Consider the following 254,114-nt stretch of genomic DNA (forward strand, 5'->3'; position numbering starts at 1 on the left):
TGCACAGGCACTTTCAAGTTGTTGTATAATCGGTGTTTATTTACAACTTATTTATGTAAATCTAATCTTGTTATTGCGGGGGAGAGAATTCCCACGCATATTTCGTAAGTTGGAATCCCCCGTTGTAGTGTGATACACATGATAGAGTGACTCATTACCGTGACGATAGCAGAGTCATCATAGATTCTCACTCGTGTTAGAATCCGGAAAATTTCCGTCTCAATCCTATTTCCTCATGCTTTTAGCACAATTTCTCATTCTTTTCGCCTTGCGCATCCAACTGTAAATTCTGCCAAAGTTAATGTCTCTTTCTTGATCTATCAATATACAGTGAAACCTCTCGATAACGGACATCAATGAGAGATTATTAGGCCTATCTGTTCGTAAATGAGAGGTATTTGTTTAGAGGAGTTACACAAATTTAATTACTCAGAGCTTCATATGATAATTGTATGAAGTATACAATAAATACATGAAGTTATAAGAAATACCAAGGAACACTTGGGTCACAAACTTATTCCGTTCTGTCACTGTTCGTAAACCGAAATGTTCGTAAATCTAAGTTTTCTTTCCCCTTTGAAGATATAATCAATCCGTACTAGTTTCAAAACATGACCGTACTAGTATGTAGGCCTACTTACAAAAAAATAAATAAATAAATAAATAAAATAAAATAAATAAATAAAAATTAAAAAATAAGCACTTTTCTGTTATGAAGAATACAGAATGGAAATAAAAGCCTTTCAAAGATAAGTAACAGTAAATTAAATAAACCAACATGAGGGATAAGAAAAAAAAAAGTGAAAAAACTAGTTTTTGAATATAAAGCTCTGACTAGGGGCGGATCCAGGATGGACTTCTGCAGGGGGGTTGCAACACTGCTACTTAGAGCTACTTTTAAGAGCTCCAAACTCTGGGATGGGTTTCATTTATATATAAGATAAAAAAGCTCCTCTTCTGGTGGGGGCCATCGCCCCCCTGGATCCGCCCCTGGCTCTGACAGATAATGTTTACAACCAAAGCGCAAAAACACTACTAGCGCGTTGAATAGTATATACAGACAAATGTGTGTGTGTGTTCGTATGCGAAATATTGTTCGCAAGCTGGTTAAAAATTGTTCACTCTCCCTAATTCGATTCCGGCTCGCGTCAAATGAAATTTGCAGTGGACGAACACTGTATGCGTGTGTTCTCTTGAGGTTCTCCTGTTTCCCCCATTTTCTTCATTCTACCATTTCATTATCACCATCATAGTCTCCCTTAATCATCTTCCTTAACTAAAAAATAAAATAAAATAAAAAGATTTTCAGATGTTCACTAACTTTGTGTTTTCTTTAAGGTTTGGCAATCAGTATTATTAACCGTAGATAGCCCTACATTTAGATCGACTTGAGAGAACCTGAATATTAGTAGTAATTTCATACACATGAGGCATAAAAAAAAGTACAATAATCTCTCCCAAATTTGGCTTTATATTATTATTATTATTATTATTATTATTATTATTATTATTATTATTATTATTATTATTATTATTATTATTATTATTATTATTTAGATTTCTAAATAAAGAAAGTTGACCGTTTTTTAGAGTATACTTACTTTGAAAAGCTGCAAAGCCTCTGCCTGAATCTTACCATTACCCATACGATAAATATAGCCTAGCAATGGGGGCACGGCGGCTCAGTGATAAAGCACCCCCATCAGGAAGTCGCAGTCGGAAAGAAGGATTGCCGCCGTCGACGGTGGCAGGCCGCCGGCACCCGTCCACGGCGTCACGACGATCTACTTGTTCAAAGTTGCCGACGAAAGCGGTCGAAAATCGTAAAATAAAATGCCCTTTGTCGACTGTTGCCGACCGTCAGAGTCGGCAAAACAGTCGGAAAGGCCTCTTTCCGACCCTCTGTCGACTCCTTATGCCGGCCCCTTTTCGACGACAGCGCCGGCGCATTTAATGCTCATTTATGGCTGTTGGCCGACTGCTCGGCAAGGCAACTATTCGTCGCGGTCAAAAATCGCGCGGAAAGACGCCGGTGTCCGGTGCCGGCAATCCGATCGCGGCATCTGGTTGGCATGGACAAATTATCCGACTGTAGGCGGCAGGATTCTGATGGGGACTTACCTCTGCTGCGTGGGGTCGCTGGTTCGACCCCGGACCAAGTAAGTTTGTGGTGGACAACATCGTGTTCGCGGAATTTCTCGGGGTACTCCCGTTTTCTCGCACATTCTCATTCCACCAATTCTTCCACGATCATTCACTTGTTTTGATCTTCGCCTCCCTTAACCTAAAGGGCATAACGTGGGATGTTAAACTGAACGAAAGCCTAGCCAAGTTTTTTTTACTTTGACCCACAATTTGTAGTAGTTTGTATTGCGTACAGCATCGTAGTGCGCGAAGAGGTCATCTCGGACAATTACCTGTGCCAGATTTAATTTCTCCTTGCCTACCAGTCGAAGAATTTCAAGAAGTATTTCGGGCGACATTTTCGCTGATAACCTCGAAAATGTTCCTTTTGTTGATGTATGTATCTACATGGACGGCATTTGTGTTTATCTGGCCTCAACCATCTTTGACTGTGGTTACTCCGCTTGTTCAACATTTTTCCGACACTGTTTTACTATTTAGTTATGTGAAAAATGAGCATAGAAAAGATACAATTTTTATGTATCTTTCCGGTGTTATTTAACTAGCACCAACATGACACTTGCAAGCTAAAACACCACATTGATAATGACGCTGGTTTCATGTTTCTGATGCAACTACACAGGTAACAGCAGTGTTGCTAAATTGGTTGAACATAAATCGATCAACCTTCTGTAAAGTACGATATTATATTACATTTCATTCGTTAATATACTTATTTAATTTGCTTTAACGGCCCTTTCAGCAGCGAGGCTATATGAGACGGGAACTACTGAGTAACGTGGAATCGAACCCGAGTCTCCAACCACAAATGCGCGTACGCTTCACAGTGTGAAACTAAGATAGACTTACAAACTATGCGAATTGAATTCTCAAATTTCAAGTAGCACATCTATAGCTACTGGTTGTAATAGAGGAATAAGATTAATATACAGCTTGCTTCTTGGATGCTGAAATCATTATTTAAAAATCGTTATTCAACATCTTACCGTTTTTCCTTAACGTAAATTAATTGAAACCGGAAGTGCTAATAAATTTCAACCACTTCCGGTTTTCGTAGAGTGTTGTGGGTAATGATTGATTGTTTTCTTGAGACGCTGAATCGATTACAAAAATTGCTTGCCGCTATTTAACTAGGTTTTCATTTCTGTTTTATGGTGATCAACGTTGGAACCGGAAATTGATATTTTCTACAACTTCCGGTTTGAATATAGAGTTAACAGAGGATATGTAACGTATTCTTGGCACGCTGGATCAGCAGAAAAGCAAAAACACTTCTCAACAGGCCTATATTTTACCGTTTTTGCTCTATAGAAATCAGTATTGCAGCTGGAAGTACTAGTCACTTTCAACCACTTGAGTGTATGCTGATTGATTGTTTTCTCGAGACGCTAAATCGATTGCAAGATATTGCTTGTCGTTATGTTGCCATTTTTCTTTTATGGAAACTCAATCGATTCTGAATCCTTGAGTTTATTCTTGGGACGCTGAATCGATAACAAAAAAGCGCTTCTCGATATCTCTTACTCGCGTTCGCTCTGACACCTGCCGACAGACGGACGGTCATCACCTTTCTATAAGACTTCCAACACTTATGTATAGCATAGTTTGGAAATTTAATAATAATAATAATAATAATAATAATAATAATAATAATAATAATAATAATAATAATAATAATAATAATAATAATAATAATAATATAAACTGCAATTTTCTGTATATACTTCGACATCGTTCGTTGTTTTACCATGGCGAACATTTTTGCTGTTTTCTTCCTATTGATAGCAGATGTTTTAAATTATAAGTAAGAATTTGCAGAACAGAGGAGGAGCCTAAGGAAAATCACACCGATAAAAACGTGTTCACTTAAAACAAAGGAAAAAAGGTAACATAATGTATTAATTGTTGTATGCAAAAAAAAAAAAAAAAAAAAAATCATTAAGAAAATTTTTGTCTTCAAGATCCAAGCAAAAAACTTGATTCATTTATTTATTTATTACCGGTCTGACTTTCTTCACGACCTGTTGCACCTGTCACTTGATCTTTCGTTTTCGAACAGAATTATAAAGGAGACAGGGAAATTAGATCTTCTATTGAATTTTAACCAGTCGCAGCCGCTGGATTGTAGTTTCTGGTGTTGCAGTACGAACGATAAAAGACAGAAGATATAAAGTGGACTCATTGACTAATTAGCATAACTTTAGATGCAAATGCTATGTGACATGTTATATTAAATAAAATTCTGTTTTTTTTTAAATTAAAAAAAAATGCAGAACATTTTAAGTTCATTTTCCTCTCTTTGATTGGAGCAAATCTGTCTAATACATGCTGGTTGAACTCTGGTATTCTTATTGTCAGGTCTTTTTCGATGGAAAGCATAACCAATGGTGATAACCTTTCTTGGGACATTCAATTCCTTGAAAGTGTCAATTCTTTTCGATGTGGATAAAAGCTTTTCTTATTTTGCTGACGCCATACGTACAGTTAATATTAATTTCAGAAGCTTTGTAGATTCACTAAATATTTTTTCTAGATTATTGCGAACGATTCATTCTAGCAAACTCAGTCCCTGACAGTGATCCGAATTCCTCTTCAGCGTTGACTGAAGAGAGTTCGTAGCAGAGATTAGTGTTATAAAAAAAATGTACATTGAACACACTTTATTCACAGTTTACCCAGGAAAATTTAAAATAAATTGAGGAAATGTATCTAGTGCAAACAACATTACTACCATAAGATATCCTGTAAATTTAAACTGGATTTTTTTCGAACACTCTCCTGAATTGCCCTTTGCTTGTTTTGTCTAAGCCTTAATTGCAAGTTTTTCCTCAGTTGAAAGTTGGTCAATGTTTTTTGTAAGTTATTTACAGAAGTCATGGCATACAATTCATTCAGAATTTGTAGGTTATTTACAGAATTAAAGCACACGCAATAAAATTAAATCTAATAATTAAAAACCAGAACAGCTTATACAAAAGAGATACTGGTATATGAATTCCGAATGTCACATATTCATACATCAACACACAAACATGTGCGTAAAAGAAAAAACTACATTCCAAATCATCCGTCTTGGTTGTTACGCAATGCACGATGAACACAATATACTTCCATATGAGGCGAAACAATGCTTATCAATGTCATATGTTCTGGAAAGGAAACCTCGAAACCCGCCAGATGTAGGATCAGCATGTAACAGAAGTCAAAAATCAAAGAACATCAAAACAAACAGCATTACCAGTTCTACGCCCAGAAATGTTAGCTGTGTGTGTGTGTGGGGGGGGGGGGGATCCAAACTATTTGAGGGAGGTCCAATACGTCTATGTAATATGGAATCTGTCTTATACTGCACCCGAAAAGATACTAAGTAATTCTTAATTACTTTTACATATATTTTAGGGAAAAAATAATAGAATGATTATTTTTATAAGAAAAGAAAGAGTACATGATGAGGCGTAATAAAATATTTAGCCTACATCAATCCTTTCTCTGTTAAACAAGTATAGTTCGTTAGGAAAGTCTACAAATGTTAGTCAAGTTTCGAAATTTTTCGGAGGTCCGGACCCGATGGACCCCTCGTGGCAACTACGCCCCTGAGCATTGCTAACTAGTCCCAAATTCAATGTGGCGTTCCCCATCATACAGTTTTATGTGGAAATTATCAAGAGTATAAAATATACTTATTTTATAAAAGAAATATGTTTATACTAAAATACTATCCACAGAGGGGGGGGGGTGATTCTACATACTGACTTATTAATATTTGATTCACAAATTACTGTAGAAGAAGCCTTCATTATCAATATAAGCTAAGAATTAACTTGTAAATACAGGTCTTCTTTGATTTGTTTTCTGCTCTACTAGATATTTTCTTTCTTATTTTGTAATTCTGCAATCACTTTTTTTTTAATTGTCATTATATTGATTTGCTTCATTATGGCCTCATAATTTAAAAATATGAATGCATAAAAACAAATTCCATTTGTTAATTGCTTGTGAAATAAAATTCAGAAATCTTATTTAGCGCGAAAAACCTTCCGTTCATTGGAAACCGTGCTGTGTTGCAGAAGCACTGCAACGATCAGTGCCTTTAACTTCTGAGATAGGGGAAAGGAGACAACATTTGCTCCAATTCCCGCGCTGAAGGAATCTGGTCGTTGTATGCTCGTTGCAACGCAATATAAATTAGAGACTCTGTGACCATGGGCGGTGAATAGGGGGGAGCAAAGGGGGGCAGTTACCCCCCCCCACGTTTTTGAAGCAACCCATTAATGTATATACCGCAGTTTCATTTGAAAATATAAAGTTTTTGTATGTATTACTGTTTCATAGAAAAATGGTGCTATATAATATTTGCCGTTGTGTGAGTATGTATTGGTTATCTTCCCCTGAAGTTAAGAAAGCTACAGGAATTGCGTTTTAAGTGCGACGGAAAACAATCCAAAAATTCGAGCATATTTTCACTCCAGAGGTATAGAAGTCAAGAATGCTAAATCCATTTGCAGTTTTGTCTGGAAACGAAGAAGTGATGCCCTTATGGTTCAGAATTGTTGAACAATTTCTTGTTTAGTGGTCCCTACCTAATACAAATGAGTGAAATCAACCTCTAAACAAAAAAAGTTGTTCAACAATTCTGAAAATATGAGGACGTCACTTTTTCTTCGTTCACAGACAAAAATCAAAAATGGAATTAGCAGGTTTTGCTTCTATATTCCCTTCTTACAAGAATTCGATATGTTAGTTAGCCGCTTTGAAACTACTTGAAAGAACATTTCGTTAAAAAAAAAAAAGTATTTCACAAGTTATTCTTTAATTACACAAAAATTGACAATTCCTAAAATGTCTTCTCTTCTTTCTAGAGTAAGAATATTGATTAAAAAGAGCGTCATAAGAAACAACTTCTACATTTTCCATTGTTTTGTAATGTAATATACGAGTAAAGTGGTGTATCTTTAGGGATGTAAGTGTGTATAGGCTACAATTAAATTTAGTGATTCAACATAATTCTAGGTTTTAAGATTTTTGTATAACTGTAGTGTGAGTGATTCTAAGTATTTTGACGTGTTCCAAGAAAGTGAAAACTGCACCCAATGGCATCGAACATGTTTCGGGAAGCTGCAAAAGAAAATATTTTTTTAAATGTCGTAGCATATGCTTGTAGTATTCATGTCGCCACGTTTGGCCTAATCCTCGTTTTGCGTAACCAATTATCTGACACTTTTATGACAGATAAATGATAAGATTTGTGTCCGCCATTTTAGGCGAAAAAAGGATCCTCGTTTGGCCTAATCCTCGTTACGCCTAAAATGGCGGACAATAAGAAAAAATCGTGGAAATTCAACTAGAGGGAAATTATATAAGAGAAAATTCCCTAGTATATAAAGAATTAAGAAATGCAAAATATATAGATTAATATTATATTAACTATTTTCGAGGAGTTAGGATTACCAAAACTCCTTTATGTATTTACTAGGACCATGGATATATACGACTATATATGAGTAGGTGAACAGCAAAACCCGTTAAATTCACATTTTAAAATTTGTGACAAATCGAGTAAAACTGTTTAAACACGTCATAATTGTAAAATAACATTAGAAACTAGAGAACATTAAAAAATTAAGAATAATGTGAGTGTTGGTCTGTCGAAAGCTGTATAATCACACTAGTCTGTGAATTGCGTTATTGAAGAAAATAGTTTGCATTTAACAGGTTTTGCGTATGTAAATGGAAATAACAGCTTTTGCATCTGGACGAGCGGCCATTTTTGTTGAAGCTCAAGATACAAAACCTATCAAAAAGAAAGGGAGTCAGTCAGAAATCAGTATTATGCCTATTAAAATATTGGGGGGGAGGAATGTATTATCAACTATACATTGTACAAGATTGGCACAAATGAATATGTATACATAAATGCTACATTAATTTTGTTCTAAATTGAAAACAATGGATCCAAATGTGCAAAAAATTGAATTATGTAACCTCCTCTCCATCATCATCTACGAAATGGAAACCCATATCGTCGTCGTTCTCTGCTGCATCGCCATTTTCTCGGTTTTCTATTTCTCAAAAGCCTCTTTGTAAAACGTGAGCTTTGAGCTGCTTTCAATCGTCAAACCCTTCGTAACTACAATTATACCTATCCGTATACATTTCTAAACTGAATGACTATATTTTGGAAGAGTTTGTAACCTTTTATGGACTAACATAGGGTGAATATTATTATTATTATTATTATTTGCCACTTATCCCAATATATGAATTTAAAATATAGCAAAACAAAATGTGCAAATGTTGAGTTTGAGCACAACAGTGGCAGAAAGAGAATCAGAAATGGTAAATAAGTGGCAATTTTTTTAAATATGTTGTACCAGAAGCATGTTATAATTTTGAATGACAATTGACACGAGACATTTTAAGAAAGAGGTTCTGCTGAAGCTGAAGAGACCGTTTAGAGAAGAACCTAATCCAACAATGTTCTGTTCAAAGTAAAGAGTTGCCCTGAAATACAAAACAAACGACTTTTAACCATAGATAGTCCACTCACCTTGTCTTTTTGGCTACATTTCGTTTCCAGTTTTTCATGTGTCTTGTACGTTTTCTAGACAATTTTGGTGTTGTCTGATACCAAAATTATGATCATTGCTGCTTAGAGTATCGTTTTCTTTCGATTTTGCGTGCATTTGTCTAGTAATTATTAAAGAAAAGCACATAAGCACAGAAAAGTTTCACGAACAGTTAGGTTAAGACGTATAGTGTTTCTATTTTCAGTCCAGGGTGCGCGGTGGCTCAGTAGTAAAGGGTTCACCTCTGGTGCTTGGCGTCCCTGGTTCGATCCCAGCTCGCGCCATGTGGACTTCGTATTGGACAAACATCGTGCTCGTGGGTTTTCTCGGGGTTCTCCCGTTTCCTCCCACTTTCTTCATTCCACCATTTCATTCATTTCTCATCATCACCGTCTCCTTTAACCTAACCGGCATAGGCGTGGGACGTAAAACTAAAGATTTCATTTTCTTTTTTTTTTTCAATTTCCAGTCCAAAAATAAATAAAAAATAATAATGAAAGCACACACTTCAAAATTCTGCCAAATAAAATTTCGAATGATTTACGAAGAGTTGCAATAAATATTCAGATTACTAAACTAATCCTATACAGTACGAAACCTCAAATTGTTTGAAATATGGAATTAACCGGGTTTGATTCTGCTTTTCTCATTAGGTTATTTGCAGGTTTGGGATTTAATAGTTTATGAAACTGAATATGGAAGAGGGATTTAACTGGTTTTGCATCTGTATTTCTCAGTTCTTCACATAGTAGGGAATATTTTTTTTTTTCGAGAAATTTCCCTCCAGTTTTATCTCCACGATTTTTTTATAGTCCACCATTTTAGACGAAACGGGGATTAGGCCAAACGAGTATCCTTATTTCGGCTAAAATGGCGGACATAAAGCTTATCTTTTATCTGTCATAAAAGTGTCAGATAATTGGTTAGGGGAAACGAGGATTAGGCCAAACGATGCAAGATCTGTAGTATTTACTGTCTTTCATTTTCTGAGAGTAATAACATACATTTAATGGCATGTGTGGAATTAAGAATGTAAGTTATTCATTAATCCTCACTTATATGACTTCTCCAAAACAAGGCTCATATTCATAACTATGATTAATATTGTCCTTTCTATTTATTTGTTTTGTAAATTTGTTATTAAATAATCTGATCACACAATTTTCCAGACAGAAATTTTAAGAAGTTCATGAAGAAGAAATCAAATTTCTTCATACACTTTCGTTATTTAAGAGTACAAAGGTCTAGTACCTACTACCTACTTGTGTTGGTCTTGTCAATTTACTTAATAAAATATAGTATCCTACTAGTTATACAACCTTCAGTCAACAAAGTGTTAGAAACAACCAGAGAAACAAAGATTGATATGCAAATATTCAAAGCATGTCTTGCCCCCTCACTTTTAACGTCCAATCGCCGCCACTGTCTGTGACGGATTATTTTTCGCTTTTTAAAACAGATTAACGGAACAGACAGTTACAGAAGTAAAAAAAATATATATTATTTAAAGTGTATATATGCGAGTATTAAAAAGTATTTTTTCTGTTCTTTACTACTATTGATAATAATATTTTTTTCTTGAAATACTTTGGTCGTTGCGAAACGCTGCAACACTAACATTAGCCGCCACTGCCTTTAACGCTACTACTTGCTTGTACCGCGTTAAAGATTATAATACTGTTAATCACAGAGTTTGTGTCAATTGCCTTACAAAAAACAAAAACAAAGTGTTTGTCATTGAAAGTATCAATTATGAAGATAAACGAAAAGGAATGCTGAGCGTCGTTTCTTCATACAAACGCAGTTCTCAGAATGATCAACAGGTAGCAGCACTAGTTTATAAAACAGAGAACATTATCGTAGTGCCTTTTTCCGTCATGAGAACAGCAGACGAGCGTTCGAAAAAACACCGAACAGGAATTAACTATTCAATCACGAATATAAATACTATACACAAAGAAATATTCTAGGGCAGCGTTAGGAACTAATTTTATTAGAATGTCTTAAGATGTATTTTATTTCTCTTTCCCATCTTCCAAAGCAAAATTTTTCCTGCATTACAGGTCATAGAGCCTTTTTATTTCAGGTGTGTCCTGCTGGCGATGTGTGTTTTCTCGTATCTCCCTCAGAAGAGGAGGGACAAGTTGCTGTGACCGAGATCCTTCAATAGTTGAATTCGGACAGGTTTGCCCCATTGAAACATTCCGAATAATTTCACGGGTTTCGCTGGTTCCGTGCATGTAGCGCCCGTAGACTTAGCGCCCAGTGTTTCTGGCTCACAGAAGGAATTTTATATTGATTTTATCTCACAATCAGGGATGTCCAGTTCATTTTACCACTCTTTCCACAGGTCGTTAATTCCTGTTATTTTCTTACATCCATGTTCCGTGTACTTAGCGTCCAGTAAGTAAAACTGTTATGTAGAGGGAGAGCGAGAGAGAGACAGAGAGACCAGTCAATAGCACTGATTATGACGCTTCAATGAATCATAACCTCCGGGGGAAAGGGTGAAACGCAGAAACGTAGTTATATATATGTATATATATATATATATATATATATATATATATATATATATATATATATATATATATATATATATATATATATATATATATTGTGTGTGTGTGTGTGTGTGTGTATGTATGTATGTATGCATGTATATAACTGTACTCCGTGGTATGCAATGCTCTACAATATTTAAATGTACTATAAACTAAGGTTACATATTTAGCTTTTAATGTGAAAACTATGTAAAACAGACGTAATCTAGAATACCGCAATGAGAATAAGGCATACAAAAAACGGTGAACATATTCTCACGACTGAGAACCGTGACAAAATTTAAACTGGCGAAACACCGGGATAAGAGTCTTCATGGAGGTCACAGTGGTTCAGTGGTAAAAACACTCACATTTGGTTCATAGGATCCCTGGTTTCATCCCATCTTGCGTCAAATGGGCTTTGTGGTAGTCAGACGCTGCGTGCATGGATAAACTCGGAGTTCTATCGTTTTCTCTCACTTTCCTCATTACACCATTTCATTCATTCTCACAATCACCGTCTCCTCTATCCTACTCCTATCTCCTTAATCGTGGGATGTAAAATCCAAAGATTTCATTTCATTTCAAGAGCTTCCAAACCGGGACTGTCCCGGTAAAAATCTGTCATATGGTAACTCTGACTATATAACAACATCGAGTTTGATACTAAAAAAGATAAAAAGTCATATTATCATATGGTATTACACAGTTTCAGAAAAAAAAATCTAACAAGTTATCCGCATTAAGTCTGATACATATTTCACAGCTTTATGCGTAATATAAATCTATATAGTTAAGCAATTGATATCATACACTACAAGCACTGTAAAACAACGTAACGTTCTATAATAAAAAGAACGTTGCTTTACAAACCAATAAGTTAATCGCTCTACGAACCTTATTGTACAGCGGGGGACACTTCTAAATGGTACAGCCATATGGAGATTTACGGCTAAGGTGTACCATTTAGAAGTGTCCCCCGCTGTACACATTATACCCTAAAGTTACAGCCTTATGCAGTAATCAATTCCAATCAGATATTGAACGAGTATGGTGTTTCTTTGAGAATAATCCATCACTAAGTTGAACAAGCGCTTTTGAAGGCTAGTCGTCTTCCATTTTACCCTCTTCTTCGGTAATTCATATCGCTGCTCTTGTTCGATGCAGTTGAAACCATGGCCTCATCCTTTTGTAATGTCCATCCACAAGGAAGGATGGACAGGTTCAACCTTTTGGAATTTCAAATTCGAAGCTTCTATCAGTTTACTCGTTCGTGTCTCTCTCTGTAATTTTGCTATATGAACGGGTATGTTGCGAGGAAACAAAAGAGGCTAGCAAAGAAATTGAATCGTAAGATCACCGTAAGATGAAAGTCGCATACTCCAGATACTACCTGATGCGTAATGTTGACCAAAATAAATTAGGAATTCTTCAGTTTCTTCTGGCACGATTTGCTGTAAGTAATCCATCACTTCTGATCCTTGTCAGAGTGAAGGAAAACAAATCCGTCCACCATTCCATAGAAATCGGACTTTCTCATTCTCCCTGTAAAAATTCGCCAATCCCAAGTGCTGCAGTATGTACTTCGTGTTCGTGTGACTTGCCTGGAACGCTTTGGCTTACGACTTCCCTCACTAGCCACGTCTGGTTCTGAGTTTAATTTACATATTCCTATATATGTTTGTTTTATCCCTGCTCGCTGGTCTAGTGGCAAGAACGCAAGCCTTTGGCGTATGAGGTTCAAGATTCGATTCCTGGTGGGAGAGCATTGAATGACCAAAGTGGTTCGGATTCCACTATAATCAGTAAATTCAAGTCTTCTTTAGCCTACCTGGCAAAACCATGGGACATAAAACTAAATACAAACTTATTTATTTATTCATTTATTATTTTTATTTATTATTATTATTATTATTATTATTATTATTTATTTTTTATTTTTTTATTTTTGCAAAAGGAAGGTTTTATTATGAAGTAAAACACTATTTAGAAGTATAATATTGAAATTTGCAAGAAGAAAACTTATTTCTGCGTAACAAAATTTAAAAATTAATTAGTCACAGGTAATTGTTTCACAATTCTCCATGTCTTTTTAGGTACTTTTCACTACACTAATTAGCACTTTGATAAGTCGTGATGAAATGTAAACATAGTTTCGTTGCAATTCTCCATGTTCAGTAGGCATTTTTGACGTACTGTTATTAGCGCTTTTGATATTTCGAGATCAAAGGTTTGAAGGGGTCTGTGCCCCATCCAACCATTTTTCCCAGGAAAATACGAAACACATATTCCATCATTTAACGTTTATAATATCTGTGCACAATTTCATTCACTCCGGCTAACTTCTTCTTGTCTTTCGGACCTCAAATTTCTCCAAATTTTGGGTGGAGGCTTTTACCCTTAAAACAGTTTTCCCCAGAAAAGAAAAAAAAACGTATTCGTTTATTTCATGTGTAATATCTACCTGCCAAATTTTATCAAAGTCGGAGTGTTACACTTCGAAAATGTTACATGTCAGTACATTCATGTAGCTTGCATTTGCGGCAGAAAGTTCTTGTTTTGTGCTCCCTCTTTGCTGGAGAGAATTTCTTAGACTGTTCCTCTTAAAGTATGCAGGGAAGCTTCCATTCTCTGTGATTTTTTTCTCAACGTTGGCGAACTACTAACCAGACGAAATGAAGAATTTACGGCATTTCAAACTTTTTTAATGTCTGTTTCTCGTTTGAAATTACGCTTTGATGACACAATACCATAAGTGTTGAGTGCACTTACATCAGTTATGTAAAATACTGTCATAGGCCATTTTGTTCATTGTTTTGTAATCTAACAGCGAGCCATATGATTGTTAGTGTGAACGTGTGATTTTGTTGTGTTGTAATATATGATAACTTTGAGTTTTTCCTCCGCTCTAGAAGTGACCACTTCAGGATAGTTGTGCATTGTGTTTTGTAATGGGTGATCTTACTGGGTATATATTGTCAAAAGAGACAGCGCACGCAAAAAATGAGAAATTGTTCGTCTACAGTAATATTATATGTAAGAATAAAATTATATTGCAGAGTGTGTGAAGAATCTGCAACTTCACAAATTAGGAACAGTTCATCATCAGGTATTCTAATAGCGCCGATGTTGTCATCAAAACATAAGGCAGCCCATGTAGGATCGCCTTTCTCCGGAGTTTTGCTTTTTGCATTAGCACGTGCTTTTCCATTAGCTATAGGTGCTACGCTTCAAACTTCTAACCAATCCTCTGGATAAGAAAACTACTCAACGTCTCATTTCAATATCGGTACCTGAACAAGAAACTTCAGTTGCATTTGTATATAAATCTGCTAATATCTTATCGTCTGTCGGGAATCAATTTCTTCATTGTTTATTGATTTACCAAAAATATTCCTCCTCTACCATCAATAGTGACGTGTATTGTTAGTGATCTGTTTGTCTACCACGTGCAATGATCAAAACACACTAACAATAAACAAAACTTTACATACAATCAGTGGCAAAGCCAGGATTTCTATTCGGGGGGGGGGGTCAGTGTCCTACTCCGGAAAACTTTTTTGTTAATGTGGAGACTGAAAGCACAAATTTAGATTTTATTCTAGCAACTTTTTAAAATTTTGGTTCTTTGGAGTTCATATCCCGGGAAACTCCCCCTGGATACGCAACTGCATACAATGGAAAAATTAATACAGTTTGATAGACAAAAGCAACTATTATGCTTCTGACAATGGACTTATATAAGTGAATAAATAAAGAAAAGCTGCTACTAAAATAAGCAAAATTGCAAATAATTAAATCAATCAAACTAAATCTATATATATAAAAGAGAACGCACAAATCCTTTGTTACCTCATCACGCTAATACGGCTGAACCAATTTCTTTTATTTTTGGGGGGTTATTAGGATTTGGACCCTAGATGGTTTTTATCATATCACTTTAATTTTTTTTTTTAATTACCAGTGTCTTGAGATAATTGACCATTCAAGTGTCCATAACGTACAAATCCTTTGTTAGCTCATCATAGCTAAATCTAACCGTATTTATATGCAACCCACATGACCGTGTCACTCGGCGGGTTAACATAAATGACAGGCGATATAATGTTAACATTCTTCTATGGTTTTTATCATATCACTTGAAAGCGAAAAAGTAAAAATTATCTAAGTAACAAAGTTTATTGCGTTCCAGGGTGACCGCAGCGAAGCGGGGTGAACGCTGCTAGTAATAATCTATATATATAAAAGAGAACGCACAAATCCTTTGTTACCTCATCACGCTAATACGGCTGAACCAATTTCTTTTATTTTTGGGGGGTTATTAGGATTTGGACCCTAGATGGTTTTTATCATATCACTTTAATTTTTAATTACCAGTGTCTTGAGATAATTGACCATTCAAGTGTCCATAACGTACAAATCCTTTGTTAGCTCATCATAGCTAAATCTAACCGTATTTATATGCAACCCACATGACCGTGTCACTCGGCGGGTTAACATAAATGACAGGCGATATAATGTTAACATTCTTCTATGGTTTTTATCATATCACTTGAAAGCGAAAAAGTAAAAATTATCTAAGTAACAAAGTTTATTGCGTTCCAGGGTGACCGCAGCGAAGCGGGGTGAACGCTGCTAGTAACACATAAAGTTGCAATATGTTATATCTGAATTCATTGGGACAGTTAGAAGATTATCAGAACGTTCACTCCGCTACGAGCCACAATCTCAATCTATTCTGAATCTATCATATTTCTTCATTAAGGCTCGAGTTTAATGGACCCACTCGGCACCCAATGCTATAAATTTTAAAAACTATCACTTAACTCACGGAAATGAAAAAAAAAAAAATACTTAAATAACATAATACAAGAACACAACCAGGGAAATGTCATAGAATTTCAATACTTACTAAGCCTTAGTAATTATTAAAGAAAGTATGCGTACGAGTGCAATGGACCCACCTGGTAGTCCTAGGCAGTGGCGGCGGTTGGACGTTAAAAGTGGGGGAGGCAAGACATGATCTGAATAGAGTATTTGTATGTCAATGTTACTTTTCCTGGTTGCTTGTAACACTTTGTTAAGGCCAATCTACACCATAAAAGATCTTGTACAAGATCTTGTAGCTGTCATAAAAAAATCTTGAAACCCAATCTTTCTATTTACTGTCTACACATATCAACTTCTTGAAAGCAAGAAAGACATTTCCACCCATGCAGCACTGCGCTCTAGTGGACAAATAGTGAACCTTCTCATTACAGGGTTCTGCCTGGATGACAAATGGGTTTACCTGAATCACTTGAATGAAGTCTATCTATATATTGTATTTTTCTTCACATTTATGTGGCTTTCAGATATTCACTATTTTTAATTAAGAGTTCAAATACAGAATTACACACCTCCTATTTAAAAAAAATCCTTACATTTGACCTTTTTCTAAACAAAGAATCGCAAAATTTGAAATATTAAAGAAATTGGCCTTCATTCCCTCTTCAACATCGAAATTTTTGACAACGCTGCAGCATGTGTTCAGCTATTTATAACAAGGAGTTGATATGCCGAATTTCACGTCCCTTACTTAAGGGATTTCTAAAATACTCTCGGTAAAACATTTGAACACCCATTACCGCTTCCCCATTTGAGTTCGTATTTTAATTTAAAATTCTCACTTAATTTAAAAATCTCACTTTTATTCTGTGGGTTCGAGAAGCCTCCCTTGTTGGACCTACTTGAGACCAAAAAAAAAAAAAAAAAAAAAAAAGCTTGGACTTCCAGGGTTAATCAAACTTGGAAAACAATTCAGTTGGTATTCGACTCTGGAAAATCGAAGTCCCGGATACTCGACGCAAGAACAAGCAGAAATGAAAACCATAATGTCAGGTTCAGCAAATATTAAAAGCACAGGAAAAATGGGCGGCTAATGGATTTACATATCACTATTTACAAATAGTAGGTTTTGCCAATATCAAAAGTTCAGAACAGAAAATTGCAAACAAAATATAACTATTTATAATGCAATAAGTGTTTTACATGTCCACTTTCTATTATTCATATCATTATAAGAAACAACAAGCAAAAATTTTTCAAACATTTAGTTCCAGTGTTATACGTTATGCACAAAGACTGGAGTCGTTTCTGCAAAATCTGAAACACTCTTCCAATTTTCTCTTTTGGTGGTTGACCCACAGCATCTTGATGAAGCGCAGTTGAAACCGTTTCTTCAACTTGTTGAATACCATGAATAAACTTCCAAATAGTTGGGTGGGACATTCCTACCAAATGATGAAACTTCTAGTTCCACGATTCACGAATATTATTTGTCCTAGTTGCTGTTCAGGGTGGCTTGGTGAACATTCCAAGTGTCTGGGGAATATAGAAGGGGCACATTACGTAAGCGAATATTCCCAGACCAAGCTTTAACACGGCAATACGCGTCGGACACGTAGTACTATCAAAATAGTCCAGAAGTTCCAGCTCTTCCTCTGAATTCTCTTGTATTAATTGATGCACATCTGCTATGAGAAGAAATGCCAATCCATTCGTTTTCTCGCAAAATAGACGAATATTTTCATTGCTCTTGTACCGTTCTGTGAGTCCAAGCTCTTGGACCTTCCTTCATGTTGACTGAGTCAGATGAAAAACCCAACGGTGTATACGACTTGAATTTCCAAAAGTTGCTTTTACAGCCGCATTTCCTCTATCTTGAAATCCATAACCACAGTTACAGAGTCTGGATATTCACTAAATTCATTGCACTGATGCACCACCACACGAAACAGTTCTTCATATGAATTTTGAGTGTTGCAGTGCATTAAGGCGTAGGCCTACACCTAGTAAAGGAAGTCTTACTTCAAATAACATATACGTGATTTTTTTTAAGGAACCATTGAAAAAATGCCGTCCACCATCCATGTTTCACTTCTCAATAGCTCCATAAGGCTATATTTAAAGACGCTTATGCTTTGCCTCTATTTAGTTCAACAAAGGTGAAAAATAACCGTGACAAAATTTCCTATATGATAATATTTCTGTGAAAGAATTACTGGAAATTTAATCTCTTGCCTCAAATACGATATCTAAAATAGGGCTATGTAACTCATTATTTAATAATAGAGAAAGCAACTACAGTTTTAGAGGAAGCAACTACAGTTGCCCTATACAAAAGCTCCAATTTAAGCAATCCTTTACATGCAGTAACATGACTAGGTGGTTGCGTGTTAAAAGGACATTAGAAGAACTTAAAACACTAAAACGGCGTAATCGAATTTTCCGAAGAAATAAAATTAATTTCGATGATTTTTTCCAAACCAAACTTTGACTTTCCGCTGAATAAAGTCGAAGTCACTACTCCAAAAATGAAATGAAATGAAATCTCTAAGTTTTACATCCCACGGATATGCTGGCTAGGCTAAAAGAGGCAGTGATGAAGAGAAATGAATGAAATGGTGAAATGAAGAAAGTGTGAGGAAACGAGAGAATCCCGAGAAAAAACATGCACACGATATTTGTCCTCCAGAAAGCTCACGTGGCGCGAGTTGGGATCGAACCAAGAACCCCATGCACCAGAGGTAAATGTTCTACCACTGAGCCATTGCTGCCTCTATTAATAAAATTGCAAACCTTTATTCATGTTATAAGTCTACAGCATACAGTATATATATACATTGTATTATTTATATCTTTTATAAACTATGAGATGTAAATAATGCCACGGACCTTCTAACGTCGTAAATATATTTCACGTGAATTACTTTTCTATATTGAAAGTATTTATGGCCAAAACCTATCAACACGATATTTTCAGATTTCGAACATCCAAAACTGGAACGTTACGCGCTTAAAAGTAGATCAGATAAGCTAGTGAATCTGCATGCATAGTAAAATTAAGTGAAGTTGACTGATAGTAACTCCCCCTTCATCACATTTGGTGCCTCAACTCTCTGTGCTATTCGCCTATCTTCACAAAATTGATTCCCTCCCTTCACAGTGTTTCACGAAAAGCACTTGGACCCAATAGAGCGCTCAGCTCTTATGCGTTTGGTCCATAGGTCAATTTCAGCCACTGTCAAGTGAGCTTTTGGTGGACAAACACTGTGTGCTTGGGATTCTCCTGTTGCATCCAACTTTATTCAACCATTATCACCTATCTCATCATCAAGCATAAGTCACGTTAACATGTTACTAATATATTAAACTTAAAGCAAGTTATACTAAAGTAATCGGTAATTAAAGGTATATTTAATTGATGTTATAATAACTGTTGTACTTACTCAGGCTTTTGTTTCCTTCCTTTGTTCTTTTTAGTTGTAAACAAACCTCGTTCAGTAAATGACTCATCATCATCATCATCATCATCATCATATTATTATTATTATTATTATTATTATTATTATTATTATTATTATTATTATTATTATTATTATTCACCAATTTAATGCCCGAGGCTACAAATATCGTTCGGTAGTTAGTAAATATATGAAGCTTATAATAAACTAATAAGAGCGTGTTGCGTAGTAAAGTATTAACAGCACGAAGTAGAAGATATAGAATAAGGGGTGTTACGACCTCCCATGCCATGATACGATATGCATAAACCGACTCGCAAGAAAACGACAGTTGTTCTTTGTTCAATGACGTCACTCATGATGAAAGAAACAACTGTCCATAGGCGGTCAGAATCTCACATACAGATGGATGTATGAAATATATAGCTGATGTATATAATATACGTATACATGTGTAGTATACGGAAGTTTGTTAGATGTCAGACACCCTGCAGCGACATGATATAATGTCTAAATGAGAAAAAAGGCAGTAACTATGTAGTATATGGATAACGTATCTCCGTACAGATTTCCGTACTAATCGTAAGGATTCCATATATTTGTACAACATACCGCTGTCCGACTAACGGATTTTTCTCAGTGTACACATAATTCTATACTATATGCAATAGTATCATATATACTTTGATTTTCATATTTATATTGTCAATGTAAATAGCAGCAATACAAAATATCAATATCAATATCAAAATACTTGTATGTTTTTTTGTAGTTTCAATCAAATCATAGGGTCAGATAATGGGGGATCAGGGCCGTCTTACGCATCCTTTTGCATTGTTTGCTTAATATATGGCCAAACATGTCTTGAGGCTGTGAAATGTGGAACCTGTTACGTACTGCGAGCAGTGGCGGTTATAGCGGGTAGACACGGGGCTACCCAAAAATATATAAAACTGAAAATATATAAACACTAAAAGATATAATAAAAAGTAAATATATTTTCACTTTTTCTATTAATGGTAAATAATTATTTAATAAACAGCATCAACAACTACTGTACAGGTAATTTCCTATTGTCATTAATCAATCGAATGTGCATATGTATCCATACGCGAGGAGCGGACCTACCCAAAATTAAAATCCTAAAGCCGCCCCTGACTGCGAGCTTTAGCATGTTGGAGGTGAACTTCTGGAAAACAATATAATTGAAATGACTTGATACTAGACCGAAGTAAGTTTGTTTTATCTTTGTTTCAGCTATAATGTCAAACGGTTTACTTGCAACTGAGTCAGTCAATTTTCAATTTCTATGCAGTTAGCTTTCTTTCTTTTCTTTTCTTTTTCTTTAATCACATTCATTTTTACTGATATAGATGTGAATAACGCTGCTAATAAGAGAATAGTATCTAGGTATTTTTCCAAGAAGAACAAGTAGAATAACATCTAAAATTTATGATAAAACTAAAAGAAAGAGTTATTCTTCTAACAGAATTATTGCGAAAAATTGAAATGAAGTCTTTAAGTTTTACGTCCCACGGTTATGCCGGTTAGGCTAAAGGAGACGGTGATGAGATATGAATGAAGTGGTGGAATGAAAAAAGTGGGAGGAAACGGGAGAACCCCGAGAAAACCCAGGAGCATGGTGTTTGTCCACCACAAAGTCCACACGGCGCGAACTGGGATCGAACCAGATACCCCAAGCAACGGTGGTGAACGCTCTACCACTGAGCCACCGCAGCTTCTATCTACAATCAAAATATAGGCATAATTAGAATAATTGCAAAACCTAAAGATTTCTGCTCAAGTACAACCCTGAAAACTATGTACATCGGTTCAAATTTCCATTTAATCCATCATATATATATATATAATATTATTTGGTGACAATCAGTTTATCGAAAAAAACATTATTATTATTATTATTATTATTATTATTATTATTATTATTATTATTATTATTATTATTATTATTATTATTATTATTATTATGAAAATTAGTAATTGTGAAAGATAATAACTTCGATTAAAGCTGCTATGATTACAGAATTTAGCTTGCAGTACCATCCTGAATTCAGTATGCTATTTTCATATCTGTGAGGAAGCTAAATTATTTCGATGCCTACATTCATGGAACCGAGCTGTTAACAAAAGAAGAGACACTTGTTTTCCCTGGCAGTCGTAAAAATGTGTATTTTGGCTCTTCCCCCTCCAGCCCAAAAGAAACCGTTGTTTCGGAAGCGGCGGAACTGGATTTTCTTTTATGTCAGCGGGAGGGCGATAGCAGGTAGCAAGCAAGACGGCCCAAAAAGTTGGACACTGTTGAACTTCTTGCAAATTGGAAAAAATGTTTTATGACCCTATCAAGACTATGTATACACGGGGAAATATGATAGGGTTTCAAGATTTTTTTTATGACAGCTACAAGATCTTGTACAAGATCTTTTACGGTGTAGACTGGCCTTTAGACTAAAGGCTGTGTAACTATTAGGAGGCTGTTTAATAGACTAAAGGCTGTATAACTGTATAACTATCTTTTTCAGTTAAAAACTTCAGTTGCATTTGTATATAAATCTGCTAATATCTTATCGTCTGTCGGGAATCAATTTCTTCATTGTTTATTGATTTACCAAAAATATTCCTCCTCTACCATCAATAGTGACGTGTATTGTTAGTGATCTGTTTGTCTACCACGTGCAATGATCAAAACACACTAACAATAAACAAAACTTTACATACAATCAGTGGCAAAGCCAGGATTTCTATTCGGGGGGGGGGTCAGTGTCCTACTCCGGAAAACTTTTTTGTTAATGTGGAGACTGAAAGCACAAATTTAGATTTTATTCTAGCAACTTTTTAAAATTTTGGTTCTTTGGAGTTCATATCCCGGGAAACTCCCCCTGGATACGCAACTGCATACAATGGAAAAATTAATACAGTTTGATAGACAAAAGCAACTATTATGCTTCTGACAATGGACTTATATAAGTGAATAAATAAAGAAAAGCTGCTACTAAAATAAGCAAAATTGCAAATAATTAAATCAATCAAACTAAATAATAACACATAAAGTTGCAATATGTTATATCTGACTTCATTGGGACAGTTAGAAGATTATCAGAACGTTCACTCCGCTACGAGCCACAATCTCAATCTATTCTGAATCTATCATATTTTTTCATTAAGGCTCGAGTTTAATGGACCCACTCGGCACCCAATGCTATAAATTTTAAAAACTATCACTTAACTCACGGAAATGAAAAAAAAAAAAAAAAAATACTTAACATAATACAAGAACACAACCAGGGAAATGTCATAGAATTTCAATACTTACTAAGCCTTAGTAATTATTAAAGAAAGTATGCGTACGAGTGCAATGGACCCACCTGGTAGTCCTAGGCAGTGGCGGCGGTTGGACGTTAAAAGTGGGGGAGGCAAGACATGATCTGAATACAGTATTTGTATGTCAATGTTACTTTTCCTGGTTGCTTGTAACACTTTGTTAGACTAAAGGCTGTGTAACTATTAGGAGGCTGTTTAATAGACTAAAGGCTGTATAACTGTATAACTATCTTTTTCAGTTAAAATGCCGTATATCTTTTTCATATTTTGTTACGTAAATTGACAAGAGCAACACAAGATACTAACTCTTTGTACTCTTATACAACGAAGGTGTAAGAAGAGATCTGATTCCTTGCTCATGAAATCAAAAAATCATAAAATCATGCATCTTAAAATTCTGTCTGGAAAATTGTGTGATCAGATTAGGGATCTATTTAATAAGAAATTTGCAAAACAAATAAATAGAAAGGATAATATTAATCAAATAATCATAGTAATGGATAATAAGGCTTGTTCTGCAAAAGTTATATTTAAACTGGAAATTAATGAACAACTTATATTTTTAATTCCACGCATGTTATTATATGTGTTATTACTCTTAGAAAGACAGTGAATACTACAAGCATATGCTACGACTTTCAAAGAAATATTTTTGCAGCTTCCCGAAACATGTTCGTTGCCATTAGATACAGTTTTCATTTTCTTGGAATACTTCAAAACTCAACAATACTTAGTCACTCCACATTCCAGTTATACAAAATAATCCTAAAACCTAGAATTATGTTGAATTTTCTAAATTTAATTGTATAACAAAACTGTATATGTACACCCCTAAACTCGTATATTACACTGCAAAATTATATATTCCTTACTGAGCTCCTTCGTGGCTAAGCGGTTAACGTACGCACCTTTGACGTGGGAGACCTGGGTTCAATTCCCGGAGGGAGCTCACGTGGTTCGGACTCTACGTTAATCATTAAGTTCACGTCTCATATAGTTTCGCTGCTGAACAGGATGTTAAACTGAAAAAAAAATCAAATCAAAATATTTCTTACTATAAGAAAGAAGAAAAGAACTGTCAATTTTTCAAGAAAAGAACTGTTTTAGGAACTGTCAATTTTTGTGCAATTAAAGAATAACTTGTGAAGGACTTCTTTTCTTGCGAAATGATATCTCAATTAGATCCAGAGCGGCTTACTAACATATCGAGCCCTTGTAAGATGAAATGAAAGTACGCTCGAATTGTCTCGCTCCAACAGCTTAATTTTTGGGCCATTTTTAGTGGCATTTTTAAAACGCAATTACTGTAGCTTTCTTAACTTCACGGAAAGATAACCAATACGTACTCATGGAACGGCAAATATTTTATGGCACCATTTGTATTCTATAAACCAATAATACATACAAAACTTTATATTTCCAAATGAAACTATATACATTTCAAAAAGTGAAGGGGCAACTGCCACCTTTGCCGCCCCCTAATCTCCGCCCGTGGTCCTAGGGTTAAAAGTGTATCCTTGTATGGATATTTAGATAGAGGAAATACTAGTTCTTGCCGAATTTCTTTAACTACTTACGATATGTTCCATTATTTTTAAACTAGGGTTTAAAATGTGGTTGATTGCGTTTAGGGCGGCTTATAACACTTGACACATGTTCATTAGAACGTTTTATTTTCATTTGATATAAAGAATTACCCAGCAAATTTTGGCATTTGAATTTTTTGACACCCTGTATTTACGATAGGAAATGAAGTTATGCAATGTGCATAAATAATTGCTGTTTTCCATGCAGTAGTATTTGCATAAAGGTGCGTGTAATTATTATTATTTAAAACTATATAAATTTTAAAATAACACTGGCACATGAATTCACATCCATATATGAAAATCTCATAGGTGATATGGTAATGCTCTTAAGTCGTAATTAAATTGTACGTAATTTCAGGTGTACATGAAAAGTCAGAGTGTTAGAGCTGACGGTGATGAACAGAAGAGGAAGAAGAGAACACATTTCTTTCAACTTGCCTAAGGGGTTTTAAAAGTGACATGACAATTGTGCAGGAAGTTTTAAAACCCCTTAGGCAGGATCTTTCAAGTGAAAATTTTTTGTTCTTTAGTCGTCAAAAGAGAGGGGATGGGATAGATGATTTGAGTACGAAACTACATTTATACATATAAACTAGTTCTCTCTTTGGTCAACCCTAGCACACTGATAAGCATCAAATATTTTCTGGGCGCTAAGTACACGATATTATATGTGGGCGCTAAATCTACGGGCGCTAAGTGCACTCCACGGTTTCGCTGTACACTGTCTTGTTAGCCGTTCTCGTAAGTAGCCTACGGTCTTCGCACACCAAGATCAAACGACTAGATAACTAATTGATAACACAGTCGAGGTCATTCATTTCTTTTCCCCAAAGCAAAAGGAAGGTTTACTCCTTAAAAGGGCGGCGGGAACGGGGCCGAAGTATATTTCACCTATTTTCCTAGGGCACACTTGAAATAGCAAAGCTCTCACCGGCAACGTCTTACAAAGTTCACGCAACGTTACTTCATTTAGCTCGACGACTCCGATCATCCAGATGATCCGTACTGAGTGTCAAGCCTTTGCCCTAACTGGTTCACCACCTTGCTCGAAAAATAACATGGAAAATTCAATTACTAGATTATCCTAATTCGATTTCAAAATTGATATCTATCGATCACAATACACAATGCGTAATGTTACCGTGTCCGACGTAAAATACAGGCGATTTAATAAAGTCAATCACTATTTTTAAAAATATCAATGCAGTATATGGATATATGGAATGGAACTATTTCTAATAAACTGGAAATAATCATTTAAATTTACAGTAATCATTATTATCGAACATTGATATATTTTAAACTTCCAAACTATGCTATGCTATACTCTCATAGAACGGTTTCTCCGTGTGTCGGTTGACAGGTATAAGAGCAAAACCAATAACGAATAAAGAAAATCAGTTTTTTTTTTTAATTGACTCAGCGTCCTAAAGGTTTCACCTGTTCCGTTAGCCTATTCAAACCGGAAGTGGTTCAAATTACCAATTTTCGGTTTCAACATTTATCAGCATAGAATAATAACTGTAAGAGACAGTGAGAAGCGGTCTTGTGCAAACGATTCAGTGTTACATCATAATACGATTATCTGCAACACTCTACCTAGACCGGAAGTGATTTAAATTTACTATTACTTAGAATTTCAGTACTGATACGGTTAGATATATTAAGATGCAGTTTCTGCAATCGATTCAGCGTCCCAAGAATAAATTTTATCACCTCATTTAACCCTCTATTCAAATTAGACGTGGTTCAAATAACGGTATCAACGTTTATCGCCATAAAACAAAAACGAAAACAAATAACAACAAGCAATCGATTTAGTGTCACAAGAGAACATATCATCACAACCTTCAGTACTCTATCGAAATCGGAAGTGGTTGAATTTACTAGTACTTTTGGTTTCAATACTGATTTTCGTAGAACAAAAACGTTAAGATATCGAGATGCATTTTTTGCAATCGATTCAGCTTGCCAAGAATAAATTCTATTCCCTCCCTCAATAGGTTAAGTGCCGCGTGAGACCACGTTGGTCTCACATATAAAATTTCCTTACGGCCACGTGGTGCCAGATCGGTCTCACACAACATCTTGTTAGCTTATGGCCTGTAGTGACTTACTGATCTCACATTTTATATTAAAACATATTGCAGTGTTGTATAGTAGTCGGCTTGTTAGTACGAGAAATAGCCTTGGGCTGTGGAATTATGAGTTCAACGTGATCTTACATGGCTCCAGCCAAAGTGGCAAAAATAGATCGTGTTTTTGCATGAAACCCCATGTTTAAAAAAATCATTTTACGTTGATCTAACTAATTGTTTTCTATACTTCTGTATCTGAATATCATTTATAATATAATTAATATATCATTGTAAAATTAATGTTTGTTTTACAAACGACATTACCCAAAGGTGTATGAAGTCATTCAAGTTACTCAAAACTGAAGCGAGACAAGTCACGTAGAGTGAAAGTACAACAAATTGTGCATAAGTTGCCGCTGTACTAAACTCGTTACTAACCTATGCACTTGCATTTTCCCGGAAAAATCTGTACACAATGAGCTAAAATTTGCGAGGGGCTTGTTGATTTCACACGACCCCTAAACCTAAAATGAAATGCAATGAAATCTTTATTCCGTTTCATCTGAGACCGTCGTGTCACCACAAGAAAATATCAATACTACATAATATCAATGCTACAGAATTACCTAAAATGAGTAAACTATTACTTAGAAGAACACTCAGAAACCAGAAATAAAGAAAATATATTTTGGCCATAGGGGGATGTTTTTGTTGCGATACAGGTGGCACTTAACCTGTTAAGCTTCTATTCAAACCGGAAATGGTTCAAATTAATGATTTCCTGTTTCAACATTTATCGCCATAGAACAAAAGTAGTAAGGGACAGCGAGTAGGACCAATCGCTTTTGATATGGATTCATTGTTCACATATGATTTCATGATGTTCATGATGTTTACTACGTAACAAATTACTGTTCACTCTTTTTTTTTTCTCCTTTCAGATTCACCGCTGTGACTACAGACAACGATGAAGTATTACATTTGCATACACCAACATAACATATATTGGGAAAATCATTCGTTAAATAAATCTTCAGATTATCAGGACATGATGTGATATACCAACTCAGGAATGCAAGTTAAAGGCAACATAATCAATTCTCTATATGCAGCTCTGCCAGGTTAATTGTACAGAAATTTTGATAGTAAACATATCTGGTAAGCCATTTTGTGATGATGGGAGTTTTGTGACATGATGGTAAAAAGCAGAAGGGAAAAGAAGACTTCTTCCGCGAATCAATTCCTTCACAGATCCATTGTCAAATTAAGATACACCACCATAGAAAATCTTCCTTAAAGTTAACTTAGATATTTAAGTCTAAGAAGCGAATTCTTCTGTTCCACTAATGGATATTTTTCACTATTAGCTGCTAACTGGAACCAGTTTCTTCTAGATCTGTTTTTTGGGAGGCACTGCCTCCCCTTCCCGGAGCTCTGAGAGTACTCCCCGGAGGAGACCAAAATAATACGTCTGTAATATAATAATAAGGAGAATAGTATCGTGTGAAAATAGTATGTGCTCCTCCAGATACTAAGTGTGCTTCCTCCCGGAACAAATTTTCTGAATGAAACACTGACTGGAACACAAATAAAAATATTTAGCTTACTTCTGGAGACGAAATGTATCAATCTTTAATCTTGTTTATGTAATTTAAAATTACCTATTTCAGTTTACGATTATATATAAAACTAACCTGAATGTGTATTATTCAAAGAATTTTACCAAAAAAAAAAAAAAAAAAAAGAATAATCAGATTTTTTTTTAAGTTCAATTTTAATACGTTTCGTCAACACAGAATACAAGAATTTTAGGAATGATCCACATTAAAGGATTGCGATCTTGGCCAACAATTTTAGAAATGATCCAAAAAAGGGATCAAAAGATTGCGATCTTGGCCAATAATTAGTTTTTAGATAAGAGGCCACAAAATTTTTGAACGGTCCCTGAGTCGAGTTTTCGTATTTTTTTGCGGAATAAATACATGTCACTGAGTTAAGTGATAGTTTAGGTTTGGCTACACTGTATATAATTCTCCACATATAAGGCGTACTACAAAATTTTTGAACGGTCCATAAATCGAGTTTACGTACTTTTTACGGAAAAAGCACATCATAATGAGTTAATAGCTTGGGTCTGGCTACAATATATGTAGTTCTCCACATATAAAGATTACAAGAAATTTTTTGATTGAAATATAATGGATCTTTTGATCAAAAAATTGATCCTAATCAATGATAAAAATAGTTAATTATTGTAAAATAGTAACGATGAACTAGAACGAAACAAGATAATAATATGACAAGAATATGCTTCAGCATAAACGTAACAAACAAACAAAAATTGTGATGCGCTTCAGAAAAGGTAGTGTGTAACAGATATTAAAGGACATCTTTCTTCTTCCACCAAAAAAGGCCATTTCATATTCGTAAGTACGTACGTATAGCCTATATATTATATCTGCGAACTAGAAAGTAATGAAAATAAAATGAGAAAGAAAGATTTTCAAACAAATCTTAAAAAGAAGCTCAGATTACTACACTCGTGCTCATAAATTACGGATAATGTGGATACATGGTGAAACAACGTTCAGGTGGGAGGTTTTCGGTTGGAAATCACATCGGGGTAGGACCATGCGGTGCATTTGACCATTCGGTGCTGTGCATGCGGTGCGGTCGTCGCACGGTGGCGCTGGCAGCGGTCCAAATACGCAGAGGTGTGTTGGTGCATATCAGAGTACGGTGCAGCGTGTAAGTGTGCTGATGTTGTCAGACGTGCTAATGGTGACTGTGTGTAGAAAATGGCTCAAAGAACACATATTGATGACGTTATGAGGGGTAGAATAATAGGGCGACTGGAGGCTGGTCAAACACAGCAGGTCGTAGCACGGGCCCTCCGTGTACCACAAAGTGTGATCTCAAGAGTATGGCAACGATTCTAGCAGACAGGAAATGTGTCCAGGCGCTACAGTACGGGACGTCCACAGTGTACAACACCACAAGAAGACCGATATCTCACCATCAGTGCTCGCAGACGGCCACGGAGTACAGCAGGTAGCCTTGCTCGGGACCTTGCCACAGCCACTGGAACAGTTGTCTCCCGACACACAGTCTACAGACGATTGAACAGACATGGTTTATTTGCCCGGAGACCTGCAAGGTGCATTCCACTGACCCCTGTTCATAGGAGAGCCCGTAAAGCCTGGTGTCAAGAACACAGTACATGGTCAATGGAACAGTGGTCCCAGGTTATGTTCACGGACGAGTCCAGGTATAGTCTGAACAGTGATTCTCGCCGGGTTATCATCTGGCGTGAACCAGATACCAACCCCATAATGTCCTTGAAATGGACCTGTATGGAGGTAGTGGTTTAATGGTGTGGGGTGGGATTATGATTGGTTCACGTACACCCCTGCATGTCTTTGACAGAGGAACTGTAACAGGTCAGGTGTATCGGGACGTCATTTTGCATCAGTATGTTCGCCTTTTCAGGGGTGCAATGGGTTCCACCTTCCTCCTGATGGATGATAACGCACGGCCCCACCGAGCTGCCATCGTGGAGGAGTACCGTGAAACAGAAGATATCGGGCGAATGGAGTAGCCTGCCTGTTCTCCAGACCTAAACCCCATCGAGCATGTCTGGGATGCTCTTGGTCGACGTATCGCTGCACGTCTTCAAACCCCTAGGACACTTCAGGAACTCCGACAGGCACTGGTGCAAGAATGGGAGGCTATACCCCAGCAGTTGCTCGACCACCTGATCCAGAGTATGCCAACCCGTCGTGCGGCCTGTGTATGTGTACATGGTGATCATATACCCTATTGATGTCGGGGTACATGCGCAGGAAACAGTGGCGTTGTGTAGCATATGTGTTTCTCAACTTATCACCAATACCGTAGATACCGTGGATATCACCAATACCGTGGTACCGATATGTTTCGTTTGTTCGTATGTTGTGTTCACTATGTGCCTATGCTATTAGCGCCAGTTTTGTGTACTGCCACGTTGTGTAGTACCACAATCTGCAATTATCCTTAATTTTTGAGCATGAGTGTATATGATGCAATTTACCAAACATTAAAGCAAATATAAATTTAGAAAATACGGCAAAATTTTGAAAAGTGGTGACAAGATGAAAGGGTATAACTCTTACTATTTTCTGGATGATGCTAACAAACCAAAAACAAGGAAAAGTTAATAAATACGGTAAATTTGTAATTTTACGAACTTCTGCACCAACTGCAAGTTTAAATATCTTATTGTACGTTCGAACTTAGATCTTGCAATTCCTGTATAAAATTGGAACTATTGTTTCATCCCAAACAGTTATCAAAACAGTTGATCTGCTTCGAAACCTCACAGTTATTGAATGGCGGGATATAACATTGTCACTTTTAATGTCACATGAGCTAGATTGGGTGATTTTTGTCATAGAAATATGTACAATATGAATAATCGAAATTGCTTATAAGTGATAAGAAATGGGTACATAGGATAAATATCGCCCTAGAAGATCGGGCGAAGCAGCAAACTTGAATCGCTTGACACTTCATAAACATATTTACAAGAAGAAATGTTTATTGCTAACACTAAGGCCCATATTTATAAACATTCCTTGAACTGTTCCTTGACTTGACTTTAAGGCTTCCTCGGATAAGTGCTCCTTGAAGTTCAAGGACCACTTGAAAAAAATCCACATTTATGAACCTTCCTCGACTGTTCCTTATCGAAGGTTGATTTCAAGGTAGACTCAAGGAAAGACGTCATAGAAGTGATGAGGTCATAGCCAACAGCCAATGAGCATTCATAAAATAAAAGAAGTACGAAATTCGCATTTTGTAAATTATTCCTTTGAAACTACTATGTTTCCTCAATGATTTGTTGCTTGCAACTTTCCATTCTTGTTTAATATCAACAACAACAATATGTGCATCTAGAATTGGAGTTTGGCAGCCCAACCTAATATTTAAATAAGTAGAGACCTAGTAAAGCGAACACTGTTACATATTTAAAAAGATTTTTCCCGACAAAATCAAACTACTGCAAATCTTGCAGTTTGCCGTAAATAACTCGAAAATAAGTAACATGTTAATAAAATAGTTGAAAACTGGTTTTGTTGTTCAGAGGTTCGTTCTCCGTGTTTTTTTTTCATTCTAAAGTTTTTAAAAACCATATGCAATATGTTTTCCCGTGTTTTCAGTTGTATAAAATATGGTATTACAACTATCAAATTTCTTATGTGTGCTGGAGTAAATATTTAAACAGGGACTTCCCGTGTTCGGTTAGGCTTACTAGATAGGCCTAACTGCACATGAACATCATCACATATAAATAAGTTATATATCCGCACTGCAAACAAATCATTATCAAAATATACAGGGTGGACACAGGTTCCCTTACCCCTGAAAATAAGTGGTTGAGTTGATTTTGAGTTTAACGTCCCTTTGAACAGCGAGGCTATATGAGTAGTTGCGGAGGTGACCACACGCGGCGCCACTGGTCAGTCGTTGAAAATGGAGACTTTCGCTGGTGAACTAAATGCGTATTTTGGTTTGAAGGAACGAAGTCAGCAACGAGTGTACAGCGTAAGTTTCGCATACAATATAGCAAGGAACCACCCAGCAGACCAACAGTGTACAAATGGCACCAGACATTTGTTGAAACACGTTGTTCTGTGCGACACACAAAGGCTCCAGGGCGCTCACCCGTCACTGACGATGTGGTAGAAGCAGTTTTGTCCACAGTCCTCGAAAATCTACACGATGTGCATTACAAGAAACTGATATCCCTCAGACCACTGTTTGGCTCGTATTGCGTAGACGTTTGTCCATGAAGTCATACACACTGTCCTTGGTTCAAACACTGAGTGAAGGGGATAAACATACCCGACATGAATTCTGTGTTACCATGTTGGATCGCATTAATGGTGATAAGTCATTCTTGAACAATGTGGTATTCAGTAATGAATCAACTTTTCACCTTTCCGGCCGAGTTAACACACACAATTGTGGGCCACGAAAAATCCTCACGCGCACGTGGAGCTGCTTCGTGTTTGAGCGCTAAAGTGTGACGTGTTTTGCGCTGTGTCCAGAGGAAAGGTGTATGGACCATTCTTCTTTGCTGAGTGCACCATCACCGGCATCGCCTATCTTGATATGCTCCAGAACTTCGTTGTTCCACAGTTAGATAAAAATGACCACGATGGCCGCTTATGGTGGCAACAAGATGGCGCCCCGCCGCACTACCTGATAGACATAAGAGAATTTCTTGATCAGCGTTTCCCAGATCAGTGTATAGGTCCTAGTGGATCAATTGCCTGGCCGCCACGGTCTATAGATTAAACGCCACTTGACTTCTTTCTGTGGGGGTTTGTGAAAGATAAAATGTACACCCCTCCCCTACCTGATAATGTTAATGAACTGAAACATCGCATCACAACAACCATCGCGGACGTTACTCCCGAAATGCTAGCTACTATATGGCAGGAAAGTGACTTTGGTTGGAATGTGTCCAGGATGACCGCAGGTGCACACATTGAGCCAAAATGGATTTGTCAAAAAAAAAAAAAAAAAAAAAAACTTGTTTTGCAGCATAATGACATATAAACTAAGTCTGTTTGTGGTTCCAATACAAAATTATAACTGATTGAAGTTTTAAACCCTATAAAGTATCACCTTGTATAACAAGTAATCCTGAGCTACAGACTGACTAATCAACACCCAGGCCAAACCGCTTAACCTCGAAACTTCCAATTTTCAGAGTGCATAGAAATGACAGTGAAATGAAATCTTTCAGTTTAACGTTCCACGATTATACCCTTTAGGCTAAGGGAGAGGGATAATAAAGGCAAATGAATGATGATAGAAGAATTGGTGGAATGAGAATACAGGAGGAAACGGGAGCACCGTAAGAAAACCCATTAAAACGATGTTTTTCTTTACAATCTTAATTGGCAGGGAGTCGAACCAGGAACCAGGAACCACACGCACCAGAGTTAAGCGAGTGCTCTACCCCTGAGCCACCGTGCCCCGGGTATATACATGTGACATAAGGTACCGATAAGGCAAAATTTTTGAAAATTCGATGAAAAGAGGGAGAAATAGAGTAAAGAAATGATACTAAAACATCTTGCAATATCTGAAGGTTAGAAACATAAAATTTGCTATGTGAACTTCTCATTTAAAATAATTAGACACGTGTTTCAGATTTGTTTGATATTTTATCTAGAAGGGAAAATAAAGTGCTGAGAACGAAAAAGATTTAGGAATTACAATTTTTGAAATAAGGTCCCCATATCAAGAAATCTCTTAAGTTTAGTGACATGAAATTTGTCATACGAAATTTTCATTGAAAATAATTAGTCACATGTTTAAGCGTTTTTTCGATACTTGACCTAGAAGGGAAGTAAATGGTTGAGAAGGAAAAACGACGAGAATTACAATTATTTTAACAGCTTATCCCATAAATAATGTCGTGTTTTCGATGACTGCTATAATAACGCCATCTGACGACAGACTAGTGAAGTAGACGGCATGTGGCTAGTGAAGTAGACGGCACGTGAAATGACGGCAAGGGTTAGGTGCTGGTTGCCACGGGTGCTGACTGTAGAGACCTGCACGGGCCGGGCCGACTATGTTATTTCTTTGGGCCGGGCCGGGCTTGGGCGGGCCGACACTGTTATTTCTTTGGGCCGGGCCGGGCTTGGGCTGGCCGACACCGATTTCTCTTCAGGTCAGGCTGGTCTGGGGCCAATCAATTGCAATTCTTTAATAATTATTGACTTTCGTTAAACGATAATTGGAATAAAGCCAAACGTTGAAGAAATGTGTCCGTGAAAAATGTTACAAAGAATGCAACAGTTATTTACAGTTTGTGTTTCTTAGCAGCTCCACTTTCAGTATAGAGGATTGCAGGTATTATGCGGTAAATTGAGCTTTGACCTTGACCTTCACTGAACTCAAAATATAACAAGAAGGGGTGGGAATGTTTTGCCTGTCGCTAAACAATATTGCCATCTTCACTTTATGCTAAAAATCAATTAAGTTAGATTTTTGTTACAGGGAATGAAGTTTTTGTTCTCTCGATGACAGGCAAAGTTCTAGGAGGCAATGGTACCATTCGGGAGGCAAGCGTCAGGTTGTAAATCAGAGTTTAGAAAAGGTCTCTGAGGTCAGGTCAAATTTAGTACTATTAATTATTTGAGTACTTTAAAAAATTTATCGGGCCGGGGTCGGGTCAAAAACTTTTAAAATTTATCGGGCCCGGGCCGGGCTTGGGCCAAGAATTTTAAAAAACTTATCGGGCCGGGCCGGGCTCGGGCCGAAAATCTCCTAAACTTTTCGGGCCCGGGCTGGGCCGGGCCTAGGTGCGTTCGGGCTGGATTGGGCTCGGGCCGAAAATTTCGGCCCGTGCAGGTCTCTAGCTGACTGCCACAGCCAATTATTGGTGCTGACTGCCACGATTGCCGCTGATTGCAAATATGAAGGTGCTGACTGCCACGACGGCGTGCTGACTGCCACGAGCCTGGGAGAAACTGTATTTGGAAAGAGAGGAATTAATCCCTCATACTAAATTTATGACTATTAATTAATTTAGTAGGGATTAATTTAGTAATCATCACAGCAAATCTATGTGGCATCCTATAAGTTACAAAGTTGCTCACTAAGTGGAACGACATACACTTGGATGTTTATAAAGGAATTGCCTTTTCTGTTATATGTACAATTTGCACATTTCATTGTTTATATTAATTGTTTCATTGTATTATTTAATGGATATGATGGTCTGAAGCCAACTGACAAGAGAAGTTTGGGAGAAGCACTCGCCTGCAGAGAAATAAGCATGTCATTTGAAGGACCAATTCATGCTGATTATAACAGGTAATAAAACTCCTGTACGTTGAGAACTGTTCGAGATATTCAGCTTGGAAATTTATATGAGAAAATGAGTGTATGCACGTTTCAATGCGTTAAGTATTCTCACCCATGGCGAAGCCTGATGGTTTGAACTTGCTATTGCTTGATCACTGGGGTCCATTCACAGACAAATTGTCCATTACGAGTTGCATGACGGATGGCAAAGACCTCATGGTTGAGAAGATACCAAAGAATTGCACACGATTTGTGCAACCATTTGATGTGTTTTGATTCCGATCAATCAAAGATTATGGCAAGAGATTTGTACATAGTATGAAACTTCTTCATCTGGACGTTATAATGTACCAACGAAACAATCAAATAAAGTTCGTGTCCATACGAATCACTTCCGACACCGTGATACATTGGATTGTTTCAGTTTGCGTTCTGCAAAGCAGGTTACGAACAAATTATAGGCCTATAACTTTTGAATCACTTGTCGAATTTGCTTTTCGCTTTGGTTCTGCGAACTGTTCTCTTGACAGATGCAACAATTGCACATATAAAATGTTCATGGTGCAAGGGAGTATTTTACCTGCGTCATTTCTTCATAAAACAGAGGAACAACAGTGATCAATTTTCATCTCTAACCTTTGATTATTGTGAACAATGTAATGTCTAATTGTATCTAACAAACCCGTTAATTATTGCGAAACTTTTTTTCTGTTACTTCCGATAGCTTTCAATTCGTATGGCAATATTCGTTACTAATTATGTTGACTTAATGCGTATAAATGCGTATATCCTAATTTTCTCATATAAACTTCCAAGTTGAATATCTCGAACCGTTCTCAACCGTACAGGAATTTTATTAGCTTGTTATAATCAGCATGAATTGGGACTTCAAATGGCATACTTAGTTTCTCTGCAGGCGAGTGCTTTCTCCTGAACTTCCCTTGTGAGGTACAGCTAGCAGCGTTTTTTTTTTTTTTTTTTTTTTTTTTTTTTTAATGGAACTTTGAAGAGCTGCTCGAAACAATTTGCACAGCTGTACACAGTTCATGCTGACATAGGGAGTTCAAGTGAGAATACATAAATCGTACCAATTTTGTACGCACCGCTCCCTGACAATACTGAAAGTACTTACACTCATGTCCAAAATTATTGTCGCATATCGATAACTGTCTTCTTGTAAGAATATAATTTGATAATTTTGCAGAGTACTTTTAATACTTATATTATGTGTATAATCAGGAAATTTATATTTGTAATAAATTTCATAGGAAAAGAATTATAAATACGAAAATCATAGAGTAAAATAAAATGTAACTAAATGGACAAGAAATTCGTTTTATTTCTTATTTACTGCTCTTTTGACATGAAATTTACCACATACTTGTCTTTGCCGATTATACACATACTAACATTATAAGAAATACCGGGCGAATTCGTTATCAAATTATATTACTAGAACAACATATTTATAATCATGTGACAATAATTTTGGACATGAGTGTACATACAGAGACCTGTTTACCTTTGTTAGGTGTTGGTCTGAACAACACGATCCTAAGGATCATCTAGTTTCTTTCATGCTTCTTGGCGTCTGGTAATGTTACGTCTAGCAACTTTCTCTCAGGCTCGTGGTAGTCAGCACGCCATCGTGGCAGTCAGCACCTTGATATTGGCAATTAGCGCCAGTCGTGGCAATCAGCACCAATAATTGGCTGTGGCAGTCAGCACCCCACCGACGGCAAGCATCCAGAAGAAGAACGATTTGTTGCTTGTGTTTGATTATGGCAGCGTCGGAGGACCGGATCACATGCGGCATATTATGTTGGATGAATTACACGAGGGATATCAGTCAGCGTAGCGACACGAAACATCAATTTCGTATATAGTTAGCATTGTTTGGATATGCGGAAGTCTTGGGATACTAGCCTCACCGATGAGCAACGAGAAGGGACATCTGTGCAGCTGAGCAAGAATCCTTGCGAACAGCAGTGAAGGCAAATTCAATGTATACTGTTGTACAACTGGGAGGGAACTCCATGTTACCTATTTCGACCGTTCATCGCCATCTGCAGGACCTTAAGTACGTGTGAAAACTCGGTAAATGAGTATCCCATGCACTAACGCCTCAACAGAAGCAGCAGTTAGTGACATTTACAGTTCCTTTTCATCTGTCAAAGACATGAGCCATTTCTGGACAGAATTGTGACAGGGAATAAAAAGTTAGGCCTCACCTTAACATTACACGTAAACGTCAGTGAGTACCTAAAGAGGGGATGGCCACAGGAACTGGGCCAAAACAGGACCTCCATCCCTGTGAAGTATTGAATTTTTGGTGGGATATCCATGGTATAATCCATTTTGAGTTATTGCCACGTAATAAGATCCAATCAATGCAGGTGACTAGTGTCAGTAACTTGAACCCATACGGACTGCATTGTTGAAGAAACGTCTTACTCCGGTTCTTGGCAAGGTGTGCTCTTCCGCGCCCACTCACGGCAAGGAAGACTGTGATAAGATCGAAAAATGTGTTTGGAAGAAAATCCCCATGCGGCGTTTTCACCACATCTTGCACCAACAGACAACTATCTTTTTAGCAGCCTGTAAAACCACCTTTCAGGTGAACATTGCTAGATAAGGATGGCATGCGACGAACTGTGACCCAGTTATTTGCCTACAGGACTGTTGATTTCTTTCAGCGGTGGATTCAACAACCGGTTGACAGGTGGCAGAGTGTTGTGGAGTCCGATGGAGACTATTTTCCTAACTAACGGTAGTGTTATCGTTGTTTTCCACACGGTGCAAATATATGACATTGCTTATGGGATGACGCAGTAATAATATGCCCAAGCCCATATCTCAGAATCTCTTAAGATTAGAGGCCTGAAATTTTGTATTTGGACTTCTCACTTTAAATAACTAGATACGCATTTCAGTGTTTTCTTTTTTCCATATTTGATTTAGAAAAATAGAAAAGAGGTTGGGAATAAAAAGGAATGGGGATTATAATTATTATAAGGAATCCATAACTCGAATCTATTAAGGTTAGGGACATAAAATTTAGTATTTGCACTTCTCACTTAAAATAATAAGTCATGTGCTTTAGCATTTTTCTTTTAATATTTCACCTAGAAAGGAAGAAAATGAAGTGAACAAGAAACAAAACCTGTGGGATTACAATTCCTATCATAAAAGTTCCATATTATGATAAGATGGCCATGTCTCGGAGTCCCTTAACGTTAAAGGCATAAAGTTTGGTATTTGGACTTTTTATTTAAAATACTTTATTACATGTTTCAGCGTTTTTTTCGTATTTATCCTGGGAGGAAAAAAAGAGAGTTTTGAAACATATCTCGGATTCCTTTAATGGTATAGACATGAAATTGAGTGTATGGACCCATCATTCAAAATAACTAAATAGGTGATAATTTTTTTTCATATTTGTCGTAGAAGAGAAGAAAAGAAGGGAGAAGAAAAAGGAGTGGGGCTTTTTAATTTCTTATACTCAGATGTCCACATTTCGGAATTCTTTAAGGTTAATGATATGAAATTTAAACAATTATAACTCCTCACAGAATTGAGATAGAAACCTCATTCTGATCAAACTATAATGAATGGCAAAAGTATCTTTGGTTAGTACAAATTTTATATAGTGTCGCCATCTTTAAACATGGTGTCATTATATTTGCTTTGTGACGGATAACTTAAACTATTAGAAATAAGGTAAAAACACCTAGAAGTAAACGTTATTGAGTAGAATCTCACTTTTCTAACTAAATTATAATAATAGTATTTCCCTGACTTTGAAACTCAGGGAACTAGTTCATTTTATGTATAGTATGCGGCAAAATAAACAGTATTGAAATTCGCGTACGGGTGGCGCTCAGATGCAATGTGGTATGAGCTGTGTGTGCCACATGTGTGCTCTGTTGTGTGTGGACTAGCGTAGTTTGCAATTGGTGCGAAGATAATGTTGCTCACAACAAAGGAGAAGGTACTTAGTTTCGAGCAATATTTCCGCTCATAAGGTGTGAGGCAGCGTTTTACTGTAAGATATTAGCGTGGACGTCTACTGTATTGCTCTGGAGTGTTACCTATGGCATATGAAGATGAAGATTTCATAAGTAACATATGGTTCAGTGATGAAGAGCCATGTACTTTGATTGCCACATCAATCGACAGTTGATTATTGACCCTGTCTTGCATGATTTGTGCGGCTTTTACCACACGAAAAATCTGTCTTTAACAACAATTGATGCAACAAGACGAAGCTATTGCCCACACTGCAAGTGAGTCACTTACCCTTCTGCTCAAAAGTGTTTGGACATCGTTTGATTTCCTGTGGAACGGATTTTTCATATCCTTCCCACTCCCCTCACCTCATCATGACTCGAGATGCGTACATACGGGGTATACTGAAGGATTCAATTTTCCTAACAGATAACTTCTTACCACCATACCGGAGTTAAGAGAAAAGATTCGGTCATTTGCTTTGTCATTACACCAAACCGTGTTCACCAACATGTTCTTCGATCTACAGGACCGCTATAAAACATATGTGCGACATAATGTTCAACATTTTGAACACACGATGTACAAAAATGCTTCCTTGTAAATTTATGTGTTGAGTAACATTTAGTTGACATCCATTTGCCAACCTTTCTTATGTTTCATTATGTTGTACAATAAATAAATAAATGTCAACGATGTCATTTCAGTTCTGTTTTTTTGGCCGTATACAGTAGAACAAAATGTTAAAGTTTGTGACGTTTGGTTACAATGAAGCCTACTTTGCAATTTTTAAAGAATAGATTTTACAATTGATTGCAGTGAAAGCAATATTGAAAAGGTATTGAACATATATATTACCGTCCTATGAAAACGTCTGACAATCATTAAAAAAAACAATATAGGCGCCGAGTAACCAAGCATGGACATTGTGAGTAGCAATGGTTTGTACGACAATGTTTGCTCTGCATGAAGTTATAAAAAATAAACTTTCGAACAACAAATAGTTATAAATATACTGAGAGAAGTTTATTTACTGTGGTAAATTTCTTAAGAATATAGTAATCAACAACCGATATTAAAACTTCACATTGTTTGTTAGAATATTTGGCGCTGCAATATCACAGATATTTGCTCTATGCTTACTTTCAAAATAGTTATCATAGTATGAATACACAGGGATAAAGATGGAATAAGGCTACAATCAAATTAGTAATACAAACTGATCAGTCATTAGAAGAATCATTGTCACGAGGTGGATCCGGTGACAGAGAACGTTCCTGGTTTTTACATAATACTCACGCACAAACATCAATATGTTGAAGCCTTTGTATGACACATACACATGGACACTCCTCTGTTCTAAACGTTTTGGTCTCTGTGTAAGAACAGCTAACCGTTTCCAATATTTCTTCTTAAGTAATATTTTCTGTTGTCCATTTTATTTGGGCCACTCACCACTTGTACGTTAACACTAAAGATGCATTTCTTGATTCTAAATGTTTCAGTGCTTTTCCTGCGAGGATTTCGTTTTGAAATATATCTACAGTCAATATATCCTATAACTATAGGAAAACTAGCCATTTGATGAAATTGAACTTGAACTGTCCTCAAACAATCAGAAATGGGGAATTAATCACGTATATCAGGCGACGAGCAAAAACTGATGATACTTTCCTCACAATCTGGCAAATTGTTGAGTGGCTCATGAAATTGGTTATCTTCAATATGTATCTGTAAAACAAGCATAGAAATACGTTACATTAAAAAAAAAAAATCAGGAATATTCTTATTGGAATCTTTTTTGCTAATTTATCGACTTCAAAATTTATTCAGAAGGTAAAACTGAAAATTTTTCAGATGCACCTTTCCCGTGTGAAACAACGCTACCTATAATTATGGAAAGTCACATTTGTGTTTACTTTTGATTGTAGGAATGAGATGAAAAATGGTAAAAGTTCAGCTAATTTTCAATAAAATCCCTTTTGGAGCAGCCTCACTGCCGTTAAGTTTAACAACCCTAATTTACAGTTGTTTTGTTTATTATCTGTCTTAAATTAAATTAATCAGAAAATGAAAATAATAATTAACTTTCTTATATTATTTTACACCAAATGCTGTAGCTAAGACTCACCTACATAATTTTATCAATTATCAATTATGAAGATGCAATGGGAGAGTAAACTAGTTTTATTATTCTAGAAAGAGAGTTTGCTAAAATCCGAACAAGAACCCGAAGGTATAATCTTGACATCATTTCGCGGATTGTTGATAGGAAGAAATACAGATGGTGATCAGAAAAATGAAAACACCTGAACAAAATTGCAACTTACCAGATTAATATGGTGTCGGGCCACCTTTGGCCTTCAGAACAGTCTTGATGCGACGTGAGATGGAGGCATAGAGGTCGTGAATGGTAGCAAATGGAATTTTACACCATTCCTCGTGCAGGGCATCCGCTAGTTCTGTGAGAGAGGATGGAGGTGGAAATCGTCGCCGGAGTCGTGTTTCCAAGACGGACCACATATGTTCAATTATGTTGAGATCTGGGGATTGGGCGGGCCAGGGGAGGTGTTGAACTTCAACCCGATGTTCCTCAAACCACGCTGCAACAACCTCAGCTGTGTGACTGGGTGCATTATCATCCTGGAAGATGGCTTCATTGTCCGGGAACAACATCCGGACCATAGGATGCAAGTGGTCTCCTAAAATTGCGACATAATCGTTGACAGTGATTCGTCCGCTAAGTGTGACCACATGATCCAATGAAAACCATGATATTGCGGCCCACAGCATCACCGAGCCGCCGCCATGTTTCACAGTTGGGCGGAGACACTGCAGATCATAAGCTTCTTTGGGCGTTCTCCACACTTAAACACGGCCCGTGGTTGGGAATAGGGTGAAGGATGACTCATCCGACCATATCACACGTTTCCAGTCCTCAAGGGGTCCAAGTTGCATGGTCGCGGCACCATTTGCGGCGTGCGAAAGCGTTATGGTTCCTGATGAGCGGTTTAGCCCGTACAACACGACCCCGTAAGTTCATGTCATGTAATTCGCGGCGCACTGTGATTGACGAAACAGGGTGGGGGAAGTGCTGATTGAGTTCCTCCGTCACTTGCTCCACAGTGGCACGACGGTTCTGCGTGACAATGCGCTTTAATACCCGGCGTGACCTGTCACTCATGATTTTCTTCCGCCCACTGTTCCGCTTCCCCGATGTGGTTTTCCCGTGTGTTGTGTACGCTGTCATCACCTTCGACACTGTCCCACGCGACACACCTAACACAATAGCCACTGCCGTCACACTCACTCCACATAACCGCGCACCAACAATTTGCCCCCTTTGAAAATCTGAGAGGTCTCCCATTTTACACTACCTCCGTCTGCTACTGGACACTGCTGTTTCACTGCGCCTGACGTAGTATGGAGACCTACCTAACACACCACCACCAGCGGTTCGGCGCTGCGGGCGCCATGACACCACTGCCAACCCATACATCTGACGTGTTGCCAACTACAGGTGTTTCCATTTTTCTGATCACCATCTATACCTACGTGTATATTCTTTTCTTTAACAACTTGTATAGTTCTTTATCTTGTTGAAAATCATGGAACCATGAATAAATTGATTTATTTTGTTGTTATTTTTGTTCTAACTATTTTCTAAAAGTATGATATAAATTAATTACGAAAGTGACTTTCATATTAACAAAGAGTATTGCGAATTATGCGATTGATTCATCAGAGATAATCTTTGATATCTACCACTGAATCGTGGTTTTCAGCTGCAAAACTTTCAAGAAAATTATGGAAAAGAATGAAATGTTGATTATTAGGAAAGATAAGACAAAGATAAGAACATAAACCTTTTTTGTATAATTCGCCATTAAAATAGAATCACATAATCGCTGGTACCTACTGTTTATGTGACAAATAAAATTTTGCTGTGAAATGTTCAACACCATTAAATAATCGAAATTGTATCGTGTGTTTGGTGATGTAACATTTTATTGGGGACTACAAAGTTCTATATTTTCTATTATACGAAGTGTAACCCAGTATATAATAGTATGGTCTGAAAATAATGAAAGAGAAACATGATTTTACTACTGGTAATATTGAGCAATAAAATATTAAACTAGTTCTTGAAGAAAACATAGTGAAAATGGCAGACTACATTTTTTTAATTCTCATGTTATGTGCTTCAAAGAAAATAGCGCCTACCTGATAGTTCCCATTCACATAGAATCTTAAAACCTTGAGTACTTTCAGAATTGCTGGTAGTGAACGTACCGGCAAAATAATATTTTCTAAATCGTCTTCCAGTAATGGAAAAATTTATCTCAGAAATATTACTTTCGAAAACCTGGAACGAGAAAAGAATACAGCTTAAAACGAAAACCTGAAACGAGAAATAAATACAGTTTGAAACTAAAACTAAAATCGACACACTTTGTGTAATAAACCTATGATCAACAGAAATAAAACCTAACCTAAACATTTCCAGTTAATACTTGAAAATCAAATGAGCGTGTTCGCGGACTTTAAAGGTGGAAGACAGGCCATGACCAGTTTGGAGCAGGAAAGTACGTGTGGTGTTAGTAGTTAGGTTAGGTTACTGTAGTTTTATTTCAAACTTCAAAATGAAATTCTACTTCTGCGTAGAAGTCATACTACAGAAATGGCCAGGGCGAATATATGAACAATGGAAGCGAGACCGGTTTTTGAGTACATGAACCTTTGTACAATACACATGTGCAGGAGAGATGTTACGGAAATAACCAGGCGCGGGGATATGGAAAACCGAATAGGCCTTTATATATAATTTCCGCCCCTCATAATTTCCGTAACATTACTCCTACACAGGTGTATTCTGTGAAGGTCCCTGTATCTCTGCTGAAAATTTCATGAAAAACGAGGAATATTACAATGGTAAATGACACTTAAGACGAGCAGCGTATATGTGACGTACAAGGGTATGGAGCAAACCAAAGCTTCAAAAACTACCAACCGTCACTGACGCGCCTGCTCCATTCGGACGTAGCCCCGTGCCACAGAGCGAGGCCATTACTTTCGCCCTGCCCTGACTCATTTAGATAGCATTCGTGCTTTGTAAAGGCTATCTAGCACAAATTGATTTTTGATTTTTGAACTGTCGTTCTTACGGCATGTCTGCACAAGGTATGCCATATAATGTTTAAGTCCCTCTAAAGTTAATCTACACATATGAATGCAATTCCCTCCATAAGAAACAATTTACAAGATCCATTTCCTGACCCAAAGAAGTCATAATTAATGAATTCAAACATGTATACTTAATCTGAAATAATACCAAATTGTGAAAATTTTACATTGTGTACAATTAATGCCTACCTAACCTAATCTTGTGTCTACTTCGGTAGCAAATAGTAAATATTTTACATTTTATGTAATTAGTGTCTGTTTCCCTTCTGTAACAAAATTGCATTATACTTTTTGCCTAAAGAGAACAAAACACTACATTCTTAATCTAATGATACGAACGTGCCGATATACTGAGATACAAGTTGAGCACGTAAATAATTTTCTTCTGCCAATATAATTTTACACAAACACAAACCATTATCAAGTATAAGATTTGTTTACACAAGTAATGAATTTTGGTAATAGACTATATATAAGGCTCTACTTCCCTTTCTCTTCATGTTCCTTGGTGAATTGCATGATTTTCTGTCTTAATCTTGTGCAGCACCCATGCGCATGGTTCTTATGTTATTGTATCTTGCACTAGATGTATTACAAGGATCTACTGTGAAAATTAATAAATTAAGTTATTCTAACCTAAACCATCCTAACCTATTTTGTTATTGCAGTTAATTTTTAAAATAATATGTAGGTATTGTGTTAAGAAGTTTGCTGTAAACTTGAAACTATAAATTATATTTGGATTTTTTTTTTACACATGGCTAAATGAAAATTATGATTAGAGCAATTTAAACATGGAATAGAACGCCATGAAGTGAATGTCTCCTGGTTCAAAAAAATGTGACAAAATAGTTAAAACGAAAGGTCCGAAGTGAAAAGTGTCCAACGAGAATAGGATCTACGATCCATAGAGAATACAACTGTAAAAACTACCAGAAAAGTAAAGGAAAATGAGTGGAACTACTCATACTGTATGTACTATTAATATTTGTTATTTTTGCCACAATGTTACTGTTATTAAAATTAGCATAAAAGTTAAAATCAAGATGCATAGTTGACTTACCTGTATCTATCAAAGAATTGATTATCGTTATACAGCTCCAGTGGATGTTCCATGTGCCTCGTATGTCTTGACGCATCAATAGTCATCGCAAAGTAATATATTTTTTAAAATATTTGTTCTTCCACATAATGACACATTCAACAAAATCATTTACTTCCATGCCAGTAAACGAATGTCTATGCTGTTAAAGAACTCAAGGAAGGCTTAAGGTTGGTTGATAGCTACCTTGAGTCAAGGAGAGATTTTCCTTAAGGCTTCCTTGAACTCAAGGGTTCCTTGATATCAAGGATGGATTATAAATACCGATTTCAGTCAAGGGAGGCTTCTCAAGGAATCCTTGAGTTAAGGTAGCCTTAAGGAGTGTTTTTAAATATAGGCCTAAGGCCTATATTTAAAAACACTCCTTAAGGCTACCTTAACTCAAGGATTCCTTGAGAAGCCTCCCTTGACTGAAATCGGTATTTATAACTCTTCCTTGATGTCAAGGAACCCTTGAGTTCAAGGAAGCCTTAATGAAAATCTCTCCTTGACTCAAGGTAGCTATCGACCAACCTTAAGCCTTCCTTGAGTTCTTTAATAGTATAGTATTCGTATTCTGGCATGGAAGTAAATGATTTTGTTGAATGTGTAATGTATGTGGAAGAACAAATATTTAAAAAATATATTACTTTGCGATGACTAGTGATGCGTCAAGACATACGAGGCACATGGAAAATCCACTGGAGCTGTATAACGATAATCAATTCTTTGAGAGATACAGGTAAGTCAACTATGCATCTTGATTTTAACTTTTATGCTAATTTTAATAACAGTAACATAGTGACAAAAATAAAAAATATTCATTGTACACACAAAGTATGAGTAGTTCCACTCATTTTCCTTTACTTTTCTGGGAGTTTTTACAGTTGTATTCTCTATGGATCGTAGATCCTATTCTCATTGGGCACTTCTCTCTTCGGACCTTTCGTTTTAACTATTTCGTCTTATTTTTTGAACCAAGAGACATTCACTTCATGGCGTTGTATTCCATGTTTAAATTGCTCTAATCATAATTTTCATTTAGCCATGTGTAAAAAATATTCTAAATATAATTTATAGTTTCAAGTTTACAGCAAACTTCTTAACACAATACCTACATATTATTTTAAAAATTAACTACAATAACAAAATAGGTTAGGATAACTTAATTTATTAATTTTCACAGTAGATCCTTGTAATACATCTAGTGCAAGATACAATAACATAAGAACCATATGCATGGGTGCTGCATAAGGTTAAGACAGAAAATCATGCAACTCAGGAACCAAGGAACATGAAGAGAAAGGGAAGTAGAACCTTATAGGCCTATATAGCCTATTACCAAGATTCATTGCTTGTATAAACAAATCTTATACTTGATACTGGTTTGTGTTTGTGTACAATTAAATTGGCAGAAGGAAATTATTTACGTGCTCAACTTGTATCTCAATATATCGACACGTTCGTATCATTAGATTAAGAATATAGTGTTTTGTTGTCTTTAGCCAAAAAGTATAATGCAATTGTGTTACAGAAGGGAAGCAAACACTAATTACATAAAAGGTAAAATGTTTACGATTTGCTACCGAAGTAGACACAAGATTAGGTTAGGTAGGCATTAATTGTACACAATGTAAAACTTTCACAATTTGGTCATGAAATGGATCTTGTAAATTGTTTCTTATGGAGGGAATTGCATTCATATGTGTAGATTAACTTTAGAGGGACTTAAACATTATATGACGTATTTGTGCAGACATGCCGTAAGAATGACAGTTCAAAAATCAAAAATCAATTTGTGCTAGATAGCCTTTAAAAAGCACGAATGCTATTTAAACGAGTCAGGGCAGGGCGAAACTAATGGTCCCGCTCTGTAGCACGGGGCTACTCCGAAGAGAGCAGGCGCGTCAGTGACGGTTGGTAGTTTTTGAAGCTTTGGTTTGCTCCATACTCTTGTATGTCACATATACGCTGCTCGTCTTGAGTGTCATTTACCATTGTAATATTCCTCGTTTTTCATGAAATTTTCAGCAGAGGTACAGGGACCTTCACAGAATACACCTGTGTAGGAGTAATGTTACGAAAATTATGAGGGGCGGACATAAAGGCCTATTTGGTTGTCCATATCTCCGCGCCTGGTTATTTCCGTAACATCTCTCCTGCACATGTGTATTGTACAAAGGTTCATGTACTCAAAAACCGGTCTCGCTTCCATTGTTCATATATTCGCCCTGGTCATTTCTGTAGCATTACTTCTACGCAGAAATAGAATTTCAGTTTGAAGTATGAAATAAAACTACAGTAACCTAACCTAGCTACTAACACCACACTTACTTTCCTGCTACTGGTCATGGCCTGTCTTTCCACCTTTAAAGTCCGCTAACACGCTCATTTGATTTTCAAGTATTAACTGGAAATGTTTAGGTTAGGTTTTATTTCTGTTCATCATAGGTTTATTACACAAAGTGTGTCGATTTTGGTTTTAGTTTCAAACTGTATTCATTTCTCGTTTCAGGTTTTCGTTTTAAACTGTATTCTTTTCTCGTTCCAGGTTTTCGTGTTAAACTGTATTCTTTTCTCGTTCCAGGTTTTCGAAAGTAACATTTCTGAGACAAATTTTTCCATTACTGGGTGACGATTTAGAAAATATTATTTTGCGGGAACGCTCACTACCAGCAATTCTGAAAGTACTCACGGTTTTAAGATTCTATGTGAATGGGAACTATCAGGTAGGTGCTATTTTCTTTGAAGCACATAACATATTAATTTAAAAAAAAAAAATTGTAGTTTGCCATTTTCACTATGTTTTCTTCAAAAACTAGTTTAATATTTTATTGCTCAATATTACCAGTAGTAAAATCAGTTTCTCTTTCATTATTTTCAGACCATACTATTATATACTGGGTTACACTTCCTATAATAGAAAATATAAAACTTTGTAGTCCCCAATAAAATGTTACATCACCAAATACACGATGCAATTTCGATTATTTAATGCTGTTGAACATTTCACAGCAAAATTTTATTTGTCACATACACAGTGGGTACCAGTGATTATGTGATTATATTTTAATGGCAAATTATACAAAAAAGTTTATGTTGTTATCTTTGTCTTATCTTTCCTAATAATCAACATTTTAATCTTTTCCATAATTGCTGTTTTATTTTCTTGAAAGTTTTTGCAGCTGGAAACCACGATTCAGTGCTAGATATCAAAATTTATCTCTGATGAATCAACCGCATAATTCGCAATACTCTTTGTTAATATGAAAGTCACTTTCGTAATTAATTTATATCATACTTTTAGAAAATAGCTCAGAACAAAAATAACATCAGTGTAAATCAATTTATTCATGGTTCCATGATTTTCAACAAGATAAAGAACTACACAAGTTGTTAAAGAAAAGAATATACACGTAGGTATTTCTTCCTACTCTTCCATTGCATCTTCATAATTGATAATTGATAAAATTATGTAGGTGAGTCTTAGCTACAGCATTTGATGCAAAATAACATAATCTAAGAAACTTAGTTATAATTTTCATTTTCTGATTAATTTAATTTATTTTACAGATAATAAACAAAACAAACTGTAAATTAGAGTTGTTAAACTTAACGGCAGTGAGGCTGCTCCAAAAGGGATTTTATTAAAAATTAGCTAAACTTTTACCAGTTTCCATCTACTCATTCCTACAATCAAAAGAAAACACAAATGTGACTTGCCATAATTATAGGTAGCGTTGTTTCACACGGGAAAGTTGCATCGAATAATTATCAGTTTTACCATTTAAATAAATTTTGAAGTTAGCAAAAAAATAAAAATAAATAAATAAATAAATAAATAAATAAAAATAAAATAATAAATCCAAAAACAATATTCCTGATTTTTTTTGTAACGTATTTCTGCTTGTTTTACAGATACTATTTCATGAGCCACCCAACAATTTGCCAACTTGTGAGGAAAGTGTCATCAGTTTTTGCTCGTCGCCTGATATACCTGATTAATTCCCCATTCCTGATTGTTTGAGCACAGTTCAAGTTCAATTTCATCAAATGGCTAGTTTTCCTATAGTTGTAAGATAGCTATATTCCCAAAAGAAATCCTCGCAGGAAAAGCAGTGAAACATTTAGAAACAAGAAATGCATCTTTAGTGTTAATATACAAGTGGTGACTGGCCCAAATAAAATGGAAAACAGAAAGTATTACTTAAGAAGAAACATTGGAAATGGTTAGCTGTTCTTGCATAGAGACCAAAACGTTTAGAACACAGGAGTGTCCAAGTGTATGTGTCATACAAAGGTTTTAATATATTGATGCTTGTGCATGCGTATTACGTGAAAACCAGGAACGTTCTCTATAACCGGATCCACCTCGTGACAATGATTCTTCTAATGACTGATCCGTTTGTATTGCTAATTTGATTGTAGTCCTTATTCCATCTTTATCCCTGTGTATTCATACTATGATAACTTTTGAAAGTAAGCATAGCGCAAATATCTGTGATATTGCAGCGCCAAATATTCTAACAAACAATGTGAAGTTTTAATATCGGTTGTTGATTACTATATTCTTAAGAAATTTACCACAGTAAATAAACTTCTCTCAGTATATTTGTAACTGTTGTTCGAAATTTTATTTTTTATAACTTCATGCAGAGCAAACATTGTCGTACAAACCATTGCTACTCACAATGTCCATGCTTGGTTACTCGGCGCCCATATCGTGTTTTTTTTTTTTTTTATGATTGTCAGACGTTTTTATAGGACGGTGATATTTATGTTCAATACCTTTACAATATTATTTTCACTGCAATCAATTTCTTTTTTTTTTTTTTTTTTTTTTTTTTTTTTTTTTTAGTGCACGTTACGAATTATTCTATTGAACTAATAGCTTTCTTTGACAAAGATAAACAAGTTCGCACCCTTCATTCTGTTCCATTAGATCGTAATCATAAATCAATTGTAAAATTTATTCTTAAAAAAAAAAAAAATGCAAAGTGGGCTTCATTGTAACCAAACGTCACAAACTTTAACATCTTGTTCTACTGTTTGCGGCAAAACAAACGGTACTGAAATCACATCGTTGACATTTATTTATTTATTGTACAACATAATGAAACATAAGAAAGGTTGGCAAATGGATGTCAACTAAATGTTACTCAACACATATTGTAAATTTACAAGGAAGCATTCTTGTACATCATGTGTTCAAAATGTTGAATATTATGTCGCACATATTCTTCATAGCGGTCCTGTAGATCGATGAACATGTTAGTGAACACGGTTTGGTGGAATGACAAAGCAAATGGCCGAATCTTTTCTCTTAACTCCGGTATAGTGGTAGGAAGTTACTTGTTAGGAAAATTGCTTCCTTCAGCATGCCCCGTATGTAGGCATTTGGAGTCATGAGGTGAGGGGAGTGGGAAGGATATGGAAAATCCGTTTCACAGGAAATCAAGCGATGCCCAAACTCTTGTGAGCAGAAGGGTAAGTGACTCACTTGCAGTGTGGGCAATAGATTCGTCTTGCTGGATTCATTGTTTTAACGACAGACTTTTCGTGCGGTAAAAGCCACACAAATCATGCAAGACAGGGTCAATAATCAATTGTCGATTGATGTGGCTATCAAAATACACATGGCTCTTCACCACTGAACCATATGTTACTGATGAAATCTTCATTTTCATATGCCATAGCTAACACTCCAGATCAATACAGTAGACGTCCACGCTAATCTCCTGCAGTGAGACGCTGCCATACACCGTATGAACGGAAATATTGCTCGACAGTAAGTACCTTCTCCTCTGTGATGAGCAACATTATCTTCGCACCAACAGCACACTACGCTAGTCCACACACAACAGAGCACACATGTGGCACTCACAGCTCATACCACATTACATCTGAGCGCCACCCGCGCGTGAATTTCAGTACTGTTTGTTTTGCCGCATACTGTACATAAAATGAACTAGTCCCTCAGTTTCAAAGTCAGGGAAATAATAGTATTATAATTTAGTTAGAAAAGTGAGATTCTACTCAATAACGTTTACTTCTAGGGTTTTTATCTTATTTCTAATAGTTTAAGTTATCCGTCACAAAGCAAGTATAATGACACCATGTTTAAAGATGGCGACACTATATAACATTTGTACTAACTAAAGATACTTTTGCCATTCATTATAGTTTGATCAGAATGAGGTTTCTACCTCAATTCTGTGAGGAGTTATAATTATTGAAATTTCATATCATTAACCTTAAGGAATTCCGAAATGTGGACATCTGAGTATAAGAAGTTAAAAAGCCTCACTCCTTTTTCTTCTCCCTTCTTTGTTTCTCTTCTACGACAAATATGAAAAAATGAAACACCTATTTAGTTATTTTGAATGATGGGAGTGGGGACTGGGAAGGGAGAAGAGAAAGGGGTGGAGGCTTTTAATTTCTTATACTCAGATGTCCACATTTCGGAATTCTTTATTATTACTGGGTCATCCCATAAGCAATGTCATATATTTGCACCGTGAGGAAAACAACGATAACACTACTGTTAGTTATGAAAGTAGTCTACATCCGACTCCACAACACTCTGCCACCTGTCAACCGGTTGTTGAATCCACCGCCGAAAAATCACCAGTCCTGGAGGCAAAGAACTGGGTCAAAGTTCGTCGCATGCCATCCTTATCTAGCAATGTTCACCGGAAAGGTGGTTTTGTAGGCTGCTAAAAAGATAGTTGTCTTTTGATGCAAGATGTGGTAAACACGCCGCATGGAGATTTTCTACCAAACACATTTCTCGATCTTATCACAGGTCTTCCATGCCGTGAGTGAGCGTGGAAGAGCACACCTTGCCAAGAACCGGAGTAAGACGTTTCTTCAACAATGCAGTCCGCATGGGTTCAAGTTGCTGACAGTAGTCACCTGCATTGATTGGATCTTATTACGTGACAATAACTCAAAATAGATTATACCATGGATATCCCACCAAACATTCAATATTACTTGGCAGGGATGGAGGTCCTGTTTTGGCCCAATTCCTGTGGCCATCCCCTCTTTAGGTACTCATTCACGTTTGCGTGTAATGTTAAGGTAGATGCCTAACTTTTTATTCCCTGTCACAATTCTGTCCAGAAATGGCTCATGTCTTTGACAGGTAAAAAGGGACTGTAGATGTCACTAACTGCTGCTTCTGTTGAGGCGTTAGTGCATGGTATACTCATTTACAGAGTTTTCACACGTATGTAAGGTCCTACAGATGGCGATGAACAGTCGAAATAGATGACATTGAGTTCCTTGTCCAGTTCTACAACAGTAGACCCTATACATTGAATTTGCCTTCACTGCTGTTCGCAGGGATTCTTGCTCAGCTGCACAGATGTCCCTTCTCGTTGCTTATCGGTGAGGCTAGTATCCCCAGACTAATCTGGTACTTCCGCACATTCAAACAATCCTAACTATATACGAAATTGATGTTTCGTGTCGCTACGCTGACTGATATCCCTAGTGTAATTTATTCAACATAATATGCCGTATATGATCCGGTCCTCCGACGCTGCCATAATCAAACACAAGCAACAAATCGTTCTTCTTCTGGATGCTTGCCGTCATTTAACGTGCCGTCTACTTCACTATAGCACAGCCAACAAGAGATGGTCTCTGGCGTTTTTAACCACATGCGGTGGGACATTGCAGCTCCTACTTTGATACCAGTGTTACCAACCACGATCACTCTGTCTTATACCATTAATTAAATTGCCACTACAGTTGCACCGAAAGAAACCTTGACACGCGAGTAGTGGCAATGTCGCTGCGAGCTCTCAGAGACGTTCTCTTACTGGACGCACTATAGCCACGTGCTACTTCACTAGTCTGTCGTCAGATGGCGTTATTATAGTAGTCATCGAAAAGACGACATTATTTATGGGATAAGCTGTTAAAATAATTGTAATTCTCGTCCTTTTTCCTTCTCAACCATTTACTTCCCTTCTAGGTCAAACGCTTAAACATGTGAGTAATTATTTTCAATGAAAAGTTCGTATGACAAATTTCATGTCACTAAACTTCAGAGATTTCTTGATATGGGGATCTTATTTCAAAAATTATAATTCCTAAATCTTTTTCGTTCTCAGCACTTTATTTTCCTTTCTAGATAAAATATCAAACAAATCTGAAACACGTGTCTAATTATTTTCAATGAGAAGTTCAAATAACAAATTTTATGTCTCTAACCTTCAGATATTGCAAGATGTTTTAGTATCATTTCTTTCTCCCTCTTTTCATCGAATTTTCAAAAAAATTCCCTTATCGGCACCTTATGTCACATGTCTATACGCGGGGCACGGTGGCTCAGGGATAGAGCACTCGCTTACCTCTGATGCATGTGGTTCCTGGTTCGACTCCCTACCAATTAAGATTGTGGCAAAAAACATCGTTTTAGTGGGTTTTCTCACAGTACTCCCGTTTCCTCCTATATTTTCATTCACCAATCCTTCTATCATCATTCATTTGCCTTAATTATCCCTCTCCCTTAGCCTAAAGGGTATAATCGTGGAAAGTTAAACTGAAAGATTTCATTTCACTGTCATTTCTATGCACTCTCAAAATTGGAAATTTCGAGGTTAAGCAGTTTGGCCTTGCCGTTGATTAGTCAGTATGTTGCTCAGGGAGGGGTGTACATTTTATCTTTCACAAACCCCTACAGAAAGAAGTCAAGTGGCGTGTAATCTGTAGACCGTGGCGGCCAGGCAATTGATTCACCACGACCTATCCACTGATCTGGGAAACGCTGATCAAGAAATTCTCTTACGTCTATCAGGTAGTGCGGCAGGGCGCCATCTTGTTGCCACCGTAAGCGGCTATCTTGGTCATCTTCATCTAACTGTGGAACAACGAAGTTGTGGAGCATATCAAGATAGGCGATGCCGGTGATGGTGCTCTCAGCAAAGAAGAATGGTCCATTCACCTTTGCTCTGGAAACTCCGCAAAACACGTTCACTTTGGCCCTCAAACACGAACCAGCTCCACGTACGCATGTGGATTTATCGTTCCCCAAATACGACAATTGTATGTGTTGACTCGCTCGGAAAGTTGAAAAGTTAATTCATCACTGAATACCACATTGTTCAAGAATGTTCATCACCACTAATGCGATCCAACAGAATTCGTGTCGGGTATGTTTATCCGCTTCACTCAGTGCTTGAACCAAGGACAGTCTGTATGACTTCATGGGCAAACGTCTACGCAATACGAGCCAAACAGTGGTCTGAGGGATACCAGTTTCTTGTAATGCACATCGTGTAGATTTTCGAGAACTGTGGACAAAACTCTCCCTAACTGCTTCCACCACATCGTCAGTCACGGGTGAGCGCCCTGAAGCCTTTGTGTGTCGCACAGAACAACGTCTTTCAACAAATGTCTGCTGCCATTTGTACACTGTTGGTCTGCTGGGTGTTTACTCGTTGCTGACTCGCACGGTCCTTCAAACCAAAACGCACTTAGCTCACCAGCGAAAGTCTGCATTTTCAATGTATGACCGGTGGCGCCGCGTGTAGTCACCTCCGCAACTACTAAACGAAGTATTTTGCAGTCTGTATAATGACATATAAACCAAGTCTGTATGTGGTTCCAATCAAGAATTATAACTGATTGAATTTGTAAACCCTATAAAGAATCACTCTTTCATATATTCAAATAATAATGGCTATTACTTTGGCATTTGATCTGCCAACACCTCTGGCTGCTTGAGCTTAGGAAACTGGAAGGCACCATGTGTAAGATGTTTGCTATAACCTCGTCAGGGTAAATGTGATATTTTGGAAGTTCTGCCTCAAGGGATGCTGAAATAATTAGATACTATAGCTTTTAGGTAGAACGTAAATTTGAACTCGGCCGAAAGATCCTGCACACGTGAAACAAGCAACGGCGATTATGATGCTCAACTTTGTCTTTTCTTCAGAAGTTCGTTCTTCATGCTTCTTCCCGTCCAAGATTGAAAAAAAAAAAACATATTGGGAGATTAGGAAGATGCACTAATAGCGTTAGTAGGTACCGCCGCAATTCAATATGAAAATTTGGATTAAAAGAAGAAACAACTGTGTTTAATGTGCATTATTATGTTCAGGAGAGGTAAGGGCACAAGAGATGCAGTTTGATTATTAAGGGTGATCGGTGAAAGATTTATAGAAAAAGGGAAAGAGGTGTAAGTGATATTTATTGATCTAGAAAGGGTTTCTTACCGTGTGAATTGGAAATATTGTTGCAGTCTGGTTTTGTTGCAGTCTGGTTTGGTTGTTCAGAGGTTCGTTCTCCGTGTATTTTCCATTCTAAGGGTTTTAAAGACTATATGCAAGACCCTTTCTCGTGTTTTCAGTTGTATGTAATTATGGTATTGCAACTATCAAATTTCTTGTGTGTGTTGGAGTAGATAGTTAAACAGGAACTTCCTATGTTCTGCTATTCTTACTAGATAGACCTAACTACACATAAACATCCTCACATATAAATAAGTTATATATCCGCACTGGAAACAAATCATTATCAAAATATACAGGGTGGACACAGGTTCTTTACTGCTGAAAATAAGTAGTTGAGTTGATTTTGAGTTTAACGTCCCTTTGAGCAGCGAGGCTATATGAGACGTGGACCTACTAATTAACGTGGAATCCGAACCACATGAGCTCCCGCCAGGAATCGAACCCCGGTCTCCCACGCCAAGTGAAAATAAGTAACATAAACCACTAAACCTACGTAAATAACTACACAGAAAGAACTGAATGACATGAACAACAATGCTTTCGATAAGTTTTACTGAGGTAGGAAACATTAAGTCAAAGAATCAGTCTCTCGACCGTCATTCTCATGACAAAGCCGCCAGGTTCTGAGAGACATTTTGAGGAACATTTCAGGTGTAACTTGAGTGAAAACTTCTTTCACAGCTTAAGTCAGTTCGGCAGTGGAATCCTAACGTTTTTGTGCAACGATGCCCATAATGAACTCCCATAGCGCACTACGAGGGTCACTACGAAAGTTTTGAGATGTGAAATAAGTTACATACTTAAAATCAATTTAACATTTACGTTTTCTCAAAGTATTCACCATTACACTGTACACACTTTTGCATTCTCGAAAAATCACTTTTGGAAGCAGTGTTGCCAGTCTTTTTCTTCAAGTGTAGAAAGTTCATTCTCGTAAGCTACTACAGCTTCTTCAGGGCTGGAAAATCTCTTCCCACGCATGCGATCTTTGATCCTGGGGAACAGAAAAAAATCACACGGGGTCAGGTCAGGGCTATACGGTGGATGAGTCGTAGGTTTGACCTCCGTAGATTCTAAAAACTGAATTGTGATATTGGCCGTGTGTGCGGATGCGTTGTCATGATGAAGCAGGATCCCACGCAATCCAGTTCTTGGACACCGTTCCCGAAGCTTCTGGAACACTTTTGTTAGGCAAACAGTGGTGTACCACTGAGCAGTAACAATCCTTTGTTCTTCAAGTGGAACAGTTGCAACATGGCAAGATTTGGAGAAGAAAGTTGCGACCATCTTCTTTCCCACACTTCGCGGTCGCTTCACTTTCGTGGATGGATTTTCGTCTGGAAAGATCCAAACTGTAGACTGGCGTTTATTTTCAGGTCAAATTGATAGATCCAAGTCTCATCACCAGTAACGATGTCGGAGACGCGTAGAGAATTGCCTCCATCAAATCTTGCAAGCATTTCTTCACACCATTCCATATGCATGCGCTTCTGCTGTTCAGTCAAAGTGTGAGGCAGCCAACGAGATGAAAACTTCCTGAGCCGAAGATGATCATGAACAATTTTTGTTACTGCTGGCGATCCAAAGTTCACTGTAGATTCAATGTCCTTAAAAGTTGTTCGAGGATTTTCTCGAATCATTTGTTCCACAGCGGTAATGTTTTCATCTGACACAGCTGTTGCCGAACGTCCAGCTCTCTCTTCATCTTTAAACGATGTCCGGCCTCTTCTGAATTCACCAAGCCACCGAAAAATTGTAGCACGGGAAGGAGCAAGGTCCCCAAATTCCCCCTGCAAACGGTCAAAGCTTTGTGTCTCGTTCAAACAACTTTTGAAATCGTAAAGGATCATTGCCCGAAAATATTCCCTTTCGAGCTCCATTCTAGACAGCCGAATACTGCTCACATCAACAAACAAGTGAAGGCGATACGGCCACGCTGATAAGCGAGGCGAGTTGAAATTTGCTTCACTTCTTCGCACTGGATAATACTACCGAACGCAATTGTTGGAATTCAAATACTGTGCCACAACAATGCATATCTCAAAACTTTCGTAGTGACCCTCGTATCACAGATGATGAGTTCTGGGTTTCTCACATGTACCTAACAACTTCCAATAACACGTTCTTCAATACTGTAACTGGAACAATGGAAAACAATCTGAAACAATGGAAAACCTTACATTTGTATTTATAAGGGAGTGATGGGAAAACTTACATTAGCATTTATCAAGGGTAACAGGAAAACTTACATTAGCATTTATCAAGGAGTAACGGGAAAATTTACATTAGTATTTATCAAGGAGTAACGCGACTTTCTGGCCACCCTGTATTACTAGACATATACTTTAATACTAAATACGATTTCCATAATGACGTCAATATAAACACATACAAAAAATTTAGGCAATATAAACGAATACGTATTATAATCTTGCAAGTGTCATAAAAATGAACATGAACATCATCATCAGGGTATTCTGCCATTATTGGCAGGTCACTTGCCGGAACTGAGAAGCTTCCAAGCTCCACGGTCTTTCGCTAACCTCTTCATCTTCACGTACGATTTCTCTGCTTTGTTATCATTCATTCATTTTAGTCTTATTCGCCCTCTCCCTCTCTATCCTTCCACCATACCCTCTAGCACGTCCCTCAGGATACAGTTCCTTCTTACCCAATGTCCCAATCAGTTTCTGTTCCTCTTCTTAATAATATCTAAAATTGTTCTTTTCTCTCCTACCATTTCTAACACTCTTTCATTCGTTTTCCGTTCGATCCAACTAATTATCTCCATTACTCTCTGCAACCACTTCTCGAAAACTTCTAGTCGTTTTTCATCATTTTTGCGTGAGTCCATGTTTCTGCCCATACGGTACAATACTCCACACGCAGCAGTGTATGAATCTTTTTCTCAACTTTTTATTCATGGTTCCACAAAATAGTATTTTCTTCTTCCTAAATGCTTCTTTCGCCATTCCGATCCTTACTTTTTTTTTTTAATGTTCACATTTCATATTATTATTAATAATACTACCCAGGTATTGAAAACTAGTTATCTGTTCTATTTTCTTACCCCCTACTTCTATATTTGACACCAACCTCTGAACAACCAAAAATTGACGTGTTACTTATTTTCGAGGTATTTACGAAAAATTGCAAGATTTGCGGGAGTTTGATTTTGCCGGCAAAAATCTTTTTAAGTATGTAACAGTGTTCGTTTTACTAGGCTTCTACTTAACTTATTTAAATATTAGGTTGAGCTGCCGAATTTCAATTGTAGATGCACATATTGTTGAGAAGTTTTTCCTTGTTCATTTGGGCCTATTCTATTGATTACTAATGCAAGCACTGACATAATACATTAAAATATTAAACAAGAATGGAAGGTTGCAAGCAACAAATCATTGAGGAAACACAGTACTTTGAAAGGAATAATTTACAAAATGCGAATTTCGTGCTTCTTTTATTTTATGAGTGCTCATTGGCTGTTGGCTATGACCTCATCACTTCTATGACGTCTTTCCTTGAGTCTACCTTGAAATCAACCTTCGATAAGGAACAGTCGAGGAAGGTTCATAAATATGACTTTTTTTCAAGTAGCCCTTGAACTTCAAGGAACACTTATCCGAGGAAGCCTTGAAGTCAAGTCAAGGAACAGTTCAAGGAGTGTTTATAAATATGGGCCTAAGTCTTTTAACAAATGAAGCTTAACAAAAAAAAAAAAAAGGTTAACTTAAAACAAAAAAATACTATAAAAATTCAAGAGAGGTCGTGAAAGAGCTAAAGGAATACAATCGAAATGTATACAAAGGATATATACTTGTAGTGGTATTTTCAATTGAGAGGGCAAGTAAAGAACATGGAGATGAAATGGTAATTAATACATGATATATGAAGCCGCCCCCTTGGCTCTGCTCCCTTCCCCACGTTAAGAATCCGCTGGTTAAAGGGCGAAATTTAGAATTAAAAAAAATCCATGCAATAAAGTTCCAAAATAGAAATGGGTCAACTTACAGTGAAGTACCTACTGCATGCCTTATGAGAAAATGCAGTTTCTCTGATGTCTTAGTCTTCTGGACATTTTACAAGAATATGCCGGGTGATCAGTGGAAGATAGTTGACGTATATGACGGACGGTTAACCTATATGCTATAAGAATGGTTACAATATAGGACCCATATCATTAAATTGTCGCACTTACTTCTTATCAATTACATAAATATGATCGCTCTCCAATAGAAAGCCATTTTTATGGAAAAGAGAACAGCTGATACTCTCCTCCATTAGTTGAACGAAATATCCCTATATTTTGCTTTGGAAAGGTGCAACCTTAGAAAGTGTTGAGTGTTGTAACAATGTTCGGGAGTTTTGAAGACCCAAAGGTGGAAAATGACATCGAAATTGATATAATCTCTCTTTGTTGCAGATGATCTAAAATGGGTTACATTGACACTGACAGAATCTTTCTCTTAGTTGCAGATGGTCTAAAATGGGCTGACAGAGGCACAGAAGGTGGAAATCATCCTTATATCCGGGGAACGCAGCTACCGAGCAATTGCAGATGACTACAATAGACGGCACCTAGACAGAGAACCGATATCGCACAGCACGGTGGCACACGTGATCTCCAAATTCCAGGAGACTCACTCTGTTGAAGATATGCCACGCAGTGGGCGATCAAAGACTGTTTACCACTGAGGAAACAGCAACGGCGGTGATAGCATCATTTGTAAAAAGTCCTAAACGCAGTATCGTCGTGTGCATTGAATGAGGAGTAAGCCAGTCCTCTGCGATCCGGATATTATACACCTATCAGTGGCATACTTAGAAGCTGCACATGCTACATAAACTTAACAAAGATGGCCCTGATCGCCGGTTCGAGTTCTGAATGTGGGGTACCGAACAACAGGAAAGGGATCCCTCGTTTAAGGGCATACTGTTTAGCGATGAGGCGTACTTCACTTTGAACGGGTAGGTCAATCGGCATAACTTTCGATACTGGTGTGACGCAAATTAGCACTGGGTTGCCCGAGTAGAGACTATAGCCCAGGAAAGGTACTGGTGTGATATGGCATATTGGACACCTGCATCATTGGGACATTTTTCATTACCAACACTTTAACGACACAACAGTACCTGATGCTGCTGGAGGACCTTGTGTTTCCTTCCGTACTGAACGCAAACGGCAGCTTCCCGTCTTATTTTCAGCACGATGGAGCCCCCAACATCGTGGAGTTGGTGTGCGTGAATGGTTAGATGTACAACTTCCAGGGAAGTGGATTAGTGGGCCCAGATCCCCTGACCTAATGCCCTTTAATTTTTATCTGTAGGGACACCTTAAGCAGATTGCGTATGCTGACAGAATCCGCGATTTAAAACATTTTAAGGCACATATCCAGCAGGCCTGCGACCACATTTCATGCAACATTCGCCTCCATGTGCAGTCAGAGTGATTGCGGTGACTACAGTTATGCACTGCATGGAATGGACACCACATAGAACCTGTGTTGTAGCATGTACTTGAGAGGTAATTTACCAACTTTGGACCTTCACAATTCTCGAACTCTCCAATTGACCCCCCCCCCCAAAAAAAAAAACTGCACTCATGAGCTTGAGCTAGTGTTATTTAATATGCCACATACCCCATTCCCTTTTTTAAAAAATCGACTTGAATCCAAGATAGCGACTACGATCGACATACACTCCATAAGTTGCACCTCCTCACCCAATATCCGTTGCCAATACTCACTTTTAACTTGTACCCTTCCGGTTTCAAATTATAAAGGTTTCCAAGGACTTTTGGCTCACCCTGTATATATCCTTTTCATACGTATAGGAATGTGGAGAAATGCTGCGCAATTTGTAATACTGCACAGAAGCGTATTGCAGAACGAGAAAGATTGGTAACGTTGGAAATGTGTGTCTCGCACTTGTAATGGGAGTGATAAGAACGACTAAGTATATTATGCCAGTACCCGTCTTATTTGTCGCTTGAGAGTACGATTTCAAGAAAATTAAATCGTCAGGTTTAAATGGCTTTCAAGCGATATGGACATGCATATTCATTCTGAATTTCAAATAGAAATTACCTTTTCTGTTGATAAGAAGAACATAGGTCTATATTTACAAAAAAAGAAAAGAAAGAATTTTACGTTTTTCTATTGTCATGAACATAGGCGCCGACTTTGGGGGGGCAGGGCACTTTTGGCCCCCCCAATATTTAAAGGTGGGGTCCTCGCCCCCCCAATATAATCCAGTTGAGGAAGAATTACCAAAGAGGAGCAAGAATTTCTATCGTAAATTACGTCGTTCCTTTAATTCAATATTAGGAACAGCCTTCAAATTCTATATAAAGCACAGTTTTCAAATCGGCGTTTAACCTTTTTAGAATTTACACTTTTTGAGGTAAATTTTAGACTTTCACTCAAACAGCTACTGCTTCCTTACTATTTATCGTAGGATCGTAGTTCATACCTCGTTTGTCTCAGGATATATCATACTTTCCAACGGTACCACTCTCTTGCCCGTATTATACACCAGAAATAAGAAAATTAAAAAAAAAACATGAGATTTAAAAAAAAATCGAAATTTTTGTGCCTCTGGCCCGGTCCTGGGTTCACGTAGGGATCTGAATATTTTTTAAAAATCTTATTATATACATAATACGTGCGCAAAATTTCGTTCATGTATCTTGAAAACTGAGGTCGGGAGAAATTTTTGAAAGTCTGAAGGTGACCCATCTTTTTATATATGTATATAAATAGAGAAAGTTCGGGTATTATGGAATAGTCGGATAATATGGAATACCTCATTAGCTCGCCTGTGATGTGTTGCTTCCAAGCGGAGAGGAAAGAAACTACTACCTCACGTCCCCATGATGCTCTACAGTCAGTCTCCATGTGATTCTGACATTCATTGTGTTGGTAGACGTGAAAATCTGATTTCTTATTCAGGAATACTTTTACAGGTAAGTGGTTTACAACCTGTATTTTCCTATTGAAATGTAATAGAAAACAATTCTTTATTTACTATGACGTTGGATATAGAGAATGGTAGTTTGATAAGCGCCATTATCCTATACGCCTTCGAATGAGTTTAACAGCTCTTTCGTTTCCAAGCTGGCGTGGAGGGCAATATGGAATACCCGCAAGAGAAGCCTGGTATTCCGTGTTCCGTATGGTATTCCGATTACAAAAATATCTATCGGTATTGACCAATTAAACATACATTTATGATGACAACAATGCTAAGTGTATTTTTTATTACAGCAAATTGTCTGATGATACAAGGGGTGAGCTTGGGTCCAGTGTTCATCATGTTTAATGTGAGCACACAATGACTGTGCCGATCCTGAAGCAAAGTATTATATTTATGACTTTTGCAAGTAATCACAATCGGTTATGGCTTGGCATTCAGAATTTTCATATATTGTCACTATATTCATTGTATGTTCAACAGAAAGCTTTTTTTCTTTTCTATATAGCATTTGTATTCTATATTACCCGACTATTTCATATTACCCTCCAAAGTTGTTTCTTTACAAATTATACATTTTACTCACCCCTGTAATGAAACTTTTTTTATCTAGATATACATAAATAAAGCCAAATATGTAAGGCGTATACTTGTTTTCCTTTTTGTTTCAATGTGCAATTATTAACTGAGTTACAAGTGAAACAAAAATGGTATTCCATAATACCCGAACTTCCTCTATATATACCTAGGTATAAAATATTTTTTCTTTTAAAAATGTACTGCGTCATTCCTATTTAGCCTAGAGTCATGGTTCAAACGCCATTTTCTTCAGTATAATAAGCCCTTTCCAACGGTATCACTCACATGTCCGTATCATACACCTAAACCAGATAATTAGGGAAAAACTCGGAAGTATTTTTGCAAATCCAACCAAAACATTTTGCCCTTCTGGCCTAGGCCTGGGTTGACGTAGGGATCTGAATTTTTTTTTCTTAAAATACATTGTTATGTACATAATACGTGTGCAATATTCCAATCTTGTATCTTAAAAACAAAGGGCAGAAAAATGTTGAAAGTCTGAATTTAGGCTCTCTCTTTATACACACACATACGTATATACTTATTATAAAAATTTACTGCGTCATTACTATTTAGGCTAGAGTCATGGCTTAAACGTTATTTTCTTTAGTATAACAAACCCTTTCCAACGGCGCCACACACATGTACGTATCGTATTCCTGAACTGGAAAAATCGGGAAAACTGAATTTTTTCTAAAAAAAAAAAAAAAAAAATCAGCCCCTCGGAACATTTGCGGCCCTCGTGCCCGGACTCGGCTTCACGTGGAGATCTCAGAAAAATTTGAGAAATGTCCAAAGATACATCCGTTTCCAATCTGTTATCGTGAAAACTACAGACGTGAAAAATTTTTGAAATTTGCCTTAAGAAAAAGTAAAAAGTCACGTCCTTCCGCACCCATTTGACGCAGCCAAGTTGACCATCAGGTTCCAAAACGCAGGTTCTGGGGTGTTCTTTGGTCCATCCTTGACTTGACTAATAAAAAAAAACGACTTAAGTACCTACCTAAATAAGAAGTCAAAGACCATAGTACGCCATGGTAACTAAAGTTACCAAAAATCCTAAAAGAGTTAATAGAGCACTGAAGCTTCAACCAACTTTATGGCAACATTGATATGACAAGTGAAGATCAATGTGGTCCAGTGAAGTTACCCAGAATTTGAACTTGAATTTGTTTTAATGAATTTAGACAAATTTGACTTAGGTCATGAATTTAGCAGCGGATAGGATGCAGCAGACCTAGATCTGGAGGGAGGGGGGGCCTTTATCCAGCAGTTGACGGAAAACGGCTGAATATGATTATATATTTATTCATTGTTGTGGCCCCCCCAATATTTTCTTCAAGTCGGCGCCTATGGTTATGAAACGAATAAAATGCGAAAAGATAAACTACACGAAAAGAACTTACTAAATATGAGTTGTCGCACAATACGTAAAATAGTATGTGAAAGAAAACAAAATCTAAATTTTTGTTTTTACACTTAAAGCATACTATAAGTACTGCATCATAGTGTATGACTCATGAGAATAGTTTTCTCTGCAAAATTTCCAATGAACAATTTGGCAAGTTATTTTGCATGGAACGTTTCTATTCGAGCAGTATGCTAAACATTGTATACATTATATAGTATGATGAGTATAGGAAAAAGCATTTCTTCAAGTACGGTATTTTAAAACTCCATATAAAGTTACCTTTTAATTGTTACTACAGAAAAAAAACCATCCGATCCAGATGAATTGACAATGAATCGAACGGAACCTAACAGTTCCACATGGCCGCGAATGACACATACATGTATATCTTAGTACTTTGCAGATAATAATCAATGGCCGCAAAACTGGCCCACTTAGACGGAAATTTTCTTCATGGTCACAAATGTTGCTCATAAGCTCCCGCAGAGAATCGAACCGGTTCTCCCAAGTCAATAAAGCCACGATAGAGCTCAAAATAAAAAAAAAAGGGGAATAAAAATTATTCTCTGTAATTAACACATTTGTTATTTATTTATACATATTACTGGGCATTACCAGTATCTATAGCCTTAAGCTTGTCACCTATGACGTCCCTTGGCAAGGACACTATCCGGGAAAGGGTGAATAAAGAAAAGAATGACGAAGGAAGGAAGTGGTCTGGTACCTGAAGATTAGATACTATCCCGGCATTTGCCTGGTGTGAATGAGAAAAGCTCAGGAAAAACTTCACTTAAGATGACTGGTCTGAAAAAAAATTACACCTTTCTGACCGAGTGTCCCCACCGGGAAACTAGTGCATTCGCAAAACGATTTCAATCATTCTGATATTTTGTATTTTGATCCTTAAGTAGTTCTGCGATGGTTCAGTGGTAGAGCGCTCACCTCTGATGCGTGGTATACGTGGTTTGACCCCAGTTAGCAGCTAAGTGAGTTTTATGGTGGACAAACACCGTGTGCATGTGTGGGGGTTCTCCCGTTTCCTTTCTATTTCTTCACACACAATTTCATACATTTCCCATCATCACCACCTCCTTTACCCTATGCGGCATAACCCTGGGACGTAAAACTGAAAGATCTCATTTCATTTTCATTTCAGTGATACTTAATTATGTATACTTAGGTATTGATCATGAAATAATATTAGGATTTTAAGTTCAAAAAATTAATATAAGCGAAATATTGAAAATGACTTCCGATTTTTTAAATATAAATGTGCGAAAAATATTTATCATTATAGTATGTAGCATATTAAAAAGAATTTGCACATAATATTTTGAATCAAATGATGGTTACTACCAGCACCTAAACTGGCACTGGTAGACTTTTGTTTGATTCGAGTTTGAGTCTGATTTGAGTCATAATGGATCTACAGATTAACGTGAGATCGGATTCATATGAGCTCCCACCGGGCATCGAACTCGGGTCTCCCATGCCAAAGGTACGTACGCCAAATGTTTAGCCGCGAGGAAGCTCTACTGGAACTTGTAGAATGATGAGAGCACAGAAAAATGTTAACCACAGTGAAACAAGTCGAATTTAGTTTATTTTGACTAACGATTTTCATATTGAAGAAATATGATATTTTGAACTGCAGCTCTTAAGTTCTTGCGTTTGCAACACCATCTTTATCAAGCTGTTGAATTGCTCGGGTAACGGCTGCAAAGAAAAAAAAAAGCTCTTCCAGACGTGGAAACCGACGTCCTCGCATACTTTGTTCCAACTCTGGGAACAGGCCGTAGTCTGGTGGGCTCATATCCAGACTGTAGGGTGCATGAGATAACATTTCCCAACCGTATTTACGAAGCTTTTTACGCAGAGCATTAGCGGTGTGCGGGTGAGCGTTGTCGCGAGGAATCAGTGGACCCACCCTGAGCAACTGCGGTATGGTTGTGCATTTTTTTGCGCACTTTCAGCAGGAATTCACAATAATATACTGCTGTGACACTTCTTCCACATGGAGCTCTGTCCATTATGATAATGCCTTGGTAATTGTATCATCATTTTCTCTACCTTTGATTGAGATCAGCGATTTTTTAAAAAAAATTTGAAGAAGATGGAGCTCTCCACTCATTGGATTGGGATTTTAATTCCGGTTCAAAATCTCTGATCCACGTTTCATCAACAGCAATAATGGGACGGAAACATTTCTCACCTTCAATGTTGAATCTTTGTTTCAGCAACGTTGAATTGTGCAGACGTGTCGTCGTCTGTTTAGCAGTTAAGGAAGTGAGGGATCCATCAGGCAGAAAATTTTCTCTTCTGTAAATCACTTGTCAGAATTCGGTATACTGACCCAGATGGAATCCTTGTGATATCAGAGTTCCTGAAATGTCACACGGCGATCTTGTTCAAGTGCATCTGCCACAAGTTGTATACTTCTTTAATTGGTTGATGATTTCGACCTTCCTGGTCTTGCATCATCCTTTATGCTCACACTACTACTACGGAAATGAGTAACCCAACGAGAAACTGTACTACGGTCCACTATTGTCTCACGAAAAACTCTACGTAAGACACTGTGAATTTCTGTGGGGTTTTGTCACGTAATTTAAAGTTTCAATCTTTATGTACGACCTCTGATCTTCAATAGACACGTCACCTAGATACCTGCCGCCACCACTTCCAACACTTGTCACAGCCAGATTGTGTTCACTAGAGAGCGGACAAGCACACGTCCTCTTGCCTCAAGACCTTAGCTTCAAGTAACGCAATGTTTACCTTGATTTCATCATCCACTCTGCAGTGTTGCCTTAGTATACCATTATTTATAAAATGACCCTCGTAGATAATAGTATTTAATTATTTTCAGCTTTTCACATATCGAGGCCTGATTAAACCTTAGTGTTATGAATTCATTTTGGGACAATTTTGTGATACATGTACAGAGTTACGATGAATTCAAATTTTGGCCAACGAGTATATTTTTACACCAGCGCAAGAGAAAATAGAAAACGAGAAGTTTCTTTGTTCAAGGATATACTATACGGTATGTGAAGGAAAATAATTTGATTTCTTATTTCAAGTTTCAACTACCAAACAAACACTTCGTGTAGTATCAATTTTAGAATCATCATAATTTCTTTAGATGCCGCATTGGCCCTAATTGTAGGGCTTACTATTTATCTATTTCTATATCTGTCAAATTATTGTGATATTCTTGTTTTAACAAGGATTTTATTGTTCTGCAAAGCATTAAGTAAACTTATTACGGACATTTTGGAAGTGTATAGCTGCAGGGATGCAAATAAGCAACACAATTTTACTAGCCCAAGGGAAAAAGCTACCAGCTTACATCCCACAATAGAAATCATTTACTTATCTTCGGTATGATATTAAATACACGCCCGTACCGATGAACAACTCGCCCCGGGCGAGTGGTTATTTGAATCCCTTTCAAGAATATTTCCAGTGAATGAACTCAACTTTCGGAAAACCACCATTTTGGCTTACATAAGATGTTCTATCTTACATTTTCGTATGCAGTATAATAATTACATTATACTCATTATTATCCCTCCCTCAATATCTCCACCTTGTCGCGGTGGGGGCTTGCGTGCTCTAATGATCCCAAGAGCTATGCCAGAGATAGCTATCAGAGGGCTTTCCATGCCGGACAGGTCTTTAGGGGTAGGAGCCAGACGAAGAGAGATATTATGGTAGTGAGCAGCAGCTCTACCATTACCACACTGAGGCTGAAGATGATTAACATCGGCAAGGCTCAGATGTGGACAAAAACGGGCAGGGACAGGATGTCCTCTATGTCTGTTTCACTGCGAGGTGGAAGGACCTGGGACACCACCACTTTACTCAGTACCTAGAAAACAACATGGAAACAGAAATAAGAGAATGTAATATTAGGGAATACGACACTGCTGTTTTACAGATGGTTGTCCCCGGCAGTGGAGGGAAACACAGCAGGGCCTCCTCAGTTGTCGTCAAACAAAGCCCCTGCAGGATAGGAACCTAAAATGTGCGATCGCTGTTACAGAGTGGAAAACTGGAAAATCTGAAGAAAGAAATGGAACACATGAAGATAGTAGATATCTTGGGAATCAGCGAAGTTAGGTGGCCTGATGAAGGAGACATGTGGGGCGGGGACTTCAGAATGATTTACTCAGGAGCTGTAAACGGTACAGCAGGAATTGGTTTTGTCTTGAATAAGAAGATAGGACAGAAAGTTATAGGCAGCTGGAGATACAATGAAAGGACAGTAATGTAGAAGATAGCAACCGAACCGAGGAATATCACGATAATCCAAGCATATACAGCTATATACAGCTACATCAAGCTACACAGATGACGAAGTAGAAAAAACCTATGAGCAAATGGAAGAAGTATTGATGAAAGTTGAAGACCAGGACAATTTAATCATCATGAGTGACTGGAACGCAGTAGTCGGCGAAGGCAAAGAAGAGAATATAAGTAGGAATTTCGGCCTAGGAGAAAGGAATGCGAGAGGTGCACGATTAGTTGAGTTCTGCAAAAGCCATAATCTGACGGTAACGAACACTCTCTTCGAGCAACCACCAAGAAGAAAATACACATGGACAAGACCAGTAGACAAAGAAAGATTTCAAATATACTGGTCCGATAAGCATTTAAAAATCAAGTGAAGACCAGTAAGAGTTACCCAGGGGCAGACGTTGATTCAGACCATAATTTAGTTTTGATGAAGAACGAACTCCGACTAAAGAGGAAACGAGTGGTAGCACCAAACAAAAGATGGAACACAATCAAACTAAGAAGAGATGAAAACATGAACAAGGAATTTGCAAATGCGACAGACAAAGGTAGATTTAGCAGGTGATGACATCGATTCGAAATGGGAAGCCATGAAAGCAGGGATTACAAAAGCTGCCGACGAGCACATAGGAAGAGAAACGAGAACCCAATATGCAGAGGTTGTTCAGCCTACGTTTGGCCGATTTCGTTCCTTCCCCCTCCCGGGCAGAATGGACTCACTCGACCTGGCTCGTGGCGTCCTGCAGTGTTGTGCAGTGGCTTCCTGGGGATGGAGTTGTTTTTCCGCGCGGACGACAATAACGCACAAAACAGGACCATTGTTGTGAGTGTTGTGTCAAATTTGTTTCCAAGGGTGTGGGTTTCCGCTCTGTGACCAAAATGCCGCCCAAACTAAATCGGGTTTGGAAAGGCTATGTTGCGGCTCTTTATGACGCCTACTTCAGTGTTTCTGTCATTAGAAAACAGTGCAAGAAGAATGGTTGCAACATCAGTTTAAGTGGAATAAAAAATGTTATTAAAAAGTACAAGGGCAACGAAGCTCCACCATTTTGATCATCAACGAAGTTGCCTAGGAAGCGGGAATGTACAAAGGCCACCTCCACCATGCAGAGGAAACTTCGCAAAATGGCAATGCAAGAAAATCCGCCAACACAAAGGTGTATGGCTAATCGTCTTGACGTGTCTTTGGGGACTGTTAGCCGGACGTTACACCATCAACTCAAGCTGAAAAAGTCATGAAAGCTCGCGGCCATCTTCTCACGGATGCACACCAAAAGGAACGAAAGTGTAACGCCCGGAAGCTGTACGAACAGCATCTGGCAAAACAAAGGTGGATGTACGTCGTAACGCTCGATGAAGCATGGATTTACCTTTCGGACTGCGGCAAACCGAGAACCATCATGTACCGAGAGAAATGCGCCAAGAACTTCAGAAGGTGGGTCCGTGTCTGTGAAAAATCCTCCCCAAAAGAGTTCATGGTCGTTACTGGCTACTGTTACCGAGGTAAACTGAAGATTCGTAGGGTGGCGAAGGACTGCAAAATAAATTCGCAGTATTTTCAGGAGCAGATCAGGCGGCCGATCTATGAGCATGAGATTCCAACAATGTACGGAAATAACGCCAATCTGGTGCGCATTCATATGGACAAGGCCTCATCACATACCTCACAATCGTCCCTCACATTTTACAGGGAGATTGAGGAGGCAAGTGGTATACAGGTGATAGATACCTTTCAATGAGGTACCTGTTAAATCTCCAGATGCAAGTCCTATGGACTATTGTGGATTTGGATTGCTGAAGTGGGGTTTGGGAAAACGGCGTGTGACAACTGTGGAAGGATTTTGGAGAGCTGTGCAAAGGGAATGTGACAAGATTTCCCTCCCAGTTCTTGAGATAAGTCTATTATAGTGGAAATTACGCTCTCGGGCTATTGTTAGGAATCAAGGGAAACACATCGAGCAGCTGGCACCATGGATTCTTCTAAATTTTTAGGTAAGTCGAGACTGGCCAAATGTAGATTGAACAACCTCTGTAAACCCTGGATAACAGAAGAAATATTGGAAATGATGGAGAAAAGAAGACAGTTCAAGATAATAAACAAAGAACAGGGATACAGAAGGTGCAAAAATCGCATCAACAGAGAAGTAAAGGAGGCCAGAGAAAACTGGATAAACAACTTGTGCAAAGAATTGAGGAAAATATAGTCAAAGGCAATACAGAAGCGGCGTATAGAAAGGTTAGAAAACAGTTCGGTGAGAAAAAGAAAGCACAGACATTATTATAGACAAGGACGGAACTACGCTAATAGAAGAGGAGCAGATAACAAGATGATGGAATTAATATATTGAAAAACTGTAAAGGAGACAGAGTAAACGAAGAAGAGGAGGAAGAAGACGTCGATGGAAATGAATTAGGACCATCAATTTTACAGTGCGAATTTGACAACGCTTTGGAGAAAGTGCAACATGGTAAAGCCCCAGGAATAGATCAAATAGCAACGAAAGTGATTAAGAATCTGGGAATAGCAAAAGAAAAAGAAAAGAAAAAGAAAAAAGAAAGAAAGAAGAAAAAAGTAAAGAAAGAGACTATTTAATCTTATTAATAAAATGTACATCTCGGGAAAAATACCAAGAGGCATCGAGAAAAGCATATTGGTCCCTATCCCGAAGAGGAAAGACGCACGGAAATGCGAAGAACACAGAACGCTAAGGTTGCTTTCTCATGCATCAAAAATACTGTGCAAAATTATCGCGCAACAAATAGAAGGGAAAACCGAAGAACGGCTATCGAAGGACCAGTTTAGATTCAGATGGAAAAGAGGAATAAGGGTAGCAATACTGAGTCTGCGGTTGATCATGGAACAGCACATCAGAATAAATAAACCATTGTGATAGGATTTGTAGATATAGAGAAAGCTTTTGACAACGTAGATTGGAACATCATGTTCAGAGCGTTGAAGAATCTGAAATTGGATTACAGAGACAGAAGAATAATATACCAACTTTATAGTAACCAGACAGCTGTTATACGAAGAGATCTGAAGGAAGCAAGAATAAGTAAAGGAGTGAGGCAAGGATGTGGACTTTCACCTTTCCTGTTCAACTTCTGTATAGAAGAGACTATGAAAGAATTCTTTGAGAAAAATGAGAAAGGCGTAAAAGTAAACGGTCAGGTTTTTAGCACAATAAGGTTTGCTGATGACATAGCATTGATAGCGGAGAACGATGAGGACATGCAGGAAGCACTTTTAAACTTGAACAACCAACTGGAGAAAAGATGCAAAATGAAGATAAATAAGAAGAAAACCAAAGTGATAAAATGCACAATAGCAGGGCAGGAAAAGGCAAACGTATGGCTAGATGGAGAGAAAATCGAAGACGTTAAGACGTTCCCCTATTTAGGAAGTCTGATATCCTCGGAAGGAAGAAGTGAAAAAGACGTAAGTTCCAGAATAGCGCAGGCTAAAGAAGCATTCAATAGGAAAAGAGGACTACTAACATCAAGAAATGTGTCGTTGGACGTTCGTAAACGATTTATTAAGACTGGTATGGAGCGTGGCGCTTTATGGATCAGAGACATGGACATTAAGAAAAGCTGAAATATCCACTGGAAGCATTTGAAATTTGGTGTTGGCGAAGAATGCTGCGCATATCATATACCGAAAGGAAAAGAAAGCTAATGAAGGACGACAGATCATGAAGATAATAGGAAAAAAAGAAACAGCATGCTTGGTCATCTTATTCGACACTCCGATTGCATCACAGTGCTGATAAATGGAAAGGCAGAAGGAAAACCAGGAAGAGGAAGACCAAGGATAGAATATCTAGATGCAGTTAGAAGAAGAGACCTTATCAAAGTATAAAACAGCTCTCCCAAGGGGAGAAAAGTTTTAAAAGTTCCATGTTGCCCACCAACCTGTGGTTGAGGTGAACAAGAAGAAGACTCATTATTATTTTAATTATAAAATTGAACAAAATCAGTTTTTAAGACACATTTATGTTTTTGGACATACAATAATTCATCATTATTCCACAATGAATTTTATGAAAATGAATCTACATTATTATTTGCGTTTAACGAAAAAATATCAATCGATACCTCTTACTAAGCTGAACAAAATGATATTTATAAAGCTAGAATCTCATGCGTAGTTTTCGAGAAAAAAGAGAATCCGTAAACCTAAAAAATGGTGCTCTACGAAAATCAAGTCATTTATTAAGGTGAAACTCATACGAATAGGGTTGCCAAACGTCCGATATTTTATCGGGCAGTTCGGTTTTTGACCTCCTTCTCCAGCATCTGGTACGACTTCAAAACCGGACGTTAAATCTCAGATAAGTTTTCCTCTTACTAGTCCTATTTTCTGTTCTATTCAGATTATTTTGAACTGAGGAAAGGAATAGTTTATCGATTAACACGGCTAAAGCACAGCTTATAATTCGCTTTGATATCGATCTGTTGTGCGCGAAATTTGCTGAAGAGTTGAAGGTAGGAAACTTAATTACGTGTTGTTTGCCACGGTGTCGTTTGCCACGATTCAATTTTTGTGTTTTTTGCCACGGTACTATTCTTTCTAATTTATCTTATATCATAATCGTGAACATTTATATCATAAGTAGATGGTTGCTAGATGACAGAATACATACCATACAAACGGTCTCAAGTATGTTATTGGGTTACTGCGCTATCGGCTGTTGACACCACAGTAAAATTTATTCAAGTTGAGCTCAAACATCGAGGTAATCATTTACGTTCTTAGAAACCTACCAAATGCATTTTGAAAATTGACATCACGCACAATTTCTGTGTTCGAACGTGTAGCCAACTTTAAATCTAGGCATATCAGCAGGACCACCCAAAAGTTGGGGGTAGCAATCTCGACAAATGGGGACCCGGACCTTCTGGTGGGGGCGTGACAAAAATTATTATTTTTTTTCACATTTCACAACTTTCCTAGAGACTAAATTAAACAAAAATAAATTTAAATATATGGATTTGGCAATCTTGTAAACACCTTTTCTGATAGGAAGGAAGCTTAGTCTATTGGTAATACAAAAATTTATGGACTTTTGTATTGTTAGGGGAGACTTGCCCAAGATGGGACAGGTCATAAGACGGGACAGTGGCAACACTGCTTCAGAGAAAGCATGGGCTCACGTGATTGTGGCGTCAGTTTGATGAGTACTCAAGAAGGGATAACATACTGTGACAAAGAACCAGCAGCTGGACAAAACGAAAGAAAGAGAAGCAACATGTAAGAATATACCATATTTTCTAAAATATATCTGAAACATTCAAAACCTGTTTTCTACTACTCAGGCACACTTTTTAAAAATGTTTGTCTGCACAGACATGTGTCATTTTTTAAAGAAAATGGACAAAGCATTGTAGTGCCACGTTGGCCAAGGTGATTTGTAAAAGGTGATGAAAACTGGAACGGAAGTGTATTTCCTAAGACGGGACAAGCGCGAAATCCTAAGATGGGACAATGTCCCGACTTAGGAGAAAAGAGAAACTGAATAGGATCTCAAGTTGTGTCCCTACCCGTGCATAAACTTTCAAAGGTACTTACTAAGAAAGGTAAGAAGCAGATTGGTGCCCTAACGTCCGCTGAACGCGGTAGAAATGTTACAATTGTGTGTGCTGTGAACGACTGTGGAAACTATGTCCTTCCAGCTTTCATATTTGCACGAAAGAAGGAAAATCCTGAGCTGACAGACAAAGATCCAGACGGTTGTGTTCAATTTGTTAGTTCGAATGGATGGATCAGAGGTGAAGTATTTCTCGCGTATCTCAAGCATTTTGCCTCTTACGTTAGACCAAGCAAACAAAACCCGGTACTATTGATTGTTGACGGCCACACCTCCCATACAAAGAACCTTTCCACTTTGGATTATGCGTCAGAAAACGGTATAGTGCTTTAGAGCTTACCACCACACTGTACCCACAAACTCCAACCGCTAGATGTGAGCGTGTTTGGTCCTTTGGAACTTTATTATGATCAAGCGGTGGAACACTGGCTTCGGCATCATCCTGGAAGGTATTTTACTGTGTATCACGTTGCGGAAGCGTTTACAACAGCTTATGGTAAAGCAGCTACTGTGGCAAATTATTCAAATGGTTTTCGTAAAACAGGAATCTGGCCTGTCAACCGCCATATTTTTTAAGACCATGTATTTGTAGTTCAACCTGTGGTTAGAAGGCTTGATACGTCTGATGTTCGAGATATCAGCGACGGTGCAGAACCTCCCGTTCCTACAAATACCCAGCCTACGCATTCTGTTGACCTGGCACCTAGGGCTATAACTCTTTCCCCACTTGCTAATCAGTCAGTAGTCAACCAAGATAATGCCTTTCCATTTTTATCCAAAACACCATCTTCTAGCACGTCTGCACCTCAGACATCGCATGTAAACCCAGAAGACATCAACCCAGTTCCTTCATTAGGCCTATATTCTAAAGAAAGCAGTCCAGGAAAGAAACTTACAACATCAATAGGAGCGACTATACTAACCTCTACTCCATATAAAACTCTTCTTCGATCAAAAGTGTCATATGTTCGCCCTACCCAGGCTGCAAAAGCGTCTCACAGTGGTGCAAAAAGGAAACTCCAGCTGGGACCTACTCAAACTTTAACTTTTGGAGTAACCAAGAAGGGAAAAGTAGTCAAGAACAAAAAGGAATGGTATTGTTTGGTGTTGCGGAAATCCATATTCCACTTCAACTGTAGGCTGGATTCACTGTATGGGTTGTAAGAGGTGGGCTCATGAATCATGTTCAGCTGCAACTAATGGTGTGTATTATTGTGCGGAGTGCAATGATTAGGAGTGAACAGTGTTGACGATTGTGATCATAATTCAGGGATTAAGGCGTATATAAGGTACATTAGTGAAAGATACCGGTTAATGTAGTGCCTAACTATGAATCGTTCCTTGCTAATAATAATCACAATAAACTAGTTATGACGAAGTGTGTCGCACAGTAGCTACACTTTTGTGTTCTGTAATTGTATCTTCATGTCTAGCCTAATTTTCTTTGTGAGTTTCTCTTTGCGTCATTTTCTTTGTATTCCAGATATTGATATTACTATCATAATTATCTAATTGCTCAAAATATTGTGTATTTGCAACTGAATTTGAGTTGATATCAAATTTACAGTAATCTATGGTAGTGACTTGTGCTTGTGATAAACAGTTTATAAGTTCATAACGAAACCTACGCTATAACTTTTATAACCTACAGGATGTCCCATCTTTGGAACTGCCTTGTCCCAACTTATGCGCACCATTTCTTAAGACGGGACAATCACAAGCCTTTTTCTTTCCTTACAAAAATAATGTTTAATATTGTGGCATGCCACTTGGACTTTGCATTCGTGGAGCAGAAGGACCATACATTTGAATGCATGTGTTACCTTTCTTATTATTACATTTGTGTCTTTTAAATAAATTCTTATTTGAAAAGTGTCCCATCTTGGGCAAGTCTTCCCTACTTGGCTATTGTGAAGCCCACAAAGATTATTATAAATATTATTAAAATACGGATGTGAAATCCCTTCATAGACTTTCTGAGACAAGACAGAGTGTGCACGAGTTGAAGTGGATTTGAGATAAGCGTCCCGTTCAGCACCAGACTGTATGAGACCTGAACCTACAGCTTAACATGAAATCCGAATCACATGAGTTTCCGCCGGTAATCGCGCTCCTTAGGAGTATGAACCAAATGTGATGGGTTTTATAGTCATTACTTTATTTCATGCTTCTGGGCGCATAAAATCTACTCTATAGTATGTTATTCTATAGATCTAAAACAGAATGCCTGGCACGCACACCTTTTAGGCTTCTTTCACATTATCCGGCGATTTGCTGGATTCGTTTCTATTAGTTTGCCGGATGAAAAGTGTACCCTTTCATATAATCCGGCGTTTTGCCGTGGATAAAAAATATCCGAGCAGGGTTGCTGTGCAACTGAAGAAACAAAGCCTTGTGACTCTTGTCGCATTGTGGTGGTTGCAATTGACAGATGCAAAAAGTATCTTCTATTCTCCTTGTTAAGATAGACAGAAAAAAAAAAAATCAGAGACACATATGGGTTGACCCTCTTTTAGAGAAGTAGTAACTTGAAGGAGATTTTCTATACTGTTTCCATAATCGATAGATTTGAGCAAAATAGCGACCAGGTTCTGGATATTTAAAATAGGATCCCGGTATTTACCTGTTGTGACTGAGAAAACCAGGATAAACTCCTTTCAGGATAGTCGGTGGTAGAGATCTATCCCAGAATCCAGTGGCGGATCTAGAAGCTAAAAACTGGGAGGCTACCAGACCTCAGGCAATGAGAAGTATATCATGAGTTTACTATAAAGTTTCAAAAATATATAAATAATAGCTTAAATTATTTTCCTCACCCTGAAAACTGGGGGGGCCTAGCTCCCCCCAGCCCCGGGCTAGATCCGTCTTTGCCAGTATCCCATGTCAATACAACCACTGAGCCCAAGGCTAATCTGTAGGCATTATTATTATTATTATTATTATTATTATTATTATTATTATTATTATTATTATTATTATTATTATTACTATTATTATTATTAAAGTATTTTGGGTTTAGTCTTTTGTTTTAAGCGTTACGACTATTTACACAAGTCTATTTAAAGCACTATTCAAAGGACTATTCAAGAAATTACAACCATTGAAGTGTTAAAGATAATTATATAAGCTACGGTATATTTATCAAATAACAGATCTTAAATTCTCTCTTGCTTTGCGAAAATACACAAAGGTATTATTACTAAATATATATGCTGAAATATTTGATAGTGTATATTTCAATTTTTTGCAACACAAATTTATAGGATTACAAGCTCATTTGTCCAGTGCTACTCGGACATTTATTTCTCCCAATCTTCTATTACATAGAAAAAATAATTTATATTGATTTGTACTCTTTAATCAACGGCCTATGGATTCGACACTTCGGTAGTATCAGTCGTTTTCGATTATTTTTACATGTTATCTTTTCCCATATATTGTATGTAACAAGTTTGTTTAAAATTAATTCAGGTGTACTGGGCTACAACATAATCACAGACACAAACACACCCCACACACTCACACTCACACACACACACACACACACACACACACACACACACATATATATATATATATATATATATATATATAAATATAAATATATATAAATATAATATAAATATAATATAATATATATATAAATATATATATATATAAATAAAACACGCATCCATATTATCGCAGCCACTCTCTATTCTTTCCTGGCAACACTTGCTTCCGGCAGTTAAGGCTTCTTTCACATTATCCGGAGATTTGCCGGATCCATTTCCGTCAGTTTGCCGGATGAAAAATATACCCTTTCATATTATCCGGCGTTTTGCCGGGGATGAAAAATATCCGAGCAGGGTTGCTGTGCAACTGAAGAAACAAAATCTTGTGACTCTTGTCGTATTGTGGTGGTTGCAATTGACAGATGCAAAAAGTGTCTTCTACTCGCCTTGTTAAGATAGACAGAAAAAAAGTCAGACACATATGGTTCACCCTTTTTTTAGAGACGTGGTATCTTGAAGGAGATTTTTCTATACTGTTTCCACAATCGATAGACTTGAGCAAAATAGCGGCCAGGTTCTGGATATTTAAAATAGGATCCCAGTATTCACCTGTTGTGACTGGCAAAACCAGGATAAAGTCCTTTCAGGATAACTGGTGGTTGAGATCTATCCCAGAATCCAGTGGCGGATCTAGAAGCTAAAAACTGGGAGGCTACCAGACCCCAGGCAATGAGAAGTATATTATGAGTTTACTATAAAGTTTCAAAAATATATAAATAATAGCTTAAATTATTTTCCTCACCCTGAAAACTGGTGGGGCCTAGACCCCCCGGCCTCGGGCTAGATCCACTGCCAGAATCCCAAGTCAACACAACCACTGAGCCCAAGGCTAATCTGTAGTCATTATTATTATTATTATTATTATTATTATTATTATTATTATTATTATTATTATTATTATTATTATTATTATTATTATTATTATTATTATTATTATTGTAGTATTTCGGGTTTATTCTTTTGTTTTAAGCGTTCCGACTATTGACTGAAGTCTCTTTAAAGCACTGCTTTAATCCCTGTATTCAAAGGACTATTCAAGAAATTACAAACATAGAAGTGTTAAAGATAATTATAAAATATATAAGGTACGGTATATCTATCTAATATCACATCATGAATTCTCTCTTGCTTTGCGAAAGTACATAAAGATATTATTACTAAATATATAATATTGCTGAAATATTTGATAATGTATATTTCAATTTTGGGGCACCACAAATTTATAGAATTACAAGCTCATTTATCCAGTGCTACCCGGACATTTATTTCTCCCAATCTTCTATTACATAGAAAAAAATAATTTATATTGATTTGGACTCTTTAATCAACGACTTATGGATTCGACACTCCGATAGTATCGCTCGTTTTCGATTATTTTCACATGTCATCTTTTCCCATATTTTGTATGTAACAAATTTGGTTAAAATTATTTGTCATCTATGTTGAAAATTTGACCGAGATCGGTTGGGTGGTTCAAGAGATTAACTTCTAGATATTTTTATATATCTGTCCCCTCCCCTCCTCCTCCCCTCCCCTAAGTTCTACCGTAAAAGCGATATGATAAAAACCATTCCAGGCCCGAAATTGATCCATATTGAAAATCTGATTAAGATCGGTCCTGTGGTTAAAACGTGATGAAGTCACAAAAACAGTCACTTTTATTTTTATTCTTTTTACATATATCTCCCCCCTCTTCCTCCCCTAGGTTGCACCGTAAAATGAAATGACGAAAAAATCCCAGGCCCGAACCTTATCTATGTTGAAAGTTTGATTTAATTTATCTTTGTTGAGATCGGTCGGGTGGTTCAAGAGTTATTAAGTTTTATTTATTTTTATGGAATAGCCATTAAAGTGCTTGGGCTCTCCTCCCCCTCCTCTAAGTATTACCGTTAAAGTGCTTGGGCCATTGACTGTTGAAATTCAAACTCCGATTAGTTACAATTTTACAGCCTAGTTTTATTACAAATGTAAACTCTTTAGTCAGTAAACAAGAGGTCGTGGATAATGTGTCAAGAGTCGATGACGATGCTTTTTGGTGGGCCGGAGTGGATGGATGGTGGGTGGTGGGTCAGAGTGAGTCACGGTGGGTCATGGTGGGTCGTGAGTCAGTGAGTCGTGGGTCAAGTTTTTATTGACCCACGCCATCTCTATTCCTTATAGCGTACTCCAGGACAAAGTTGAATAATAATAACGAGAACGCACCTCATTGTTTCAGGCCATTCTCGACGTGAAAGCTCGTGGACAAAAAAATGCTACCCAGGCTTTACTTTGGGATTCACTTAAATGTATTTTAATTAATCTAATTAGATTACCGGTATTCCAAAGTCTGTAAGAATGTTGTACGTACAGTGTTTCTCTCCTAATCGAGTCGTAAGCCTTTCGTGTCGTGTTACTATTTAGTTCAAAATCTCTTGTCGAAGCGAATTCTGTCGAGGAATTTGAAGCTTAAAATATATAAAATGATAATCATGCCTATTACTGTGTATGATTACGAAATATGGTCGCTTACTCTGAGGGAGGAACGTAGACTGAAAGTATTTGAGAACAAGATTTTGAGACGAATATTCGAACTAAAGAGGAAACGGAATGGGGAATGGCGGAAACTTCATAATGAGAAACTACATAATTTATACGGTTTACCAAACATTGTTAGGGTCATCAAGCCTAGGAGGCTTAGGTGGGCAGGACATATAGCCAGGATGGAAGAAAGTAGGAACGCTTTCAAAGTGTTAGCGGTAAGACAAATCGGAAAACGACCATTAGGAATACCCAGGCGCAGGTGGGAGGACAATATTAAGATGGATCTCGCAGAAATAGGAATGCAAACTAGAAACTGGATCCAGTTGGCTAAGGATAGAAATCAGTGGAGAGCTTTTGTGAACGCGGCATTGAACCTTTGAGCCACAGAGTTAGTAAACAATGAAACATATACTCCCAACAGCTATGCACGCACTGTTTCTAAATTTTAGTGAATGACAGGAAAGATAGTTGCATCTATTGATTTTATTTTTTTAAAAAATAATCAGGAATGAATTGTAGAGTACAAAGTGGTTATATTAGATTTCAATTTATGAATTCTAGTACTGCATACTTTCTTGTTCACTTTAAGGGAAAATAAATACACCCACTATTGAAACATTTTGTTCCGACGGTCTCTACAAGGAAGTTCACCGCAAGCCTGCTTTTCTGTAATTTTTTATAAAGAAAAGTGAACCCAGTAACATTTTTAGATAAATGTTTTTCAGTGTGTAAATTTTCATGATAACTTAATCATATAAACATACATATATAGTGTACCTTACGCAAACTACTTTCCTGTTTTAGTTCCTTTCGTGTCACAAACTGTTTTCTTTCTCAGCACACTCTGATAAATTTTAAATAACGCGTTAGCTCTTGTCTGTAGACCAGTTTCTAGACAGACATGGGCCATGAAGCATGGCCGTCATGTCCTACTCTAAGAAAGTTGAGAAACAACATCCGTGGAAGAAAGCTAACGTTATCTCTCGCATTTTCTTCTGGTAAGCTTTTATTATATTCTTGTAATCTTTCAAAAACGAATAACTGAAGTCTTTTTACGTGTTTAGTAGCCAACACAAAGCACTGTAGGGGCTACATACAATCAGAAACAAAGCAATATGAATAACTTATATCTATCCAGTGGAGGTTGCAGCCCGGGGCTTGGGGCCTAGGCCCCCAGATTTTGAGTGACAAAAATAGTTTAAGCTATTATTTATGTAGTTTTGAAAGAGTATACCTATGATATACCTATCATAGTCTGGGGTCTGGCTGCTCACCAGCGTTTACCTTCTAAAACCGCCACTGTATTCCTCTATTAAGTTATATAATGGTGAAAGCCAAAAGTAGTATTTATGATAATTATTTGCAAAATTGGTACCTCTTCACTTCTTACCACCGGCGCAGCAACCAATTTAAAATTTGTTGTTACTAATAACACACTGAACTGCTCATCCGGCTCGGTCAGATTCGTTGGTTTTTCTTGAAGGCAAATTAATTAGTTTTATGAATAAGATACATTTCTTTCTTTATCATAGATATTTCTAAATTAAAAATAATAAAATGTACTGTACATCAACAGTTTTCAGTTTTTTAAAGTTGTTAAAAGTTATTTTATTTATCTTGTGAATATATACGATAGAAGTAATTACCTAACAAGTTTATTGCTTGTTTAAACAATGTGAACTTCTTGAAGAGGTTTTTAAGGTATAATTTATCTGCCCGCTTTTCTATCTTATTAAGTACATATCTTAAGTTAAGCAATAATATAATAAACACTGCTTTTTTTTTTTTTTTAATTTTTCGTTCAGTAAGTTTTTAAAGTTTATTTATCTTTTGAATGCCATAAAGATTAGTTACTGAACAGTTATATTGCCTATTTAAACAATATTAAATTTTTTCAAGCGCTTTCTAAGAATTTCTTACCTATCAAACACATAGTTTTTATTACCATATACTAATAAAAACTAACGTTTTTCTTTTCACGTCTTATATCCTCAATAGTATACACTTAAACTCATTTTACACTGTATTAGCCTATTGGGGATATTTTTACTGTAATTAGCCTATTGGGGGAAGATGATGATAACTTGGAGACATTTTATTTATTTATATTTTTGGGAGGAAATTTTAATTTAATATTTTGAAAATATTGTATATACGATACGAAATCACTTCTGATAGACACTACATAAGAGCTTAAACAGGATGTAAATAAAGCAGTTATATGAAACATTTCAAAAAATATTGACAATGTGTTATATCATTATGTTACGCCAACTCTTACACATGATATTGCACTTGCTTAATTTCTTAAGACTTGATATTAATTTCTCAAGAGCTATTTATAATTTGAAAGCTGCGACAAAATAAATATTTAAATAAAAGTTAAAAAAAAAAAAACAATAAAAAACCCTGCTGATAGGAATCAGCTAGTTACAGAACTGTTGCGAAAGAAACAATTTTTGATAGGATTGCCAACTTTTGAAAATGGAAAAATACCGAACTTATACTCTTAAGACTGTGACATTGTTTGTTAAAAATGTGAACTACCTAAAAATGGTTATTTCACATAAAGTTGAGCGATTCGGAGCTCGAATTTAATAACTTTAGTTACTTTTAAAGCATGTATTAAACTTACTTATTCTAGTTTTGGTTGAGTCAGCATATGCAATTTTTGTAGTTTACCGTTAAAAAAAAAAAACAAAAAAAAAACATCGCATTTAAAACAGAAAAGCAAATATAATTGGCAATATAATTATGGCATGCATAAAATATACTTGAAAAATAAGTCTTATCAGCTTCGCTGGGGATGGTAATATCTCATAATGTCTACATACTTTTAGTGGATCTGGATACATTATTTAATTGAAAGATGTGACTGAGGATGAAGTAGTGGTAGCTAAGCTCTTAAAAATGTACTTTTATTGACCCTTAGCAGTTTTGATAAGTTCAATAAATTTTCTTGTCTTCAACTCTTCAGCAAATTCCGTGCAAGACAGGTCGATACCAAAGAGAATTTTACAAGCTCTGCTTTAACCATGTTCATCGACAAATGATTCCTTTCGTCACTCCAAAATAATCTGAATAGAACAGAAAATAAGACTAGTAAGAGGAAACATTACTGGACATTTAATGTCCAGTTTTGAGTTTGTACCAGATAGTGGACGAGGTCAAAACCGAACTGTCCGGTAAATTACCGGACGGTTGACAACCCTATTACGTAATCCATTTATCTTAGAGATCAACCATTCTGGTTTAAATCTTGATCACTATGGAGTAAAGATGATAATGATAGCGAGAAGCTAATTTCTCCAGTCAATTAAGTGTCCCATGACTATATTTCATAGCCATTCTAATCTCTCTATTAAAACAAGGATAAATACCACTTCTGACTTCAATATTAATTAAGAAAATATCACATCACACAAACCAAATCCTGTCAAATACAAGTGACACTGCTATTTGTTAAACTAAAATATGTCTTACAATAAAAGTTCCATTTCTCACACGGTCCAAGACTATTTATGTCGATTTGAATTATGTCAGTGCTAAGGTGTTATATGTACAGTGGAGAAATTAATAGTGAAATAGGTGTTAAACGAAGCTTTTTTGAGGTGAGGGTGGTACAGTATTGTCTTAATATATGTTATCATGGTAAGAAGATACAAGCTATCAATCTATAAAGAAAATAAACTTGTCACGTTAGTGCGCAAAATTCTGTCTGCCTAATTGAAAATTTATTTGCAAGCAAGCCCTTGATGCATTTCTGAGATAAGTTAGTGTAGAAAGTATCGTCTTATTCATTTCTTAATTGTTAAAGACATGTCAACATAGAAACAACTCATGGATGTCCATAGCATGGTGCGTTCTTGATTCACAGGATTCACGTTGCCCAAGTCAGAAATTTGATTAGATAGGCTTAGTATTCAAACATAATATTAAGTTTCCAGATACAACCTGTTTTCAGTGATGTGGAAGATTTAGGACAGCGTCATTGTAATATTCAAGCAACGTAAACTTATACATTTGATTAAAAAAAAAAAAAAACACTATTAGGCTATAAAAGCTCTGTTTCAGGTTATCAAATAATACACTCTTTGGAAGTATGATTGAGAAAAGCAAATGAAGAGCAGTGTTTCTTTTAGATAAATTTTCAGGGATTCACTCCCTCCGCAATAGCCTAACTCCCTCCCTGGAGCTAAAATACTTTTAAATTAAATTTCGATTTTATGTAAATTTGTACAGTCCCGAACATAAATAAGTACACATAAGAGTCTTTATTTCTTAAGGCTCCAACATCTACTTATTTATGTTCGTGGCTGTACAAGTTGCGTTCATCAACAAATAGTCTCCGAGTACAGCTCTCTCACATTTAGAGATCCCCATGATAAAATTTTCTAGAAGAAATCCTGATGAGAAAGGATACAGAACTCTAATACGGCACTATGTTTGATTTCACATGGCAAGCAAAAATAAAGAAAAAATGATATTTTTATTTTTGTCTAAAGAATAATGACACGACATGACGACAGCTATACAAGTAGACGCAATGTGTTCTGTAAGTTTACTACGGTAAAAAAAAAAAAAAAAATGATTGGTGCAAATAGTCTAAGCTATGAATTTGGTTAACGTGTCTAATTTCAATGCTCGAAGTTCCAGATACAGATCCAGTAGGATTACTAGGATTAGGAATTAGATTTCTGGGCTTTTCGCATCTATGGCCATGTTAGCCCGTCATGTGTGAGAGATGACGTTTCTCGACGATCGCACTGCCTGGGGAAAAAATGAAATCTTTAAGTTTTACATCCCAGGGTTATGCTGACTAGGCTAAAGGAGACGGAGATGATGAGAAATGTATGAAATAGTGGAATGAAGAAAGTGGGAGGAAACGAGAGAAACCTGAGAAAACCCACGCACATGGTGTTTGTCCACCACAAAGCTCACTTGGGATCGAACCAAGGACCCCATGCACCATTGGTGAACACTCTACCACAGAGCCACCGCGGCTCATACTGCCTGGGGAATTGGAAAAGAAGGAAGCGGGCTGAGATCATTGTGTGAGGTACCGTCCCGACATTTGCCTGGCGTGAATGAAGAAACTCCGAGAAAACCCCACTCAGGATGGCTGACCTGAAAAGTAACACTTTTTCGACCGATAGTGCCTACCAACAATCGAACCCAGGACAGCTCGCTCGCAAAAGTGAGAGTGTTAGTGACTACGCTACGCAGGGCCACGGTAAGATTACTAGCCTCAGATACAAATATCAGTAGTGAAATGAATCGCTTTTTAATCTATAATCCCTATCTCATGGAGCCTGGTTGATAAAAAGGAACACTGAACTTGATGAAAAGGAAGAACTAATCATTCCTCCTAGGATCCAGGGACATTTTCTACACAAATTTCTTTCTTTATTATCGCCTAATGTGTTTCTCAGATGGTTTAGCCTTCAGAACATATTAACCTTTAAAGCTGAAACTCAATATAACAAATGAACTCTACTAAAAGACAGTGCAGAGTATCAAGCAATTCCCTATCCTCTTATTGCAGCGAGGTTAGAGAGGCTTCTAATATTTGACTCGATTGGCATTTGCGTGTCTGTCCGTCCGTCTGTTCCACGATAAATCTCGTAAAAGTTATCCAATTTTAATGAAATTTTGTATGTATCTTCCTTCCACTTGTAGAAATAACCCATTGTTTGGGGTTACAATTCATCAAATATAAGGGGAAAGGGGATAAAATCTACCTCATATGGCACGTTTACACATATATGTGTGGACAATTTTTCAACGTAAACTATGTAACTCACTTACTTAAATAGTATATTTATTGGTAATAAATTATATAAATTGGATATTTAATATAGGACCGCTTTAGCAGCTGTTAGGAAATGTATTTTAACTGCAAATCTGTTTTATTATAAATCTGTCAACTTATAATTCAGAAGATATGTTCCACGTTCGTTTTTGTGTGGAGAACCCTATTGCTGTTACTAGGTAAAAAAAACTAATTTCTCATAATTGAAAATACACTGAAGAATTCTTATGAAATAACTCTCAAAATGCAAGGAAATTAGGTCTCTTTCTGGTACTTACAAATCAAGTTTAAAATAAACTAGATTGGCAACTCTGTAATGTAGACAGAATGGTACTATACAGCGAATCTTTGGACTTGAGTTTCTCGCGCGGTTATTCCGCCTACGCTTCTATAGGTTGGTGCAAGAAATATAGAGGAATAATGTTCAAGGTTCCGTTACACGCTGTACGATCTGTCTATTTATATGGAAGCAGGTTCTAGAAAAGTATCTAGTTTCATCGCGTAAAAGAAAAGAAATTTTAAGTTCGAAAACTTTAAATTACACAATTTTAAGTTAGTAATTTAAATTTAATGCATACTTCGCCACTTCTCAGATTATACTTTTTATCCAACGATGTTCTAAACTCATTTCAGTTGTATCCAATTATATTTTTCCCTATTATAGCCAATGCCCTTTATTATTTTTCCTTCCAACTAGCTAGGTTTTCCTATTCTTCTCAACACACTAATTTTCGTGAATACTTATTTCAGAACCTATCGTTTATTGTTACACGCGTATAATCTATTTCGTATCTCTACATATCGAATGGTACTATCTTCTTCACTTTTCGTAGATTGAACCACTAGCTTCACATCATTAACGAGTTCTGTGGGCAAAAACCCATCAGCTTAGCTCTCAATTCCTTCTAAAGCACGTTTACCTGCAATGTATTACTTCCTGTCCTTCCCTCATAAATACATTCATATAGACATTGAACATTACATTTGATACTCTTTTCTACTCATGACTGAAACTATTTTCTGGTAATTTTCTTCTACTACTATTAATAAATTATTAGTTACAATATGCAGGAGATACAACAGATGAAAACTACGAAACGATGCTAACATACGATAAGTAAATAGATAGAAACAATAAATATTGTATTAGTTGGAAATTAGTAGTGAAATGAAAATGAAATGAACTCCGTTACGTCCTACGGTTATGCCGGCTTGGCTAAACGAAACGGTGATGATGAGAAATGAATGCAATGATGGAATGAAAAAAAGTAGAAGGAAACGGGAGAACCCCGAGAAAAACCACGCACCACAGAGCTTACTTGGCGCGAGCTGGGATCAACCAAGGATCTCAAGCACCAAAGGTGAGCGTTCTACCACTTTTTTTTTTTAAAGTTAACTGATTCACCGAACGTGCCTGTTTTACTCGCTTAAGTCGTTTTTCTGTTAACCTAGAACGACAGGGACAGGACACGAACACAGAAACATCGAGGGCAGTTAAAATTCCAAAGGCTCTCTCACCGAGAATCAAACGTGGGACCCCGTACACCAAAGGCGCACGTGCTAGCCACTAGACCAGCGGGAAGGGCAGCCACTGAGCCACCGTGGATCTTGATAAGTAATAGTATATGTTGCATTACATTACATAATACATAAAGTTCATAGACCCTATATTTTTTAAACAATAAGGGTAATGAAATCTCTCTTTAAAGAAGAAAGAAAATGGATTAAAATTTTGAGATTAGCGATATGATATTACTCTTTTTTTAAAAAAAATATAATCTTTAAGATATGTTAAGTTTCATGTATAGCTACATTTGCATTACAACAGTGTTCTTCTTATTTCCTCCTCCTCCTTCTTTGGAAGTGCTATTAGCCTTGGTCAAGGGCGCCCATGTTGTAGTTTTCAAGGGGGCAAATATAAGCGAGGTTTCAAATATAGTTTCAAATTTTGCTATAACTAATGAAAAAATTCTATTGGGCTTTCGATATTCCCAAGTACAATTTTCTCTTAGAGCGGGCGAGCGCCCCACCTTGCCCCCCCTGATGGGCGCCCTTGGTCTTGGTCTATTTAATCTCCTACACAAGAAACAGGGGTACAAGGCACGTTCCCATGTCCCCCTTAGAGACGTCCGTGAATTATAGAGTGCGCACCTGTATCTTTAGTAATAACCTGAACTTTGGAATTTCTCCTTACATATTACACAAAACTTGTCTACAAATGTAGTCAAAGTTTATAAAATAGAATTTTTACGTGATTTCTATGCTTTAATTAAACCTAAATTACATCAGTTCCTACCATAAGATCAGTTGTTATTCATGTATGAAAAAATCCTCCTCTCTGAGCATTAGATTCTGGAATACTTAGAAAAAATCTATTTTTATTTATTTTATTTTATTTTTAGTGCGGTAGATATGATCTTGCAAATTGAACTAAAACCTAAGACGATTGAAAATTGTATCAAGTACAGGAACCTGGCACGTGTTCGTTCTTCTTATTAAAAACTATGTTGTCAACCATTTTGCAGTAGATCTCCTGAATGTTCAACTTTCCCATTGATCTACTGATGGATTAAAGACGAAGTTAATAAATATCCTGATATTTACACTAGCTCTAAAACAAAGAAAGGGACCGTCCACACATTACGTAACGCTATTTTTGACCAATTTTTACCCCTCCCTCTCCCTTGTCATACTTCGTAACGCAAGATCGAGCCCCTCCCCCTACCCCCTTCGTTACGTAACACTTTTTGATTTTTGTTTTTTCAGCAATTTTGCTTATTTTGGGGGTTATTACGAAAAAAATATTTTTAATGGTAGAACTTTGTATTACAAAATGCTTGAATTCAGAATATATTTGTAATGTTTATCGCCAACAAATCAAAGTACTGAATTAGAAAATGGTAGAGCCGTAATAATATTTTAGCCCAGTAAGGTTGTTTAATTAACCAGTCCTAATTCTTCAAAACTACCTACTGTCGTTTTCCCAAGGAGATCACACCCATCATTTGAGGTCACTGACGATGGCAAGGAAGAAATACTGCCGGAAGATGCAGGTGAAACAAGATTTAATATGACATCGACCTCTTTTTCAGGGATCCAGGATGCTTCGTGCATTTAAAGTTCGCCACTGTCAACGATGCGAAGTTCTCTTCCTCGTCGACCACAGGAGGACGAAGTGGTTGCACACGTGAAGGAACAGGGACATCTCGGTTGTGAACAAGTTTTCGAGCATTTTCTTTGGACTGCAGTTTCCCTTTTCAAATTCTTCTTGTCCTTAATCAGTACGAGAATGCAAATAAACTCGATTTCTTTAGAAATATTCAAATCAAAAAAATTTAGTGCGATATGAATATCTGACGAATTAGGATTTTAATATCTTATTTTGGTCTGCAAATCGTGGATTGTTCCTTTCTCGGAAAATATTATTTCACGAAAAAGAATGTCTTCTGTTACACATGGGAGACCCCTTGTTAGAAGAATAGAGTGGATAATGATTCAAATCAAAAGTTTTAAATAATATTCTCAGAAATAGCGATACGAGTGGGTACGTGAAGGCATTTTCAAAAGTTTGTTAGGATCACTAACAACTAACTCGAGAAAAGTGTATGCTGTAAATGCAATGCTGCGGTAGTCATAAAACTGAGTTTTATTGTATTGTAATACACGCAGGGCTCTTCACCAGTCATGAAAGTGACTATGTTTGTAACTAAATAACTCTTGAACCACCCGATCGATCTCGATCAGATTTTCAACATAGATGAGATTTGAGCCTGAAATGGTTTTATCATTTCACTTTGAAGGTGCAACTTGGAAGATAGGGAGGGGGAGACATCGAAAATGACCGATATAGTGTCGAATGCAAAGTTTTCGGGGTCGCTGAGATGAACAGTGACACTTCGATGCAGTTTAAATCCAATTTCAGCCCCGTTAGTACTCCTAACGTGGATGACATGTAAAAATAATTGAAAATGACCAATATTTGTGTTGAATTCATAGTTTTTGAGGTCTCTAAGTTGATTGGTGACAATTTTGGAGCCCTTTATGTCCAAAATGAAACGTGTTCTCCCTGTGGGAAGAAGTGATATTCTGTTAGTTTATTTATATAAAAAGGAAAGAACTGATGCATTGTTTAAATGATTGCATATAAATCTGAGAATAAAAATTACAACAATTACACATGCGTTACGTAACGAAAACGTAAACCCCCTTTCTCCCCCTTGTCACACTTCGTAACGCAAGGCTGAACCCCCTCCCCCCTTTGAGCGTTACGTAATATGTGGACGGCCCCAAATTGCTATTTTTATCTATACTGTAATCATTATGCACTGTTATGTAGAGCTAATGAATAAGCATATTAAGTTGGTAGTTAAGTGTGAGTCATTGAGCTTCACTCGTTCTTGAGTTCGACGTTCTAATTTCATAGACATCTTTCTTTATATGGCGTAATAACACAGGTTAAAGGGTAAAAGTTGACATGTAAGGAAAAGGAGGGAAGAAGAAGGATTAAATAACAATGATGAATGAGTGGAAGATAAGTGTGATGGAAATAACGTAGGTAAACAAGGTAATTTATCTTCCTTAATTATTCATTCTAAAAACATAATTATTCACTGACAAAAAAGAGTATGTGATTTTTAGTTTAGAATAAAAATATAAATTGGTGTAATTCGTTTGAACAATATCGTGCACATTTCCTACTCAGAATTTGTATTAATATCCCTATAGATTGGTTGTTCGATGGCGCTTACTATTAAATATCATAAATCCTTGGGCTGGCAACTTTGAATGGAAGCATTTCAGTTTAAAGATTCCATTATCCTTATTTGTCTGTGTTTCTGTCTGTTGATGAATAAATATTCACAAAACAGCTTAATTGTGATAGATGAATAAATGTTTATTTGCACTAACTACACAACAACTGAAACACAATTTACTGTTATATTGTCTTTTTTTACGAATTCCGGAGGACCGTCTTGTATGGATCTCTTGGTGCTCAACTTGCTGACACTCACACACACAAAACTATTTTTTAAAACAAAAGATAAACGTTATGCAAATGTAATGGCAATGATACAAACTCACTATAAAAGTCTCTACAGTCTGAGCATACACCATTTTATTATATCAATAATACCGTGGCGTACACTGGTATGATGGCTTGGGCTACCATTTACCTTTATAACACCTGCACATTATTATTATTATTATTATTATTATTATTATTATTATTATTATTATTATTATTATTATTATTATTATTATTATTATTGGAGTTTGGTTTCCACGTTATTATAGTCTTCAAAATAAGAAAAAAATCTTACAATACTTTCCTTTAATCAAGTAGATAAATATGATTTTCTCTTCACTAGCAAAAATACGTATTATCTTTTTAGTATTAGGGAAAAACGATCGTACATTTCTACCTTCATTTGCTCCATGAAGTATTCCTACATTTTGCTTTGGATAGGTGGTAACCCTACTCAGCAGAGTAAATGGAAGCTGTCCGAGTAATAAAGAACCCTGAAATAGGCGATTAACCAACGAAGGAGCCTCAGTCTGTAAGAGCCTTGGCAACGAAATGCAAATAATGAAACAAGTATTTATAACAGCTAAGCCAACTATCTCAAAATTTTCTTTGCGTTGTCGCAAACTGCTGCGGAACAAGGCTCAAGGTGTCCGAGACAATTCCTAGAGACCCCCAAAATGCCTTGTCATTACACATATAATTTCCCTTTACTCTTCACTTACGCCCATGAAGCCGATTTCTCTAGAGGTAACTGCTGTTACCTGGCAGTCCGTTCGTACGCTGTGGGTGGAGATGGAGCGAAGGGGAATGCGATGATACGATTCTCGCTGTAGTAGCTAGAGAGTGGTTTCTGCTGCGTCGACATATCGAAGACCTTTTACGTTAGCGAGACAGACTGCGTGCAAAGAAGTTAGTGGATCTTTCTAAATACATACAGTTCTCAAAAACTTGTATCATTGAAAGAAGATTCTAAAGTATAAACTTATCAATATAATTTGGTTTATATTATAAAAACTTTATTTTGTAATATTCCAGGGCTACCACCGGTAGGTATGGTAGCCCACAAAATACGCCACTGCAATAATAAGATAGTTCTGTATTTCATTTACTGAAGTTCTAACTTTTTTGAAGGGGTAATTTGCAAACTTTCTTGAAAGGGTAATTTGCACAAAAACAAAAGCATGAACGGTTTTTGCTTTATGAATCATACGGTGACAAAGAAATGGGACTTTTTCAACCCGAGTTTCCTGTTGTTCAGTATTATGACTCATTAGAACAAATCAGTTTGCTGACCCAGGTCGTGCAACGTTTGCACTGAAAACGCAGTTTACGCTAGTATTTTCTTGATAATCTTGCTTCCTTAGATTTTTCTTACCGTTTCCTGCTCATTCGTTTGTATTATCATGTTTTTAGGAACATTATAATTATCTACTTACGTATGTATTTAATAAGTTACAGCAAATTACGTAATTTTCTGTTTTTAGTTTCGAATATTATTATTATTATTATTATTATTATTATTATTATTATTATTATTATTATTATTATTATTATTATTATTATTATTATTATTATTAAAGAGAGAAAGCTAGATTTTGCCAATTAGTTCAACATACTTTTGTATAGTATTGTCCAAGAGATGAGATTTCTCGTCTCGCCTTGATTCTCGTCTCGAAAATAACACGAGAATAGACGAGAAGTACAGCTTTAAATTCGAAACGAGACCTGAACAATACTAATTCACGTAAGTTCTAGATCTCAAAGACTGTTTTACTGATATTGATTCATAGTATTAAAAAAAATATAAGTTGATAAAGTCATTATCATCATAGGTATTCTTCCATTATTGGCAGGTCACTTGCCGCAACTGAGAAGCTTCCATGCTCCATGGTCTTCCGCTAACCTCTTCGTCTTCACGTGCGATTTTTCTATTTTGATATCGTTCATTAATTGTAATCTCCTTCGCCCCTCCATTTCTTTCCTGGCACCATACTCTCTACCACGTCCCTCATGATACAGTTCCTTCTTAGCCAATGTCCCAATCAGTTTCTCCTCCTCTTCTTAATAATATTTAAAACTGTTCTTTTCTCCCTATCATTTCTAACACTCTCTCATTCGTTTTCCGCTCAACCCAACTGATTCTCTCCATTCTTCTTCACACCCACATTTCGAAATGGATAAAGTGATTGTACGAAAATAATGAAGATATTTATCAACGTTTAAAGATATGCAAATCGTTTCACAATGTATTTCAATAATACATATGATTAAAATGTTATATCACACACTTACACAGATCTCTAGTGACACGAAAGGATTCTGATAACTGCTAGATCAAATTAAGGGAAAGAAATCAAGGAATACATTTTGTACAGAAATTTGAAAAAAGGACACGACACGAGACTACGCCGGAAAGAATTAGTCGAGGATCGAGATAAAACAAGAATTTTACGAAAATTTACGAGACGAGACAATCTTATTTCTCGTTTCATCTCGTCTCGTGGTTTGCCTGTTCTACGATAACTGGCGTAAAATTTTACTGAAACTTGACTTATGATTTCTGAGAGGCGTACGGATATATTTGTTTCTCTGATTGAAATCTGTGAAGCATAAGAGAATAAAGTGGGGTAAAATCAACTCCAAGTTGACATTTTACGAATTTATATAAGGTAACTACAGGTATATATGCCAGTGCAGCTAAATACGACAAGTGTTCAGTCCTGGGATGTTTCCGACGAAATCCGCTAAAATTCGTCTCCAATATGTGCCACGGTCTTGGACAAGTCGGATTTGACGAATACTCCGGGAGACAGCGCTGAGACCGCTACGCCGTGCAGTGTTGTTTGCTTCGGGAAGGTTCTGTGGAAGGAAGTTATTATTTCAATAGAGGTAAGAATCCGTTATTAGTGCCATGCTAAGTGAGAACATCACCGATCGCTTATAGCAATGTACGCCTTATTTCGTGTCCGTCCAGGAACACTTTGTTTTCTAAGTGTAATTTCAGTATTTGTGATTCCATGAGTAATAAATCAATACTAAGCATGGTGCAGTTTAATACCCCAGGGCTTGAGCAGGACTGACTGCAGAAAACAAAGATGTTTTCATTTGTCCCACATGTTCCATGTAATATCAGTGTAGTTTTTTATTTATTTTTTTAAGTCACAGTACAGCGACACTGTTTGTTTATCTTCTTATGGACTAAAACTTTTAAGTTTGGAACTTCAACTTTGGAGATTATGGTTTTTATATTTTAATTTTTTATCTTCATCTTGTACTTTGGTTATTCTATTTTCTGCTTCAGCCATGTTGTGTAGTAATATTTGAGTTTGTATAACACAGACCACGTAAACAGTCGCAAGATTTATTACAGGTTTCTGGTAGTATCTTAGACTTGGCGTAATTACCTGCACGTGTTGGTAAATACGCAACTTTGTAACGCTTTTTTCTTTTACCTTTGGTACAACACAGAAGTGAGTGGCATCATTGCCACGTTTATTCTACACGCAGAAAATACTACTCTGCAACGCACATGTGTTCTTTGTGTTTCATGAAAATTGAGGCCATAAAAAGTCCAACACCCTTAACATGGCGTATTTACCTGTACCTGCCTTAAATTGTAACACAATTTTTACGTAATGAGACAACATGATTTTCAATGTTTTTCGTAAAAATTTTTATATTTTGATGTTGATGTTTTGTTATATATGGCGGTCAAGAATAAATTGATGAATTTATCTCATATTTCATGAACAATATATGATTTTCAGTAAACATGGCGTGTTTTCTTTGAAATTTAAGAATAAATCCTATTGCTTGAGCCTGAAATTAATTTGAAGAAGTGGAATCTATGCCACCGTCAAGACCAGTGGCGGCTAATGTTAGTGTTGCAGCGTTGCGCAACGACCAAAGTATTTCAAGAAAAAACATTATTAGCAAGAATAGTAAAGAACAGAAAAATACTTTCTAATACTCCCATATTTACATTAAATAACATTTTTTTTACTTCTGTAACTGTCCGTTTCGTTAATCCGTTTTAAAAAGCGAAAAATAATTCGTCACAGAGCCTCTAATTTATATTGTGTTGCAGCGACCATACAACGACCAGATTCCTTCAGCGCGGGAATTGGAGCAAATGTTAAGTCTCCTTTCCCCTATCTCAGAAGTTAAAGGGTCTGGTTGTTGCAGTGCTTCTGCAACACAGCACGGTTTCCAGTGAATGAGAAGGTTTTTCGCGCTAAATAAGATTTCTGAATTTTATTTCACTAGCAATTAACAAATGGAATTTGTTTTTATGCATTCATATTTTTAAATTACGGTACTTATACTGAAGCAAATCAATATAATGGCAATTAAAAAAGCGATAGCAGAATTACAAAATAAGAAAGAAAATATGTAGTAGAGTAGAAATCAAATTAAAGTAATCCGCATTTATAAGTTAATTCTTAGCTTATATACATAATGAAGGTTTCTTCTACAGTAATTTGTGAACCAAATATTAATAAGTCAATATGCAGAATCTGTGGATAGTATTTTAGTATATACATATTTCTTTTATAAAATAAGTATATTTTATACTCCTGATAAAACTGTATGGTGGAGAACGCCACATTGAATTTGGGACTAGTTAACAATGCTCAGAGGCGTAACCACGAGGGGGTCCACCGGGTCCGGACCTCCCCAAAATTTCGAAACTCGACTAGCATTTCTAGACTTTCTTAACGAACTATACTTGTTTAACAGAGAAATGATTGATGTAAGCTAAATATTTTGTTTTACGCCTCATCATGTACTCTTTCTTTTCTTATAGAAGTAATCGTTCTATCATTTTTTCTAAAAATATAGGTGGCAGTAATTAAGAATTACTTATCTTTTCGGGTACAGTATAAGACAGGTTCGTTATTACGTAGACGCATTGGACCTTCCTCAAGTACTTTGGACCCCTCCCAGCTAACATGTTGTTCCTATATCTGGTGGGTTTCAAGGTTGCTTTCCAGAACGTATGACATTGATAAATATTGTTTCCCCTCATGTGGAAGTATATTGTGTTCATCGTGCATTGCGTAACAACCAAGACAATGATTTGGAATGTAGTTTTTTTCTTTTACGCACATGTTGTGTGTTTGTGTTGATGTATGAATAGGGTTGCCAACTCTGTAAAATAAAAAAATCGGCACTTTCTCAAAATTATCTATGATATAGGTCTCAGCGTGAAGTATCTCTGTTCGGACTAGGGATGGCCACAAAGTTCCGGTTCCGGCGGAACCAGTTCCAGACCTGGATCCGAAGAACCGGTTCCAGACTTGGATCCGAAGAACCGGTTCCAGGTCTTGATCTGAAAACCCGGTTCCAGAACCGGATCTTAGGAACCGGTTCCAGATCTGGATCTGAAAACTCGGTTCCAGAACCGGATCTTTGGAACCGGTTCCAGACGGTTCCAGAACCGGATCTTTGGAACCGGTTCCAGACCTGGATCCGAAAGCCCCCAAAGACCCGTAAAGGAGGCACTAAGTTCACCTTCAAAAATAATGCAAAGAGGACCATGCGCTTGTGCCTTCCCCGCCCAGACCCGCTTGTGCCCCCAGAAAAAAATTTTGGTCCACCAGTGGGTGTTCAGCCAAATGAGTTGGCCAGTTTGCCTGTTTAGCCAATGAGTTTGCCAGTTACCCAGTTTATTTAGCCAAAGGAGACAAGCTGCCGCCGCCTGGGCGCCTGCCTGTCGCTTCCACTATTTCATCTAACATACTGTTCACAGCTTGCCAGCAGCTCGGGTTTAGCGTAGGGATGGTCCCAAAGTTTCGGTTCCAGCGGATCCGAAGAATCGGTTTCGGAACCGGATCTTTTAGAACCGGATCCGTTCAGACCCGAAAACCGGTTCCACCAGGAACCGGTTCTTGCCATCCCTAGTTCGGACCTATCCATGGAAAGGAAATGTACTTCGTGAACAAAAGTGCATTAACACATATATTCTGTATGTCCTTAGAAATTCACTAATAAACTTAATAGATACATTGTGGTATAAATGAGAAACTGAAATTGATCAATCGGCATTGATCAATTTATTGTATTTACGAGTAACTACCATTTCTTTAAAATTACCGAAACAGATAAACAAAAGTATAATAATCTTTACGTGATAATTTTGGATTTGGAAAATGAAATTCACTCTTTAAACATATAGTCTCTAGTTCAACTATAGGAAATTGCTTTAAGAAGTCCTTTTCCACTCTTAATAAATGTATAAAATTCCTTGAAAGTAAATTTCAAATTTTCCCTGATACAGTCTCTATCACCTCTAAAATTTTCTAAACAGGTGAACAAAATATATTAATCGTTGATAGATGGTGAAAGGTAACAGTTTTGAGTTTACAGAATGACAGCTACTTTTCAATATCTATACTTCGAACTAGATACAAATTGGAAAAAAAAAAGGAATATAAAGGGGCTGGTGAGAAGTTTGTACCCGTCACCGGCTTTAATCAAAATAACAGCAATATTTCCGGCCAGGTCAATGAAAAGCCGGCCAGTTGACAGCGCTATGGATGAATATATGATATTCGCAATTCATATACCAGTATCTCTTTTGTATCAGCTGTTTTGGTTATTAGTTATTAGATTTAGTTTTATTGTGTGTGCTTTAATTCTGTAAATAACTACAAATTCTGAATGAATTGCATACCATGACTTCTGTAAATAAGTTACAACAACAACAAAAAAAATACCCAGCTTTCAACTGAGGAAAAACTTACAATTAAGGCTTAAGCAAAGTGCAATTCAGGAGTGTTCAAAAAAAAAAAAAAACTTTAAATTTACAGGACATCTTATGGCAGTAATGTTGTATGCACTATATACATTTCCACAATTTATTTTAAGTTTTCCTAGATCAACTGTGAATGAAGTGTGTTCAATTTACATTCTTTTTTATAACACTAATCTCTGCCACGAACTGTCTTCAGTCTACGCTGCAGAGGAATTTGAATCAGTGTCAAGGACTGGGTTTGCTAGAATGAATTGTTCGCAATAATCTAGAAAAAATATTTAGTGAATCTACAAAACTTCCACATCGAAAAGAATTGACACTTTCAAGGAATTGAATGTACCAAAAAAGGTTATCACCATTTGTTATGCTTTCCATCAAAAAAGACCTGACAATGGGAATACCAGAGTTCAACCAGCATGTATTAGACAAATTTACTCCAATCAAAGAGGTGAGAATGGACTTGCTAATTAAATAAGGTGACTAACCGAATAAAATGTTCTGCATTATTTTTTTAATTTTTTAAAAATAGAATTTTATTTAATTACACATGTCACATAGTATTTCCACCTAAAGTTACGCTGATTAGTCGATAAGCCCAGTTTATATCTTCTGTCTCCGATCATTCGTACTACAACATACGAAACCACAATCCACCATCCGCCACTGATAACTATTATCTAATCAAGAAGAAACAAAACTGAATAGACGGAGCCACGGTTGCGAAATTATATCCAGTTACGCGGGCATAGAGTAATCTGATTGCCCAATAACTTTTCTATTTGTTTTGTTGAGTTTCATGTTCCATAATTACGTTCTGTAGACAAAGTCGTAAATTGAGAAATACGAAAACAACAATAATAAAAGGAATGAAGAAATAATAATACTTATGCTCAAGGTGAGTAAGGTCTCGAATCCTCTGTAAATATACGGGAAATTTAAAACGTAAGTTTATTCTATTTGTCAGTAAGCAGGGTTGGAACTTTTTCGTAAGCATAAAACTGGATACTCTTCTCCAGTCTACAGTGTCAGTTCATCATATCCAAAGTTAGTTAGTTAGTTAGTTATCTATCTATCTATCTATCTATCTATCTATCTATCTATCTATCTATCTATCTATCTATCTATCTATCTATCTATCTATCTATCTATCTATCTATCTATCTATCTATCTATCTATCTATCTATCTATCTATCTATCTATCTATCTATCTATCTATCTATCTATCTATCTATCTATCTATCTATCTATCTATCTATCTATCTATCTATCTATCTATCTATCTATCTATCTATCTATCTATCTATCTATCTATCTATCTATCTATCTATCTATCTATCTATCTATCTATCTATCTATCTATCTATCTATCTATCTATCTATCTATCTATCTATCTATCTATCTATCTATCTATCTATCTATCTATCTATCTATCTATCTATCTATCTATCTATCTATCTATCTATCTATCTATCTATCTATCTATCTATCTATCTATCTATCTATCTATCTATCTATCTATCTATCTATCTATCTATCTATCTATCTATCTATCTATCTATCTATCTATCTATCTATCTATCTATCTATCTATCTATCTATCTATCTATCTATCTATCTATCTATCTATCTATCTATCTATCTATCTATCTATCTATCTATCTATCTATCTATCTATCTATCTATCTATCTATCTATCTATCTATCTATCTATCTATCTATCTATCTATCTATCTATCTATCTATCTATCTATCTATCTATCTATCTATCTATCTATCTATCTATCTATCTATCTATCTATCTATCTATCTATCTATCTATCTATCTATCTATCTATCTATCTATCTATCTATCTATCTATCTATCTATCTATCTATCTATCTATCTATCTATCTATCTATCTATCTATCTATCTATCTATCTATCTATCTATCTATCTATCTATCTATCTATCTATCTATCTATCTATCTATCTATCTATCTATCTATCTATCTATCTATCTATCTATCTATCTATCTATCTATCTATCTATCTATCTATCTATCTATCTATCTATCTATCTATCTATCTATCTATCTATCTATCTATCTATCTATCTATCTATCTATCTATCTATCTATCTATCTATCTATCTATCTATCTATCTATCTATCTATCTATCTATCTATCTATCTATCTATCTATCTATCTATCTATCTATCTATCTATCTATCTATCTATCTATCTATCTATCTATCTATCTATCTAAACCAAAAATATAATTAACTTCAGCTTGTTGGCGGTTAGTTGAACATAGGTTATGGACTATTGAATAGATCAAAGAATATAATTGACAATTGCTACCAACTATACCTATAGTGGTATAACCATATCTCGATAGTCATAGGTAGATTACACATCGTGGGTCGAAATTTACAAATATCACATATTTTGTGAGGGTATTGGATAATTTGTTACCCCGTCATATAATGCCTCCCTTTTAGCGTAACTCGGAAAATTTAAAAATGCTTAAAATTCGGGATATCTCGCCTAATTGGAACAGGTGGTCACACTATCTGTAAGTAGTGTCGTTATTCTTTGACAGTAGAGTTTTCTTCTACTTAAATGGTTAATATCTATATAGCCCAGGGACGGATCCAGGACGGACTTCTGGAGGGGAGTTGTAATACTGCTACTTAGAGCTACTTTTAAGAGCTCTAAACTCTGGGATGGGTTTAATTTGTATATAAAATAAGAAAGTTTCCTCTTCGGGGGGTAGGCGATCGCCCCCCTGGATTCGCCCCTGATATAGCCCTTCTGAGCGGTAGTCTTTGATTAAATTTCTAGTTTGAGTTTATGTGGCTCAAATCCTAAGTTAAACTGTAGATTCATTATTCGTGAATCCTTGATATTGAAAAGGATATTAAACTCCAAACCAACTCATCTCCGTGAAAACAATAGTAATAATCTTTGCTTTGTCATGTGAACACATACGTGGTTCTTTCTTAAAGGGCAACTCACTCTTTTTCCTGATACACTTATTCTCAATTGAGCCTTGTAAAAAAAAAAAAAAAAAAAAAAAAGTATTATCTTGCGATTTGAAATATATATAATGTCTTGTTGTATAACTAACTAACTAACTCTATGGCCTATGGAAACCGGAGGTTCAATGCCGCGTTCACAAAAGCTCTCCACTGACTTCTATCCTTAGCTAACTGCATCCAGTTTCTACTTTGTATTCCAATCTCTGCGATATCCATCTTAATATTGTCCTCCCATCTGCGCCTAGATCTTCCTAATGGTCGTTTTCCGATTGGTCTTCCAGTCAAGACTTTGAAAGCGTTTCTACTTTCTTCCATTCTAGCTACATGACCCGCCCACCTAAGCCTCCTAGAATTGACGACCCTAACAATGTTGGGTAAACCGTATAAATTATGTAGTTCCTCGTTATGAAGTTTCCGCCATTCCCCATTCCCGTTCCTCTTGGGTCCGAATATTCGTCTCAGGATCTTGTTCTCAAATACTTTCAGTCTATGTTATATGTCTCAGAGTAAGTGACCATGTTTCGCAACCATACAGAACAACAGGCATGAATATCGTTTTGTATATTTTAAGCTTAAAATTCCTCGACAGAATTCGCGACGACAAGAGATTTTGAACCGAATAGTAACACGAATTTCATGCTTTGAGTCGACATTTAATTTCTCCGTGAATATGATTTTCGTCTGTTAATATTGATCCAAGATATTTGAAAGTATCCACTTTATCAAAAGTATTATTTAATATTTTAACGCATCCATAATTTGCTGTATTCCGGTCCCGACGCACTTCTATGTATTTAGTTTTCTCTGCATTTACTTCTAAACCCATGTCCCTGCAAGCGTTTAATAAGATCTCTGCATTTCTTTCTATTGTTCTCCTATCATCCCCTATTAAATTTACATCATCAGTATATGCCATAACCTGGTGAATACCGTTCAACTCTAGGCCCTGGTTGCTATCTTTGATTTTCCTTATAGCGTATTCCAGAACTAAGTTAAATAATAATGGCGACAACGCATCCCCTTGTTTCAGGCCATTTGTTGTATAAGAAGTTTATATTGTTGAAATAAAACACGATCCCATCTTGAAACTGTACATATGACAATGATGTATTGCTAGAGTTTTTGGTAGGTATACGACCGGCGTTTTCAAAAATATAGCATATACCCACCCTTTTACTCTGCATTTCATCTCTGATTTAAAGTGGGTATACGCTACATATCTATCCCTGTATACTCTGAATTACATCTCTGATATATAATTAGCAAAATGTCGCGTTTACGGTAACATGATACTTTACATTAGTATATAGTACTCTAGACATATAGAGATATTGCGTTACTAATCATGTATTATTTGTAATGCAATGTAAATTACCTAATACAAATAACACTTTTCTGTGCGTAAAAATACTTAAAATGTTTTAATAAATGCTTTTATTACTATGCCTTAAACTTGTATTTTTATGAACAGTTGGTTATGTGGACTACTATCTCTGGGATTCAAGGAAGGGTTGAGCCTATCAGATCTCTATAATACACCATTCTCTGATACTTCTGCTCATTTAGGAGATAAACTGGAGAGGTAAGTCTCATATGCTTTAAGTAAGTGCAATCACTATTTATGAATTATCAACGAACTTAAAAAGTTCCGTACTGAATTCTCTGTCTATGTGTCTGTGTGTCTGTCTGTTATTTGCGATTTTTTTTTTCAATTTTGTGCCCTCAGTTTGGTAAAGCATCTAAAACTATCTGAGAAAGTGATGGAATTTTTGGCGTCACTCTTACCGTTCCTGAGATATTGTCCAAAAAAATGCCGATTTCCTGAGATTTAAGGAGCCATATCTCGGGAACCATAAGTTATACAGAAATGATATTGATGTTCATCAATACCTAAGATGATGGTGAATATTTTGGTATCAAATAGTAACCGGTGGCTACTGTCCAACTGGCCACTGGTATGGTCAGTGGACAGTTGGCCAGTGGCCATTAGTTAATATCGATATTCAAATGTTTACCATCCTCTTAGATATTGATTAACACCAATATTATCTCTCTATGCCTTACCGTTTCCGAGGTATTGGCCAAAAAAAAAAAAAATAGTACCGATTTCTTGAGATTTAAGGAGCTATATCTCGAAAACTGTAAGTCATAGAGAGAGATCATAATGGTGTTGATCAATACCTAAGAGGATGGTGAAGATTTTTGTACTGAATAGTAACCGGTGGCCACTGGCCAACTGGCCACCGCTCCTCAGATATTGGCCAAAGAAGTTCGATTTAAGAAACCATATCTCCCGAACCGTAAGTCATAGAGACATGGCATTTTGCGAATTTTTGCGAGAAACAGAAGTTGCGGATAAAAAGATTTACTTCTACATGCAGGAACAATCACAGTTATCCTTCCCGCTCCAGCTCTTCATTCTTGTGAAGTTCGTTGTGGCAATGCTCTTGGATCATTCTCAACTGGTTAGTTTTGTAAGTGTTGGCTAATATTAGTCGAGTAAGTATTCTTAATTTTTTTTATTAACGTGATACATATTTAAATAAATAATATGCATAACAACTAATATTAAAATAAATGTAAAAGACTCCTAAAATTCGCAAACAAAACTCAATGAGAAGAAATAAATTGTTCTAATAATTCGAGGCTTTTTTTTTAAACTTGTATTTGACCGATTTGATCTAGTATACTTATATTATATTGTGATAAAAACTGAATTTTAGGGGGAAAAAACTATAATCGTTGCTTTCCAACACAGTTGTATATTGCACACATTTTTTCAGAGTAAATGTCTACACGATAATTGGTTAACAATGATAATTGGGATTTTTTTATATGTTATGTAAACGTTAAAAGTTAGATTTTAATATATAAATGTCAATCTGTTTTTTCGTTGAAGATTTCAAAAATATATTAAATATTGTAAAACTAGCAGCGTTCACCCCGCTTCGCTGGGGTCACCCCGGAACGCAATAAACTTTGTTACTTAGATAATTTTTACTTTTTCGCTTTCAAGTGATATGATAAAAACCATAGGAGATTGCAGTAAATGTTAACATTATATCGCCTGTCATTTATGTTAACCCGCCGAGTGACACGGTCATGTGGGTTGCATATAAATACGGTTAGATTTAGCTATGATGAGCTAACAAAGGATTTCTACGTTATGGACATTTGAATGGTCAATTATCTCAAGACACTGGTAATTGAAAATTAAAGTGATATGATAAAAACCATCTAGTGTCCAAATCTTAATAACCCCCCAAAAATGAAAGAAATTGGTTCAGCCGTATTAGCGTGATGAGCTAACAAAGGATTTGTACGTTCTCTTTTATATATATAGATATGTAGTATTGCGTAAAATACAAATTGAGAATTAAAATTTTAAACAATCTATAAAGTGGACAATGCTTACTTACATGTTTCTGATTATTATATTTTATCTTGAAAGAAAGCCTAATAATTTTCATGAAACGGAATGAATATATAGTTTCCGATTCCGAGAAAACCATTTGGTATCTCGATTTGGAAGAAATTTCTGAAGGGTAGACATAACAATTTTTACGTGCTGCGGTGAATTTACTTGCGATTTGTCTAGGTAATCTCTCTCACGAAGCAAAATTGATTTCCAAGATAATTGGAGATCTCGGTGCAAGAAGGAGACAACTCTAATTTTATATTTGGTTCAGGATTGTAGCAAAACATTTCTAAGAATCAATTTATTGTACTTTCACTTCCATTTTTTTTTTATTTTTTTTGTAAAGAAGGGATTTACTCCTGTAATTAACATGCACGGCAGTGCATGGCAGCCAAGTTCCGCGAAGCAAATGAAAACTGGCCTGCACTGCCGTAAGCATATTATACACGAACAAGAGTTTTGGGTAAAATCGCCGATTTCGAGGCTTTGTAAAAACGATTCTATTAAGGGTAGAAACATGAAATTTAGAATATAAGGAGATATCCCACAAATGTACTCATATGCCAAATCTCACATTCCTACCTTCAATCATATTCGAGTACTGGACCCCCAAAATATGCAGTTTTCAGGCTCACTGACTCACTGACTCACTCATCAAATTGATTAGGTACTTCCCAATTAGATAGAAACGTGAAACTTTGCATAAAGGTACCCTATAACAATTTGAGTATGGAAAAAGTCCAAAATCCGAGGAATGTCCTATGGGAAATTTATTATGGGCCAAAAACTGTCCTTAGCCAGGAAAAAAATCGTTTCACTCACTCACTCATCAAATTGATTAGGTACTTCCCAATGAGGTAGAAATGTGAAACTTTGCATAAAGGTACTCAACAATAACTTGAGTATGAAAAAAGTCCGAAATCTGAGGAATGTGCTATGGGATATTTTTTATAGGCAAACAACTGTCCTTAGCCAGGAAAAAAATCGTTGCACTCACTCACTCATGAAATTGATTAGGTATTTCCCAATGAGATAGAAACTTGAAATTTTGCATAAAGGTACCCAACTATAACTTGAGTATGAAAAAAGTTTGAAATCTTAGGAATGTGCTATGGGAAATTTTTTATAGGCAAAAAACTGTCCTTAGTCAGGAAAAAAATCGTTTCACTCTCTCACTTATCAAATTGATTAGGTACTTTCCAATGAGATAGAAACCTGAAACTTTGCATAAAGGTACCCTATAACAACCTGAGTATGGAAAAAGTCCGAAATCTGAGGAATGTGCTATGGGAAATTTTTTATAGGCAAAAAACTGTCCTTAACCAGGAAAAAACTCGTTTCACTCACTCACTCATCAAATTGATTAGGTACTTTCCAATGAGATAGAAACCTAAAACTTTGCATAAAGGTACCCTATAACAACCTGAGTATGGAAAAAGTCCGAAATCTGAGGAATGTGCTATGAGAATTTTTTATAGGCAAAAAACTGTCCTTAACCAGGAAAAAACTCGTTTCACTCACTCACTCATCAAATTGATTAGGTACTTTCCAATGAGATAGAAACCTGAAACTTTGCATAAAGGTACCCTATAACAACCTGAGTATGGAAAAAGTCCGAAATCTGAGGAATGTGCTATGAGAAATTTTTTATAGGCAAAAAACTGTCCTTAACCAGGAAAAAAATCGTTTCACTCACTCACTCATCAAATTGATTAGGTACTTTCCAATGAGATAGAAACCTAAAACTTTGCATAAAGGTACCCTATAACAACCGGAGTATGGAAAAAGTCCGAAATCTGAGGAATGTGTTATGGGAAATTTTTTATAGGCAAAAAACTGTCCTTAACCAGGAAAAAAATCGTTTCACTCACTCACTCATCAAATTGATTAGGTACTTTCCAATGAGATAGAAACCTAAAACTTTGCATAAAGGTACCCTATAACAACCTGAGTATGGAAAAAGTCCGAAATCTGAGGAATGTTCTATGGGAGTTACTTATGGCGAAAAACTGTCCTTAGTCAAACACAAATCGGTTCATTCTCTCCCTCATCAAATTGATTAGGTACTTCCCAATGAGACAGAAACGTGAAACTTTGCATAGAGTTACCCTATAATGACTTGAGCATAGAAAAATTCCGAAATGTGTGGCATGTGTTATAAGAAATTTTTTATTGGCGAAAAACTGTTCTTAGCCAAGTAGAAATCGTTTCATTCTCTCAATCATCAAATTGATTAGATAATTTCCAATGAGGTATAGACGTGAAACGTTGCATAGAAGCACCCTATATTGACTAGAGTACAAACAAAGTCCGAAATGTGATTAATGTGCTATGGGATTTTTTTATGGGCGAGAAACTGTCCTTAGCCAAACATAAATATGTTCGTCTTCTCACTCATCAAACTGATTAGGTACTTTCCAATGAGATAGAGACGTGAAACTCTGCATAAAAGTACTGTACCTTATAATGGCTTAAGTGTAAAAAAAATTCCGAAATGTGAGGAATGTGCTATTGGAAATTTTTCATGGGCGAAAAACTGTCCTTAGCAAAGCACGGTTCATTCAGTCACTCATCACATTGATTTGTTAGTTTTCAATGATAATGACGTGAAGCTGTGCATAAAGGTACCTTATAATGACTTGAGTGTGAAAAAAAGTCTTAAATGTGAGGAATGTGTAATGGGAATTTTTTATGGGTGAAAAACTATTTTAGCCAAGCAGATATTGGTTCATTCATTCACTCGTCACATTGATTAAGTACTTGTTTATGAAATATTGACGTAAAAGTCTGTATATTGGTACCTTATAATGACTTGAGTATGGAAAAGGTTTGAAATTTAAGTAATGTACTAAAGGAAATTTTTATGGGTGAAAACTGTCCGTATCCAAGCAGAAATCGGCTCACTCAATGATTGACTCATTCATAGCATTAATTAGGTACTTCCCAATGAGATAGAAGGATGAATCTCTGCATAAAGGTACCTTATGATGATTTGAGTATGGAAAATGTCCGAAATTTAAGGAAATGCTATGGAAAAAATTTATGGGTGAAAACTGTCCTTAGTCAAGCAGAAATCGGTTCACTCACTCGCTCATCACATTGATTTTGTATTTCCAATGAGATAAGTCGTAAAACTCTGCATAAAGGTATCTTATAATGACCTGAGTATGGAAAAAGTCCGAAATGTGACGAATGTGCTATGGGAATTTTTTTATGGACGAAAAATTGTCCGTAGCCATTAGATACTTCCCAATGAGATGAAGATGTGAATGTCTACACGAAGGTAGCTTATAATGGCTTGAATATGAAAAATATCCGAAATTTAAGGAATGTGCTATGGAATTTTCTATGGGTGAAAAATTATTCTTACTCAAACAGAGATTGGTTCATCTACTTACTCATCATTGATTAGGTGCTTCCAAATGAGATATAGAATTGAAACTCTGCATAATGGTACCTATCTTATGTAATGACCTGTGTAAATAAAGGTTCCAAATTTAAGGAATGTACCATGGGAATTTTTATGGGCGAAAAATTGTCCGTAGCCATTAGGTACTTCCCAATGAGATGAAGATGTGAATGTCTACACGAAGGTAGCTTATAATGGCTTGAATATGAAAAATATCCGAAATTTAAGGAATGTGCTATGGAATTTTCTATGGGTGAAAAATTATTCTTACTCAAACAGAGATTGGTTCATCTACTTACTCATCATTGATTAGGTGCTTCCAAATGAGATAGAGAATTGAAACTCTGCATAATGGTACCTATCTTATGTAATGACCTGTGTAAATAAAGGTTCCAAATTTAAGGAATGTACTATGGGGACTTCTTATTTGCGAAAAACTGTCCATAGCCATTAGGTACTTCTTAATGAAATAAAGATGCGAAACTCTCCATAAAGATACACTATAACGGCTTGAAAATGAAATTTGAGGAATTTGCTACGGAAATTTTTTCATTAGAAAAAAAACTGTCCTTACAATCAGAAATCGGGAATGATTCCGTTATCGAACACATCATGTGCATAGTGATAATGTTGTCAATCGTCTGAGTGGTCGAGTTGGTGCCCTCCTCGCTGGTGTATTGGCTATACTTAACATACGTTATCCATATGTTACATACTCACTGCCCTCTTTCCCGCTTAGATGTTACACAATGTCGTTGCAGGATGTCTGATATCTAACAGTCTTCCGTACATTACGTACGTCAGCTTTCAGCTATAAGTTACATACGGCCATCTGTATGTGAGATCCTGACCGCCTACATATAGTCTTTTCGTTCGTGTGGAAAGTACGTTTATTCGGAACACTTATACGAAAAGTACGTTCAAATATACTTTTTCAGTTATACGTTTAGTGTACGTTAAGTCCAGCAACTACTGGATTTAGACATGTAACAAACGTTTTTACGTACGCCACATACAGTTTTTCTCAGTGTGCTAGTAAAATAAGTGAAAGCTAGTAATAAGTAGTTATGCAAGTTAATGAGGCACGTTCTGTGAATCAGTTAACTTTTAAAATCGTGGGCTAAGGCACGTACATACTGCCGTAAATTTCGTGGTTGGAAATCCAGACAAGGAAAGCCAATATTTTGTCTTTTTCGGTGAATATTTTTCCTTTATTGCAGTCATTCCTATTAAATAGATATTGAAATTAATTTGATAAGTAAGATAATGTAGAGGTGAGAATGTTTAAAATTAATGAAGGTTTCGAAGAAATGAGAAATCCAATTGTTCGAATTTATGTGAGACCAGCAACAAAATGTAACCGATTTCGTAAATACATTGGTACCAGAGTTATATTATAGTTACCACAGTTGTTATGTAAAAATGTTCTTGATACTTCGTGTCTCTATCTGTAAACAGTGTGACAATCTCTTACGTATCAGACTTTTCATCAACAGTGAATTTCGTGCCTTTTGCTCTTCATATTTTCTGAATTTACCCTTCGGGGGTTCGCCCCCATACTCTCACCTTTGCTCGTCCTACTTCCTCACACCTCTTAAGCTTACAATTCCCGAATTTCAAGTTTCTTTTCCTATTTCAACTATCTAAAAGATAAGACTTTGTATTCCAGGAAAACGCCTATTTAAATAACATGGTGATTTCTTCATCTTCCTTTAGACTCCTTAAAAATTAAAAATATTCAATTTTAGCAATTTTCCTGTAGGTTAGTCCCGGGAGGATACAATCGTGCCAAATTTCATCATTCTAACCCTGCCGGAAGTGCCTAAACATTTCGAGGTTTAGAAGACGTCCAATATAAATAACATGGAGAAGGTTTTTCTGTTGCCCATAAAACCACTCTAAATTTGGATATTTTCATTTTTACTGACTTACTTAGGTAATACTAACGAAAACGTTGAAGCATACCGAATTTCACGTTTGTATTCCAATTTCAAGTACCTAAAATATGAGATTATTATTGTCCAAAAAAAAGCCTATTTAAATAGCATGGGGAATTTCTTCATCTCCCCTTTAGACTCCCTAAAAATTAAAAATATTCACTTTTGGCAAGTTTTCTGTCGGTTAGTTCCGAAAAACTACAATCACGTCAAATTTAATCATTGTAGCCCTACAAGAAGTGCCGTATAATTTTGGGGTGTAAAAGATGTCCCATATAAATACGTACCATGGGAAAGATTTTACAGTTCCCAGAAAACCACTCTAAAGTTGAAATTGTTTATTTTTACTTATTTACTTAGGTAATACTAATGAAAACGTACAAGCATACCGAATTTCATTTTTTTATTCCAATTCCAAGTTCCTAAAACATGAGATTATATGTCAAAAAAAAAAAAAAAGAGACCCATTTAAATAACATGGGAAAATTCTTCATCCCCCTTCATCATTTCAACTTTCCACGTCAATTTATGAACCCCTTTAATTTATGCCAGTTCATGTAGGTTTATATACAGTTAGGATATGTTGGTGGCAAATATTATTAAGTTTACAAGCTATTTGAAAGGTGTATATCATTGGAAGGAAAACCCGAGGCAGTATGAAACTGCGCAACATGCGCGTCATGTAATGAACTCCGTAATTTCGCAATGTGAAAAAGTAGAGAACAACTAGGTATATTGAAACACCAGCTATGTCTAGTGATGTAGCAGCGAGGATTCAGCATCAAGGATTTTGGGCCCTGTTGATACTCTTCGTATTTAGGTAATGAAAAATGAGATGTTAGCGATCATGATTTTGTAGTTCGGGAATTGGAATCTCGTTTGGACATAACGCTCTGACAGATATTTGATAGAATAAATCCTCTTCGCTGTTCTAGTGGCTAGCATGTGCGCCTTTCTTGTACAGGTCTTGGGTTCGATTCCCGGTGGGAGAGCCCTTGGGAACTAATGTTGTATGTGACACATTATGACTCCTTTAAAAATGTATAATTTTAAATTTAAATCCAGCAATATGCCACAATTGAGAATTCCAATATACGATATTGACATGGTGAACTACAAAAAGAAGTGAAATATGAACAAAAACACCAGAGATGCAAAAAGTGCAGCCAAGTTCGTCAGCCTCAAAAAGTGTTGAGATGAGGATGGATGAGCCAAGTTCCTTGGCCACTGCATCTGAAAGGGACACTGGAAGTTGACGCGAGGTGTCAAGGAAAATGATGTTAAGGGACCTTCGGGATAGTGGTGGTGGGCGTTGTGGGTTTGGGACCACCATCAACCTTAGGAATATCAACTTTGCTAATGAGCTAAGGCACATATACAGAATACTGCAGTAAGATTGGTGGTTCGAAACCCAGACAAGGAAAACTTATATTCCTCCACGAAGTGTCAAAGTAAATGATGTTAACGAGCCTTAGGAATGGTGTTTGTGAGCGTGGTGGATTTGGGAGTCACCACTAGCCTTAGGACTGAAGTGTGAAACTAGGAACAGACATCTTAATTTATTCGAATATGTTAGACACCTCGCGCCAAGTTCCAGTGTTCCTGTCAGATGCAGTGGCCAAGGAACTTGGCTCATCCATCCTCATCTCAACACTTTTTGAGGCTGACGAACTTGGCTGCACTTTTTGCATCTCTGGTGTTTTTGTTCATATAATACCTTTCCGTACAAAAAGTTTGGAGCCTAAACTAAAATAAACTGATTTTTAAAAATGTTTTGCTCCAGTCGTGAACCAAACGTAAACTGGAGCTGTTCCCTTCTTGCACCGATATCTTCAATTTCTGATGATACTAGGAATAAAGTATATTGTTGGTTTTGATTTGTGATAATAAAGTAAGCGTACATTTTTATATATACCGGTACTTTTTTTTTTTTTTTTTTACACAGATACAAGTACACATAAAAAAGTTTGGGACGGCAATAGAAAAAAAAACTTTAAAATAAAACAAAATAATTGAATGCAAAGACAAATAAAAACAAATAAGTTTGTATTAAGACATACGTCGTAATCCTAGTTAACTACACTTTATTTTAAATTTTAAAATTTTGTTCGAAAATTTATATACGAGGCACGTCCAGAAAGTAAGTTCCGTTTAGTAATAAAATTAAATTGTGTACAGATACAGAAAAATTATTTATTGCACAAAATTCTACAACTCTTAAACTACTTTTCCACATAACTGCCGAAATTTTGCAGGCATTTGTCATAGCGTGGCACAAGGTTTTGTATACCTTCTTCATAGAAGTTTGCCGCCTGTGTCTTCAACCAGTTGGAAACAGTTTCTTTCAGCTCGTCGTCATTGTTGAAGTGTTGACCGCCAAGGAAAGACGTGAGATGTAAGAACAGATGAAAGTAACCCTGCGGTTTTCCTGGATCTTGTCATCAATCGCGTAAACCAGAAAACGAATCACCGCTCTGATTTCACAAGCGGCGGGATTTTCAATCAACACCGACATTGTAAACAAGCACAACAAAGCGTACGTGACTGACAACGATCTCCAAATGGCGCACGTTTCTTCTCCTTGATACAGAGCGTCTACCGCGCATGTGCGGAACTGCGATCACAGCGCTGCAGCGGAGATAAATTGAAACGGAACTTACTTTGTGTACGTGCTATATATATATATATATATATATTGGAAATAAGGATAGAAATATTTAATTAAGGTAAAATTATCGAATTGAAGTCATACTGTAGATCTTCTGAGAGACTTGGGTCTTATCCTCTTCGAAGAGATCATCTTATAGAAGGTATTCAGGATAGCAACATCGTATGCTTCCGCTGCTTGTAGAATGTTCTCGCCTTCCTTATTTCTGTCTTCCAATCCATACACTTTATGTGTTCTCTGATATACTTTTATGTGTTCTTTTATATACTGATCTTGATCGTCCTACGTGTCTAAAGCATTTTCCGTGTTTCGTTTGATAATTAATAATTGGTCTTAAATAAAGCAGAAAACAGTGAAATATGTGAATTATGAACAGAACTTAAAGTGTTCTGCCACATTTTGCAAAAGACCGCGGTGCTCTTTGTCATACAAACCCAAACCACGCCACCAAACTTTTTTTTCCGACTGATTTTAAAATTAACACAAACAACTTCTTGGACGCCCTATATATTATGCTTCATTGTGTAGCCTTCAGCAAGAATTTATGCATTTTCTAATAGTTTGAATCTAATATTTAAAGTTTCTTTCTCTTTGGAATTTCTAGAGAATGGGACAAAGAAGTAAGCAAATGGAAACGCTCTAAAAAGAGATACCAACCAAGCCTTACTCGAGCAATTATTCAACTTTGCGGTACGAAATACATCGTCTTGGGAATTTTTCTTTTGTTAGCGGATTGTGTAATGAGGTACGTAAAGGTGATTGTGATTAAAAGAAAAACATGTATGCTTTATCATTAGTCATTTGGTAAAAATATTTTTGTAATAGTTATCTACTTAAGACAAGAAGACTACTACTACTTAAGATAGTATGAATATTATACTATCTTACAGTTACCTTATATTGAATTTAGGAAAATGATATTGTACAGTGGAATAGGTTTCCATTAGTTTTAAACTTACAGGCATAAATATTTACAACGTATTCATATACTGTAGAAGTAGGCTATAGGTTCAATTGAAATTTTCATTAGCCAATTGAGCTTTTATTATAACTCATTGATAAATTTCTATATTTCCAGTACAGTACAAAAAAATAATTCTGCCTGAACTAGAGGGCCCTTGAACTTTTCCCTTTTATATTTAACTAGGTGACATAGGTTTATGGAAATTGGATAGAAGTTCCCATTCCGCCTCCCTTGGGATGCACAATCCAATTAAAAGAGAATGGTGAGAACACAACTCGACTCAATTGCAAAATATGTTCACTTGTTTCACTCATTATTTAACCGCTTCCCAGTGGTTTTCTTTTTCTCCGCTGTGCTAAGTCTGTCGTTGAACATAGCGTGCCCGGTTTTCCTTTATAGACTCCCAAAGTATGTTATACGTAAAACTTGGATGTGTTATGGAACGGGTTTATCCGTCCGATTTTGACAGGTTTCAGAGCAAAAACGGCAAGGAATATCAAGATGCGGATTTTTGCAACCGATTCACAGACTCGAGGATAGGGTCCAGCTCTTTCGTCAACTCTCTACTCAAACCGGAAGTGGTTCAAATTAGTCATTTCCGGTTTCAACGTTTATCGTCATAAAAAGAAAACAGTAAAGCGTACCGAGTAATGGCTTTTTGATATGGATTCAGCATGCGAGGAACAGGCTCTATCTTCCATCTTATTAATCTATTGCAACTAGTAGTTATAGGTGTACAGTCATGTTCAAAATTATTGTCGCGTGTCTATAAATATGTTGTTATAAGAATATAATTTGATAACGAATTCATCCGGTATTTCTTATAGTGTTAGTAGGGTCTATATGTATAATCGGCAAAGACATGTGTGTGGCAAATTTCATGTCGAAAGAGCAGTATATAAGAACAATAAAACGAAAATAAAACTTTCTTGTCCATTTAGCAACGTTTTGTTTTACTCACTCTAATTTTCGTATTTATAATTCTTTTTCCATCGAATTTACCACAAATGTACATTTCCCGATTATACACATAATATCAGTATTAAAAGTACCCTGCAAAATCATTATCAAATTATATTCTTACAAGAAGACAGTTATAGATATGCGACAATCATTTTGGACGTAGTGTACATGCTTGAAGTTTGAGTATTGAATTGCTATACTTTGGAAGCCTACCGTAGTTTCACACTGCGAAACGAAACGAAAGTTTGAATCCTTGAATACAGAAAAGCAAAAGTATCACTCAAACAACATTGTCGAAACCGATCATCAATATATCCTTTTGATAATTATTGAAACTTACTATGTAAGATGTCTTTGTTCAAATCGAAAGATGTAGTAGGCTGACGTATTTTGTTTTAATTGCGTTACTCCTTTGTGGTCCCCAAAACCAACCGAAGAACTACATAAATCAATTCAAGAGGTCCTGTTGTTTCGAAAGTGAGATCAAGACTCAATGGTCAAATCTTCAAGATAACTTGCTGATGGGGAGGGGGAGGGGAAGAAGGGCACAAATACTTTTCTGGACTGGAATCTCCAATAATAAATGTTATGGGAGCACTCTGGTAGAAGTAAATTAAACTAATATAAAATAGATATATTATGAGGCATCATACTGTATGACTTCATTTTGTTGAGTAAACAACAACCATAAAACGGTGACAAGTTTTAAAAAAGGCTTTGAAAAGCAGGTTTTCATGGACTCAGTTTAGCAACTGTAAATAAACAAAGTAATAATGATAATAAAGATATTGTTCTGTTATGTAGTAAGTTTCCAGTCAGTCGCCCAAGTTTACTACACGTGATATAGATTTAAGAGGTATTCAATATAGTACTATCGCGATCCTGCCAGAGAATGGAAAAAAATATTTAAAATAGTGTTTTGTAAGTGTAATAAGAAATTTCTAATTTTAAAAAGGTTTCTGAAACCCTTAGACAAATAACTATTGCTAAAACAACCTTGATTGATGAGAGTGATATTAAAAAAAAAAAAAAACACACACACACAACCAAATCACTTTTAGTGATAAAGAAGAAAAAAAGAAACACAAAATCAGTTATGAAAAGCTCAATGATCTCTAGAAGTGAGGTGAGAGAGAAAACTAATAATAATGAAAGGTACGGGCCACCATTCTAAACTTGCTCGCTCTTATTTCTTATTTTGAATTATGTCATTATGCCGTTATTATGGAAACATTTTATTTAGGAAATGCGAACAAGTATGTGCGGCATTTACAGAGAACTTCGAGAATAATTTACTCCAACAGTAAACTAGCCATATATATACCACCTACTGTAGGTGCACAAATGCTTCCTTTCGGAGTTATAGGCTCCCGAAAACATGAAAAAAAAACGAACGTTAAAGTCCCATAGCTCCAATACTAAGGGACCTACCATAGTCGGGTGAAGACTTCACTTAGGAACTAGTATGTGCCCTATCCAAATATCCAAGTTTCAGACTCCTAAGGTCTCACGCAACAATTTTTATAGAGGCAGTTTGGATACGGGCGTATAATTTGAAATGCTCACCAACTACCTGTATAAAAATTGTTGCGTAAGCCCCACAGGATTCTGAAACATGGATATTTGGATGGGGGATATATTAGTTCCTAAGTGAAGTTTTGACTCACCTACGGTAGATCCCATAGTATTGGAACTATGGACCTTTAAAGTTTATTTTTCATGTTTTCGGCAGCCTATAACTCGGAAAGGAAGCATTTGTGCATTCAGATTGGTCTGCATATACATCATATATATATATAATATCTGGTCTGGATATATTGAACGTAATGGTCTTTAGACGAATGTAATACATCGAAACGAATAGACAAACATTCATCCAAAAATACATATTTTCGATACGTAGGGACTATATAGGGACGTGTAGATCCATTAAAATCTCAAATTTGAATTTTTCATGATTACCATACTTTCTTCTCTCCTATGAACCGAAAATAATAGATATTTATTACTTCCGGTTGCAGCAGAGGAATTAAGTCAGAGACGAAACATATTTCAGCAGTACTGAATCCATATCAAAAATCTATTTGTCGCTATTTCCGTTTTTCTTTTCACTATAATGGTCAGTATTGAAACCGGAAATCTACGGTTTCCACCACTTCAAGTATGAATAGAGAGATAAAAGTTATTCTTCGGACACTGAATTCACATCAAAAAGCAGTTTCTCGCTATCATTTATAGTCTTAGCTTCCTGGAGATCAATATTGAAATTGGAGATAGTAGTATATTTGTACTACTTTCGGTTTTAGTAGAAAAATAAGGCTAGAACGGAATGTACTCTTGGGGCACAGAACTTATTTTAAAACACTGTTTTTCTCACTATATATATATTGCCGTTTATGTTCTATGACAAATAACGTTAAAACCGGAAATGATTTATTTGCACAGTTTCTGATTAGGATTCAGAGAGAACGGAATAACTGTAATATACTATTGTTCGGACGCTGAATTGATTCCGGAAAGCCGTTTATCACTATCTCTTACGTGGGAGATCCAGGTTAGATTTTCGACAGAAGCTTATGTGGTTCGGATTCCACGTTAATCAGTAGTCCACGTCTCATGTAGTCTCGCTGCTGAAATGGACGCTAAACTTAAAATGAACTAGTAGCTATATGTCCTAACGTCACGAAAACAAGATGGCGGACGTTTAATTAAACTGATATCACGCTGTATTACGGGGTTTTAGCGACGCGGTGTTGCCAAATTAGGCTCTAAAAGGGTTGAAATTCCCTATATTTTGCATATTTATAGTGTAAATCAGGCAACATTGTAAGATATAATTTAATTAAATTTTGATATCAATTTAATTAACCCTTTAATCAAACTCCTATCAAAATGATTAACCCTTTAATCAAACTCCTATCAAAATGATTACCCCTTTAATCAAATTGCTATTAATTTATTCAATTAAAGATGATTTCGTAGAATTAATGTAATCGCGTATGATGATATACGTACCGTTATTACCTTATAGTACTATTTAATTATATCAAATTAACCCTTTAATTATTTTTATTGACTGAAATAAATAATATAATATTTACTTACCGCTGACGTCACTACATCCATTGGAGATTTGCGATTACAGCGCCATGAAATTAGTAGCGGGAAAATTGGGCAGCATTTTCTGCATGCTGTTTTGAAAATGAAGGAATGAATGACGGGCATTCCTGGATCCTTGAAGCTTCTATTACTAGGCTATTGCCAAATATAAAAACTCTGAGAAATTGATTTTAGTGTTTGTTTTTGTGTAAAGTATATATGCTTTATATATACCCTTTGACGCTTGTGATTGTATTATTATTATATGCTTATGGATAACAGAAAATTATATAGAATTGATAAAGAACTTGAATTATTCTGTGCAGAATATAAGTGATTGGTGCTGCCATCTGTTGTACATTTTTACATTTTGAGGAGGATAAGAGAAATTTGTGTATGAAGCGGGTGAGATTTGATATGATTGGAATGAAATGCGCTAAGAAAGAAAATGAAGAGACATATTTACAGTTATGTTAAATCTTATTGATTCAAAATTGTGCAGGAGATATAATATCCATTTTTATCTTTGATTGTTGAATTATATAGAAAGGCGTATTCACCTATATTGTTAGCATTGCATTGCGGTGTCCACCTAGTATGATGAGGACAATTGGGGAGCTACTTGAAAGAAAGAAGTAGCGAACTCCGATCTAGAAAGTCAGCATTGGCGGTGAGGGAACATATGTGCTGACCACACATCACCCAAAATGCGTGAGAACCACAAGCCGGCTGGTAGGCCCTGGCACTCCAACGCTGCCGCGCCACAAATTAAGTTTACTTTTGTATATAATGGGGTGCGAGTGCGCGAAATTTTAGCACATTTTTTTCCTTTTCCTTCTCGAAATATTGAAAAGCTTTCAAAGAAATGTTTTAAGGGTCATTTTTTAAAGTAACGCTTTAAATTTAGCATTGACTTAAACCTTGAATGCGTATTTTAGTGGGAATCTTTATTGTCTTCACCTTAAACTTTTCCTACAGGAAAATAAAAAGTGTACTGAGACCATTCTTCGAGACTAAATCTATCTATTTATCCATATAAAAATGAAACAGACTATTTTTGTGACTTAATAACTCTTAAACTACTAGGAAAGTTTTTATTATTTCACTTTGACGATGCAACTTAGGGGAAGGAGAAAGAAGCATTTATATAGAAAATATATGATCGAAAATAACTGATATAAGTGTCGATTACATAGTTTTCGGGATCGCTGAGATGAACAGTAGCACTTCCGATGTCGTTTAAATCCAAATTCAGCCCCCATTAGTACCCTAAGCTGGGATAGTAGAATGTAAACATAATTGAAAATGACCGATACTAGGGTCGAATTCATAGATTTTGGGGTCCCTAAGTTGATTAGTGACAGTTTTGGTGCCCTTTACGTTCACCATGAAACGCACTTTCTCCGTGCGAAGAACGGGTATTTTGCTAATAAATAAATAAATAAATATGAATGAGGTGAAGTTAATGTATCTAATTAAATTATGATTGCAACATAATGTTTGACTTTATTTTTACCAACCTCTAAATCTTGTTTCGATAGAAATAATGTCACGACACTAGCCCCATTTAAAATGAAAGTACGCTATCTTTATTTCTTTATCAAACTGAAAAGTATACTTTGACAAATGGCCAAATTATCTGTATTAAATTCGTAATATAAGGTTTTATAGTAAACAAAGTAGCCGAACTAATCAGGTTGATAAGAATATGCTTATTATAGCGTTCATTAAACGTTAAGAAATGTTGTCTTGAAAACAGAACTAACGTAAGTGCAAATTATTTTTCCAGGAAATAAAGATATAGATTTCTTAATTGTAGAAATTGTCTGAATGATGTTAAGAAAACATGCAAATAACGGAGTATATCGTATCTGCTTCGGGAAACTTCAATGAATGGGAGCGTAAACAAACCATGTACTGTTATAAAGGTGTTAGCAGTGGAGGTAATATCAACGTATGAATGACAGTTGTTGTATCTTAACATTAACCCACATAAAATTACGAATTAGATAAACACGCCTTACCGTACGAGCGTATTTTAGATAAACCAGGCGACAGATAAAAATGTTTGTTTTAAGGTCGCTTGAAAAGATCAAGTTTTCATCAAATTTTACACCAAACTCAAATTTGTATGCAAGTGTCTGATAATATTTCATTTCTAGACTTTCAAATTATGTTTTGCATAAGCATCGAAAATCTTATAGAGCGGCTATGTCCTTTTGTCTATCACAAGTATCAGAACAAAAACGGTTGAGATATCGACAAACTGCTTTTTTGGCATCAAATCAGCGTTCGAAGAATGAGTTTAATCGCATCTATTGACCTTCTATTTAAGCCTGAAACAGTGACGTAACTAGCAGGGCAAACGGGGCTTGTGCCTCAGGCCCTGGATTGGAAGGGCGCAAAATTGGGCAAATATTTGGGGGAGCGTTTTGGTTTGGTTGGTCAGGAAGGAGGGTTAAGGCATGTTCTTGCCCCTGGTGACAACTAGTTGTGTCGCTGATCTGAAATGGTGAAAATGATCCATTTCCGTTGATAGCTATAGAACAAAAACGGCAAGAGATAGCGAAAATCATTTTTTTTTAAATATATTCAGTGCCTCAAGGAAAGATAGCATTCTGATCAGTATCTCTATTAAAATCGGGAACTTCCCGTTTCAATTTTGATCTCCATGGTGCAAAAACAGCAAAATATAGTTGAGTTCAAGTAGCTATATGTCCTAACGTCACGAAAACAAGATGGCGGACGTTTAATTAAACTGATATCACGCTGTATTACGGGGTTTTAGCGACGCGGTGTTGCCAAATTAGGCTCTAAAAGGGTTGAAATTCCCTATATTTTGCATATTTATAGTGTAAATCAGGCAACATTGTAAGATATAATTTAATTAAATTTTGATATCAATTTAATTAACCCTTTAATCAAACTCCTATCAAAATGATTAACCCTTTAATCAAACTCCTATCAAAATGATTACCCCTTTAATCAAATTGCTATTAATTTATTCAATTAAAGATGATTTCGTAGAATTAATGTAATCGCGTATGATGATATACGTACCGTTATTACCTTATAGTACTATTTAATTATATCAAATTAACCCTTTAATTATTTTTATTGACTGAAATAAATAATATAATATTTACTTACCGCTGACGTCACTACATCCATTGGAGATTTGCGATTACAGCGCCATGAAATTAGTAGCGGGAAAATTGGGCAGCATTTTCTGCATGCTGTTTTGAAAATGAAGGAATGAATGACGGGCATTCCTGGATCTTTTTTTTTTTTTTTTTTTTTTTTTTTTTTTTTTTTTTTTTTTTTTTGCTTGCTAGCCGAAGGCTAGCTCCCTTGCGAGGGTTACGCCCTCTATCCGGGGTGAGTGGGGAAAGTATTGGGGTAGTAAGGAGATTGGAGCTGGTCTATGGGATGTAGGAGAACTGGAACATCATTTATTTAAGTAGCACTTTATTATATTTCATTTCATTTTATTATAGTAACCATTGGACATTATGATCTTGTGATCATAATCATTGGGTCATGAAGAGATGATGATGAGGTGCACTTGACAGGACAAACACAAACAAGTTGTTAATAACACGAATGCTGGTTATCTTCTTGTCCAGGGGCTACTCTGGACAGTGATGAAGACGAGTGAAGCCCTGTTAGTATGATGAGTTTACAGTGCAACATATGTGGGTGAAACGTGATGGGGAAGATGGTCGGAAGAGTAGGCAGAAGCGACAAAATGATCGGGGTGGTCAGGAGGAATTGTTTTCAGATAAAGGGAGAAGAGCAAAGATAGAGGGCAAGTGACGAAATTATATCCCAGATCGTAGTTGCGGTCGGTGTCCATTGTGTCCAGAAGTAAAGGATGTCTTTGCTGAAATCGGGAGTTAATGAATTTGAGCCTTAATTTCTCTATGTGATGAAGTATGGTTGGAAAAGTTATGCGGTCATACAACTCCTGCGTTGGACTCGGGAGCTTGATTCGATAAGCTAAGCGGAAAGCATGGCGTTCGAGTACTTTCAATTTGGCATAGAAAAAAGGCAAAGCACTAACCCAGGCAGGGTGGCCGTACGTCAAGATGGGACGTAAAAATACCTTATAGGTATTCAGGACTGTAGTAGGCTGTAATCCCCAAGTGGTGCCAATAAGACGTTTAAGTAGGTTTAGACGATTGTAGGCCTTGCGAGTGATTTCTTTCAAATATGGCCGCCAAGTTAGGTGGTGATCGATAGTGAGACCTAGGTAAGTAACCTGTTTGGTGGGGTGAATTCGTGTGCCATCGACACTGATGTGAAGAAGATTCGGATTTTTTTGTATTCGAGAGCGCTTGCGAGGTGGAATAAAGACTATTGCCTGCGTCTTAGTGGAGTTGATGTGAAGTCGCCACTTATTACACCATCGAAGGAAGGAGTCAATCGCTATGCTGAGAGAAGAATTAATCTGTTGAATGGTCCGGGCTGTGCAGAGAAAAGCAGTGTCATCGGCATATTGAAAAGTGTGCACATTGAGAGGAAGAGCCGGCATGTCAGCAACAAACAAAAGGTATAGAAGGGGTGAAAGAGCGGAGCCTTGAGGTACACCAGAGTGAATAAAAATTGGATGAGATAGAGAGCTATTGATGGTTACGTAAGAGAGACGGTTAGAAAGAAAATGAAAGATGAAGCGGAGATAAGATAGTGGAAGCCGGAAGCGGTGAAGTTTAAACATGAGAGCTAAGTGCCAGACTTTATCAAAAGCTTTTTCGAGATCAAAGAGAATGAGACAAGACGGACGTGCAGTATTATAATGATTCGTAATGAGATTTATGAGTCTGAGTAATTGGTCATTGATGCTAAAATTAGGTCGGAAACCAGCCTGATGCACAGGTAACAGATTATTGGTAGTGAGATGAAGATGAAGTCTGATGACAATGATGCGTTCTAGGATTTTACTAAATACGGAGGTTAGTTGAATCGGTCGGTAGGATGCAACAGAAGCTGGAGGTTTGTTAGGCTTTAGAAACATGAGGGTAGAGGAGGTTTTCCAGTCTGGGGGAAAGTAGCCGGTACGGAGAATAAACGTATATATATAAGAAAGAAGAAGAAGAAGACAGTAAGGTGCTTCTTTGATGTGGCGGTACGTTATCCGATCCAAACCAGGAGCTGTATTCTTTTTGCGAGTTACAACAGATGAGATGTCAGCAGTAGAGATAGGAGCGGTAAGAGGATTATTACCGGGGAGGATGTGCGTTTCACTTGGTTGTAGATACGGTGCTGATAAGTTTAAGATGTCAGTAGGATGCCTCCGGGGAAAGTCTGGTGAAAAGGGTGTGAAAGTAGTTTGCAGGTGGTCGGCAAAAGCGTTAGCTTTTTCTTCGTCTGTATGTAGCGGACAGTCGTTAATTAGCAATGGATAAGGCGTCCGGGTAAGCTTGCCCGTTAGCATATTAAAACGCTTCCAGTACTTAGTTGGGTGGGAAGTTTCTGCTAAGGTGTTGCAAGTCTTTACCCAGTTACGGAGTTTATATGCCTTGACATAATTTCGGACTGTGCGCTGGAGCTTGCGATGATGTCGAAGAGCTTCTAAGTTCCCAGTGCGCTGAAACTCACGGAAGAATTCACGGGAACGGTGTATAAGGGGTAAGTAGCTTGGTGGTAAGCGAGGTTGATACCTGGTTATTGCAGTGGTTGGTATGTGGAGGTCAGAAGCATGACGGATAGAGCTGGTGATGTCGGAAATACGATTATATAGATCTTCTTCTGTAGTAGGCGGCTCAATATGGGGTAAGTCGGCGGTAATGGTTGAACGATAATCGTCCCAGTTTGCTTGGTCGAAGCGTGGAATACTACGAGGTTCTGGTAATTCTCGAGGAGTAGGAGCCTGTGGTTGATCTATGTGAAGCTTGATGGGAAGATGATCACTACCAATGGAATCTAGTACCTCAAGAGTGCACCGTTGTGAAAGGTTGATAGAGGAAATTACTACGTCTGGTGTGGTTTCAGTGATAGGTCTAGTGGGCTTGGGGATGTGAAAAATATGGCCTGTGGTGTGAGTAGTGATAAAGTCAAAGAAACGTTGTTTTTGATTATCCGGACGGCTATGAATGTTGATGTCGGCCATGATGATATAGTATTTAAAGGTATTGGATATATATTGAAAGAATGAATGGGGAATTGGATGTCCAGGGCGTACATAGATGGTGGCTATGGTAAGGTAAAGAGAGCGAAAGTACAGGGTAATAATGAGATACTCTGGCAGATTAGGCAAGGATGGATGATACTGGCGATGACTGATTGAAGGATAGAAGCCGATGGCCACACCCCCGTTTGCTCGGCGTGCTGTTACCGTAGAGTCGCAACGAAGAAATGTATATCGAGGTATTTTGAACGACATGGATGAGGTAAGATGAGTTTCGTTGATGAGGAAGGCTTGAATAGTTTCTTCTAAAAGAAGCTGTTCGAAAAGGGTATAGTGAGAGGCAAGTGACCGGATATTAACAAATAATAGAGAAATACCCATAATTACGATGCAGCAGAAGGGTTGGAAGTTTCGGGTGATGCATGTTCCTCGAGTGGGGTAACATGAAAATATACGTGTGGGCCAGAGTATGTGGCTTGAAAGGAACATTTAAAGATGAGGCGAGCAGAGTGGTTGACCACGCCGAGAATGTGTTGGCGAAGAAAAGGATGGATATTTTGCATAGCGATCGTGAAAAATGAAAGTAGTTGTTGGATAGTAATAGCTTCGTCGGCAGTAGGTGGTGGTAGAGCTTGCTGAGTTGGTGGTAAAACAGGTCTTAACGGAACAGTTAGCTCCGGATTTAGAGGCTCAGCTGTAGGCCGTGCTTTGCAGCGATAACTATAAGTCGGGTGCTGCTCCGGACATGTAGAACATTGTGGGGGCTTAGCTAAGTTAGTGCAAGCCTTGGTGTCGTGGGCACCACTACAGTATCCACATTTACGAGGTTGTGTGCATGTCGAAGTCGGATGAGAATTGTACGCCTGACAGCGTTCACATCTCAGTGGTAGAGGTGGCGGTGATTTGGACGGCTCGACTCTATGCTTCTTTTTATAGATGAGAGCGCCATAGGTTAACAGGTCATCAATGGTAGTTTGTGAGTTAGTTAAAACTCGTACCATGTACGTGGCTCCATGATCGCTTTTAATGCGAATACACTTAAGTATGGAGTGACCCTCGAGAGTGAGTTCTTCCTGAATCTCGTCGTCTGTCAGGGAAGGATCAACCCCCCGAATAACAACTGACAGAGCCGGTGGTTTTCGTGGTGGTGGCGTCTGTTTAAATTCCTTGGAGTCGAGTCGCTTCATTTGAGCATGCTTGCCAAAAATTTCAAAGCTGCATTTGTTACGTACAGTGGTTAAGAATGTTGACTCATAGGATTTGAAGATTATTCCGTTTCGTGTACGAACAATTTGAGCGACTGAAGCGCGGGGTAGGTATTTGAGGAGCTGTTGGAAAGCCAACTTGGTGTTTTCAAATTTGGTATCGAAATTAGTGAGTAAGAATGAATGGAGACGAGGTTTGGAGGAATCTTGTAGAGATGGAAATTCATTACCGTCGTCGAGGTTCATGGACGAAACAGACTGTTCTGATTCACTCACGGTGTGATGACGCTTAGATGGTGGCTGAGTTGAGGAAGCGTTATGTTTATCTGGTGTGCGTGATCGGGATCTACCAATATTTTTGCCTTGAGAAGCAGATGTATGCCTTCGGTCAGTCCCCTGGCCCACTGACGTGGGGTTCAGAGACGGCCCAGGAGGTTGCTGTGGTAGTCCCGGATGGCCACCTGACGCCATCCAGATAGGCGCAAAAGACTGCGGTGAAGAGGATGAAAGTGACGATGAAATGAGGTTCTAAAGCGTCCTTGATCGAGAGGAAGCCCACTGTGGCTCTCACTTGAGGCAACAATACGTCCTCGCGGAGATGTCGGTCAGTGCAAGCACTGGCCCTCCACAAAAGAGATGAGAAAAAACGAATATGATGATGGCCACGGGCTCCCACTTGAGTCAGCAATACGGACTGCAAGGGGATGTCGATTGTCTGTAACAGTACAATCCTCCCTAAATGAACAAAAAATGCTACTGAATGCTCGTAGAGCGTTAGCAATCGACCTCAGATCTGTGAATCGATGATCGATTCTGAATTCTGAGTGAGTATTCTTCCTGGATCCTTGAAGCTTCTATTACTAGGCTATTGCCAAATATAAAAACTCTGAGAAATTGATTTTAGTGTTTGTTTTTGTGTAAAGTATATATGCTTTATATATACCCTTTGACGCTTGTGATTGTATTATTATTATATGCTTATGGATAACAGAAAATTATATAGAATTGATAAAGAACTTGAATTATTCTGTGCAGAATATAAGTGATTGGTGCTGCCATCTGTTGTACATTTTTACATTTTGAGGAGGATAAGAGAAATTTGTGTATGAAGCGGGTGAGATTTGATATGATTGGAATGAAATGCGCTAAGAAAGAAAATGAAGAGACATATTTACAGTTATGTTAAATCTTATTGATTCAAAATTGTGCAGGAGATATAATATCCATTTTTATCTTTGATTGTTGAATTATATAGAAAGGCATGTGTGACTGTGCTATTGCACATTTTGGCATTTTAAATTTTGATATTATTTAATACTGGTCCAAGGAGATTGATATTTGCGATTTAATGAGTAGAAGTATTTACATATTATTTAGATATAGACATACCGGTAACTTTTTACTTTTTGTTTTAACTTGTTGGATTGTAAGAGGAATACACGGCGCGGATTATCTTACTTACGAGACTTAATGTTGACGGTATTGGCATTATTGTGAAGACAAGAAATGATTGAGGAAATGTATATTTGGGAGTAAGCTAGTTGTTATTTTGTTTTATTGTGAAATATCATGGAAAACCTACCTTATGTGCACACAAATTTTTACAAAGTTGGATTTAGCTTTTTTGGTGATACATACTGTTAACGCATACCGGAAATGGAATACGGATTAAGATTGATTTTAAGATAGAGTGTGCTGATGACAGAATTGTTTGCAGAATGAACATTTTATGCTTGGAACAGAATGTGCTGTACGTTATATATTTGATTAAACTTAGTATTTTAGGAATAATATTACCTTTAGGAATACGTTACTAACCATATTTAAGAAAAGTGCCATGATACATTATTGATCTTGTGAATTAGCTTTCACTTTGTATGATGCATTGAGTTACTGAACGCTAGGCATTTGATTTAGTTTTTTGTTGATGCTGTTGGCATTGAATAATACTATAGGAATATCATTTTTTGACTCGCTTTGCTATGTTATTTTAATATGCATGTATAATTGTTTATTTTTATAACTACATCTTAGAAATTTTGTTGTACTTATGTAAGAAAATTGCGTTGTATTTTTATGTACGAGGTTTACATTTAGTTACACGAATAAAATAGATGATACGATTAATAATTTAAAATGATTTGTTTGAAATACTATTTGGGTTTGGACATTTATGCCCATGTTATTTTGTGACGTAGGAGGGATGACCCCCCTTCCCTTTTGCTGAACAGATTATTTGATGAAAGAAGGGGAAAGGATAGGAGATGGAAGGAACTGGCTTGGAATTTGTATATTAGGTATTATTTTGGCATTTACGTGGTATGAATGAGGAAACTCCAGGAAAAATTACACAGGCAGGTTGTTAGATTTTTTTTGAGAGGCAATGAACATGGGACCATTTGTATTGAAGTCGAGAGCGCTTGTGACATTGCTATGTGTGGACACAATTTTTTATTTGTGAACGTATTTCTTTATAACTTATATGCATTTGTTTGGATAGCTTGTATTGTATGAGATGACGCTCCTGGTGAGCAGAATATTTGATGAAAGGGAAGGGAAAAGAAAAGGATAGGAGAACGAAGGAAGTGGCTTGAAATTTGTATATTAGGTATTATTTTGGCATTTACTCAGTGTGAATGAGGAAACTCCAGGGAAAAATTACTTAGGCAGGTTGTTAGACTTTTGAGCGGCAACGAACATGGGACCATTTGTACTGAAGGTGAGAGCGCTTGCGAGAATGATTTTGGGGACACATTTTTTATTTGTGAAGCTATGTGTTTATGATTTTATGTATTTGTTTGAATAGTTTGTAGTGTATGAAGGATGACGACCCTTGCCGAGCAGATTATTTGATGAAAGGAAGGAAAAGGATAGGAGAAGGAAGGAAGTAACGCGGAACTTGTATACTATATATTATTTAGGCATTTATCCGGTATGAATGAGGAAACCGCAGGAAAAAATTACTTAGGATGGCTGTTTGACTTTTGAGCGGCAACGAACACGGGACTACTTGCACTGAAGGCGAGAGCGTTTGCGACAATGCTACACGAGGAACAAAACTGATTTGTGAACGTACGTGATTATAATTTTATGTATTTGTTTAGAATGTGAGGAGAGGAACTTTTATTTTCTACTATTAATATATAAGATTTGTAGAAATTATGGATGAAGGATGTAGTGTGTATTGTGAAATATTTGAAACTATTGAAGGGAATGTTAGGGGGATATGAAAAGTCGATATAGTGACTTTAATATTTTGACTATAATTATTTAGGAATATATGTAGGAAGATGAAATATTTTAGTTTTATATTTGGAGGTGAGCAGAACAGAGACCAGAGCATAGCGTTTGGTGCCGTGATTTTTTACTGAATTAACTATTTGTTAGTTTAGTGCCATTGATTTTGTTTGTTATGCTTTGTCTTGGCTTTGTAATGAATTTGTGGTAGGAGTAGATATAACTGGTTGCAGAGCGACGATACAGAAAACATATAGAAATGAAATTATGTGCGTATATTTGTAGGATTTGATTTTGGCATATAGCAGGCATAAAACTTAGCCGTTTAAAATTTACAGTTGTAAGGATCTTTTTATTCACTTTATGAGCTACAGCATAAACAGTATTATTGCTTGAAATAAAGACAGTTACACTGACATTTGATGGTAGAAAAACATAATACATGATATAAAAATGTAGAAATACTTATTTGATATTATTATTATTTTCATGTAAAATAAGGCTATGCGTTTTGGAGAACAAGGAACAAATTTGATTATGAAATTATATTTTAATTAATGAACGTGCACACGAACTATAGGCATTGGAAAACATAATTTAACCTATTTAAATAAAGCGAGATCTGTTGTGGAAAGAACACTTTGTAACCAAATTTGTATAATATTTATAATTTTGTTTACTGTATATGGTTTGTCATGGAAATATATTTATGTAGACTTTGTATGATAGGTTTAATTATTGTGGATGCGGGAGGAAACGGAAGAATTCCTTGAAATTTATATGTCTATTGTTATATATCGTAAGTTTAAAGCTTCCCTGAACTAAGTCAGTTTGCTTTAGAATTGAGGCATAGAGAATGATTTGATTGATAAATATTGGTAGATACGTAACGACTAGCTTTTAGTGTCACGCTTGGACGTGATTTTTTTAGTTTAGCTTTTATTATTTATATCTTTAAGTATTGAACAGCAGTATTTTATATTATTTATTATATTTAAAGAAGGAAACATGAGCAGAAGAATGAAAAAGTTATGAATATATGGATTAACGATGTTATTAAATGACGAAAGTTGATTGTATACTTGGTGAAACGCACATTGGATACTATTCAATGAAGATTAAGTTAGGACTGTAATATCCATGATTTACTAGTTTTTATTTTAGGTATTATTTTATGCAGTTTTGAAAGAAATTTACTATAAATTTGACTTGCTTTATGTTTGAGAATGGAATTTTGATCAGAGAAATAATATAGATATCTATATAAACCCTAGGGATTTGATTTTCCGGTGGGAACTCATGTGGTTTGAATTTCACGTTAATTAGTAGGTCCACGTTTCGTATAGCCTTGCTGCTGAACGGGACGCTACCCCAAAATCAACTCAACTTAACCTTTGGATTTGACCAGTTAAAATTTGGAATATTACAACCTATATATATTTTAATATAGTGTTTCTCAACATGTGGCATGAATATTTTTGGTGTTAGGGGTGATTTTTTTTGTGATAATACGCTTGACTTATGTTGATACTAGTAATTATTATGTTGATGTTATGTTGTGGAAGGATTGAGAAGTTACGACTTGCCATATATGGAAACGACTTGCTCTATTAAAATTTTGAATTACAGAAGTATTGAACGTGAGCTATTTTCAATTTGTTCTTTGCAGTTTTAGGGATATACTTGAAAGGATTTATTTACGTCATATGGTTGTTGGAGAATATTTGTACAATACTCTGATTTGTGCTTAGCATATTGTTGAACCTTTATTGATGAGTGAAACAATCTTTACTAATAGAACTATCGTACAGATTGTTTATTATAACTTTGGAAATTTTTACTAATTAACTAGCGTGAGGTCATTTGGATTCCAAGGGTTCACAAATATTTTCTAATGACTTTGGTTTGCAGCTAGCAGTTGTATTTGATTATTTTACTTTGTATTTTTTATTTGTAGGAGAATTATTTTAACATTGTTCAATGAATTACTTATAGGTCTTTTTAGTGGTTGATTTCCGATTTGATTTTTCAGTTAGGGCTTTGAAAATCGTTTTACTTATTGCCATTTTTGGATACATGAGTTGATTACCTTACCTCCGTACATACGATGGCTTTATTAATGTTTTGGTTAACGTAATACATTATTTATGTGATTGCTGTCATTTTTATTACCGTTTTAGGGTTTGAATGTATGGCTTTGATTTTCGTTAAAATATCTTTACTGTATTTTTGAAAGTAACCGAGTACGTTTTTTTTTTCATTTATACATTACAGAAACCATAAGTATTGTTTATATTTAAGCTCTTGCGTTCTTTGATAAAATTTGTGCCGCCAAAATATTTTATTGCGTTTTAATAACCATTTATTTGGTATGATTTGATATTATTGATTCTAGATATTTGGAAGTATTTACTTTAACGAAATTATTACTGCATATTTTCGTGTATTGATATTTTGCAGTACTACGAATGCAACATAGTTTTATGTATTTAGTTTCTGGGCATATACGTCAAAACTTATATTACTGTAAGCGTACAGTAAGACTTTTGTATTTTTTTCTATTATTTTTCTATTAGATTTATGTCATTAGCATATGCCATAACATGTTGAATATTATATAGCTCTAGATTTTGTCTTTGATTTCCTTATAGACTACTGCAGATCAAACTTGAATAATATTTTGAAAATGCATTTTTATGTTTTAGGTCATTTTGGGCACGAAAGTTTGTGAACAAGACTTTTTTAAAAAAATGAACTTTATCACGGAACTCACTTTAAAATATTTTAAACAATTTAGCTAGTTTGGTATTCAAACTTGTAAGAATATTATATAATATGTTTTTTTCTGTTTGAAAAACTTTAAAGCTTCTATGTTTAACGTCCTACAGCTAGACATCGAGGGTAGGAAAGACGACTATTGTTACGAAATAGTTGATAATTATGGATTAAAGAAAGTGGGAGGAAATGGAAGAATTCTGAGAAAACCTGGTAACTGAGATGTTTCTAAATTAAGATATATTTGACGCATTAGAATTTTGCATTTTTATTTTTTTTGGATATTTGTGGTATAGTAAAATTTTACACGATTTTACATAAACTTTATTGATATTCCCGTTAAAATTTGGAGTGCAGGATTATTTTTAATATCCCAATGGGTGAGAGGACTTATAAAATACTGACAGAAGAGAAATACAGACTTAACTATTGCTACTGCTTTCTTGTTTATCAACAGAAAGAACGAGGTTTTGATTTTGTACTACCACTTTTTTGTTAGAAATAATGAAACTGATTTTATGTATTTTGTTTACATTTTATTCCAAATAGCATTAAGTCAGTTATAAAATACATTTATGTTTGAAAGCAACTGTTTCTTTAACTTCTTTATACTGGCCTTTTTAAAATAAATAATTAGCCTATGACTGATATCATTTTAAATTTTAAATTTATTGGCGATTTTATACACATGATAAAGGATTTTCCTTAGTATTATCCGCAACTTTATTAACTTTTGATATCAAAATTGTATTTTTGCTCTAAATATTGAAAGTTAAATGTTTGATAACAAGGAATTTTATGTAGATATTCCATGTTTATGTATAACTTAAGACTTTTTCGTTTGTATGTGCCAAGAGTTGTTGGTATGAATGTTTGCATATTTATTTTGCTTGTTACTGTCTAAATTTTAACTTTATTATTTGTATTATTAACTAACGAAAGTTATAGTGCGCTATATAATGTTACTCACAGACTGTGATGTTTAGTATAGGAAATTTTGATTTGGCTTAGCTGCGGTATTTAAGTAAATAGTCTTATTGATTATAAGCGACAACTAGAGACCAATTTCTGGACAGTTTTACTAAGTACAAGAATTGTAAGAAATACAATACCTGATATACCAAATGAATTAGAATATGACATATCATTTTCGTAAGCAGGATATATAATAGAGTCAACTTAATTATTTACTGAATACTTGAAACTGCTAAATTTATAACCGTATAGAGGGTAATAATCAGATTTAAACGCTGTTGAATTATCAGAATTGTAACACATATGACATTATGTTATATACTTTAGGAGGGGGTTGCAGCTATTTTTCAGTTTTGATTGACTTGTCACTTTTGTTTGATATTATCCTTTTAGTATTATGAAATTTAACGATAGACTAATGATACAACACATGCTTTTGCGTAACTGGGGGACAGAAAACTTACTGTATGGTCAAATAAGTTTGTGAAGAACGACGTTGTTGGTTCTTACATTTTTTTTTTATCATCTTACGGATTTATTTTACCTATGATGTTCCTTAAGAGTAATACAATGAACATAATATAATCGGGAATTGTTAAATGCAAATGATTTCAAAAGACTTTGCAACAAGCCAGCATAGATAAAAGCTTAATATAGGTTCAATGGTTAAATCTATTCCGATGATACATAAGTTTGATTAGATAATTTTGTGAATGAGTAAGAACGTTTTACTTTACATATTCCTTTGTATTACTTTTATTATTTTAAAAGCTTGATTATTAAAATATAATCAAAATTTCGTGAGCATTCGAGTTGAGCGGAATCGTGTACACATTGATTGGTTTTCCTGGACTACTATATTTGAAGATAGTTTAGAAATACCCAGGTAAAGTTTTATAGTTAGAAGCTCTACAATTATGTGAGTTGTGGAAGGCAGAAAGGGTATATTAACATTACTATTATGATTATAAATGTTAATTATTAATAATGTATATTATATATATGAAATATCTTTTCTACTTAGCATATGTTATTATTAGAAAATAGAGCTGTTAGAATTATTTCTTTTGGTGTGTGTCTGAACTGAGGAGACAAGGCTGCAATTTAGGAACATTTTACGGGGGGTTGTTTAGGAATGGAATTGTAGGTAGCTCATACAGCTTTTATAAAAGATGTTTTGGAGTAATTTTATAAGACAGACACAACGCATTATCATTTAATTAGCTTACAATCTAACTTAGCACATATATATTATGATCTCTTTAATTTCAGTTACTATTTTTGGAAATATTAACTATAACCGTGTGATATTGTATTTGGACCTGTGTACTGGATAGAGAGAATGTTTTTAGTGTTGTAGGTATATTATTTATTTATAACTTACTGATGAATTTAATTTAATGTAATATATTTATGACGCCTTGCAAATGTATGTGTAAATTAAGTTCTATCATATGTACATGATTGCCCACAGATTGAAGACCATTTATATTATATCGTATGAGGGAGCCCCCTCTTTTTGAAGTATATTATCCAAGAAACGGAAGGAACCAAACAACATGGAATCTATAAGTTTAGATATCGCATCATTTAAAACACAATGAATCATTGGTAGTGTACTTACTTATGGCCCGTGGGGCCGCTAGTTTGATTCCACCTGTTGCCGTGCGATCACCATGATCATGGGTTTTGGGGGTTTTCCCACATTTTTTTATTTTGCCATTTTATGCATTTTTATTACCGTTTCCTTTAGCTTAACCTCTATATTCGTAAAACGTAAAATTTAAGGTTTTTTGTTACATTTTTATTTTTATTAATCCATTTGTTTAGTTAGTATGAGGAAAACTCATGAAATACGTATTTAGAATTATAGACCTGAAAGAATTATACTGTTAAGCAAATGTTCATTAGGAATTGAGCCTGGGCGTGCCTACATTGAAGGCGAGAACGTTAGTAGCTATGTTATGTGGGTGACATTTTATAATATAGAATTATTTGTGGAACTCTAGACATGATTTAAACACTAATAGCGTTGATAATTTTATACTTTGCAGAACTTAAGTCATTACGAAAGATTTTCTTTTTAAGATTTAACTTTTATTGTATGTTTACATACTTCGTCATATTTTAAGTCATTCATGTAATACTGTTGGAAGATATTTGTTTTATATGAATTAATATCATTAGTTTGAGGAGGCAAATTTTGTAAAAAGCATCTTTTGCCTTTTAATCATGAAGCAAGTGAGTGGCTAGATATATTTATGCACGTAGCGGAGACCATTAATTATTATTTAGATAAGATAGGTATTGTTGATGTAGGATATTTAGATTTGATTTTCATTGGAGAGCACATTAGGTTTTGATTTTATGGAAAATTACTAGATTCACTACTCATAAACCTGATGATGAATGGAACATTAAACTTAAAATCAACACAATTCATGCAACGATGAATGAAGGTATCGGTATTAATCTTCATTTTATGGAAAATATTTACATCGGTAAATTTGAGGTATGATTTTATCATATTTGTAGAATGGAATGTAGGTGTTATATTTATTTGTTTCAAAGCATTATGGAATTTTAATCTAAAGGCGTATTATTATGAATATGTATATGATAAATTGAACAGTTTGATACTGTTTATACGGCGTTAAAAAACATTTATTACCTTTTCGTGTTCATTACTTTGTCAGGATTGCTTGATCTACATATTTTTAAACAATTTGTGTGTTGATGGTCTTGATAGATCGCTAATAAATACACATATCGATGAAGATTGAAGGTTACGCATAGTGTGTTATTCAGTTTTCTTGTGATTTTTTTTTAATACAGGAAAGACATTACAAAACCATTTTGAATAATTTTGTGTATTATCACTACTTTGTACAATATAATATTTGTGCGGTATATATAGGATTATACAATGCAATGTGTCTGTAAATCAGCATTTTAAATATAAATATCTTATTATGGTAGACTGAAAATTGTTGACACTAGAGCTCATGGCTTTGATTCTGAAAGATGCACGATTTGTCACATATATTATCACCTAGTTTCATTTTATGTCGACCCAAAAAATTCTAATTTAACTTTTAAGACTTTTAACAATGTTTGTGCAGTTCATTTTATTTATGACGCAATGCGGATTGCATATCTTTTAGGGGTATCAGCCTTTTGTTTTCTCATTTACACCAACTAGTACTACGACTATCAAATCATGATCGAAATACTATACAGAGTTAGCAACGCTTTGATGAAATAGAAGACCTTCAATCAAACATAAGACAAAATACTTGAAAATCGTGTATTTGATACACTTTTTCGCTAGAAATTTGAAGAACGAATTATACTGTTTTTAGTTTTGGCAAGACACCTGAACCAAAGTATTTCATATTCACAACTTAGTTGATTTCGAGAAATGAAGATTGTTATTCTTTTAAAAAAATTCAGCAATAACTTTGAAATTTGATGGAATCTGAACCTGAGTTTTTTTTTTGGAAGGGTCATAGTTGTCCAAGGATACAAGATACCTGTGGTATAAATATCACATCAATACATGTAGGAACACTTTTCAATGGGGCCTACCACGTATTGATGTGATATTTATACCACAGGTATCTTGTATCCTTGGACAACTATGACCCTTCCAAAAAAAAACTCAGGTTCAGATTCCATCAAATTTCAAAGTTATTGCTGAATTTTTTTAAAAGAATAACAATCTTCATTTCTCGAAATCAACTAAGTTGTGAATATGAAATACTTTGGTTCAGGTGTCTTGCCAAAACTAAAAACAGTATAATTCGTTCTTCAAATTTCTAGCGAAAAAGTGTATCAAATACACGATTTTCAAGTATTTTGTCTTATGTTTGATTGAAGGTCTTCTATTTCATCAAAGCGTTGCTAACTCTGTATAGTATTTCGATCATGATTTGATAGTCGTAGTACTAGTTGGTGTAAATGAGAAAACAAAAGGCGGATACCCCTAAAAGATATGCAATCCTCATTGCGTCATAAATAAAATGAACTGCACAAACATTGTTAAAAGTCTTAAAAGTTAAATTAGAATTTTTTGGGTCGACATAAAATGAAACTAGGTGATAATATATGTGACAAATCGTGCATCTTTCAGAATCAAAGCCATGAGCTCTAGTGTCAACAATTTTCAGTCTACCATAATAAGATATTTATATTTAAAATGCTGATTTACAGACACATTGCATTGTATAATCCTATATATACCGCACAAATATTATATTGTACAAAGTAGTGATAATACACAAAAATATTCAAAATGGTTTTGTAATGTCTTTCCTGTATTAAAAAAAAATCACAAGAAAACTGAATAACACATTATGCGTAACCTTCAATCTTCATCGATATGTGTATTTATTAGCGATCTATCAAGACCATCAACACACAAATTGTTTAAAAATATGTAGATCAAGCAATCCTGACAAAGTAATGAACACGAAAAGGTAATAAATGTTTTTCAACGCCGTATAAACAGTATCAAACTGTTCAATTTATCATATACATATTCATAATAATACGCCTTTAGATTAAAATTCCATAATGCTTTGAAACAAATAAATATAACACCTACATTCCATTCTACAAATATGATAAAATCATACCTCAAATTTACCGATGTAAATATTTTCCATAAAATGAAGATTAATACCGATACCTTCATTCATCGTTGCATGAATTGTGTTGATTTTAAGTTTAATGTTCCATTCATCATCAGGTTTATGAGTAGTGAATCTAGTAATTTTCCATAAAATCAAAACCTAATGTGCTCTCCAATGAAAATCAAATCTAAATATCCTACATCAACAATACCTATCTTATCTAAATAATAATTAATGGTCTCCGCTACGTGCATAAATATATCTAGCCACTCACTTGCTTCATGATTAAAAGGCAAAAGATGCTTTTTACAAAATTTGCCTCCTCAAACTAATGATATTAATTCATATAAAACAAATATCTTCCAACAGTATTACATGAATGACTTAAAATATGACGAAGTATGTAAACATACAATAAAAGTTAAATCTTAAAAAGAAAATCTTTCGTAATGACTTAAGTTCTGCAAAGTATAAAATTATCAACGCTATTAGTGTTTAAATCATGTCTAGAGTTCCACAAATAATTCTATATTATAAAATGTCACCCACATAACATAGCTACTAACGTTCTCGCCTTCAATGTAGGCACGCCCAGGCTCAATTCCTAATGAACATTTGCTTAACAGTATAATTCTTTCAGGTCTATAATTCTAAATACGTATTTCATGAGTTTTCCTCATACTAACTAAACAAATGGATTAATAAAAATAAAAATGTAACAAAAAACCTTAAATTTTACGTTTTACGAATATAGAGGTTAAGCTAAAGGAAACGGTAATAAAAATGCATAAAATGGCAAAATAAAAAAATGTGGGAAAACCCCCAAAACCCATGATCATGGTGATCGCACGGCAACAGGTGGAATCAAACTAGCGGCCCCACGGGCCATAAGTAAGTACACTACCAATGATTCATTGTGTTTTAAATGATGCGATATCTAAACTTATAGATTCCATGTTGTTTGGTTCCTTCCGTTTCTTGGATAGTATACTTCAAAAAGAGGGGGCTCCCTCATACGATATAATATAAATGGTCTTCAATCTGTGGGCAATCATGTACATATGATAGAACTTAATTTACACATACATTTGCAAGGCGTCATAAATATATTACATTAAATTAAATTCATCAGTAAGTTATAAATAAATAATATACCTACAACACTAAAAAACATTCTCTCTATCCAGTACACAGGTCCAAATACAATATCACACTGTTATAGTTAATATTTCCAAAAATAGTAACTGAAATTAAAGAGATCATAATATATATGTGCTAAGTTAGATTGTAAGCTAATTAAATGATAATGCGTTGTGTCTGTCTTATAAAATTACTCCAAAACATCTTTTATAAAAGCTGTATGAGCTACCTACAATTCCATTCCTAAACAACCCCCCGTAAAATGTTCCTAAATTGCAGCCTTGTCTCCTCAGTTCAGACACACACCAAAAGAAATAATTCTAACAGCTCTATTTTCTAATAATAACATATGCTAAGTAGAAAAGATATTTCATATATATAATATACATTATTAATAATTAACATTTATAATCATAATAGTAATGTTAATATACCCTCTCTGCCTTCCACAACTCACATAATTGTAGAGCTTCTAACTATAAAACTTTACCTGGGTATTTCTAAACTATCTTCAAATATAGTAGTCCAGGAAAACCAATCAATGTGTACACGATTCCGCTCAACTCGAATGCTCACGAAATTTTGATTATATTTTAATAATCAAGCTTTTAAAATAATAAAAGTAATACAAAGGAATATGTAAAGTAAAACGTTCTTACTCATTCACAAAATTATCTAATCAAACTTATGTATCATCGGAATAGATTTAACCATTGAACCTATATTAAGCTTTTATCTATGCTGGCTTGTTGCAAAGTCTTTTGAAATCATTTGCATTTAACAATTCCCGATTATATTATGTTCATTGTATTACTCTTAAGGAACATCATAGGTAAAATAAATCCGTAAGATGATAAAAAAAAATGTAAGAACCAACAACGTCGTTCTTCACAAACTTATTTGACCATACAGTAAGTTTTCTGTCCCCCAGTTACGCAAAAGCATGTGTTGTATCATTAGTCTATCGTTAAATTTCATAATACTAAAAGGATAATATCAAACAAAAGTGACAAGTCAATCAAAACTGAAAAATAGCTGCAACCCCCTCCTAAAGTATATAACATAATGTCATATGTGTTACAATTCTGATAATTCAACAGCGTTTAAATCTGATTATTACCCTCTATACGGTTATAAATTTAGCAGTTTCAAGTATTCAGTAAATAATTAAGTTGACTCTATTATATATCCTGCTTACGAAAATGATATGTCATATTCTAATTCATTTGGTATATCAGGTATTGTATTTCTTACAATTCTTGTACTTAGTAAAACTGTCCAGAAATTGGTCTCTAGTTGTCGCTTATAATCAATAAGACTATTTACTTAAATACCGCAGCTAAGCCAAATCAAAATTTCCTATACTAAACATCACAGTCTGTGAGTAACATTATATAGCGCACTATAACTTTCGTTAGTTAATAATACAAATAATAAAGTTAAAATTTAGACAGTAACAAGCAAAATAAATATGCAAACATTCATACCAACAACTCTTGGCACATACAAACGAAAAAGTCTTAAGTTATACATAAACATGGAATATCTACATAAAATTCCTTGTTATCAAACATTTAACTTTCAATATTTAGAGCAAAAATACAATTTTGATATCAAAAGTTAATAAAGTTGCGGATAATACTAAGGAAAATCCTTTATCATGTGTATAAAATCGCCAATAAATTTAAAATTTAAAATGATATCAGTCATAGGCTAATTATTTATTTTAAAAAGGCCAGTATAAAGAAGTTAAAGAAACAGTTGCTTTCAAACATAAATGTATTTTATAACTGACTTAATGCTATTTGGAATAAAATGTAAACAAAATACATAAAATCAGTTTCATTATTTCTAACAAAAAAGTGGTAGTACAAAATCAAAACCTCGTTCTTTCTGTTGATAAACAAGAAAGCAGTAGCAATAGTTAAGTCTGTATTTCTCTTCTGTCAGTATTTTATAAGTCCTCTCACCCATTGGGATATTAAAAATAATCCTGCACTCCAAATTTTAACGGGAATATCAATAAAGTTTATGTAAAATCGTGTAAAATTTTACTATACCACAAATATCCAAAAAAAATAAAAATGCAAAATTCTAATGCGTCAAATATATCTTAATTTAGAAACATCTCAGTTACCAGGTTTTCTCAGAATTCTTCCATTTCCTCCCACTTTCTTTAATCCATAATTATCAACTATTTCGTAACAATAGTCGTCTTTCCTACCCTCGATGTCTAGCTGTAGGACGTTAAACATAGAAGCTTTAAAGTTTTTCAAACAGAAAAAAACATATTATATAATATTCTTACAAGTTTGAATACCAAACTAGCTAAATTGTTTAAAATATTTTAAAGTGAGTTCCGTGATAAAGTTCATTTTTTTAAAAAAGTCTTGTTCACAAACTTTCGTGCCCAAAATGACCTAAAACATAAAAATGCATTTTCAAAATATTATTCAAGTTTGATCTGCAGTAGTCTATAAGGAAATCAAAGACAAAATCTAGAGCTATATAATATTCAACATGTTATGGCATATGCTAATGACATAAATCTAATAGAAAAATAATAGAAAAAAATACAAAAGTCTTACTGTACGCTTACAGTAATATAAGTTTTGACGTATATGCCCAGAAACTAAATACATAAAACTATGTTGCATTCGTAGTACTGCAAAATATCAATACACGAAAATATGCAGTAATAATTTCGTTAAAGTAAATACTTCCAAATATCTAGAATCAATAATATCAAATCATACCAAATAAATGGTTATTAAAACGCAATAAAATATTTTGGCGGCACAAATTTTATCAAAGAACGCAAGAGCTTAAATATAAACAATACTTATGGTTTCTGTAATGTATAAATGAAAAAAAAAACGTACTCGGTTACTTTCAAAAATACAGTAAAGATATTTTAACGAAAATCAAAGCCATACATTCAAACCCTAAAACGGTAATAAAAATGACAGCAATCACATAAATAATGTATTACGTTAACCAAAACATTAATAAAGCCATCGTATGTACGGAGGTAAGGTAATCAACTCATGTATCCAAAAATGGCAATAAGTAAAACGATTTTCAAAGCCCTAACTGAAAAATCAAATCGGAAATCAACCACTAAAAAGACCTATAAGTAATTCATTGAACAATGTTAAAATAATTCTCCTACAAATAAAAAATACAAAGTAAAATAATCAAATACAACTGCTAGCTGCAAACCAAAGTCATTAGAAAATATTTGTGAACCCTTGGAATCCAAATGACCTCACGCTAGTTAATTAGTAAAAATTTCCAAAGTTATAATAAACAATCTGTACGATAGTTCTATTAGTAAAGATTGTTTCACTCATCAATAAAGGTTCAACAATATGCTAAGCACAAATCAGAGTATTGTACAAATATTCTCCAACAACCATATGACGTAAATAAATCCTTTCAAGTATATCCCTAAAACTGCAAAGAACAAATTGAAAATAGCTCACGTTCAATACTTCTGTAATTCAAAATTTTAATAGAGCAAGTCGTTTCCATATATGGCAAGTCGTAACTTCTCAATCCTTCCACAACATAACATCAACATAATAATTACTAGTATCAACATAAGTCAAGCGTATTATCACAAAAAAAATCACCCCTAACACCAAAAATATTCATGCCACATGTTGAGAAACACTATATTAAAATATATATAGGTTGTAATATTCCAAATTTTAACTGGTCAAATCCAAAGGTTAAGTTGAGTTGATTTTGGGGTAGCGTCCCGTTCAGCAGCAAGGCTATACGAAACGTGGACCTACTAATTAACGTGAAATTCAAACCACATGAGTTCCCACCGGAAAATCAAATCCCTAGGGTTTATATAGATATCTATATTATTTCTCTGATCAAAATTCCATTCTCAAACATAAAGCAAGTCAAATTTATAGTAAATTTCTTTCAAAACTGCATAAAATAATACCTAAAATAAAAACTAGTAAATCATGGATATTACAGTCCTAACTTAATCTTCATTGAATAGTATCCAATGTGCGTTTCACCAAGTATACAATCAACTTTCGTCATTTAATAACATCGTTAATCCATATATTCATAACTTTTTCATTCTTCTGCTCATGTTTCCTTCTTTAAATATAATAAATAATATAAAATACTGCTGTTCAATACTTAAAGATATAAATAATAAAAGCTAAACTAAAAAAATCACGTCCAAGCGTGACACTAAAAGCTAGTCGTTACGTATCTACCAATATTTATCAATCAAATCATTCTCTATGCCTCAATTCTAAAGCAAACTGACTTAGTTCAGGGAAGCTTTAAACTTACGATATATAACAATAGACATATAAATTTCAAGGAATTCTTCCGTTTCCTCCCGCATCCACAATAATTAAACCTATCATACAAAGTCTACATAAATATATTTCCATGACAAACCATATACAGTAAACAAAATTATAAATATTATACAAATTTGGTTACAAAGTGTTCTTTCCACAACAGATCTCGCTTTATTTAAATAGGTTAAATTATGTTTTCCAATGCCTATAGTTCGTGTGCACGTTCATTAATTAAAATATAATTTCATAATCAAATTTGTTCCTTGTTCTCCAAAACGCATAGCCTTATTTTACATGAAAATAATAATAATATCAAATAAGTATTTCTACATTTTTATATCATGTATTATGTTTTTCTACCATCAAATGTCAGTGTAACTGTCTTTATTTCAAGCAATAATACTGTTTATGCTGTAGCTCATAAAGTGAATAAAAAGATCCTTACAACTGTAAATTTTAAACGGCTAAGTTTTATGCCTGCTATATGCCAAAATCAAATCCTACAAATATACGCACATAATTTCATTTCTATATGTTTTCTGTATCGTCGCTCTGCAACCAGTTATATCTACTCCTACCACAAATTCATTACAAAGCCAAGACAAAGCATAACAAACAAAATCAATGGCACTAAACTAACAAATAGTTAATTCAGTAAAAAATCACGGCACCAAACGCTATGCTCTGGTCTCTGTTCTGCTCACCTCCAAATATAAAACTAAAATATTTCATCTTCCTACATATATTCCTAAATAATTATAGTCAAAATATTAAAGTCACTATATCGACTTTTCATATCCCCCTAACATTCCCTTCAATAGTTTCAAATATTTCACAATACACACTACATCCTTCATCCATAATTTCTACAAATCTTATATATTAATAGTAGAAAATAAAAGTTCCTCTCCTCACATTCTAAACAAATACATAAAATTATAATCACGTACGTTCACAAATCAGTTTTGTTCCTCGTGTAGCATTGTCGCAAACGCTCTCGCCTTCAGTGCAAGTAGTCCCGTGTTCGTTGCCGCTCAAAAGTCAAACAGCCATCCTAAGTAATTTTTTCCTGCGGTTTCCTCATTCATACCGGATAAATGCCTAAATAATATATAGTATACAAGTTCCGCGTTACTTCCTTCCTTCTCCTATCCTTTTCCTTCCTTTCATCAAATAATCTGCTCGGCAAGGGTCGTCATCCTTCATACACTACAAACTATTCAAACAAATACATAAAATCATAAACACATAGCTTCACAAATAAAAAATGTGTCCCCAAAATCATTCTCGCAAGCGCTCTCACCTTCAGTACAAATGGTCCCATGTTCGTTGCCGCTCAAAAGTCTAACAACCTGCCTAAGTAATTTTTCCCTGGAGTTTCCTCATTCACACTGAGTAAATGCCAAAATAATACCTAATATACAAATTTCAAGCCACTTCCTTCGTTCTCCTATCCTTTTCTTTTCCCTTCCCTTTCATCAAATATTCTGCTCACCAGGAGCGTCATCTCATACAATACAAGCTATCCAAACAAATGCATATAAGTTATAAAGAAATACGTTCACAAATAAAAAATTGTGTCCACACATAGCAATGTCACAAGCGCTCTCGACTTCAATACAAATGGTCCCATGTTCATTGCCTCTCAAAAAAATCTAACAACCTGCCTGTGTAATTTTTCCTGGAGTTTCCTCATTCATACCACGTAAATGCCAAAATAATACCTAATATACAAATTCCAAGCCAGTTCCTTCCATCTCCTATCCTTTCCCCTTCTTTCATCAAATAATCTGTTCAGCAAAAGGGAAGGGGGGTCATCCCTCCTACGTCACAAAATAACATGGGCATAAATGTCCAAACCCAAATAGTATTTCAAACAAATCATTTTAAATTATTAATCGTATCATCTATTTTATTCGTGTAACTAAATGTAAACCTCGTACATAAAAATACAACGCAATTTTCTTACATAAGTACAACAAAATTTCTAAGATGTAGTTATAAAAATAAACAATTATACATGCATATTAAAATAACATAGCAAAGCGAGTCAAAAAATGATATTCCTATAGTATTATTCAATGCCAACAGCATCAACAAAAAACTAAATCAAATGCCTAGCGTTCAGTAACTCAATGCATCATACAAAGTGAAAGCTAATTCACAAGATCAATAATGTATCATGGCACTTTTCTTAAATATGGTTAGTAACGTATTCCTAAAGGTAATATTATTCCTAAAATACTAAGTTTAATCAAATATATAACGTACAGCACATTCTGTTCCAAGCATAAAATGTTCATTCTGCAAACAATTCTGTCATCAGCACACTCTATCTTAAAATCAATCTTAATCCGTATTCCATTTCCGGTATGCGTTAACAGTATGTATCACCAAAAAAGCTAAATCCAACTTTGTAAAAATTTGTGTGCACATAAGGTAGGTTTTCCATGATATTTCACAATAAAACAAAATAACAACTAGCTTACTCCCAAATATACATTTCCTCAATCATTTCTTGTCTTCACAATAATGCCAATACCGTCAACATTAAGTCTCGTAAGTAAGATAATCCGCGCCGTGTATTCCTCTTACAATCCAACAAGTTAAAACAAAAAGTAAAAAGTTACCGGTATGTCTATATCTAAATAATATGTAAATACTTCTACTCATTAAATCGCAAATATCAATCTCCTTGGACCAGTATTAAATAATATCAAAATTTAAAATGCCAAAATGTGCAATAGCACAGTCACACATGCCTTTCTATATAATTCAACAATCAAAGATAAAAATGGATATTATATCTCCTGCACAATTTTGAATCAATAAGATTTAACATAACTGTAAATATGTCTCTTCATTTTCTTTCTTAGCGCATTTCATTCCAATCATATCAAATCTCACCCGCTTCATACACAAATTTCTCTTATCCTCCTCAAAATGTAAAAATGTACAACAGATGGCAGCACCAATCACTTATATTCTGCACAGAATAATTCAAGTTCTTTATCAATTCTATATAATTTTCTGTTATCCATAAGCATATAATAATAATACAATCACAAGCGTCAAAGGGTATATATAAAGCATATATACTTTACACAAAAACAAACACTAAAATCAATTTCTCAGAGTTTTTATATTTGGCAATAGCCTAGTAATAGAAGCTTCAAGGATCCAGGAATGCCCGTCATTCATTCCTTCATTTTCAAAACAGCATGCAGAAAATGCTGCCCAATTTTCCCGCTACTAATTTCATGGCGCTGTAATCGCAAATCTCCAATGGATGTAGTGACGTCAGCGGTAAGTAAATATTATATTATTTATTTCAGTCAATAAAAATAATTAAAGGGTTAATTTGATATAATTAAATAGTACTATAAGGTAATAACGGTACGTATATCATCATACGCGATTACATTAATTCTACGAAATCATCTTTAATTGAATAAATTAATAGCAATTTGATTAAAGGGGTAATCATTTTGATAGGAGTTTGATTAAAGGGTTAATCATTTTGATAGGAGTTTGATTAAAGGGTTAATTAAATTGATATCAAAATTTAATTAAATTATATCTTACAATGTTGCCTGATTTACACTATAAATATGCAAAATATAGGGAATTTCAACCCTTTTAGAGCCTAATTTGGCAACACCGCGTCGCTAAAACCCCGTAATACAGCGTGATATCAGTTTAATTAAACGTCCGCCATCTTGTTTTCGTGACGTTAGGACATATAGCTACTTGAACTCAACTATATTTTGCTGTTTTTGCACCATGGAGATCAAAATTGAAACGGGAAGTTCCCGATTTTAATAGAGATACTGATCAGAATGCTATCTTTCCTTGAGGCACTGAATATATTTAAAAAAAAATGATTTTCGCTATCTCTTGCCGTTTTTGTTCTATAGCTATCAACGGAAATGGATCATTTTCACCATTTCAGATCAGCGACACAACTAGTTGTCACCAGGGGCAAGAACATGCCTTAACCCTCCTTCCTGACCAACCAAACCAAAACGCTCCCCCAAATATTTGCCCAATTTTGCGCCCTTCCAATCCAGGGCCTGAGGCACAAGCCCCGTTTGCCCTGCTAGTTACGTCACTGTTTCAGGCTTAAATAGAAGGTCAATAGATGCGATTAAACTCATTCTTCGAACGCTGATTTGATGCCAAAAAAGCAGTTTGTCGATATCTCAACCGTTTTTGTTCTGATACTTGTGATAGACAAAAGGACATAGCCGCTCTATAAGATTTTCGATGCTTATGCAAAACATAATTTGAAAGTCTAGAAATGAAATATTATCAGACACTTGCATACAAATTTGAGTTTGGTGTAAAATTTGATGAAAACTTGATCTTTTCAAGCGACCTTAAAACAAACATTTTTATCTGTCGCCTGGTTTATCTAAAATACGCTCGTACGGTAAGGCGTGTTTATCTAATTCGTAATTTTATGTGGGTTAATGTTAAGATACAACAACTGTCATTCATACGTTGATATTACCTCCACTGCTAACACCTTTATAACAGTACATGGTTTGTTTACGCTCCCATTCATTGAAGTTTCCCGAAGCAGATACGATATACTCCGTTATTTGCATGTTTTCTTAACATCATTCAGACAATTTCTACAATTAAGAAATCTATATCTTTATTTCCTGGAAAAATAATTTGCACTTACGTTAGTTCTGTTTTCAAGACAACATTTCTTAACGTTTAATGAACGCTATAATAAGCATATTCTTATCAACCTGATTAGTTCGGCTACTTTGTTTACTATAAAACCTTATATTACGAATTTAATACAGATAATTTGGCCATTTGTCAAAGTATACTTTTCAGTTTGATAAAGAAATAAAGATAGCGTACTTTCATTTTAAATGGGGCTAGTGTCGTGACATTATTTCTATCGAAACAAGATTTAGAGGTTGGTAAAAATAAAGTCAAACATTATGTTGCAATCATAATTTAATTAGATACATTAACTTCACCTCATTCATATTTATTTATTTATTTATTAGCAAAATACCCGTTCTTCGCACGGAGAAAGTGCGTTTCATGGTGAACGTAAAGGGCACCAAAACTGTCACTAATCAACTTAGGGACCCCAAAATCTATGAATTCGACCCTAGTATCGGTCATTTTCAATTATGTTTACATTCTACTATCCCAGCTTAGGGTACTAATGGGGGCTGAATTTGGATTTAAACGACATCGGAAGTGCTACTGTTCATCTCAGCGATCCCGAAAACTATGTAATCGACACTTATATCAGTTATTTTCGATCATATATTTTCTATATAAATGCTTCTTTCTCCTTCCCCTAAGTTGCATCGTCAAAGTGAAATAATAAAAACTTTCCTAGTAGTTTAAGAGTTATTAAGTCACAAAAATAGTCTGTTTCATTTTTATATGGATAAATAGATAGATTTAGTCTCGAAGAATGGTCTCAGTACACTTTTTATTTTCCTGTAGGAAAAGTTTAAGGTGAAGACAATAAAGATTCCCACTAAAATACGCATTCAAGGTTTAAGTCAATGCTAAATTTAAAGCGTTACTTTAAAAAATGACCCTTAAAACATTTCTTTGAAAGCTTTTCAATATTTCGAGAAGGAAAAGGAAAAAAATGTGCTAAAATTTCGCGCACTCGCATCCCATTATATACAAAAGTAAACTTAATTTGTGGCGCGGCAGCGTTGGAGTGCCAGGGCCTACCAGCCGGCTTGTGGTTCTCACGCATTTTGGGTGATGTGTGGTCAGCACATATGTTCCCTCACCGCCAATGCTGACTTTCTAGATCGGAGTTCGCTACTTCTTTCTTTCAAGTAGCTCCCCAATTGTCCTCATCATACTAGGTGGACACCGCAATGCAATGCTAACAATATAGGTGAATACGAATGGATGCATTTTCCCTCTGACCAGATCCAACATGCCTTGTCTTCGCTGACCTCGTAAGAGAAGTGGTATTCTAGTGCGGCTGCGGTGTTATATGTATGAATCGGCTAAAAAGTTTCTGGCGTGTCTGGAAGGGCAATGTGATAGCGAGCTGAAATTTTATATGCCTTTTAAATAATCTCTTTGTATTTGAAATCACTTTCCCAGAGGTGCTCCAGTTTCGATATTCCATTGTAAAAAGTTATATGTTCCAGTTATTTACAGCATCCATCATAGCCTCTTTCGTGCGTAAATGTGTCTTCATGGCAGGAAGTAGCTAACAATCTGAAGGTGCTAAGTTGGGTGAATAGGGGTATGTTGGATTGCCTACAATAGGGCACGGTAATTGATGTGGACTTGTGTGCATCAACGGTGTGTTCTCAACGCTGAACTGACAGCATGCACATTTTTGTGTCGGATTTCATTAACCCAGAATCACAAATGCAATGACTGCTTTAATACATTCGCTGGCAGGTGGTTGTATTTTTTAATTAGCCTCGTTTCTGCCGGTCTTACAGTGATCGACACATTTACGTCAGACGCTATGGTGTAGAAAACAATCTGCATTGTTGAACGTCATTGCGACAAAATGGCAAGTGGTGTCGGGCAGCATTCGAACACAACATGGGATTTCGGCTGCTATCTATGGACGGTAGCCTCACTAATGATTATAAGAAGTCTACAGCATATTCCAGCAAGATAATGGAAATCCACATGTATCCTGGAATGTAATAAATCTTCTTCGAGGAATAACATATACCACTGCGTCTTTGGCCTGCACAGTCACCTGACATAACGCACATCCAACACGTGTCGCAGTCCTCCAATGCACAATGTCAATGTCTCGTGGACTCGTGTACAAACAGTTTTATGAGTGATTCCTCAGCAACATATCCAAATGTCTGATTGATTCGATGCACGACGTATAGAGATTCTGATCGTGACATGTGGAGGCTTCTCGCATAGTGATTTGTCAGTCAGATGTGATTTACAGTTCCGAAATTGTAATCATTTCCGTATACATGAATTTGAAGTATAAGGTCCATTCCATTCACACGTATCTTTCTTCGTGTCGCGTAGCTTCAATAACTAATATTTGCCACAGTGTTCACATGCATTCAGATTTTATCAGTTATTCTAAAACAATATTTGCAACGAATGATAAAAATATAAACAGAATGTCATTTCTTCCCTTCGTAATGTCCTTTTTGTCCCGAATTATAGCCCACCAATATCCTATTAACATTGTGGGCATCAATTTCGCTGCATTCAGTTCTCAGTGATACCTAAGTCTTTGTGAAATCTTTCCGCGTGATCGTTCGATACATCACTATAACTTTCTGGAAAGAACTCCAGATTTAAATGCCTGAAACGTACTTTCAAGGATATGTTGCATCATAAACTTTCGTAAGTTTTAATTACTTGATTCACAAATTCCCTTTATTTGTCGTATGTCCCAGTTTCAAGGAAGTTTTAAGTTTCTTTATGGAACATACTTCAAACCTTCGATTTTGTTGAATTTGTCAAATCCGAGGACACAAATATACCATCTTTATCTTTAGGATATGATAGACTAGGAAATTTGTCAGCAAGTTATGCAAATTCTCTATCAAATAGCCTTTACAAATGTTTAATTAGAAGCCTATATCTTTATGAAATATCAGATATCTCCGCTGCACACTTTTAAACTACACTGACACTACATATAAATAACTAGCATATATTACTCGCTTCACTGGGTTGAAATAAATAATTTAAATACACATCTTTGTATGTTGTATGGCTGAATTTGGATCTATGCTGCATCGTAAGTATCAATGTTCATCTTACTGACTCCGAAAATTATGGATTCAACACCGATATTGCTCACTTTCGATCATTTTAATGTATGTCACCCTCCTCATCCCACAAGTGTCAGGGCTGAACATGGATTTAAACAGCATCAGAAGTTTCACTGTTCATCTTGCAAGAACTGTAGATTCAACACTAATATCGGCCATTTTTTACCATTTATATATATGATTTATATATATATTTACCCCTCCCCCATGTTGCGGGCCATGGCATCGGAATTGTCACCGTTCATCTCAGTGACCCCAAAAAATGTGGATTCAGCACTAATATCGGTTATATTCGATAATTTTTAAATATATCTTCCTCCACCTTCCCCAAGTTGCGGGTTTGAATTTGGATTTAAACGGGGTCGAAAGTATCACTGTTTATCTAAAGGACCCAGAAAACTATAAATTCGAAACTGATAGTGGCCATTTTCGATCGTTTTTATATATCTCTTTCTCCCACTTCCCCAAGTTGCGGGACTGATTTTGGATTTAAATCGGATTGGAAATGTCATTGTTCATCTGAATGATTCCGCAAACTTGGATTAGACACTAATATTGGTCATTTTCGATCATTATTATATATAGCTCCATCTCCCCCTCCTCCGTGCTGCGGCACACGGCATCAGAATTGACACTGTTAATTTCAGCTACTCCTAAAACTATGGATTCAACATTAATATTAGTCTTTTCGATCATTTTTAAATGTTTATCCCCCCTCCCCTACGCTGTACCGTCCGCCGTCCCCCTCCCCAACTATCAGGGCTGAACTTGGATTGAAACAGCATCAGAAATGTCACTGTTTCTCTCATTGATCCCGAAAACTGTGGGATTCAACACTAATATCGGTCATTTTTTATCATTTTTAAATTTCTCTCCCCTCCCCTAAACTCATGTATGTTGAAAATTTGATTGAGATCGGTCGGGTGGTTCAAGAGTAATGAAGTCACAAAGGTAGTCATTTTTATTTTTTATTAGTTTTACATATATATATCTCTCTCGAAATTCTGATATCAGATTTGAATTTACCGCTGCAAATTCCTTAAGAATTACTGATTTTCATCCCAGAAATTGAACCTTTGTAGAACAGTGTAATTTGTTATCCTTTTCAGTGTTCACTATAATTTCACATTACATGGAGATCGATCAGTGACATGTATTGTGTTCAAAGACTTTGAATGTAATTTCGAAGTTATAAAAACAAGAAATATTGAAATTCAAATTTAATGGAAGTCAATCTCGACTTATTTTAAAAGTATTTAAAATACATTACTGTTTTTACACAAATTCGAGGTACTTTTTGTATTATGAAGACTTGTGAGATTAACATAAGATAATGTGCATCATATGCACCATCCAGTTTGTTAAGGTATTATTACGTCAAACAAGATAAATTGTTGACGAATTAATTGTAAATATTAAAATTGTTATTGATCTATTCCTGAACAGAACGTACCAAACGAAACAACTGACTAATCTTTTAACCTTCTTTGAAGAGGAGGGCAACATGACCTTAACGGATGCAACAGTGTGTGGAGTTACAGGTGTCTTTGCCAACTTCTTCACGTTGTTTCTTTCGCATCTATACATGTTTCATGCTTATCATTTGGGAATGCAACTACGGATCGCATGTTCATCTCTCGTCTACAGAAAGGTAGAGTCATTTGATGTTAATACTTTGCAATATTCATTTCTAAATGTTATATAAATATTTATTTCTTTATAAATATGAAATTTATCATACAGGGGGGACCGGGGCACATTGTCACAAGGGGCACGTTGTCACAGTAGCAATTCTGAAAAAAGCGAAAAGGTTATCGCAACAGTGTTTTCTTGTGTACGTAGTAGATGCCACTACTAATGGTACTTGTTTGGAGGTGCACGGACACAACGATGCTGCGTCAGTTGCGCTTTGTCTGTTTTCAGTGCTGGAGTGTAAATTTTCCGAGTCCTGGAATTGCTGTTTTGTGTGTTCGTGAAAGCGAGAGAAGCAAGTATTTTTGTGTGCGTTATGAAGGTTAAAAACAGCGCTTCATTATGTGCTATTCTGAATGAGTCTAATCTTGTCGTTTGGTACAGATATTTTGTAAAAAGAGGAATGGCGGCGCGTGGGGCAAATTGTCACAAAGAAGACGGGGCATGTTGTCACTGTGACAATGTGCCCCACTGTGTGTTATGTTTGATACAAGCGATGTATTCCTCGTTTAGTAAAGGGGTATCTCTGTTTCGCAGATGGTGAGAACATACAAAAGGAAGACAGAGAGACATCAATAAAAGACATACTGGCTGCAGCAAGAGCCGTGAAAAGAAACGACAACACGATATCAATACGTAAAGCTGCTAAAGAATTTCGTGTCCAGTACAGAACATTCACAAGATTTTGTGCACGTGTTACAAATGGCGAACTACAATCCGGCCATTGCTCATTTACTTTGGGTTACTCAACTTGTAACAGAATATTTTCGTAACACTAGGAAGAGTTACTAGTATCATACCTAAAACAAGCTTCGAACATATACTCTGGACTCATTACAAAAGAGATTCGCGATTTGGCTTACAATTAAGCAAACGTTCTAAGAACGAAATGCCCGGAGTCGTAGAACGAAAAGGCCATTGCTGGCCCATACTGGTTTCTGGGGTTTCTGAAAAGACATGGTGATCTTGTTATAAGAACTCCCCAAGCAACTTGCACCTAAAAAACAATGTCGACGAAGGTCCAAAGAAGATTACGATTCTTCCTCACAGGACAACGATACACTGTGTTTAGTTTCTGGCGATCCATACAGTGCAAGTATAGGTAACGAGAAGTGGATTCAGTGCATTTGATGTAAGGGATCGGCCTGCGAAAAGTGAGGACGCGGAATTTGTTTTACGTGTGTATTAACTGTGACTCTGCCGATGATCTCTAGGTGTGGTACTTTGTAGAAGCAAAAGGATAAACATTTTCAAATTAGTTTGCGGTGCGTACTGATAAGAACGCAACAAAACTTTGTAATAATAATATTACTCCTCTTCTAGCTATACAGTAGTCCTATCATAGGAATTTGTTTGCAATTTATAAACTACAATCAGAAGCAAATTAAACGCCATTGGCAAATTTTGTGTAGGCCTATTGGAGATGTAGGCTATCATTTGATAATTTGGTTAATTTTGTTATGACCTTTCAGTTTGTAGTTTTGATTCCTTAGCTATGAGTTAGTTATTTTTCATGGCAATTTTGGTTTCCCTACAAAGCTTGATGTAAGAATAAATCTTTTATGTTGAGAAAATATAGGTTACAGGTCATCCTACTTTCTTTTCTGTTTAACTAGTATAATTTCTCCTTTCATTTAATTATGTTTTGATTCTCTTTCAGACGCTAAGTATTTAATGCTGGTAACATTTACAGTATTTTTTTCATTAGTAATAGTTGCATTAATAATATCTACTTATTTCTGGAAACTGGCATTAGAATAACATGCGACAATTTGCCCCATGTATTGTGACAACTTACCCCGCATATGGGGTACATTGTCACAACTGTATTGATCATAAAACATAGTTCATAAGTCCAGTTCAGGAAGAGTTACAGTGAGCAGAGTAATATATGTTATGCACAAGATAATCAAGTATGAGTATGCTAATATATATGTATATATATATATATATATATATATATATATATATATATATATATATATATATATATATATATAATTTTCGGCCTTACGTGAGCATCACAAAAAAATAAAATGTGAAAATTGTGACAATGTGCTCCGGTCCCCCTTCATTTTTTTTATAAATATGTAAACTCATATAGCGCATAACATGCAGTAAATATCTATTATATGTAAGATTTAAATCCACAATGTCTATAAACGTTCCGGAAATCCATTGAATTTTCATTCTGCATCCAATAACATACATCATCACCCGGACGTTTATTTGATGTCTATCTCTGGAACAAAAGGAGAAGCCGATATTACATCTATACACGACCAGCCATATTTGGTCCATCTAAAGATATATTGTGGATTGTTGTTAATTTATTCATTAAAGGTTTAAGCTTGGTATAATTATGCTGAGAAAATCTGTATCATGGAATGCTAATGATAAGATTGCAGAACGTATTTACTGGGAACGAAATAATCATGATGAATAAATAAGTTTTATAAGAATATGTAAACAAAATATTAAACGTAAGTATAATGTATTTTTAATTGCAAAAAAAATTGAATACTTGTTTAAATTTCTCTTTTCGTTAAATGCTTAAATCAATTTTTTGAAGGATGTGCAACAGACTTCTCGTATTCTTAAGAGTTTTATTTTCCAAGGTGAAAGGCAAATATTCTTGTGAACTATTGAGAACCTTAAATATTTTTTAAAACTATGATTTGTAAAGATTGTCTAGAGCTCAATAAAGATATCGAAAAAGACAACCACTTGTTCCTCTATCAAAGTAACCAAACACATTGTGGACATCTTTGATCTATATAATTTAATATCTTTAAAATGTTCCATAATGATGGAAATAATATGAACGTAATCCAAGAAAGGCCAAAAAATATGCCATATGGAAAAACAGGCGTCCTTTGGATCTAAAATGGATATGCATTGAAGGTCTATAATCTGCTATATATCTTCCTAGGAGGACTTCCATTTGAAATTCACTGAATATCTGTGTGCTTTATGGGTGCTAATCAAGAAGTTTAGACCTACTTTCTCTGGCAGGAAAATCACTAATTCGCTAACAAGGCCTGTGATGTTATATTTTGAAATTTCTTTTTCCAATTTATGAATTTTCAAGTAGTATGCGGCTAAAGCAATGTGTGTGTCATAGTTAAGATAAAGAACAAACAACAATAGATTACCATCTGCTAATTGATCGTATATTTTGCTACATACGTACTGTACAGTACATAAACAAATAGCAACTTCTGGCAAAATGAAAATTGTACATTATTATTGACGACAAACGACCGACTTTTTAAAAGTAGTTTTTTTAATTTTCTCATAAACTACGCATGATATTTTTTTTATCTGCAAGTATGTTATTTTATTTAGGTCAATGTGACCCGCTGACTGATTTGTCTTCTCTTTGAACAATACTTTAGTTAAATAGAAATTAAAATAAAATAGTTTACGATAATTGCATGCTATATCTCATTCATAATTATATTATGTATTGTCGTCTTACCTGTGTAATAGTGAAGAAGTAAATGAGGGAATACCTTAGTATAAGTTTTGCATGGTTCTCATACAATATAAATTTTTAGGTATACGAAGTTATATGTTTTTCACCATTCATTCAAAACAATGCATGAGGTTTTGCAGTCACCTGTATCATTTTGTTTAGCCCAATAAGATCTATTGATTGGTATATGTCTCATTATATATATATATATATATATATATATATATATATATATATATATATATATATATATATATATATATATATATATATGGTGCCTTCCATTTCAATTCAGGCAGAGCATGTACCATCACCATCTCAGATATTGCTGAAACTTTTTTTATAGCAACTAGACATGTTTTTAAGAGACCCATATTTTTTTGTTTTGTCGAAAAAAAATTTCCCGCCAAGTAATGGGCCATCAAAGACGGGGAGTACAATTTATGAATTGTAGAAGACATGGAAAATGGTCAATTTCTAAGCCTCACCATTCGGCTATGGAGACAGGTAGAGTTATAATTCTTGTTGTGGTATGTACATAGGGATATAAATAAACTATATTTTATTATAGTTTGGTTTGCGCATGCGTATCTTTTTGTACATAAATTAACAAATGAACGTCAATTTATCTGAAGAGTCGAAGTTTGCGAATTTTTTTCGAGCACTTCCGGTTCGAATTTTAAAATTCTGTTTTCACGGTTGGTAAGACCTAGTTACCCGCTTTCCGAAAAAAAATTTGTATTGCTTCTGTGGTCAACCGTTTTGTCGCAAAAAATTCGAGAAATTGTAAAATTTTCAAAAATCGCCATTTTTGGGCGCCATTTTCTCGAAAACACCATCTTTTAAAATTCTGAAATTTTGTCAGATGGTTCAACTTTACCTGAATAATAAACACACCAAATACCATTCTCGACCAATGCTTCATGGATTAACTGCAGCCTTTTAAAGTTAGCGAAGTTTCGCTAATTTTGATGTCACAGTTAGCAACACTGGGAACAATAAAATTGCAATGATTTGATGATGTTTGTGGTTCATATTCATTAAATGAAGAATAAAAGGTTTTCTTGGCTGGTTTTTTATTATTTTGAACAAAGAGGCTCTCTGAAATAGTAAAATGAGCCCCCCTACTCCTCCGTTTTCTTAAACTGAAGTAATCTGAGGTGGAAATTACGATTACGAAACACACAAATTTTAAGTTTACTTGAAATGGCCATCCAATGAATTCTGATGATCTATAAAAGGCCTAAACTATTACCTCAGTATGATTTGGAATGCTGCAGACAAAGTCTCAATTAAGTGCGATGTCATTACAGTGATCGAAAAAAGACAAAAAGTTAAAAAAAAAAAAAATCGAAACGTTTTCTTACGCGTTCCAAAGAAATTTACTGAATTTTTAAACAGAGCAATCCCAGCATAAAAATGGGTCACTCGGAATTTTATAGTATTCGACTAAAGTGTGTCAGTCCGCAACCTGAGAGGGAAGTGTGTGTGTGTGTGTGTGTATTGTGCAAATTTTAAGCTAGCTGCTACTGCATTGCTACAAATCAAAGGTGCAACCTGTATTGAAGCTGTCATGAGTGACCTATTTCCTTTAGTAGTATGATCCGCAGAAAATGACAGCTGTCTTCTTCAAGAATGGGTGAATGTCCTGGAGTGGAAGAAATAAGTGTGGTGTCTTTAATTATTGATCCTGATGAAAATGAAAGTGGTTACGTATGCCATATCGGAGAATAATGATCTCGTTACAAAAAAAAAAAAAAAAAAAAAAAAACTGTGCCACTTTCTGTTTTCGTATCGTACATTGCCGGTTTAACTGTAAGAATTGTAATTCATGACTACATCAAGAAAATCCAAAGAGAATCAATTGCTACCGAAAACCACCGTATAAAATTTCAAGATACAAATTCCATTTTACTTCATGTGGACTTCGTTGAACTGGACTGTTATTCTGCAAAGTGAAATTCAGAGTTATCACCGAAATATGAAACAATTGACAGTTTTGTTGTAATAAACGACGATAAAACACACTATTCGGCTCATGTACTCATAGTCATAGACAAGATTCTAAACATACTCGAAGAAAAGCGAAAATATATTTTATAGAAAAAGGTTTGAATACGTGAAAATAGATGTCTACAATTTCCCAAACCGTGTCAGTGATTTCTGATGGTGCTGCATCCCACTTTAAAAATCGCTTTCAGATGTTCGAGATGCAGACAGGTCCGATAAAGCAGTGTTTTTGCAGTAAAACCGGCCATGCAAGGGTCTCTGTGACGGTAGTGGGGAAGGGGGGGGGCAAAGAATGTGGCAACGCGCCATAGCCTTAGGCTAAAACAGATACACAGTATTAAAACCGCAGAAGAAAAAAATGAAATGAAATCTTTAAGTTTTACGTTCCACGGTTATGCCGGTTAGGCTAAAGGAGACGGTGATTATGAGAAATGAATGAAATGGTGGAATGCAGAACGGCACGAGCTGGGATTGAACCAGGGACTCCAAGCACCGGAAGTGAACGCTCTACCACTGAGCCACCGCGTCCGCACTAAAACCGCAGGAGAATTCGTGAGTATAGTGCAAGTACAAACTCCGGGTATTATTCTCGTTTTGTTACCTGGAACTGAATTCGACGACTTCGGAAGAAAAAAGGGAAAGTATGCGACCGGTAACTGGTATTCAACGAAGTTATCTTTGGCTTTCGGAAAATTGCGAAGTTTTTATGGCAGTAACGGGTCACCATGAACTAACTTCATACTTCCCCCAAAATCGAAGTTTTGCAATTCAAAGTGTAGATTTAAGAAATCTGCAAAAAGGAACTTTTGTTATACATATATGTATGATAACCAGTGGTGCGTAGCATAAATATTATGAATAAATCATGAATTACGTGAAGTTTAAGCGCTGTTTATGCTTCCACATGAACCTTCAGCAGGGTACAGGTTTCCAGAAGAGCATAAGAGAAGTGAAAATAAGTGTTTTGTGACTATCGACAATGTGCTACGCAGGGGCGGATCCAGGACAGACTTCTGGGGGGGGGGGATTGTAATACTGCTACTTAGAGCTACTTTTAAGAGCTCCAAACTCTGGGATGGGTTTTATTTATATATAAATAAGAAAGTTTCTTCTTCTGGGGGGGGGCGGCAATCGTTCCCCTAGATCCACTTCTGGATGAGTTATAAGTGAACCAACATCTATCGGAGCATCTGCACGGTTACATGCTATTAGCAAAGAAGACAACAACCAAGCAAATGATTGGTCCATGTAAAAAAAAAAAAAAAAAAAAAAAAATCAGTGAAATTTTGTTTCCCAAGACCATTTTAAGTAAGTGAACTTGAAATTTGTGTGTTTCGTAATCGTAATTTCCACCTCAGATTACTTCAGTTTAAGAAAATGGAGGAGTAGAGGGAGGCTCATTTTACTATTTCAGAGAGCCTTTTTAATCAAAATAATAATAATAAAAAAAGCCAAGAAAACCATTTATTCTTCATTTAATGAATGTGAACCACAAACATCATCAAATCATTGCACTTTCATTGTTCCCAGTGTTGCTAACTGTGACATCAAAATTAGCGAAACTTCGCTAACTTTAAAAGGCTGCAGTTAATCCATGAAGCATTGGTCGAGAATGGTATTTGGTGTGTTTATTATTCAGGTAAAGTTGAACCATCTGACAAAATTTCAGAATTTTAAAAGATGGTGTTTTCGAGAAAATGGCGCCCAAAAATGGCGATTTTTGAAAATTTTACAATTTCTCGAATTTTTTGCGACAAAACGGTTGACCACAGAAGCAATACAAATTTTTTTTCGGAAAGCGGGTAACTAGGTCTTACCAACCGTGAAAACAGAATTTTAAAATTCGAACCGGAAGTGCTCGAAAAAAATTCGCAAACTTCGACTTTTCAGATAAATTGACGTTCATTTGTTAATTTATGTACAAAAAGATACGCATGCGCAAACCAAACTATAATAAAATATAGTTTATTTATATCCCTATGTACATACCACAACAAGAATTATAACTCTACCTGTCTCCATAGCCGAATGGTGAGGCTCCGAAATTGACCATTTTCCATGTCTTCTACATTTCATAAATTGTACTCCCCGTCTTTGATGGCCCATTACTTGGCGGGAAATTTTTTTTCGACAAAACAAAAAAATATGGGTCTCTTAAAAACATGTCTAGTTGCTATAAAAAAAGTTTCAACAATATCTGAGATGGTGATGGTACAATTTTATATTTTTTTGCCTGAGTTGAAATGGAAGGCACCATATATATTTTGAAATGAATCGCTACTAATATTGTAGAATTAAAGCAGCCTGTTTTTGTGTTGTGTATAGCTACATTAGGCTATCTAAAATTTGAAAGATGAAAGCTTTTCAAATACCTGTTCTCTATTTTATCAATTTTACCTCAATATACAGTACTTACAAAAACTGTACATTTTTAGGAAATACAATCCACAATGAACTATGGCCGGTCAAACAGCATGCATTTGGATGATATATGGTCAAAATTCCATTTCCTATTGCCATTATTTCTGATCTTCTAGATCAGAGTTCGCTATCCTTTAATTCGTCATCCAGTAATATATTATTTACTGCAAAATATTTAAAATATAGTACAACTCCGATTATATATATGAACTCCAATCATTTGGATCGCTAAATATCCATATCAAAATGTTAACTTCTATTTCAAAAGCGATTTTAGAGAACAATTTCTTTCACATCATAACTTTTTCTTGATGATTACCCAAATTATCTGGACTTTTAAATATATGGATTGCTTCCAGAACTTATTAATCGGATAAATGGAATTTCATCGCATGTACTCGTCGAAACGAGTTTGAAACTACAGGAGTTTCAGAGCCGCGTTCTTTCGAAGTTGTTCTAAATTACTTTCCCGAAGTAAAAAAGAAAACTACATGTTTTCTCACACTAGAAAACGGCGGATTCATCTAATTTTATTCGAAGTGTTTCGCAACCAAAATATATTTAAAACAAAATAGATATTAAGTATATCCATTTTTACACGTCTTGCTCTACTTTATACGTTATAGGTCAGTTCACATGAGAATATAAGCCTATAATAATCCAGATGTTTCAATAAATACATAGGTGAAGATTTTATTGAAATTTGTTGCAAAGGTTCTTAGTTTAAATTAAGTCAAACAATTTAGGTTACACGATACGTCAGTATTAAAGTCATATCTCCGTAAATGGTATGTGTATCACCACTACACAGAAAGACAACAATAGATACAATAGTACTAGTTAATAATGTATTTTACTACATATATAGTATATAAATACGAGTAAATAACTATTTTTCCAGCAAAATAAAAACCGTAATTCATTATTGATAACCAACGACAGATATTTTATTACTACAAAAGTTCGTTTTCCTCGATTTTCTCAAAAAATACTCATGAAAATTTATCCTGTAGCATGTTATTTTGTTCAGCGTGATTTCATCTATCAACTGATATATGTCTTATTATTTAGATAATATTTTAGTTAAACAGAAATTAAAATTTAAGAGTTAAAGTTAGCTTTAGGCTGTATCTCATTAACCATACCATGTACTGTTACCTTACTAATGTCAGCGTGTATCAAAAACCTTTCAGGGTGTTTACAACTTTTAAAACTGATATTGATTTTTCATTTATCTTACAGACATGGGTTTGGTGTCATTTTAAGCAAAATACATCAAGTTTTGATCACTAATTCAGAAACAAGCCACCGCAAGTGCTAGCGGCAGTTGCAGCAAAAATGGCTGCTCACTGGCCCCGACCGTGCTAGCTGTGTGTTTTGGTTTACAAAACCAAGTCTGCGACAACTGTGCAACGTAATTTTCGTACAAAGTGTGATAAAGATCCTCCCAGTAGGCCTACTATTTATCAGTAGCATAAGTGTTTTATTGCAACTGGATGTTCGGTAAGACACAACAAATCTTCAGGGTGTTCCCGTACGACTGAAGACGTTGTAGAGCAAGTAAGACTTCAGATGGGATGTGTGCCGTATCACCAGTGGAAGCTATATTGAACCTCTTTAGATATACGGTTAAAAAAACTGAATGTATTTTGCTACAAAATGACACAAAAACCATGTCTGTAACTTAAATAAATAAATTAATATGAGTTTTGTAAGTTGTAAAGACCTTTTTGATATACCCTATCATTAGTTTTAACTGAATAAGCTACACAGTTGTCGTACAGGATCAATTTTTAGGTTTACAATTTAATTGGTTTTCTACATTCTCTCGAAAATTATGCATAAACTTTTATAATATACGCATACCTAGGTACACTCATGTCCAAAATTATTGTCGTATGTCTATAAATATGTTGTTCTATGAATATAATTTGATAACGAATTTGCCCGGTATTTCTTATAATGTTAGTATGTGTATAATCAGCAAAGACATGTATGTGGAAAATCTCATGTCAAAAGAGCAGTAAATAAGAACAATAAAACGAAAATAAATCTTTCTTGTCCATTTAATAACATTTTGTTTTATTCATTCTAATTTTCGTATTTATAATTTTTCCCTATGAAATTTACTACAAATATACATTTTCCTATTATACACATAGTATCAGTATTAAAAGTACCATGCAAAATCATTATCAAATTATATTTTTACAAGAAGACTGTTATAGATATGCGACAATAATTTTGGACATGAGTGTACATATCATTTTGTTCAGCTTAACAAGATGTACCCATTGGTGTATGACTCACCTTTAGACATCTTTTCTGTTAAACGCTAATAACATTGTAGAATTATTATTACCATTATATTACGATTACACAGCCACACACACATAAACTAAAAGTTCTGTGCAGCGAACTCCAGGGTATGGATTCGATGTATTTCGTTACACAGAATCCAATTTTCGAAACCCCAGAACGATTGACCGTGCCAATTCTTTTTATGGGCGAAAAACTTGAGCAATTTTGGATAGGGAGGGTACATGTAACACAGTCATTTAGAAAAAGGTTCTGTGCAACAGACACCAGGGTATGGATTTACACAGAATCCAATTTTCGAAACCCCAGAACAATTGACCGCGCCAATTCTTTTTATGAGCGATAAACTTGAGCAATTTTGGATAGGGAGGGTACATGTAACAGTCATTTAGTAAAAGGTTCTGTGCGACAGACCCCAGGGTATGGATTCGATATATGTTGTTACACAGAATCCAAATTTTGAAACCCAGGACGATTGACTGTATCAATTTTGTTTTATGGGCGAAAAACATGTCCTCCTTATCCAGAATCGCTCAATGTTTCGCCCATAACAAAAACTTAACACGGTCGATCGTCCTGGGGTTTCAAAGTTTGGATTTTGTGTAACAAAACACAATAAATCGAATCCATACCCTGGGGTCCGGTGCACAAAACTTTAATTTTTTTTTGTGTGTGTGGCTGTGTTATTTATCAGAATATTAGTATATTATAGAGTAACTTTAAAATAATGCTTTCCTCCTTGAGAATCTTTATACATGTCATATTTCGAAGATCTTATTTCTTTTTTGTTTTTAATTAGGCTGTGCGTTTTCAAGGACGTAAATTCTCGGAATACGCAGCAGATGACGCAATAGCCCATCTCTCAGGTGATATTTCTCGAATGGATAGTTTGTTAGTTCATTTGCATTTTTTATGGGTGAGCCCTGCACAAATCACAATCAGAACTATCTCTCTTTGGTCCCAACTTGGTCCAGCGACTTTCGTAGGGATTGGGATAATACTGTTCTATAATCCACTTCAAGGTAAGTAATCCATAGTTATATATTATTATAGTTATTCACTAATGTATATAGGCGAAATATTGTTTCATATCAAGAAAGTTTTTGAATCTGCCTTAATCAATTTTATCTTTATCTTTTAGTTCTACGTTTCCTATAGGATAGCATTTAAACTATGAACTACTGTATATGTTTTGCTTGTTAGCGAAAGCCAAAATTTTAATGTGTGTATTTTATCAAATAGAAGAGAGTTCTCTCCCTCTCGAACAATAAATCATATTTTAAAAAGCGCAATTAGTTCTCAGTCAATACTTAAAACTCAATACATTTTTCTTGTTTTAACATGTGATCCTCCATAAGTACTTAATAAAACGTCACCAAATTACATCAATTGATATTCACTTCGAGTTATCACTTACATTAATGCACTTTAACATAACAGCATTTATTGTGATATTATATTACTCAATATTAACTCATTTCTCAAAAACTTTTATAACGTATCAGAATTTCTTGGAGTACCATATTACTCAATATTAACTCATTTCTCGAAAACTTTTGTAACGTAACAGGATTTCTTAGGATACTATATTACTCAATATTAACTCATTTCTCGAAAACTTTTGTAACGTAACAGAATTTCTTAGGATACCATGTTACTCAATATTAACTAATTTCTCGATAACTTTTGTAACGTAACAATATTTCTTATGATACTATATTACTCAACATTAACTCATTTCTCGAAAACCTTTGTAACATAATAGTATTTCTTATTATACTACATTACTCAATATAAACTCCTTTTTCGAAAACATTTGTAAGGTAACAGTATTTCTTATGATACTATATTACTCAATATTAACTCATTTCTCGAAAACTTTTATAACGTAACAATATTTCTTATGATACTATATTACTTAATATTAGCTCATTTTTCGAAAACTTTTGTAACACAACAGTATTTCTTATGATACTATAATATTCAACATTGACTCATTTCTCGAAAACCTTTGTAACATAACAGTATTTCTTATTATACTACATTACTCAATATTAACTCCTTTTTCGAAAACATTTGTAAGGTAACAGTATTTCTTATGATACTATATTACTCAATATTAACTAATTTCTCGAAAACCTTTTTATCATTTTAGATTATAGTAATTAAAAAGTTTCATTAATAAAATTTAAGATTTCTTTGTTTGGAATTTAACGTCCCCTTCAGAATCGAAGCTGTATGAAATATGATTCTACAGCTTACCGTGGGATCTGAGTTAGATATATTTTCACAAAGAGAGATGTCCTCTTGCATGAAAATCAAATGCTAATCTTCAATTTTTACATTATTTTCCCTAACCAGGCATACTAATAAAAAATTTCTTAAGAAGTGATCACAAAAAATACTTTTTTAAAGAGTAAGTAAGTTGAGAATATTCAAAAAAACAGTGTAATAAAATATTTAGTCATTTATTAAATTTAATGAATCAAAATTAAATAAATTATCTTAAAGATATTAAAAAACTAAATATCTTATATATATTAAGTAAGTTGAGATTAATTCTTTCAGAAGACAGAAAAAAGATACAAACCTGGGAACGCTGTATCATGCTTTACCAGAGTAAAGAGCGACCACTATTGTCCAAAATGATGTCCTAAGACAAAAGTGAGAAGTCGATTAGTTTTAAACCTATCGAAATGACTCTGCCTTCTTACTTCATTGTAAATAAGGAGAAAATATATAAAGTTCATCCAACATCCATACTTCTTAGCATATCATTGCACAATATGACAATATGATTTTATATTTAAAGCATAAAACCAAATATCGATGAATAAATCGGGTAATTTATTATACAAACAGTTGAACAACAGCAGTTTCTAAGTACTTCCTATTAATTTTGGTTTCAGGTCTTATGGGTCTTGTATTTTCTAGATTGCAATCTCGCATACCAAAAGTTACGAGGGAAAGAATGTCTCTTATCAGAGATTTCTTAGTTCGAATGAAGTTGACCAGAATGAATTCTTGCGAGGAACTTTTTGAAAGAAAGGTCAGAGAAATACGAAAGTAAGTTTACATTTCTTACACACACAGTACCGGTAAGTGAAATGTTGATAAATATATTTTGATGTGTTTCTATACATCCATTCTTTATGTTAATACAGTACAAAATAAAGGTAGAGTTCTCTTGAAAATATATCGAGATGAATTACTGGGAGTACGATGAATCTGAGAACGACACCAGAAATGTAAATGTACGACAATTACTCTAAGATTAAACATTATCTTGAAAATGTGAAGATGAATTTCCAGGCATTTAACAAATATACTCAAGTTATCAATTATGTAACATAAACTTCTTGTAACAGAATGGATATTAAAAGCATATGTAGACGAACTATAAAATCCGTGCTAAGTGCTAAAACGAAAATGTTGCGTAAACAGGCCAGATTTTACTTCAGAACTGATAGAACATATAGGCACGCGCATTCTTCTGGGATTATTTGAACTATTTCCACAGTGAATACTAGAATACTAGATTTTTCACTGAGCAGTGATAGGCAAATAGGCTACATTTTTACATTGAACCAAACTTTTCCATTTTTGGTACTTAGCACGGATTTTATATTCAGTCTACAAAAGTATGTGCTAGTTGTTATGTATCAGGAAATATGTTCAACATTGTATGCTACGTAATTATCAAGAGATTGAGCAGAAGTAAAATTGAGAGTAGAAGGATCCATAAAAGTTGGTTGCAATAATTTCCAACCCTGAACTATGACGTAACAGCAGGCTTTTGCAATCAGAGCATGACACAGAGAACAGATTGAACAAGAAAAAGAAGAATGAAGTAGGTGAAATGGAATAAAACACGGTTGGTAGTGTTCCATTAGCCATGAATCAACGATTAATGTATCTGCAAAACTATCAACTACGTCTTATTTGCCTGTCACCGCTGTCTTGTATCAACGCTAGCTTTGCTACCTTCTCTTTGGTTTATGTAAGAAGTTTACGTCACAGAGCATCCGGTTCGAAATGACTGAACGATTGGAACCGCTTATTGCAGAAAAGAGGCATCTTTAATAAAAACTTATTCAAGTACTCCAAAGGAGTATTACTGCAAGAATAAGTACATGTGGAAATAATAATGACCGTTATTATTTCCAAAAATCCGGTATTGTAAGTAGAGGATATTTGGTGCAGATACTTTCTATTACTTTTCTTTTGATGTGTAAATTTTGCAAAATATCAGATAGCAGTACTAGGCCTACATGTCTCATATTACAATATAATTAAATATGTTAATTTGAAGTTTCAGATTTTTAATAAAATCATAATTTTCATTTTTCAGACAAGAAGTCCAACTCATCCATCAGGTGGGTTACTGGCGAGCTGTTAACCGAAGTGTCTCTTTGAGTCATGCTAAGATAGTTCTTCTCCTTACGTTCTTCACTTATTCCACCAGTGGGAAAGTGTTTGATGCTCAAATGGTAAGCGTATACCTTTTTCAAAAATAAATGTTCATTTTGTATATAAATTAAAAGATCTTAAAATGAACATATATTGTATAATGCGTTACAAAAATTAGAATAGAAACTTTTCTTCGGTTAAAGTTTAAAGTATAAGTTAGTTACGTTATAGTTTTCTACTGGTTTCAGTAGAGAGTTTTGCTGAATTTGAGAAGATTACTGGTATATGCTAAACCAGTAAAAAAGAGTTCTACTTCTGATTTTGACTTGCTTGCGTTTTGCTAAGCCTTGACTTGGGGAAAAAACTTTTAAAGGAGACCATAATGAAACTCATTTATGGTTGCGGTTAAAAATTATGCTTAAAATTATTATGAAATGAGATGAATATGCTATTTAAGAGTATTTTTAAAAAGTGATTAACTTATATTTCTTCTTCCAGAAAACCCTTTTAGGTGATTCCGGAATTGTAGTGAATTCGAATCTACATTGAGAGTTGTCTGGCCTAGAAGTCAAATGAGTGTATCTCTTTCTTTCTTTTTTTTAAAGGTAACCAAGAAAGTTCTGTCACTTCACCCACCACCTTCAAACATCGATATGTCACGTAAGACGTATTTGGAAGATCAAAAATAGTCCCCATCAGCATCGACTACCTTCTGCCAACATTCTGGAAGGCCATGGATTCTATCGCGGTAAAACTTGGTGGGCCGTGAAGCGAAGAAGGTGTATCAAGTGCATTTTGCACCTCTACTAGGTATTTGAACTGGCGTCCTCTAAGGTGATTGTCCAAGGAATGGAAAAGGTGATAATCGGACGGTGCAATATCAGGGGAGCATGACGGATGCAATAGTGTTTCCCATTCAAACCATAGAATGGTATCCCAGATCATTCTAGCCACATGGGGCTTAGCGTTGTCCTATAAGAGGAGGATCCATTTGCGATTCAGAATTGCTGGCTCCAAAGTTTTGAGCTTTTCTTGAACACGGCTCAACTGTTGACAGTGCACATTTGCATTGATGCTCTGACCAGTTGGTAGCAGTTCCCGATGCACGATGCAGCGAGCAGTCCACCAAACAAAAATGAGGATCTTCTGCTGGTGCAGTGCTGCTTTCGGCTGTTTTGGAACCGGTTCATGCGAAGCTAACCAATGATGACTACTCCATGAAGCTTCGTACAGGAGCCGCTTCTCATCACATGTCAAACACCCTGTGCAGAAATGGCTCCTTCCTCAGACGAGACAGAAAAGAAACACAGGTGTCTGCTCGAGTTGCCTCCTGGCCCGGAGTCAAATCATATGAGACCCATCGACCCAACTTGTAGTGCTTTTTAAGTTGATGGAAGTGCTTCCGAATGGCTTCTCCACTCACACTGAATTGTAGACCCAGTTCCTCACATGTCTGGCTACTGTTCGCCTCAATTGCTGCCTGAAGATCTTAATTTTGTACATGTGTTGGTCTTCCGGCACCTGGTGCGTCTTCGAGTGTTTCGTCACCGTCCTTAAACTTGTTAAACCACCGGTGCACTGTCCTCGTAGTCATGACACCCTCACAAAAGGCCTGACATATCTTCCACCCCGCTGCAGCTACGTTTGACCCCAGTTTGAACTCATACAGCATAAACGCCCTTATGACGCTCTGTGGAGGTCCCATGTTCACTCTGTCCTTACAAACTGAACTGCGACAACCAGAGAGTATGTTAGATATACTTCCACCAACAACTGACCTTCGCCTTATCTCCATTCGCATTCAACTCACGGTGTGATGGCCAATTGAACACATACCTCCACAAAAAGCGACACAATTTCTTGGCTACCTTATATAAACATTTAAAAAATTTTCCATTCTTTTCATCTTCTAGCAAGCAAGGAAGTGGTCTTAGCATGTCTTAAAATGTAGATTAGGTAATGAGTAACATTTTGATATGGATTCTTCAAAGAAGATGTCAATCTTTCTTTCCTTTTCTTTGTCTTTATTTCCAATATAATGAAGAGAACAATACCAACATTTAAAAAAGTAGAAAATACCCTCTCGAGAGATGGACTATTACGAAAATATCAATTCTATCTTGTTGAATAGTTGAAAAGTAGTCAATGAAAACGTAACCAATAGAATTATAAAGTTGTGCCAACGATTTTTTTATGTACCATACTACAATGTTAACGAACTTTTAATATTGTTCTTTAGTTATTCACTACTTTGAAGATTACAAGCAATAATGAATATTTGAAATTTCCTTTTGACGATACCAGTTCATTTATTTTTTATTTTTTTTTTTTTACATGTCATTAGGATATCACCATTGACGCATATCAATTAAACAGAATTAAACATTTGAGTAGTTGTATTTGTAACTACCGAAGACTCAATTTCCTGAGTATGAACCACAGGTTCGAAAGAAAAATTGATCGTTTAAACATTTTAAAATTTTAACGTTAAACTAAATTTGGTAATGGCTAAGCGATTTAGTACGAAGATTCGAGTTTGATTTTAGGGGAAGTCCCAAGTTTCTGATTTAACGTTAAACTGTAGATCCATTTTCATATAAGCTCGGTGATAGATAGGAATGTTAAATTCCAAAGCTAAAAGAATATTCAATAATATTGAACTAGTACACCGTAATATAAAACTTAGGTGGAATAATTTTATTTGCACTAATTATTCTAACATTAAATATCATGACAATAATAAAATTTATAATTATCTCCATAAACAAAATATTATCTAATACAAATATTCAGTAAGAAAGTACGGTACATTCTCTTTACGTATTTAAATTAAGGATTTAATTTTTATATTCTCAGTAAGAATATATCGTTATTTATCAGCTAAGTATAACATATAACAATATATTGAATACTATACTTGCATAATTATATTTTTCTGTAATGTATTTTATGTTTAGCTATTTATGGCTATCGTCATGTACAACAATATTCGATCAACACTCAATCAACAATTTTCATTAGGATGTGCAGATCGAGGAGAAGTATTCAACCGAATTCACAATATTCAGGTATGTAGAAACTTTCATGAAATAGCAAAACTAATAATGATCAGTCATGGGCGCCCGGAGAAAATTTTCTAGGGGGCATCTCCCTGGTTGCTATATTACGTTTGGTATTTTTTTTTTTATTTGTATCAAGAAATCTTAAGAAATTATACATATACATTTTCGTTAGCCAGTAGGCCCGCCCCCTGCCCCCCTTCGGGCGCCCATGATCACTGTTAAAACTAAAATGATAGAAGTGATAAGTATTTTTTTTTTAATTTCTAAACTATTAACGAGTTTGATTCCTAAAAACTCGTAAGATCTTTCTTCCAAAAGAACTTTAATTTTATACGTTAGTTAAATTGTATAAGTATAGGCAAAAGCTTTATTTGTGTGTTCGTATTTCAGAGATTTGTTTCGAACTCATGTAACAAAAGATGTATTTAATACGAATGTCTTTGTCCATTTTACCTTTATCGCTGAGAATAATATTTAATCAAGATTTACAAATATATGATTTGTAGAAGCATGATAAGGACTTTTAGTACACTTTGGGTTGCATGCAAAATCTATGTGTCTGAATTTAATTAACTGTATTGTATACAATTATTAACTATAAAACTATATTTTTTATATTATAAGAAAATATTTAGATTCCATTCTTTTATGTAGAAGTTTCTACTAGAGGCTGAAGGGGGAAATGGTGAACATGAAGCTAAAATCATCGTGACAGCGGGACTGAATGTTCGGCGATTCTCTCTTTTACTTAGGCCTGGGCAATTAATAGCTATTACTGGACTTCCAGGTTCTGGAAAAGTAAGTAAACTTAGAAATGCTTCTTTCTTTAGAAACTATTGGGTTTAATGTGAATAAAACAATTGAAACACGTAATAGCTCTGAAGGATAAATAGTAATATTTCTTGAATATTCTTTGAATTTATCATCCTTTATGTTGATATTTGTTTGACAAAATGTTTGAATTTCAAAACATGTACAATACTATTATAAATCATCAAGTACATTGTAACTAGTATGTGAATCAACAACTATCAGAAATATATTACAATAATTCCTTTATCAACTTTTATTTCTTTGACATACTACGAAACTCTGTTTCTTTAATAACAGATTTTGATGTTAATCTTAGACTTTTAAATTACAAAGTAATGGACCTTGTTCTTTTTAAATAACAATACTTTTTTTGTATTATACACACAGAGTAATCTTCTACAGTCTATGGCTTTGGAGCTTTGCTTGGGAGATACAGACCCTCGGAAAGAGCGTAGTATATCGTTGGCTCCACAAACACCTTGGGTATTTCCTGGTTCCATGTGGCAGAATGTAATCATGAGTCGAGGTCAAGCCGTGGGTGTGGACCGCATTCGACTGGATCGAGTTCTAAGAATTAGTGGTCTTGACAAAGACATCGCACAACTGATTGGTGGCGAAGAAGCAGAAGTTGGCGGACCAGAGTTAGAGTTAACTTCTGACCAAAGAGCACGAGTTAGCTTGGCAAGGTATTATACACATAATTGAAAGAATGACCTTTATTAAAAAAAAAAAAAAAAAAAAAAGCTTAATTAAAAACGGATAAGGCTAAATGTCATGTTTACATTTGAATTAGAACATTTTTCTTAAATTTTAACAAATTTAGTAGTTTAATCAACAAAATGATAACAACCAGAGAAGTATTCTTCATTCACAACCAACATTGAACTAATATTGCCAATCTTCTCCCCTTTGGCATTCCCACCACATACGCTGATATCGTATTTCTAGCAATTAATATACGTACAGATTAAGTTGTTGAAAATGTAAAGCTCTATATACTCGCTACGCTAGCTAAACTTTTCTCTAAATCGATTTCTTTATTCTTGCAAAAATAGATGTTTTCTGATTCTCAAGCCATCAAATATTCATTAATTCTACCACTAAGCATCTTGATACATCATTTGTTATTTATCTTTAGGAGTAGTGGTTAATAATGTGTAAATTAAAAATAAAAAGACTAAAGTGAAATATTTAGCCTCTATAGCACAACAATAAGACCTGAAAATAGTAATAAAAATTTTATTTATTTTTAAAGAGAGTTTTCATAATTTAAACTCAGTTCTTCTGAGAATAAAGAACATTTGTCTTTATGGTTCTCGAATCACTGATGAAACTGTTCTCATAATTTATCAATTACATCGATAAGTGACTAACAAGAGCTAAGTTTACTAAAGCTAAGGACTAAGTTTACTACCGTCTTCTAGTTATGTAAGACATTACTATCTACTATTATGATTTAACAATAAAACACAATCACCATTTGTTTTCTGTTGAACTTACCAGGAACATATCAATATTGGTACATATACGTAGGGATTTATTTCCTGTCTCTTGTATGTTTTTAGATGCTTGATTGTAAACATAGTGTAAACTTTCAGACTAATTATAACGTTTTTTGAATCGTTCTCTTTATCTTGTCTTTAGGTTAGGCAACTATTTTGGTTTTAGCATAAATAGTAACACTAAATAATTGCGTTAATTATTATGTAAAAATTTAAAATTAATTCATAATATGCATTTCTCTATATGGCATTTGTTGAAATTTAGGCACTAAACTAAATCTTTTGTTTTATTTCTAGAGCTTTATACAAAGATGCAGATATATATTTGTTAGACGAACCGCTAGCGTTAATGGATCCACAAGCAGCAAAGGAAATGTTTGAAGAATGTATCATGCAATATTTAAGGACGAAGACTAGAGTGCTGGTTACAACTCAGTATAGACATCTGAAACTAGCAGATTTAATTGTTCTGGTTTCACAGGTACCAGTGCTATTTTGTACCAAAGAGAAAGAAAATTTAAGTGCAAAGTTCAAACATGATAGATGAACTTAATATTCTTTATTTTATTTACAAAAATAAGAAAAAAATTCTATTTCGATATGTTCTATATACATGTCAATTAGTAAAAATAATCATCATACTTATTTTATTTAATTAATAAGTTTAGTTAACGTGAAATTTTATTTGATATAAAATGTACTTTTTTATACTTTGCCCCAGTTAACCGTAATTTACTTTACAACTTGAGCATTTCACATGGTTCAATTCTCGATTACTGATGTGTTTACAGGATAATTAAAAAGGGAAACTATTTATTTATTTATTTATCAATTGTACCTAATGTTATTGAAACGCAAAATTTTCCCCAAACAAATTTAGTACTTCATTAAACTTAGTATAATTCAAAATACATCAATATTACAGGGGCCAATAAAGGTGTTACACTCCATCTAGATGGATTAGTACTGATGAGTTCTGAATACTACATTGTACTTTGTTATACAACATAAATTTAATGAAGTATGAAATGTTACTAACTTACTATATAGACATTGCGAGAATTACGTTTTAATTGTCAGAAATAGATGCAGTCATTGGCCGTTTTACTATGCTCTCACATTCAAATGCAAATCATAGTTGACTTTCATCGTACGTATGTAGCTTCCAACCAAGATAAGAATATTATGAGATAACACTATAGTAAAATAAATGCAATACATTAAGATTACTATTATATGAGTAGTAAATGGGGATAATATCATCCTTAGGGCAGAGTGGTGGCCACTGGAAAATTTAAGGATCTCCTGAATCGACATGGAGACATTTTAAAACCATTGGCAACGGAAGAAGATGCCCATGACGATGATGATGAGGAAATGAAGGGGGAAGTGATTGAATTGAAACCACGGAAGGAAAGGAGGGGGGTAAGTAAAATAATTTTATGATATCTACATAAAATAATTTTATCTTCGTAAATAGCTGCATATTTTTACTTACTGGTATTTATTGCATCAATTTAAATGAAATCGAGATCAGTTTACAATGAGCATAGGAATAAAATATAATAATTGTGATCGGGAGCTTTGAAATCTTCAATATTTTTGCAAAATCAGAAAATAAAATTGCTTTCAAAACCAATTTTTTTTTTTCATTAATTAATAATAAAAATATTAGAAGAAGAACAAGGACAACATTTTATTTCTTCATTTTGTTGAAAATGAATTGTGAACTTCGGCATGCTAACAAAGCTAGGACACCTGAATCGTGATTATAATGCGTAAATGAAAAACGAGTAAATAAGTAACAATGTAGCTTCACACATAAAAAATAATGTATTTATGAATGTAAATCATCATTAAATACAAGTGTTTGACTATAGTAGGTAGAAAGCAAATATCTATCTATATAGAGTAAACACATTAGCTCGCTTATTATCAGATCTCCAAAACTGTTGAACCCAGAATCTTGAAATTTTGGATCAAATGTTTCCCCTTAAAGTCAAGATTGTGGCTAAGGTGAAGCTTTATAAAATTATTCCCTTTAGGTTAGAAAAGAGGGTAAATTACTTTTTAACAATTATCATATGATTCGTTTGAACCACTGAATATTAAAGTACGACATTGATAAATAGGATGTATTTAATACCAATACGTGTAGATCATTTATTCACTTACATAAATAAAGTATAACTTCATGTAGAAAGAGGACGAAAGTTTCTTAAGACAACTGGACAAAAAATTGCCATATTTGGTCTTTCATTCATATGAATCTTTCATTCAGTTGCACATACTAAAAGGATGACACAAGGGAAGAGGTGAAGAGGGAGGAAAGCTGTGGGTGCCTTTGCTTATTCATTAAATTACAGACGACAGAAGAGGACAAAAAAAAAAAAAAAAATTGAAGTAGAACATAAGTGAGTTTTTTTTTTTTTATCTTTCAGTTATTGTAAACAAAAATTGAGTTAATGACTTCGAAACTGATTAGTTATAACTTTGTATGGGATTTGAAATTTGAGCGTTTACCATGTCAAATTGAGAATTGAATCTTTAGAGCTTCCATCAAGTTATTGTTATCCAAGTTTCATACTCTAAGAAAATGTTGCATGCTTATTAGATCTGACCCTGACTTTTAAGCAATATTCAAAAAAAAATGAAGGAATATATTTATGCATCTGTTCTTCAATTAATTAAATAAATAAACAAAAGTAAGGTAAGCGACTATTTATATACCATTGGTGCAACACGTAGAAAGGAAATATAGAAGTTACAAAATATTAAAGGATAACAATGAATGTAGTGTATTGTTATGTATTTTTTCCTCTTAGGCTCACACAAAAGTTCAACAGAGCTCAGCGATGAAGAGAAAGAAGAAAGATCGAATGAAGATAAAGATTCGTTATGGAAGAGAAAATTGTTTGAAGTTTTACGTAGCTTATTTTCGTTGCGGAGGAAATGGTTTTCTTCTTGGTCTTATGTTTCTCCTACTTACAATTACTCATATTGTATATTATGGCTCAGATTACTGGCTGGCTCTTTGGTAAGGAAATTTTGATTTCATGTGCAAAATATTGTAGAGTTAATTATTAACCGTAATGGCTGTTAAAATATCATTACACGAAATATGAAACAAAGATAATACAAAACATGTCCATCAAATATTAAAAAGAATAATATCGTCTTCTTTCGTCAACAGTGTACTCTTTTATTCAAAATTAAAACATTTAACGCTGTCGTGTTTATTCTAGATATAGCAACTAAGTTTTCATACAGCAACAAGATGCACTCCTTGTAGAAGACAAGAATCGAACATTTCATAGAAGTGAATACTAAAACCAAATTAAACTAGCCGAAAGTTTTCGATAATCATGACTGTTATCGAACGTAAAAGAAAACAGAGAAATAGGTAGAAATACATATTTATGGTGAATTATATATCACCATATTGTCTACAAATATTGTTACTGTCACGTAATAGTACAGAATATATGTATAATCATATGTAAAATTGGTGACGTGGAATAAAATAAATAGATAAAATGGAAGTAGCAATCGTTCCTCTATACCGTGAATTATTTATCTATATTCTGGATGGATTGATCTATTGTTCAAAATTTCCCGGCCATCTATCTCTGTTTAAAAGTACTTTCACCAATAAGAGGAAGTAAACCAAAGAAATGCAAAGCCTCTTTTTTGATTATTTAAAGTTTTCTTTCGAATCCAAATATTAAATCGTGCTAGATATGATTTGTGAAAATATGGTCTCTTTATGACAGGTGGTGACCAGTTTAAAAAGAAATCAAATATTGAATGAATAATGTAATATTGAACATTTTGATATCCGGAACGTAAATTAATTATGTAATATTGAAGTTGTCTATACATATTCGTATCAAATAAACCGGTATCAAATAATGCACGTATTACCTAGACAAAGTTATTGGGAAAATCTAATATTCAGGAAGTAAAGGAAAGCTATAAGTCAAAAGTGATTATTATTGATATCAATCCTGTTTCGTTATTTTGAATTGATTGATATGTAAGTTGCGTGGATAGAATAATTAAATATCCTGTCCACAAAAATTAATTATTTTACATTTCATGTAATGTTCATGGAAATGCCTATTATTAATTAAATTAAACTAAAAATTTATGTTTTATTTATTTTAATTGAATTTTATTTATTTATTTTAAATGCACTGACTGTACTAATTTGGTGAATTGTTATATAATTATGTGATATCATATAATGTCAATTATTACATTGTTATAATTTTATATTTGATGGCGATATCTTCTCCGCCTGTAGGCCTTCATTTGTCAAATGAAAGCTTTCGAATTGCTGTTACCTTACGTTTAGGTTTAGTTGTTTGTGAGCCTCATTGCTGTCCAGCTTGTGGAAACGAGGTTAACCAACGTGGCCTGCATGGCCTTTCATGAATGAACGCACAGAAAGATTCGCCCGACACTCCTTCGTTAATGATATAATACTATGAGCCCTTAACATAGCTTTAATTCCTTCAATACGGGAACCATCTGGTTGCTGTTGTTCGGTGGAAAGCGACCGGATGGGATGGCATTGATTCTATGGATAAGAGGTAAATGTTTATTGTAAGACTTCACATGCGTTGATACATACGCTCATTCAAGTCTCCTTCTGTCGGTAATGAACGCTGGAGCTGTTGCTAATCGCAGAGAAGCTGAAAAGAAAGGAAATACAATAACCTTCTCTAAAGTTTTGTTTTCACTGCAATCGCTATTGAAACCAGTAGTGCTTGGGGTGCAAGAAGTCTGGAATTCATTAGAGAGGTAGGAAGACGCATTTCTTGTGTTTCCGGCGAAGTTCGCTCCACATCTTATCTAATACAGCACATATCTGTTTCTATCCAACGTGGTAACGTCTCGTCGGTCCTTGGCACTTTACCTCCTGGAAAGGAACTTGATGAGGTGTTTATACTCTGATAAGAATAGTTTTATATATATTAATCTATAGACAATTTTTTTCTTTGACCTTATAATTATATACTTAAATTGTAATTTATATGAATGCAGTGTAATTATGCCATTTCGGTTAATAATCTTATTATTGTAAATTTTATTAAGACTTATTGTAATAGCTTGCTACTATAGAATATTTAATAAATATTTTATATTTTAATACGTAACAATCAAATATTATTACAATTTACAGTGTAATTCAAATTTATAATATTAACAATTTTATTTATTATTATTATTATTATTTTTAAACATTATATGTTTTTATATGATCATGTAATTTTTCATGATTTACAATTTTACTAACATCAAGAACGCTTAAACTCTTCTTGTCATTTTACTTTCTTATTCGCCTGTTCTACGTGCCTCTTGTTTCGCTTTGCTGGCCTCAGAAAGCTTCCTATACTTTAGAAAATTCTATTACAATAAAAATAAAGTAATGAGAAAGAAAGCAATAATAATAATAAAGGGAACATTTATATCATTAATATGAATTAAATTGTGAATTGTAACAATTTTTGATTATTGGATATTGAAATATACCTATGATTTTTTTTTTTCAAATTTAAGTCTTTATTTACGCATTCCAATATTAAGAATACATGTACATACATATACATATACATTTTCTTCAAATGATAACAATATATTACTTAATTTACATTTTGGTATATCAATTAAGCTCTCTCAGCTCGCAATTTCCAGCCGGTAGAAAAGAACTGTTCTCGGTAAAGCGTTTTGTACAATACTGTCCGTTAACAGTACATCATTTCGTACTTTAAATGTATCTATATATAATCACCCGATGCACAAAATCATGTGATAATTGTAAAAAACATGAAAAAAAAGATGGTAAAAAAAGATAAAACGATGGTGCATAGAAAAGAAAGAACAAAAAATGATATGAAAAAAAAGCAAATTCTGCATAATTTTAAAAGGAAAACCTCTTCTAATAATTTGCCAGGAGGTAATGGACCTAAAATGGAAGTCACATTGCCTCGTTGAACTGCTATGCTGATACGTTGTATCAGAAAATTAGTAGCTCGTTTGTCGCCAGTAACGTTGCAATACGTTGGCTTACTTCTTTGATGAAATTTGGACCTTCGAGGGCCCAAGTACCAATCGATTCAATGGCCACGGTCACGAACATGTACCTATCGAGTGGTTCTTTATATTTTCTTCTTTTCTTACATTCTCTGTGGGCTGAAATAGCTCCTTTCCGTGATGACGAAAAAACAAGGTTGGATGAAGCGAAAGTATCACATCAGGTGAAATCACAAAGAAGAATCTTTCCCCTCTTCCATGGTACCAGCGTCATGCCATCTGGTCTTTTGCTGTTAGATCTGTTACATCCTGGAGGTTCACGAACAGATGGAGCTTCCGACGATGTGAGTGCTCTCCAGATAATGTCATTCACGTTCGAATGTCTCACATGTCTTCCGGAATTACTTATGCAAGAATTATGTAACAATTAATATTTTACTATAATAATTGTATTAAAATTCCTCTAATTAGTACAACTCTGATGATAAACGGAATCAGTGCGTTTGAAATTTAAATATGTCTTAAAAAGTGGGAAAAAAACAACAACAACAAGAATGGGAACCAGAAGTCTATCTTTAAAATTAAACCTTTCCAAAATATTAAAAGTAGTGAGGTTCAGACAAAGGCAGATCATAATAAAAATAAGTCTTTTGTAGCCAAAAAAGTTCATATAGCATATAACAAAAACACAGAATTTGAGACATTAACTTCTATAAGTTTAAAGACGAAGGAAATGAGACTAGTCATAAACACTTATAAGATTTCTTTCTATTACAGGGCAGATGTAAATGAGATGAGATCTCTATCAGCGCTGAATGTAACAGATGCTTTCAGTCCGTTGTACAGTGAAACTAGATTGTTATTCTTCATCCCTCAAGGAGTACGAGAAAATGAAGCTTTGTTTGTGTATGCAGGAATGGTTTTGACTCTCATTCTCAGCTCGACCGTCTCTTATTCATTTCTATTCAAAGTTGGCGTTCGAGCTTCCTACAGACTTCATAAGAAAATGGTCCAAGCAGTGCTAGCTGCCCCTTTGGCAATGCTTACTCGACAAAGGATTGGTAAGTATCCCTATGTGTTTCTTCGCGATTTCTAATTTCTCCTAAATTTTCGAGTGATAGTAGAAGTAAAGAAAATCCTGTTGAAATACTAAAGAATAAAGTCAAAATTTCAAATATGCTTGCTTATTTCATGACTTTTACATGCGAAGAAAAGAGTAATCTTTATATGTCAATCCGTCTGTTTGTCCATTTGTACGTACACAGCCTTAGAAGTCACTCTGTTCATCATATTGACACTAAATTTTAAATTTAAAGTTTGTATGAGATTCTCCATTTAAAAAAAAAAAAAATCTTTGAATTTTCCACCTATTTTCAAAAATAGGAATAGTTTACGGAAGGGTAAAAAGTGAAAATTGAGACTTTTTTCGAAAACGGAACAATATATATATATGGTTTTCTGTATATCGTACTTATATATTTAATGTTAATTTTTTTAATAAATGTGTATTAATATAATTGTTTCTAACTGCTATGCTTATCACAGCTTTCCCAAAACTTCAAGCTTCAATTCCTTCTTTCTGTCCTGTTCGTTAACTGAGTTATTAATGAATTAATTATTATTAGAGTAATTTACAGGTTTTGTTGATAACCTAGCGAAACTTGAATTATAGTTGTGTGTTTATTTATTTCCTTAATATTCTACATTGATAAATTAAAATTATTATGTATACTTATTATTTAATATTATAGTCCTCTGTAATTACAACAAAGTAGTGTTCTCTTTTAGGCGAATTATATAATTCATTCCGGATTGATATTCGACAATTGGATGAAGTAATACCAGCTATTATTTCGGATACTATTGAGGTAAGGCGATAAGTTAGTACACTACCATTATTACACGTAGGGACTACTTATGGTATCATATTAACTTATTGTAACTTATCTCTAAAGATGTCTACTTAATAAAATAAATTGACGCACAATAATCTAATATTTAGCAATAATGGCATACTATTAAACACGTCTTCATAAATAAGTGCACAACACATTAAAATTATATGGGCGCATGAGAGGACGATTCACATTAACAAAAAATTCTCTGCTTACCAACGAATCCTCTTGGGAAGCTTAATTACTTTCCATACGTTTCGGAACGCCAAGTTGGTTCCGTCTTTAGTGGCAAGATGACAAGGGTAGAAAGGGATATGAGATAAAAGGTATAAAACAAGAAATACATACCACTAAATAAATGTAACGTAAAGAATGGATCTGGAAATATCACGAGCATAGCTAAGCGCAAAAAAGTGAACTGAATCGTTTATGTTACGTCACTATTGCCAGATTCAAAATATGCATCAAAGGTAGGTAACCAAACTCTATCAATGTTGCCAGTATCCAGATTTAAAACAAATTTATATTTATGAATAAAGAATAATTCTTTAATCTCCTGTTTTTAATATCCGAAAAAAAAAAGTCTACAAAAACCTCTCACCGCATTTAAAACTTATTTTGTTGATCTACTAAATAAGTCAGGCATTTACCGCGTTCAATGCAAATGTGACTCCTCGTATAAAGGCCAAACGTAAAGCAATATTAAAACTCGAATTAAAGAAAATATTAGACAATCAAAAAAGTCACAAGAAGAGGGCATGCCAGAATTGGCGCTTCATTTAAAACAACATACACATAATAAAAACAGGTTAGTGTAATAGGTTCAGCAAAAAAAGAAAAAGATTAAAGAATTATTCTTTATTCATAAATATAAACCTGCTTTAAACCTGGATACTGGAAACATTGATAGAGTTTGGTTACCTACCTTTAATGCATATTTTGAATCTGGCAATAGTGACGTAACATAGACACCGCACTTCCTTCGATTCAGTTCACTCTTTTTTCGCTTTGCTCTGCTCGTGACATTTCGAGATCCATTCTTTACGTTACATTTATTTAGTGGTATGTATTTCTTGTTTTACATCTTTTATCTCATACCTGTTTCTATCCTTGTTATCTTGCCACTGAAGACGGAACCAGCTTGGCTTTCCGAAACGTATGGAAAATATTTAGACTTCCGAAGGGAGGATTCATTGGTAAGTAGCCTTTTTTTTTGTGTGTGTGTGTGTGTGTGTGTATGTGTAAAGTGCAACACAATTTCGATAAAGCTTTCTGTCTTCCTCAGTCCTTAAAAATTTCTAGCATTGATTATCTTTACATCTCCAAACATTTTATACCATTCTACACTAACAAAGAATATAGTTTCACACTTAGAAGTGCATACTTGTCTTTCCTGATTCATTAATAATTATCTTAGCTTCTTGACAGTAAAGTACGAAACATGCATTTCTTTTCAGTCATATTATTATTCAAGGTAATTATCACTCAATGTTTTAAATTACGTAGTTATACCAGCTAGTATACGTAGTTGTAGTTATAGCATACCACATATTTTTTTCTGTGCTCATAGAATAGCCTTAATGGAAATTAGTACGTAGATTTGTCATAGGATAAATCGTCTCTCGTTTTTCTAATGTATTGAAATTCTATTGAATCATTTGTTTTACAATTCCTAATGTTCATTTTGATATATATCTGAACACATCCTTTCGTATTTATTGGTTTAATTTCTCATTATGGGTAGAACAATTATTAATTCTGTTTTCTTTTTCACATTCTCAAAAGAATATGAGAGAAAGTATCTTATCCGTTAAATGTATCCTCACTTTTCTCTCGTAGTTTTAATTAATTCTGTACAAAAGTAAAATCATTATTGAATTTTAATTTATAATTTATTTATAATTACTTAGAACAACATACAGAATGTTTATATGTTAATGAAAGGAGGAAAAAACCGGATTCTTTACATACCAAATTCTCTGTAGGTGCGAAAGTGAAAAAGTGGATGGATAGACCGGAAGTCGAACCTGGGATCTTCGGCGTGCGGTGCTGATGCGAAAAAAATTATACTTACTTAAATTTATTGCACTCACTTCCTGTACCATAAGGTCAGATGATGTGTATAAACTTCTGTGTTATTTCGAAAATTTATATGGTTTTCTTTCTTCCTATAGTGAAGAACAGGCAGACTAGTTGTGAAAAATCCTTTACCTCTCTTGCTAGTTAACACAGTCATTAACCAGTTTGAATCGATTATTTTGGAAAAAGAAAAACTAAAATTCATTAAATACTATCGATTCGCTTATAGTATATAAAACTACATAGTAACTAAAAGCACTTCTTTCAGAACTGGTGGTTGGGAACTGGGAATGGAATTGATTCAAAAATATAATTTACAGTAGAACATGAAAAAGAAGGATGTTTTTTCTTTATTGGTGGGGGAGGTGGAGTCTAATTTTACACAGAATCAATAACAAGTTTGTTTCAAACATTTAAAAAGAAACATATAAACAACTTTTGTACACAAAAGAAAACAAACATTCTTTTGTAATAAATTCTAATATATGGACTACCGTGTTTCTCACGGCAGGAAGGAATTACGAAAGAAAATTAAGTTTTCTTTTTACCTTTTTTTTTTTTAAAAAAAAAAGGAAAATCTAATGGTTGACATGTTCACACTGGAAAGTTGCCGGCCTACAATACCTTCAAAACGAAGGATAATGAGAAGAAAAAGAAAGACTTGACATAAAAATGAATTTCCTTTCCGTTATTTCCTTGCTTGTCATTTAGATTATTTAAGATAACTTAAAAATATCACAAGTTAAAAGTGAGATTTAAACCATCAAAAGATACAGAAATATATCTAGGCAATCATAAGAATTATTTTGTCGATTCCTCGATTAATTGTATTCAATCGAGTTTACAAACTTGGATGTGAATGGGATAGTACATCCATTAGCGCAACAAAACTGAAAAGCTAAAAGAACACCTTGGAGATTCCAAGGAGGAAAATGAAGCAGTTCATGGTCTATCCAAATACCTAAAAAATCATAAACGCATTACAAGTATTAAAAGTTTGCACCATTGGTTGTAGTTACCAGAAATAATTGTACTTGAAGCCTTTTATACAAGTAAAATAAAATGAGAATTCAACACATAGAAAGGAAATTTGGAATATCATAATAACAAATTATGTTAATAAAAATACTGAAAAAATATATCCACAGTTTATTATAATATATAAATTTATTTCAACATGTAATTTACTTTTTAAAAAGAAAATCATGAAAATGAGAAATATCACCAAAGATAAATAATTCTCAATTATGAGTTAGGAACAGTGATTCACAAAAAGAGAAACATGATGGAACAATAACATAGTGGACACTTTCATGCTTAATATTAATAAGATATAGTAACAACTATAGTTCAAAAAAGGTTAAATACATTTGTATAATAAGTGATATTTTGTTCTAAAGAAAAATTTTTAAATGCACCTAAAAACTGTTATTATTCAAAATTGCTAGTAAGTTAATACAAAACAAGGACTTTTAGTGAGTTTATACACATAGCTACATCAAAGTATTTTCTAAGACAAGTATGCCCAACCTTTGGCCCGTGCCCTCAAAAGTACTTTTATATGTTTTTTTCTTTTTTTATAATTTATTTTGTATGAAAGTTTTATGTGACATGTAAAAAAAAATACTTATAATGTAAACAAGCTGAAAACTGAAACTACAGACTTTTGCAGCCAGGAAGGACCATAATCGCAATTAACTAATTCATCATATCCTAGCGTAAACCGCCGAAGCTAGAGACTTTTATTTTGGATATAAATAATATCATTTTGTTCCCCTAAATTAGATCTATTGAGTGGTATATGTCCAATCTTCTCCCCGTTAAATGCTAATATTATCGAAGAATTTTTTTATGTTTTTATTTAAAAAAAATACTTGTAATTTAAATAGTGGTCAAAATGAAGTCTTTTAAATTACTTCTCTATGTACTTGCATCTAATCTTGAAAACGCTTGTGAGACCTTTTATGTATAATAATCAAAAGATCGAATGTCTGATGAAAACATGGTTTATAAACTATTTTATTTACATTTTTTTATTCCAGACTGTTCTCGGAATACTAGGAGTTTTACTTCTAGTTCTTTTGACAAATTACTGGTTAGCTTCTGTTGTTGCCGTGTTTTTGCTGACATTTTTCTGGATTAGTGGGAGATGCTTGAGAACTCTCAGGGACTTAAGGAAGCTGGAAGAGAATGGTAAGTCCTCAGTAATTTTGTTGTAATTATTTCAACTGATTATAAATGATTAGAAGATAGTTAGAGTAACTCTTCATTTCAATATATAAAATGTTATTGAGTATAATTAGAACCGAAATAAAATGTTAATACCTATGTTATTCAGTTTATTTCAAAATAGATGGAACGAAAAAATTACGTGTTTTATCACATAAAATATTAATGTATTTTATTTTAATTTTCAGCTCGGACATCTGTCTATGAACACTTCAAGACTACTTTGCAAGAAATTCTAGCCATTAAAGCATTTGAAGTAGAACAAATGTTTGAAAGTAATTTTGAAGCTTGCCAGGTAAGTTCATTTTCAATAATTCTACTAATAATGAAAAAGATTATTTCAATGAAACGCTCACATTGGTACCTGCAGAGTGTTAAATTCCATGACCTTGTCGAGTGTTGAGTTGTAGTGTTTAGACTGGATGTGATGGTGTCTAGTGCGATGGGCCCACTATTTTGATCCCAGATCATGTAAATTTATACAACAACGTACTTACTTTTGTACCTGTGGTCCTTTTTATATTAGTTTACGTTGATATTTCGACTTGCACAGGAATTATGGGCAGTACAAAACAGTTAATGATGAGGATGTATCAGTTACAGCCTGCGAGAGGTAAGAAAAAGTTGCGATCATGACTCCGGTGCAAGTCGAAATATTGACTCAATCTAAGACGGAGAGAAACACGGCTGCAAAGAAAGCAGATTATTATAGGCCTCTCAGTAGGACATTGAAGAGTATATATAACCTTTTGCTTTTTAAACTTAATAGACCTGCTGTATTGTTTTGGAAAGAAAAAAAACTGACTGAAATAAATGACTTGATTTACTGATGAAAGAAAAACGATCAACGTATTTCCCTCTCAAAGAAACAATGTAAAAGAATATTATGCAACGTATTTTATTTATCATAGCTCTGCAAATTATATATACACTTCTAACAACTGTTATACAACATAAATTTCAGGCCTTGTCCAGTTCATAAATAATATCCAGGATTTTCACCCTTTTTCTGCTTTCTATGACTTTCCCTGGGCATTTTCACAACACACTTTTATTACCAGGTTTTCCAGAACGCGTGGGAACCCTGCATATTATGTACAGCAATATTGGAAGTCGTTGGGATATGTTGGTGAATACCAACACATCTCTATACCTATATCTATCTCTATACTGCTGCAAACACTGCTGAAAGAAAACACTGATACAGTTTGCGTTATAAGAAACTGGAGCATGGCAAGGTTCCTCAGTCAAGCTTCGCTGCGGAAGAACAAGCACATAGGAAACAAAGAAAAAAAAGAGTGAACATGGGAGGATAGGAAAAAGCAAGTTAAAAGAAAAATAATAGTGAGAATTAGTGACTAGTTCTTAGAAAAGAATGCTAAGACACATTTAGCATATTGCTAATATGTAGCAATTTAAATCATCACTGGAGCTGTCCTTGGCTAGTATTTTTAATAATTCAATGACTGAAAAATAGAGGAAATAAAGGACAAAATTAAAATATATGACAAATATACACACATTTCCAAAATATAGGACGGCTTGGAGGTCTGTATATACTTTACAGGACCTTAAGTAATTATACCTGCAAGTTTATGGTGGATGACATTGTGTTTGTTTCCTTGAAATTCTCCCTTTCCTCAGTTATTCGGTTTCTGTGGGCGAAACATGTAACTGTAGCTGAAATTCACGGGCAGCTGGTAGAGGTTTTTACGGAGAGATTGTAATGTCTCGTCAGCATGTCGCATACAGACCAGACAACCACCACGCTGTTGAAGCAGTTTCTCTGAGGCATCATCGACCACCTTCGCTACAGCCCGGGTCCCGACTTTCACCTGTTCCCGTACTTGAAGGAGTACCTAGGAGGCCGTCACCTCGCTTCAAACGAGGAGATCAAACACTTCGTGACAATGTGGTTGAACTCGCAAAGACAGGAATTTTACCAGAAGAGAATCTTCAAACTCATCTCACGATGCGATAAGTGCCTCAACCGATATAGAGATTTAACCTAATGTATGTACAATCTGTTGACTGTATTAGTTGTATGAAATAGTATGTGCACGTTTCACTGCAGGCTTTGTAACTTTACTTCCTTATCACTCCTCGTAACTTCTATCTATATTCATGAACATAAATAAATTAATGATGCTTAGACTATTAATTCCTATGAAAGTCATATTGAATAAAGGAGGAAAGTGTTGAATTTTGCATATATATATATATATATATATATATATATATATATATATATATATAATAGAATAATAAAATGAAAAGCAACTAAGTACCCTGTAGATTATGCATTAAACTGACGTAATGTGGACATGTTTCTAATTTACAATCTTTTGCACTAGAGCTGAGAGCTTTACCAGTTAGTCACAACAACCTCAAATTGTTTAAAGGAAGTTAGGAAGTTTAATATGTCATTAATTTGTCAAATGAATGTTCAAGTAACGAAAAGGGTTCTAATTAAAGAATTAGTTTATATTTTTAGTCGATCCCCGAATGCTCTGCGTGTCAATACAGACAATAAAATAAGGTACCAAATCTAAATGAATTCCAGATTCAAAACGTCACGACTCACTAGGTACTACTGCTTGACATAATTTAAAAGCATTCGGTTACCATGCATATGCTAGAAGCTCTGTCTTCTGCTCATGCTGTTATTCCTCTTCAAGAAATAACAAATAATATGTTGTTTTCTTTTGAAATAACGTACAGTATTTCTTAATACGAAATTAAATTAAACTTTATGACATAATAACTAGTTCAAAATTAAAGTGTTTCACTTTGTTATATTTAACATCCCTTTCCTTTAGGATTTGCATTCTTCAGCGTGGTTTTTACTTCACGCTACACAAAGTGGAATTGCCATTTGGTTTGATATCATCTGTGTCATTAATTTGGGTGCTGTTGTTCTTGGTTTCTTTCTTCTTCCTCAAGGTAGGTTAAACTTAAACTGTAAATATATCTTTTTAAAGAATACAACCTAAATACTAATTGTTCGTCTGATAGATACTGGTTTCATAAATGTTATTGATGATTTTTCTTTTACATAGTAGCTTATTGTAATATAATCAAGGCTGAAGCTTATTTTATTTGTGAATATAAACCACTAATTCAAGATAACTAACGAGCTTCTTATGATTTACGACAACAGCACAACTACGCAAGGAATCAATGCGATTGACTCCCTCTATTGACATACACACAATAAGAAAATACTATTTATGAAACCTCTATAAATAAAAATATGAACCATCACGGAAAAACGATTTAACTCTTTCAAATATATTTTTGAACTTAGTTAATACTTTCCTCAAATTGGGTTTTTATTGTATTACTTTGATTAAAATGTATCAAAATTCATTCAAAAATAGAGTATCATACAAGTCCCCCATGTTGAGGCTTGGGATACAAACTTATCATTAAAAATAATTTTACATGTATTCCAACGTTTTCGAAAATTACACTTCTAAGTAAGAGGAGGAGGGGAGAGGAGGATCTTTTTTTATTATTTATTATTATTCAAATCGATGTCTGTCTCATCATTAAGGAAAAGGCTCAACAGTTTGAAATGAATTTTCGAATAGTTAGCACTTGGATCAAGGCGGGGTTATATGATGTTACTTTCAATAAAATGAGTACCCTAAGGAGGAGAAGTAGGTTTAAAATGTATTTAAAAAATAGTGTACATTACGAGCCCCTTATGGTAGGAAGATGAAACGGTGCATAACTTTTCATTAAAAAATAAGTGGGAATGTGTCCCTGACTTAATTCTGCTTCTAACTGAGGAAGGTAGAAATTTCTATACTGTTTTTCTCAATATATGAAAATAATTTAAATATATCCTTCAACTATTTTCCTAAACCTACTTCTTCTCTGCATAGAACTTGCATTTCATCTAGTTACATTATGATAATATTTTAAGATATTGTTAGTTTTCTTTATTTGGAGTTAAATATTACTTTTCATGACCAAGGCCATATGAAACGTGGACCTACAGCTTAAAGTGGAACCTATCTATCATGAACAGAAGGAAGACATACTAACCATTTAAACAGGAGAGAGAGAGCCATGTTTCAGGCTATACCCATTACAATCAATATTTATAGTAAAATTTTATATTATAATAATAAGTTAAAGTTTTCATATTTTGTGTAATACACAATAATGTGTTAAATAAAAAATTAAGTAACTTCACGTACGATTGCGTATTTTTATTTTTAGAAATTTATAATTTCATAGTTTTTCTACTTGATTCACTACTCAAAGTAACGCTCGCTCTGAAGAACTTACCAGAGGACTGTTAGGTATCAAAATTATAAGCTTCTAAAAACAAATATATGCAAAGGTACATAGATTATGTTTAATTTTTATTATACATAATTGCAAACTTTATATTAAAATTTGACTAAGGGTTTTTAAAAATCAATTTTATTTTACCAAGGAATGATAAGGCTTTCCGTGGTTCATAACGCACTTTCCCTAATTCTTCTGACCTTCTTACTAAAATAATACATACTTGTAAACTTACTCCATAGTTTTGGCCAATAGCACCCCTTTCCTTAAACGGTTTTGATTAAAAACTAGTTGTTCTCGTAGAAATTACGTACTTTTAATACACAATTTTGAATTTAACTAGTCTACATTTTTATCTTTCACTTCGAATTCCTAAAATTTCAATGACAAACTCTCCATCATGGAGCTATCTCTCGCAGGACACTAACTGCTTTAATTCCTTGTCAGTCAAGGTTTCTGATTAGAGAATAGAAAGTGTGTCATCTCTTGCGCCCAGAACAAAATTTTGCCTTTATTGCAGATCTCATTACTTTAATTGCCATATTATGTTTGTGTTATTGTTATTTGTGATAGAGTTAGGATTTTGTACTTTAGTTCGTTGATTACTAAATTTTTCATTTATTTCCTCAGCCCCATTAGCAGGCAATGTCGCTCTTGCTGTATCATCCGCTTTGACACTGTCAGGACTTTGCGAGAAAGCAATGAGGCTTCTGCCTGAAGTTCTTAGTCATTCAGACGCTATCTCCACTGTAATTAGCCAAGGAATTCTTGTTTCGGAGGATGAAGATGATGTTCAAGGTAATACAATCTTTTATAGCCAGAATCGGATAGAGTTCGATAGGCGGAATATCATCGAAGAGTTTATTATCACTAGTTGTCTTACTTTGTCGTTGTTTAAAATGATTTGACAACAAATATTATATTAGCATTATAAACATGCATCCAAAAAAAGTTGTGTAATGTCTTATTGTCAACCAGTTTTCTATCTATAACACAAAGATGGAAAATAAATGAATAATTTATGACATATGTTTCTGAAATATACATACTACATCAGTGCTCTCCAGATGTATATGATGCAAACTCTACATCATATACATCGTCTACATCTGGAGACCACTGACGTACTTGACAACGTGTTTCCGTACAACACAGCCCTTTCCTTGGTAAGTAAGTTCCATTTTTATTCCTTGATGTTTCTATTCTTTTTCCTCCTGTTTTTATCCTCCGTGACCAAGACCCCAGGAGAGAGTCGAAAGCTTGGAAGTTTAAAGAAAATTCAGGAATTACAACAATCTGTAAATAGAATCATAGAATTGCTGAGCGCGATTTTGCATTGTCTAAATAAGTTAGGTTACACCATAAATTATTATGTATCGTAAAGTAATAAGTGAAAGTGTATTGTCAAGCGGAAACTTCATTTTTGAATCAATCTGATACAATAGTACCATATATGCACATAAATTCTTCCTTGAATCACGATTTTTTATTTACTTATGTTTATTAATATCCACCAATGTTAATGTTAATGTTTGCATCATTCAACCAGTGTTAATACTCTGCTGGAATAAGGTGCAGAATTTCAAGTATATCCACATAAATTCATTCTTCCAATTTAATAGATCATTGAATATTTATTATTTTTAATATTTTGCGTTGGTCTGTATTTCCAAGTCATCACATTGAAAAGTCATCACATTGAGTTGATAACATAATTACGTTTATAGAAGTTCTTGGAGAACTAGCAGTTCGATAGTATTAGCGCATCCAATTTATGTAAAATAAAGTATGTTGTGTGTATTTCAGGAAAGAAGTTGCCGAATGACTGGCCAAGAACAGGTTCGCTAGAACTTGAAAATGTTAGACTTGGGGACGAAAAAGACTTAGCAACTTCACTCTCCTGTCACATTAGTACAGGTGAAAAGGTAAGATAAAAAGAAAAACAAATTTTAAATTATAATTATAATATATGATAACTAAATTAAATTTTGAAAAATATTAATCATTACGTCTTGTCACTTGTTGGCAGACAAAAACTTGTAAGATCTTTTGTAAATACACTGTAGGTGCTACATTTTCTGTTACTCAAAGCTTATAATATAATAACTTCTAATATATCATCAATAAGAAGTATATATATTCATTTCGTGGTACAAATTAGAAATATTATGATGAATAGAAATCGAGTCAGTATCGATATCGTTATCAGCATGTCGAAAATGAAATTCTTGCAACCATCTCTCATCAGTGAGTAATGGTAATTGAATCAGTTAATGCAAAAAGGGATTCAGTCAAACAAACTTAGTTTTGAGAAAAATAAGAAAAACATTGCAGCTTTGAAACTATAAAATCAAAATGAACCATTTTTTTCGTGTAGATAAAAACATTTATCTAATGTTGTATAAGAAAACCATGTTTATGCGAATTGCCACAGTAAAAACAAAAATGGTTTTCATTGTGGACTGAAACCCTTCTTTCGTGTAAAATATAGACGAAACCCTATATGTATGTAATTTTATTTAGTTATTATTTTTTGCTATTTTTAATACAAAACTGTGTTAAGACGTTTCTACCAGGTTCCAGACGCTGCAAATCCACCAACCGAATGGGACGAAATCAATAGCTATTGCCACTAACATATAAAACAAATATAATTCTCCATGCAGAAAGGGGTTCAGTCACTGACTCAAGCCCATGCTGCTTAGAATAATCCAAGTTGACATCTGTTTATAAAATGTTAGACCAATGAAATTGAAGCTCTTCATACATAGAAACATAGGTATACCCAATAGGAACAAAAATCTGATGTTACTCAATTTAGCCATTCGCGTGAACTAATTCAATTAGAAGATTCATAATTTTTATTTTGTTCTAATTATTCGGCATGTTTGTAAGATTGAAAAGCTCAACAGTGTTAGATAAACATTTTTAATAAGGTAAACTAATAATATTTCTAGTTGATCTTCTATTAAAGAAGCAAACTAATGAAAATATCTAACCTTTGTTCTATTATTAAGTCAAGATTGTTATATATGCTAATTTTAAGAAATTAAACTAACAAAACCTTCCCTTCTTATATGCACATTTAAGTGTTACGGTAACTTCATTTTCTCGAAGTCCAAAGTAGATCTAAAAAATCCACTCTGTAGCATTCAGAAACACTGATGGATGTTTAGAAAAATATTTTATTTCAGAGATGCATAAATACAAAACACTTGATGGATGTTGAGATAAATATTTTATTTCAGAGATGCATAAATACAAAACAATGTTGATCGTTTACCTTACGATTCCAATATTTGTAGTTACATTTATACTTCGATTGAATCTATTTTGAAAACTTTTGTTGAAATTTTACTAAGTTGCCCAAATATGTATACAATTACTGATCAATCTGTATCTTTTTAGGTTGGGATTGTTGTTCAAACGCGTGAACAAATCAATTCTCTATTGGCAGCATTATTCAAACTGACACCAATTCAAGGCAAAGTGAAGTTGGACAATGCTTATTCTTCTGCTGTGAGAGCTAGACATTGGAGGAGACAATTAGCAATAATAACGAGGGATCCCACAGTGATTCACTGTGGATCTTTAAGGGAGAATTTAGATCCTCATTATCACTGGTCTGACGAACACCTATGGAAGGCTCTTGAATTGGTAATCATGGATTTTTTCACATTTTTTTTGGATATTATATTGTTTCATTTTTTATATATTCTCAATGACTTGTAGTTATTTGTAATGTAAATAATGTTTGAAATATTTCCACTTTACTTTACATTATTTCCACTTTTAGGTACAATTGAAAGATATTGTCAAAAAGCATCAAAAAGGCTTAGACCTCCCGATGAGTGACGTTGCTAGTCATGGCTTAACTATAAGTCAGCTGAAACGATTAGATGTAGCAAGGACGTTGCTTAAACAAACTAAAGTCCTCATTCTAGAAGAAGCAACAGCAGCATTAGATCCCAGGTATTATAATACTACAATATAAAGAATTACAACGTATGTGTCTATGTCTGAACTTTGATTTACTATAAACACTATTCATACTTTATACGAATGTTCATTTAAATGGAAAATGAAAAAATAAAACTTTTTACTTTTTTTCTGTGTGCTATAAATGAATATCCATCTATGAAAATGAATTTAACACTTCAGTTACTCGTAAGTACATTGGCATTTCTTTACGTAGATTGTAACTTTCTGATTTCAAATTTTAATGAAATACTTCTTATTACAGTAAGATCACTTTCTGAATTAAAAAAAAAATTAACGCCTCTTTCATGAAGGATACTTGAAAATTTGCAGTATATAATTACTAAAATAAATTTAAAATATGATATTATATAAATGCTGTTATATTTTTTTAAAAAATTAAACGAAATCTTTGAGTTTTACGTCCCACGATTATGCCATGTGGGCTAAAGGAGACAGTGATGAGAAATGAATGAAATGGTGGAATGAAGAGAGTGGAGCAAATGAGAGAACTCCGATAAAAACGCACACACGGTGTTTGTCCACCACAAAGACCACTTGGCACGAGCTGGAATTGAATCAGGAGTCCCACGCACCAGAGGTGAACACTCTTCCATTGAGCCACTGTGGCCCTGTTATACTTTCAATAGAAGTTATTATCACGTAATTCGTTGGAGTGTATGTATGTATGTATGTATTTATTTATTTATTTGTTGAGTTGAGTTGAGTTGATTTTAGTTTAGTGTCCCTTTCAGCAGCGAGGATATATGAGACGTGGAACTTTTGATTAACGTGGAATCCGAACCACAGGAGCTCCCGCCGGGAATCGAACTCGGGTCTCCCACGCCAAAGGCGCGTACGCTAACCGTTTAGCCACGAGGGAGCTAATTTATTTATTTATATATATATTATATATATTTATTTATATATATAAGTCATGTGTTATCACCAATGTGGCAAAATTTTGTAACCCAAAATTGGATCTTTTTTCTAGCCAGGAAAAAGACAGAAGCTTCATTTCAATTCAGAGAACCAACATTAGGTTCTGGAATGTTGACACACTGAAGTCAACACAAGATTTATAAATATTTATCAAAACAGTTGCAAATTCATTCCAGTTCGTTCTATAACACTAATAGATTAGTATCTCTTTGTAAGGTCTTTCAGACAAATGTTAACATTTAACTTAAAATCTTCTTCATACGACAACGTCAGCCATATGTAGACAAAAACTATGATTCCTATATCTTGGGAAAGCATCCTGCAAAGTATTTGCTATGTGTATAACTTAGAGAAGATATTTCATGGAAAGATAAAACTGATAAATTAGTGTCAGTTCATATTAATTATTGATGAAAAATTTTGAAACAATTTAGCAAAATACTGATGTATTTTTATATTTATATCTAATTATCTGGAATACTCTACTTCCGAAAACAATCGCTTAAAGATTGGTTTAGATGCGAAACTAGAGATATAAAAAGGGAGACCATATTTATCGAAAATATTCATAAATAACTTCTATAAAATAATAATATACTAATTTCTCTCTGGTTTGTCACTTTGTAGCACAGCTGCCTGGCTGCGTTATATTCTAAAAAATCCGTTGTACAAATTCACAGTTGTATGGATATCTCGTACACCGTCTACCATCAGTTCCACAGATCGTGTGGTGTATGTAGAACAACCAAAGGTTAGGAATGCATGACAGTTCTGTCCTTTTGTAGATTAAGAAGTTAAATGCTAAGAGATTTACAAGTTAATCAGGTTACTTTATATTATTAAAAATCATAATGCATTTATATTACAATCACTTCAGTACAGCTAATTAAAAATGTATATTGTCTTCACATACACATCCTCTTATTTTAGTCTTGTCTTACGTCATTATCTGAAGGTACAATCGCGCAATTATGACTAAGGAAATATATATATATATATATATATATATATATATATATATATATATATATATATATATATATATATATATATATGTGTGTGTGTGTGTGTGTGTGTGTCAATTACATTTATTTAATGGAGCTAAATGTATTAATAATATCAGTCAAGTATAAACCTCTCAATCACGTATAAATATGGTAAATATTCCTCATTCATCTCTTCATTTTTATTCTTAAAAGTTGTACTCTCTTAAAAGTTTACACTTTTTTCCTTCGCAAGTCTCATATTAATTTAGTTATAAAAGCATCTTCCGTATTTTTAATCCAAATAGAAACGTTACCTAACGAAAGCTGGACAAATTATGTTATTTTTTTCTTTTTTTCATAGCACACACTGCCACTAGAATTCATTCAAGAAGGAGAACAGTTAATGTATGATTTCAAAGAGCGCTTAACAGTACAAAATTCTTCTATGGAACTATTGCCTTGGGTAAGTCTTGTAAACTAGAATTAGAATCTACAAGCATCTGATTATTTGTTCGAAAAACATTGTGAGAATAGATTATGATAAAGCATATGAGTAAAAGCAATCTCATGACAAAGAGTGTATTGTAAATAAACTAAGAAAAGATAGAATAATTTAAAGAAATGTTTTCGAAAATTGAGTTTTAAAAAGAGCCTTTTCTCATATGTGTGACATTTTTCAGTGACAAGAATTAAAGAAAATATATGAATGGGAAGTTTCTGTAAAATTGTCTCAGGTTGAAGATATATATAAATGCTAAAAATAGAGGTCAACTTTACTTAACAGATTATGGTTAGCTTATAAATCTACATAAATCATACGTACTTCAAAGTATAAATGAATATGGGATCTTTAAAACGAACACTACTATAAGATTATTAGCTACTGGTATTGCAATAAATAAATAAATAAAAATAAAATACAATAATAAATAAATAAACCTCATTAGCCTCTGCACTTGCCAACAAACCGAATATTTAATAATAATAATAATAATAATAATAATAATAATAATAATAATAATAATAATAATAATAATAATAATAATAATAATAATAATAATAATAATAATAATAATTTCTATACATATTGACGTGTATCCAAAAGTTTGGTTTCTTATTAATACTTTTTTTATTCGCACTGTCTGAATGAAATAACTACACAAAATTTCTCAGATATCAGGTAGTAAACTTCCAAAATTTTTAGAACAAAGAGACGCGATTTTCAAAAAGCTAAACTTAAAGAACTTGAAGATAATAGCAAAAATAAAAATACTCGGGATATGTATAAAGGGATCAGCGAATTTAAGAAAGACTATCAACCTCGTGCTTATATATTAAAGAAAGCTGACGGAACAGTCCTCACTGATAGCATCTTAAATAGATGAAAAGATTTCTTTGACGATTTGCTGAACACGCAGCCAAAAACTAATGTGCGTGGAGAAACGGAGATACACACCGCAGAACCGTATATTCCAGAACCCAACCAAATAGAAGTAGAAACCGCTATAAAGAAATTAAAGAAACACAAATCTCCTGGTGTAGATGAAATTCCGGCTGAGTTAATTTTAGCTGGAGACGAAAAATTGTGGAACAAGATACACAAACTCATTCTCCTTATCTGGAACAAGGAAAAATTGCCACAAGAGTGGAAAGAATCAATCATTGTTCCAATTCACAAGAAAGGCGACAAAACTGACTGTAATAATTATCGAGGCATTTCTCTTCTGTCAACATCCTATACAATCCTTTCAAATATTCTATTAGCAAGATTGACCTCATACGCAGATGAAATTATTGGAGATTATCAGTGTGGATTTAGATGAAATCGATCAACTATCGACCAAATATTTACCATTCGCCAAATACTCGAAAAAAAGTGGGAATACAATACCCCGGTACATCAACTATTTATTGATTTTAGAAAGGCGTACGACTCGGTTAGAAGAGAAACATTATACAACGTTCTTACAGAACTTGGAATACCGAGAAAGCTAATTAGATCAATTAAGGCATGTTTAAATGAATCCCACAGTAAAGTCCGGGTACGAAAATTTTTGTCCACGAGCTTTCACGTCGAAAATGCCTGAAACAAGGAGATGTGTTGTCGCCATTATTATTTAACTTTGTTCTGGAATATGCTATAAGGAAAATCAAAGATAGCAACCAAGGCCTAGAGTTGAACGGTATTCACCAGGTTATGGCATATGCTGATGATGTAAATTTAATAAGGGATGATAGGAGAACAATAGAAAGAAATGCAGAAATCTTATTAAATGCTTGCAGGGACAAGGTTTAGAAGTAAATGCAGAAAAAACTAAATACATGGAAATGTGTCGGGACCGTAATACGGCAAATTATGGATGCGTTAAAATATTAAATAATACTCTTGTTAAAGTGGATAGTTTCAAATATCTAGGATCAGTATTAACAGAGGAAAATCATATTCACGAAGAAATTAAATGTCGACTAAAAGCAGGGAATTCGTGTTACTATTCGGTTCAGAATCTCTTGTCGTCGCGAATTCTGTCGAGGAATTTGAAGCTTAAAATGATAATCATGCCTGTTGTTCTGTATGGTTGCGAAACATGGTCGCTTACTCTGAGGGGAGAACATAGACTGAAAGTATTTGGGAACAAGAGCCTGAGACGAATATTCGGACCCAAGAGGAACGGGAATGGGGAATGGCGGAAACTTCACAACGAGGAACTACATAATTTATATGATTTACCCAACATTGTTAGGGTCGTCAAGTCTAGGAGGCTTAGGTGGGCAGGTCATGTAGCTAGAATGGAAGAAAGTAGAAACGCTTTTAAAGTCTTGACTGGAAAACCAATCGGAAAACGACCATTAGGTAGACCTAGGCGCAGATGGGAGGACAATATTAAGATGGATCTCGCAGAGATAGGAATACAAAGTAGAAACTGGCTCCAATTGGCTAAGGATAGAAGTCAGTGGAGAGCTTTTGTGAACGCGGCTTTCAACCTCCGGGTTCCATAGGCCATAGAGTTAGTTAGAGTTAGTTAGAAGACTCTTTATTTGATAACGGTTAAAAGCCTTGCAATAAATCATTTCGATACTTTACTTTCTCTTGGTAACATCGAGAAATAAACATAAAGACAATGGACTTTAAAGCAATGAAGATAAGAATAGGCAAAATATATTTAAGGTTTATTGAACATAACTATTATTTTTATTTTATTTGCTATGCTTGCCATGAAAGGTTCATAGGAAGTCGCATAAAAATTAATACAAATCAAACAACTTTCTTTCATTAATCTATTTAAGCAACAGCAATGATTACCAGTATTATTTTCTTATGTTTCATTGGCTCATTTGTTACAATTTCATTTGAGTTTTGTTGTCGATGTTACTAATTTATGTAGCATTTCTTATTCTATAATTTCAGAGAAAGCCAGTCACTATAATCAAAATATTTAACATATAATACTATAGAAGTGTAATAATACTATTAATAAATAATATATCATTTTAGCTAGAACAGGTCACCTTTCTTCTATTTCAAAGACGTAGTAGATTTGCAGTTTCTGCTTAATGTGTTTGTCAATGTTTGTTTTAAAATGTTTTACAAATTTTCTCTTCTAGAAAAGGGAGTTTCTTTCTGAAAGTGACATGACAGAGCGGGAACCTGTTCGTAGAAATTCGACTTGGCGGAAAGTACGATTGAGCTTGCAGGCAGAGGATGAGCCAACGATGGAGCAAGGAAGTGTGCAGTTTCTCTTAGAGTGTGAATCTCGTCTCATGAGACTAAGTCTGCAAGAGAGTGTGGCACAGGGTGAGGATCAGAAGGCAGCTTCTCTCAAAATTCCAAGAAGTCCTTCCAGGAGGAAGTCTTCGGTTCTTTCCAGAAGAGATAGTGGTCCTGCCTCGTTGTCAAGCTCAAGGCGATCACCATCACCACGTTTGGAAGAACTTCAGCAGGAGAGACGAGACAGTGGCCCAGCCTATCTGTGTACACCAGCTACAAGTCGTAGAAGTAGTTTCGCAATGCCATTAGACCGTCCAGATCCCATGACCTTAGCTGAATTAGTTAAACTTTCATCAGCTGATGGCGCTAAAAGACCACCTTCCTTGGAAGATACGCGGAAACATTCTTCATGATTTTTATCGAAAACAACGGTTTTCAAAGTTAAGCCAAAGACATAATAGTTATGATTTGCACAATGTGTTCAGCAAAATTATTATGAATCTTATCACAAGGAAATTTTAAAAGTTCTTGAGAAGATTTTTTAATTTAGGCTGTCTAGTTCAATTTTTGACCTAAAATCTTCCGTAAAAGAAGTTTTCAGTATTATTATGTATTGTTCTTTCCGATCTTAAATTAACACTATGACTCTTCAAACATAATACACAAAACTTTCGAGGAGATAAAGATGATAAATTAAACTGAAAATAAATAACAAAATCATAAGTTATTATTGATGTATAATTAGTGTTTTGACCATATTTGTTATTTATTCTCAATTATCGGTAGATACAAAGCTAGTATATACGAAATATAGTAAATGTAGTTTAAATCGAACGACATGAATGTATTACTGCAATAGTGACCTGTAATTTCGGCAAGCTGTGTAAATAAACACGAAACTATTAATGCTCGTTTTAATTATTATTTTAGATCAAGTTTGAGCTAAACATAACTGAGAGAAACATTGGTGAAGATTAAGTGGGGAAAAATACTAATGGGTGAAGAATTGTTTGAGTGAAAATAGAAAAGAACCAGATCTACCCGAAAACTAATATTACGTACAATACAAGCAGAAAATGTAATGGAAGATAACGTATAGAGTTATAGTGAAGTCAAGAAGAAAAAACTTGCCTCTCAGTTTAAAATTGTGAAAAGTAAATTTAAATCGTCCTAATTTTAATCACAATTGTCTATCATTAACATTAAATATTGAAGTCGAATCAAAATTTCCATTTTATTAAACGATAGACTAGGTAAACGATAGAGAAGTGAGAAATATATAAATATTAACTACATTGGGGAGATGTAGTTTTTATTCAATGAATGGCAACATACTTTGTGTAAAACAAATAAATGGAAATCAATAAAAATCAGTTTGGCAAAATGATTATTATTTCAAGATCACAAAGTTTGAAGAAATTTATTACAGATGAAATACAAAATAATACACGATTCAGAAAATTTACATTGTTAAAGAAAGTATATTAATCCTGAAAATAAACACATATATATGCTAAAATATTTGCATGTCTATGGTTAAAACATTAAGAATTTATTATAAATTTATTTATGTAATCTTCCATAATTTTTATGTATAATTTGAGTTGTGTAGCAAATATGCTGCGTGATTCGTAATTGTAGGCCAAACTGAATCATCAACTTTTATACTCGAAAACAAACAAAAGCCCCATAGCAACCTATGGTCTGGGGTGTTTCATTACCAAGACATTGACATGGATATACCAGAGATTTCTATTCAGTGGTAAAACTATCTTCACCTAGATTATGAAACATGTTTCGTTCAAGGAAGATGTTCGAAATGTTTATCTTTAACGTGTAAGAAGTTCCTCTTTTTAGTCAAATGGCTCCGTTCCATATAGTTCCGATGCTGAGGTGGAACGTTTAATTTCAATAAGTTAAATCAATTAACGTCAAACCAGTTCGTGGTTAGAATGTGTGATAAGCGATGAGAAATATATTCATATCATGCGTTCTGTATCATAAGTGCATTGCACAGATTTACTATGTTGTAAATTCCCGATAGTCACTCTCGCTATCCTGAGTTCTAAAACCACGTACGATCTCATAAGTCTATTGAATGGACGAGATTATAAAAATATCTCACGGTAGGAAAATTGATGTATGTAAGGATAAATTTATTATAGACATACTCGATAGAATTGATATAGTGGGCCTGTAGCATGACCGTTACCGTCAATAGGGTGAGCCGAAAATACGAAAAAAAATTTTAAAAAAAGAATCAAGCAGTAATACCGTGAAAAAATTGCAAATCAGGGAGACTAAAAAAGGATTAAAAAAGAAATACAATCGGTTTATATCTTCCGGTTGTGCATGTGCTCTAGTTTGCTAAATTTAGAAAAATTCACATTTTTATGATAATATTTTGTCTAACTTAACTTGTCAATGTTTAAACGTAATAGTTTTAGTCAAATCTTACTTGAACCAATAATGATTTAGAAAAGAGAATTGTTCAAATCAGTCAAGGTATTTCACTCCCGCAAAGCCAATTTTAAGAAAATCAGGCGTTCGTTGTAACTCGCTCGGAGCTGAGTCTAGGGATGGTTTTATCAGAACGACTCTGCTATCAAGGTCAACCATATTTCACTTCTCCGATCAATGAGATTGCAGCTAAGAATGAGTGAAAACGGAGATGTTCAATTGTTCAACATGAGTTTCTTGTACTTGCTATATTCACAAAAGAATGCAATTTTGTCAATGAAAGATCTGTTTATGAATATTACTAATGATCAAAAATAATTTGCTTTTAAACATTTTAACTTGTATTTAATAAACGAAACAAAATAATGTAAGTTGTTAGTATACCGTGAGATATTTTTTCCTTGAACTGTGATCTCCCTTTATATGTAAATTTGTTTTGAAAATTTCATTAGCTTTGACAGCAATGCGAGGCCGGAAAATGTCAATGGATGTCAATAATATTTAAACATTATTTTCTGTGGTTCTAATACATAAGAATTTGAGTTATTACATTCGGGAAGAGGGTAATTTAATGTTAAAAATTATCGTAAAAACGTGATTTTTTGCAAATTTCTACATATTTTAGAACACATGCGCGATCGGAAGATATAAACCGATTTTATTTCTTTTCTTATTTCGTTTGAGTCTTTCCAATTCGCAACTTTTCCGTGGTATTTCGACTTGAAAAAATAATTTTGTATTTTCTCGGTCCACCCTAATCCCAGACCCTGCAATATTTTGTACGACCACATGTATTCTAAACGACCGAACACAAGATAATATATCCAATCAAGCCTCTCATCTTTCATCAACAGTCATGAATTAGGAGGCTTATGAATAGTGTTGTGACATCAATAATGAATATTTCGAACATCTCTCCTGAAACAAACATGTCCCATCACCTTGACAAGGATACCATTTTACTCTAAATGAATATTTGCCTGATCTGCCTGAGTCAATATCTTGATAACAAAGCAACCCAAAACATATATTGCCAAACAGAAGCCGCTTAACGCCTTTTTGATATATAGTTATACGAATCATCTTGTATAAATGAGTCTGTGAAATATTAATAAATCATTTATTATAGTAAGAAGTAATTGATAGATTAGAACTGTTTATCTTGTAACTCGCATTTACAAATTCCTTAAAGTGATTCAGTTATTAATTTTAAAAGCAGATAATGAGATGTGAAAACATAAACTATAATTATGAAACAAGTAGGTTAAATAAGAATCCTACATTTTAAATTTAAAGAGGATATAGACACATTTTATATGAGTTTAATAATTCTGAATTTTTGTTTAACTGAACGCCATCTTGAAAGAATTTTTTAAAGAAAAAAAATCCTGTAAAATAGATATTTATTTTTTATTTTATGTTGGTTGCGTCTTAATGTTTGGAAATTCTTTGCTTTTCTAACTATACAAGCTAAATATGAAATCATTCAAATTTAAACAATGATTTTCTTCACCGTTTTTCTTTTAAAACAATAAATTAATAAACGAACAAAACAGAAGTTAAATTAAAGGCATAACAGCGAACCTCTTAAATAAGGCACATTGTATTCAGTAGTTATTTGCAAGGAAACCTAAAAGAAATAGAAAAAGAAAAAAAAGTAACTTATTTCTTAAAGGTCTATCTTTATATCTTGTAGATTTAAAAATGATAATGATAAAAAGTGGAAAAATAATAATGATATAATTATACGTGAGTTATAAAACAAAACAAAAGAACACAAAGAAAAAGCTTTGAGAAAATTTACTGTTGAAGAAAAAGATAAATTAATGAACTATAGAATAGTGGAAATGCTCCGTGTATAAATATAGCCAAGTATCCAAAAACATCGGACGTGACCTAGTAGATTGCCAAAGGAAGTTTGTTAGCCTCAAAGAAGTTACAGATAATTTTTATTAACATCTCCAATACCTTTATACGAGACCGCAGCAGCTCAGTGGTAGAGAGTTCACTTCTGGTGTGTGACATCCCTGATTCAATCCCAGCTGGCACCAAGTGGACTTTGTGGTGGACAGATACCATGTATTTGGGTTTTCTCATGATTCTCTCGTTTCTCCCAACTTTTTTTATTCAACCATCTCATTCATTCTCATCATCATCGTCTCCTTTATCGTGCGCGGCATAACCGTGGGGCATAAAACAGAAAAATTTCATTTTTCCAATAGTTACAATCTCCATTAATTATTATATATTTCAAACTTTGTGGTACTCAAGTATCTTTACTAATTGAAAATTTCAACTCTAGTGCAACCTAACACCATTTGAATTTTTAACAATAACCTATGAATAGTCAAAATCATATTTCATCTCAAAACGAGTTTCGCCTATTCGCTAGCACATTAGTATCCTACTTCAAATAATCTAAGAAACATTTTTAACTCCTAACATTTCCTAACACCTTACATAAAATCCGACAGCCCAAATTTAAATTTAAATAAGTCAACAATGAGAAATGCAACTATCTGGAAAAATGGTTAAGAGAAAAATGTTTTCACTTCCAGTGTTACTAATTTATATTCGATGAAAAAAAAGTGCTACAAATAAGTTAGAAAGGATTGGGTAAGTAGGGAAGGAAATTACATTGTATAAGGAAGAACAAAAATGAAATAGAAAATATGTACATGAAAACATATATAACGAAGCAGATTGAAAGGATTAACATTAAACTTAAATGTAGGATAAGAACATTAGGACAACAATTTTAATTCAGATAGTGATAGATCATATTCTAAAGAAATAAGAGGACGGAGAAAGATTAAGCAACATTTTTTTGGTTTATTACTTGGAAACCAAAATATAGCTCATTAAATAAAACAAATACAACTGGTTCTAAAAGGATTAGAATAGCAGAATGTGTGCCCTCTGTGCGTTAGATAGCTATAGAAATGAACGTGTTTTGTTACCTATGTGATGTTGAAATTCTCTATGCTCAGTATGATAAATAATATTTTCTCAATGAAATCTGAAGTTCTTCCTGTAAAGAGGAAGAATATTAAATACATGTCTTGTGTGCTGCAATTTCTCTTTTGATATGTGTAAAATAATAATAATAATAATAAACACCCGTATGTGACACTATATGCGGAGCTCATAAAATGTATGGTCGGCAATATGTAACACTTTAACGTGCTGAGAATAAGATAAATGTAATTTTAAATAACAAAGAATAATATGAACCAATTATACGTTGCAATCTTTCAAGTCACAAATTTCAATTTAAACTACTCGCTGAGCAAAACAATACGTTTGTTGTAAGAATTATTAACGTGTAACAGTTTCGCAAACTATACACTTCGCTTTATCAGACACTCACGTGTATAGTTAGCGAAACTGTTACACGTTAATAAGTTTTACAATAAACGTATTATTTTGCACAGCAAGTAGTTTAAATCGGATTTAAGTCTACAAAAAGAAAAGCTTGTACAATGGAAAATATTACAAATTTAAAGTTTTACACATTCTACAGTACATAAAATTAAATCATAACACATTCTCTTTTACAAATAGCTCACAAATAATGTACAAGCTTTTTATTTAGAAAATTCCTCCTCTTATGTTCCAAAGCATAAACAAGGCACCTTCAAGAAGAGTAAAGAAATTGAATTCATCTTGAGAATCAGTTATTTGTTTCACTTTAGACCGGGCAACTTGGGCATTTGGATTTCCATTGCTTCCATCAAACCAAATCCTCATACATTCTTGATTGTCTGTAGTATATTCCCACGAATGATCCCATATCTGGAACAAATAAACGTTAAGCTTCTAATATGTATTTAATATTTTACAATCATGATTAAATCTTAAAATTAAAAACAGATAGATATATTGAGGTTGAACTGTAAGGAGAAATATGTCTGTTTCTTGTTAGCAATTTATGGGACGAAGAAGAAGTAATGTAAAGAAGAGCAGATAATTCACAAGCCGGAAAGGTGAATGCTTTAGCTAGCGCAAAGACTGAGGAAAATTCCCGGCCGTTGAGAAGACGACGTGGGAATAACTTAACCTGGACGAAGACTCAATTTTTGTAACGACTTTCAACATAGTAGAAGCACTTGAAACTTTAAAAATATGTTTATTACTTTAATACCTCTGCTTTATTACGCTTAAAATTTCGGGTAAATTGTCTTAAGTAATAAAACATTCTCTATATATCTATTATTGATAATTAAATTGTCAGACTTAAATGGTAGTCTCTTTACCATGATTACTTGTGTTCATATTCTTGTTACATGAATGTAGGTTATGACTTATGCATAATAATTTACTATTGTTTAAGACATAGTAAAAGCTATATCTTATTCTCAAAATTTACTTACATTTTCACAGAACGTTTTCGAGTTTCCAAATACTTCTTTGAATGTTTTACATTCAGACAATTCCTTGCATTTGTTCTCTCCTGTACTCCAATTAAATTCCTTCATCCAGTTGACAGCGCATGTGAAATCATCGATACATGCATTGAACCAAGAGTTACAGTCACTTGCACAAAATGGAACTTTATACATTTTAGACTTTCGTGTCTTCATTTGAACCTACAACAAAGTTCAATGCACAACAATTATTATTGTCAGTTCATTCTCGTACTTTACACAAATAGTTGCGAAAGATATTCTTATAGTGTTTGATTGAACTCTATGATTGCGAAAGCCTATACAATGCCGAGGAGAAATTCAACCTAATGTGATTGATGATGGAGATTTTTCTATTTAATTAAAATTTCGCTACTTGAATACTTATATTGTTAGATTTAAACTACTTCAACACAAGTTTATCTCCAGACAAGCATTATTCAGATTTAACTTAAGGCTAAGAATTGTTCAACATATTAAAATCTTACAGTCACACCACTGAGTAAGTTTAAAAGTGGTATTGCTTGTGGGAAGATATCAGTATGAGAAATTTAGGGAGATCATAGACAGTGGGAGTGGGATGGGAAGTCATAGTTCATGTTTTGATTGTAAAATGGCGTCATGGTTGACTCTAAAACTCCCTTAAATTAGAGTTGGTGAGTATCATCCTGACCCACTTTCGGCTAAAGTGAATGGATGATCAACTATTAGTTTCTACCAGAACACTGCCGTTCCCTACTCCAATAAATGTAGATTAACTACTATTATCAAGTAAATGGTGTCAGCTAACAACCATACTACTGTTGTGTTGATTGTCTGTGGATGTATGTGTAGATTGTTAAACCAGAACTGTGGTGGTGTTTGTAAGGATTGTAATGGTTTGCAACAACTCCTATAAGAATTAAATGGCCATAGCATCTAGCAGACATGTTTGTTTTTCCTCGCAAACTCTGTGGTACCATGAACAATGGAAGCAAACAAAAGATGTTTTGTTTTTTAAGTGAGATGAGTTCATTCCAGGTCTTTGACCGATTTAAACTCTACAAAATACGAATAATTCTTAACTTCAAAGTAAGACATACCTCATGCTTCTTGATAATTAAATTATTATTATTGTTATTTTACGAAAATTATATAATTCTAGAAGTTATCGTAGAATAATCCTTATGTTTTTACATTAAGAATACGTCCGAATTTCCAAGTTGATTTTGAATTTAGACCTTTTTACTCTCCTATACTTAACCGATTTCGATCTTAAGCAATATGACTGTTTGCAAGGCCTCAAGAAAACATATGTCGACTTTAATATATAGTTATGAAAGCTATTGTGGAATAGACAATTCTATGTTGTATGAAGTGGTGGAAGCTCTCTTTCATTTGCGCTTGAATAAATTTTCAACAGATTAGGAGAGCTGTTAGAAGATGGTGGATATGTAAAAAGTTTATCAGTACTTGTTCACATTTATAAGTTTAAGGCTTAGTATTTTTATTATTTCAATGTGATATTTATTTAACGCTAACATTTAATACAATGATAAATAATTACGTTTACTTGGTATGAAACAATGAATTATTCAATGAGAAATTCAGGAAAAAATTTCAGAACATTTTACTTGCTAATTCAATTTCACTCATATAGGGCCCGCGGTGGCTCAGTGGTAGAGCATTCACCTCTGGTGTTTGGGGTCCCGGGTTCGATCCCAGCCCCACCAAGTGAACTTTGTTGTGGGCAAACACCGTGTGCGTGGGTTTCCTCAGGGTTCTTCCGTTTCCTCCCACTTTCTTCATTCCACCATTTCATTCATTACTCATTATCACCGTCTCCTTTAGCCTAACCAGCATAACCGTGGGACGTAAAACTCAAAGATTTCTTTTTCATTTAGTTTTACTCATGTCGATTATTGTTTCAAGTTTAAATATAATACAATATTAGAAAATATATTAAAACATCAAGAACATAATTAGCCTTATCTAGGTCTCTTGAGACACGGAATGATGAACAATTGTATAAAATCAAACAGTCTCTACTAGGACTTGTCTCAAGGATATGACAAATTATTATTATTATTATTATTATTGTTTTGAAACAGTTACCAATAACAAACTGTTAACTACTAATTGATATTATTAGGTCTATATAATAATTATTATATGATAGGGACTTAAATATATACCTGAAAAATATAAAACTCTCAATTGAGGTAGTGAAGAAAAATGTCTTCAAAATTCCATAAAATTTAAACAACCCAATAATGAGCACATGGAATTCTGGGAAGATAACCAACCACTAAGTAACAATTAAAAAAACAAAATCACCTTTAAAACAAATTTTCTACTATACACGTGCAAAACATTTTTATTTGAGATATTTCAGATATTGATATAAATTTTGATACTATGCTTTTTTAAGTAAAACAATTTGGCGTCAGTCTCAAGTTTCTTTTTGTAACAATTCAAATGTCTAAACATATCAATTTGATGCAGTCAATGTCGAATTTATGATTGTGCCATCTTGGTTGCCATTTGTATTGTAGCTGTTGATTTTTTTCCTACAATTTGATAAGATTGAATTTGATACAACTCTAAAAGATTGACTGTCAACATTAATTTATATCCGCGACATAAATACACCTTTACACCTTTCATAGATGTTTATAGAATAGAATAATGAGCACATGTTCATGTTTTCACTAAATCTGTAAGTTTTTCTGAACCATGTTCAAAGAACTTAGGAATAATATCCGAATATTTCAATATTTACCAAACAGAATTAATCTCAGACAATGCAGGCTTACCTTTACTAACCAGGGTCCAACATTAGGTGAGCATTCAAAGAAACACAATTCTTGGATGAAATGTCGTCTGCATTCATCTGACAATTTCTTTCTATGGCTGCAGTGATCATAATTGAAATTGTACATTCTTTTGTGATGGAGATTTCTAGAAGTTTCAGAAGTGCAACACGATTGATTAGCCCATGGACTGCACTATGAGACAACAATTGAAAACGTCTTGTTAATTATTATTTTTTATGTTGATTGTAGATTGAAACTTTCTTTATTTATTGTACAGACACGATCAAAAGTTTCGTACTCATACTTTTGAGCAAGTTGTTTACTTTAATATAATTTTCGGCAATAGAGACTTAAAAGTGTATTCTCTCTACGTCAAAACAAACTGTTTTAAAATCGAGCTATTTTTTTTTTTTTCGAAATTACTGTTTAAAAATCATACAAGAGATTGCCTTTGTTGGCAACTGTACAAAAGTTGATATAACCTTACTGCTTAGTGCTAGTTATATTTTTAGTTCTACTTCATACCAGTAAATTTTCCTACTTTAGTCAAACAATTTTTGTAGCAATACTATACCAAAATATTAGGATTTCACTTGGATTACTGAATGGTATATAAGTCATTAAATAAGACACATATCATAGCAAAACCTGTACATGATTACCATCTTTGTGCATGAAGGAATCAGATTCAATCATTAGTGTTAACCAGTAATGTAACTCAAGGATTTGGTACAAATTAAGAATAAGGATATATTTTTATTAACGTTTAGCAATAAATTCCCTTAATTTACAAAGGAAGAGCAATGACTACTATTAAGAAGATTGTAAGTCATTTGTGGACATGGAAACAGCGTAAAAATGTATGGATTGTTAATTTACATGCAACTGTAAAGTAAAACTAACTTGTAAAATCCACTTGTTATACCCAGCCATAAACACTCAGAAACACATACACGCACGCATGACCTAGCCAAGAATGAAAAAAAGAAGTCAAACAAATTTATGAAAACACCTCTTTATTTTTCCGGTTGTTTGCACTGTTGTGAAATCAAGCACCTTTGAATTGTGTCAGACAAAAAATTTGAATATGAATTCCGGGATTTTGTCCGGAATACTGGGATCTGTGAGTATAATGAATGTGATACGTATGTAATGCCTATTAAGTGTGCTACCTACCTATTTTTGAATAACTCAGATAGCTTTATTAGTTCCGGAAATATGCGCCTTCGAAGCAATGTGTACGAAATACTGGTCTTTTCTTTGATATCTCGATATCTTGAACGATTGCTTGTCATGACCCATACTATCATTCCTCAAAATATGGCCCTTTCCTAGTGTGACACCCTATATACGAGGAAGGATCAATAAATCTTCGGCCTAGAGTAGAAAGAAAAGAGACACGACCTTCATTGTTTTTCTTCTTTGTCAACGTAGTCTTCCTGGACCTCCATACACTTGGCCAATCTATGTTCCAACATTTGCATACCCTTCAAAAGAAAAGATTTGTCGAGACTGTCAAAATACTCCTCTACTGCATACATGGCATCATTTTTCACTGTCAAATCTCTTTCCTCTCAGTTGGTCCTTCAAATTCGGAAATAGGTAGAAATCACTTGGGGCCAAGTCTGATGAATAGGGTGGGTGCTCTATCAATTCGAAGCCAGCATCGTGAATGGTACCATTGCAACTGTTGAATTGTGGACTGCAGCATTATCCTTATGGAAGTACACTTTGCCTGACAAATTTCCTCTTCGTTTCTGCTTGATGGTTTCGCGCAAGCTTCGGATTAAGTTGGTGTAATAGTAACCTGTGATGGTCTGCCCACGTGGCAAATAGTCTATGAATAAAATTCCTTTAACATCCCAGAAGACTGATGCCATTATCTTCCCGGCGCTGGCGGAATTTACAGGTGCATGGGGAACCATGGTGTTTCCACTCCATAGATTGCCGTTTCGTCTCCGGATCGAAATGATGAACCCAAGTCTCATCCGTGGTTACAAATTGCTTAAAAAACTTCCCTGGATTACGCTTTATCCTGGCCAAAAGTTCTTGGGAACAAACCACTCGTTGCCTCTTCTGATCTATGGGGAACATTCTTGGCACCCATCGAGAAGATAATTTTTTTCATGTGTAGAACATCGACCAATATTGAGTACACTCTACTATATGATACGTTAGCACTTCTCTACGATTTTGCATATAATCACTCTTCAATCAGCCATAACGATATCATAGAACTTGTTTCCGTTTTCTTCATTCGTCACTGTACACAGGCGACCGGCACGTGGTGCGTCCATACATGACTTTGCCAAAGCTTGAATTCGTGACATAACCTCTTTACAATTGAATATGATGGGGAAGAATCAGGAAACGTACTCACCAATTCTTCATGGATTTTCTTTGTTTTTAGTTGTATTTTTCAGTAGGAACTTTATCACTGCACGGTACTCAGAAGTCTTCATTTTCAGCAAATGTTACAAAACGGTTTATTCACATACATGTAATTAAAAAAAAAAAAAAGAAGTTAGATGCTTGAGATTTTACGTAAAGCCTACTGACGACTACAACACTACATATTAAATTTCCGAGGCTGGATCTTATTTCTAAGGGCATCAGGCCGAAGACTTATTGATCCACCCTCGTCTCTATATCTATATCTTTGTTGTTAAATTAGAATAGCACCACTGTCTGGTCCACCTTATCGATTAATCGAGCTCTACCGTATGTGCAATGTAATTTTAAGTAGTTGTACTCGAAAAGTCTGTAGCCCTATTGTCGTCGAATTATTAAATTATTACCATGCATAAAAAACTGTGCAATTCATGCAACTACTTTTCTTTTATAGAAGTAATGTGAAGTTTTGAAAAAAAAAGTCCTATATTATCTGATTTTGGTATTTTACAAAACATGTGAAATACAGTATCTGATCTAATATTCTGCCTAATTCGAAGTGAGCTTCACAGCTATGTTTCTTTGTTTCTTTGTTTCAAATTAATACTCTATATAAAACTATTTTCTAGTACCATTAACTATGAAAACACTAATTTGATAGAATGAAATATTTCTATATAATTTGCTTTTATTTGTAGTTTGTATTGTATTTGTATTGTATCTATTGTATTTGTAGTTTTTTTTTTTTTAATCGCTACTTATCCGTTTACAGTTGTATTTGTATTTTCTTGCATTTCAATGTGCAGTTTTAAAAGGTTCACTCCGTTTTTTTTTCAAATTCTTTTCAAAACGATTTTCTATTTTTTAAATGTTTAATATTATCTGCAATATTTAGCGATAAATATGGAAATAAAAAATATATCCATCAAAACAAGAAATTCAAAATATTTTTTTTCTGCTACTAGGTCCAAATTATATTTATCTCTTCAACTCTCTTCGTAATCCACACGTATTTCTCTCACGGATTCGTCTGGTTTTATGCACTTAACCACCGTTGCTTTGCGTCTGTATCCTACGGACGCATCCCTCCACGGGTTTACTAGCTTCGCTCTGCTCTGAACTACAATTGATAGAAATCTTGCTTGTAGTGACTGCGCAGTATATTTTCCGCAGTGTTTAGTGTATATGATTTTTTTTGACTCCCTATGGTCCCGTTAGATCCTCGTCTGTACGTACATATACAGTGAAACCTCTACTAACGGACACCTCTATAAAGCGGACACCTCCCGTAACGGACATATTTTGTAATCCCCAAACACTGTAATAGGATAAAACATATTGGCAAACCTCTCTAAAGCGGACACTCTCTAGTACGGACACGGACAGTCTTTTCTGTCCTTTATAGGTATTATTTACCTCCGTATTACGGACACTTTCTCTATAAATAAGTTGAAAAGTATTGTAAAAATACATTTTTAGTAATTCATACATGTGTCACCAAGAAAGCATTGTGACATTTTGTCTCCTCAACTGTCTACTCAGCAATCCAGACGAAGAGTCTCTGTTTAACAACACTCCCATGTCCTTTGCTTGCATTCCACTCCCACCCAAGCTGTTTTAGACACAAAAGTGATTGACAGTTGCCCGCCGTTTAGAATAACACGTTATTCTACTGTCCTGCTGGAATCTCTAACCAAGCAGAAGACAAGTTCGGTAGTTTTTGCCCGCGGGTACGCATATTGTCACAAAAAACACTACTGGACTGCAATTAACCCACAAATTAAAGCAACATACTGAAAACGTAAGTGTAAAGTGCAGAGAACTATAACATCTTATTTCTATCTTGTGTCTTGAACATAGAGTATTGGACAGCAGAGGACAACACAGGTACACTAACATTTTGGTAATATTCGTGAATACATGATTCATCCAAAAATATTGTTACTAATTGCATATTACCTTCTTTACTAATTTACGTAAGAAAATATCAAAACCTCTCTAAGGCGGACACCTCTCTATAGCGGACAATTATTGATTTCCCACGGCTGTCCGCTTTAGGGAGGTTTCACTGTATATCTTAATAATTTCCTGAGGTTTACATACCAACGTCTAGTTTCCTGTCAGTATGCTGAATGTGCATCAAATAGTTGCAGAAAGGTAAACATGCGAAATATATAGCAAATAAATCCTTAAACATTCTATTTTATGATGAACACAATATTTATTGATATTGTTGGGTGGAACTGCTATAATATTACCGAACTTATTTGCATTAATAAATCACCCGGAGTCGAATAATATTAAAAATAATTGGTTGACAAGTCCATTTTCAGAACAATAAATATTAGGGAAAGTACCACATCCTCTTTTTCTAAAATACTGATTTATCTAATGACATTATTTTAAACAGCAAACCCTGGTTAAAATCTAAGTATGGTTTATACGTGGGTCAGCAGGAAAGTTTCGAAATATGTAACCCTGAGAAGACATTTATTCTGATTATTACATTATATATTTTTCCCTGATATTTCACATAAAGTTTTAGTCTCTTCAATCATTCCTGAAAGTACTGGTACCACTGGATATTAAGCACTGCACTTACTTTTTCTTTGTAACCTAATTGTTGATAGCATCTTCAGGGACGGGAAATCGACACCTAACAAGTTTTCCCTCCACCAGAGGAAACAAAAAAAAAAAAACTCACATGGTCTGTAGAACGGATAAATGAAAACGTGTCCAGATCATGACTGATATCCCACGCCCTGGATTACGCCCTCTTGGTATGTGGGATCAAAGCTTCGTGAGGTATCCGCCACACAATGCCTCCCATCGGCATGGTACAATTGAAATCGTGACTAGTTCGACCATATCACATTACCCATTCGCAATGATCTGTGGCAAATTAATGTCGAAGTATCTGATGACGCGGGGTTAACAGTAGCATCTATCTAGTGCGACGGTTTGTATTCGTCATGTTTCAACAGATTGTCCGCTGGGAGACGTTTCTAGGTCAACCAGTGTTGAATTGGGCCGTGATTCGTTGTACTGTTTCTCTCCTGTGTCTGTTGACTATTCGTCCCAGGTGTCACCGATCTCGGTCACTGAGGGCGGCGGGACGTCCGGTATGGTATATGATGTGGTGTGTAACACTTTCATCCACCCTTCCTCTGTACACTTGAATATGGTTGCACGTGGGAAGCCGAGTTCCTGCATCACATGCGAAATCGAATGTGCGATGCTTCGGGCACCCACCAACATGCCCCGTTCGAATGCCGTCAAATTACGACGACGTTTTATTTCACACGAGTCACTCACATAGCCACTTCCCTCAACGTTTCACACACAACTGCAGCCATCGCGGAGTCCTGCAGGGGTGATGGAACACACTTGCGTCCGTCCATGAATTAATGATCTGCTATTCAATGAGTTATATATATATATATATATATATATATATATATATATATATATATATATATATATATATATATAATGAGTGTATATTAGGTTTGGTTAGAGTAGATAAAATGGTTAAGGCTGTAACAATAATATCCCAAGAAATCTGTCTGCTATAATTGAAGATATGACACATCGAAGATAATATATTTGGGGCATTCAGAACACAAAATAATCAAATTCAATTACCAAAGTTGTGTGAAAAAGAGAGAAAATTGATATCTATCATATATTTAAGTAAAGGAAAGTTAACAACTTTTTCTTACATTAGAAGAGTTATTTACTACATCTGGACATGAATCTTTTAACCTCTGAAATGAGCTTCAGGCAGAGATTTTAAATATGAAATATGTCCAAAATGGCGAAATGAGGACGCCAATTAATAAAAATATTATTACCTGGCCATATAATGCAGGCTCCGGCCCAGGTATAGTTTTGTGATTTATACCATCTATGCAAGTATTCAAGAGAGTCTCAGGATCATTTGATAATTGGCTGCCACACAATGACAATACAGTCAAAAATACAATCACAGTGTTCATCTGCAAAATAAATAATATTGAATTAACTATCCAGAATTTCCTTAATTCATTATGTTGTAAGGAGAGTGAAATCATCCCATTGATACTTTAAATCTTCAATTTTATTTTAATGTATATCGTTGCATCGCCAGCTACAGTCTATGTAAAGGTAGGGCTAAACTACTGTAGAAGACAAATTCTACGATACAGATACACATTGATCTTTTCTCACACGTTGATCTTATCTTCATTTATTAACTACTTTTTTTTTTTTACTTTAGACTCACAATCGTTACTTACTTCTTGAAATATACTGTCTTCCAGAGATGGAGTGGGTCAAGTGGGTCGTTTTCTGAGTGGGTCAGTGAGTCGTGAGTCAACAGTATGTGACCCACGGTGACCCACCACCCACCGTGACCCATTGTGACCCAGCACCCACCATGACCCACTGTGACCCACCACCCACCGTGACCCACCACCCACCGTGACCCACTGCGACCCACCACCCACAATGACCCACTGTGACCCACCACCCACCGTGACCCACTGAGACCCACCACCCACCATGACCCACTGCGACCCACCACCCACCGTGACCCACTGCGACCCACCGACTCAGTATGATCTACCGACCCTCTCTGCTCACTGCATTGTAGACAGTATCTTCTGATGACTGGTAAATTTGTCTCCGTTTTACTTTCAAGACCTTCATTTCCCTTTCTTTTCCATTTGTTTCTGTCTACTTACCTGAGGAGAGTATATCTAACCAAGTGAAAAAAGAACTTCGGGCACTTTTGGATATTGATATTTTTAATAGTAATAATAGCAATAGGACTTACACTACAACTTGGCTTTCGAGACCTGTGGGCTTTTAGAGCTGACTACTGGAAAAAATGCATTTTTGAGTCACTGTAATATATAAATTATTTATAAAAAATTGAATGTAACTATGAGTGCCTGATCATCACGGTCAAATTGCAAAGTCAAATGAAATTACTTTTGGTATATAGTTAGGCCTTAATCCAAATTGGGATGTTATATTGCTTTTATTATAATGCATAATATCCTAAGGAGGTAGTGAGGAATTTTTGCGAAAAAAAAAAAAACGAGTATCTCGCAAGCCGTTAAACTTACGGAGCTGAAATTCAGTGTATTAACTCTTTATTGAAAATAAACAGAATGTGTCCTAGCATTTTTAAAATTCTCCTTTATGTGTGTGGGGGGCACTTTCTATATATGGAAAATTGGTAGTGAGTTGGTTTGTAAAAATGATCAAAAACGATCGATGTTATTTCAGAAAAAAAATCAGAAACAAAAAATACAGTGCTTGGCTTCATATATTCATTGCTTTCTGCTATAATAATTGCTGAAGCTTATGTTTATTATATGGAGCGCTCACAGCACAGGGCAATGAACCCATAAAGTTGTGAGAAAAATAGGCATAAAATTTGTACTGTAAGCTTAATTACACGGAAATTTGAAGTTTGGATTGTACGCATAATTGTATGGAAAATTTTACACTTTTTTTTTCCCTTTACATTGGTCTACTTACTTTGATTTGGAACTTTGAAATTTCATCCTTTCTTCCACTGAAAAGTATTGATAATTCAACAAGGAAATAATTATACTATGGTAATTTAATTGAAATTCATCGTAATTTGGCACATGGCAAACAGCAGTGTGGTGATTGAAGTTGAAGAAGGAGGAAAATTCCCATTCACCTCTGAATACTTTCCAGAAACTTTGTTCCCTTTCGCTTTCTAGACGAGGGAGGGAACCTGGGAATGGTATCAAACCTTCATGTTTAATTACAAAAAATAAATTTATAAACAAATAAGAAATCATCAGTTTATCAGGCTTTAATTGATAATTTATTCACAAGATTCCCTATCAAAGGCGTGGTAGATGAAGTTTCTGTTCTACATGGGTCGACATTGCCAACTGGCATGGTCGATATGGAAAAGATGTTGTATGGTGATAGAGAGACGATACTTCTTGCTGAGTATTTCAAAACTGACCGAGAAAAATCGTTATCAGACTTAAGTCTAACAAGCAGATTGTCGATGAGAAGTTGCAGAAATCGGGTAGAAGTATTATCAATTTCCACAACAGAGTGCGAACGGGCATTTCCCCTTATGAATTTACAGATGACTGATATTAGAAATAGATTAAGTGCTCAAACATTGTCTAATTTGTTGCTCATCAATGTTAATGGCCCACCGCTAGACAAGCTCAAAGTAGACGAGCTAGTTATTCTTGGCTGAAGGATAGACATCATTCCATTGCGGATGATTTACCGCCAAAAAGTTACCAACAGGAAATAAATCCGATTTCAGATTTGTTTTAAGGTGGAAAATTACGAGTTACTGAAAATGTATACTTGTATTACTAATGGCAATGTTATTCAACTTTGTACCTACTTTTTAGTAACTCTCTTCTCTGCTTTAGGTAAACCACTTTTGAATAAATATTCATAATAATTGCAATTATGCATATTTGTAACTTAAATTTAACGTGGTGTTTTAGTGATTACACAAATTACAATTATGAGCATACTTTATGGAGTTGCTCTCACATAGGGTACCCGAGCACCTTTATACCCTATGAAAAACTGATTTTTCAAGTCTTTTGTGAGAAAAGTACTGTGAACTGAGAAACCATAACCTTTTCCATATTGTACAGGGGTATTTTCCTGCGAATAGAAGTTTCTTGTGGAATGCGTTCAGAAATTAACACTTGCAAGAATACTCTCTTAGTACAAGTATATTTTAGGCACACACTAATTTCCCCCCACCTCGAACTGTTTCAATTTCCTCACTGACAAACACTTTACCATTTTATATCGTAAAGGTCAGATCCACCGTTATTCTAACAGAGTGGTGCTTGAGCGATTGACTAAAAATTCAAACTCTGATTAGTGACAATTTCACAGTCTTGTTTTATTACAAGTGTAAACTCTTTAGTCAGTTCAGAAGAGGCCGTGGATCAGTGACGACGCCAGCTTTGAGTTCTTAGGGGGGCAAAGGAGGGCCAGATACATTTTCGGGGGGGGCGGCTATTTGCCATACCAAAAATGACACATTTATTACGTTTGACTTATTTTACATTACATTGTGTATTCCGTTGCTGTTTTCATATTAGACTTATATTGATTATAAATTAAACTTATTTCACGTAAAATTTGTAACTAACAAATAAGTAACGTCTGCACATGAAATATTTTTCAATGAAATTTTTGAAGCCTAAACATAAATTGAATTACTTTCGCGTACCAGAAGGAGTGTAGGTACTAGGTAGAAAAATGAAACCGTCGTTTAGAAAAACATATCTCTGTATGTACAAATACAAATTTTCATATTAATATTGAAATTCTTATAGTTTCTCAGGCCTCTGAAGTGATTATGTGTGCCCAAACAGATAATTTCACAAACACCCAGATCCTAATTGTTATAACATTTTTGTTCCACCAAGGAAAGTCACAGAAGTAAATTAATTAGGAAATCAGTGAAACACCACGGGACTCTCCACCGTTATATATAGTGGTGAAGAAGTAAGTGGCTGAGTATAAACGTGGTGATTTCTCAACAAATTATGCTTTACATCTAGGGTGATTAAAAGCAATGACTCTTCCCGAAATCAAGGATGCAATTTGTGACATTATTCTTGAAAATTGCAACATTTCAGCCAGTGGTGGATATAGCCCGGGGCCGGAGGGCCTAGGCCACCCCAGTTTTTGAGTGACAAAAATAATTTAAGCTATTATTTATATAGTCTTTAAAGTGTATAGTAAACTCACGATATACTTATTATAGTCTGAGGTCTGGCTGCACCCCGCTTTCTCAATTCTTACCTTCTCAGCAAAACTTGTGTCAGAGATTGTGAGCATTTCTTTTGAACGCGTCGGTAGTATAATTCAGAATGGCTTGGGTATGCGCAAATTCTCGGCATAATGGGTTCCCAAAAAATCTGTCAGGAGAATAAGAGTGACGGCATTAAGAGAAGTCTTCTTCCAATTTGGCCGTAATGCTGATCAATTTCGCTCACGAATAGTAACCATGGACGAAATATGGTTCTACCACTATGATCCTGAAACGAAACAACAGTCAATGGAGTAGTAGCACTCATTTCTCCTTCGCCCCAAGAAGTTCAAGACACAGAAGTAGGTTGAGAAAGTGTTTGCAGCATTCTTCTGGGATAAGTATGGAGTCGTACTCATAGACTACTTCCGCAACGGTCAATAATTTAATCCAGAATCTCTACATTACTTACAAAACTGAAAGAAAAAATCTAAGTTCAACACCACGGAAAATGAAAAGAGAGGAATTCAGTTCCTTCAGGAGAATACACCTGTCCATCAAGTCCCTGCGAACACAATTGACATTGCATAATCTAGGATTTCAGTGTCTAGACAATCATTCTTATTCCTCAGATTTAGTTCCGTCTATTACGTGTACTTATTTCCCAAACTTAAATAACACTTGAAAGGACGCCATTTTAGATCTGATAGGGGTAGTGCTACGAACAGTTGTGCGAGGAAATCTTCAGATTTTTTAACTTTTCTGCAAAAACTGGAGCACTGTACGAGGTAGTATATTGACTCTCGGGGGAAGTGTAGGAGAAGTAAAACTTCACCATTCCACGTGAACTCCTCCTGGGTTGGCTACGAATTTTTCAGCAGTTCCTAGTCAATATGGTAGATATCACATCAGTACTTTGAAATAAAATAAGTAAGCGAGCACTAGTATATACCAATTACTAACGAAAGATAGCACTCTGACAATACGTTTTAATGGGAATCAATTTAATTCCATAAATTTATCATCATTTGCAGGAAGGGAAAACACAACTCTTTTTATTCCGTTCAAAAAAAATAAGCCCTGGTAGTTGCAAATTAAGCTGTTATAAGCACATTCTCTGAATAGTGAAAGCTGAGAATAATGTTTCAGAAAAAAAAGAACTATAGAACCTTTAAATAAAACAAAATATGAAACTGAAAACTTAAAACCTGGATAAATATAAACAAGTTACGTAACTGGTTTTACCTTTCTTTTGTTTCCAATCGAAGTTGATCCAATAAGAAGAAAACAAATCAACCAAATCTAGTATTGTTCGCTAGGGACAATAATTAAAAATCATAAGAAAGAAATATAACTAAAATTTACCTCAAAAGACGCTAAATTAGAGAACAGAAATATGCGTGCATATCCAGACGCTCAAAGAAGAAAGCTTGAGGACTAATCTACCACATAGTAAATGCATGGAAAGTAGACTACAATTTGACAATGAGATTGGTTATGATACTGATATAAAATACTACATGTAGAATGTTTAAAGATTGTAGAAGTCTGGGGGGGCAGTCTAAGTGGCAGTCAGAGGGGCAGAAGTAGCTACTAGGGGGGCGATCGCCCCCCTTTCCCCCTCTGGCGTCGTCACTGCCCTGGATCGTGTTCAGAGTTAATGAGGATGAATTTTGGTGAGTCAGAGTGGATCACGGTGGGTGGTGGGTCAGAGTGGGTCACCGTGGGTGGTGGGTCATGGTGGGTAGTGGGTCAGTGGGTCGTGGGTCACGGTGGGTGGTGGGTCAGTGGGTCGTGGGTCAAGTTTTCATTAGCAGCCCATACACGTAAACACATGCCTGAAGAAACAGCCCGACTTGTATGAAAAATGATAAAACCACAGGCAAGTTAATCGTGTATGGCCTCGTTCATTCATGTTAAAAGTTTTCAAAATCTTCTGAAAACATGTTTGATGTTTTTGCCGTTCTGCGTGCATGTTTACCGTGTATGGGGCTCGTTCATGCAAGGTGGCTGTTTTATATTTAGGTCCGCCAATCACGACAGCGGAAGAAATCACGTGAGTCTCTCCTCCGTCGCATGCCAAGGTCGTGCAGTTGCAGAAAGAAAAAGCACGCGTTTCCTCGTCCTCCACATTTCTCCAACTACTTTCAGTATGTTGGACAGCACGTTGGTACGTGTGTGGGCAAAAAATTCTTTCAAGATGCTTGATGAAAGAAACCTTTCATACATGTTGGTAATGCAAGTGCGTGCGTCTATGGCCTGCTATTGACCCACGCCAACTCTGCGTGTCTTCTCTTGTGGTCTTCACCATTAACGGTGTTTATTAATGAGGTGTACCAGCCTTAGGCTAAGTGTGCTAAAATAAGAGATTATTGACCCACCCAACACAAGTACATACTGATCATGTGTAAAGAATGTTCCTCGAGGTACATTGGAATGTACATGATAGGTACGTGAATAGAGCAATCATGTGAAATACACATGTAAGGAATAAGGTTACTTCCGCCCAAAAGTACGTGCATGACACATACCGAGGAATGTATCTATTATGTGTATATCACGTACCGTGTATGTACTTGACACATTTACTTGGCATTGGCATGTGCCAGGAATGTACTAGGCATGTCAGTAATGTTCCTTAGGGCAGTGCTATGCAACTGGGGATGCGAGTACTTAAATACTAAAACCTTAACGCTTCATTTTTACGTTCGAATTTAGAAGCTTGTACTTTTAAAAAAAGCCAAGCAACTATGAAAATATGTGCCCTCCTCCGGCATCTGTGTGGCAATTTAACTATCTATTAAAATACTACAGTAACATTTACGAGCGACCGAGCTCTAACCTATAATCTTAGCATTCAAACCTTTGATTTACGGTTATTTGTGATTTGACGTTTATAACAAAGACAAATATTTTTAAAAGAGTGTAGTTTAAATAAAGTACTGAAATAAATATTTTTCACAAAGTTTATCCTTTTAAATTATTGTTCAAAGGCCTTTGCCTTTAGTAAGCCTTCTCCGAAATACATGCAAATGAATTGTGCTGCCATCTTTGGACCTCTTTTAAAATACACATATATGTTTCTCGACAACGAGATCTCAGAAACTACAGGCTCTAGAAAGATGACGTTTTCACTGATCGATTGCAAATTTCATGTAGATTGTCCAGTTCTAATTGAATATTTAACAAACATGGGCACTATTTCTTTAGTACATTTTTACGGGTACATTGGAAGTGTTGAAATTTCAAAAAAATAAAATAAAACATCACATCCTAATCATTACACATTCCAACACCACACTGTTGTATATAGCGGTTGTATATGTCTCCGGCATTTGTTTCATAGCCAAATAATAATGGAAAAGGAAGGATAACCATTTCTCCAGTCTAAGATGAACTTTTTTGGGGAGTGTTTTTCCCAATAAGCACCATATATAACTGACATTATATTAATTTTGTATGTAATGTATTTGCTTATTACATACTGCATGCAAGAAGAAAGAAAACACTGGTCATACATGAATTAGAAACTCCAACCGGAAGTAGGCTCAAATCTTGCAAACGGTGCGAGATATTCAGAAAAATAATCGAAAAATCTCCCCTTTCTGATACCCCTTGGCTATTTTTTAATCAATACGTCTTTAACTTGTGTCTGTAAAGAGACGTGTACAGATGTTGTAAGGAATGATAAGGCGATTTATGCTCATATGCGAATAATGCGCTGTGTAGAAAGAACAGGTTCAGCTAGTTTCTAAAAATTCTTGAATCGCCACTGATTTTCAATTTTGTCGATATTATCTTCAAATTCCACAGAAGGTGAAAGAAGAAGCTAAATCAGTAAAAGATGTTTCACCGGTTTCAGGCTTATTGCCACTGAAAAGCGACATTTCCTGAAGGATGTCTATATTATCAGGCTGAATTTCTTTAAGGAGTTAGTTTATACTTAAACTTACGTCTTCCCGAAAATTTACGAAGCAATACGAAGCAACTTACGCACAACCATGCCATGGTACACGGGGTATGTGCCATTCACATTCCTCACATTCCAGTGAAGCATGTAAAAGTACCTTTAAAGTGTCAGAAATTCCTCGAAAGGCACATACCTAGCGACACATGCTATGCATATGAAATGTACATTTCTGAAGTACCAGGTACGTAAACGATACATATGGTACTTAAATGGCACGTTCCTAGAATGTACCTGGTTGGGTGGGGAATTAGGTACTTGTGTAAAAATTGAATTATTTGTTTAATAGTGTGTTTAAAATTTTACAAATGGCAGACGTCGCTATTGCATTTTTGGTCGACTTACAAGTCGTAATGCCTGGAGTATATATTGGAGTAATTGAAAGAAAATAAATTATATTTCAGCAAAGTCATAGTTAGGTAAATAAATTGTCAAAATCAGGTAAAGAAATGAATTGTCACAATACGGATGAATAATAATCAAAATCGGTGAGGAGTTCCAACGGGATGGAGAGGGCCAGTTACCCAGATTACGAGGGTGTAAGAATTTATGAAAAGTGAAAAAAAAATGAATGAAATAAAAGTGTGTAGAGTATTTGAGAGTGTATGTAGATCTATTTGTGATTAAGTGTAAATGTGTGTAAATAGAATGAGGTGTGAAATTTTCACTTAATCCCTTTCCTCTTCTATACACCACACTAGGGGATATTGGCACTACAACGATCACCGCCGAACCTATACTGTCGTCATCAATCCGTAATCTTAATTAATCTGTAGTACTTTATTCAGCTTTCAAAAATTTAATAGGTTAATTGAGTACCAAAATCTTTATGGCTACTATATCACCTTAAATCATCTATAAAAACAACTCTTTCGCGCGGGATATCCGGATCGACTCCCGGCGGGAGCTCACGTGGTTCAAACCCCTTGCTGCTGAAAAGCATAATAAATTCAAAAACACATCACATCATAACAGAATTTTTATGGATAAATGCGTTATTGTACAATAGTTACATCAAGTGAAACACACAGTTGTAAAAAAAAAAAAAAAAAAAAAAAACCCTGATTTTTATTATTTTCTGTCCAAGACTGACCTTATTTAAACACTATTAACTTCTTTGATTATGCATAACTTGGGAAGTAGAAACCTGCACACCATGATATAATGTGTTGCACATGCTTACTCAGCAGGTTAAGGACTACCACTATACCAAGTTTTATTCGGATCGGATAGGTCTGGCTTTCGAAACCAAGACTCAAAATTTGACTACTCATAGCTCGGAAACCGAAAGTCCGCACAATATATTATTTTACATGCTTATATAGCAGGTCAAGGTCTACCAATATGCCAAGTTTGATCCCGATTGAATGAGTTCGGTTCTATTCGTACGATATACTGTATGATATAGTGTCCTTGACTTTTCCGAGAAAGTCAAATAAAGGTGGATAAAATAAATTGCAAGTGGGCTAGCATGAGCTTCTGCAGTCAGTGTATTGTAGCCTATATTGCTAGTGGAAAATAATAATGTAAAGCTTTGGTTTTGTCAAAACTCAAAGAATGAATGTCGCAAAAAAAAAGAAAAGAAAGAAAGAAAGAAAAAGAAAGAAAAAGAAAAAAGAAAGAAAGAAAGAAAAAGAAAGAAAAAGAAAAAGAAAGAAAAAGAAAAAAAGAAAGAAAAAGAAAATTGTTAGTACCCTTTTTACGTTGGCATTGTTGTTCCATATTTTTATTCATTTTAAATAGTGTTGCCCACGAGACGAGACGAAACAGAGCTCTTCGATAGAAGCAAATATACGTTTTGAGACGAGGCAACCCCAAATCCAGTCTCGACAGCCACTCTTTCAAAACGAACCTCATTAAGCAAAGAAGGTACGCGGAACGTGAATAATCACTTAGGAAGTAGGAATATTAGAATGTGGCCACCTCTTAATCTTCCAGTTTAACGTCTCATGATTATACCCTTTAGGCTAAGGGAGACGATGATTAAAGCAAGTGAATGATAATTGGAAGAATTGGTGGAATGAGAAAGTGAGAGGAAACGGTACTATCCCGAGAAAACCCATGGATACGATGTTGTCCACCACAAACTTACTTGGTCGGGAATCGAACCAGGGACCCTACACACCAGACGTAAGCGCTCTATCACTGAGCCACCATGCACTCCTTAACATTTTAGAATATCTATATTACAGTAAAAACAGCATATTTTAATGGTGAAAAGATTACTACTGGCAGTACAGTAGTAACAAATTAGTTACTGTTTTCCTCTGTTCTGCTGTATGCCCCCCCCATAAAATTTTGAACCCTCCTCTTGCAAATAATCCTGTGATTGTTCGCAGTGGCGTAACTAGTTTTACTGCACTCTGGATCGATAATCGATTTACTTATACCCGCCCCATGCATTTCAGCTGCTGCCTTATATATATATATATATATATATATATATATATATATATATATATATATATATATATATATATATATATATATATATATAGGCCATACTAACAATATACAAAGTTATTTTTATTAAGAAACATAAGGGTTTACTTGTCTTTTTCCTAAGTTATCACTACATACTTAATATGAATTATGTTCATAGGAAATTAAATTAAAAATGGTTTACTGTACTTAATCCAAACTGTTTCTTTTATACTTTAAAAATAGAATGATATCATTGCCTATAATTCTTAATGTAAATAGGGAGTACAGGATAGTTTTATAAGTGTCAATGAGATTTGAAACAGGCCCAACTTTCGTTTTATTCCCGGGTTGGGGTAGAACCCCGGAGGAGGCGCGGCGCGCTGATTCCAATAATTCATTATGCAAAAAGTTCACTAGGCAGCTAGTTAGACACACATTGCAGTAACGATTGTCCCGGTATCGCCCAGTGGGATTAAGAAAGGGGGTGAGAGGCTCGCGCGCCCCTCTATGAGGAGTAAAAGATATAAATTAGTCCCTAATGAAGCGCTTGTTCAAAGACTGTGGGGGAAAAAAAATTGAAAGATTTCTCTCAAAAGAAAGTTTCTGAGTGCGTTCTCTACTCATTGCTGATATGATAATGTATGCGTTTCCAGTTCATGGTAATCCTGGATTCTCTCGTGTTGAACAACACGGCTTTCCTCAATGCCGCCTCCAGAAGAGCGGAGATAAATACGTAGTATGAAGTACTGCAGTCCACATTTTTAGTTAGCGAACCAAATATCGAAAAATGTCTCAAGTTTATTTTTCAGACCTGCGGCCCCCTCAAAAATTCCTAGATCCTCCGGTATCGGCTGTTGCCAATTAAGTGCTAATAGTCAAAGCGTACCTTTTAAAATGTTTTCAAACGTTCTTTACATAAGGAACAGTTTTCCGTATTCTTTTAATTTCGCCCTTGTGCCCTTTTACTGTGCGCCTTGGAGTAACTGCTCCATTCGCTCCATTGTAGTTACGCCACTGGTTATTCTAGCTACACTTACCTTGAAATAGAGCTTTTCTTCAGCTGACAAAACGTGTATGTTCGCTTTCACGTAAGGAAAAAATACTAAATGTGTTCCACCTAAGTAAACTACGAAACCTATAAGTTCTTTCGTGACCTATCTTTATCTTAAACTTAGCCCTATATAGGAAGAACCAGTCAGCTATGCAATAGTGACCTATGTAACTGATAAAAGCAACTGTTTATCATGCGATATTTCAACAATTTATACCAACTTCAGCTGTCTGCAGATGTAAACGAACAGCGAAGTGAGAAAATTAAGGCCAAGATCATAAGTCTATTAATAAACTTGAGACACAGAAGCGGTTTTATTTTCTATACAACCAGAGGTGAAAGCACGAGACAAGGAACCCTGAATAGATAGATGCCTGCAGAACTAGAAAGAATCCTACGTTTCACGATTTTTAAAACAAATAAAAATTATATATACCACATACTTTTCTCGGAGATATCTGTAATTAAATAAGCTCATTTTTTTTGGGGGGGGGTGTTCCATCCGTTTAATTACTTTTAGCTTTATACTTCAAACTCACTGACTGCGTTCATCGTCTAAGTTTTACTCGCAGTCAATGCGTTGGAAATAAACCGGTAAGCTAAAGTAAACAAACGGATGAAACATACACACTCAAAAATAAGCTTATTTAATTAAGAATAAAAATTACATTGAAATACTAGAACCTTAGATTTCCTAAGTTTATTTATAGTGTCAAATTCATAACAAGACCAAATCGAAGGAAGGAAGAGCTTCAATTCTTTTCACACGAATTATTTCTGAGGACTGCATAATCCAACGTAAAACAAACAGCCACTAGAAAAAACAGATCAGACACGAAAGTACTCTGACCTTTCAGAAGTATTAAAGAATTACTGTTGGCACGTAGTGCTAGTTTCTTTTCAAACAATGGAACCTCTTTTTTATCATTCCACGGGCAGTAAATATTTGCAATCAATTATCTGGCACGCCGCCATGCATAAAGATTAATCAAAGCTTTCTATGCCTAGTCATCTCTTAATATGATTCTTCTTTCCTAGCTCTTATTGCTGCACCTGATAAATACAGTTGATGGTTTGCTTTTCTTCTTTTGGTTCGTTGGATTGGAGTTCACGCTCCCTTTCTCTACGAAAGCTGTATGAGATGCGGACCTATAGCTTAATGTAAGATTGTGAGTTTGCACCGGGAATCGAACTCGGGGCCCCTGCGACGAAGACGCGTACGCCAAGCACCATACAGACACGAGGGAGCGGGTAACATTCATAAGTCCTAAACGGCACAAGAGCCTAAACGGCATAAGTCTTAAAAATATAGACACTGGACCTAAATTTTAGGTCTTGTGCCATTTAGGACTAGTGCCGATGAATGATTGTTAGGTCTTATGCCGTTTACGACTTCTGCCTTTTAGGTTTTGTGCCTTTTTCATTCACCTGCTTTAGTTCTGAAATTCGCCACCACCACATGAAATTACGACGATGCAGTAACACGAACGTAGCTATATTTGTACTACTAAAATTATTATTATCATTAGAGAGCGGATTTTAAGGTGCAGCACCTTTTCTAAAAATGTAGTTGTTATAACAACCAGACTTCAAAATATGTATTTCCGGGCATAAAACGAACTGAAATGAACGCACTTTGTTACACCTTTTTAGTGAATGTTGCACCTTTTTTTGCTAGATTCATAAAATTTCACTTTTTCTTACTTCTTTTAGCCTTCAGTACCTTTATTGTCCCTTTTTCTCTCTTTTTCTTAAAAATTTGGACAGAACAATATGTTTTATTTTCAATCTAGTTTACACATAACGTTCCATAAATTTAAACGCAAACTTTACGGATTTCCTAGGGATAAATTTGAACTGAATTTGCGAAACGATCCGGACATAGAAACCTTTGCAACGTCAACTGAACTTCCTGTTCATGTGCTTACAAGGTATGTACTGTACCATTGGTTTCCGTTGATGTCGAACGAAGTTTCTCCATATACAAGGATCTCCTGAGCTCCAAGCGACAGAAACTAACATTCGAAAACATAGAAATGTTCTGAATAATCAAGTATAACCAGTTTTTGAAAACCCAGTAGTATGTAAGGGTTTCTGAAGCCATAATATTGCTAAATTAAATTTTTCTTTTTTAAAACACCGAGTTGGTTTTAACCACCATAATTTTATTACAAGAATGTTGAATGTTGCAAAGTTTGGGATTAAATAAAACAATTTTGCAATTTATGTCCAATTTTTAAAGAAAAGATTTTAACAATATTTTTTAGTGTAATGAATAAAGAATGTTCATGTAACTGTATACTATACCACTTAATACAGATATTATTAGCACCTTTTTTTTGCACCTTTTTGAATGATTTTTCAGCACCTTTTATTCCCTTTTTCCTACCACATTTTTGCACCGTAAAATCCGGTCCCTAATTATCATTATCTGTTCTGCAGTTATACATGAATTACATTATATAACCAATTTCATTCTAAGAATTAATTATGTAATTGATTAAGAAATTCGTTTCTTTCAAATGGAGATACGAGAATCCCATGACAAATTCCTAAAAAATAAATAAAAATGTTTAAAATGCATATTTTACCAGACTTTTCTGAAGCCAAACAAGCACTCAGAATTGCAATATATATACCCTGTGGAGTGTATTTTATTAAGAGTAGGACAAAGCCCACTCTAACTTTCCAAAGGTAAGACAAAAGCTCACCAGTTTGCTTAATTAGGACAAAAGACAAAAGCCCACTAGATATTTCACAAGTAAACACTAAATACCAACTATATGTATTAAGAACGCAGACAGTTACTAAATTTCACAGTGTGTTTTGATAGAGTTGATATGTATAAGCCAGAAAAGAATCAACAAATAACGCTAAATTACTAATGTAATATGCAACACAATACATTTGAAGAAATCAATACGCAGTCAGTTAGGGGTATAGCCTGCAAACTTTTCTAGGGAAGTAGGCTTTTTAACATATCAAAAACAAACCAAAGGCATATGTCCAAATTACGAAAGCTTCATTAAGGCAATAAATATATACATACTACACACGTACATAAATACATATAATTATAATTATTATTATTATAATTTCAGTTTGTTACCTTGGTCTTGACTGCGTGAATTTAAAACTACAGCTTGTGGGAAATGTACGAATAAGTTAAATAAAAAGAAATCGGAAACTGTTCATGAAAGTCAATGAGTTTGACTGTGTTTATCTTCTGTACTCTTATACAAAAGAGTTAATATAAGTGACTTTCTGGGCATACTATTACAAGTAGAGTCGTTAAATTTTAATTTTAAAAAATCGTTTTCTTACGAAAGCAGGATATAAGAAAGAATTTTTGGAAATACGCATCGTAAAAAGGGTGGGGTAAGATTTTTTTTTTTTTTTTTAAAAAAAAGAGTAATGTATCTCGTAAATCTCTGAAGTTAGTAAAATTAAACTTGGCGTATAAACTTTCCACTGTAAAACAAACAAACAAACAAAAATGAAAATTCAACACATAAAAGGGAAAAAACAAAGGGTGAACTTTCTTTAATGTTCAAATTTCCCATTACTTATTAAGAAAATATTTATAAAGTAAAGAAGGATTTGCTTAAGCTGGATGCGTGAAACTCGGTATTTCAACTTTTAACTGAAAGTAATAAAATATATGTTTCAGCGTCTTGAAAATTTCATTTCTAAGAGGGAAGGAGGGTCAATTTCTATAGTATTAAAATTTCCCACTGCTTATGAGATTTGGGCAGAAAACTCTTTTCCTTTAGATCTGGGATCGTCCAGTTAAGCAAATGGGAGTACAAAGTGGATAATTAATTAGGTTCTTTTAATTATTTTAACATGTTGACGTAGTTTAATTTTTTAAAAAGTATTTCTTTCACAAGCTATTATAAACATTATTAATTTGCTGTAATTATTAAACACAGACTAACTCCACTTGGGAGGCCAAGAGTTTGTCTTGGGTGTTAAGCCATCATTTGCCGTCTGTGATATAACCTTTGATTTTAACTTCACGTACAGTAAAGACTAAGGTCTCAAAAATGTAGCATATCTGAACTAATAATAATAATAATAATAATAATAATAATAATAATAATAATAATAATAATAATAATAATAATAATAATAATAATAATAATAATAATAATAATAATTAATATAATAGTTAATTACAACGGTAACAGCTACAGTATGTTAGTAATAGTAAAATTATTGTTAATAATGGTAACAAGTAAAGAGTAGTTAATCGAGTATGACAACTATTTGCTACGGAGAGTTGAATATGATAAATAACAGTTATATGTGTAAAAATAATTTACTTCAAATCAGCACAAAGAAAGCAAAATTTATGACGTATATAACTAAAACACAACATTATGTTACTAATACGAGATCAATGATGTGTTAAAAAAAACAGACACTATGAAAGATCTGGGAATCACATTTGATAGGTTAATATTTTGTCACCACACAAATGCTATCATGCAAATATCAAGAAAGAACAATAGGCTTCATTTATTATTTCAAAATGTTAGAATACGTATTTATACAAATTACTTGTAAGAACTAAGCTAAATCTGGTTCTGTAATATGAAACAGTGGATCTAAAACTTTGACTAACAGATTGACAGTATTATTGGCACGGGCGCGATGGTAGCGCCACAAGGGATTTTTAGGTCCAGTGCCTTTTAGGACTTGTGCCGCGAAATGATTTTTAGGTCTTGTGCCGTTTAGGACTGGTGGCGCGTCCCCGAAAGAGCTTTTTTTTTTTTTATTTTGATAGGATTAGGAATTCGAGTTCTGGGCTTTCCGCATCTATGGCCATGTTAGGCTGTTACGTATGAGGGATGACTCCCTCGGCGATCACACTATCCGAAGAAAGGGAAGGAAGAAAGGAGTGGGGAAGGAAGGGAGCGGTCTGGGACCTGTATGTTAGGTTCTATCTCGACATTTACCTGGTGTGAATGAGGTTGAGTTGAGTTGATTTTAGTTTAGCGCCCCTTTCAGCAGCGAGGCTATATGAGACGTGGACCTACTGATTAACATGGAATCCGAACCACATTCGCTCCCGCCGGGAATCGAACCCGGGTGGTGTGAATGAAGAAACCAGGAAAGCTTCACTTAGGATGGCTGGTCTGAAAAAGCTTCTACGCTTTTTCAACCGAGTGTCCCCACCGGAAATCTCTTTTATTTCGATTTGACTTGAAATTAATCCTGGAATAACAATGAACGCTAGATTCAATATTTGTATCTACATTATACATTAAGTATTCGAAGTTCTTTAAACTAGTGATGCTATGCCCCATATCAGTGGTTCTCAACCTATTTCCCATTATAACTCCTATTTTATCACATCCTGTTGCCAGCGATTATCTTATAATATATGGTTTGAAATAAGTTGTGTGAAATTTTTAATATATTTATTGCGGGGGGCTCATGATATCCATTTATTTCTATAATAGTAGAATCCATTCCTTACATACAGTAATTTTCCTAAAAGCGAATGGATTAAAACCAAATTTGGTCGTTTCATTCATATTACAAATATCGAATCCGATCTATCATCCTGTTTCAAAATGAAAGCTGTTTAAAAATTTTAAAACTTCATAACTCGTTTCAGGCCCGTAGCCAGCCCAAAAATGTAGGGGGGGCCGGCTGAAATTAAGGGGGGACCGATCCAACGATATAATAGTTCATCGCCATATTATAGTTCTTTTGCAAGCCTACTGTAAAACGTTTAAGGGGCCAGCAAAAATTTAGGGGGGCCGGCCCCCCCTAGACCCCCCTGGATACGGGCCTGGCTCGTTTCATTTGTGGTCATATGATAAAAAATAAAGTGATTTCTAGTATTGGTTACATAACTTGGACAGTTGTTTAAAAAGTTATTGAGTATTTCAATTTTCGAAGTTATTTGAGTTACCTCATATTGTTGTGGATTTGGTACATTGTTGTGTATGTGTTCAACTGTTAAAATCAACTTGTTTACATTTAAAATTTAGGAAACAAATAAAATCTCACACCAAAATCTACCTTTATTATGTCCAGATTGCTGGGAAAAAGACTATTCGCACACACTCATATGTGTACAATTCTGCTAGGAACAATAAAGGATCCTAAATAAAAGCAAAATAATTTGTCCATTGTTGATTTATCAACAAACGCAACACAGCTATTGCGAATTAGTGTTTTGGCTCTGTGATTACCTCAACATCACAGCGCTGAAAAAAAATTATAAATTCTCATTTGTTTAACAAATATATTTCTGAATTTAATATTTAAAAATATTTTCCAGTATAGATTCTAATTATATTTATCTCTTCCGCTTATGTTCGCGGCCCCCATGAAACCCTCTTGAGGGTTCGCGACCCCGCGATTGAGAAACCCTGCACTATATAATCAAGCGAATAGTATAATGGTCATAACATTTTGGTTAGTGAGTGTATATCACTTGTTGTTGAAGATCTATAAGACAATAATATAAATTTTCAATAACATGTGATATACGCTCATCAGTCTAATATACAGGGTGTTTCAGATAAAACGTCCAGTGCTTATAAATCCGAAACGACTGAGAATAAAAAGATGAAACAAAAACTGAGATAGGAAAATGTCATAGGGCGCATCACATGGTGTTGTTGTGGTGACCCCCAGGGCCCTCCTTCAAGGGGGCCAACTAAAATTTTCAAATAGGAACATGTATTGAATCATATCTCATTCAATAGTACTTGAAAAACGAAACAACTTTTGTAGGGAACAATTTTCGATTTGGGCCACCGTTTTTAAATGGCCGCAAAAAGTGGGTCCTACATCAGATAAAACGTCCAGTGCTTATAAATCCGAAATGGCTGAGAATAAAAAGATGAAACAAAAACTGAGATAGGAAAATGTCATAGGGCGCATCACATGGTGTTGTCGTGGTGACCCACAGGGCCCTCCTTCAAGGGGGCCCAAGGGCCAACTTCAAATTTTCAAATGGGAACATGTATTGAATCATACCTCATTCAATAGCACTTGAAATACGAAACAACTTTTGTAGGAAACAATTTTCGATTTGGGCCACTGTTTTCAAAATGGCCGCAAAAAGTCCTGCAAGTGAGTAGGGGGGAGTGGAAGAACAGATGGAACGAATGCAGAACAGAGAGGACAGGACATCGACCCACATATCCAGGTAAGGAGAAACACGTAGAAACCCATTGTGACATTAATGCACCAGAATATCCAAGGGTTGACATAAAAAATAACTGACCTTGAAGCATTCTTACATACAATAGACAAACAACCGCAAATCGTGTGCCTGACCGAACATTGGTTAACAAAAGAAAATATTGAACAAATAAAAATTCAAAACTATGAAGTAGTTAGTTACTTCTGTAGGGAAATAAACAGCAGGGGAGGATCAGTAATCCTAGTCGAAGAAAGCTTGACACAAGATGTTAAAAAAATAGACATGCGAAGTACCGAGTTCGCTTATGAAAGTGCAGTCATTACTATAGAAAAGTTAAATTTAATAATTGCTGTAGTATATCGTAACCACGGGGATCTCTTGACACCTTCTTTAATTCACTCAAAATGTTTCTAGAGGGCATACGGAATATACATAAGAAAAAAATTATAATATGCGGAGATTTCAACATAGATTTCCTAAAAAACTCCTCAGAAAAAGAACGCGCAATTACACTTCTAAACATGTATAACATAACATACATCATAAATAAACCCACTAGAATAACCACGCACTCAAAAACGGCTATTGACAATGTGTTTACTAATGTAAAAGATGACATCAAATATGATATAATTGATGGGCTATCTGATCACACATGCCAGATGATGTACATAGAAACACAACAAAAAATTGACAATACTCACAAAACACGCACAATCAGAAACTACAGGCTAAGACATAAAGAGAAATTTACGAGATTAGTAACAAACGAAACATGGGTGGACGTGTATAACAAATCCACAACTGACGAAAAATATAACGCCTTTTTTGATCGTATTCACTGTATTTTTGACGTATCCTTCCCGAAAATAATAATAAAAAATAATACAAAAAACACTAAAAAATGTTGGGTGACACCAGAAGTTAGGGAACTCAGCAAAATAAAAAGACGTTTACTGAAAAACTCCCAACAAACAGGAAATACTACACTAAATAAAACACTAAATAAAGTATTTATAAATCAATACAAAAGAAAATTACGTAATATTAGACAAGGTTACTACACAAACAAAATAATGACAGCAAATAACAAAACAAAAACATTGTGGAAGGTAGTTAATCAAAATACACGAAGGGAAAATAAACGTACACAAAACAATATTAGTCTTTACGTCAATCAGATACAGATCACGAATCCTGACCAAATAGCAGAAATATTTAATGATTACTTTATCGATATTGCAGATAAATTAACGAATAAGACGCAAGATAGCGAAAAGGCTATTGAACTATTAAGAAATTTTAAACCTAGGACATGCAAAACTATGTTCCTCATGCCGATAATAGAACATGAGGTATTTTATGAAATAAATAGATTAAACCCAAATAAAGCTACAAGCGACGAAATTCCAATTGAAATAATCAAGCAGAACAGCCAGAATTTAGTACCTATACTCACATACCTATTTAATGAAAGTCTCAATACAGGAAAATATCCAACAAAATTAAAAGAAGCTAAAATAAAACCAATCTTTAAACAGGGAGACAGAACATTGATACAAAATTACAGACCGATATCACTCTTACACCCAATAAATAAAATTTTTGAGAAACTAATTAAAAAGAGACTAATAAATTTCTTGAACAAACAGCAGATACTATGCCATGAACAACACGGTTTTGTAACTGGAAAAAACACAACTACGGCAACATATACGCTTATTAAAAACATACTAAAAGGGCTAAATGATAAAATACTAATCTTAGGCATTTTCTATGATTTAAGCAAAGCTTTCGATCTAGTTAACCACAAAATACTCTTACGAAAACTTGAGCATTATGGCATAAGGGGGATAGTGCTACAGCTGATGGAAACCTATTTACAGGGGAGGACGCAAGCAGTTGAAGTCTCCCACATACAAAATGGGAATGTAAAAACATATTTATGAAACCCAAGACAAGTCCGCAACGGCGTGCCTCAGGGCTCAATATTAGGTCCAATCCTATTTCTACTGTATATAAATGATTTTCCTGGAATATTGAAGAATTTTGAAGTAATTTTATATGCAGATGACACAAGCGTAATTGTAGAGGGTAAAACCGTAAGTGAGCTAAGGAACAACACATGTAGAGTATTGGATCAAGCCAAAAAATGGTTTGAAAGTAACTGCTTATGCATAAACAACACAAAAACAAAATACCTACTTTTTCACACAAAACAAAACACGAAAATAAAAGAAACCAAAAATAAATTGACCAATCTAAAACTAGATTTCACCCATGAAATTAAATTTTTAGGATTACATATAAATGAAAATCTAACTTGGGAAACCCACGTTAAAGAAATAATAGTAAAATTAAAATCCAGACTTTATGCACTCAGGATACTAAAAGAAACGTTAAATACTAAAGCTTTGATCCAAGTATACTACGGGCTTATACACCCTATACTAAATTACGGCATCATTTTCTGGGGCAAATCTTCAAGCAGCAAAGCAGTCTTCATGAAACAGAAGCAAGCAATACGGATAATATTTGGTCTACACATGAGAACATCATGCAAAGAAAAATTTAAACAGCACCACATCCTTACCCTACCATCTATTTATGTATATGAAACTGCAATCTATGCAGCTAAACTGAAAGATGGAACCCAAATAAATCACGTATATAATACCAGACAACAAAATGAAAGAAGACAATATTTTACAAAACTAGCATTAGTACAGGAAGGCCCAAGCCATATGGGAGTACAAATTTACAATAAGCTGCCCAGAGAAATAAAAAATGAAGAAAATATAAATGTTTTTAAAAAGAAACTCAAGAGATTCCTGGTGGATAAAGTATATTACAGCGTAGCAGATTGTCTTTACAATAATGTATATTAAATAGTAGTAACATATTTATTTTTCTAAGTGTATTTACTGTAAGAAAGAGGACTGTCTGAACCCTCCAAATACCAAATGTATCTTGGTTTCAAATGGAGTAAATAAATACAATATCAGTTTGAAGTTGGCACCTGGACCCCCTTCAAGGAGTTTTCTGAGGGTCACCACAACAACACCACTTGATATGCTTTATCATCGTTTCTATCTCAGTTTTTGTTTCATCCCTCTATTCTCAGCCGTTTCTGATTTAGGCCTATAAGCACTGGACGTTTTATCTGATACAGGACCCACTTTTTGCGGCCATTTTGAAAACGGTGGCCCAAATCGAAAATTGTTTCCTACAAAAGTTGTTTCGTTTTTCAAGTACTATTGAATGAGGTATGATTCAATACATGTTCCTATTTGAAAATTTGAAGTTGGCCCCCTTGAAGGAGGGCCCTGGGGGTCACCACAACAACACCATGTGATGCGCCCTATGACATTTTCCTATCTCAGTTTTTGTTTCATCTTTTTATTCTCAGTCGTTTCGGATTTATAAGCACTGGACGTTTTATCTGAAACACCCTGTATATAACCACCTACTTTTTGTTGGTTTGATGTAAGAACCATGAGACACAGAAGAGCCGCTCGCCAGACGGCGACAGAGATCTCATTCGATCAGTCAGTGTGGTATTTGTGTGTAGAATACGGATGATTTTTGATATATTAAAGTTCATTTGGCCACATTTTGATCGCCAGACGGCTGGAAACGAGCATGTCGAACAGCGCGACTTGTCGAGTGTTCGCGAGCTGCAGTGGTGGTATTCCAAAGGTGGGAAAAGGTCGACGAAACCAGCACCAAACCACAGAAGTGGGGAGGGCATATATCACTAAAAATGTCGGACGTCACTGACTATCAAGGTTGGTACGAAACAATAGGGTGCAAATTATGGTACGATTAACAGGAGGGAGCGCGCGGTGGCTCAGTGGTAGAGCATTCACCTCTGGTGCTTGGTTCGATCCCAGCTCGCGCCGTGTGGACTTTGTGGTGGACAAACACCGTGCTCGTGGGTTTTCTCGGGGTTCTCCCGTTTTCTCCCACTTTCTTCATTCCACCATTTCATTCATTTCTCATAATCACCGTCTCCTTTAGCCTAACCGGCATAACCGTGGGACGTAAAACTCAAAGATTTCGTTTAATTTTAACACTGAACAAACAACGAGTGTGACTAAAGCCCTTATGGAAACTTTATTCAATGTGGTCAATTTAGCCATTTCATGACTAAATCTAGCTATTTTTACATGCTGAATAGCCAGTGAAAATGTAATTTAGCTATTAGCTATAATTTCGGCCAATTTTGGACTCATTATTGCCAATTTCTAGTCTTTACCAAGGGCGACCATCAGGGGGCAAGGTGGGGCGATGGCCCCCCTAAAGGAAATTTTACTTCAGAATATCGAAAATCCAATAGAATTTTTACATTAGTTACAGCAAAATTTGAAACTATTTTTGAAACGTCGCTTATACTTGCCCCCCCTTGGAAACCACAACATGGGCGCCCTTGGTCTTTACTGATAATTATTTTTTTTTCAATTTAAACTTCCGGAAATGAACAAAAACAAAAAAGAAAGTTAGTTTCGTTTTACAGTGAAAACTATGGTAGGCTTTCAAACTATCGCAAATCAATATTGAAACAGGAAGTAGTACATTTATAACCTCTGGGTGCTACACATTGATATGATCCAAGATAGGACTGGTTTTTCGGACGTTAAATTCATATGAAAAAGGCTTTACTCACAATCTCTTGCTGTTGCTTGCAGCGCTGAATAGATTCCAAAAGATGGGTTCTCGTTTTTACTGTGCTTACTGTATGGCGATCAACTTTGAAACCGGAAATGAATCGGAATGAAATCATTTTCTGTAATCTGATATGAATACAAGATTAACGAAGTACATGGAACCCATGACTGAAACGCTGAATCGATTTCAGAAAATAGCTTCTAGCTATTTCTTACTGCCTTTGCGCTTGGGAGTAGTAATAAATTTCTGGAAGCAGTATTGAAACTGGAAATAGTAGAACATTTCTAGCACTGCTTCTTTTAGCTAAGACATGCAGGTGAAGAATGGCGCCTTTTCTTCAGATGCTAAATCGGTTCCAAATAGGCGTTTTTAGCTGTTACCGCTTTGTTCTATGGTAATCATCGTTGAAATTGGAAATGGTTAATTTCTACCAATTCCCGTTTGAAAATGAAATGAACCCATGATTATGCCCTTTAGACTAAAGGAAATGGATCATTACTTATAATGAAATTATTTATTTATTTGTTTGTTTGTTTTTCTCCCAGGAATCACGTGCACCAAAGGCGCACGTACTAGAAACTAGACCAGCACGGAAGGCTACCACTTCCAGCGTAAATAGAAGGTTAACAGATGAGAGGGAATATATTCTTGGGATGTTGAATCAATTGCAAAAAGCGGCTTCTCGGTATCTTTTACCATTTTTGCTCTGAAGTCTGTCGAATCTTCTGATTCTTTCGCAAACCATAGTTTGGAAGCCAAATAATACGTGTGACTTGTCAATTTACTAACGTAAGGATTTACTAACATTGCCATACCACATTTAATATCTTACTAATATTTCTCACGTACACGTGTTACAGTCCAATGACAAAATTGCATATTTTAGTTTCCAGTAGCTGATTTTAATGCGTAGAAATTTTGGAATGAATATTTCGAATGTATTGTTAACTAGGACTATGAATCCTTAGTGTTGTCCCGATCAATAGCACACAAATACATAGTCAACATTATTGCAAGAGTGTAAGGGGCCCCTGGTTCGAATTTCCGCTCACGCAAATTTGGGTGGGATTTCTTGAGATTCTTCCTTTTCCTTCCACATTCATTTTCCACCATTTTTTTCACAATCAATCGCTTTCACAAACTGATCGTCTCATAGCCTCTGGAAATTTCATTCCATTTGCCATTTAATTTTATTACTGCAGAATTGGAACGAGGGAGAAAATTCAAGAAATGTATAACACTTGTGTCCGATGAGATGTCTAGAGCATAATAGCCAATAGTTTTAAGTGTGAAAGTGAGTGGCCCAGCGTAGGGTATTCGCTAACGCTCCCGACTTTGGTGGTAGCGTTCCAGGATTTGATTTCCGGTGGGATCACTCGGTCGATTTCAGGCAAGCCATCCTGTGAGAGGTTTTCCTTTGTTTTCCTCATTCACACTAGGAAAATGCAGGGGTGGTACCTAACATGTAGGTCCCACGCCACTTCCTTCCTTTCACATTCCTTTTTTCCTCCTCAATTTCTCAGGCAGTGATCGCCGAGTGACGTCATCCCTCATACATGACGGGCTAATATGGCCATACATGCCGAAAGCCCAAAAACCTAATTCCTAATCCTAATGCTAAGCGTGAAAATGTTTAATTTGATAATGACATGAAGGACATCACAGTATGCTTGAGGAAAGTACAGTAAGAGGCCGCGGTGACTCAGTGATAGAGCGTTCACTTGTGCACATGTGGTCTCTAGTTCGACCCCTGTTCCCGAGAAGTGGAAGTTTTCTCCCACTTTCATCACTTAATCATTCATCCACCTCATCATTACCGTGTCTCTTAGTCTCGCCTTTCTACTTTCCCTTTCCTTGGATAGTCTGATCGCCGAGGGACGTCGTTCCTCATATATGACGGCTTAACATGGCCATAGATGCCGAAAGCCAAGAAACCTAATTCCTAAATTCCTTACTTCGGAGAGATTTGCCAGTAAGCCCTTTATTATATTGTAGTGTGCAATCAAAATATAAAATCACAAACCTCCCTAATAAAACACAAGCAAGCTCCGACTTTCTTGCTTGCTGCCTCCCCCCTCCCCATTGGTTATACCCATAATACTCATAACCAGGGGTGTAATGAGAGTATACAGCAGCAGCCCGGTAGCCAGCCCAAAAATGTAGGGGGGCCCGGCTGAAGTTAGGGGGGCCCGACCCAAAAATATTATAGTTCACCACTATATTATAGTTCATTTGCAAGCCTACCGTGAAAATTTTAGGGGGGCCTGCAAAAATTTAGGGGGGCGGCCCCCTAGACCCCCCTGGATACGGGCCTGTACAGCAGTATACACCGCACCCTCTTCTCAATCTTAGCTATTAAAGTATACCTCCTGCTTGAAGGGGCATAGTAGACCCTACTTCTGTTTCGTTCATATTTGTTTACTTTTTTATTTAATTGGGTCATGATTCAAGTGATAATAGTTTTTTTCTATCATATTCTTGCTGCTGTTCAAGTAAATATTGATTGTGCGAAAAAAAAATCCGTCTTTTCTTACTACTCTGCGATCACAAAAGAGAATAGGTAGATAGGATTAGTTTAGTGTCTCTTTCAGCAGCGAGGTTACATGAGATATAGACCTAGAACTTAACGTGGAATACGAACCACATGATCTCTCATAGAGAATAGAGTCTGGATCTCCAGCGCTGAAGAAACATACGCTGACCATGTAGCCATAGGGAGGATTACAAAAGAAGAAGAAATAAAAATGGAAAAATATTTGCGCTGTCTTTGTCCAAGTTCGTATTGTTTTGATCAGTGAATGCCACTACAAAAGTTTCCTTTAGCTGTAATAATCGTATTTCCACCCTATTCCTCACCACAATTTTCTTAGTTAATTCTGAAAGCATACATCGGGCATGAACTCTTCTGTCCCTTCTGGCAGTGGGTTCGTTCCTTCTGCATAGCTACACTCATTATATTATTAATGGATAACGTAAGAAGCACCATAAAAAAATAGCATAAAATGCTTTGACTATAAAATAGTATAGCAACCTTTACATTTTAATGGAATTATTAATACATGCGTTTTACATTGTTATTTTAAAAAATATATTTTCTATTGTCGTATATGCCTTTAATGCCTATCATAGATGTTCACAAAACAGCGTGTACCCTATGAAAATATTAGGACTACAGCACTGCCAATAACCAATCAAATATTTTGTTAATATGATTAACACAAGGAGCTGATTCATTTCCAAAATACCGTTATAGTGCAAGGACAATTACCTTGTAGCTATTCTTAAATTCAGCTTATACCTAAAAAGTTGAATTCGCTTAAAATATATGATTACACAGTATCTTGAATGAAACCTGACCTCTTATTGAATGCATTTGCTTTAAGTTTCAGATCAGAGCTATATTTGAATGTTTAAAAAATAGCTAAAAACAAGGAATTTTAAGTTGTATTTTAAATGCTTAACACACCAGTAATGCACCAAAAATATGTTCCTACTACTTTTGTAAAGAAGATAATCTGTAATAAAATGTGTTATTAAATGTCTTTGAACTTAAATATATTTCACATGTAACAAATTAATCTGAAACAACATAAAATGCCTAATCAAGTAACATTTTCATTTTTTTAAAACCAATTTATTATACTTACTGGGTTGAATGTACTGTACATGCTTGCATAGGCCGAAATTAAGAATTATGTACGAATATCTTACAATATTCATTAATTTTCCAAACCCATACTGGGTAAACTTGAGTACATTCTTTGCTAATTTCTTGATAATCATTTTTTTAAAATAAATATATTATGCTATTTCAGACGCGTACATAATTAAGTTTCAAATGAAAATTTACGGAAATTAAGTACTCGCTTATACTGTTTCGGAAAGAAAGGCTTTTCTAAGCCCCTTGAACTTCATCATTGTCATCTTCCACTTCAACTTCTTCAACCTCGATCTCATCGTCTGCCGTAGCTTCTTGATATTGCTGGTATTCAGAGACCAAATCACTCATATTGGATTCCGCTTCTGTGAATTCCATTTCATCCATACCCTCACCAGTATACCAATGCAAGAAAGCTCTTCTTCTAAACATGGCTGTAAATTGCTCAGAAATTCGTTTGAATAGTTCTTGGATGGCAGTGGTATTTCCAATGAAAGTGGATGACATCTTGAGTCCTTTTGGTGGAATATCACATACAGCTGTTTTCACGTTGTTTGGTATCCATTCAACAAAATAGTTGCTGTTCTTGTTCTGAATATGTAGCATTTGCTCATCTACTTCTTTCATTGACATACGCCCTCTAAACATAGCTGCTACTGTCAAATATCGACCGTGACGTGGATCACAGGCAGCCATCATGTTTTTACCATCAAACATCTGTTGAGTTAGTTCAGGAACGGTTAGAGCTTGATATTGTTGACTGTTACGAGATGTAAGTGGGGCAAACCCTGGCATGAAGAAATGCAATCTTGGAAAGGGCACCATATTGACAGCCAATTTACGAAGATCTGCATTTAGTTGCCCAGGGAAACGGAGACAAGTGGTGACACCAGACATCGTAGACGAAACCAAATGATTCAAATCACCATAAGTTGGAGTAGTTAGCTTCAGAGTTCTGAAACATATATCGTAGAGAGCTTCATTGTCAATACAGTAGGTTTCATCAGTATTTTCTACCAGTTGGTGAACAGAGAGTGTAGCATTATATGGCTCTACAACCGTATCGGATACCTTAGGAGATGGAACAACACTGAAAGTATTCATTATCCTGTCGGGGTATTCTTCTCTGATCTTTGATATCAAAAGAGTTCCCATACCAGACCCTGTACCTCCTCCTAGAGAATGGGTCAATTGGAAACCCTGTAAACAATCACAATTTTCCGCCTCTTTCCTAACAACGTCAACAACCGAGTCGACTAACTCAGCTCCTTCCGTATAATGTCCCTTGGCCCAGTTATTTCCTGCACCACTATGTCCAAATACAAAATTATCCGGTCGAAATAGTTGTCCAAATACTCCTGATCGAACTGAATCCATTGTTCCTGGTTCCAAATCAACCAAAATTGCTCTTGGGACATATTTACCACCGGTTGCTTGATTGTAATATACACTTATTCTTTCCAGTTGTAAGTCTGAATCACCATGATAGGTTCCTGTGGCATCTATGCCATGTTCATCTGATATAACTTCCCAAAATTTTGCACCAATTTGATTTCCACATTGACCAGCTTGAATATGAACAATTTCCCTCATTTTTGTTAAATGTAGAACCGAAATTTACCAAAATAAAATGTCAGTAATGCGAGCACTTTACACTACGAAATTTTGAATTTTTGTGGACGGATAAACAAGTTGTTACCAGGGAGACTATCTGTGATAGTCTTTTGTTACTTTTCTCGATGTTGCCACATCACTCATTCCTTATTTTTATTGTTGATAAATTGTTAAGTAGATGCTATGTGATCTGTGGCTATGTGATCTGTGGTAGATGAGTGATTTCTAGCCCTGTAAATGATACTAATATAAATCGTAATGTTATAAAATTAAAAGCCACAGACAAATCATTATATTTTAAAGTAATTTTGACAGTTAATTGATTATATACGTACAATTAAGATTGAACTCTAATACATAATCTGAAAATTAGTTGTTAATTACCTACTATATACTTTTAAACAGTCAGAAACGTTAAAGGAATAATAGAGAGTTTCAAAATGCGTTTGCTACTTTTCTTTGCTTAAGAAAAGTATGGATAACTTGCAATAAATATTTTGTTTCACAGTTTATTATTTGTCCTTATGGTATGTTGAATATACCGGGGGCCACGGTGGCTTAATGGTAGAGCGCTTACCTCTAGCTCGATTTCCGGTCAAGTCAGGGGTAAAAGTGCGGGACAACGCGGGGAGACGCCGTCCCCCACCTCGAAAAAATATGTATGGCGTCCCCCCAGTTCCTAAAAAATTACAATGGACAAAGATAGGCAGGGCGAGCGGCGTGGCGTCATGCCGCGACCTACCGTCCCCGTACCTTTTCAGATCCACTTTTACCCCTGGGTCAAGTAAGCTTGTGGTGGACAACACCGTGTCAGTGAGTTTTCTCGGGGTACTTCCGTTTCCTCTTACATTCTCATTCCACAATTTTTTCCATCATCATTCACTTGCCTTAATCAGCTATCTTCCTTAGCCTAAAGGGCATAATCGTGGGACGTCAAACTGAAATACTCTATTTCATTTCATTTGATTTCCAATATTCCGTTGTTTTTTTCACTATTCGTCAAATAGTGTAAAAACAATACGTAGGGAAAAGTTTGGTGCCAGAACCCTTTGAAATTCTGATGTTCACTTTGGATACATTTGTATTTTAGCTCATATTCAAGTCCCTTTAATAAACTTTTTTTTTTTTTTTTTTTTTTTTTTTTTAAGAAAGAAGTTCTTGTTCCTTTTTCCTGGTCGGCATAGACGTCCGCATTGTAGAGTAAAGGAAAACCATGTCCCTCCTTAAATTGTCGAAAAGGACTTAACCTTTCCAAATACATGTCAAAATATATTAAATTTATTTTCTCACATATTATAGTATTTAATATATTTGTGCAAATGAAACGTGTTCGTTTGACGTTTGGTGGGAAACTTACTTTACCAACATAACATGAGAATGGCTAAGACACCCGTCACAAACTCAGTATACGTCCAGCAAACAGGCTGAGGTACCCTGACGGTAACGGTGCTGTTGAGCAGGGTCATATGAAAGTGCGCCATATGAACACAACTGCGACTTCAAATTGGGACATTCTGCACAGCAAGTTACAAAACTAAAAATAAATACATAAATAACAAGGTATTGGGGCCAAGAATGTCGAATGAATGCACCATTCACCGTTGGGTCATCAATAACGTCGTTCGTTCGTGGCAGTGTTAGAAATTAGCCCCCTGGGCACAGACGAAACTTATGATTGGATGAGCTCCTTAGGTAAAATGTGGAAGCAGACTCTCGAAAATGGTTATTTTGGGAAAGTGTGCCATTGCAAACGGTTTTAGCATATGGCCTACACCATACCGCTGTCGTTCGGTGGCTGCATGAGGTCGGTAAGGTGAAAAAAATTGGACTCATGGTGCCAATGAGTTGGCACCAGTCTACAAAAATCAGCGTGTGGAGATATGCAATTGTCTAAGTGCTAGGAATAAACGAAATTTTTTTTCCCCAAATCGGATTGTCAATTTAGAAGAAAAATGAATTTGTTATGACAATCGTAAGCAGCAAGGACAATGATTAGATTGTGATGAACGTCCATAGCGGTTCCAGTGGTTCTCAAAAGATGTGTCGCGACACACTGGTGTCACGCACAGGGGCGTCATTTAGGGGGGGCAGGAAGGGGCAATTGCCCCCCCCCCAAGAGTTTGAGGAATACATATACTTTAATAGATTGCCTGCTAATATACTAGTACATAACGTGAAAGTCTTATGTCGGTGGTGCTCTTGCCCCCCCCAAGCGAAGTCTGAAATGACGCCCCTGGTCACGCAGTCCCCTAAGGTGTGTCGTGAAATTTTAGAATTTAAGAATCATGAAGAATTTAATAATAATTAGTTAAAATGGAGACAGACCGCACCTCCAACGGTAACAACAATGCTCAGTGCTATACAGAGTCATTATAAAAATTAATTGATTTCACTTTACATATTATTATTATTTATAATAAAAATATCAAACAATGGGTCGTGATATCCTGGACTTCCTGTAAAGTGTGTCGTCTGTCAAAAAAGGTTGAGAACCATTGTCCTAAACCGCTTCTCCACTCACACAATGTGTTGTCGCTGGCATAGTACTTTATGATGCGAGTGATTCATCATAATTTTCTCAGGCGAGATGAAACCATTGATTCACATCGTTACATTGTTGTACTGGAAGAACTGCACCGCAAGCTTGTTCGCAGACATTTAGTAATGGTCAACAGGTATGGTGTCTTTATGCTACACAATCTGTAACGGAAAAGATGGTATCAAGGCTCTCATGAGCTCCATTATGAAACCTTTCCTCATTCAACGTATTCCCAAGATATCTCTCCCACTGAATAGGGGAGACTGGGGATGGTTGACACACTTTTTCATTTGTTAGCTATAATTGGTGAGGTAAATTTTCTAGAGAAAGAAATGAAGTATTGGCAAACTCGTTATACTTTCCTCTACTAATTAAAACAATGTGGAATATTATCCGTGTTATATTATGGGAGCCAGACGTGTGGAAATAAAATTAAGTGAAATTTGTCAACTAGCCCCGAGTCTGGGTTAATTGACACACTGTATGGGCTAAGTGGTCACACTCATATATTGAAATATTTTGTACCTATTTCTTTCATATTCAGTGTATTTCCATTTTATACATTCTAGTTGATAAGAACGAAAATGATTATTATCTTAAACAATAGAATGCAAATAGGGTGTTAGGTCTACTGCAGGCAAGTGTAAACTTGTATACTATGTAGGCTAACGTTCATATTATTTTTTTAAAAAAGGAACTCAGTCCTGTGCTTTCTACATAACAAGCACAACCAAAAGTATTATCAAAACTGCGTATTAATTCTTCCTACAACTAAAAGAACTATAGATTGGAATAGGCCTACAGTTGACCTTAGGGTTTTCACAACAGAACAAGATGCAAAATATTTTTTACCTATAGCTAATGTAGAGCTAGTAGCTATTTCACAACAAAGTAGGCACAGCTACAGTAAATCACGAAACGTAACATACATATGTTTTTACTCAGGCATATCGTCCATTAAATCACAATTATGACACAAACAGAATTCGCTTCTGTCATAGTACATGTCTGGAGCCCAGTTCTTGCAATGTGAACATTGGATCCATGATTCATTTGGTTTACTATTGGAGTAAAAGTCCATGTAACCAAACAAATAATGTCGTCTTCATCTGATGATTCAGAGGTATTGAAATCCTTTCGAAGATCTCTTCTTGTTTTCTTCCTGCTACGGGAAACAATTTTGGATTTTGACACTCTCTTTTGCTCTTCTAACATTCTCTTCACAGGTGTATCTGTTAATATTGCCAAGTGACGCTTTCTTATTTGTTTGTTTTGATATGGCTTCTGTTACCCTGTTTTCGGAAGTGGTCTTATTTCTTCAGGCGATGTACACGTAGAATGCTGAGAAACAGTCAAGTCTGTAGTTCTTGGTGAACCGGCAACAGGCTGAACTTCGGTTGGATTGTTGATAGGAGGATTCGCCTCTTCGATGCTTCCTTGTTCCGTTCCTGTACTTGTAACGTTAACTTCCTCAGGATTCGACATTTTGGTCACATATCCTGCCATAAAGTTCACATCCTGAAATGTATCTGGATTGAACGGCATCATACACGTGACTGCAAACCCTGCTTAAATATTTTTCCAGTAGCAGCTAAAGGCAAGGACGATTTCGGGAATGTCGTAAATCGTTATAGTATTCCCAGGATTGTTTGTCACCCAAGCATCTGCAACCGAATTTGCATATTTCTTCAAAGAGCTTAAAGCACTTCGGTCTAGGGGTTATAGCTTATGAGAGCAATGTGGAGGGAAGGACAATAAAGTTACTCCATTTTCAATGCAGTGGTCCAAACCTTGTAAAGGTGGGAGTCATGACTGTCTAGTAGAAGAACAGGCGAGGTTTTACTGCACTTCACCTCTCTTACAAAATGCTTAACCCTTTGGGGATCCTGGCTTTTTGGGCTATTTTTTAGACTTTCAGTCAAGCAGCTACTGTATCGTCACTATTTATCCTAGGATCATGGTTCATACCTCATTCTCTTCAGAATAGAGCTGGCTTTCAAATGATACTACTTGCGTGCTCATACCATATACCAGAAGCGGGGAAAAAATGTCAAAGTGAAAATTTCGGAGGGAAATTTTTTTTTCTCGAACTTTGGCCCCCCCTGGACCCCCCCTGTGTGATCGTAGCCATCTAAAAAAAATCTGAGAAATAGTACTTAGTATACTGAATGTGTGGGCCAAATTTCAAGTTTCTATCTTGAATAGTAAGGGCGGGACAATTTTTATCAAAAATTCCCACAGTGCCCCAAAGTACCATAAAACACTATGATCTCAGGGAAAAAATTCCTGACACATCCCTAATTACCCTAGGACTATAATCCGCCAATCATTCTCTTCAGAATAGAACTGTCTTTCAGGCGGTACCAGTCATATGTTTCCATCATGTATCTAAGGCGGGAAATTCCTGAAACAAGGGATTTTGGGGGGCAAAATTTCCCTTTTTTCAACTTTTGCCCCTCTGGACCCCCCTGTTTTTACGCAGAAATCGGAAAAAAAACTTCTGGTAAATACTACTCGGTGGACTGAATGTTTGTGCAAAATTTCAATCTTCTACGTGAAAAAATAGGCCTGCCAGAGAAAATTTCCCTACTTTGCCCCACTTTTACCCTATACAGAAGTATATTTGGATAAAAATTCACTGAGACGGCCCTAATTACCCTAGAATAATAATTCGATCGTCGTTCTTTTCAGAATGGAACGGCCTTTCAGACGGTATGACTCACGTGGTCCTATCATGTTTTTTGGCGGGAAAATGACGAAAAACGGGATTTTTGGGGTAAAAAATACCTATTTTTACCCTTTTGCCCCTCTGGTTCCGCCCTGTTTTAGCACTGACATCGGAACAAAAAATCTGGTAAATTGTACTCGGTGGACTGAATGTTTGTGCAAAATTTCAATCTTCTACGTAGAAAAATAAGCCCGCCAAAAAATATTGAACATAGGTTTAGAAAATGAGAAAATAATTTTTTGTTTTATGACGTCATCACCTCCTATGTCTGGACGCAGGACGGTCTGAAACCATACGTAATGTCTTCTACAAGGCCTCTGGACTTGGAAAACAAAAAAAAAAAAAAAACCGGACGAAAAAGCTCAAATAGAAGAGAAATAACGCAATGTACCATGAAAAGTGCATATGGTACAAATTGTACCATAGGATCCCCAAAGGGTTAATGAAGTCAACGAAGTTGGCTTCATTCATCGGACCAGACACGTTTGATCCACCAGAACTTCCTAAGGGTCTCTGCTCACAAAATGATCCTTATAGTGTACTCGAGGAAATAAAAAATAAACAGGAATTTGTTGCCAGTAGCAGATACCGCAATTGCTATGGTTACCAACTGTCCTCTCTCACCAGGTGTTATCTTTCCTATTTGTTTCCGTCCTTTCCGTGTCACTACTCTCTCAGGTTTTTGTACAGTAGTCCACTCTTATCCATGTTCCAGACTTCACTTGGACGTAACTTCAAACGATCCAACACAGTTTTCAGATTCGAAAAGGGTTCACTCACGTTGTTCTTGTTGAAACCAGATGCTCGAACCAAACTCGTGGGTTCAGGTGTTCTAACGTATAGATCTTTATGGTGTTTGAAAAAGACGTAAACCAATTTGGTCCAGCAAGCCTTTTATCACTCCAGTTTGAAGGAATTTTAACACCCAAAGCTATTGCGTACGCGTAACCTAATTTCGAAATTATTTGGAGGTCACTCCAAAATAGATATCAGATGCTTCCTTCAAGTGGGGCTACATTTCAAGTTCCTTCTCTTGTGCGTGTGAGATCAACTTTTTTTTTTTTTCCATTATCCTATATTAAAGAAAGAATTATTGTTTGTGGGAGGCATACATATTATAGGGAGCTAGCTTTAATGCGAGGCTGAGGAATTCAGAGTTGATTGGCACGTTCCCCACCCCGTCGCCAAGAAACGGTTATTCGACGGTCCTGGGCGGGGTTGCCAGTGCGTTGTTAAAAAATTCAGCTAATACTTACTTAATTCAAAGAGTTTATGCAATTATGCAATCCCTATCGAAGATCGCTGTATACGTAGACACACGCAAATTAGGCTGTGATAACAAATGCTTCAGTTTTTTCTCCTTCGCTTTTTCGTCGCACTGCACTATGGCCTTCCTTATTACTTCTCTAGCTTCGCTGTGTATCGTTTGCCCTCTCTTACGCTGTGAAGCCATTGTCAAATGAATAATAAGCAACAAAACCGCAACCACAACAGCACACAACAAATAACCAACTCACACTAACTCTTCAGAATGACATTCATGTGACAAATTTTTAACCCTGGCAACGCTGACATATAGGAGGAGGATAAGGGAGTATTGCAAGAGTCAGGCAGAAAAATTGTTGAAATTTTCCCCCTTTACCTCAGCCCCCGCTGGTAAACAAGCTAGCTCCCTATAATACATTCTCATGTCCTGTCAGTTTTTTGCAATATCTGTCCAAAGTCTTAAATGGTATTTTATAATCATTGGCTACTCTACGAATTGATCGATTGACTGAAATAGGCCATCCTTCACAGCCCACACTGCCTGCAGCATAACATTTGCTGGAGTAGTTGATCTGTCAGTCTTTCTTTGCTAAGTACGCACCATTTCTGAAAGAAAAGAAATATTGACTCATGTAGGTCTGTCCATCAGTACACAATAAGCTAGGCTAGGCCTAGTGAACAAACATCTAGAAATGAACAGCCTAATCAGAATATTTAACTCAGTTTACATCTGAGACCTATAGTCTAAGTGGTTAAGCTCCTTACGTAATACATTTTTGTTGCGCCAGGATATATGCGGTGAAGTATCAATCAATAAATATAGGTCAAACTGAAAGAAGGAAATATGTCAAACTTCTGAAAATGAAACAATATTCACCATAAGACTTAACAAAATACATTCAAAATATTGTTCATCACCACACGGGATTGGTTGACACACGTGTCAATCTACCCCAAGCCTTTTGTGTCGACCAGCCCCATCGCGCCATGTCAGCTTATTTGCTTCCGCAAACAATGACTATAAATCATACACTGTTTACCTCAATGCCTGTTGCAGACGAAACAGTAACCTTTGAAATACGTGGTTGGTTGTTTTCTTTACTAATAAATTACTACCTCAAATCACATAAAAAGCTAGAAGTATAAAAATGTACTTACCTCCTCTAAAAACTTTTTTTTTTTTTTTATTTATTCTCAACTCTTGAAACTCCCTCCTCTATCCATGAAAGTACAACAGTAACTGCGCGCTAAGAAGCCACTCCTGTGGCATGCGTATCAGGGATACCAACCTCTGAAGATGGATTTAATTTCCAGTGCGTCAACCTACCCTTGTGTCAACCTACCACCTTTTCCATATCTTGATCATTTGGGGGGGGGGGAGACCTTTCCTCATGATTGGGTGATGCAATGAGCAGTTGAGGAATTCTTTCGCTACATCATTCAATAGTTGACTGAGCGATGACAAGAAGGGCGTCATTTAGGGAGGCATCCTGAGTTTGATATTTATATAGATTTTATCAATAGAATAGTAATAAATCAGTGAAAAACGCGAAATTTTACTTAAATTCGCGTAATGTTTATGTTTAAAATATTTAAATTTGGGATAAAGTTTGGGTAACTTGTTTTTCCTAGAACATATGTGCACATTTGATTTAAATTAACCTGTTCTGGCGCGAAAAAATTGACGCGGGCGGGAAAAACGCGCATGGGCGTATACGCGGTACGGGAATCCGCAGAGAGACGCGGACGGTGGTGGTAGCGTGGAAAATGCGGGAGGACGCGATGGTGGCGTGTTGTTTGCTATGGTGTTGTTTGCTACGGTGTTGTTTACCACAAGTTTCTCACAGTATTTGCAGTCCAGTTTTATCAGATCTCATTATTGTGATGATTCACACACATCTTATATAAAAAGTAAGGGTTGCCAGGCACCTTTGTTCTTGATCCGTTTTGAATAAGTAGAAGCGTTCTCGTCTTTGGGACAAGAAAGATCTCATTAGCCTAGTTACTGAAAAAGAGCATTAAGCTCCAAGCAAACGAACACAAAACATCATTAATATTATAAGAGCCTGATAAATTGCGTATGCTCTTGTTTCGCAAAAAGGTTTTTCACGTCAGTGTTGCCACCTGCAAACCTTAAACGTCGCCAATACCTAGATGCCCACTTGCAGATATGTGTCGATCGTCGATATGGCTATGCGTCGAAGGATTGATGCTAGTGTGCCACTGGCGGCAGGGCTTCGTCGAATCGAAACAGATATCTTGAGTCGGAGTGTTGAAGTTACCACCGCATAGCAGCTAGAACTTCATTTTGGTCCACGCGCTTTCGATTCGTCGCGGAGTATCGCGAAAGGATCAACACGAACTATCGCCAGTTATGTGCATGCGGTTGTTATTATATATTATATTTCCTGGCGAATTGTTCATAAAGTGAGCTCCGGAGGTCAAGAGTAACCCCTGCCTCTACACCATAAGGTGAAAAATCTTAAGATGAGTGCGTATAATCGTGTTAATTAAGATGATACCTGTAGCCGATCATTAAAAAGTGAATACGGGAAAACTATGAAATAAAGTAAATAGACGCGTGTCATTTTGTTTTAAAATTACAAGGTGAATGCATTTTGTCTTGTTCCAAACGGTTATCGTCAAATATACACAGATAAACGAGCACTCTAATTAGCCAAATTAAAAAGACCTCGACGATTTATCCCTCTACAAGCGAAGTTTTCTTCATCGCCTCCGTGACGAAGGCGGAAGAACACGCGCCTAGTAATCATAAGGTAGATGGTACGCGTCCACTCCAGGAAACTTTTTTTTTAGTGTTTTTTAGGTTTACCTTAGTGTAAACAAATCATTTCAAATCATAGTGTATAATTTTCAAAACGGAAGTGGAGCCACCACGCATCGTCGCTGCGAGGCCACCAAGTTTTGCCGATATGTCGCTACTTGCCCATCAGTGGTCCACCGACGATTATGGCATGGGGACATTTCAAAAAAAGGAAAATAATCCAATGCATGTGCTCTTGTTACGCAGAATGAGAGATTATATTTTCCACATAAGATTGTGGAAAATCTGTACTGTACCGGAAGTATCGATATAAAAATGTCAATAATATACTATCAAAAGTAACACTTGATATATTAGTCGAACAGGAAACATGTTAGTCGAACTCTTTAGTATAGCACTAATCACACAACAACTCTGCATAAAGCCCCACGAGTTTTAAAAACATCAAAAGCCTATTTTAAAAAGTGCTTTATGTCAGGGTATTTGAGATGGTGGAGGAGAAAAGAGCAATTTTAGATATTATTGCGAAGAGGAAGGGAAACTGGTTGGGACATTGGCTAAGAAGGAACTGTATCATTAGGGATGTGCTACAGGGTATGGTGGCAGGAAAAATAGGGAGAGTGGGTAGGAGGCAACAATTGATGGACGATACCAAAACAGAAAAATCATACGTGAAGACGAACAGGTTAGCGGAAGACCGTGGAAATCGGAAGCTTCTCAGTTATGGCAAGTGACCTGTCAATGTTGACAAAATACCTGTGATAATTATGATGATACTGGAACATAAATTACAAGCAAATTTATAACTTTCTTTTTCAAAATATAAATTAAGAATTTGCTCTTGTCAATTTGCTTAATAAATATGAAATACGATGTATGGTATTTTAACTAAAAGAGATAGCATCCTTTTAGTTATACAACCTTTCGTCAAATAAAGTGTTAGAAACAACCTGGAGAACCAACATTAATATACAAATATTCAGATCATGTCTTGCCCCCCACTTTTAACGTCCAATCGCCGCCACTGGGTGACATATCGATGTTTGAAGGTGGTGAGTAAAAAAGCGTCAGAACTTTCTTGGTTACCTTTATATTATTTCGCTTTCTTTATTTTCTACAGTTGGAAGATCTTTGCAATGAATCGTACATGTGCCTTCAAGAAAGCGACTTTTTACATTGGAAGAGATCTGAATATGACACGATCGCCATCTTCAAAATTACGAGGAATTTAATTTTCATGAATAGTACATACAAGGAACATAGAGAATATTCCATGAAAATCCTCCTACAGTTTTTTTTTTTTTTTTTTGTTTGTTAGGGAACTTATGTTAGACGTGGAGTTGAAAAGAAGTGGTGAGTTGTGGCGTTGGAAAGAACCAGGTCCCCCGAGCACAGCGGTGATGTTAGAAATTGATCCTGTGGCCCGAAACCCAAGAAATAGGAATCAGCATGTTTGGGCTCAGGTCTCTTCTATTCCATATGCACTGTCTCTTACTGACATGCAGTATCACAGCATTGTTTTGTAATGTTCGGTTGAATAACATTCAGGCAGGATAATAAGGAAACTTACTTTTATGAGCAAAAAACATGTAGAATATGACATGAACATCTTTTGGTTCCCGATTTCTTGAGCTTCGGGCCCCGGCCAGATTTACGACATCACAGGTGTGCTCAGGGGAAAACGATCCTTTCCAATGCAACCACTCACGTCCAAAATCTCCCTGCTTCATTGGTGAATATTAGGTATCCGACCCTATACTTTCGGAACCCGATATCTGGAGACATCAGGTCCCGGACTAGATTTCTGACATCACCGCTATGGTCAGGGGACCACAACCTTTCCATTACCACCTCTGACACCCAAGAACTACATATTTCATTGGTGAATTGAAGGGACCCAAGCTCGAAACTTCAGGGCCCGATGTTTAGGGCTTCGGGCCCGTTTTCTGACATAATTGCTGTGCTTAGGGGACCGTTATTTATCGCCACCACTCGCGTGCAACAACCCCATGTCTAACTCGGTTTCCTTACCATAGGAGAATCAGCTCTTTGCTCTTTATATGTTATTGAATGCACATCACATTATTGAATACATAAATTATGGACAATATTACATTTTTGAGTTAATAACTTACATGTATTTTTGAGACATTTTTATTGCCTTATTGATTTTTCAACAATCAAATCCACGGATTGGGCAAAGGCCCTCTTTCCCTAGTGCCTCCCCTTCGTTAGCACTGCTGACCCGTTAGTTACGCCACTGGTTGCTATGAATCAGAACCGAGGCTGACGAGAAAAACGTCGTCTCGTCTGTCTTTCTCGACAACCTCGATCAGAACGGAGGTTTGAATTAGTTATAACTAATCGAGCAATATCTTAAGTGATTTTTACAGAGAAC

General features: G+C 35.2%; 3 protein-coding genes, 1 long non-coding RNA gene and 1 pseudogene across 4 annotated transcripts; 2 read left to right on the top strand and 3 right to left on the bottom strand.

The window, feature by feature from the left end:
• Window positions 1-38,638: 38,638 nt before the first annotated feature.
• LOC145692911 (uncharacterized) lies at window positions 38,639-46,034 on the bottom strand. Its single transcript, XR_014132664.1, has 3 exons — window positions 45,669-46,034; window positions 43,646-45,209; window positions 38,639-41,152 (listed from the first exon to the last, which is right to left on the bottom strand). It is a non-coding gene; the product is annotated as an uncharacterized LOC145692911 (long non-coding RNA).
• A 15-nt stretch (window positions 46,035-46,049) lies between these two features.
• LOC145692910 (uncharacterized) lies at window positions 46,050-50,417 on the top strand. Its single transcript, XM_081768465.1, has 3 exons — window positions 46,050-46,428; window positions 48,274-48,415; window positions 49,605-50,417. The coding sequence occupies exons 1-3, from the start codon at window positions 46,343-46,345 to the stop codon at window positions 49,689-49,691; spliced, it is 315 nt and encodes a 104-aa protein (XP_081624591.1). The 5' UTR covers window positions 46,050-46,342; the 3' UTR covers window positions 49,692-50,417.
• Window positions 50,418-81,758: 31,341 nt separating this feature from the next.
• On the top strand, window positions 81,759-198,563 carry LOC145692912 (ATP-binding cassette sub-family C member 4-like). Its single transcript, XM_081768466.1, has 25 exons — window positions 81,759-81,860; window positions 102,953-103,063; window positions 113,518-113,658; window positions 151,603-151,807; window positions 162,876-163,098; window positions 164,986-165,142; window positions 166,428-166,566; window positions 169,444-169,554; window positions 170,203-170,346; window positions 170,749-171,047; window positions 172,161-172,344; window positions 173,133-173,288; window positions 174,689-174,900; window positions 178,680-178,963; window positions 179,691-179,770; window positions 183,919-184,069; window positions 184,294-184,400; window positions 186,925-187,048; window positions 189,038-189,205; window positions 190,214-190,332; window positions 191,816-192,064; window positions 192,204-192,379; window positions 193,955-194,078; window positions 194,675-194,776; window positions 197,917-198,563. The coding sequence occupies exons 1-25, from the start codon at window positions 81,778-81,780 to the stop codon at window positions 198,430-198,432; spliced, it is 4,365 nt and encodes a 1,454-aa protein (XP_081624592.1). The 5' UTR covers window positions 81,759-81,777; the 3' UTR covers window positions 198,433-198,563.
• Window positions 198,564-199,389: 826 nt separating this feature from the next.
• LOC145692915 (folate receptor beta-like) lies at window positions 199,390-225,429 on the bottom strand. The gene is made up of 5 exons (XM_081768470.1): window positions 225,274-225,429; window positions 213,926-214,069; window positions 207,681-207,872; window positions 204,853-205,068; window positions 199,390-204,274 (listed from the first exon to the last, which is right to left on the bottom strand). The coding sequence occupies exons 2-5, from the start codon at window positions 214,067-214,069 to the stop codon at window positions 204,071-204,073; spliced, it is 756 nt and encodes a 251-aa protein (XP_081624596.1). The 5' UTR covers window positions 225,274-225,429; the 3' UTR covers window positions 199,390-204,070.
• A 15,309-nt stretch (window positions 225,430-240,738) lies between these two features.
• Window positions 240,739-242,509, bottom strand: LOC145692916 (tubulin beta-4B chain pseudogene; annotated as a pseudogene).
• Between the last annotated feature and the right edge of the window lie 11,605 nt (window positions 242,510-254,114).

Source organism: Thermobia domestica, chromosome 8, assembly GCF_964235325.1.
Source record: "Thermobia domestica chromosome 8, izTheDome1.hap1.1, whole genome shotgun sequence".
Lineage (NCBI taxonomy): Eukaryota > Metazoa > Arthropoda > Insecta > Zygentoma > Lepismatidae > Thermobia > Thermobia domestica.

Coding starts and splice junctions, on each gene's coding strand:
- LOC145692910 (XM_081768465.1), top strand. CDS start 46,343: ATGACTAGTGATGCGTCAAGACATACGAGGCACATGGAAAATCCACTG. Junction 46,429..48,273: donor CAATTCTTTGAGAGATACAG/GTAAGTCAACTA, acceptor TTCTCGTTCCAG/GTTTTCGAAAGTAACATTTC. Junction 48,416..49,604: donor ATGTGAATGGGAACTATCAG/GTAGGTGCTATT, acceptor CTTGTTTTACAG/ATACTATTTCATGAGCCACC.
- LOC145692912 (XM_081768466.1), top strand. CDS start 81,778: ATGGCCGTCATGTCCTACTCTAAGAAAGTTGAGAAACAACATCCGTGG. Junction 113,659..151,602: donor TTAGCGGATTGTGTAATGAG/GTACGTAAAGGT, acceptor ATTCCTGAACAG/AACGTACCAAACGAAACAAC. Junction 174,901..178,679: donor GATTACTGGCTGGCTCTTTG/GTAAGGAAATTT, acceptor TTTCTATTACAG/GGCAGATGTAAATGAGATGA.
- LOC145692915 (XM_081768470.1), bottom strand. CDS start 214,069: ATGAACACTGTGATTGTATTTTTGACTGTATTGTCATTGTGTGGCAGC. Junction 207,873..213,925: donor AGCCTGCATTATATGGCCAG/GTAATAATATTT, acceptor GTTGTCTCATAG/TGCAGTCCATGGGCTAATCA. Junction 205,069..207,680: donor TTGGACCCTGGTTAGTAAAG/GTAAGCCTGCAT, acceptor ACTTTGTTGTAG/GTTCAAATGAAGACACGAAA.